Genomic DNA, 287,700 nt, shown 5'->3' on the forward strand with positions numbered 1-287,700 from the left:
TCTATTTTATATTCTTTATATTCGTTATTTCAAGTATACCGTATCCGCACAAAGGTTAAGCGTTAAATAAACACATTAACGTCACATGAGATTTATTGGCGCCTTTGTAACATGCATAAGCGCAAATTGTATAATGATTTTACAAAAACTTATCGGACTCTTGCTGCGTCCGCCGGTAGACTAGGCTATCAGTTTGTGATTATATCGCCAAGAGTGAAAATGTTCGTGGTGCGACGGACTTTTGCAAAGCTACTCTGTGCCGACGAATATTACAAGTCCATACAACCGTTATTCTTCTTCACACACGCACTCGGCATCACATCGTACGCCGTGGTTAGCAATGAGCGGGGCTTCAAAGCACTGAAAATCTCACGATATTCACATATTGTTATTTTTTTGACCTTATCTCTTTTCGCATACTGCTGTGTGTACACAATCTACTGTAACGTTACATATATCGGGCAATTTCTCAATACGGATATCACAAATGGTGGCGAAATGGCTATAGTTTTGGCAAGTGGCATTGCGGCGGTGATCGTTTTAATAACGAATACTCTACGTAGACGACAGTTGTTGTGGGTTTTCGAATATTTTCCGAAAATTGATGAGAGTTTTGAACGAATCGGCATACGTTGGAATTATACAAAAGTGTTGCAAAATGTGATTTGGCAGCTAATTTTTACGGGTTTTATTTTCTCGATTACTTTGGTAATTTTTATAGGTTGTTGGGTTCGTTTGGAAGTGTTGCCATCGTGGCAATTAATATATATTACCTTAAATCAACTGATTGGGATATCTTTCACGATTTTAGTATTCAATTTTTTAATGATGTCGACGAAGTTGAGACTTACGGCGTTGAATAAGGTGAGTGAGGGGTGGATTCCACCCGCTGAGCACAATTCTTTAAATATAACATCACTTATAACAGAACGCTTTTGCTTTTGTTTTACATATTTTCGCACACGTAGAGTATGTACATAAACTACAACAGATACACTAAAAGAGTAACTAAGCAAAATGTTAGAAACAGATGTTTGTTGGTCAGCAAGTAAGAAAAAAGTAGGGAAGAGTGTAAGAGTTCGGGTGTAACCGAACATTTCATACTCTTGATCAAAGACGAGAAAGTATCTTCAGATATTGAAAAAATTGCATTTCAAAAATGTTGAGAAAAAATTCTGGAAATGGTTCTTTAACTGAAAATAATTAATATGCTTACTAATTCAACCACTCGCGTTGTTACAATATATGAACATACATATGTGCATATGCATATGCAGGCGTACAACAATTATCGCAATCACGTCCCTTTGAGCCATAATTCTAACACTCCAGCTATGATTACTCAACAAACATGTCACATGGCTGCCGGTAATGAACTACCTGAGCACAAAAAATTAAGCATTAAATTTATTTATTGGCATATCCTAGCCGACATTCAACAGGCAGTCGATAATATTGGGTAGTCGAAAAAGTCTTTTCGTATTTCTAATTAAACTTCAACTTATTGTTTTTATATTTATAATGAACTCTAATGAACCAAATATGTACCATTTTGGTCGACCACTTTTTGCCGGAGACATTATTCTATCAGTGTGAAAATTTGCTAGTTTCTCGGCGTAAAACTGCAACAACTAATTTTCACAGGCTTCTCTTGAAGCCAACTTTACTCCATTAAGGGAGTTCAGCATTGACCGAAACTTTTTTTTTTAAACTTCCCCAAATTTAATTTTTTTTGGTTAAATTAAACTTAAAATATCACCTTTCCAACACTATATGGTATGGCGGAATGTGATTTGTAGCACTGGAGATATACGACTGCAGCAAGATTTATTGACAAAAATACGAAAAGACTTTTTCAACTAACATATCATGACTTTCGTTTTTCAAACAAGCCTTATAACGAATCTCTTGTTCAGAGTGTGAGTTATATATTTAAGAAATCGTCGTCCTAGATCCTTACATGTTGCAAGAGTAAAAAATGTTCGGTTACACCCGAACTTAACATTTCCTTTCTTGTTTCAGCGTGTGTTTTAGAAAGAAAGATTTTAAGTAATGCTGCATTTAATGTCAGATCTGGTTGTAATAGTCCAATTGACACCTTTAGGATGCTTCGTCAGAAAGGCTGCCTCAAAACTTTTCTTATACCGCAGTGATGGCAATTGAACATGTGTTAATTTGCAAAAAAAAAAAAAAAAATTCCTTGAATTCACGCTAAAGAAAATAGTAGCTGGATCTACCAGATATGTATAGCGAATTCAAGATTTAACTCCAATAACATATAAGAACAACGGTATTTCAACGATTTTATGGCACGCCACAGGCGATAGAAAGCAAAAACGCAAACATACCGAAAGTTGTGTATTTAGAAAAACAAAAATTAATAAAAAAAACATTATTGAACTAAACACAACCATATATAAATAATGTGTAAATGCAGAAAAAACTAACGGTGTCGGCAATGCATTGCATCGGCTTTGGCAGCAGTACACACTCACATTCACTTACAACAGTTACTATGCAAAATGTAGCAACATGACCACAAATGCATTAACAATAGAATGACTTACAACTTTACAACACCATATGTAACTGTATACAATGACGCCGGTTGTAATGTAAAATAACAGTAAAGCATGTTAATTGCTCAAGGTCATGCAAACGGCATGGGGTCACTGCTCTTTTTGATTATCTCCATTTTTAGACTATCTATAAATATCTCTGAGCAAGTGCCAGGTTTTACATACAATGCAACAAATAATACATATATGGAATGTAACCAAACATTTCGAAATATTTGTCATCATAATTATTTGCAAAAAATGCAAATAAGAGGAAATAAGAAAAACCTCATGAGAAATAGTTATTCCGTAATCCAAATGTAAAGTAAAAACTATTTACTGCCCTCGATGATAGCAATGCTGAAGCTATTGCTTTGAAAGGTTAGGTTAGGTTAAACTGGTAGGCCAATAAGTTCAGTTCTTAGAGAAGTAATCATCCTTTAGGATGCCTGCGCTTGAGGCGAATTTTGACAGACCCTTCGGCCTCACTATCGATGGCACCAGAACTTTTTGATGGCCTGGGAAGAGGTCGCTGATGAAGACCTTGAGACCTGTGACTTCGACAAACACCGATAATGTAACTCGTGTGCGAGAAGTTTTGAACTCAGACCGTCGACTAAGTATTCGTTTAATTGCGTATGTGTTAAAATTATCAAAATCTGCGGTTCATGATATTGTGACAAAGCACTTGAACATGCGTTCAAGATGGTCCCAAAAGTGTCCACTGACAACCAGAAAATGCGACGAGTGGAGGTGGGCCAAGAAAATTGGAACATGTGTTAAAGTGACCCCAAATGTTTGAAGAACGTAATTACAGGTGACGAGTCATTGATCCTTAACATTTTTTTGTTTGCTTGCCTGAAAATGTCGATGAAAGGCAAGCATTATGAAATGACAGACGCGATCCTAGCAGCATGCACCTCGGTGGTCCGGAGAATGCCTTCCGTGACGCCTTCAATGCTTTAATGCTTGGAAATCGCGCTGGCAGCGCTGCGAAGCAGAAGGAGCATATTTTGAAAGTTTTTAAAGAATTGTAACAATTGGTTCAATATTTTTTTTTAAATGGACCCAGTCCTATTACTTTCCGCACAAACCCTGTAGTATATTAATAATAATATACCTCATTGTCAGGTGTCAGAATTAAAGGTGTCATAATTAAACATTATTAACCACAATTGTGCATTCTAATGGTAAACAAATGAGTTTTGACATGCCATGATTTTTAGATTACAATAATGATTTATGCAGTTTAACTAGGAAGGTTTAAGGTATTGTGGGCGTTTCTATTCAAAATTCATATGTTAAACACACTCTGCCAAAATGGGCAATGAAAAAGCAGTGGCGTCATACACATATACCATATACATATGTATTTATGCATGTATATGATCAACTTCATTTATTAATTTCCGCCATAAAGCATTTATAGTGAAAACATGTCATGCGGTTAAGTTTGTCAGCATATTCCCGTTAAGACATACTATTCAAATTGGTACAATTATTTACTGATTACGGCTATTTTGCCAAGGTGTTAGAAGCCCATTTCTCCGAGTGATTTATTTATCAATTAATAAATTTAATTAAAAAACCAGTGTCAACTGGGTACTGGTTTACTAAACACTAAATATTTACTAAACTTGAAAGCACTTAAGTTCCTGGCGGGGTTAAATATTTTGCCTACGCATGCATTAATGCTTCAAATTTGATTAAAATTGACTTGACTCCAAGTATGCATGAGTGCAAGTGGTGTATAATGATTTAATAAAAATTAATCGGGCTATTGCTGTGTCCGTCGGTCGAATAAAGTATCAGTTTGTGATTATATCGCCAATAGTGAAAATGCTTGTGGTGCGACGGACTTTTGCAAATCTATTCGGTGCCCACGAATACTATAAATCCATAGAACCGTTATTGTTCTTCACACACGCACTCGGCATCACATCGTACGTCGTTGTTAGCAATGAGCGGGGCTTCAAATCATTAGCACCCTCACGATTTTCACTTATTGTTGTATTTTTTAGTGTGTGTTTTTGGATTTACTGCTGCGCGTACAAAGTCTATTACAAGGTTACATATATCGGGCACTTTCTCAACACGGATATCACAAATGGTGGCGAAATGGCTATAGTTTTGGCAAACGGCATTGCGGCGGTGATCGTTTTTATAACGAATACTCTACGTAGACGACAGTTGCTGTGGATTTTCGAGAATTTTCCGAAAATTGATAAGAGCTTCGAACGAATTGGCATCTGTTGGAATTATAGGAATTTGTTGAAAATTGTAATTTGCCAGCTCATTTTTACGAGTTTTATTTACTCGATTATTTGCATACTTTACATCAGCTGTTGGATTCGTTTACAAGTATTACCATCGTGGCAATTAATATTTATTGTTTTAAGTCAACAGATTGGAATATGTTTCGCGCTTTGTTTATTCCATCATTTAATGATTTCGACGAAGTTGAGAATTAAGGCCTTGAATAAGGTGAGTAACGGGTGTAAATATTTAAAATATTAGAAACAAAAGTTTTACGAGGTTTGATCAGCAAGTAAGAAACAAGTAAGGAAGAGCTAAATTCAGGTGGAACTGAATATTTCATACTCTTGCAAGGATCAAAGACGGAAAATTATTTTCAGGGGTTGACAAAACTTCATATAGTGTTTGTCCGGAAAGTAATAGAACCGATTTTCTTCCGCCTCGACTGTACTTCGGAGCATACCGACTGGATTTGGTAAAGGGCGTTCCTAGCTCTAATTATATTAGAGGGCGAGGCCACGTGCACTTTGTCAAAATTTTTATCCCCCAGGTGCCCCTTGCTACTGCTTATGTTATCATTGAAAAAGTAGACTAATTTCATTTACTCTTCTAAGAACCCTTATCATATATTAGCAACAAAAACGTGACGACAGTAGAAGAGACACAGCACGGACCCCTTTTCGCTTTAAAGTCTGGAAACTGAAATAAAATTTTTTAACTCAACAAAACTTTTTAAGGGTTTTGGAACTCTAACGTTTAACTGAAGCTTTTAGAAATTTCGAAATGGAAATTTGTGAGCTTTGATTTTAGAGACGACATCTTCATTAGTTACAACAAATTGATGTTTTATAATTAGTTAAAAAAAAACTGAGAATTTCTGAAAACCATCCATCTAATATGCTGAATATATAAAGAAACATAAAAATTGATTTCCAGTAACTTAGTTCGGAGAATACCTTTAAATTCTCATTTTGAATAAAGCTTCTACATATTGTACTTTCGTTATTCCGCTTCGAGGTGCTAAACACAGAAGTCAACTGTTTTGTCACCTTGGAAAAGGAAGCACCTATAAAGGGACTATGGCACTGCTTATATTGTCTAAAAATTATCTATTTAATCAAAAACCTATAAAATGCATACTAATTGAGTCACCCACGTAGTGACAATGTATACATACATACTCCTATATGTACATACGAGGCTGGTACAAAAATTATTGCGAGTTTTGAATTTTACCGAGCTACGTGGATTCGATTTCGGATTGTTTTATTGCGTTACGTTGGTACTCGTATCTCTTAATTATGCTGATAAGGTCGGCCATTTTGCATGTTTAATTCATTTCTTACAGGATCAAAGGATCTGTATAATGAAGTAGTGCAGAAGCCTTTAATAATTATAAAAAAAAAACAGAAATTCAGAACCAAAAGATAAAATTTTAAACTGAGGTTGGGAAAAGCAAAGGATGGGGGTCTATTTCCGGCATAACATCAAAAATTATGTGAAAATTTAAGTTAAATATCGCAATATCCTTTGAACAAACCTCGTACATACAACTATAATCGCAATCACAATTCCCTTGGGCCATCATTTTAATGTGTGAGCTATGATTACTTAACAAACATGTCACATGGCTGCCGGTAATGAATTACCTGTGCACAAATAGAGCCGAAGTTTATTTATTGGCATATCCTAGCCGACATTCAACAGGCAGTCGATAGCTCAAACAAACAGTCGTGTGCGAGACGCGTGCTGGATAGCAACATTTGCGCAGAAAAAAAAACTAATATTTAAATAAAAAATGAGAAAAATTGTCAATAAAAGTTACGAAACCACGATCGAACTCGCCAACACGCTCCAGCAGCCAGCGGCGGCAACCCGCCTTCAACGCATACGTCAGTACTTCATTACACAAGAAGTTTTCGCCACACTCCAGCCGCTCTTCCTGATCACCTACATCTACGGTCTGACACCGTTTCGCATTGTAAAGCGTCGTAACGGTACCAGCGAGATACGCGCGTCCTGCTTCGGCTTTTGCAACACGGCCGCCTATGTGACGCTTTACGGCCTTTGCTTTCTCAATTCACTGTTGAATGCCGAATCTGTCGTGGGCTACTTCTTACGCACGAACATCTCCAATGCGGGTGATACACTGCAGATATGTAACGGTATTGTCACCGGTATTGTCATCTATACGACGGCATTGACCCAGCGTTGTAAGATGCGGCGTATAATTGAGGTGTTCAACGAGTTGGATTTGAATTTTGCGAATATTGGTGTGCGTGTAAAGTACTCGCGTATTTACCGTTATGCATTGGTGCTGATCGTTGCGAAAATACTGATAATTGCGATCTATTGTGCGGGTGTTTATTTGCTTTTGCGTTCGGCGCACGTGAAGCCGTCGTTATGTGTGTGCATCGCATTCGTTTTGCAACATTCGGTGTTGTTCTTGGCAATTTGCCTCTTTTGTTTTATAGCCCGTGGCTTTGAGCGCCGTCTGGTCATACTCAATAAGGTAGGATGTGTATGTTGTGTGTGTGGGTATTTTAATTATACGAGTATAGAAAATTATAGGTTTGGAAGAAAGTGGGTGAGACAAAAGCTTTATTATATCAGTGAGAAAACTTTACGCCAACATTAACCGCAAAGCAAGCCATCACCTTTTCGTGACAACTGACATTCTCCGGAAAGTAATAGGACTGAATCGATTAAAAAAATTTATTGAACCAATCGTTACAATTCTGGAAGAACTTCCAAAATAGGCTCCTTCTGCTTCGTTGCAGCGCTGCTAGCGCGATTTCCAAGCATTGAAAGCGTCACGGAATGCATTCTCCGGGATAGCCTTGAGAGCCGAGGTGCATGCTGCTTGGATCCCCTTTCAGGCAAGGAAAAGTCGGGGTGGGCACATCTGGGCTGCAGGGCGGCTGCGGAAGCGATGGAATGCCGGCCTTGGTTACATATGTAGCTGTTCACAAGAAAGGCGGTGTGAGCCGGGGCGATGTCGTAGTGCAACTTCCAATCGGCTGCGATGTCTTGTCGGACCCGATTGACCCTTCGTCAACTGACCAACCGCTTGTTCGTTAGCTAGGAACGCCCTATACCGAATCAAGTCGGCGCGCACACGCTCCGAAGTGCAATCGCGGCGGAAGAAAATCCGTCCTATTACTTTCCGGACAAACCCTGTATAATATAAAGAGTCTAAAATATCAAAATAACTGTAGCTGCTTAAAGTTCTCATATAATGTGGATAGCCTCACTTGGCGCAAACTAGTCAGATAACCATGCATCTTAACTATGTACTTAAATTCAATATAATTGATCGAAATCGAGAACTCAGGTTGGTTTCTCGCCCTCTCACCCAAAGCAATAGTTTGTTTAATGACTCTCTGCAACAAAGAGACTGCAGATGGGCCTCAAGAACCCAAAAGTGTTGATCTGCTGCTACTAAATACAAAACATTCTTATTGCTTTTTAGTTTTTTTTAATAGACTTTGAAATATCTGATTTTGGTTTTACTCTAGAAAGTGTTCAATGTGGCTAGTCTCCTCAATAATTGTTTATTATTATTTTTAATCCGAAATCAGACTTGGATCGGTCCTCGTGGTTTGGACTAAACATTAGTAAATGTCCGGTCATTCCTTGGTTTTCCTGTACTTGCGTTCGATGACGATTTTAGGAACATTATTCCAAAACTTAATATTTCTACATAATTCTGAGATCTTGAGAAATGCTTTCGGAAGTTTTAGAAAAATTTAAAACATTTCTAAAAAAATTTCGAGGCCTTGAGATGGACTTCTAAAGTAACCTCATCTCCCATACTCTCTTAATGACTGTTCAACATTTGCCTTCAACAGTAGCTACTGTTATTGCAGCGAAATATCAACTAAATAAAGACCAGTGAGCGAACTATAACAATAATTAGCAATAGAATTGTTGAAATATGCTTATAGTGCTTAAATTATCGCATTACAAAAGAATTATTTTCATTTCGCTAGATCAAAATTACATTAATGCATTTTTAATTAGGAGAAATGACCACGCCAGTCGATTTTACATGAGCCATGTGATAGTTTGTTGTGTATTTATAGACGAATATCTACGTATGCACATTAGGGTGGACCGAAAATTTTTATTTTTACTTTTTGCCTTAGATATCGTGAATTTTTGTGACATTATGAAATTGCGAAAAAATATAATATTAATGTTAACAAGTGGCGCATTGTGATTTTAGATTTTAAATATAAATAACACAGAAATATTTTCCTAATTTATTAGGACGATAGTCGAAAAAGTCGTTCCGTATTCCTAATCAAACTTTCACTTATTTTTTTGTATTTATAATGAACTTTAATGAACCAAATATGTACCATTTTGATCAACCACTTTTTACCATTTTTCCGCTAGATACATTATTCCATCAGTGGAAAACTTTTCTGGTTTCTCGAGGAAAAACGGCGGCAACTAATTTTTAAAGGTTTCTCTTGAAGCCAACTTTACTCCATTACGGGAGTTCTGCATTGACCGAAACAAATGGTAGTCCGATGGTGCAAGGTCAGTACTGAATGGTGGACGCATCCACGCTCTTCCAGTTTTGCCGAGTCATCAAAGATATGTGTGGTTTAGCGTTGTCCTGATGGAAGACGAAGCCCTTTCTGTTGATCAGTTCTGACCGTTTTTTCGATTGCTTGCTTCAGTCTCATCAGTTGTTGAAAGTAAAATGTAGAATTAATCGTTTGACCAAGTTGGAGCAGCTTTATAGTGCATAATTCCTTTCCACTCCCACCAAACACTCAGTATAACCTTTCGAGGCTGCAATCCTGTATTTGCGACTATTTGTTGAGCTTCACCACGCTTGAATCATGATCTTTTTCGTACATTATTGTCATATTTGAACCACTTTTCATCTCCTGTTACCATTCGCTTCAGAAAAGGTTCGATTTCATTTCATTTCAGCAAAAAATGGCAGATATTAATTCGGTCCAATAAATTTGTCACAGACAATACATGTGGTACCCAAACATCGAGCTTCTTTTTGTGGTTCAAAACCGTTTGATGATGAATGTTAAGTTCCTTAGCAATGCCATGACTGCTTATGTGACGGTCCTGGTCAATTTCCAGAATTTCATCGACTTTTTTAACGATAGGTTGACCTGAACGAGGTGTATCTTTCACATAGAAATTTGCAGAACGGAAGCCTGCGAACCATTGTTGTGTCACATGAACTGATACAGTATCGTCTCCGTAAACTTCACAAATGTCATTGCTGACTTGCGTGGAATTCTTCCCTTTTTTATACAAAAATTTCAAAATGACACAATGTGATTCGTAGCACTGGAGATATACCTGTACAACTCCAGCGGCATCTATTGACAAAAAACGATAAGACTTTTTCGACTACCCAATATTGAAAAAAAAATTAAAAATGTTTTGTTTGGCCCACCCTATATATAAGTAGATACGTAAATAACAATTGCTTACAACAAATGATTAGTATACTAAAAACAAAAGCTTGTTTGAGCAGAATGTTCATTAAATATTTACCAATCAACTAGACGGACAGACAGACAGACAGACAGGCAGGGCAAGACAAACAAACATGTTATTCATCTAACTTATCTTATTTAGTATTGTGCTTATGTACATACATATATAGGTAAATGAGTACCTTCAGCTAGAATGTGAGGTTATGTGCTCTAGTAGCCTAAGTGGACAAAGAGAAAGTGTTTTGTGAAGGGAAAGGAGAATGCTTTCAACTAACAAAGTCCAGTTAGTAATATATGAATGTATGTATGTATGTATTATTTAATGTTTGTTCCCCGCTAGCGGTGGCTTATGGTTACATAAATACATATATATAGTATGGAACTACATACTATATACCTTTAAATACATACATACATATGTACAGCAATGAAAAACTATACCGAAGGAAAGTACCTAATTGAATTGTGTTGAGAAATTAAATTAACTAAAAAACACACATAAAACGCATATGCAAATTACCGGCATGCGCTTCTATGTCTATATGCAGATGTGCTACCGCAATGAGCAATTAAAAGAGCAACAAGTCAATATTTAATTCCTTAGAAGCCTGACGACATTTTATGTACATAACTGGCTGCAGGGATATTCATTTGGGACTTGTGAATTTTTTATTAATTTTTTTTTTTACAAAAACTACCGGGCATCTTAAGCAGTTGTAGATCAAAAATTTCCTTGCGAGATGCTAGGTGAACTTGATGAGCTATAAAATAAAGATCTTCTAACCTAATTTTTTGGCGATTTCCAAACATTGAAGGCGTCATGGAAGGCATTCTCCGTAATAGCCTTGAGAGCCGAGGTGCATGCTGCTTGGGTCGCCTCTGTTGTCTCAAAAGCTTGTCTTTCATCGGCCTTTTCAGGCAAGGAAACAAAGAAGTCAGGGAGGCCACATCTAGCTGTAGTGCGACTGCGGAAGCGTTGGGATACCGGTCTTAGTTAGGTAGCTGTCCACAAGGCCATGTCGCACTGCTCGTCGGTGAGCACTTTTCGGACCATTTTCGCACATACCATGTCATGAACCACAGATTTTGATAAATTTAACTTCTGAGCAATTGAACGAATACTTAGTCGACGGTCTGAATTCAAAATTTTAAGCACACGAGTCACATTGCCGATGTTTATCGAAGTTGCAGGTATCTAACGAACGCTGTATTTTCGGATTGCAGTACTCACAGAAACACGTCGACCAAAAATGTTTGTCCTGACTCTCCAGGTACTCGGTGACAACGGACCAGCCGCTCGTTCTTTAGCTAGGGACGGCCTCTACCGAATCCACTCGGTGCGCACACAAGTCCTATAACTTTCCGGACAAACCCTGTATGAATTTGCTAAACGAAGCATACAGATCACAATATTTAATTAAACGTAAAATTGTTATTTGTGAGAGAGGAAGTTCTCCTGTACAAAGCATGCAGCTAACATCAGCAGCAGTCCTAAACAGGTAACCCATTATATGCCAAGCAAACCTAGTTGACAATCTGTTTAATGCACATGCATAACTAGTGTCCACTTCAGTGGGCGATTAGACGCTAATGGGTGTGCTCGTCATCAAAAAAAAAAGTGACAACAACAGGTGGGTCAGTGACAAGAATCGACATCAATGTCGGCACCTAAATACGAGTGCAGATAAATATGGTAATATCGTGTGAGGTGGCTCAGCGCAAACTCCCGCCACTAATTTGCATATGAAAACGGATACTTTATTAGAAAAAGTAGTGAAAGGATATACAATTCATTAGAAATGGAGAAAACTGCGACCAATACTGATGGTCAAATACAAACACCACATTACATACATACATACGTCAACGCAAGCGTACGCTCGCGTCTAGGCGTGTTGAGTGCCGACTTGGGTTAAAAAGTCACAACAACACGCCAACTTTTGGCCAGTTAACGCGGTGCAGTCAACGCGAATGGACGAAGATACGAACGGCATTGAGGCACAGGAAGTGCGCGCCACACGACCACAGCGCGTTAGCGGTTTACGTCGGTTCTTTCAGGCGCAACAGCTATACGAGAGCGTGCAGCCGCTTTTCGTGATCACTTTTTGGCACGGTCTCACGCCGTTCTTCATCAAAAGTGACGGCGCGGGCAATAAGAAATTGAAGGAATCCATTTTTGGTTATATCAACACGTTTCTGCACATCACCATCTATGTGGCATGTTATATGTTGACGCTGATAAATGATTTCGAAACGGTTGCGGGCTATTTCTTTAATAGCGGCGTCTCACGTTTCGGTGATACATTGCAAATTTTCAGCGGTTTGATCGGTGTGACGATCATATATATTACGGCTATGCTACCGAAGCAGCGTCTAGAGTACAGTTTACGCACAGTACAGGATATTGATCTCATGTTGCATAAAGTTGGTGTGAAAATAATCTATACCAAATTGTTGCATTACTCTTATTTTAGCATATTGTTGGTGGTTGCTGTGGACACAGTGTATTCGTGCGGTAATTTTATGCTCTTGAAATCGGCTAACTTAGAACCGTCAACGCCACTTTATGTCGTCTTTACGTTGCAACACACGGTTATCTCGATAGCTACGATGATGTATCACGGATTTGTGAAAATGCTGGAAATGCGACTAACTATGTTGAATGAGGTGAGAGGGGTCGCTGTGGGCATGAGAATATGCAAAAAACCAAAATACCGAGCCGATATTATTAAAATTGGTCAAAGAAGCGAAGCTGAAATGAATAGCCATAATCCAATTTTTTATTGAACTCGGTTCAGGAATATGCTAAACAGTGCTGTGACAATATAAAAAACCTAAATATTGCCTACACTTAGGCGCAATACTGAATATGGAAGCAAGGCAGGCGTTATAACGCAGGCACAAATTTAATAATATAATTTCTTTAAAAGAAGAATCCTTGACCTTATAGTATATGAAACCTTATAATGTGCGAAGGGCTCTAAATTGAGTTGTATTTATCGTGATAAGTAATATCGAAAGCACAGACAGTGCAAAAATTATTACACTTGTGAAACGTGCGATTCATTCTTGTTTGAGCTCATTGAGAAAATGTTACAATCTAGCTTAGTAAAGCCTGGTTGTCAAAAATAGTTTAATAATACCATATTAATTATGCTGAATATCAAACTTAAGCACGAGAAATCCTCTAATGTGTAAGCGACATTCAGTGAAAGTGCGCCTATAGCTTGTCGTTGCCTGTTACAACCGGGGTTCGTCCTAGTTGTTGTTATTAATTCTCACTAGAATGATGATCTAATCGCTAACAAGTTATTGGTAGAACTATGTTTTCTTTTTTGAAATCATTGCTAAAATATACACCATAAAATGTTAGCAACAGTCATAAAAGTTAGAGACTAATTGTCTAATAAGTAATTTTAGCGATTTTTATGGCATACTAAATATCATATACCATATAGATCTTACACAAAAACGCATCACTTGTTTAACTCTTTACTTAAGGCTCGTTAATACGTAAAGCGTTTGACCAGTCATTTGATAATCAACTTCTCCCTTTGGTAAACTATATTAGGCACTAAGTAAGCAATACATCAGGGAGTGATTGTGAGCAATTAAGTGTATGTATGCATAAGTATACCGTTAATAAAATGGTGTGCTTAATGAAATAATAAAGGGAGCAGCGAAGCCCAATAAAGCATTATATAGTATTTCGTTGAGGTTGTATACCCCCTTACCAAAAAAAGTATTTACGTAGTGAGTAGGGACTTAGAGCGTTAATATAAGGTATACAATTAGGGGCATAAGATATCGTTTGTGATATGATATTAAGTGCTGCTGAACCAAAAACAAGAAAATATGTTCAAAAAATATTTCCTTCGCGAAAAAAAAGAAAATCAAGAAATTGATTTTAATCGAATAATTCGCATGACAGCTATAGCCTATAGTGATTCGATCTGAGTAATGTGTGCTGGACAATAATTCATGCCCAGTTTCGTTAAAATATCTTGTGAAATAAACAAAATTTCCATAGAAAAAGTTGAATTTTGATCGAACAGTTTGTATACCATGTAACTATATAGTAGTTTCGACAAATGAGCGGCTTCTTGGAGAGATGTGCAACATCTCTGAGCAATATCTCAAAAACTGAGGGATTAGTTCGCGCATATACAAACAGCTGAACTGACGGCCATGGCTATAGCGACTTTGCTCGTCACGCTAAGCATATATACAAGTAAAGATATACATTGTTTAGGGTCTCCGAAGTTTCCTTCAGGGTATTACCAATTTCGTGGCAGACTTATTGTTAACTGTTTTTAACGGCATAATTAAAACTGCATAACGAGTTGGAATGTTGCAAAACACGCACTCTCGTTTTAAAATGTCCTTCAATTCGGAGGGTAACAGGTGTATACATACATATGTATTGATTACTATTTCGAAGTCACGCAATTTTTATTTTATTGAATTTTTAATTTTTAGAGTATTATTGTTTTGGCAAAAGCTTAAACAAATTACTGAAATAAAAGAAAACTCTTTAAGTAATTCAAAAGCACTTGTTTGTGAGAGAAAAATTATAAACTCAAGGGACAGTAACACCGTTAAAATGTTTTCTGTAAGAAACCAGATTGATGGTAGAGAAAGAGCAGAATTTACCTGGAAAATAAAAATCAATGAGAAGTGTAGGATATACATATACAAGAATTAAATCAATTTCACTTGTGACAAGTTTAAATCTATAGGGTGATTTTTTAAGAGCTTGATAACTTTTTTAAAAAAAAAAACGCATAAAATTTGCAAAATCTCATCGGTTCTTTATTTGAAACGTTAGATTGGTTCATGACATTTACTTTTTGAAGATAATTTCATTTAAATGTTGACCGCGGCTGCGTCTTAGGTGGTCCATTCGGAAAGTCCAATTTTGGGCAACTTTTTCGAGCATTTCGGCCGGAATAGCCCGAATTTCTTCGGAAATGTTGTCTTCCAAAGCTGGAATAGTTGCTGGCTTATTTCTGTAGACTTTAGACTTGACGTAGCCCCACAAAAAATAGTCTAAAGGCGTTAAATCGCATGATCTTGGTGGCCAACTTACGGGTCCATTTCTTGAGATGAATTGTTGTCCGAAGTTTTCCCTCAAAATGGCCATAGAATCGCGAGCTGTGTGGCATGTAGCGCCATCTTGTTGAAACCACATGTCAACCAAGTTCAGTTCTTCCATTTTTGGCAACAAAAAGTTTGTTAGCATCGAACGATAGCGATCGCCATTCACCGTAACGTTGCGTCCAACAGCATCTTTGAAAAAATACGGTCCAATGATTCCACCAGCGTACAAACCACACCAAACAGTGCATTTTTCGGGATGCATGGGCAGTTCTTGAACGGCTTCTGGTTGCTCTTCACCCCAAATGCGGCAATTTTGCTTATTTACGTAGCCATTCAACCAGAAATGAGCCTCATCGCTGAACAAAATTAAAGCGCGAAACACATTTCGAACCGAACACTGATTTTGGTAATAAAATTCAATGATTTGCAAGCGTTGCTCGTTAGTAAGTCTATTCATGATGAAATGTCAAAGCATACTGAGCATCTTTCTCTTTGACACCATGTCTGAAATCCCACGTGATCTGTCAAATACTAATGCATGAAAATCCTAACCTCAAAAAAATCACCCGTTATAAGAAATAACATTAAATGTCTACTGCTAGAAAAAATCACGCAATATGTTGCCTACAATTAGGCGAATCAATAAATGTAACACACGATCTATCATAGACATACACCATTTTAAAAGCAGATACTAAGATTGAACCATTCCCGTGACAGTCGGGTCTACGTAACCGTACGGACCGGATTTTTTATCCGGTTAAGTACTGTCAAACCGGTAGTATTCTACAGAAAAGTTGTCTGCTACATTGATAATTTATAAATAGCTATCTTTATTTAGTTTATAGCTCTTTCCACTCTTTTCTTGTTGAAGCTGTCAACCCCCATACCGATATTATTCTCGAAAACATGCTGACAGCCTTAAGTGAAGAAACGCCACAAAACCAGTTTTTTCAACTTTCATATTATCCTATTTACTGACCTGGAAGAAATCTATTAATAGTTTTAGAGCGGTTAGTTTCTTAAACTTTTGGGTATTCAAAAACTCAGCAAAAATAGAGAGTTATAGGATAGAATATTAATTATTTACTTGCAAATTTTGCACCCAATGGCATTTGTCTAAACATTTTTTTTCTCTGTGACAAACTCTAAATTCAGTGCTATTTTCATTTGAAAAGCTTCTTACCAAGGAACTTAATAGTTTAAGCTACTTCTTAGCCATAAATGAATATATTTTACGAATGCTTTTCCACTAAGCGGGTAAATGGCAGAAAAGTGGAGAGAGGAAATATTGAAGCAATAAATAACGCATTACAAAAATTGCAAAAAATCAATTAGCTTAATGCAGCAGAATGAGAAGGTATGGCAAAAGCGTTCATAAAATTATAGATAAATATACTATAAATATACTTTTGCATAATGAAAATATTGCAGGAGTAAAACACCATATTTATTGCTACTTCAGCTATGCAATTCTATTAGCAGAAATGCCAATGGACAACTGACAATTAAAAAATTAGAAAAGAGAGGGGCAAACAAGATAGTTATAGTTTCATGAATATTGACGTTTATACAAATCAATAATATTGGAAAAGTTATGCGAAAAAAACTGATAAATATACCGTATAAATATACGGTGAAACATTCATATTAATTTACAAATGCCCTTTAAAAAACAGATATTCATTTTAAAAATTGTGTATTCCCTTGATTCTGTAGTCGATCGCCAGGACCTCCGATCCTGGTGATATCTGAAGGTGGGGTAGATTTCTGCTTAAAATTATCTCATATCACAAAATAAAAATGTTTTCACTAGAGGTGCATACAAATATGTATTGTGTAGTCGAAAAAGTCTTTTCGTATTTTGTCATTAGATTGCAGTCGGATAGTGCTACCAATCACTTTGTGTCAAACCATATAGCATTGGAAAGGTGCGATTTTAAGCTTCATTTAACCAAATATTAAATTCGTTTAAGTTGGAAAAGAGTTAGAGCTGTTCAAAAATGAGTGAAAATAATGAAGAAATTCGATATGTTTTAAAATTTTTGTGTAAAAAAGGAAAGAAGGCTACGCAAGTCACCAATGAAATTTGTGAAATTTATGGAGGCGATGCTTTTTGTAGCATAACAATGGTTCGCTCGCTTCCGTTCTAGAAATTTCGATTTGAAGGATGCACCTCGCTCTGGACGACCTATCGTTGAAAAAGTCGATTAAGTTGTTGTAAAGATTGACCAGGACCGTCACATAAGCAGCCATGAATTGCTAAGGAACTTAACATTCATCATCAAACGGTTTTGAACCATTTAAAAAAGGCTGGCTACAAAAATTATGTGAACCGAATTAACATTTGCGATTCTTTGCTGAAAGGAAATGAAATCGAATCATTTCTGAAGCGGATGACAAAAGGAGATCAAATACGACAATAATGTGCGAAGAAGATGGTCCAAGCGTGATGAAGCTCAACAAATAGTCGCAAAGGCAGAATTGACGCCTCGAAAGGTTATGCTGAGTGTTTGGCGGTATTGGAAATCATCCACTATGAGTTGCTCCAGTCTGGTCAAACGATTGATTCTACATTTTCAACAACGGATAAGATTGAAGCAAGCAATCGAAAACAAACGGACAGAACTGGTGAGAGGTCCTTATCTGAACCGCTTTTTAAGTTTTTCAAAACTCAATTTTTGAAAGTTTATAATCACTTAACATAGTGGATATTCTCCTCAAACTCCACAACAACGTCGACTGCTGCACGTGTTAAAGAGTGCGCTTAATTTCAATGTTTATAAAAAATTCCTAGAAAGGCAATTCTTCATTATTTTTCTTTTCTTTCCACTAATAAATTAATAACCATTAAATAGTTTAAAAGCCGTCAATCTAAACTCTATAAATTTTAAAGCACACAGATGTCATTCATTTGCTCACAAAGTACAGCCACAGTGCTCGTATAAATACCGCAAACGGTGAGTCGTAACGGTTTAGTACCCGCAAAAGAAATCAAATCGCTCACTGCTCGTACGCCATGCACTTCTGGAAGGAACTCTTCAGCCCGAGTGATGCCATTGGCGCTGCACAAACACTAATCTGGTTCAACTTCATGCTCGGCTTAACGCCATTTCGCCTACGGACGGGCGATGGCGGCCAACAGCGCACGTTGCACATCAGCCAGCTGGGCTATCTGAATACGCTGCTGCAAGTGATCTTCTTCATGTACTGCTTCATACATTCGCTGGCCGAGCAGGCGTCCATTGTGGGCTACTTCTTCAAATCGGAAATTTCACAAATCGGCGACACGTTGCAGAAATTCATCGGGCTGCTGGGCATGTTGACGCTGTTCGGCATTAGTTTGAGTGAATGTCGCGTTATAATTTCGTTATGTAATACTATCGTGGCGGTGGACCGACGTTTTCACAATCTCGGTGTGACATTCAACTATCAATACATTATGAAATTGACACACTTGAAAATGTTCTTGATGATCACTTTGAATGTTTCGTACATGTCCAGTTGCTTTTGGATGCTCTTTCACAATGATATTTGGCCGACATTCCAAGCAATGATTACCTTCTTCATGCCGCATGTCTTCTTATTAAGTGTTGTTGTGTTATTTTCCACGTTTCTGTTTCGTTTGCAGCAGCACTTCGGCTTAATAAACAAGGTGAGAGAACGGGCGTCGGCATGCATGGGAACTCTTAACATCAAACAGAAAATTAAGAGGATAGAAAGCCTAATAACAATTATCATTGATCTCCATATTTTAAATTACAAGCAAAGCAATTATTTAAGTCGACAAAGCGATAATTATAGTAGAGTTCCTTTTACTTCAGTCAATGAAAATGGATAATCGAAAAGAAGTTAGAAGTTCAGTTAGAAACATTGTGGTTAATCTTCGAAAAGAAAACAAATCAAATGCAGAAATTGCTAAGGCCGTGAAACTAAGTCGTGCTACTGTACCAACGATCATTAGAAATTATAATAATACCAATAGTACCGAAAATAAGCCCCGAACTGGTAGATCTAAGAAATTTTCAAGACGCGATGTTAGTAGTATTTTTAAAGTAGTCAACCGGGATCCAAAAATAAGGCCCCAAAAAATAGCAGAACACATTGAAAAATGTTCCAATATAACTATTACTCCTCGAACAATAACATGACAATGGATTTCATAGCAGAGTAGCACGAAGAAAACCACTAATTTTAGCCAAGAATCGTAAACTTCTCCTTGAGTTTACTAAAGCCTATATACGAGTAGACAAGGATATACACTTTTGGAAACGTGTTTTATTTACTGACGAAAGTATGTATAATATTTTCGGAAGTGATGGCCGTTCAAAAGTTTGGAGAAAACCAAATACTGCATTAATCCAAAGAATATTATACCTACAGTTAAACATGGTGGCGGTAACGTTATTGTTTGGGGTGCCATTGCATCGTCTGGAGTGGGTCGTTTGGTTTTGTCGAGGGTAATATGGGCCATTATCAACACAAAACATATACATACATATGTACATACATACGTGTATGATGAGCTACTTGTGGTGCTATGCTCGAAATGTGCAATTTAATTAGTTAATTAATTTGTTCACTACATTTGTATTGCTTATAAATGTGAATATCGAAGATAGCAAAATATGACACTAATATCAAAGCAAAGATTAAATTGCATACCAATAACCACAACCATTTGCTAAACTTATTGTATGCCATTCATACCACCAGGGTACCATAAGTTTTTTCAAATAACGGATATTTTCAATAGTCGACCATAATCGTAAAGGTTATGCATATGTAGCGAGTGAGCCGAGTGTAACCTCGACAAATGTCATAACAAACTTAGACCTGAGCATATTAGCGTTTTCCAGTCAGGCAAAACATTGGATAGTCGAAAAAATCTTTTCGTATTTTGTCAATAGATAATGGAAGTTGGAAAAAAGGTTTTTAGATAAGAAAACTAAAAACTAATTCTACGTCATTTTAACAGCTGATACTTTCGTATCTCCAATACCAAAGACTTTGGATAGGAAAACTAAAAAAGGAGTATACTTCGTGTCGACAGCTGATTCCTTTGTTTCTCCAATGCCGAAGATTTTGGATAAAACTACATACTAATTCTCCTTCGTTTCCACAGATTTCTTTTTTCCTTTAATGACGAAGACTTTGGATCTTCGACAGCTGATTATTTCGTTTCTCTGTTTCTCCAATGAAACACACTTTGGATAAGAAAATTAAAAACGAATTATACTTCCAGCTGATTCATTTGTTTCTGTGTTTCTCCAATGCTGAAGACTTTGAATAACAAAACTAAAATCGAATTATACTTCGTTTCGAAAGCTGATTCTTTCGTTTCTCTATTTCTCCAATGCCGAAGACGTTGAATAACAAAACTAAAAACGAATTATACTTCCTTTCGACAGCTGATTCATTTGTTTCTATGTTTCTTCAATGCCGAAGACTCAGAATAACAAAACTAAAATGGAATTATACTTCATTTCGAAAGCTGATTCTTTCGTTTTTCTATTTCTCCAATGCCGAAGACTTAGAATAACAAAACTAAAATCGAATTATACTTCGTTTGAACTGAAGAAAAAGAAATTGTATCGTTTTTCGTTCGCGTCGATGCCATTATTTTCTCACACACACAACTGGAAATCACTCAGCCAACGATCTATTGGTTTCGACCGCCACGAACACTGCCCTCCCTTATTTGTATTTATTTAAGTTATTAGTTTTACTATTCTGTTTTTAAGTGTTCCCCGTACATATCAGCACTAGATGGCTGCATGCATATTTTCAAGAAATTTAATTTCACTTACATTTAGTCACAACTACTAGGCCGACGGGTTCGCATACTTTTACCACACACAACGGAAATGTTTCAGCGTTTTTGGAACGGTTTGCGCAATTTGAGACGTGACTATCGAAATCCTGCAAATATTTACGCGAGTTTACGTGTGGTTTTCCTATTCGCACACTTTTTCGGCCTAACGCCATATCATATCATCATATCGTCCAAGACGCGAAGGCACATTTTGTGTACTTCGACCTACGGTTATTTCGCCATGGCGTCGCGTTTCATCTTTCTGCACGTCAATATAATGTATAGTATTCTGCACAATCACACGGTCATCGAATATTTCTTCACATCGGATATTTCGCACTTCACGGACTCAATGCAGAAATACAATGGCGTCGCCGGTAATGTGATCGCGATGGGCTTTTGCTTCGTGCAACGCAAGAGACTGTGTACGCTCGTTAGACGCATGCATAGAATCGAAGAGCGTTTTTTCAATGTGGGCGTGTCGTTTATGCAGAAATATGTGGCAACGCATACAAATCGCTTTGCTTTGGCTATATTTGCTCTAACTATTTTCTACTTTCAATTGAGTATGTTCGGTATATTGGCGCGCAATAACGTATATATAAGCCTTCCGGCAGCGGTGTCATACTACGCTCCACACTTACTCGTTTGTGGCATAGTACAATTGTATTATGCCATGATTTACAAGCTGACGCAATATTTTCGCGCCTTGAATAAAGTTGAGTATTTTTGCGAAAATCGGTGAAGAATTGCATGAGCTATGCAAGCAATGAATGAAATATCGTAGAAAATTTCTTTTTATCTGTTTTACTATATGCTTTTGCGTGATCGTCAACCAACAAAGATCGCAATACACACCTCCATTTCCAACTTATCAACCTATCAACATTATTGAGTGGAATGAAAAATTAAATAAAATCTAAAAATTCCAAGCCGAAAAACGCACTATTTCGCCGAAGATCAGACCGAAAAGATTAACATTTTGCATGAGAGGGATTTAAAGTATTTTAAACAGATGATAATGAATGCTTCGTACATAGAACGCAACTATAATGGAACCAATCTGAAATGGTCATATGCTACATTTCGAACTCTAGTCCGCGGTTTGGTAAAATATTGGAAGTTCTGATACGAGAAGCGACTGGCATTAAAAAATATATATGTACAGGGTTTGTCCGGAAAGTAATAGAACTGATTTTCTTCCGGCGTGCGCGCACCGACTGAATTCGGTAGAGGGTGTTCCTAGTTAACGAACGAGCGGCTGGTCAGTTGTCTCCGAGCACCTGGAGAGTCAGGACAAACATTTTCGCCCGACGTTTTTCTGTGAGTGGTGCAAGCCGAAGAAGCAGAGGTACGCGATTAAATTCTGTTTGAAACTCGGTAAATCTGCGACAGAGACGCTTGATATGATCAAGCAGGCTTACGTAGATGTTGCTTTAGCAAGAAGTAGTTTGTTTCAGTAGCCCCAGGGCTCTTTTGAGGGCCGGGAAGAGGTCGCTGATGAATAAGCAAATCCGAAGTGAAAACGATGCTCATTATCTTTTTTGATATCAAAGGCATTATCCACCATGAATTTGTTTCTTCTGGACAAACCGTCAACGCCAAGTTTTACGTGGAAATCCTCAAGAGACTCAAACGAAGGGTCAATCGGGTCCGACAAGACATCGCAGCCGATTGGAAGTTGCACCACGACAACGCCTCGGCTCACACCGCCTTTCTTGTGAACAGCTACCTAACCAAGACCGGCATTCCAACGCTTTCGCAGCCGCTCTACTACCCAGATGTGGCCTCACGGACTTTTTTGTTTCCTTTCCTAAAAAGTTCAATGAAAGGCAAGCATTTTGAGACGACAGAGGGGAGCCAAGCAGCATGCACCTCGGCTCTCAAGGCTATTACGGAGAATGCCTACCGTGACGCCTTCAATGCTTGGAAATGTGACGCAGAAGGAGCCTATTTTGAAAGTTTTTAGAGAATTGTAATGATTGGTTCAATAAATTTTTCGGCTCAGTCCTAATACTTTACGGACAAACCCTGTATATGACAACAACAACAATTGTATGTGTATTGAAAACAGTATAAGAAAAAAAGGGGAGCTCTTAGAATCAAATTATGCTATTGAACGATTTCTAATTTGAGTCATCAAGTAGCTTGAAATCTACCAGACATTCGAGATTCATGTTTTACCTAATATTATTTAAGTTATAGTCATCGAATGCTTGTGAATTTGAGCTTATGAAATTGATTTGGCCACAACTCTTAAATTTCTTATTATTTGTAATGAAGCTGTTTACTCATCGCAGAGTGTGTTTCCGAATCGTGTTGTCTAAATATGCAACTGACATAACCTCAACTTTGAAATTGTATATTCTCCAACTGTAACTAACAGAGCCTTCCCTTTCAGGTTTTAAAGAAACTCGCACATCAATGGGACAATAGCATTGTCAAACCAATGCCGAAGCAACGCTCACTACAATGTTTAGACTCATTCTCCATGTACACCATAGTCACAAATAATCCTTGCGAGATTATACAGGAATCTATGGAAATACATCATATGATTTGTGATGCCGCATCAACAGCAAATAAATATTTCACCTATCAACTATTGACCATCATTTCGATTGCATTTTTGCTCATCGTTTTTGATGCCTACTATGTACTCGAGATATTGTTGGGCAAATCGGCGCACGAGGGCAAATTCAAGACTGCGGAATTCGTGACTTTCTTTTCATGTCAAATGATTTTGTATGTCATTGCGATCGTATCCATTGTGGAGGGCAGTAATCGAGCTATTCAAAAGGTGGATAGTAATAATAAAGGAAAATCAGACGCAAAAAGTGCTTATTTTCTTCATTTCATTTCATTTATAGAGCGAAAAAACCAGTGGCATTGTGCACTCACTGCTCAATAAGGCAAAAAATGCGGAATTAAAGGAGAAGCTGCAGCAGTTTTCTTTGCAATTGTTGCATTTGAAAATCCACTTCACCGCCGCTGGACTCTTCAACATCGACCGCACGCTTTATTTCACGGTAGGTCAAAAGATATGCAGGTATAAAAAGTGTATAAAAAAATTATTATTTTATTATCATTATCCTAATATCCTTGCAAAACCGTTAAAATATATAACTTATCTTAATTGCAGATAAGTGGCGCACTCACCACCTACTTAATTATACTTCTACAATTCTCGAATTCTAATGTACCCGAACATCCGTTCCCGCCGATGGAAGAGAACGATACTACGCCAATAAGGAGTCTCGTCTCAAATTTAACAATTGGTGGATAAAGTAGATGATTTAATGATATTTAAAGCATTTTTTAAATACTCATATGTTATATATTGTAAAATTTTTCTAGATATATATGTATGTGTGTATGCTATTTATGTTTTGTGTATTTAATGTCAGAGACTTGTGAGGCACGTTTCTATAAGTATGTATGTATGTAATTATTGAAATATATTCAGAAACTTTAGTGGGTTTACGAACGATTGAAATGCAAACAAAAGTGCAAGCGAAATTATGAGTTATATATTTAGATACTTTGTTATATCTCGATGTGATGGAAATGCAGATTTTAATTGTTTAACATTTTTGTTAAGCATAAAGGAATTGTTTTAGGTATATATGTATGTATGTATAGAGGATTTTTTAGAAACACTAAATAAAGTACAATTGTGAACATACATGTCTAATCATATATATTTGTGTAGGTGTGATTGCAAGTAAACTTTATGTCATGACAATTAATAAAAGAGCTAAAATATTGAATTTTACCAAAACTCGATTTTTTACTATCAAACGTTTCACAAACAAAAAAACAGGTTTCCATACAAAAATTGATTTTCAGCGGTTAGTTTGTATGGCAGTTATATGCTATAGCGGACTTAACAACTTGATCGGAGAGCGTACCGTTATATAGGACAATAATGACAACAACAACAATAATCAATGCCATATTGGGCAAATATACCTTGTCAAATAAAAGAGTTTTCCAGATAAGAGCAGTTTTTTGATCGATCAGTTATTAAGGCAGCTATAATAATATAAATGGCTGATCGGAACAATATATTTGGACATTATAGCTTCGCCTTGGACAATAATCTATGCCAAATTTTGTGAAGAAATCTTGCCAAATGAAAATGTTTTCCATATAAGGGCATGATGTTCAGTTTGTATGGTAGCTATATGCTATAGTGGATATGCATCGTCGGTTCGGACAAATGAGCAGATTCTTGGAGAAAATAATATCTACAAATTTTCAGATCGATAACTCAAAAGCAGATACTAAGTCGCGTATGTAGACAGACGGGCATTACTAAATGCACCCAACTTGTCAAGCAGATCTAACTTTTAAAGGGTTTCCGAAGAAATATTAAACAATAATATTAAAATAATAAAATTAATTTGACTTACCTGAATGTGTGTATATGAGTAAGCGTATTCCACAATATTTTTGTTGGTGCAAATTGTGTCACAATCCAATAGTCATTTGTTCTATTGATAGCAATTGTAGCTTATTGCGGCTGTAACGAGCCATCATTCACTTCGATTACGGGCAATGTCCTTTTGACGCGTTGTAGCATGTAAACTCCCTTGACCGCTACCATACACTAATCATATTTGTCGGAATTGACTGTGACTGTGCGGCACTCCTACATACCCCCGAGCAACCGATACTTCATCAATGACGCGTCAATACAACAATAACGTTATACAATATTTATACAATTAAACTGAAAGGACATGCAAAAGAAACTCGGAAGTATTTCAGTAACAATACGGAATTTCGCGACAGTAATCAACAAGTGCGCGACGCTTACGGACGTTTACTAAGCATTTTATTATCGTCTTCCGGTTGACATTGACCTATAAAAGGTGGTTATTTGAGAGCGCAATACAGACACCAACTATATAAACAAACATATAATCACTGTGCGCGCATACTAAAGGAACGGTTTAATAATACAGTGCACTTTCATAATGGCTTGGCAGTTTTTGAAACGTTTACCGCAATCGGATAGCATTTTACAGTCACTTCGACCGTTAGCGTACATATCTCTGATTGGTTTAGCACCATTTCGTTTGAGTGTTAGCAAGGAAGTGCGCACTTCGGCTTTTTCTCTTGCTGCTGGTATTTTGCACTTCTTCTTCTATGTGCTGTGTTTTTTTCTATCGCTACGCGAAGGAGACTCCATCATTAGCTACTTCTTCCAGACTAGCGTAACGCGTTTGGGCGACGCAACACTCTCTTTAAGTGGCATAATTGCAATGGTGATGATTTTTAGTTCCATTTTCTTTAAGGTAAGAGAAATATGAGAAGAAAAACATTGGTTTAACACATTTTAATGCTATATACATACATACACATATATGTGTACATACATACATATATATAAAATGGTGTATACTTACAGCGCAATTTACTGCTCACAATCATACAAAACTGTTTAGTGGTGGATGGGATATTTTTGCGTTTGGGACTAAAGCTTGATTATCGCAAAATACTGATGTATTCATTTGTTACTTCGCTAGGATTATTGCTGTTCAACTTCGTTTACTTATTGGTCAGTTATATGCTATTGCGCTCGGCAGAGATATGGCCATCATTTGTAGTTTTTACCACATTTGCCTTGCCACATTTAAATATCAGCATTATGGTCTTCAAATTTCTATGCACCACGCATCTGACACGTACACGTTTTAGAATGATGAATGAGGTATGTACATAACTGTTTGATATAACAACACTTTATCTCTACATTGTAGCTTTCACACATTAAACTTATATTATTTTTTATCTTATAGGTGCTACAGGATATACTCGACTCTTGTGTTGAGGAGCGCGATGCAGTTGTGCTCTCACCAATGCACTCAGTAATACATCTACATAGTACCAATAATATGGCATCACGGCATGCTCCATCGGTTGTTCAACCCACAGCTACGCCACGCACACGTTACAGCGTCACTTCCCTTGTACGTCGCAATCCTGAAGGAGCGCTCAAGCAAGTCAGCAATGTGCATAATCTACTTTGCGACATATGCTGCACAATCGAGGATTACTTTAATTATCCAATGCTCGCCATTATAGCTATTTCATTTCTATTTATTCTATTTGATGACTTTTACATATTAGAAGCGGTCATTACGCCAAGTCGTGTTGACAAATTTGAAGCCGATGAATTCTTCGCATTTTTCATTACCCAAATGTTGTGGTATGTGGTGATAATTTTGTTAATTGTTGAGGGTAGTAGCAAAACCATTAAGGAAAGCAATAAAACAGCAGCTATTGTACATAAAATACTAAACATATCTGAGGAATCGGCCGTACATGATCGTCTGTTGCGTTTGTCGTTGCAATTGTCACATAGACGAGTTGTGTTCACAGCCGCCGGACTATTTAATTTGGATCGTACGTTAATATTTACAGTGAGTAGAACGGAAGTTGAATATTCGAATTAATGTAAAACTTATATTCTCTCACCTGCAGATTTGTGGCGCTGCAACTTGCTACCTCATAATTCTCATACAATTTCGCTATAATCCGACACACTGGGATCGTTTAAATACGTCATCCGGAACAGTTTTAGCTTCAGGATAATGTAATGTGCCTAAAGAAGATATGAAACAACGTACAAATCGGTTTATGTGTGAACAATATTGAATTTAAAATATACTTAAGTGTACACATTGATTAAATTTATATTTGTGAATTTGTACACACACTTCCTCGCAATTTATTCTAAAATAATGAATATATATTTGCTTTAAATGTCAACGGATGCATTTTGTTTGTTTCCGAAATGATTAAACCAACGTATTTTATTTGAAGTGGTTTTTCTGCTATATTAATCATCTCTACAAAATGAAATACACACCATTTAACCATATGTAAATAGCAGCGATAAATTTTCAGTCTTATATTATATTTAACGTAACACTTGATAATTAATTTATACCGTAAAATTTAAAATTTCACAACTTCACTAAGTTTTTAACCTACACTGTTGAAATTCCGCACAAATTTATTAATTTGATACTTCATTTGGCAACTACTTATCCCCGTTTCCGTTATGTTTCATATATTCCAAGCCGTTTGGTTGCCAACTTTTGAATTAAAAAAAAAACACCAAAACAGTTTCTTGACAAAAAAACCAATGTTTTAACAATCAAATTGAATTGTGTTTCTGTTTTTTTATAAAAATTTTATTTAGCAAAAGTAAAAAAAAAACATTTAAAGCGTAAGTAAAAAAATTGAATAGCATAATGTTTTGGTCACTGATTGACCTCGCCAAATCGAAGGAAAAAGGTCAAAAGTAAACAAAGGTTGTTGACTTCGTTTGGTAAACAAAGGCGGTGGATTTGGCTAAATATAAACAAAAGGGTCATTGACCCCATAAGATATAAACAAAGAAGTAATTGACCCCTTAACACAGAAATGGGACTGCTATAAAAAGTAATTTGGTACATCTGAAAATACGTGCTTTCATCCTTGCAAGTTGCTGGGGTAAAATATTCCTTTGCACCCGAACTTATCCCTTCCTTATGTGTTGATAAGAATATCAACTTTTTAAACCCCGTTAAGTGTAATGTTTTTCACAAAAAACGGTTTTCTTGAGTGCCGCCAGTTTGCCGATCAAAGTCCTTTGATTATTATCACCATCTAAAGCAAAATCTATATTATTCTTTCTCTGCTTCAAGCGTGCTTTTTTTATTAATTTTACTGTTTGGGGCGCCATCTATGTGTTGAAAAAGGCAATAAATATTAATCAGCTGACTTTGATAGCTCATCTGAAAGAATTATTTACAAAAATGCCGGGTAAAAGGTAAATTACATTTCACTTTTAATAATTTTTTAAATAAATTAATAAAACAAAAGCATTATATTTAAAATTATAATTTATTAAAAATTAACACTTAATTAGGAGACCGTGGCGAAAAGAATTGAAAAAACAACAACGAAAACGCAAAAGACGAAATGCTGCTATTACACGCGATCGACTGTTGGAAGAGGGTATGTAAATGCCTATTAATACATTGATATGGAACTTAATTTAATTAAAACAATTTTAATACATAGAAGAAGCAAGGAAACTCAAAGATTGTGCCTATCAACAGTTTTTACAACAGCAAGCGCTGCTTGAAGCACAGAAATTACGCGAAATTGAAAGACTGCATGACGCAGAAGAAGAAGCTTGGCTTAGGCGTGACCTATTAGCTCATCGCCAATTCCGCCTACAGCAACAGCAACGTGCCGCAGCGGAAGATGCTATACGCGTAAAGCAAGAAAAGGAGTTGATAGCGAAGTTAGCAGAGGAGCAAAGGCGACGTGACGAACGTGAAAAACGTGAGGCGGCCGCTGCTGCTGAATTTGAGCATATGATGAAATGTATGGAAACATTTCTCAATAATGGAGGTGAGCCACCAGCAGAACTACGTCGTATGGTAGAATCACGACCCGGACAGAAGTTATGCGCCTTATATGAACGTACAAATTGCTGTCGTTATGGACCGTCTTGCATTAACAATCATCGTCGGCCATTACTCTCCAATATCATTGTGGTGCGTCACTTTTTTATGCATCCCCTGCTGGAAGAGGAAAACGAACACCAGGAATACGCGAATGCTGATGGCAACCTGGAGCTAAGTGAACAAGATTTATTTGAAGCCTACAATGAATTCTTTGAAGATGTTGTGCCGGAATTCGAAGAGTTCGGCTATATACAGAATTTTCGGGCAATACGAAATATACTGCGGCACTTGCGAGGACATGTGTTTGTGGAGTATATAGAAGAAAGGTGAGTCTTATTGCAATGATATTTGTTAATTTATTGTTTTGTTTATTTTTTTATATAAAGATCTGCTCTAAAGGCTTTTATAAAGCTGCAAGGACGTTATTATGCTGGAAAACAACTAAATGTTGAATTTGCAAACATACAGACGTGGCGCAGTGCAATTTGTGGTACGTGAAGCAAAACAGCTTAAGCCGACATGTTAGGATGGTATCCTTTTGTAAAGAAAAATTACCGAACATCTTATGCAAATACTGCATAGCAATATTGTTCATTTAAACATGTTTATATTACTAATTTTTCCTTAACACTATTTCTATTTTTTAAAAACAAAAGGTTTATCACATTCACGTAAATGCCTCAACGGCAACAAATGTCATTATTTACATTTGCTTAATAATCCAGACAATAAGTACAACACACCAATGGTTATTAATAGAACCCCCACTATTAAAGCCTATATGGCCACACCCTTATTGAGGTATTTTATAAAAATTTAACCCAAAGCATTGTTAAAGTATTTGCCACATTTTGCAGCTGGAATGCGGTGACAGCAAGCGATGTGAAGCAAAGTTCGCGCAATTGGCGTTGGTCCGAGAGCCCTGAAGTGGAGGTATCAGCAGCGAGAGATGCGCCGGAGACAAATAATACCGAAACTAACAACACCAAACGTAGATGTAGTAGTGAAGTTAAAGATATCGATCATATGAACGCTGAACAAACCAGTGGCAAGAGTCATGGTGATAAAAAGCATAAGCGAAAAAAACATAAACATGAACGAGATAAAGCGCATAAGAAGCATAAACGGAAACGCGCGCACAGTTCCGACAGCGTTGACAGTGACGATGAACACCGTGGTAAACGCCAGAGTAAACAGAAAAGCCAAAATTCACGATCTTCGTCGTCGTGTTCAACTTATAACGATGACAGCGGTAAGCATAGACGATCTACTGTAAAGGCTCATAAAGAAATAATGAACAAAGACGAAAGTCAAAGTCGCTCAAAGGCAAGAGATAAAAGGTACAACTTTGTATTTTTTTTTATAAAATATGTTAAAAATTTTCTTTTTATAATATTAAAAAGTAGTTCAAAAACAGAGGAAAGAAAAAAGTCGACAATTTCGTGAGCTTGATAGCTCTGCACCGTAATATTTATTACTTAGTTAATAACTGGTGACACCAGTGTACGTAAATACAAAAGAATATGCAGCAAAAGTTGTTTCCGGTTTAGTAAGGATTTGGACTTATTTATAAGCACTGAATGACAGTAACTTGGTTTCCAACTAGATGCTTTGTCCTGGCTGCATTGTAGTTGTAAGGTATGATAATATAATATAATGTACTGAAATAAGATTCTAGAAATTTTCAAAATGTAGTTGTAAAAAATGTGTTGCATACTTTTAGGAGTTTCATGTTAAACCAAGGATTTTTTAATTCTACAATTATTAAAATAAATAAAAACTCTAAAAACATTAAAAAAAAATACATATATGTTCTATAATATATACTTATATGTATATGTACATATGTATATACAATATTTACCCACTTTTGGCTGCGAAATAGTAATCACATACATACAGACACGTTTTTTATCTATAGAAAGTACCCATGCTTCGTAACATCTTATTCACTTCTATTCAAATTCTTCCAAAATCATTAGTAATACAACATCATTTTTTTTATTAAAATTTTATTGTTTTTTTTTTAATTTTTGATATTTTATTTTCGTCATTCGTTGCAGATTATCAGAAGAACTTGTGAAAATGGATTTAAAATCGTATAAATATTTTAAAACAAATAAGAAATAACGGCTTATGTAATAGACTGGCAGTAGAGTATAAAAAATTTACGTTTTCCAAAATTGAATTGGTCTCATTGAACCGTAGCTGAACAGAATTTTACAATTTTACTGTTTCTAAATTTCAAGGTGATTTTGATATAAAATATACATATGTACATATGTATACATTTTCCACTTTGCCACAAGAATGCACGCAGTAATAAATTCTAAAGTCTATTATTTGCATTTTTTTACCATTCTTTACAAATAAAATTAAAAACAAAAATTCGTAAAAAAGAAAAACAAAATTAAAAAATATAAAATTAATTAAAAACACACACAGACAGACAATGCAGAAACGACGCAGCCACGACTGCATAGCACCGCATTACAGTGTCGTTAAAGACAACTCGTGCTCCAACTCGTCAACACCTTAAAGACGAATGCCTGGATTTGTGGCCGCAACATAACGCAGCAATTCATCGTTATCCTCACAGATGACAGGTTTCTCGTGGTAGCAAGCAACATCGTGCCATGCAATACCATCATTGTAAACGTTGTTCAACACCGACAAACATTGTTCCTTGGTCTGGTTGATGTCGTATTCAGCATTGTCGGGTTGTGGACGCTTCTTGTGACCGGTTTGTGACCATGGATTGTAGCCCCAGCCTTGTGGAATGCGGTTGGTGGCTTGAATCTTCTCACGGGTTGCAGACCAGAACCAACCGTAAACGTTCTTGGGTTCCAAATCGGGACGGTTTTCACAACCAGCAAAATCGCAGATGCGGCCAGCGGTCCAAATGTAAGGCACATCGTTTTGTTGAATGACACGGAAGATCAGATTGTTCTTCTCTTGGGTCTCCAAAGCGACCAAGTCCATGCAATATTCACGACACAAGTTGCGGCCATCCAACCAATCGACCTTCTTGTTGGCAAGCGCTGGCACGTGACTGCTCAAGAACATGTTGCGACCGCGGTAGGAGAATTCTTTGGGACCTGCAAGCAAGCAAGAAAATTATATTTTTCATTATTTTTGCTTTCAAATTATAATTATTTTTTTTTATTATAATTATTTTTTTTTATTATAATTAATTTTTTTATTATAATTAATTTTTATTTCTTAATTTTTCTTAATTAATTTTTTTAATTCATGTTTTTCTTTATTATTTTTTTTAAACAAATTTTTTTAATTACTGTTTTTAAAATACTTCTTATAATAATAATTTTAATAATTTAATTTTTTTCAATTATTTTTTTTTAATTATTTTTTTTAAATTATTTTTTTTTTATTATTTTTTTGTTATTATTTTTTTTTTTTAATTATTTTTTTGGTTAACCTTATGATTTTTTTTTGTTAATTTTCTATATATTTTTTTAATTTGTTTATTTTTCTGTGTAGAGTTCAACAGCTTAAAAAAAGCCAAGAGAAAAACTAGCCATATCGTATTGTAAAAAGACAGAACACATGCCGCAAGCCCTTTTGTGCCAGCGGTCCAGCCATGCCACTGCTGCAACTATACATTGCCGCCGCGCCTTGCAAGCACCTGAGCCATGAGCAGCGCCCGGCTATTGGACCGCTATTGCACAACAAGCTGCCACAGCAAACTCTAATAGAGATAAAGCCTCAGTGTTCCTGCAAAAAACAGTCTACAGGTAATGATTTGCACCTTCTTTGCTATGCTTTGCTGTTGCTGCCACTGCTAAACACTGCCGACTTGCAGGTTGACGAAAGAAAATAAGCAAAATTCCAGCTCACATTGTTTATTTCGGTGCTAATATGCATTGCAGATATCTGTGCGCCGGTTGTAAGTAGGTGTCTAAGTCGTTACTTTGGTGATTTCACCGACCAACAGTTGAGACAACATCAAAGCTGGCGGCTCAAAAGAGTGCATCGAGACGTCACACACACAACAGCAGTGTGAAATGTAAATAATAGTGTCGGCAGTGCATTGCGGTAGTAGCAACATTGTGCAAAAACTTGTTCAAACAAAAGTGTAGTTAGCTGCCTTGGGACTTTTCACTTATTTGCTTTTTTTATTATTTATTTTTGATTTTTTACTTTAAGCCTCATTCACATAAGGTTTTATCATTCTCGACAAATATCTGAAGCCAACGTAAAGTATGAGAGTTGCCATATTCGATCATCAGTGAATTGTTTCCAAAACGGTAAGTATCTGTTAAGCGTAAAATATTATTTATTGGAAGAAAGTTGTAATTTAAACAAACAACAAAATCAGAAGTGTGATATTAATATATTTAAGCCATATTGGTGTGGCTAACATCTATTATTATAGAAATGGATGATGTTGTGAAGATTTTACAGGCGTTTTTGCAACTTATAAAGTACCAAATACTTGCTAAAAACCTATATTTAGCAGAAATACACTGCACATTAAGCTCCCTTACAGCACTTTTTTTTATACCCTGAAGTATATTTACGGAAGTAGTTTCTCAATTTTGTAGATATCGTTCTGAAATTTTGGACACTTCCTTTTATCCTTAATAAACTGCTCATTTGTCGAAATTAACAATATCGGAGCACTATAGCATTTAACTGCAATACAAACTGAGCTAACCAAATCAGGTTCTTCTTTGGAAATTGGATTATTGTTTATGCCAATGCTACATTCTCCGAACTTATTGTTCAGATCGGACCACTATAGCTGACATGCAGACATACAAAGTGAGCAATCAAAAGCCAGATTAGGGTATTTGTATACTATTCTATGCTAAAAGAAATGTACCTGTGAAGGGTGTTATAGATTTAGTGTTGACACAGTAAACGTTTCTCTTTTTTTCCTAAAATTTCTGCAAAATTGCTTCAGTTTGGTGCAACTGACATTCAGTTGATTCAACTTTTATATTAAACCCATCATCAACAGCTGCCGAGTTCACAGCAATCAAACTTTTTAGCTGCAATTTGAATAAATTTTCGTTTCTTCTTTCACTGATGGTGCTATTCAATGAATGAATTGCGGAAACGGTGTAGGGAAACGAAAATTTTTAAATAAAACTGGTGAAAGGAAAACATCAAAGAAAATGTGCAATGTTGACTTTCTATTATGCAGTTGTTGCAAGTTTTTCTTTAATTATTGGCATTAAACCACGCTTGCCGCATTTAATTTCCCCATCATTGTCATTGCAAGTGAAAAAAGAAGAAGCGCTTTTATTAGAAAATTGTCATTTTCACGGCGTCAGTCAGTAAAGAAATAAAGATTTGTGTGAAATTTGAGCGTACAAAAAATTGAGGAAATGTCTCTGAAAGCTTTTATTCCGTAAATCGGAAGTATTTTCCACAAAAAGTAGTTTTCCTTATGGTTTATGCACGCTGCCTTCATATGGTTGTTTTCTCAATGCTTTTAACTGATAGATTTACTCGCAAGCATCTCAATAAAAGCTAACATAGCTTGGTTATCTTTAACAGCAAATAATAGCTTAAGGCTGCGGCCACCCAAATCATTCAATCAATTATGCAGTTATATGTAAATATTCACCTTCAGCGGTAAACATACACCGAATACCGCATATATCGGAGCTGCATGTACTTCTTATTGTTGTCGCTGTTGGCATTAAATTGCCATGTAATTACCACCGCTAAAACGATTTATTCGTAACTGATACATCTGCTTAATCATCATTGGCGCATCATTTTATATCTTTGTAATTTTAAGCTCCTTACGCTGCCACTTTTATTGCCTGTTCTTCTTACAATATTTATCTGCTATTATCTGCACACAATAATCTCCGTTGATGTAGGTCAAGGCGATTGAAACTGATGAATTCGTATAAACCAGTTGCAAATTGCTTCTTAAATACAAATACATATATACCCATATATAAGACATTTCTTACAACAAGCTTTTGCTACTGCGCATGCCAGGCAACTGCATAAACAAAAGACTTAAGCAACGAACTTGCTGGCTGCTAGAATAATTGCTAATTAGTTAAAGGGAAACTGACTGGCGTGCAAAAACTAATAATTGCAAGTCTTTATCTATGCAAATGTGTATGTATGTGTATGCTTAAGTATGTATGCGCTCATTTGCATCTTCATAGAGAATATTTCAATGCTTGCGCAACCAACTTGGCGGTACAATTAAAATTGACTACGTGCGCGCTAACTTGCAAGCCATGTTTTTGCACATTTTATTTTTTAACTGCCGCAAATATTAGCTGCAATCTTAAACTACTTATGAAACACTTCCACTTTTAATAAATTAGCGAGCGATAATTTTCAATTAATTTTCCGATTTTCAATTTTCATTTGCCACAAGTCATAAATCAGTCGGCAATGCCAAAGTAGCGAGCAAAAACTTCGAAATCTACTCAATAGAATTGCAATAATGCGGCAGAACAGATAACTACAGCATGTTGCAAGATGCTGTTCGTGCAACTGCTGCAACAACGGCGCATACAGCGCCAAAGTTGCGCACCTAGCTGCCGTAGCTGCAATAATGCCAAGCATTGCAACACCTCGAAGAGGAAGCATTTCAGACAAACAGCCAACAACTTAATAAATTGATGTTGCAACAGTTGTTACAATGGCGGAGAAACGTGAGCGCTGCACAAAAGTTTGCTGTTATTGTTATTTTCATTTGTGTTTCCCACTGCGCCGAGTTGCTTCCCCAATTGACCCAAAAAGCATTATCTATCTTCTTTGTTTTTTTTTTAAATATGTGTTGTTGTTGTTTTTGTTGTCTGGCAGCAAAGGGCAACCAAAGAAGAAACAGCAAATTGGATATTGAGCAATTTTTTTTGGTTGGAAACTGCAGTTTTGCAATAGCATTTGTTAAGCAACTCAGTGCTGCGCATTCGTAGCTGAGATGGACAATAGTTGAGGGTTAAAAATATTTAGAAGCGCTGGCAGTTAACTAAATTTGTGATCCATTAACAAGTTTTCAAATTGCTTGTATTTTATTTTATATGTTTGTACATATACCTTAGACAATAATCTTTGTCAAATTTCTTGAAAATATTTCGTAAAATGGAAAAGTTTTCCATGCAAGCACTTGATTTTGCTAAAGTTGTATGGGAGCTAAGTATATGCTACAGTGGCACAATATCGATAGCTTAAATGCATAACTTTTTGGGAAGAAAAGGACGTCAGAAAAATCTCAGATCAATATTTAGGATAGAGACGGGCATGGCTAAATAGCTATTGTTTGAAACTTTATCAGTAACCTGGACAAAATGAGGGGTATTAAAAATGAAATTGCTATTCAATTTGCCTTTAATTCAAAAATATACTGGCTTTGTTGAATTACAACAACTATATCAATTATTACCCGAAAGCTTCACTATTCACTCTATTCGTACCTCCTGCATTTACAACAACACAAATAAAGAGTTACATTAAATTTCACACTAGCTGCCGCCTAATGCGCTTACATTGCACAATAGAGCCGCACAATAAATTTGAAATTTTACAACAAAAATCTTGCTGCTACTAAACATTTACGACTCTCAGTTTTTAGTGCCGTTATATCATCATATCTGTATATATGATATACAATATTAAATCCTCACATCCGGTTGCAATTGCTTGCATTTGACTCATAACGTAATCGTTGAATTAATATACGACTAGTCAGCTGAGTATACCGGACAGGTAGGCAACTAAAGTGCCTACAATGGGAAATTAAGCTCTGTTACTTTCTATTTCTATTTGCAATGTTTATTCTTGCTTTCGCCAAGGTACACCCTTCATAAGTTGCAAAATTAAAATTAGAAAATGTAAAGATTTTTTCTTCCAATTTTTATAACAATAGCTCAGTGTTACGAGCCTAACGGTTTAAGCAACTGAATAAATTACTTCAATTATCGAAGTTACTTTCTTATATCAGCATTCTATATATTATTCCAAAATAATTCCATGCAATTTACGCTCAGCATCGCGTGTTCTTACTAATTAGAAATTTAATTATAAAAGCACAGATTCGATATTCGTAAAAAATATATTTAATTAATCTAATATACAAAAATAACAAAAAAAGTCTAAGCAATACTGTGCAAACCAGACATATTAGCTTAATAGCAGACACTTCGATATTCATCGAAAATTCAAAACAACAAAAAAGCACATTTACAGTTGTAGCTGCGGGTCATGTGAATCTCTAGACGTTAAACCGCTTAGCGAACGCTACAAAATCGGCGTGCTTGCGCACAAAGCGGATGTGTCGACGACTTTCTGGTTAGATAATTCTCGATTAGAACTAATTTGTATTGTTTTCTGTTGTTGTTTTTTTGAAAGCCCGTCTTTATTTCCAATTTTATAAATGCAAATCTTCTTAAGTGTAAATCCGTGTATCTGCTATTGTTTGTATAGCGAAACACTAAAAATTGGAAATAAATAAATAAAACTCGCACAGCTTGTTCTAACCTTTGTACATATGTATGTGCACCGCTTATATACATATGTACATACACAAAATACTTATATGCTTGAAAACTGGATTAAAAGCAATTTGAAAGTAAACTAGGATTTAAATGTGTGCGCGTCAATCCCGTTTGCTTTCGCTGTGTGCTGCAAGCAGGCACGCGTATTGCGTAACCACGCATGCTAGTTGTCTGCTTAAGTCTTTATTTTATTTTTAGCCGCAAATATTTCTTATATGGTAACTCCTTTTCTACCAATTCTACCAATGGCGAATTTGTGGATTTTTAAGACAAAAATTTGGAGTTCATATGAAGGGAAGGAATATTTGAATGAATTTAAGATATTAATAGATAGATCCAATGAATAAAAACTATTACAAATTTAAACCAATTGAGCTACAAATTACTAGTGGTTCTTCCTTTTCACCAAATCTAGTCTCTAGAGACGCTTTCCTGTGCTCTGATGTCTAGCGCATGATCGCTAGTAAGAAAACGCAGAGTTTGGCGCTTATTTTGAATAATAAGACGTGTCATTTGACAAAAATGATATCTAAAAGTTGGAAAATCGCTGCAATCGCTCTCGTAGGTAGACATGTGTTTTCTTTAATAGCTTTCAGTTAATCTATTATATTATCCTCAGCCAGTCTAATTTATTATGCATTGCCATAGCAAATGAAGCTGATAGCAAAGGTAGGTGCATTCGGTCCATAATTTTGTCTAAAGCAAACATTGATTTGAAAAACCACATCCTTTGTTGCCAATTTTTGCATACGTCAAAATATTTTGAGCACTTCTTAGACTCTTACAATTTCAGAGCGTAATTAATCTTTATTTCTACACGCCCTTACTTGCTTTTTCTTATTCATTTCTTATTTTTTTCTCTATCGTACTCATTATTTACTTTGAAGCATTTCAGCTTTAGCTGTATCTCCACTTTCTTTGTCCATTTTTAACCATCAATGCAATTATGGCTGCATGCAATGACCTTCAACGGCAAAAGGTGCATCGGCATTTTTCACGTTCAAGTGCCAGCGGTGGTAGAAATCAATTTCCAAACATATTAATGGGCAAGCATTCAAAATATGTCTGCTGTATGTTGTTTTTATAAAAAACCTTAAACGCAACGGCAATGTGAAACTAATTAAAATAAAGCTGCCGCCACTGTCATGCCCCTCAAGTGTAGCCTCAATTGGTGAAAAAGGAGAAACGTGAAGAAAAATTGTAAAATTCGCCAAAAATTGGAGGCAATTACAATTTTCCACTTATTAAAAATGCGCGGCGCGTATCTAAGTATGTATGTATGTGTGTAAATATGTTTGTAAGTATGTATGTTTATGCAACATATGTATATCGTTGACTGTGGCGGCGATTGTTTGGCTCGTAACCAATAAAGGGTGACACGTATTCGCTGATAGCTGATGTGCAAGCATTTTATGCACAAACATATGTATGTATGTTTTTATGTATGAAACTGCGTGAGTTAAAATAGCTGCACGTATCAACATAAATGTTGTTGTTGTTGTTATTTTTATGTTTTTTTTTTCAACAAAAACTTATAAACTGTGGCAGTCAGGTAGTCAACCAAAGTTCACTTATGTATGTTAAGCGGTCGCGCTAACCACAACCACAACAACAACAACATTTAACAACAATATATTTATAAAGCCAAACATAACATAACACAACATCACTGACTCCGCCTGCAGCATCATATTTAACACCTCTGCCGCGCTGTGTAGCCTGTGTGAACGAACGCTCATGTCGCATGTTTGACTCACTTCGGTTGTTTTCTTTGTTGTTTTCCATTTAGTCGCATTGCATTTTAACTTAAAAACGCACTCACGTCGTTTCTCACTTTTACTATGCAATCTTTAATGGCACTCGTTCGCATGCGTCACGTACATAAATACATGTACATACGTATGAATTTGTCGCGCCCGGAGCGTCACGGAAGCCGCGCGCATGCGTGACCCACATTAGCTCCTTTGGCTTTATGTAAGCGCATGCACATTAGTGGTTCGGCGTGTTGCTTGGCGTAGGTCCACATATACGTGCAAAATATTTATTTAGCTTACTAACCGAGTGACTACTCAAGTGGCGCGTTTAGGTGGCTACACCGATAGGCCGTTTTGTTAATACAGGTGTGCGTATATGCATATCTGGGGCACAAGCGATTGTGGGTGATTTTTTGTGAACACAAATATTTGAAGCTGTAATCTAGCTATTTTATCAGTGAATTTCAGAAGTAAATTTTTTACTACTCCAAATGTTAATTTAATTTTGTTGTAATGTAGATAATTTTTTAAAATAGAGTCTTTTCAATATGAATACCCATAAAGTGGATTATAAAGTGAATTAAAGTTTAACAATGTGTTTGCTATTGTCTGTGTTGGGCTTTTGTAATATTAAACTTCAAATTGGCAATAAATTGGAGTTCTTGGCGCATCTTTTTCTGCTTTGGCGAGAAAAATTTTCTTTTGCAGGAAACTCTCTGCTTTGAGTCGCGTTAAAGTTAGAACTCTAAATTGTTTAGATATATTTATTTTTAATTCTAAATAGTAGCTTTAAAGACTAAATGTTAAGTAAACTCGAGTTCGTGCCTTGTCAGCAAGTTAAAGCATCATTTCTTATATCGTAATGTTGAACACCAAATGAGCAATAAACTCGAGTTCGTGGAGTTGTTTTATCAATTTTTCAACGAGTTAAATAAACATGTTTTTATAAAAAAACCGTTTTGAGTATGGTAATAAATGCCAAACACTGAATGGACTACAAATTCGAGTTTACCCCATTTTTTTTTTTGGCAAGTTAAAGAAAAATTGTTGTGTCCTTAGGAATAGTGTTTAATATAATCAGAATTTGGCATGAAAACAGAAACCAAAAAAAAAAATTTTTTGTTAACCGGTGTAATTTATTAAATATTGCTTTAATGGGAATTGCTTTCTGTTTTTAATTAAATATATTTTTTTAAAAATAAACTCAAAACTCGAGTTTTTGGCAAAAGGTGAAGGTACTTCATTTTTTAAGTTAACTTTTTTTACTTATTTTCGAAAAACTTTCTATTTGTTTTACTTTTCAGTGAAATTTATTTTTTTTATTTATTTATTTTTTATTACATTTGTTTTAATTTTTTTTTGTGATATTTTTTTTAATTGTCAGTTTATTTTAATTTTTCTATTACAATTAAGATTAATTTTATTCTATTTATTTTCAAAAAAATTCAGTTTATTTTATGTTTAAGGGATATTTATATTTATATTTTTATGATATTGATATTTATTTTTTGTTGTTATTTATTTTTTGCTGTTATTTATTTTTTTGTTTTTTTATGTTGATATTTTTTACTAAATTTTTTTATTTATTGTTATTATTAAGTTTTATTATATTTTATTTATTGTCAAAAATATTTATATTTATTTTACTTTTAAGTGAAATTTATATTTTTATGTTATTGATATTATTTTTTTTTTGTTATTATTTATTTTTTCTTTGTTATTATTTATTTCTTTTAAGTTGACATTTTTGTTTTTTATTGTTTTTATTTTACTATTACATTTTTTTATTTCATTATTACATTTTTTATTTTATTATTACTATTTTTTTTTAATTATTCTGAAGGTTCTTATTTAAATTTTTCTTTGCACCAACTTTTGTTGGCGAAAATCTTTTTTTATATAATTTTTTTACTTACGTCTGGCACATTTCGCTGGCACTGGCAGCGACAAGAATCTGCCAGGTTTCGTTGATGTGGCTGTGGAGGAGCGGGCTTGACTGATGGCGGGATCAGCGTACGCCACTGCTATGCAGACAGCAGCTATCACCAATGTGATTTTCATCTGAAAGAAAGCAAGAAAAATACATTAAATTTTGTAAAATAAAAATGGGTGTTTTTCACTATTATTTTTCGATTTCAATTCGCTTGCAGCAGATTTGGAATTTAAACAAAAAAGAAGTCATAAAAAGGAAACAAAAAATAAAATCCTATCTCCCACTTAAAAAACACATATAATGCCTATGCGATACATCGACATAATGTGCTTTTGAATTCACTAAGTGCTTAGCCTTAAAGAGCAGAAATTAATAAGAGCGATATTTCAGTATTTATTTGGCGACTATTTGATAGGATTTACTTTCAGTTCCCATATGTTTTTATTTTTTATTCATTAATATTATTTCTTTTATTTTTATTTTTTTTTTTTTGACTACTTTATTAATATATTTTTATTAATATTATTTTTTTAATATATATTTTTTTTTTCTAAAATTTATGCTAACATCTCTTACTGTATTTGGGCAATAACCAGCGCGTGGCATTGACAAATCATCTGGCATTTAAGGCTTGTTGGCGACGTTAATCATTAGTGTCCACGCATTTTCAACAAAAAAAGAGTTCATTAACTATTTTTCTTTCTTTCTTGTTGCCTCTTGGGAATTTAATATCAAAGCGTATTTGCATATAAAATTAGCATACAAATATTTAGCTGACCATCTTTAGCAGTCTCTTCTACCATTTTCGAAATTAAAAAATTCCAGCAGACAATCAGGAAGACTCATCGCAGGCAGCCAGCGGCAGATAAATCAAAGCAGATTAACAGCAAATAAGCGGCATTAGTAAAAAAAGAATATATATATATATAAATGCAAACGAACTCGATAATGACAATAAAAAAGTATAACAACAGCAATGCGGTTTGCGATATTTTTTTGGCCGATGTTGAACTCTGCCACAAGTGTGCGACAATCAATTTAATTTGTCATTCATTCATTCGCATACGCTGATTTGGTTATTGGTGTCATATTTGAGCATGTGAGTTCATCGAATGACAGTAATGACAGTTAGCGAGGTATACGATTACAGTTACAGCTGCTGCCACTGTTGCACTAATGAACTTAATGATTGCCATTCGTTATAATTGACATAAATCGATTGTTTTGCTCGTTTTCGTTTGACGTTGCTGTCAACGGCAAGCGTAATAACGAATAATACAAGCAAATCAAAAACAACAACAATAACGCGAAATATTGATTATTACACTATGTGCGAGGCGATTAGCACTTGTTGAGTAACAGTGATGCGCATGCGTAGATGCCGGCGAGGCGCTGTCATTACTATGTCTATTAAAGTGCGACGCTGCTGTTGCTGCTGCATTGAAGATGTTGCTCTGCCTGCGCACCTGCGTGTGCTTTTTTGTTAATGTGTGTGTGTGTGAGCTGTGTTTTTATGTCAAGGATGTTCATACAACCGGTTGCGGTACCGAGACTTGCATATATAAAAACGGCAATAAATATTAAGCTGTAAAAATTCAAGCCGCACATCAATGAAATACGTATGCACGCACACATACAGATACCTAGACATCTATGTAAGCGCCAAACATATGTGCGTACAGTGTTTACTACTTTTGCGCTCATCAGTTATTATGAGCGTTGTGTGACTTTTGTTCGAAATATTTTATGTTAGCGGCACGTATGCGTTTGTGTGCGTGTCGTGCAAATGTTGCGTGCGTAATTTGAAATATTTTCGTTTTCATTTGCTTAGCAAATAGTGACAATAAATAATTCAGTGCACATTTAAAGCTCATTACGGCTTTACTTTTCGTTTAAAATCATTTGTTGGTTGATGTAATTGGATTGACATTTTTTTGAATTAATTTTTTTTTCAAAGTTTTGCTTGGAATTCGCGCTTAGTTGGGCTTAGGTGGCCATATACAATAATAAATATTTGTTTTTGAATTCAGCTGATTTATATTGTGCAAAAAATATTTCGAAATTTAGTATTCACTCTAAACCGGCAAACAAAAGCGCTGAAAGTTACTCTGCAAAGCATGAATTCGACTTATCAATTTTATTCAAAAGACTTAAGCGACAAACTTGATTGAAAGATAAATTGAATCGGACAAGAACCTAAATTTTCAATTCAGAAGACTTAAACGACAAACTTCGCTGAAATAGATAAATATATTCGAATTTCAATTGACTTAACTGACAAACTTGATTCAATTAGAATTTATATTTAATTCTCAAATCAAAAGACTTAAGCGACAAACTTGAAACCGAAATTATAATTAACTATGAAATTAATTATGAAAATTGAATTAGCTAAGAAACTCAAAAGACTTAAGCGACAAACTTCATTGAAATTGATACAATTTTTCAGATCAAAAGACTTAAGCGACAAACTCAATTTAAAAAAAATTATTAAAATAGTAATTAGTCCAAATTATTAAATCGAAATGAAGCTACAAACTTGACTTTAAAAACATATTGAACTAGACAAGAGCGCAGATCAAGTTTAACAGCTCAAACGACTAAGAAATTTTTACAAAATTTTAATTTAAAATATTTTTTCTTAAAATTTTTGAAATAATTTAGTTTAAAAAAGTATCTATTTAAATTTAAAAATTGCTTTCAACGATTAAAACATATTTTTAACTTTCTGATCGGAAGTAAAAATTGAAAAAAAAAAAATATGTTGTGTTTTGTAAATATATATTTTTTAACAATAAGCTTTTTTTGTAAAAAAAAAATTTACGAAAAATTTAATTGAAAATGTTTTTACCTTAAAATTTGTAAAATAATTTGGTTTAAAAAACTATCTATTTAAATTTAAATATTATTTTCAACGACTAAAACATATTTGTAAATTTCTGATCGGAAGTAAAAATTAAAAAAAAAATATGTTGTGTTTTATAAATATTTTTTTAACTAAGTATGTGCATTAAAAAAAAAAAAAAAACAAGTTTAAAAATAATTTATAACTTTTATTAGCAACATTTCGGCACGAAGTTTTGATTATATGTCTTCATGTCATATTTCACAGCAATAATTTATGTATCCAATCGCCCTTAGTTCATATACGCCTTTGAACCCATTAGAGGTAAGGACGAAAGGTGAAGTTTGAGGTTATGAGCAAGTTTCAGCTACTTTAAACTTGCTAAAATAAAAATTCAGACATGCTCGTGCTTCATAGCTTGGCTATACTGCCTAATATTTATATTTCAATGCTATTAGGCCACTAAAAAATCAGCGGTTCGCAAAAAATTTCAGAAAAAATTGATTTTTTGCACTTTTTTCTCTTCTTATTTTTATCAGCAATAAAAATCGTTTTAAATAGATGAAGAAGAAGAATAACTTACTAAATCCGCCTTTCTTTACAATTCTAGTCATTTACATATGACCGCTTGGCAACAAGTCAACGAAAAAAGTACCGAAATACCGCTTACATTAATTCTTTGTAAATACGAGAACTTCGCTACGAAATGTAAATAGGCTCAAGTGTTTGGCTTAAAAACACACGAAATATACAAATATTTGCTTAACAAATACAACAACTAACAGAGATTGTTTTAGAAAAATTTTTATTCAATTCGAAAGCAGTTCATCACTTATATCACTGTCGAAACTTTTTGTCATTAATTCGCACGCAGCTTTGTTGACTGCTTGTAATGATTGCGAGACAGCCGAAAATTGTGCGTTACGCTGTCAATTACATATAGTATATATGTATACATATGTATATTTAATTATATTATATAAAGCTGTTAATTAATATTTTCGCTTATTTGGCAATAGCAACAACACACACACACATCATTTCATTTGTTGGCACATAACATCAAACGTCCAGCTAAGCAGCATAAAATATGGGTATTAATCAGTAATATTTATAATTAGTAATATATCTGTGTCTGAGTATCTGTGTGCTTGTGCAAGTGCAAGTCTGCTAGCTTTGCAACGTGAGCCTGCAGCGCTTATTTCGCTTGGCTACTTGACGGCTTGTAATGACTGTTATTTGCATTCATTAATATTGACAGCATATTCGTTATGTGCGCTCGTGGTTGTAAATATGCATGAAATATAAGTAATAAAATTTAAGAATTCATTTTGGTCGAAAAAAAAAATTAAAATTTTAATTTGCATAGAAAAAATTCATATTGCAAAAAAAATATTAAAATCGAGTGTGGGAAGTTTTTCAATTGCCACAGTTGTCGTTTGATTTATTGTTGCTCTAATGTAATAAAATTTACTATTTTCAAAATTTCAGAAAGAGATGTTTGGATGCTGCATTTTTTACCTACGAACATTTTTTTAACTTTATAATATAAATAGAAAATGAGTGTGAGGATATTTATTTAATTTTTATGTATAATTTTTTATATATTTATTTATTTTTATATTATTTTTTTGGTATAAACCTATTTTATAAATAATTATTATATTTTTTGAGTTAATTTATTTTTGTGTTTAGGTAACTTGAATATATGATTTTTTTTATATATCTATTATTTTCACAAAAAAATATAACTATTTTTTGAATTAATTAATTTTTATTTTTTTTTATGTTTACTTTTTAATTCAATTTCTTTTTTTTTCAAATTATATTCTTTGCTTTATCAAAATATTTATTGTTATTTTTCAATTTTTATTATTAAGAAAATTTTTTCTGCAATTATTTTAAGTTCATTATTAATAGTGTATATTTTTTCACATATTATATGTTTGTTTAATTTTTGTGTATAAATTTTGTGTGGTTTTTAATATATTTATTTTTTTTTTAATTTTTTTTTCATATAAAAATATAATTTAAGAATAAGTTAATTTTTATTATATTTTTAATTTCTTTTTACTATATTTTCTTTTTTTATGTTATTTTAATTCATTTTCTTTTAGTCAAATTAAATTCTTTGCTATAATAATATTTATTGCCATTTTTTGGTATTTTTACTGATATGAAATTTTTTTGTAGAATTATTTTAACTTTATTATTAATAATTTTTATTTTTTTTATAATGTAAAAATAATTTTTATTTTTTTTATAATGTAAAAATATTTTTTATTTTTTTTTTATAATATAAAAATAATTTTTTGTATTTGCTATCTTGTTAATAGTTGATTATATTTTATTAAATCTTTTTCTTTAAAATCCAGATTTTTTTTTTTTACTTTTTATATGTATTTATATTTTTTTCTACTTTTATCGCTTTAAATTTTTAAATTAGTTTTATTTTAATAATTTTATACTTTATTAATATTTTTAATTTTATATATATATATTTTATTTACATTTTTATTTATTTATCTACATCTGTCAATAATATTTTTTCTACTCAAACAATATCAACTCCCACTGCTCAATTGCTGTACCGCTATATTCGAAATCTGTATTCATATGGCATTTCTCATTTGCGAAACGGGGCTAATTGAAGTGAATTATTTTGCCCAACACTTTCAGCTCTTTGTGTGGTTGAGTTTTGTAACAGCATTTTATTAATTCCATTAGTATTTTGGTGTGCAATACAAATTGCCGATTAACCATATCATTGTTTAATAGCCAACATAAAATCACCTTATTATGAATGAAACCATTGTAACGGCACTTGCCAATTTGCGGTAGCAATGCTGCTCTGCCGTGAAATTAGTGGGAATTCGATAATTTACAATTCATCCATTAAAGGCGGACATACATTAAATAAGTGATTATTATTGGCGTAGAAAAAAGCTACAGAAAAGTCAGTGAACAGATGGACATAATTTTTTATTTATAGCAAAATTAAATTTTGAGCAGTAGGTGAGATAAAGCTAATTAAATATTTGCGTATTATACAAAATTATGGAAAGATTGAAAATTTACAATTTTTTTAATTATAAAATAACTTTTTTTAAGTTATATTTTTACTTTTAGCAATTAAAAGAAACATAAACCTTCAACAATTTAATAAATATTTTTTATATTTTATTTTGCAGGTATCAAGTGGATTCTACCTAAGCAATTGTTTGAAATCCCAAAGGTAAGTCTATGAAAAGCTTTTTATAAATATACATTTTTTCTATTTATTGAAAACAAGTGGAATTTTATCAGAATTATTTTTGGAAGGGCTCGTTTATAATTCTAAAACAAGATCTTCGCAATTCTCCAAAAAAGAAGAAAAGAAAAAAAATATAAATTTCGCATTAGATCTTGGTGTAAGAGTTTAAGCTCGATAAAATTTTGGAAAACACGAAAGTAATTGGATATATGTATGTACATATATTCTGCACGTCGGCAGTGTGAATGTCAAAAAAGACAAAAGGACCAACATTTCCAGTTTAGTCATTTGGCAGTGCTGAAATTTAGGGTTTTTGCAAGCAAAATTTTTGCCTTTAAGGTATAATTTAGTCATTAGTTGTATAAGCCACTTCAATACGAAACTGCTATAATCATTTAGCATACCAATGAATGTACATATATCAGAAATTTGTATCTTCAAAAGACCAACGAACCCTTAAAAGATTTCTTAAAAACTCAGGGATATATGGAGATATTTCTACTTTTTCTGGAGAATATATGAAAAATAGTGAAACAATTCGAAAATCTTAAGGAAAAATTTATGACTGATCTACTAAGAGCTCTGTAGGGTATTTGAGGTGTCCTGATTACAAATTTCAGTTCAAAAATTCTCCATCACATACCGCTGTATTTGTCGTTTTAAGTGATGGTTTGACCACTACAAGCCTTGTTTACCTCGTGTTAGAAAAGTTTTTACTATCATTTTCAGTTTAAGCAAAACCGAAATTAGCAAGAAACAGTCTCTAACATCATAGTGACTGTAATTATACTTCGGCTGGGAGTAGTTTTATACTTGCTCGGTAATTCAAAAATGTTCATTCTTAAAAGAATGTCCGAAAAGTCTCATAATGCAAATTAAATGAAAATATACAAAAGACTTGAGAAACGAACTTGTTATCCTTAAATCTCAAGGGTATATAGAAAATGTTAATAAAAACCATGAATGTACACAAAATCTGCAATTGTCGATAGCTCCATTATTATCAACTCATATACAAAAGACTTAAGAAACGAACTTGTTATCCTTAAACCAAGCCAGGCATACAAAAGACTTATGAAACGAACTTCACACAAGTATCACATATAAAAATTGTGTTTTTCAAATTTTTCGGGAAACACTTAATGAACACAGCTTAAATCATAAAAATTTTATATAAAAACGGAGAATCATCTTCACGAAAATTTTTATTTGCAAACTTTGTTTGATTTATCTTCAGGCTTGTAGGTCCTTAATAGATTGCACACATTTTTGTGTAGTCTTCTTATTGAAATTTTTTAAATATTTTTTTGCACATTTATCATACACAACTATTTTTATTAAGGTCCTTTGAGTTCTTAGTATACAACGGCTTAAAAAACACTTTATTTCGTAGCGAGTTTGTCCAAAATTTATATAAATATTTTACTTAATTTTTCTATTTCATAAAAATGTCACCAAAAAGTCTGCAACGAATGTAGTCCAACGTATTTTATTCCACACTTTTCTCAACACTTTCTGCTTTACAGTTATGTCATATTGCTTTTCCTTAATGATTGTTCGCTTTTTATTTCGATTTTTCGCAGTTCTTAGAATTATCCTTTTTTGTGCGTCTGCGCGTTCACTTTTCGCTTACCTTTATTTCACTTAGCACTCGAGATGCTCTTCAGTAACGAGAATACAATTTTGTGTATTAGTATGCGTGCGTTTTTGTATTTGTGCGCTTGGCTACCACCGGATCTGGCACAACCAGACACTGTAAGTTGCAAACGAAAACAAAAGTCAAATGCGAGCTGCAAAGTGTTTTATAGCCATTTAGAGTGTCACAGTGCGCTGCCGAGTGGACGGCGAAGCCACAAACCAGTCAATCGGCGATCAGTTGACGGTGGCGGCAGCGTACGTCAGTCCACATACACACTCACAGCAAGTGCTTGCTATATTCTGAGTTATGTGCGCGCGTATTTGTGTGTGTGTGTGTTGGCAACACTGCAGGTGTAGTGATGTGACGACCGCGGCTGCGGCTGCCGCTTTGACGCTTCTTCAGCAGTGTGTGAACGAACGAGTGTCGGCGTGTTTGTGTGTAGGAAGGTGGTGTCGGCGGCGTTGCCAGCGGTGACTTGTAAGGTGCTTAGTGTGCATGTGTATGTGTTTTTTTATGTGCAGCTGTATATGTATTGGCTTGCGATCATCATCATCGCTATTATTTCATCTCAATCGATTGCTTGTTTGTTTGTGAGTACGTGTCTGCGGTTGTCACACTTCTTTTGTTGTTGTTACTTGCTGTTTTTTTTTTGTTTGTTTGCAACTAATGTTGCTATTTTCTGTTGACTTGGCGCTTGCATAGCTGCTTTGCATCGTTTTTGGTGGTTTTCGGTTTATCATTCGTTCGACTGACATTGCCGGCGTTGTTGTTGTTGTTAGCTACATGAAATTATAGTATATACATACGTAATTAAACATATACATTTATAAGTGCACATGTGTGTATTTGTAATTATAAGCGCTGCATTCTTAATGTTTGACATCGTTTGGTGTTGCTGCACCGATGACGTTGATGACGTTGAGATCTTTTCTTTTTTACGCTTTTATTTTATAGTTTATTTATTTATTTAATAGTTTATACTAAGTGCATTTGAATTTACGTTGCTTAAATAGCAAGCATTTCTCAACCTTTCGGCTTATTTGCCCAAAACAAAATTTATTAATGTATTTAAATAATTTTTTTTTACGTATTATAATTTTTCAAAAATTCTTATTTTTCAAGCATTGAAGCTGCAATAAGTTAGGCACCTAAATTTAATGGGCAATCATTTATTTATTTATTTTTTTTCAAAATTGTGTATTTCATTAAAAAATGTTTATTTGATTTTTATTGAGCACAAGTTAATTTTTTACACTCGCAACTTGTTAAAGAAGAGTTTAATTGAAATAGTCAAGATGTAAGATAATTTAGTATTCGTTCGTCACCATTCGTCCACTTGACACATAAAATTGTTTCCCATACAACGGTATTGTCAAAAATTATTTAAAATGTGTTAATATTATAAGAACTCCATATCCAAAATTAAAGTGAAATTTTTTTATAAAGGCTATAAATGGGGCAGGTCAAAGCATGGCGCTAGGTCGCTTCACCAACCACACTTAGGTGAAGTTTCATTTATCACTGAAATTTACTATGTTGAATTCTCATACCGCTCCTTGAAACGGTTTAAAAATAGACAAAACTTTCCTTACAACTTGTTTTTTTCATAATTGTTACTAATAAATAGGAGTATATCGAGGACACACTTCGCACAAAGCGCTTCTTTGACTTATACCAAAAGTTTTGGAAGTCGGTATCTGCTTTCCTCTATCCTCCATATATCGAATATGAGGTTCTGTATGCTTTTGGTTAATTTTCTCCACTCCATAACCTAATTGTCGGTTTGCACAGAATTATCTACTCAGTTATCCATTCAGCAATCATTCGATCGAAAAAAACTGGCCGACTAAAAACCAGAACAGTATTTCTTTGTTATACTCAGGTATGGTAGAAGCTGAATATAACTAAAACTTCTCTGGATAATTCCATATATTACATATGAATTCTTGGCATATAAAATCTTGTTCAAAAGTCGAAAAACCAATTGCTTTGTTTTAAGAATGTTATGGAGGAGAACATATATGTACATATATATCATAAATGCTGTCACTTTTTCTATCTGCCGCCCTAGACCTTCGCATCGTGTACCAGGAATTTTTTCTTTTATAAAAAAAAATCTTGATTCGATTTCCTCATATTTTGTGAACGGCGGTTTTTTTCTTTCAAATTAATTTTTTTTCCTTACCGAAGTATATTTGTTTTTGCAGATAGCCAAAGAGGTCGAAACCTATAGAATCTTTTATTATGCATATCATGCTTAATTAATGGCAACTCATGTAAAGAATGCCAATAGACTTTAGCAACTATCTCGAGACCACTTTAACACAAATGTAGGTGTGTAATTATAAATCGTATGATTTTAGTTTTTGAGTTGCATAGGAGCGACAATCAGACGAATAACCATTTAATGTAGTCATACGTTAGGTTGAAGCCCATAGACAGGTAAAGAGCTTTCAAGAGACTTACGAACCACTAAGAATTTAATTTTTGTTTTTTGATATAGATTAACTCTTCAGCTTTTCTCAAATAGTAATCTCAACATACATATCCTTCTCCTATTTTCATTTAAGTAGGGACGGTAATTAGGGGAATAGGTTCAATTCCTATAGATTTCTAGACAGTATAGACAAAATATATTTGAGTTAAAGCGGCACCTAAAAAATGTCGATTTTAGGGCTTAAAAAAATCACATTAAACTAGAAAATATTCTTCATACAATGACCTACGATCAGAAAAGGCATCAAAAATTGTCAAAATGGCGGTGTGTTTTAAGAAAGGTTGAATTTGGGGTAAAATTGTGATCGTTTTCAAACCAAAACTCGATTTTTTACCTGCTCAAATAACCGGTAAGGTATGTATGGAGAACTATATACAGAACATGTCGAAGAAATGTAATAGTAATCGCATCATTTGTCACCAATATTTACTTACATGTTTCACGAAGAAAGCGTTTAAAGATAAACTGATGGAGCTGATTGAACTGGACGGCAAGCTTTTAATGTAAATTAGTATGTTATTTATTATAAGTATGTTATTTTTATTTTGGTATGTTAGTTTTAATGGCATAAGCTATAGATTTTTTCAAAATTTCACATTAGATGTGCCTCTTAAGTCAAGAAACTAATATATCCCTGAATTCTGTCTCTTGCAAACCAAAAATTCTCAAAAGAACAAAAAATGTATAGATGTATACTAGTATATACATATATATATATACGTATACTGAGAAGAACTTAACTCGCAATAAAAAATATAAACAAATGAAATAAGCAAACATAAATTCATAATCTTACAAGCGCTTTCAATTATTTACATAAAAACTATCAACTCAATTCAGCACAATTAATCACATGATTTCATCGTTTTTTGCTCGCTATTCGTTTTTTGCTTTTATTTTAGCAATAGCAATAAATTATTGAGCGCTGGTAAAGCACTTTATACCACGACTTATCTATCACATGGGCTTAAGCCCATCTATATGCATACATAGGTGCTTTGTACTTCCGCAGACTGACAGCGCCGTCTTGTGGGCGTTTGCATACATATGCAACACAAAAACAAAACAAAAAGAGTGAGAAGAAAACAGCAAAACAATATCCATCAAACGGCTGACCAGTTTTTCCACACTATTTATGGTGTGGCGTGGTGTGGTGTAAAGTTTCAACACCAATATGATTACTACTTTTAAGGTTCACAACAACAAAGGCAACAACTTGTTGCACATCTGCAACTTAATTAATTTTCCGCTCGATTACATACGTTAAACATAAATATGTAAAATAGGTGTACAAAGCTGTTAAAAAGGTAAATGCGCATAAATACTCAGATGTGTAAAGCGGCACATCTTGCAAGCATTTACATGTAAATATGTATGTCTGTAGGTATGTGAGAGTTTACATGTATGTATGTCGGTTGGTGTGCGCTAATGCATACTTTACATGCATGAGGCGTAGATGCACATGTATATAGGTGCTTTGCTAATGTCGGCTTGTATGTTCACGCCAAGCATTGCAAAAGTCAACTTGCGAACAAAAGACTTAAGCGCGCAACTTGCTTTACGTTTGAGAATCTATGTGGCTGTAAAAGATTAATTTAAAAAGGGTTAATAAGTACTTTTGCTTTGTTTACTGATTGTAAATAATCATTTAAATTAAATTGATATTTAATGTTATTGCGTAAATTTACTGATTGTAAACATTTAATTTCAATTGATACTAATTTTTATTGAGTTTTTGAAGAATATAAAAAAATATATATATATTTAATATTTTTTCAACATCTTTACCCTTTTCTGTATGTGCCTAATTTCAGTAGATTTCAAAATCGCTCCCATTGAAAGCACAACAGACCAACAAATCTTTTTAAAATTTAATAGTTTAATGGTTAGAGAATCCCCCTGGTGTATACTTATTCACATTCTTTGCTACAGAGGGTGTTTTGAGACGAGGTTTAGATGGCTGTCAACTTACACATTTAAAGAGCACACATCACCGAGAAAATATTGGGTAGTCGAAAAATGTTTTTCGTATTTCGTCAATAGATGTCGTTGCAGACGTATATCTCCAGTGCTACCAATCACATTGTGTCATACCTTATATTGTTGGAAAGGTGAGATATTAAGCTAAATTTAACCAAAAGAAAAACTAAATTCGGGGAAGTTGAAAAAAAGTTACAGCTGTTCAAAAATGAGTGAAAATAATGAAGAAATTCGCTATATTCTGAAATTTTTGTATAAAAAAGGGAAAAATGCCTCGCAAGCCACCAATGTATCAATTCATGTAGCACAACAATAGTTCGTTCGCTTCGGTGCTGGAAATTTCAAAATTTTGATTTACACTGGCGGAATAATGTTTGCTTAGAAAAACGAAAAGACTTTTTCGACTACCCAATATAATGACCAAAAATCGTACCCAATTTATTAAATAACGTTACTTTACAGTTATCATTGAGTTTGACTATATTTGATTGATACGCCCAATTTAAAAACTGTATATTAGATGAAAATACTTCAAAATTTTCGTACTCAGAGCGATTGAACCGAACGTTTGGATACTAAAACAAAAATTTGTGGACTATTTTAGCAAATGAGTAATATTTTTAGAACCCTAAAATGTATCTTTAACCAAAAATCGATTTTTTTTTTTGTAAACCTAAGCTAATCTAGCCACTTATGGTTCATGGGAAAAGGGTTCTTAGCAACAAAATTTGGCAATAAAAGAGTCTGTTAAGGACATCACTTTTGTTTAAAAATCAGAGTGTATGCCAGCAGTGCTCAGGTCATTGATGAGCTTAATACAGACATACTAAAATTTAAGGTGCATTCTTTTTAGATAATTAAACCAATTAGTATTTTTTTTATAATTTTGAGAACAAAATACCTTCTCACTCAGGACTCACATTAAAAAATTAAGAATCTAGGCCACATAGCTAGCAAAGTGGTAAGCGCCGCATTTGCATTAATCTCCACAAAATATCCAATTTCCTTCTATAATTTATTGCTGATTGTCGAAATGTTTCAAAACTCATCACGCGCCCAAAAGCGAAAACCAAAAAACTGAAAACGCAACCGGTTCAAGCTGCAGCACAACTCATAACGCAATTGACCATAACATCAGCCAACATTTGATGCAGCGCGTGATCGACGCAGATTTGCTCAAGTTTATGCACAATCGGACGCGGTCGACGACGCGTTATGCGTTGCGATGCGCTCGCCTGTGATAATGCAAGTGGCCAACCAATTTTGGAATCATCAAACATGAAACTGCATTGCGGCTAGTTATGCATCGTATTTATTTTTTTGCTATTGTTGTTGCCGTTTCTAACTCAACTTGTTGCTAGATGCGCTTATTGTTGTTTCAGATTTTTTGTGGTTATGCTTGTGGCCTTTATTTTATGTTTGTATTTATGGGTTTTCAGTTTTTTTGCATATTTTTTTTTTGTTTGTGTTTGTTGCGGCTTGTTTACTTTTTAGGTTACTGCCGGCCAAATTGTGGTCATCACCACTAGTTTGTAAAGTTCATAAGTCATTGCAGTGTCGGCAACGGACCGCGCCACGCCCCGTCCGTCGATGCGTATACCTGTCGAACGGCTTCTTCTCGCCTTTTTCGCAGTTACACCAGCGCATTCCCACACGTCTTGCGCCTAACGAGCCACCAACCTGATCGGACAATACGATGGTTTTTTTTGTGTTTGCACACCACGGTCCGAGTCGTCCAATGCATTTAAGTTTTAGCGCTTGAAATACTGTTTTTGGGGGTTTCGTTGCTTCCAAGTCAGCTAAACATGTTTATGTATTTTTCAGGGTTGCCAAGTGCAATAGCGACCATACACACAACAACAAAGTCGATAATTTTCACAGCCATAAATTACAGTGCGGTTTTGGTGTGTTTGTGTTTAATTGTGCACACATACACAGGTGTTTTACTATATACATATATGTACATATGCAGAAGCGGTTTGGATTATTAGTGTATTTGAAGATTCGCAGAATTTCAAGTTGCTTCTTCGCCGGTTTTTTTGTACGACTTTTGTGAAAATCTTGGAAATCAAAGTTCTTGCCTTCTATTTCTTAGAATTTTTTCAATCAACAATGAGACTTTTGAATCTTTTATTTACTTGAATGAGATTATTATTCTTGGAAGACAAAACGCAAAGAGTAATCAAAATTTCATCCTAAATTCAATTAAAACCAAACCCTATCCATATATATGGCTGGTCCTACCGGCTCGGCTGACCCATGAAAGAGTTTTTTTCGAAAGTAGAAATCTTAGCACTAAGTATATCCAAAGGTTAAATAGATTCGAAGATCAATTGTTTTAGCCCTTCCTTAAATAACTTGGCACTTCCGTATAAGAAAATTAGTCCATCGGAATCAACGTATTCTGGGACTAAAAGGAGTCTTATTTGAAAACAATTAATACTTGAATAAAACTAACTATGACTCTGCAGACATAATGGGGTTCCAAGGATGCGGTTTAAATATTTAGCTTCGAAATCGCCATAAATACTCGGGTCTATGCATGAGGAGGTGAATCCCAATAGAATGAGCTGATTATTTTATAGATTTGATAGTTGCTTAGTGCAATCCTCTCACTGTTTACTTATTTTTACAAAGCAGTATGGACTTATTGTTGCATTTAAAGCAACATTACAAGATTTTCATTAAATTCTGATCTCCAGTAGCGCACAAGCTTTCCAATGACACCCAGAGCTTCTTCACTCAAACATTTGACATAGAACGTGCTTTGCTACTAAGCAGGTACCTTTCTGAGAAGGTATCTAGGCCTTTAGGTGACCTATTATGTTACCACCCGGACTAAAATCCCCTAACTCTATTGTATCCTCTCAGAACCACATCGTGCTTCTAATGAAGTTCACCAGTAAAAAAAAGTTGAATACCAAATTTTGAAACTTTCGTTTTTATAGCCATTTTTTTTATATTTTTTCATATAATTTGTATTATTAGGGGTTTCTTAAATAAATAAAAAAAAATCTGAAATTTTTATCAGTTATCCCTATGTATTCTTCATTAAAATAATTAAGTGGATCACTATAGTACAGCACAATCAAGGATATTTAAGGTTGCTTAAACCTAAGATCATAAATCTACCCCTTAAAAAACAAAAAATATCAAAATATTACATATTACAGGTTTTATAATACTTCTTTCCTTCTTCCTATCACCACAGTCTGGTTTGTGGCGCCACTATGCGCAGCGCCTAAAGCTGCTTCCAAACTTCAAAAGTGATTTCATAATTCCGCCATTTGACAACCTGTGAAATTTATATGCTTTTAACATTACACCTGCATGTTTAAAATATATACTTTCGATTATATTAATTTCCTTCCTTTTGTTTTTTAATTTTGCGCTTTCGGAAAACTTTACAATGCCATTTTCATATTTTGCATCGTACTTTGCTCCCATACTCATGTACCCCAAAACGTGCTTGTTTTTGAAGATTCTTTTTATTTATTATTATTTTAATTTTTTATTTTTTGCTTTGCATTTTGGGTTTTTTTTTTTTTGGTTTGTGTATTCTCTGCACTCCATGTGACTTGTTTCAACTTCAACTTCTTAACGTTCGAGCGCACATTTTGGCATGTGACTGCGACCTCAAATGTCAACAGATGTAAACCTCATTTGCACATTGCCACATTTGTTGTAGGGTGAATGAATATCTCAATACTAAATGAATAAGTATTCACTTAAGTGCATACAAATAGTTTTATATTTAAGTTGTTTGTAAGTACGTTGCTGGAATTAAATTGAGTAGAAGATGCCCGTTGAGTGGTTTTTCGCATTTTTTGTTTTTAGTAACAAATTGTGTACGGTGAACCGAAAAATAGCAACTGGAATGTTTTATAAATAATACCAAAAAATATGAAAATTATATATAGGATCTAAGTTAGAGTTTTGCTTAGCTGATGCAATAATTTTCAAGGTCTGAATTATTGTTTACATTTTAGTCTGAAACCCCTCAAAGTAACAAGCCTCATTTGTCGAGGAAAAAACTCTTCAGGTTTGGTCCCGTGCGATTTTGTTTGTTTTCCAATTTGAAAAAATACTCGTCAGGCAGAAATTTTGTCGAATGAAGCGGTTTTCGCTATCACGGGGGTCGACTTATTGAACACTTTTGTAGCCTAAGTATTTATCGGACCGCCGTCGTATATCTTCCATTTGAAATTATGCAAAATTCTCCGTTGAAGTTACAGGCGCTCATCATACAACTTTTATTCTTACTTTTGTTGCACCAACTAGCTGTGTGTGTGTATGTGTGGGTAAATAGTATAATATATGACTATAATTTTTTATTTACTTTATATTTATCTCATATTTACTTTGTGTGCAAGCCAAATGCACTTAAGTGTAAAAGAAGCAAATATTTACATTTTAATGCTTCAATTCATTTGTTTGTCGACGCTCGTTCGTCGTCGGCCGTCGACCGTCGTTCGTTGGTCAAGTGTTCAAGTTTAAATGACGTAAATCTTTTAGTCGCGAAATCGTTTAATTTATTGAATAGTTGACATCAAATGTCAAGTTTGTCTGCATAGTGGTTATCAGCGATGAACAGCAGCAATCCATACATACTCGTTTGCATTTTCATTCTCTTTCGCAGACAGAAGGTTCATGAGTTGGCTAAACATTACAGCTGCGCATATTCAAAAAAAAAGGGGCGATACGTTTTGACATTTAGTGGGCGTTAAATGAGTTTTTGGGTATTAACAATTGGCGTTTTTTTCTTTATTATTATTTTTATTTAAATTTGCATATTTATTGGTAATTATGACGTAGGCCATCGATGTAAACACATAACTTAACATGATAACATGGCTAATGTTATTATATCTGTTGATAATTACGGCTTCCTGTCTTCAATTTACTGTTGTCCACCTACTTTCACGATATAATCGAAAACCACTTTTTGATAAATGATTTTTGAACATTAGGGTTGCTATTCATTATGCTGGTCTTAACAATTTTAAAGCTGCACTGGCGCCTGGTTGTGTTATGAAATGGAGACATATCTGGGCATTAAATCTTCAATTAATATGATCAAATAGCCGTAATTGGATCTCTCGTGGTATACCTTAGTTTTCGCCTGAAGCTAAGCCCTTTTTCTCTAAATAGCAGTATAAAAATCACTTTATTCTAATTTTTGAACCCTTATTTTTTAATTCTTATGTTTAATTCCGATTAAATCCGAAATCTTTTAATTAAAAAATTCGTAACCCTATGTACAACAACAAAAAGTTAATAAAATATTTCACACAGATCAGTTTTTGAATTTAAGTCCCTTTTCAGAAAAATTATTTTAATTTTAAACCGTGTAAATCTATGCAAGTACACACGTGTAACCCTCTTTAACGTAACATAACCTTAAATCGACAGATTTACTCTCAAATTTAAACACATACATAAAAGACGTTCATTACGTATTCACTTATAATTTCATAAACAATTTCAATAACGAAATTAGATTGAATTTTTGTCTTTTTGTTAAACAACTTTTAGCAATAACAACTTAAAATATTAATTGATTACCAAACCTCGGCTACAATCTTTTGAAAACTCTTACCCTTCACCTCATTGAACCCAAAAGCCGAGTATTGAAATAAATTAATTTTTTATTTTGCTCATATAGCGGTAAATTTTTTGCTAATTATAGTAAATGGCAGTTAAATGATGCCCATTAAAAATTTGATATCAAGCGAAGCACAATGTGCAAAAAGGCGTAAAAGAGATGGCAACCATGCGAAAAAGCGCCAAACTAATTAATTTGCTATTTCATATGGTTGGGCGCAAGCGGTGACGGAGGAATTGTAAACCCGCTGTAAATTAACAGCAAATGATGAAAACTTGAAAGGCAAATCAATTTAAATTTAGAAGTTATAGACAAAGTACCGCTAGCAGGGGCAAGGTAAAGATCAAGCGCAAATGAGAGTAGACTCCATAGTGCGCTTGATTTGATTCGAACAAAGTTGTTTAGTATGTAGAGAAAATACTATAAAACCAGTCAATTAACATCAAAGCCTTTCGGGCAATAACTGAACTAAGATTGAGTCAATAAAATATGGGAATAACTATGTATAAGCAGGTTATGCTTTTTTAACAATGAGAAATTAAAGTAATTTGCCTAAGGTTATGATTAAATTACAGCATAAAAAAGCGGTGCTGAAAACTTTTAAGGGGCACACCTGGTGTAACAACCAAAAAAGACGATTTTTGTGAATTAAGAAAATAAATTAAATACTGTGTCAATGTGTTAATGTTACCCTTGAACTCCAAACTATGCAAATTCAAAGCTCGAACTAAAATATCCCTTTTACCTAAGTTATCTCTATGTTATGATACCATCATCTCATATCTTGATGAGTAGAGAATGAGAGGGTATCATTAAGGTAAGTAGAAGTAGAACCTCTTATATACTAAAAATATATTCGTGATAGGAACTGGTCTTAAAATACCTACCTATCCAAAATTTGGATCTTAAATGACTATGAGATAGTTACACAGCAGAACAGTACTTTGAAGGTAATCCTGATTGCACTAAAAAGTGATTCCAAAAGTCGATTTTTGATTAGAAAAATGCAGATTATCGATCGATTTTACTTAACCAGCCATTACCAATACCTCATAACTTAGCCAAATTGAAAGTCTTCGATTAACGATTCTTTCAGGAAAGACGATTTCGTTAACATTTTTTATAAAGTTATGTGAATGTAATGGGTCGGAGGACCAAAAAAATGGAAGACCAAGCAATAGAAACTTAATGCCAAAAGGTTATTCAGCAGAACACTAGGTGGATATATTTCACTCTTTTACTTTCATGTCCTTTAGCCGGTTTTTTACAACTTTTGGGTCTACCCAAAACAACAAAACAGTTGGTAACTAGCCTGATGCAAAGCTCATATTAATAAAGGTTCGTCTTTGCATACAACTATTGTCTCTAGGGAACATCAGTTTTGATACATTTACATACGTAATTGCAAAGCTTTGCCCAATCTAACCCACTTCTAAAACATTACAAAGAGACAGTCAATCAGTGAATAGCCTCACTTTGACAGAAATAAATCTCATCGAAAAAAAGGCAAAATAAAATCCACTTTAAGTAGGCAAATCAGAAATTTTATAATCTTAATTTCGATCGAAGCTGCTTTATTGCTGTCGGGCATTTCGGGAACTCTTCAAAAACATAAGCACACACGTGTCAATAAGTAGGTATTCTTCTCTTAGCAACGGCGGGATGTGATAGTAAACAAAACTAAGACTTAGCTAACGGGTGATTTTTTTGAGGTTAGGATTTTCATGCATTAGTATTTGACAGATCACGTGGGATTTCAGACATGGTGTCAAAGAGAAAGATGCTCAGTATGCTTTGACATTTCATCATGAATAGACTTACTAACGAGCAACGCTTGCAAATCATTGAATTTTATTACCAAAATCAGTGTTCGGTTCGAAATGTGTTTCGCGCTTTAATTTTGTTCAGCGATGAGGCTCATTTCTGGTTGAATGGCTACGTAAATAAGCAAAATTGCCGCATTTGGGGTGAAGAGCAACCAGAAGCCGTTCAAGAACTGCCCATGCATCCCGAAAAATGCACTGTTTGGTGTGGTTTGTACGCTGGTGGAATCATTGGACCGTATTTTTTCAAAGATGCTGTTGGACGCAACGTTACGGTGAATGGCGATCGCTATCGTTCGATGCTAACAAACTTTTTGTTGCCAAAAATGGAAGAACTGAACTTGGTTGACATGTGGTTTCAACAAGATGGCGCTACATGCCACACAGCTCGCGATTCTATGGCCATTTTGAGGGAAAACTTCGGACAACAATTCATCTCAAGAAATGGACCCGTAAGTTGGCCACCAAGATCATGCGATTTAACGCCTTTAGACTATTTTTTGTGGCGCTACGTCAAGTCTAAAGTCTATAGAAATAAGCCAGCAACTATTCCAGCTTTGGAAGACAACATTTCCGAAGAAATTCGGGCTATTCCGGCCGAAATGCTCGAAAAAGTTGCCCAAAATTGGACTTTCCGAATGGACCACCTAAGACGCAGCCGCGGTCAACATTTAAATGAAATTATCTTCAAAAAGTAAATGTCATGAACCAATCTAACGTTTCAAATAAAGAACCGATGAGATTTTGCAAATTTTATGCGTTTTTTTTTTTTAAAGTTATCAAGCTCTTAAAAAATCACCCTTTAGTAGCCGAGCCAAGTTTTGACTAAATTAAAGCACATTAGAGAGAAAAATAAATAAGACGAGCCGATAAGCCAATGTTATAAAAGCATTTAAATAATATCAGATCTTTGCTTTTTCATATTTTGCTTAAAGAATGTACCCAGATACTGTTAGGTACGTGTATGTCAAGTATATATGTTTGTATGTATGCTTGTGTTAGCGAACCGCGAACGCGTCAAGTACCACCAATGGTGGCGACTAGCTCGGTAAATAATTTGCTGATGACGCTTTTTGCGCTCGCGCTGTGGCATCCGCCTCAATGACGACGGTTTAAAGTGTAGAATTCTGAATACATGCATACATGCCTATATAAAGCTTTTGATGCTAACTGAAATCCGGCTGGCACCGACAAGCACCACCAAGCACCATCGGCAGCGGGCGGTATTAGCGGAGCCTACAGAACCACAACAGCATCACTTTTTTCCAACGTTTATTAGGCACTGTTAGTTGTTGAGAGCTTCTTCGCTAACGCTGTGCGACGGAAAAATACACTTGAAACAACCTTTTGAGTTGTGTATGCATGTTTGTATATTTCGTAGATGCTTAGTGCCATATATGTATTTATAAATACAAGCTTATTATATTCTTAGAACAACATTTTTATTGCTAGTTGTATGATGCTTGATTCTTCATTGCATTTAGAATTCTTTAGTTTTTTTATTTTCAAACAGCATTGGCTTTCTTCGTATGAAGCGCCATATAGTTTCTCGTTCGCTTTTTCTTGCTATAAAAACAAAATTGCTATGCAAATTTTTTCTATCTCAAAACGTTGGCCAGCATCCTTTTCAAGTTCATTCACATTCGCTGATGTGCTAAATATGTCTGTATGTATGTGCAGCTTATATTTTTGCTCTCTCACACAGAACGTATTAAAATTTCCAGTTTTGTTTAGTGGAAATGAAAGTAGACCTTTTAAATTTATTGCTTTTGTTTACTACATTTAATTTATTTATTTTCTGATTTCATGTTTTACGACGTGTTAATATTTAGAGCAACATAGACTTCTTGTTCTTATTTTTCTTTACGTCAAATTTATTATTTTAGCATAAAAATTTTATTTATTTATTTGTTTGTCAGTTTCTTTCAGTATTGATATCATATGAATCTCCTGTGACAAAAATATAGCAGATAATCCTCTATCATAAATGTCTTTATATACCAAAGAGAGATCAAAATTTTATCACACATACATAATGGAAAAAAAACTTTAATTCTCCACTCTTTGGAAAACCCCAAGAGTCACCTCATCGAGTTTTGTCACTGTTTTGCAGTTCAAACCATTTATACTATATTGACAGACTCATAAACTAATTCAACCATCATTCCAGAACCAACACCATGCTTTACTAAAACCACCGAAAACGTCGGTCTGAATATCATGAGCCTATTTTCATCGTCCGGGTCTTCTTCTTCTTCTTGATTGGTACTTTAATTGCATACAAGATTCTGACCAAGTTCCCAATAGCAAGTGGTGTTTTTTGCTCTTAAGAAACTGGTGACAAATTTCAGTGCAAAGTGACGCAGCGTCTCTTTCCATTATGTCTTTCCAACGCAGAAATGATTTCATGAACTGCACTCAATAGCTTCAGAACTGAAGTGTCTACCACCATTCGAAAGACATGTCCTAGCCAGAGCAGTTGACTTTATGCGTAGTTGGTAAATTGTAAGGACCTATAGTAGATCTTCGCAGAATATTCCTGCAGTCAGAAACTCTCAAAAAGTCCTCTACATATCCAAAAGTCATTCTAAACATTACTACGCTATATAAGTATTACGAAGGGGATATTGAGTAATTGATATGACAACTAAATCTACAAAATTGAAAGATATCTCGTCTTATCCATACAAGAATTTTCAATTCAACAAGTTCAGATCAGAACAGAAACTAATCCAACAACTTCCAAAAAGTAAGTTTTGGTGGTGGAACTGAACAAGGAAGCCTTTAGCAGAGCGACTGTGACTAATCTTGATTTCGAGTTTCTTATCTACTGTTCTTTCCGCCTCTGTTCTACCACGAAATTTTCTTCCCCGATTCTCGCGCAGTTTTATTTAATTCAATTTATTTTAAATTCCGATTACCGTAAATATCTTGTGATCTAATAGAATACATTGTGCACGCACTTCAAATTGTTTCCTATTTGCCTACTTTGTTTAACAACAACTCTTGAGATGTCAGCAAATTGCTCTTAGCTCTTCGGCTACTTAACTGTAGGTGTAAAGCAGTCACGGCTTTGGATTTGACTTATTGAAAGTTCGCTCAATAAATGCATGGTCATATATTCAATCGCTTCAGTTTGAAATGTGCTTCAATTTTTTTATTTATTGCTTTCGTATACTCAATACCACAATTGACTAGATTCAACTGCCATTTTTTTGGCGCATGCGTGAAGAAGCGTTAAAAATTATCACTTCATTTAACCACATATAAAAAAGTAAGATTTGCATGATGTTGGCGATGATGGCGTTGAAGTTGATTTCTTTTTGCCTTTTTTTAACAATAATTTGATTTTAAAAATCTTTAGTAACACTAAAAATAAAAGATGATTCAAGTTGTGGTTAAGCTAAGTTCGAAACGAGAGCAACTTCACGCTTTCAAGATCAAGGTAATGCTCAGATGCACGTGTGTGCCGCATACATAATCGAAAAGAGTACGAAGTATTTATATTTATTGGGTTCGGTGAAGACAAAAAGTCTAATTTAATTGATTGGAAACTTTTTTGATAGATTTGATTCACCCTTGTATGCCGTTGCATGATCTCTATCAAGAAGAAAATATTTTTTATTGCTTATAAATGAGATCCACATTCGGAATAGAGGCTGTGGACTAAAAAATATCGTTTTAGCTATTACAAATTCCATCAAGTTGAATAAAGTCCCCGATTGATCGGCAAAATCAAATCTCCAACTGTATTTCTAACATAAAGAACCTAACAGGTTATCGATAGACGCTCTTTGAACACCCTCAAGCCATCGTGGCAAACTTTTAGCTATGTTTAAAAACTGGCTTGAAAGAATAGCCGAATGCTGGCTGTAAAATATTGGGTAGTCGATAAAGTCCTTTCGTATTTCTAATCAAACTTCAACTTATAAAATTACTAAATTAATTAATATGTACCATTTTGGTCGACTACTTTTTGCCATTTTTCCGCTAGAGACATTATTCCATCAGTCCAAAACTTTCATCAGTATAAATCGAAATTTCCAGAACGGAAGTGGTCATTAGTGGCTTGCGTGGCATTCTTCCCTTTTTGATACAAAAATTTCAAAATATAGCGAATTTCTTTATTATTTTCACTTGAGCAGCTGTAACTTTTTCAACTTCCCCGAATTTAACTTTTTTTTTTGGTTAAATGAAGCTTAAAGAGTCATCTTCCCAATACTATATGGTATGACACAATATGATTGGTAGCACTGGAGATATACGACTGCAACGACATCTATTGACAAAATACGAAAAGACTTTTTCGACTACCCAATATAATTCGGTCGTTTCCTCTTTAGCCGCCTTTCTATTAAGCGCCTGCTATCATATATAATGTGGAATGCATAGAAGAAGTAGCATCAATAATTTAATTTATTTTAACTTTTGATGAATCCTTAACCTAAGCATAAATGGATTTGCGTACATACATATACACATGCGTAGCAAATAATTCTCATTAAACATTTAATTTTATTCACTCATTATTTCTTATTTGTTTATAAAACTTATTAAACTTTAATTTACCGATGCTTCACACGACATCAACACACACTCACGCAACGCACTCAAGTGCAAAATGCCAAAAAAGTAAACAGCAGGGCAAAAATTATATACTCGTACATATCTATAGGATATATTGTTATATATGTATGTGTATGTGTATGTATGTACGTATGTACAATATGTATGTGTAGATGACACTGACTGGACATTAAAATACTTAAAACTGCGTGAAGGACATGCGTAATTGTACTTGGCATTGTTGTTGTTGTAGTTTATAAGGTCATTGTTGTTATTTAACAAGCTTGCAATATTGTTGCGGTAATGGCATCCCTTTGATTTTTGCAACTTATGAATCATTAGAGCGGATATTTATGAATTATTGTTTCAAATATTGTTTTCATTATAATTTTTTGCGGTAAATTTTCTTGCAACATCATGCTAAACTATAAATTCGGAAGTTTTTTTACGTTATTTTATTTATTTATTTTTTACATTAAATTTATTTTTTTCAATTTACTTATTTCTGCTTGCTGCCGCTGCCATTCATCAGCATCGGCAACAGTTGCCAAGAGATGCTCAAGTGCCGAAATCGCTAGCGGCTACAGACAGCAGCAGCTTCAGTTCACAACAAAAAATTCGCATGTGCATACATACATGCATGCATACAAACATTTACATAAAAAATTGAAAAATAAGCAACTATAGAAAAAAGTTGATTATTTAGTCATTAGTGTGCGTTGACGCGAGGGGTGCCCAACGGCTGCCCCTTAAAAACGAAAAAAAATATATAAATTTTTTTTAAATACAAACATTAAGTAAATAAAAAATGGAAACTGTTAGGCTTTATGTTGAAGAAGTTGTTGGAAAAAATGTTAAAACATTTGGCATTAGTGCATTTCGGCAGCCACTTAAGTGTGTAACCTTGTCATTTGCCTTTTAAACGCTAACGAGAAAAAATGTATGTATATGTGCATATAAAAATATACATAGTTTATAGTAAAATATACATTAGTATATGTATGCAAAACTACACATAGATACATAAATTTTTTCACATACATACTTGTATGTAATTGAAGAACAAAAAATCAAATATTTTGTTGACAAATCAGCAAAAGATGAAAATAATTACAGTCATGTACAGAAAAATTAACGAAAGATGTTGTAAACTGAGTATGAGAAAAACAAACTTTTGCGCAAATTAGTCAAACTTAGGTTTATACTCTTGCATCCCAAATGACAAGTTCGTTATTAGTGATAAACGCTAATCAAAATAACAATTACAGCGTAGATATGTTGCTTGGTTAGATTTATAAAAACTTTACACACTTTTAACACGGGTGTATATACTTCATAGACGTATGACTATAACCACTATATCCACCGATCTTCAAAACATCAGAATTGATTATTCGGGATTGATGGATCGGATGATCCAAGTAGAGGTACTTTTTTCAATAGCGTTCAAGCTGTCATGTTATTTTCGTTCGGTATTTTTTGTCATTTTTATCATGAAAAGACTTACGCTTAAACAACGTTTACAAATCGTTTGACTTTGTTACGAAAATTACCGTTCCGTAAAGAATGTCTCTTAAAAAGTTACAAGAAAGTCCTACGTTTTCGAACCAAATTTTGTTGACCGGTGATGCCCTTTTTTGGTTCAATGGGTAAATAAGCGAAATTTCCGTATTTGGGACGAAGAGCAACCTGAAGAGATTCAAGAGCTGTCGTGTCATCCGGAAAAAACAACGTAATGGGTGATGGATTTGGTGTGATTTATAGGCCGGTGGAGTCATCGGTCCATATTTCTTCAAAAATGGTGAGAACGTAACCGTCAATGCTGAGGGTTATCGCGTCATGATAACCGACTATTTGATGCCTGAAATTGAAGCTCGTCATCTTGGCAATATTTAGTTTTAACAAGACGCCGCCACTTCCTAAACATTGCATCAATCAATGGATTTATTGAGAAAACACTTCGGTTAGCAGATAATTTCACGTTTTGAGCCGTTCGATTGACCACAAAGATCGTGTGATATCACACCGTTAGACTTTTTCCTGTGGGGATATGTAAAATCTAAAGTCTATGCGAACAATCTCGATTCAGGTTTTGGAGCAAAACATCACACGTGTCATTCGCCAGTTACCAATCGAAATGCTCAAACGAATAATCGAAAACTGGACTCAACGTATGAACCATCAGAGACATAGCCACGGCCAACATTACAAAGAGACGAATCAAGAGTCACATTTCTATTACTGTAAACGTTTAACAGTTACTTTGTTATGATCAAAAATAATAAAAAGCTCGAGTAGAAACATATTTCAGTGCATATTCTCAAATATCATCATGAGCAAAATATATGTATATATATGTACTATAAGTGTTATATATATATATTTTTTTTTTCGTGATTTTCCTACCCATTTTTCTTGAAATTTCACGATTTTCAAGATTGTCATTCAACATTTGTTGCATGAAATATTTTTTAAATTTTATTTTTAACTACATTTTGAAATATTTTTTAGGTTTTCAATTAAAGTGTGGTGAAAGCTTATAGCTTATGGTTTTTATTGCCATTATCATTCTTCCCAAAATAGTTAAAAACACCACGTACACACATATTTTAACGACTACTCTTTAGTTTGAGATTCAAACCCACGATCACATTGAAGCAAAGAAAGATGAGCGAACGAATTACTTGTAATAAAAATTTGCATATACTTACATACATATATATTTGTATGCATGTACATTTATTTAAATGTGTGTGTGAGCATTTGTGTAAAACACACTATCCCTTCCCTCTTCCTGTACCCAGGAATGCGTATCAATAGCAATTAATCTCTAGCATCGGTTTGCACAGTTCTGCAGTTGAAGTCATTACATTTTATTGCAACGATAAGTGCTGAGCGATAATTAGCTATAATAACAACAGCTGCGCATATGAGCTTTTGCCAGTATTTAGCTACTACTTTTTATTTTTGTTTATGGAATACAAGAATATGGTCGCAATGTTGTTATTTTTATTGTAATTTATTCCTCTTGTTCTTTTTGCTTATCACTGCTTCAGGTATTTCGAAAATGAAATGTTGCAAAAGATGAGCGAATCGAATCAAGCAAAGATAAATGCTTGTCTGCTCTTTGCAACAACTACAACTAAATATTTCATTTATTAGCGGTGATTTCAGCTAGAAGTGTATGTGATGTATGTAAGTATGTATAAATTATTCATTTAATGTATTTAATTACGAGTATTACGAGATTTTACATTTTACAACAAAAGTGTAGTTGCGACTGGGAGAAGACACCCACAAAAACGATCGGTAACGCAAAAAAGCAAAAATAGAAACAATTAGTATTGAGAAATAAAAAATAAATAATGATATAGCAATTTCCAGTTATAATTCCTGCATCCGCCTGCATTTTTTGTATTCTTTATTGCTCCCTTGCATATTCGCAACATTAAATGCACATATTGCATAGATTAACGAAGATAATGCGGCAAGCTTATAAATAGAACATTAATGATCGCACCTACTTTGGGTGTTTCATTAGGCAAACACATTCCCATATTTTGTACATACGAACATATGTACATAATATAGATAGCTTCAGTTACACTGTTTCAGTGTATTGTGTTTCTTGGGTGTTAGGGAAAAAGCGCATATATTTTCTGTGCAATCAGTCTTCAATCACAACAATCATATTTTACAATACACGGATGTGGCACAAATTTATGATGCGTAAAGGGAAATCACGACCTCAACGATTACGTAAAACACACGATGATAGTTTTGAATTAATGCGCCAGCTAACAGACTATTTACTCATCTAATTTGTCAGTCAACGCTCAGCAGCTTGACTGATTTATTAAATTGCACAGAATCGATCTTATGACTAATTCATGAGGCAAACATTTCTAATTATATCGCCCAAGGGAGTACAATAACTAAGAAAAAATAGAGTTGTATATGTATTTAAAAATGTGAAAATGAAAAATAAATTGATTCATCGAAGTTAGTCTGCACAATGACAATTCGTGTAAAAAAGCTCATTCGGTCCTAATTAAAAAAAAGAAAGTGTATATCGTCACCTGAAATGCAAAATAACGTATCATTAAAAAAATCGAAATTGAGTGTCTTATTGATTATGCTTCACTACATCATAATATTACATATGTTCAACATTTTTAGGTTCCCCGGTCAAATATAAATCAGTTTTAACCAATATTAAAATTTTGTTTCACTCATGTTCCATTTTATTTCGTGTTTCATTCATGCCACTGTAAATTTCCGAAAATGTTGTTACGTTATTTTGCATTTCAGGTGACGATATGTGATCGTTTTACAAAAAACAAGTTTTGTGTTAACTTCGTTTGGCATGAAAACGTCGGATCTTCTTGGAACTTTTCAAGAGCTTATAGTGCGAAGCGATGTCGCTTGGGAAGGTCGAGCGGAACAAGCTATATTTTTACGCTATCAATTTAAGATCTCGACAAAAAATACGCCAAGTGGTTCCATACGACAGTCCGAGTTGCTACGAACGGCGCCGAATCGACTATCCACGTTCTTCGTAAACACTCTCAGAGTGCTGGACGTGATCTATTCAGTCAAATGCTATCCAATAATTAAGATGGGTGATGCAGTTACAAATAGTATGCTCAGTAGGCCGATTATGTTGACCATAAGTTGAGCAAGACGTGCGAAAGAACTTGAATTTTTGTAATAAAGTTAAATGATTTGTAAACGTTGTTCAGGTGTAAGTCTTTTCATGATGAAATATCAAAGAACACTGAAAAAAATTAAATGACAGCTTGACACGACTCACGCGTAATCTGCCAAAAACGGCTATTGAAAAAAATACCTCCCCTTGGATAACCCGTTATTACCTTACCGTAATATCGTACCGTCCGTACTTCTTTCGAAATGAAGTTAGTGACACCGTTACTGTCAATGGAGGGCGGTACAGATCGTTGATAACCAAATTTTTATGCCCACGATTGGAGGAATTATTGAGAGAAAAGTTTGGAGATTCGATTATTTCAAGAAATTGTGATATTGAATGGCCTCTTGGATGTTGTGATTTAACACCATTAGACTATCACTGAAGTCAAGCCTAATTTTTTGCGAATCAAAGACAGCTAATGAAACAAAATTTTTCTCACCAAAAATTCTTATACAAAAATATATTCACCTACTTAATTAGGGAAAATCTCGTATATCATATAAACATACAAATAAGTTGATATATTTGTCATAACATATACTTACATTTAGTTGTTATCTTTTAGCATGCAGAATCGTTTTTATTGCTTTATTGCCAATTGGGTTTAAACATGTTTCTTTTCTGAAGAATTTTGCAAATTCATGCCGCAGAAAGATTACACAATAATACTATTTTGAAGTTCCTTTAGATTTTTTTGTGCTAAATGAACAATAACGATGTACGAGTACTTATATAATAATGGCAGTGTGCCAGTAATAACGTGTAGCTTAATATTGTCGATGGTTTTTGGTACAAAAAGATAAGGCACCACTTAAGGCGTGACGAATTTCATGATTTCTATGCTATAACTACAGAGAGGCTTAAAAGTTTTCATATACAAACTTATATGTATATCTAGTTGTACTGTCAATAACAATTATACGCTCATGCAGAAAATGACTTGCATTAAAGTGATTAGTGGAAAAATATTCGAATGTATTAATTTTATATTATTTATAATTAACTTAAAGTAATAACGAACAAATTTGGCTCGCAAAGTTTTGCTATCGCAGAGCCATCTCTTGTAAGCCGAATTTTACTCATAATGTGTAGGCAGAACGGATAAGTTCTTGGAAATTACTTTTACTTATTATTTATTATTATCTTCGGTTTCGCTAGACCAGAAAAGAATGTGCGAATGTTAGAGCGATGAGCAGACAATTCTGAATTTCAAGTCATGGTTTATAACTTTGAGTTATATTTTTTTGTATTGTAGCATATATTAGAAGGGAAATTGTCGGGCAAAATTATAGGAAATCACTCAAGTTGTCAAGACTCAAGATATTATAGACTTTAGTATTCGTAAAATATTTATTATGTATAACATAAATTTGACCACATAAATATACAGAAGTCCGAAATAAAACGGAACTATAATTGCACAAAAGTTAGCTATATAAACTTGCCTTCAGCTTGCGGACAGTGAGCTCAAAGCTAGTCAAAGAGTGCATGATTAGCTATAGCGTCAAGCTACTTTCATATCAAATTTGTCTGGCTGCCTGGCCTCAATGAAATCGTTGAAAATTGTAAAGCTGATGAGCTTGCAAGAAAAGGCACCCATACCCAAGTTCTATCAGGATAGGAATGTGCAGGATCTATGGGTTTCGCGCGAGCTCAGCAATCGTTCATCAGCAACCAACACATTAAATATCTAGTGAAGTGCTAGCTCACATCACATGATAGACGTCCTAACTGGATATTTTCCCATTTTCACTCATTCTGTGGCGTTAAAGATTTTAGAAGACGCAACTTGTCAAATCGACAATGAGAAAATAAATTGGAAATATTTTTCCTCCTGATTAGCCGCCACAATGAATTTGTGGCAGACTCTAGGCGTTTTGTCGATAACCCACGTAGCTAGGGGTTCTGGGCATCAAACGGTCTATAGCAGTCCAAGTGGGATTATTCGTGGCCTCACGAGTAATCGGCCTATTTTGCTAACCTAACATAGGTAGCTTAGCTATACAGCTGCACAAGACCATTCAACTATTTGAAGCAATGGGTGATAAAGAAACACATAAAGTCTGAGCCTTGGAACACCTATGTACATATATATAAAGGGTTTACCACAAAATCACAGTAGCCTAATTCCGTATGGGGAATAAACTTCAGAGCTTCTATTTTACGAGGATTGACAATTAAGTAATGAGACTGATTTTATTGTCGCGCTTGTGGTAAACCTGTGACCTTAAAATTCCCTTTCTCTTTTTCCGGCATTCCTCCCCTCTTCATAGTTCGCCTGTTGCGTCAAGTTGAGTAGACGTGTGTTTGTAGTGCTCGTCACGAAAATGAAAAAACCAAATCAAGAGCAACGCGTCGCGATAAAATTTTGCGCCAGGTTGGGGGAAACAGCTTCGGAAACGTACGCTAAAATTGTAAGAGCGTATGGTGATAGTGCTCTTAGTCGTGCCCAGGCTCACAATGGTTGTCTCCGCACAATGGTTGATAGCCGTGGAATCGTCCACAAAGAATTCGTTTCACCGGGGAAAACTGTGAATCAAGTCTACTATTGCCAAGTACTCGAAAGAAAACGAGTCAACAGGGTGCGCCCAGACATCGCTCGTAACTGGATCCTTCATCACGACTACGCGCCGTGCCACACCGCCCTCAGCGTGTCCCAGTATTTGGCCTCTAAAGGGATCGCCGTGTTGCAACAGCCGCATTATTCGCCCGACATGTCATCCTGTGACTTTTTTTGTTTCCTAAAACAAAATCGGTGGTCAAAGGAACCCATTTTGAGTCTATTACGGACATCCAAGCGGTTATGACGAAGGTACTCGCGGACATCCCAGTCGAAGCGTTCCAGAAATGTTACGAAGCATGGAAAACGCGCTAGAATCGCTGTATAGGTGCCCAAAGGGACTATTTTGAAGGGGATGGCAGAGTTGTAGAATAATTTTCAAATCAGTCTCATTACTTAATTGTCATACCTCGTATATATGTAAATAGAGCTAAGATTGAAGCATGCAGTGAGAATGTCAAGACATTAGAGCATTACTTTAATGAAAGCTTGGCCATCAGTCGATTGTTATAGAATATTTTCGCGGCTCTGGTTTCAAAATTCGTTATCCTAAGAAATCCAAAATGATCTCGCAAAGCTTTCCCTATAATTTATAATTTCTAAATTTGGTCAATAGATGGCGCAATATTAAAAAATGTATTATATAATTTAAAATGCAATAGCTTGTTTAATGATTGTTTTATTAAATATAAAATTTATTATAGATTGCTGAATCAGGCGTATTTTGAACTAGTTTATTATAAATTTATAAAATAAAGTGTTCTCAGTTCCATAATGAGTTTAAAAAGATTTTTATACACCAACCAATTAGCATAACAGCAGGTGCCCCATCATGTGTGAATACCCTACTAAACTTGGTATACTTAACCTTGCTGTTGGTCAGAGAAACTGTTATCATTTAAATTAATATTATTAGCTGTTTCAGTCCACTTATCTTCGTTAAACATTAACTAACATACAAACACACATATGCGGACATACGCACATACATATGCACATATATCAGATGGTATGCATTTATAAATGCGTTAAAGCGAAGTGGCCGAAGATTTGGTGTTATTTCCATGCTTTTAGTTATTTCTCTCTTCTTTATTAGCAATTTTCAGCTTGTTGTTGTTGTTGGCTGCATATTAAAATTTTTAATGAACGGAAGTAACAGCTTCTTCATTTAATTGTTCCGTTTCTTTTCATTCCATTTTTTTTTTTCATTTTTTTGTGGTGTTGTTGCTTTTTAAACGCTTTTGAGTGTATTTGATTGCTGAAATTTGTTGAAACTCCGTAAGGCACCACCAAGCGCCGCACACTTCCGGCTTTGTCATCAACATTCACTTGTTGCTTATCATCTGAAATTAACTAAAAAAGAAATACTGAAGATACCTGAATGTATGCAGATATGCAAAGAATCTCCTCGTATATAATTAGAAAACCCAATATTTATAGCAGAAAAAAATTAAAAACAAATTATTCGACTATGTTTTCGTGGTCATTGGCGACCTTAGCAAAGTTTTCGTAAAAAATTGTTTTTAATTTAGCAGTATGAAGTATGCAAACGGCGACGTCAGCATTTCAGACAGCGGTTTTGTTGTTTTCATTATTTAATTAACATGGAAAATAAATTGTATTTAAATTTGCGTACTCAAAATATTTATAGATTTGTGCTGATATATTTGATTATATATTTTCCATTGGTTATAAGACATGCAGTGCATTAATTAATTTTTTTTTTTATATATCACGTATATAATTTATGTAGATATGTATGCAAATATGTATATAATTAATGCAAAGTAAGTTTAAATATGGTTATGCATATATGTGTCTCTAAGCCTTAATCGTCTTTTGATTTAAGCCTTTATGGAACCTAATACAAACTATTTTGGTTTGCTTTAAATTCAGATAGCTGGCGCCACCAGAAACGAATTAATATTTATAAAATTTTTTTCCCCACTTATCATAAATAATTTAGTTTAAGTACGCAGATGTGTCCAACTTAGATTTTGTAATTAATAGCAATTTGCATCTTACTCACTGAAACTCACTACATGCATATATAGTAAATAATACACTAATGTTTTATTGCTCTAGATATCCGTATAGAGTAGAACACGCAATTGGGATTTTCTAGTTCTAAAACGAGACTGGATTCTTACTATGTATGTAGCCATGAGCAGTACAGGGATTCCTAAAAATTGTAAGTCGTTTTTTTAATTCTACATAAAAGAAAACTATAACTTTTGTTAAATATAGTGTTCTATCGAGTCATAGCAAAACTTAGGTTTAATATCTGAAAGTCTGGCACGCAATGAAAATTTTTTGATTTGCAAAAAAAGCATACATCTTGGCGAGTAAAATAGTTAGCTATAGAAATCTAGATAGAATATTCTCTTAATATGCATAACCTATTAAACTTTCATTCCATCCTTTCCTGGAATCATGAAAAAATTACTGAAAATATATAAATACTCTATATAAGCAAAGCTGGAACAGTGCCTGGTCAGTGCTTATCTGACTCTCGCGACGCAATGTGATGTGATTTGAAAGGCGCGAAGCAAATGCGCGGGAAGTTGGCCGCCAGCTGGCTCTATATAAGCAAAACAGGCACAGTTCCTGGCCAGTGCTTATCTGACTCTCGCGCTGCGATGTGATGCGATTTGAAAGTCGCGAGGTACATTCGCGCGAAGTTGGCCGTCAGCTGGCTCTATATAAGCAAAGCAGGCACAGTTCCTGGCCAGTGCTTATCTGACTCTCGCGCTGCGATGTGATGCGATTTGAAAGTCGCGAGGTACATTCGCGCGAAGTTGGCCGCCAGCTGGCTCTATATAAGCAAAGCAGGCACAGTGCCTGGTCAGTGCTTATCGGACTCTCGCGACGTAATGTGATGGCTCTACATAAGCAAAGCAGGCACAGTGCCTGGTCAGTGCTTATCTGACTCTCGCGCCGCAATGTGATGGCTCTACATAAGCAAAGCAGGCACAATGCCTGGACAGTGGTTATCTGACTCTCGCGCTGCGATGTGATGCGATTTGAAAGTCGCGAGGTACATTCGCGCGAAGCTGGCCGCCAGCTGGCTCTATATAAGCAAAGCAGACACAGTGCCTGGTCAGTGCTTATCGGACTCTCGCGACGTAATGTGATGGCTCTACATAAGCAAAGCAAGCACAGTGCCTGATCAGTGCTTATCTGACTCTCGCGCCGCAAGGTGATGTGATTTGAAAGGCGCGAAGCAAATGCGCGCGAAGTTGGCCGCCAGCTGGCTCTATATAAGCAAAACAGGCACAGTTCCTGGCCAGTGCTTATCTGACTCTCGCGCTGTGATGTGATGCGATTTGAAAGTCGCGAGGTACATTCGCGCGAAGTTGACCGTCAGCTGGCTCTATATAAGCAAAGCAGGCACAGTTCCTGGCCAGTGCTTATCTGACTCTCGCGCTGCGATGTGATGCGATTTGAAAGTCGCGAAGCAAATGCGCGCGAAGTTGGCCGCCGGCTGGCTCTATATAAGCAATGCAGGCACTGTGTGGCCAATGCTTAGGTGACTCTCGCGCTGCGATGTGATGTGAATTGAAAGTCACGAGGTAAATGCGGGCGAAGTTGGCCGCCAGCTGGCTCTATATAAGCAAAGCAGGCACAGTGCCTGGTCAGTGCTTATCTGACTCTCGCGACGCAATGTGATGTGATTTGAAAGTCGCGAGGTAAATTCGCGCGAAGTTGGCCGCCAGCTGGCTCTATATAAGCAAAGCAGGCACAGTGCCTGGTCAGTGCTTATCTGACTCTCCCGCCGCAATGTGATGTGATTTGAAAGTCGCGAAACAAATGCGGGCGAAGTTGGCCGCCAGCTGGCTCTATATAAGTAAAGCAGGCACAGTGTCTGGTCAGTGCTTAGGTGAGTGTCGCGCCGCGATATAATGTCATTTGAAAGTCACAAGGTGACATTAAACTTTAATAGATACCCGCATTGAAGGCTATTCCTGTTACGAGAATTTTTACTTTACTTTCTTTGAGAAAGCGATGTATGTATATTTTGAAGAATAAGTAGAAAGAGTTTTAAAGTTATAAGCAATGTCTTACCATTCTTTTATGGTAGTATATATTTTATAGGGTCTGCTATAAACTCCATGGCAAACTTAATACGCCCTGTTCAGGGTATAGTTAAGAGAATTCGCAAACAAGCGCAGCTACAATTTTACAATGGATATGCTGCCAATGTTTTTAAATATCTTCAACGAAATTATATCAAAGCTTAATAAATTAATATTGTCAAAACAAATAATTTTTCATTTTCAAACGAAATGCTTTAAAGTTAATTTATACCTCCAATTATATAATAAGCTTATTTTCCTAAAACTATTTCCACTATAATTCAGTTCTGCTCTTGTTTGGTTATGTTAAGTAGTCACCAACCTAACTGACAGCTATAAATATAGGTCACGCGTCTCTAAGTTTTTCTTTACATTTTTTATTTACCCCCTTTGATTTTAGTTATTTTCGTGTTTGCCTTACATGGTTTTAGTTCAATAGTGTTTTGTTTCTTCTCAGTTCACAAGTAAGAGTCTCTAAGAGTCATATGCTAATTACACTAATATCTGCTTAAGAGGCTTATCGCCATTTTAGTATAGCACTTGTATTGCAGAAAAATGTGTTAGCCAAGCTCAGCTGGTGGATATAAAAAAATATATACATACATACATAAATAATGAAAACATCACCGGCATTACCACAGAGCGATGTGTGTGAATTATGTTTTTGTTTAAATTATACATAAATACCTACACAAACGTAAACATTGGTCGAGCCCATTGTTTGACGACTTTTGATGTGTTAATATCTGCTTTTGATTGATATTCAAATTTTGCTATTCGTAACTCTTTTTCGGCACATTTGCATTTGTATACAAACTACATATTGGGTATAAATACATACATATGTAATAAAGTCGTGTGGATGTATATGTGTATTAACAAATCCCGCTGCTGTTGGTTTTATTGAACTCATAGGCATTTCGAAATGTTGATTATTACAAAAGAAGTGACAAAACTGCCGGAACAACAAAATGATTACTTTAATAACTAGACAATGTGTCCACCCAAATTCCATTCAAAGTATTATAAACATATTTGAATATACATATGTACATACATATATAGTGAATAATAATATAAACTATTATTTATTATATGTTTTATGTTTTTATATCAAATTAGACTATAGATTAAGTGTGGCTGGGATTTTAGGATCACTATACATACATATGTAATATTTATGGATTATTTGTTTTATTGTCACCTCTACTTTGAAAATGCTTAATTACACGAAAATTATTCAGGATGTATTAGCTAAAATATTTCATAAATGTCTCCTGAAATTTTAATATAAAAATGTTGAAAATTCAGCCATCGAGACCTCATTCTCTGTGTTATTGGTTCATCTAAAATAAAAAAAAACTGAACATATTCCGTTAGTATATATATAAATCTCGTTTTTGAACGAATAAAATTGAAAAAAAAATTAATATTCTCACTTTTTCTCAGATTTTGAACAAAAAATCTCGATTTTTTGTTAATATTTTCGCCATTTATTGGTTAAAAAAAAATTCTAATGAAACATTCTTCATTCAATAACTAGATAATGTTATTTTAAAGATGTGTACACAATCGGACTAAATCGGTTCCTAACTTTTCGAGATATCGTGTCCACCGATTTCAAAAACACAGTTTCGAGAAAAACGCTTTTAGAGCGGCGTACTTAGCCTAGCTAGCCTCGACCGTACAAGTTATCAAGGCTGTATCTCCGAAACTATTACTCGGATCAAAATGAAAATTGAGGACAATATTCTCAAAGTGTTTTAGAATTTAATGAGACAAACAAAAAAATAGTTTTTTTAATTTTCAAACCCACCTAACCTTAACTTGAATACCGTCAAAGTTTCATGACATTTCATCCAATAGTTATCAAGTTACCAGGCCAAAAAATAAAAAAAACACTGTTACCTGATTAGAAAATGCCGTTAATGCAAATCAATGGCTTCATAAGTGTTATGGAAACTTTTTATATTTAAAATTAAAAAACATTTCGGGTGAAAACCCGCTTGCCTATCATAATGTTCAAGTAAATTGCAATGTGCTCGTGAGAAAAGACATTTTCAAAGCCTTCGAATACTCTTCTTTTCTTAAGACCATTATTTTTATTGATTCACAAACTTAATCGGGACCATTTTAGACCCTTATGAACCCTCACTCCTCAGGCTGATCATTAGTATATGATTTGAATTGTTTGCGTAAAGCAATGCCTTGGTAAAAAAAATGTCTTTATCGCCGATCTCAACAAGCAGCCAGCTTTGCTGTGCTACTCCAGCCTATCTATATCTCAGGAATCTGATTATGACGAAATTATGAAATTTAAAACCTTAAGGACATGCAAGACTTAAGCACTAAAAAAGGTAATTTAAGAGGACACCCATCAAGCACAACAAATTTCCAGCCTTCGGTAGCGTTTCGTGCAAATTATAGTAATTTATTTATGTGCAGCAATCAGAGCGGCCGCAAATCACAACAAATTGTGCGAGCAGTGTGTGGATCCGATTTGGCAGATTCAATGAAATAAAATTAATTTAAAATAAAAAATATTTTTTTTTTTAATTAATAAAATGAAATGAAAAACTTAAATCGCTCAATCACGCGCTCAATTAATATGCGAACGCACATTATTTACTGACAGCTAGGTTGGCTGCGAAATTTATTTATGGCATTTAAATGCTCTTAACGTTTGTTGTTGTAATTTTTGCAGTTACTTTTTAATTTCTCGAATATTTATGCATATGTTTCTCTTAATCGTTAATTTCATAAAATATGCGCAAGGTCAGCTAAGAGTGCGTGAGGCATCTCTAAGGCATTCAAAATATTGTATTTTAGAGGGTAAAAATAATCGATGAAACGCGATCAGCAAATCTTTATAAATAATTATGTATGTGGGTTTGTATATATGTATATATGTATGTATATATGTATATATGTATATATATCACATTTAGAAATACTCAAGTTGAAACAGACAAAAAAGTGCACAAGGAAGTGTTAACCAATAATGGATAAACACCAAGTTCACGGCAATTTTAATTAGTTAGATACATATATGTATGTATGTATATTATAAGTACACAAAAGCATACGCACGTTTAAACGTATCTACATCAATAATATTGATTTTTTATTGCTACTGCTGAGTCACAATCGTGGTGAACACATGACTATATTTATTACATTGATTTTAAAATTAAAAACTCACAAATTTTCCCAAAAACGTTTTATTTGAAATTTATGAACGTCATAGCGCTGCTTTAAACTCGTATAACTAACATCAAGGAAATACACTGCACGTCAATTAAAAAGTTACACACAATTATTCATCAGTTCTTATATAGGACTATCATGATGATACCACCCAGATTTATATGATATTTCATATCCCACAAACTTGACCAGTTTTAAGCAAATACAAGAAAAAACTGTAACTTCGAAGCTATAATACCCTTCACACGTGCATTTCCTATAGCATAAAATGGTATAAAAAGATCTTTTCTTTTATCATAGTTCACAGTTCATAGTATATGATTCCCAGTAAAACACATAGCAAAACCTTTCCCACCGTCAGTCCAGGCTTGGCCCCCATAAGGGCCAGTTTTACGAATCGTGTTCCTATTCCTAGTAGATAATGGCTAAATTCGAATATTTCTGAGATCAGAGGTCTCTCAAAAACCATAAGTCGCTTATAGTCTACTACTAGCTACCTCTGATTGCTGATTAACATTAATGGACACACAGTAAATAGAAGGAAAGCCTCGACCAAGCTTCTAAAATTCGGCCAGAGAAGGTCGTTCGCCATTATTTCCGTTCACCTCAATTTGTCGCAAAGCGTTAAGAGACAAACCACAAAAAAATGTGCAGTGAACTCGATGAAGGGTTTCGATGTCAATAACCCGCCGGTTGTAAGTTCTATAAGTATGTCACACGCACAATCGTGAAAAATATCCAGTTATCAACGGTCGAAGTGCGGATTTCCTACCGCATTAATGAGTTAATAATTTTCGTGTTTCACTTTCGATTGTAAGCGACAAAGGAATTGCAATATAAATAATGGTGGTGATGGTAACGGTGTGCATTTCTGTATATTAAAAGTGCATTTTCCAAAAATTCAGCACAGACAAACATAAAGATGTTTTTTTGTTTTATTTTAACTTCAAGTGTGTAGGTGTTTATATGCAAATGGCCTGTCCAGTATTATATAAATGAATGGCAAGTGTTTAAGGTTAAGCTGACGGCGAGTTTAAATTGGGTTCTTGACCGCATCAATTTTGTCCCTCAAAGTGTTCGCCGTCAAGGTTGAGATGTAAAAAGGTATAAAAAGGAAATATTTTGTCAATGCAATTTTAATGTCTGCTTGTGTGCATTATAAATACGTAAAAAATTAAAAACGGCAAAAACAATAGTCGGCAGAAAGAAGTGCTAAAGATGTGTGAAAAAATTGGTAAAAAGCAATCAAAAATGCAAGTCTGATTGGCGGAAGTTGATACGAGTATGCGCTTCCAAGTATATCGATATGCAAATGCATTAAGAACTCACTTGTATGCTAATGTGCAAAAGATTTATCTTTATCAGTTTTTCGCATTTCAATTGGCGCAGAAATCACATTCATAAACATAAGTTAAACCCAGTACGTAGTGCTAAAACGCGGCTAACTTTAATATACATAGATGTCTAATACAAAAGCATTTAGTAAATTGTCGCTTCTTCGAAATATGCTTTCGGTTAGACCAGATACCGTATATGGCAGTCTACAGAAATTGGCGAAAAAGTGCGTGAGACTAAAGCCACTTATACTAATCTCTGGTACTCTAACTCATTTCGGCATCAATGTAATGGGTGAGAAGCCACTACATAAACTCGTTACATAAGACCTTATTTACAGTACCGCTGAGAGAATAGTCGGTATAGTAGATGTACTCATGGCAATTTCCTTCACAGACGTCATCCACAGACCATTGCTGTTTACAAGAGCATACTTCTTACATCTAAGTAGGAATCATGAAGTAAAAATATGTTTTAAGTTTACTTCGAAATCTTAAAGAGATACTACCTTCATATAGAGCTGAGGCGTTGAATAAACATTTAGGGTCTAACTATCTAGATCGTAGTTCTTGTGGAAAGCAAAAGAATACTTGTATAAATATTAAAAATTTGTCACTAAATTAATGCTACAGAAACTGATCGTACCCAAGACTTCTTTATCTTCTTTATCTCATACACGTGCCTCTAATTGCAAAATGAACTATCGATGGAGATCGCGTTAACGAATTGCGTCGCTCGGTCGTAGCTCGGTTGAAAATGTCAAATCTTCGGATGAATTGCTTATGTGGAAAGCCTACACTTTAAATCCATCAGTCCTTATATTGTTTAGAATCTGTAAAGTCCTTTATTTCTATGCAAACACTAGGAAGTACACCACAAATCGTAAGGGAAGCTCTGTTTTCTGCTGCCACATCTAATTTTTCTGTCAAACTTATATGATTACGCATTATAACACCCCAGAAACTCAGTCAGAATTGTGAATAAGCACTCCGAATCGATTGATAGCCGAGTTTTCGAATGTTCTAAAAGGCAGCTCGCATTATTAGAAGGCATTGTAACTGTTGACCCAAACAGACGTATCGTTTTTCCACATTCTTTAAATTTTATTAAAAAAGTAAGTTTATTGTCATTCATCCCAAGGAATGCTAAATTGGGCTGAGTATGAAACTGAAGTGTGAAATCTTCCCTTCTGAGGCACTATGAACAAGACTGGGTCCGTTCCGAAAACCACTTTTCGTGAAAGAAACGACTGGCGTACAATTTTGACTCGGCAAAAGTCGTTTAAGTAAATAAAAGAAGAACATGTAAACCTCTTAGTCTACGATCTGTAGTCTCCTACGTTTGTCATGGAAAGTTTATAAAACAAAACATACAAAAATTTGCCAAACTCGACGATAATGGAAAAATTATTAAAATTATTCAGCAGAACTGAATTAAACAAAGGTATATTTTGAAAAATCACGAAAAGAAGTCTGTCAACGCTATGCTCATAGATACTGACAAGAAATCGGAAAAAGGAGAGAGAAAAATATATAATATGAGTATAATATCATGCAGGATATAGAATTCTAAATTGGATGAAACATCTCGACAGTCTTACTTTCGGGGACCTGGATTGATATTAGCCATCTCAACAAATTTAGGCTGAAAGGACTTATTCGTTTTGTAAGAGTCTTCTGATCTGTTATATAGGAGTTTTAGGTAACACAACTGACCGACGTTCTAAGCAGTTGAAGTGAGATCCCTTTTTGGAACGACCTCTTATCCTAACCTAACCTAGCCTGAAATTCTAAAAGTGCTTCAAAAAAAAGTTTCTGAATAAGACAGATTTAAAGGGTGGTAGAGTGAACGCGAATATTTCGTACTTCCAGTGACTGTCAATAGAAGCAGCACAGACCCCAAGCCAGTGGCTGTGAGTACGAATCCGCCATTTATCTACATTGGGAAGCTTTGACAAATCTGACATGATCACCCGAAAAGAATTTTCTATATTTGTGTTCATTGAAAAAAATACTCGTATGTATGTAGTTTTACTTTTATGCTATGTTTGTATTCCATTATGTTTTTTGGAGCTTTCCGTCGCCTCGTCACTTGCCTTCTCGCGAGTATTTGACAGACGGTGTTCGCATCAAAGTGAAAGGATCACGACATAACAATCAGAAAAAAATTTAATTTGAATTCGAGCACATAAAATGTATAAGAATACATACACGCAGACATACAGAAAAACAAGAAATAGCACAGAGATCAACGCACGGCAGAGAACGTTGCAGAAGCGTGAATCCATAAATAACCGATTTCATAATAACACTTTTAATGTTATTTGATCTGCGTCGTGTCGCAGCATCTTCCTTCATAATCTTTAATTAACTAGCGCGGCTGTATTCGAGCGTCATACTTTGAACTAATGTAGAATTGCAGAGCTCGAACAACAAGTGAATGCTAGGCTACACATTCACCGTACAATACAGGCGAACCCACCGACTCGTCTATACAATTTGGCAGAAGATGGAACTCGTTTGCCTCAACCTTGAAATCATGTGACAAAACACGAACAAGCGATGCGATCGTGTTCTCTTTTTTTTTGAAACTTATTATTACTTTGTGTGAGTGTTTGTGTTTGTTGCCTTTCCAAACGGAACTTCACGAAAGCCCCAAAACACAAATGAATTAATTAAATTCGATTTACAGACGTCCGGTTTTTTTATTTAGTAAATCGTAAACGGAATTAAATGTAAGACTAAATCGAATAAATTAATAAAAAAAAAATAATTTATTGTCAGAATCATTTAAAGTTCAATATGTGTAGTCTAAAAAATTTTGATGAATCTCAGATATTACTTTCATACAGATGTAAATACATACATACATACATATATACATATATTATTTATACATAAATCACGTGTTTGTACGTTTTGATGTTTGTTTTTGCGATAACAATCAAAAGTGAATGTAAAACATTTATGTATGTGGCATATAAATATTATAAAAAATAAATTAAAATTATGCATGTAGGCTGACTTTGATGAATGATGCGATTAAAAGAATTTTGTTAATATTCTGCGCTTGAAAGAAAAAAGAAAAAATATCCCTAATATTTATTTATGAGTATGTTATTGGCAAGAATTAGAAAAAAATGGTCGGTTTCCCTTCTAAAATCTTAAGCGATTTAAACGCATCTTTCTCGAAACTACCTTTTTTGCAGTAACTCAAGTTCCAATCAGCCGATTTACTTAAAATATGGCAAATATATGTACATCTCTCTACCAAATGAAGTAATAAAAAATTTAAATCTTTAATATTATTAAAAAATTCGACAAAGCTAACAAATTAGTGAAAAAATCGACCTTTCAGATTTGCAGCTTCTTAACATAGCGACATTGGTACTAATCAGAAATATACATAGCATTCATTTGATAACGCAGGAACTACCAAGGGAAATTTAATAACTCAGGAACTACTCCACTAATATTAACCAAATTTGGTGTATAATATTGGCCAAACAGTTGCAATCACTCCTAATCATCTGAATATTTCACTTTACAGTATACGGGGTCCGGAAAGTAATAGGACTGAGTCGATTTAAAAAAAATTAATTGAACCCATCGTTACAATTCTTTAAAAACTTTCAAACTAAGCTCCTTCTCCGTCGATGCAGAGCGGCCTTTTCAGGCAAGGAAACAAAAAAAGTCCGGGGGTTCACATCTGGGCTGTAGGGCGGCTGCGGAAGCATTGGGATGCCGACCTTGGTTAGGTAGCTGTTTACAAGAAAGGCGGTGTGAGCCGATGCGTTGTCGTGGTGCAACTTTAAATCGGCCGCGATGTCTTCTCAGACCCGATTGACCCTTCGTTTGAGTATCTTCACAACTTCTACGTAAAACTTGGCGTTGACTTCCAGAAACACGTCGCGAAAAATGTTTGTCCTGACTCTGCAGGTGTTCGGAGACAAAAGCCCAGCCGCTCGTTCGTTAGTACAGTCGCGACGGAAGCAAATCAGTCTTAGTACTTTCCGGACAATCCTTATATAAAGCAAGAACATAAAGACATTCAAGCAAAACTTTACACTAATAACATCATCCATAAGGCATGCCATCTCTTACCCAAAAATTTCCCGAGATACCTAATATGAGGCTTTTAATGCCTAGGTCTGACGTTATACCGAAAGTATAGGTCAATCTTTGAAATATATTAATAAAATTCCGAGAACATTTTTCAGAGTTATAATGTGCTCTTTTGTCAAAATGGATGAAATCGGGTCAATAATTCCCCTAGCCCGGTTATCTTTATACCCCACATATTCGTCTAAGTATATCTGAATTCTCATAAAGGAACTAATAAAGCATCCTTTTCTGTAACTCGTGATATAATTGATAAAAATAAAGTCTCAGATATGTATGAACATATGTATGTACATACATATGTATAAATATCAAGTCAAATATTTTTAATGTTTGTGGATATTTCAAATTTTTCATATATGTAAACATTATTTTTAACAAATTGAAACAGACAAAAGCTTGCTTAAAGCACTTTTGAATTGACAGCTGATAATACGCTTCGAAAGCTCAGACATGACGCACGCATACAACCACCAAATTAATGTAAACAAAACGTCATCGATATACGCGAATTCGCCTCAAAAAAAGTAAACAAACACCAACACCAACAAATATTGTTTGTAAACAAATGCAACAGTTTGCAACAGCTGTTCAAAAGTAAACAAACGGTTTATTTACATCCAGCAGCTGATTGTCACTTTTGACAGTTTTGAAAAATAAACAAAAATACCAACTGTCAAAAGTGACAGTTGAGCGAAGTAGCCAGCGGCCATTTTTATTTTCACTTGTACACAGTGGAAAAATCGACCGATTGGCAAAGTGCATAAATATGAAGTTTTAGTAACAAAATAAACTGAATTTTTTGTGAATCTTATTAAAACTGAATATAGTTTACAGAATGTCTGGTTCACAACGCTCTTTTGCGCAGAAATTAACGAAGTAAGTGCTTTTTTACACAGCCGGAAATTAACCGGCTCAGCTCAGTACATGAGCACGACTAAGTGTGGGTTCCCATTTACTTTCACCAAAACTAAAAATGTTCACTTTTATTAACTGTATACACAGGCACAATTCGTCCGAGGTGCGGAAAAATGTCGTTGTTAATCATTTGCAGACAAAGGCAGTGGACTCCGGCTCAATGTGTTCATCAACGGTGAGTTTCCATAGAATAGTAAGTTTTAGTGGTGGGAGGGAGGGTGATGTAAGCTGCTTGAAAATTGGGTGGGGCTCATGTGTGGTTACACAAATGCAGGTCGCTCACCCCATGTAATAAAAACATATTTGTAGGATTAATAGTTTTATGTGTAAAACTGATGATTTATTTTCATAAAACATAATTTATAATATTATCATAATATATGAAATTTGCAAAGCAATTTGAAATGCCTAGATGGGAACCACGGAGACCCTTTAAAATATATACTATACTATATATAAATATATACTATATAAAATATAGCCATATTTATATGTGTATACGAGAACTAGATATGTACATATATTAAGATTATGCTAGAGTAGAATAATACTATCAAGTATTTTTAATCTGTTTAGATCTCTCTTGATAAGTTTTCAAACCACAAATATTCATAAAATATCATTTCTAACTCAGCTTTCGCTTACGGAACCCGTTGAACCGTTGGATTATGAAGAATTTCTCACACAACACATGAACATATTGAATAGGGATCCACTGAAGCATATACTCGATTTTCCACCTACTGATGTGGCTGTTAAAATCATTCCGCGTAAAATACGCACCATTGAACATGTTGTGCCAAAGGAAAATATGTAAGTCATATATACATAAGATTACATGAACAGTTAAATAAAGTGTAAATATTTTTCTCAGCGCCGAACTACCACTCTATGTGCAGGAATGCGTCAACTGTTATACACGTCCATGGAAAGTAGTCGAATACGCACAGCGTCACTACTCCAGTTCCTGTTGTTCACGCGAGCGCATCGACCGTGGCACCATCAGTCCGTCTGCCTATCAGCAAGAGTTTGAGATCGACAAAGAATTCACCTCTTTCGATGAGAACCTAACAGACAAAAGCGATAGTTGCACACCCAGTTCACGACAATCTATCGCCAGTTTGTCTTCAGTTAGTTCATGCACGGATACATTGACGCCGCGCGGCTCTTGGGCTAGTTTTGATTTGCGACGTTCGGTAAATGATCCACTAATACCGAATTTATTAGATGATGTGCCACCGGAACAAATTGATCAAACGAATGAGTCACGTCGACAAGAAGATCGACAGGAAGCGCTCTTTTCACTCTATCCTGAAGCTGATCCAGAGGATGTTATCGAACGACGTTTACCAGCTGAAATACCCATGGAACATTTAGGTCATCGCATACTAGTGAAATGTTTGCAGCTGCGACTGGAATTAGAAGTGGAACCAATTTTCGCCACAATGGCAATCTACGATGCGAAAGAACGTAAAAAGATATCTGAAAATTTCTACTTTGATATGAATTCAGATAATTTGAAACGTATGCTTAGCACACATGTGCGTTGCGCAGACGCAAGCACACAAAGTCGTGCAGGCATTTTTGAGATAACATATCCGAGTAGCGACATATTTCTAGTCATACGTTTGGAAAAAGTATTACAGGGTGATATCAAAGATTCGGTGGAACCGTATTTGAAAGACGACAAAGATAAATATCGCGAGAAAGCCAAATCGAATGCTGCTGATTTCTGTGAGCGTTTGGGTAAATATCGTATGCCATTCGCATGGACTGGTATTTACTTGAATAGCATATTTAATGGCGAGAATGTAGAAAATAAAGATGCCGTTGCTGCTAATGCTGAGAAAGACACCACAATTGGTGGTAATCTAACGTCTGCCGTAAGCTCTAACAGTTTAGGTGAGTCATTTAAAATGAAAAAATAATAATAATAATGGTATTTTATAATTATTTACCACAAAATTTAGATCGTAAAGCATCCACTAGTAGTTTTGATCAACTACGTCGTAAAGCAAACGATATGAGCGGCACATTAACGCGCCGCGGTTCGCTGGAACGCAAAGAGAAGCGGCGATCCTGGTCACTGGATGACTTCGCAAATGTTATTGAAACTTTCCGACCCATAACAATCACAGTATCTAGTTTCTTCAAGCAAGTAGGTGTTAAAATCAAATTTCTTGTATACGAGTATGTAAATTATTACTGCTTTATTTTATCCAACAGGAATCTGATAAAATGAAGGATGAAGACCTCTACAAATTTTTAGCCGAGTTGAAGCGTCCCAGTAATGCAATGAAAAAATATAAATGCATACCCGGTTCAATAAAACTGGAAATTTTACCTTGTCCCGAAGAGGTGAAAAACGCTTTAACACCCGAATTAGCCAAAGTCGATCCTTATCCAGAAGATAAAACGCGTCCAATCAAAGAAATATTGGAATTTCCTTCCACTGCTATCTATAATCCACATTACACATACCGAAATTTGCTCTTCGTCTCACCAAAAGAGTTGAATTTCTCCTCACGCGCCGGTTCGGCACGCAACATCGCTGTACGCGTACAACTGATGGCCGGTGAAACACAAATGGATGCAGTAAATGCGATTTATGGCAAATCTTCATGTCCAGAATATGCCAGCGAAGCCTTCACCGCGGTCAACTATCATAACAAGTGTCCAACATTCTATGATGAAATCAAGTTTGCACTGCCAGCGAATATTAAACAAAATCATCATCTCTTTTTTACGCTCTACCATGTTTCGTGTCAAAAGAAACCGCAAGAGGTGCAACCCTCCGTTGAAACGCCCGTTGGTTACACGTGGCTGCCACTGCTGCAGGATGGCAAATTGAAAGTGGGCGAATTTCAATTGCCTGTCATGGTGGAAACACCACCAGAGAATTATTCATTCATACCGCCGAATGTACACTTACCCGGCACAAAATGGCTCGATAACCATCGCCCCGTCTTTACGATAACAGTGGATGCCGTTACGGCAGTGCACACCTTGGATCCACACTTGGATGGGTAATAAGCATGAAGCATAAAGTTATGTTGAATTTAATTTACCCTTTTCATTATAGTTTCTTTCTCACTTGCGATTATTTGGATTCACGCAAAATACCGCCACGCATTGGTGAGGGCAATATGGAGAATGAAATGAAAAAGGCACTGCTGGAGATTGCTAGTGCTGAGCGTGAACCATTGGTGAAGAATCTGCATTTGGTGTTGGATAAATTAATAGAACTTTTAGTGACGGCCTATAAAATAGGCGGTCAACCAATTTCACTAGGCTCAACTGTCTTCGAAATGCTTTGTATGGTGTCGGCAAATCTATCGGTAGGTATTTCCACATGCCGTGAATACTTTAATTAATTTCTGAATGTACCGTTATGTCACAATTTCTAATCTAAATAAACCTTTAGATTCTAAACGATGACTTGGTGGTCGACCAGTATGGCCGTCAGGCGTTACTCTCCACCTACGTACAGTTCCAATGCCGCATACCACATCCATTTGGTGGTAAGCGTCGCATCACTTACAGTCGCAGTAATGCCGAAGAGATATCGGCTAATGCCGCCGAAACCTACAGTCTGTACGAAAATGTATCCATTGGACGCAGTTTGGATCGCAAAGGTATATAATATATATGTATATATATACATTTTTCTTCTAAAATATAATAACACCAAATTTCTATATTTAGAGCACACGCTAGAATTGTCACCCACATTTAGTAGTCGCGATGGTCAAATACGCTTGCTACATGAAGAATTGGCATTACATTGGGTTGTGGCCAGCGGCAAAGCAACCGAACTGGCCATGTCCAATTCATGGTTTCTATTCGAATTGATTGTCAAATCCATGATTGAGCATTTAGATTACAGCAGCGCATTGACTGCACCACGCAAACAACGTTTCCCGCACCAATTTACCGATGACATTTCGACACTTGTACATTTGGTAACCACTAAAGTGGTGGGCTATCACAGTGAGGAACCGAAGTTGGCACAATCGCTAAATGCCAGTTTGGGTTTCTTCATATTCGATCTGTTTAGCATAATGGATCGTGGTTTTGTGTTTGGCCTCATCAAAACTTATTATAAAGTCTTGATATCGAAGAATGCCTCCATACCGGACTTAATGAATTACAAAATCGACTTTTTACGCATAGTATGCAGTCATGAGCACTTTGTGGCATTGAATTTGCCTTTCGGCACGCCCTACACCACTGTATCGGCGCCCTGCAGCCCCACGCCGAGCACCACGTCGAGCAATAGTCAAACTTCCTATGTGAGTTTAACTCATTTAGTTGTTAGAAAATTGTAATTTTTCATCGTTTTTTATCTTTCCAGAGTTCCATGGAGCGCGCTTTGCATGCGGATTTGAGCGCCGATTTTCGTCAACAACATTTTCTCGTCGGTTTGGTTTTGAGCGATTTGGCGACAGTGCTTGAAGTGCCGTATGTAGCGACTTATATTATTAACTGAACTAATTTCATTAATCTTTCTTAATTATAGCAATCCCCAGCTGCACGGTAAAGCCATACGTTGCATACGCAATCTGATGACCTCGCACGATCTAGACCCTCGCTACAGTGAAGTGGAGGCGCGTGCACGTGTAGCCTCGCTCTATTTGCCCCTACTGGGCGTCGTCATGGATGTTATACCACAACTACACGTATATCTCACAGATACAAATGATCGTCTGCAAAGCATGGGTTTATTGGAGGACTATCAAGGTCCGCACCAGAGTCTTTCCGCATCCACAATTAACACCGATTTCAATTACGCTAACTCTGGCAATCGCACCTATAACTATCTCAATGAGCAGATAAAAAATAAATCTCAGTTGGGTAGCGAAAACACGCGACATTTGCTCGCTTGTTGCATATGGGTTCTGAAGAATCTGGAACGTAGCGTCTTATATCGCTGGTTGCTCGGTCTCAATCCGCATCGGGTGCATCAAATGCTGCAGCTTTTAAACACCTGTATACCTTGTTTCGAGTATAAAGGTCAAAAGCGTTTGCCATCACTCAAACGTAATACGCAAAGTTTCCGCAAACCGACCGACCTAAAAGAAAAATTGGAGGAATGCATACGTGGCACGAATTCGGCGCGTTATGATCTCATCAACAGGCGCAAAGATCGCAATTCGACGGAGAAATTTCGTTGGCGCAAAGATCAGATGCCATATCGCTCGCAATTCTACGACAATGCCACTAAAGCGGATCCCGAACTCGAACTGAATCATTTTATCGAAGGCTCACTGGCCACCGAGATTGCATTGATTATTTTGGATGCCTTGGAAATCATTGTACAGGTTGCCACCAACTCGGAAATGCACCATAATCTGTTAGGTACAGTGTTGAAAGTGATGCTGCACGCGCTGTCGCGTAATCAAAGCACATTATCGCTACAAAATCTGTTCGCCTCTCAACGTTCGTTGATTTTCAAATTCCCGAATTTGTTATTCGACGAAGAGACTGATATCTGTGCAGATCTATGTTTCTTACTGTTGAAGCATTGCGGGTCATTGCTGCCGGCTATACGCTCACAGGCTTCGGCATCATTGTACTTGCTCATGCGCCAAAACTTCGAGATCGGAAATGTAAGTATAATTAATATAAATTAAATAATTATTGTGTTCAACAATATATAAAACATCCTAACTCACTTCTAACCAGAACTTTGCGCGCGTCAAAATGCAAGTGACTATGTCGCTCAGCTCGCTGGTCGGTACTAGTCCTGCATTCAGCGAACAATCTTTACGCCGCGCACTGAAAACTGTACTCGTTTACGCCGAATCCGATCAGGATCTACAGGAAACATCGTTTCCCGAGCAAGTGCAAGATCTTCTCTTCAATTTGCACATGATACTTTCCGATACCGTTAAAATGAAAGAATACCAAGAGGATCCTGAAATGCTGCTCGATCTCATGCATCGCATTGCCAAAGGTTATCAAAACAATCCGGACTTACGACTCACCTGGTTGGAGAATATGGCAAAGAAACATCGTGAACGCGCCAACCACACTGAAGCAGCCATGTGCTATGTACATTCAGCGGCGCTTGTTGCCGAATATCTCAGCATGTTGGAGTCGCAAACGCACTTACCCGTTGGCGCTGTCAGCTTTCAACGTGTCACACCAAACGCACTCATGGAGTCAGCCGTTTCAGATGATGTACTAAGTCCTGGCGAAGATGGCATTTGTTTGGGCAATCATTTTACTGAAAGCGGGCTGAAAGTGTTACTGGAAGAAGCATCGAATTCATTCCAAATTGCTGGCATGTACGAGGCCATGAATGAGGTGTATAAAATTTTAACACCCATTTGTGAAGCGAATCGAGATTTTCAGAAATTGGGCAAAATTCATGGTAAACTACAAGAGGCCTTCAATCGCATCGCACAACTGCAGGGCAAACGTGTATTTGGCACTTACTTCCGTGTGGGATTCTATGGCACGAAATTCGGTGATTTGGATCAGCAAGAATTCATTTACAAAGAACCAACACTAACTAAATTACCAGAAATATTTAGTCGTTTGCAGGTGAGTTTCGGCGCTAACAACAAACACGAAATTCATTATAAAAATTTTATGCGCTTTTCAGAACTTTTATGCCGATCGTTTTGGCCCCGACTCAGTCCACATAATCAAAGACTCCAATTCTGTGGATATAAATTCATTGGATCCCGAAAAGGCTTACATACAGATAACCTACGTGGAACCGTACTTCGAAACTTATGAGCTGCGTCATCGGGAGACCTACTTCGAGCGTAATTTCAATATAAGTGAGTGCAAAAAAGTTTGCATTTTTCTAACCTCAAAAGGCATATATTTAATATGAATTCTTTGCTTAAACTATAGAACGTTTTATATTTGCCACGCCATTTACCAAATCGGGCAAAGCGCATGGCGACCTACACGAGCAGTGCAAACGTAAAACCATACTTACCACAGCTAATCACTTTCCCTACGTAAAGACACGGATACAAGTGATCGCGCGGCAACAAATCATACTGGAACCAATTGAAGTGGCCATCGAGGACATACACAAGAAGACAGCTGAACTTGCAGCAGCTACCAATCAAGAACCAGCCGATCCGAAAATATTACAAATGGTTTTGCAAGGTTGCATCGGCACTACAGTCAATCAGGGACCTATGGAAATGGCTACAGTCTTTCTCGCGAATCTTTCTGATGGCGTAACGGTGCCAACCAAACATCAAAATAAGCTGAGACTTTGTTTCCGTGAATTCTCCAAACGTTGCGCCGACGCATTGAAGAAGAATCGTAATTTAATATCGAGCGATCAAAAGGACTATCAGCGTGAATTGGAACGAAATCATGAACGTTTCGTGGAGCGCTTAACGCCATTGATAACGTTAACGTCCGCGCAAGCACAGGGAGTTGTGAAGTAAGAACTGTTTTTTTAATTTATTATTTATGTTGATGTTTTTCCCCACCCCGCACAACTCCTTGACACCATTTAAAAGTATACTTTAGTCCACACGTCCATTTGTTTATAGCTATACATGTGTGTCTGTGTGTAATATCTAATTTGTATGTATTCTTTTGTTTTTATTTGTAGAGCCAATGCTAACATCTATAAAAGTACACCCTTAAAATGGTAATGTCACCAATTAGTTGGATATGGTGAAGTATATTATGAGCACATACATATACATATGTGTAATTAGTACATATGTACATATATTACTACACTTTATACCGAATTCTAATTTTTAGGTGATAATAATGTATTGTATACCTTTCCTACCGACCCTCTTACATGTCTGTACCTATGGATTTTCTGTGGACCCTATTGTTATTGTAATACTCGAATATGTTTTTTAGTGTTGCGGATTATTTTAAGTAATACCGTTTTTACTAAATATATAAACCGCATCTTTATGAATTAAGTATTAGTACAATAGTATTAAGTTTTGATTTTGAACTGAGTTTTTTCGAATTTAACACATAAATATGTGGAACAGCTGTACTTGAGACTTGAAATTAATTTGAAGGCTATTCTTATGACGTTCACTTTCTTCTTTGGTTTCAAATTGAAAAGAGTTCATACTTTCATAAACTCTTTGTTTTTATTACATTTGTTAACATTTTATTTTTATTTAATATTTTTTATCCTGTTTTAATTGTTTATGCTTTTTAGTTTTTTTCATACTTATTTTTTTTAAATATTTTTATATATTTTGTTATAAATATTTTTTTTTCTATTTTATTTTTTTCCATATTTTTTTTTTTTTGTTTAAATTTACTTTTAATATTTTTTTACTTTTATGCTTAATTTTTTTAAATAGCCGCCAAATATTCTTTGCACTATAACCAAAAATTGATTCCAAAAACTTTCATAATTCATTAATTTAGATTTTTTGTCTGCATATTTTCATTATCTATTTATTCGTAAGAGTATTTCTAGTAATTTCAATGCAATTTATACACATCACTTGAAAGTACTAAATTTATAAAAATAATAACAATATTTAGCACATAGTAGCTTTTTATATAGTGTTACTCAATGAATGGTTTGTACTTTTATATCGAAAGCTAAAGAATGTGAGACACTATATAATACATAACAGAATGTGTAGGCTTAATTGAGCAAATTTTGTTCACATAATTTATGTGTTTTACTTATTTGATTCGAAAATAAATGTTTGTAAAATTAATTAATATCGATTTTTTGGTTAAACATATTTTATGATCCACCAAAATCATAAAATATTCAAAGTAAAATAATTGCAAAAATTTAGGCACACGAGGAGCATGCGTTCCAGAAAATTAAATTAGGAAAAAAAATTAAATTGGGGCGCAATCAAAGTTGTCTTCTGAAAATACCCGGCGAACATAAATACACAGCAAGTAACAACTTGCTAACAAATTACTCTCCCCCAAACAGGGTTGTCACAACAACCACAACAGCTATGGTGAAATTAGAGCAAAATAGTCCGACAGGTGGCAAGGTAGCGAATTTGTTGTTCCGCGTTTAATAAGAGCAAAACAAATGAAATAAACATGAGGCAAAAGGACGAAAAGAATTGTGCATAAAAACATTTGTTGTTGCTATGCATTTCTGCGCGCCTAGTACATCAGGAAAATAATTTAGCAACGACGTAAATTAGAAAATTCGTTACTACTCAAATGGGTACTTTAAAACGAGAAGACCTCAAAGAAGAAATATTGAACCATCTGACTGACTTTCTTTATCTTTAGAGTATTTGTACATTTATTGTTTTTTTTTTTCATAACACACATTAAAAAACAATTCAACAATAGTCACAAAGGATCCTATATGCAAATTATGCAACAAAAAACATAATAATTGTAGGTTTAACAGCACGCACTAAGAAAATTTAGTGTTCCACCTTATTTCATTTTTAAAGGAATCATAATAGTCTTACAACACTACCACAAGTATAATCACTCAAAATTGAAGGCATAACCCTTGAGGCCTTCGAAGAATTTTGCTTCATCACCCGCATAGTGCATAATATTCATTTTTTCTACAGCTAATGTGATATTCACAGATGTGTCGGGATTTCGTGACCTGCTATCATTGGTTAGCGAATGCCATTCATTTAGATCGTTAAGGACATTGACGGGATTGCCCTCCTCATTCAACTGTTTTGGCATAATGTGGAAAGCACGCAACTTTTTAAGGAAATTATCTGTAAAAATAGAAAAACGTGTTTTGAAAATATATAATTATAATTGAAATAATCGTTTAAATTTGAGCATACTTTGTGCACTGTTAAATTTTAAGCGTTCGGCATTTTCCGACCACCATTCAGAAATCAGCCATAGGTAATGCTTTGTGGTCTCTTCGGCATAACGAAAGAGATGTGTCGAATAGTTATCACAAAAAATTGTGTGCAATAATTGTACAGATAACTGGGAAATCTCTGCCACACGCGGAGTTTCTGTAAGAGACCAAAACAAATCAATTAACAGAATAAGCTTCCACCAATATTAAATTCTTTCACTAGCAATTACCAATTTTGCGACCTGTGCACCGCCATTGTCGCAGTAGTTGAAATAGCAGCGTTACAACGCTTAAACACAGTTTTGTGTAGCACTCACAGCGAGTTGCAGTATTACTATTGGTTGATTTCTTGGACCTACTCGCCATATTAGATGTCGAATTAGCCGTTGCACCCATTTCACTGTTATTTACAGAAATTTCACTGGAAATGCTTTTACAACTATGAACTTTCTTTTCTGCTACCTGTTGCTCCGCCTCATCGTCTTCCTCGTCGTCGTCATCGTCATAGGAGGGCAGTAATTTGTGTATGAAATCGGGCGGCTTCATAAAACAATAGTGCGCGAAACGCACATGATTTTCACAAATGACGGTCAGTAGCTGCATATGTGACACACTCAATATGTCATTTAGTGGAAATGCAATCTCCAACAGACCCGCATATACCTGCAGTATACAGGAATCGTTCGAGAATCGATATAGCGAACGCATGCGATCGCTGTAAAAAGTGCTCTCATCGCTGTTTACGCAAATTCGTTCTAAAGCCGCTGGTATACGCGTCAACTCCAGCACACAATGCGATAACTCACAAAATATCCATGCACTTGGCCTCACAAATATCAGCTGTTTTAGTAAACCTCCAACCAGCAATTCTACGTGTTCGCTATCGCCTGTGCGCACTTGTCGCAATAGCACACGTAAGAGAACGGCAAAGGCCTCGAGTACGCCGAAGTGCGCACAAATCTCACGTGAGTAGCCCAACTTTGAGATGGCATGACACGCTACCTGCAGCAAAGCATAATCACCGTGATGTTGCGCCAGTAGTTGTTGTGCAAAATTTGGCGCTCGCCCACACATTACGCTTAAAGCTGAAATATAACGACGCAGGCTAATTGCCCGCTCATCCTCGCATAATTGTTGTTCTGCGTGTAAATTGCGCTTAGGGCTTGTGTAGTCATCGTTACGCAAATCGTATTCATGATAGGGATGCACATTGCAGTACTTAGGAAACTCTAAGCCATGCACATATGTCCAAAACTCGGGTAACGCATTGCAAGCGGACGCGATAGCACGTTCATTGAAATCAGCTGCTTCCGTCGAAGTCCACGACCCTTTATGTCGTTGCAGTTGTAATTGTGCCAGTAGCGTTTGCGCATTGTCCAACTCCAATTGAAATGGTGTATATTGACGTTTCCCTGTGACACGCTCTTGTGTTCGTTCGAAGGCATTTGCACTGAATTCCGTTAAATGCGAATTGTTTGTATCACCTAATCCTGTGGATAATGAAAAATCACGTAGACGGTACAGAATGCGCGCATTTTGTTTATTTGACATTTGCTCCACGTCTTCTTCCATAGGCACATCGCCTGCAACGGCATTTCGTATACTCATTTCTAAACGTTGCGTCTCATCGGCGTGACGCATCTTCAGCACTGAGTATTCCACTTTGCGCAACTTTAATTCCGACTCCTTCGCCTCCACACGTTTTGTCAACTCAGCAATTTTGGTTTTGCACTCAGTTTTTGCAGCTTCGGTACTCATAAGTTTTTCCATTTTCAATGTTTGCAATTGTTGCTTCATGTGACGCAGCTCATCGCGTAGCAGTGAAGACTATAATAAAAATAAAATTGTAATTTCCTTTAAAAAACAAAAATAGTTTTATAGCTTACCTCTCCATCCTTGCTTTCGATTTTGGCCTTCGATTCACTGAGATCTTTTGTGAGTTTAGCATTTTCTGCTTTTAAGGCATCCATACGTTCCATCAACATTTTTACTTGCCGCTCCGTCGCAACCTGACGTCTTGCCGCTGCTTGCTGACCATCTGATGTTTGAGCTGTATTTACTTGTGAAGCTTGTGGAGTTGTAATAGTCATGCCATTTCTACCATTTACTATCGCTATTGGTTTTTTAAAGACATTGTCTGTCTCAAAATGTTGCCCTCGAGTTATTTCTTGTTCTTTTTTGCCATTTCCAGCTACGTCTAAAAGTTCCGCAAAATCATCATCATCAGCGAACAATTCGGAAAAATTGTTGTTTTCTATCGTTGGAGGCGCACTAACCGTGGCTTTGAGGCCAGCATTTACTGTTGTAAGTCGTTGTGTGCTCGTAGTAGCGTGGATATGTGGTGCGAATTCACTGAAAGTAATATCACTGTCAGTAATATTTGTATCCGATGTTTTAATAGCCACTTGAGATTCGGCTACTTGAGTGGCCAATAGTATAACATCATCGTCGTCATCGTCCCATAAATTATTGTTGTTCACATTATTACGAGCAGGACTCTTCACATGTACCTCACCAGCATTTGAACGTATATGATTTGGCCAAGACTGACTGGGTCCTAAAGGTCGTCCTTTGTTTATGCTTACATCCAATTTTGGCTTCTTTGTGCTACGCCCAAACTCCTTGAATGGCTGGAAACGCTTTGCCATAGTGATGATCAAAATGCAAAAAAGGAAACACTTTATTAAACACGTAAACGCTTTTCACATAACTTGTATAGTTATGCATATAAAATATCTTTTAAATGCGCCAGATTGAAAATAAGTTTGACTTTTTATCTGTCCCGGCAAAAATAACAATAGTGAAGAGGATCTCAGGGTGATGCCATATATTTGTATTTGTTTGCTGGAGAATACTTTTTGTTTATTTTTTTAAATTAAGACTTTGTGGAATCAAATTTTATAATTTTTCAGCATATAACAGATAATATGTATATATATGTATGTATATACGTTTTGATTCAGTTTTATTAACAAAAAATCTATTTTGATGAAATACATTTGTGACGGAACACTTGATTCAGAAAGGTCGATATTTTTCCCCTTTCTTTTGTTGACATTTAGCGTCTTCAAAACGAAGATAAGAGCAAAACAAAAAGTTTTTCCCACGTGCCTGCACAACAATCTTCATAAAAAGGGAATATTTAAAGAAATTTAAATCATTTTATATTAAGCAGAAAATTCGTGTGCAAAGATGTCTACTAATATTCAACGTCCACGATTGTATATGGATGAGCACAAGTTAAAACAGGATCCGCATGATTACGGACTCGCTGACGAACCCTTCAATTTAGAAACGTTTAAGAAAAAATTTCAAATCGTTGTTGTAAAGTAAATATACCAAATTGTTTTCTACTGTATTCCCGGCACTAATCATTAAATATTATTATAGATATGATGGGAATGAAATGGAATTTGATATGATCGGTGTACATCCAGGTATAGCAAATGCTTTCCGTCGTCTAATGCTTAGTGAAGTGCCCAGTATGGCTATTGAAAAGGTGTATATATACAATAATACATCTATAATGCAGGATGAAGTGTTAGCGCATCGTCTTGGTCTTATACCACTTCGTGCAGATCCCCGTCGTTTTCTATATAAGACAGAGGAAAGTGGTGATCAAGGAAATGAACATGATACTTTAGAATTCGAATTAAAAGTAAAGTGCACAAGACGTAAAGATGTTAAAGATTCTTCAAATTTCGACACAATCTATAAAAACCACAAGGTCTATTCCGGTCAAATAAAATGGCTACCAAAAGGGAAACAATCGCAAATTTTCAGTGAAACAGATGTGGGTTGTATACACGACGATATACTCATAAATCAACTTCGTCCTGGTCATGAACTAGACCTGCGCTTAATAGCTGTCAAAGGCATTGGAAAAGATCATGCAAAGTTTTCACCTGTAGCCACGGCGTTCTACAGATTGTTACCTGAAATCAAGTTAAACCGTAGAATAGAAGGCAAAGAGGCATTTCTTCTACAGAAGTGCTTTTCCCCCGGTGTAATTGGTATTGATGAAAATGACTGTGCATATGTTAAAGATGCCCGTTATGACACTTGTAGCCGCAACGTGTATAGATACCCACAGTTGGAAAACGCAGTAACTATGGCTCGAGTGCGCGATCACTACATTTTTAACGTTGAATCAGTTGGAGCTCTTAAACCTGACGTGATTTTCATTGAAGCAGTAAAAGTGTTGAAAGGTAAATGCCGGAAGTTTTTGGAAGAAATTGAAGCGGCGTAGAGGACAAATTACTATATTTCTTATTTACCTAATCAAGAAATAATAAACATATTATTTGTTTTTGAAATATATCGTGAAATAAAATTAAATTTCCAAATAAAATTAATATTTAAGCTGTATATGTTTACCTCGCTGTCAAATCTATTGAAATAGTAAACAGTGTAGCCCTGCATACATATGTCATAATTATTTGTTTTGACATTAGAGTCAGCGTATATAAACAAATGTCATACATTTTATATGTATATTCTTCATCCAAGAAAAAAATGAACGCGAAAATTATTGTCTGCTAAATTTTTACATAAAAAGTTTCATAAAAATAAAATCTCGACGGAACCCATCCGGGCAAAATAAAAATGTCTAACGGTAGAATTTATTGTTTCGAAAGTCTTAAATTCAGCTAATATGAAATACGTATATATTTACCTGTCAATTGCAGATAAGAAAATAATATCCACAGCAGAGTCACCATCTGCACCAGCCTCCATTAATGACGCAGCATTTAGTAATTTCAATAATGTAACTTATTTACTTATAAAAATATGATGTTTGTGTATAGCCAAAACATGTGTGTGTATTTACAGCGGCCGCCACCACCCTCATATGAAGAGAGCCAGCGAATGTACGCATTTGCTTCAAATCATGGAGCACCAAATCAATTTCCCACTCCATTTATGCAAACTTCTAATTATAACGCTACATCCAATTATATGCAAAGTTATACCTCATCAGCACCACCGCCGCAATACTATCAACACCATTATGTTACTGCTACTGCACCACCTACATTCAACAATGTGAAGGAACCGCATGTGCTGTCTTTAGCGCCAGGTGCTAAAATACGCACAACTGCAACTGGGGCTGTGAGCATACCCCCTCCGCCACCCGGCTGCGCTCCAACTGCAGCACAGTATGCAGCGATGCAGGGCCAACCTGTTTTGCTAAAAAAAACAAAGCGTTCGTTTTTCTAAGGAATAACTGATTATAAAAACAAGCGTTAAATAGACATTGTAGAAAGAGGATTAATCAGTGGGCATATCTATATTTTGCGCGAGTGTATATATGTGACAAGCGGATTTAGCATTTAAATAAACACCATTGCTTTATTATTACGCTTATTGATTATAAATGTTAAAAATAAATACAGTAGTATGTATTGGCATTATCGCGAGTAAAAAGACATTTTCTGCTTTTCTTCTTGTTCTTACATATCTTTTCAGGTTTGTTTTATTAGCAAACATTATATTTGCGTACCAGTTTCGATTTCACATAAATACAGTTACAAAAATGTTATCGGAGGTGACTAAAATGTAAACTATTTCAATAAGCACATATATACATGGATGTATCTACTCAAAGATATTTTCAAAATATGTACTATCAAATGTTTGCACACGCACAAAACCATCCTCACCACCTGAAGCATAACTTTTGCCATCCGGATGGAAGGCCAAACTGTTAATGGGACCGAAATGACCCTTTAGACGAGCGAACTCCTCCTCATAAATTAAGTGGAAGAAACGTGAATCAAATTTACCAGCCTTAGTAGATGTTGTTGTCACCTCCATAGCATCTTGGCCACCACCCAATACTACGTGATCCATAATCGGACTAATCGAAGCTGAATTCACAGGTCTCTCAGTTTTATAGGTCTTGAGACACATTAGAGATTCGGAATCGAATAGTTTTGCTGATGTGTCCTTGGAAGCAGTGACAAACATTGTGCCGTCTTTGTTCATTTGCATATCGTTTATACCAGCGGTGTGATCATTTACAGAATTAATCTCACGACCTCCTTTGCGAATGTCCCAAATAGAAATTTGTCCATTATCGTGACCTAGAAAAAACAAAAATATTACATGCAAAGCTAAAAATCGGTTTTTATTTTAAAAAAATTTACCAGTAATGATGGTTTCATCTAAAGGCCCCCAGAGCATAGAAGTAATTTTCGAAGGTAACATTGGTATACGCAAAATTGGGTTCTGTTCTGCAATGCTGGAATCTGCCGTACGCACATCGATTATAAATAGTTCACAATTTTGACCCATAGCCTTATCTGTAGAGTATGCCGCTTGATTGCCGGAATAACTAAAATTACATGTGCGCACAGAAGATTTAGCAGGGATCGAAGCAATCACAGTACCGTGTTCAACATCCCAAATCTTTGTGGTCATATCACCGGCACCCGATATAAGTTTTGATGTTGTCCAATCAACGTCCAAACACCAAACCGCGCCCTGGTGGCCATCGTATGTACCTAGACGTTCACCGTTTAACGAATACCACACGTTAGGCTTTTGATCCTTTGAGCATGAAAACAGCAAGTCACCCTCACGATTAAACTTGATTTGCGTTATAGAACGCTCATGTCCTTGCAGCATTAAAGGGCGCTGAAATAAATATACATTATAAATTGATTCGTTATAAAGAGGGAATCGATGAGCAACCAAATGTTTTAGGTTAGGTGTAACGAGAAAGCAACTTCACAAAACCTTAATAATTTTGTGTTATTTATTATAATTTAAAAAACTGTTTATTGCACGAAACGACTTTTCCACAAAATTGATCAAATATTTACCATTTTGCACTGTTTTTTTATATGTTTTCACAAAAAGTAATTTATTTTAATGCTGTGGACAGCGCTTTGAAATGTCAAAAAGAAGCTTCGTGTGCAGCAGCAGTGCTGACAACATAAAATTTCATTCAAATGTCATTTGCAACAGAAGATGCCACATTTTTGCTTTATAAAAAATTTATAGCAAATTGCGAATTACAGCGACAGGTATAGAAACCGGTGAACTTTTTATGCTTTTATTTAAACATACATATATGAATTAACATGTAATTCTAACATTTAAGTAAAAATATATTTATTTATGTACATATATTCACTTTTAAATATTTATTGCGCTATTTTTGCGCATTTAAAAATAAAAATGCAAACTAATTCAAATATTTTCAATTAATAATACAAGCCAGAAGAAAAATCTTGCTATAATTGTTCATGATCTTAACCGAACCAAGATTTTTTGTTCAAATTATTCCATTTGGCGATGTTTACTAATATCGAGCTTATACATTGATCCTTATCGCGATTTTGCCCATAATAGTCCACAAACTCGCCATCAGGATTGACTAGGTACATGATGATAGTGTGATCCACCTGTGGAAAAAATTATTACAAGAATAATTGATATATATATATTTATACCATATTAAAAATCATACAATATAATCGTTGTCGACGTCGCGTGGACCAGCGCTAAAGTAAACACGGAATGCTTTGCAAACCTTGCGAATTTGATCAACAGTACCGGTAAGACCTAGTAACTTTGGTGAAAATTCTTTCACATATTTGCCAACAATTTCTTTGGTATCACGTTCCGGATCAACAGTAATAAAAATCGGTTGAATTTCTGGAGTTTGTGGTGACTTTTCTACAGTTATAAATTTACTAATTAAAATCAATACAAAAAGCCATCATCACAATAATTCTTACCTATTGCATCAACCACCGCTGCCATTTTTTCCAATTCATCTGGGCATATATCCGGACAATGAGTAAATCCAAAATAAATCAACAGCCACTTTCCTAGAAAGTCTTCCGACTTGCGTACCTTACCCTCCGAATCAGTAAGTTCCCAGGAGCCACCAATCGCCGCTTTTCCTAATTGCCTTTTTCGTTCGCGCATTATAGCCTCCTCTTTTTCCTTCTTTACATACAACATAAAACCTAGACCGATTGCACCGGCCCCACCAATAAAAGCTAAGCTCTTCCACGAAATCGGACCCTTGCCTTTGGTAGGATCTGTGGCAGCAAAACGTCGCTGTATATGATTGGCCGGTGAGTCTGTCAACTTCGATGGACAAGCATGTGCTCGATGAAGCAGTTTTTTACTGCAGTTGTTCACCAAACGATATATATTTCGTGACATTATTCGTTTTAATGTGAATTTTTATTGACAAATATTAGCAAATTACTAAAATTGGGAGAATGTATTTCAACCAGCTGTGCGGCTTTTTACGTAAAACAAATGTGTAAAACCAGAAGAAGCACGAATGAGTAAAAACAGCTGATTGTAATTAAAGCAGTGCCAACCCAAAGAAAATATATAACGGACATTTATTTAAAACTTTGTAAATGTATAGGTTTGAATTAATTTATGCTTATTTGACCTGAATGATAGAGAAAATAAAAAAATGTTGTGGTGAAGGCTTGGTTTCATCGACAAAAGATTTTTTCTTCTGCAATACTTTTTTATTTCCAAAACAAATAAACCTACAATTTTAAAAGAATTATATTCAAATACGAAATTTTCTGCTCTACAAAAGAAAGGTTTTTCCATAAAACGTTCCTTCAAGTTTGTATTTATATATTTATTTTAGGCAGTTAATATTTTGCATCAAATGTAATGTAATAGTACACCATGTCGTATAAGCAACACAAAATGTATAAATTACTTGCATGTATGTATAAGTAAGAGCGCGTATAACTTTTTTTCGATTTTGTTTTTAATGAAAAAATTATTAAGACCTTTTTGTAGAATAAAAATGTTCTATTAAAGATCAATATATCAAAAAATTCCACGTTATACAAGTATGTACCTATGAAAATTTTAAATTGAATACTTTTGTAAGGACAAAAACTGAATTGATTGCAAAGAAAATCAACTTGGATTTACTAATGGATACCCCAATTCATAAACTACAGAGCCGATAAGCATGAGCACACCATTTCAAACTTATAATGACGTGACCCGACCCAAGAAAGTGATGTAATATTTGGAGCAAGGTGAGGTGATAGTGAAATTCTTACACAACAATTAATGGACTGAATAAAACACATTTTTGTTTTTGTTTTTTAATCTTAAATCAATTATACTTAATATAATTTTCAATTTGTTTTTTTGTTCTTTACAATTTAAAAATTCTCATAATTTATAATATTGTATATATCATATAATTATATATATGCATATTTATATATGTGTGTATGTATATGTAAGTAAGTGTGTGTCATTATTTGTATGTAGTATATATAATTATGAAAGTATGTTTTATAGTATACATACACATACATATCATATGTATGTACGTATGTATATTTAATCATAAAATGAGTATAACATTTACATATATGAAGTTATGCATGAATCCAGAGCGTCGTCGAGTACATTTAAATAAAACACAAATTGATTTGTAAACTATAATAGACAGTGTTATACGTTCAAATTATAAAGCAAGTAAGAAGTTTGTTTTACTTTGCGTTTCCCTTCTTTTCCTAACACGTTTTGTTTTTAATAATTTGGTTTTCATAATTTATTGAAGAACTTTCGCTTTTAGTTGTCCATAACTAACGCCATATAATCAGTACGCTAATTAGTTGAATTATCTCATTCAATATTCCGTGATATCTTCTATCTTCTTTAGATTATGCATTTAATTCCTTTTTTTTTAATTTCAATCTTAATTGAACTACTACTTTTTATATAATTATGTATGTATATGTTTTTGTTTTTTATCCATGCATGTGTTAATGTATGTTTATATTACTATTTATAATAATGAGAGCGTTATTTCATCATATATTATTTTTTATTGTAAATTGTTTATATCTACTTAATATATGTGTGTGCATGAGTGTGTCTTTCTTATAGCTTTACACCATTGCATTTGTAACTCCATATATTTATATATTTTTATTTATTGATTTTTTCCATTTTATTTTGTTCTTATTTAAAACTTTAATTTTAGAGTTAATATTGCAAACCATTCATATTTCATTTTACTTTCTTCTGCACTTCTTCCTCAATTATTATTATTGTTTACATATTTAATGCATATTATATATGAGTTTCATTATATATGTATATCAATAGTTTTCACTTATAAAACATTTGAAAACTAAACAACATATATGTATCTTTTAATTTTTTTATTATTTTTTTTATTTTTAATTATAATTTTTTTAATGTAAGTATGTAAATACTTGTGTTTGTCGTAACATCTCGTCTCATCGAGTAAACGGCAAATAAAAGTGTCCAGTTTAGGTTGTCTGTATGTTTATTTGTAAATTGCTCATAACTATAAGGCAGAGACGGTCGAAAATGGTTGTGCCTAATTTATGGAAATCGTGTAAGGGATAAACAAATATATATTATCAGTTTATTAAAACTAATCATATATATATTTTTTCGCTTCAAAAACTGCATATAGTACAAATATCATAAAAATGATAAAAACCAATGTCGCTTTTGCATTTCAAATGAGAGCAAATGAAATAAACTGTATGTCAAATTTCTTTTAGTATGCTATTATTTCGACCGCTACTGTAATCTGGTGCACTTATGTAATTGCCTCTATTTTGCAGCATACATATGTATACCATCCACTACATTGGAAAAGCTGTCTGCTTTAAAAAAAAAAGCTAAATTAAAATATAAAGAAATTATAATATAAAAAAATTAAAATATTAAAAAAATCCCAAAAAATTAAAAAGAATTTAAAAATACTTCAAAAAAAAAATTCAAAAATTTTAAAAAGATTCCAAAAAAAACTATAAATATTTTAACAAGATTCAAAAGAATTAAAATATATTCAAATACTTTCAAATGTGTGTACATCGAGGGATAGTAAGAGTTGAGGATACGCGATCCTACTTCAAAGCGATTTTTCTTTTCACCTAACCACAAGCAAGTTATGAATATTAAGCTTTTTCGTCATGAATCTATTAGGTAAAACCCGCTTAATTAAAATCTCAAAGTATACTTTTAAAAATTATGTATGTACTGAATTTTATACGGAGAATGGCTGGTATTTCGCGGACTTAACCCTGTTCGGTACGGTAAGTAAAAAGTCAATTTTAACATTTGTTATATATTCATGGCATGTAGCATTATTTCCAGAATATATGGGCGAGTATTGTTGTATGACGCTTGCTAATATATTAAGAATGCATTGAATCAATATTTTGAACTATACATATATACTACATAAAGTTCATATTAATATCCTTTTGAAACGCCAGCGTTTCTATTGGAATTTTTCATAAAATGTTTATAATTAACTGAAAATAAAATTATATAAAAGAAGCTTTTTGGGGGGTGAGGTTTTGAAAATAAACTGTAACAATGCTTTTTTTTAAATTAAATAAAAGAAAATTTCATATTTGTATGCGCTTTCGCTAATGTTTTGGTTTACTATAATGTTTTATATAACTACAAATATTTGCTTTGTTCGCGCTCTCTTAATATTATTGAGTTGTTTGGCATACACATCTGTAATTTTTTTTAATTTTTTGAAAACTTATTTATTTCATTTCATTATGCATACGTGTTCAGATATTTTTTGTTTTTGTTTTGTTCGAAGCTTAGTTTTAATTCTTTTAAATTTGTGCAAAAGTTATTATTTTTATCTTATTCGCCTTCATACAAATATATTTACTGTTTCTATTTTTTATTACGTTTAGTTATGTGATATACAATGGAGAGATAATAAGAGCGAAAATAATGAATATGGAAGTTTTATAATTTTTAGCTTTTTCATTTCGAGAGAAGGAAAGGAAATCGAATTGGCTCAAAGGTTGGCATAGTTATTGAAATATTGTAATAACAGCAATCATATTAAAGCTGAAAGGAATTATTTTATTAAAGCATGCCATGTGAAACTGAAAGGTAGCGTTTTTTTTTTGAAACCAAGGCATTTTTTAAATTCAATTGAGATGTAAACTTTCACAAAATATACTTCAGTTATTTAATTATTATTGACATAATTTGGTTTGCTTTGCTTAACCACAGAATTATTTAGCGCAAAAGTACTCTTTCTGGAAGCCAACTTAGCATTTTTTTCATGATAAATATTATGTTTAAAAATTATGTATGAATATTTACAACTGCGAGTATACGTTAGACGAGTCTGGGCTTAATAGATAGAGCAGACATGTCGTTGCAAACAACAACTATTTCAATAAATAAATGTATAAACTGCATTGAAAATGTTTAATGTTTGTTTAATATGGTTAATGAGCTGCGTTAAGCTAGTTCGGTTTGTAATGAATTATGTTTATAAAATACATTTAGTTTTGTCTACGTGTAATTTTTGCTACATTTGTATGCAGTGTCTAGTTGTCTACACAGTTATTTATACCAAAAAACTAAAACATGTTCCGCAAAAAAAAAGTATGCGAGATAAAGTATCGAAAAGTTGGTTAATAAAAAAACATTATTTATAATATGCTCATAAAATGTACATGATTTTATAAATGCCACTATTTTTCATACTTAATTATAACTCGAATACTCTTAATACGCGGCCTGTTTGTAGTACATTTTACACATATTGGTTATTTTAATTTTTTCTTGTTGCGTAATTGGATTGCTGCTAATAGTTGAATGTAATACTTTTTTACATCTCGGGCTACGAGTGACAGGAATAGGACGGGATTTTGCGGAAATCAGTTAAGCGAATGAAAATTAGCAGTTATTTTATAAACCAGTTTTATGCTTGCTGCATTCGTGTGTAGTTGCTCGTTTTTATTCTAAACCACATGAAGTCATATTTATACGATTTTACTGTTGCTAATTGCTAAGTAGAGGAAACATCGAATGATATACTCAACCAAATGATGGGTATATAGTATATTAATATATATTTTTTCTATATATTTCATAAGCAGATGTTAGCAATAAATGCGCTTTTAGTGATGAAAAACGCCAGTACTAACTTTTTTAACACTATTTGTGTGAAAAACAAAATACGAATTTGAAACAATTTCCTGTTTCTAACGCAAATATTTATTTATTTTAAACTGAGCAAAATAAATGAGGCCATTTATAAGGAAAAATATACGGTAAATTGAGAATATTGGTTATTTATGTATAAAAAAAAGAATATGAATATAAGGTCAAGATTATTACGGCTTACATTTTTAAATGCAGCGCATACGCAGTGACGTTTCTTTTGGTTATAATTTATTTGGTTTTATTTTTATTCGAAAACGCATTTGTTTTCATCTACGCTAAAAGCTGCCCGAAAACCTGAAAAAAAGAACGGTCGCAAGAGAGCGTATGAGTGAAACAAATCAAACAATTTTAATTGTAAACTATATATATATTTAATATTTATTTATATACTTAATACATTCATGTGTTGAGTATATCATTCGATTTTAGCTTGCGTTTGCAAATCCTCTCTAGCTCTAATTACTAAGACATGGGAAACACTCATGTCATTATGAATGCTCTTTAATTTAATTTTAATTTCTTGCATTTTGTAGTTGCTGTTTGTTTTTAGAAAAGTTTTATTATTTATTTATTTATTTATTATGCATATATATATATATATATATGTATATATATTGCAATTTTCCTTTTTGTTGTTGTATGTATGTAGTAGAAATGCTTCTTAATCCATATTTTTATAATAATAAATGTATCATATATATATATATAATTAGTTTTTTTGTTTTTGTTACTTCTGTTTTGTTAATTTAAACCAACTACAGCTCTACTTGCACTACAATTCTTCAATCGTTCAACTGCTTGCTTGCTATTTGACATCCTCCTGCTCCATTAACTCTCTTAACAGCGTGTCGTGTTTTACTAAATTACTCTGCTACTCTTCCTTCGTCGCTTTTATCAACGTCGCATGGTCCTTTTAAAATCAAATTTCTCAACTCATTGTTTCTACCATTTTTTTTTTAATGACGCACACACACATATATGTTTGTTATCTAGCGGGTTGTTGTTGTTTGGTGGTGGTGGTGGTGGTTGTTTTGCTGATGATTTCGAATAGGCCAAAATATGCATATTTAAACAAACACCTTGGCCAAGCCATCCGCTCCAGCGCTAGCGATGTATGGCTTAGTAGCATGGAACGCCACATCAAATATACTCTCATCGAATTTCTTGCGATGCGCTGTGATCTCCTGCACGCATGTCTTATTGTCTAAATTCCAAAGTCGTATCGAGCAATCGTGTGAGCCCGATAGCAAATACAGGCCATGCGCGTCCACAGCAAGCGACGTGACCGGCTCCAAATGTGCCACCATCGAGTGTATCAACGTACCCGAAACGTTGTCCCAGAAGCGTATATGTCGATCCTCATGCGCAGTGATTGTTATAGGCAGCGTCGGATGCGATACCACTTTATTAATGAATTTCCCCGTATTACCAGACATCTCCTGTGTAGCCTCCAATTTGACCACCTGCTTGCCGGTTTCCGTATCATACACAATACAATGAGCGCTATTATACGCCACCACAATGTGATCGACTTCATTGCGCACGAAATCCACAGATGATGGTGTACCTTCAGCCTCGGAAGCAGTGTAGGTGCGCAATAGCGGCTCCTTGGTGTACGGCGACCAGAGTTTCACGGTGCCATCGGCTGAGCATGACACAATATTGCTATGCATCGTGGTCAGTCCCCATACAGCGTCTGTGTGACCCTCTAATGTGCCTGAATGTACGCCCGGATCGTAACAATCATAGGGATCGATGTTTGGCGATGGTAGCTGCCAGCATTCAATGTTACCATCCAAACCGCCCGAATAGCAAACGTCACCGGTGGTGGACATGCCGAGACACAGTACGGGTCCGGTATGTGCACGGAACGTGTATAGTGGCTCCACATCGAGACTAGCTGACTTTTTGGCTTGTACCGTTTTCTGTAGATTCCACAATTTGAGTGTGTGATCTTCAGATGCAGTGATCAGCACCGGTTCTTCCGGGTGGAAAATCAATGAACGTACACCATCGAAATGGGAACGCAGCGTATATTTGGCGTTCCAAGTTTTACGGTAGCTTCCAGTACCGCCACCAGTGCCATCCTTAGCGTTCGCATCGTACGAACTCTCCGCCTCGTTGTTCACCGTCAATTGTGCCAGCTCGCCAAGGCCGAGCGAGGCGTCAACCTCTTCATCGCCACCGGCTGTAACAGCGGTAATGAGATTGCGCCGGGCAGCGGCTGAGGCAGCTGCATTGTTAGCAGTGTTGTTCAATTGTTCCGTCGTATTCGATGATGAGTATCCTTGGAGGGGGCGGGCAGTTGTATGTCAGGAATAACAGGATCATTTAGAATAATTTGTCAACGAACAAAATTCGGTGGTATATATCAAATTGGAATTGACCGGTTTGAAAATAATCGTAGATTGGGAAAATTTTGAATATATTTCATAGAAAGGGAAAATAAAAATAGAAATTAATTAGTTGAATGTACAAATATATTTTCTATAAAAACAATAATAATTACATACAATATGTTGAACCACTTTTAGGTTTATGTATATGCTTTTATTATCATAAAACGGAAAGCCATGGTGAAAGCAAACAGCGATGGTAATATATTGGAATACTTTAGAAAATAGTTTTTAAACGTTTGCAAAGCATAACAATTTGTTTTTGTAACTTATAACAATCTTTTATTTCAGTATTTATCTTTCAGTATCGTGAGAGTACGCGTCCTATGCTGTTTGCTTTCCCATCGAAATGCATTCACATCAAGAGTCATGAATTAAAAAGCAAAAATCTTAATAATAATTTTATTAAAGAAGGAACAACTATTTATGAGAATAATAAGCACCTTCGGTTATTAGATTTATATCATTCAGAAGCTGCTCCCCAACCTCGGCATCAAGATCTTTTAAATATATAAAAAATAAAAAAATAAAACAAAAAAAAATACAAAATAATTGTTGAAATAGAAAGAAGCGAAGAAAATTTCTTGTACTTTTGTTGTAGCTGATTTTTATTTATGGTTTTCTTTGATTCGCTTAGTGCGACTGCGCAAAAGCTGCGTGATATTATTGCAATGAAAATGAATTGAAATCGATTATACTTATATGTATGTATGTATGCATATACTACGTACATAAGTAGTGAAGGGAATGGGATTATATTTTAAATAATACTAAAGTAACGTTATAATGTAAAAGAGCATTGGGAAAAGTAAAAAAATAACGAAAGTCGAAGGTTTTTGATGCTTAGGAAATTTGCAGTATAAATATATGCTGGAGTATGCGGTTTTCTAATGGAAATTTTACTGTTACAAAGTATGTGTTTAAACTTACATTTTTATGCAAAGTAATTGTAGTTAAAACTTAGTCGAGGTAAGGTCTCGGAAAATATTTGGCCTAATTTTTTATTTATTACTACTTTGCAAATGAAAGTAATATTTTTAATCAAACAAAACAAAAATGATACAACATTGGTATTCGTGTTTATATACATAAATATGTACATACACCATTCTAGCATTCTAGTATGCAAGTTGGTGAGGAGATAAGGAGAAGCAAAGCGTGATTTATTCTTGAAATTGAGACTTTTTCAACTGATTTGTAAAGTTCTATTGTATATTCCTATTTGCAATGTATGCTACAATACTAAAACAGTGATATTGCTTTTCTGTCCGCCAAAAATGTGTTTACAATTCTAATTTATATTTATAAGGATTTTAGTCTAATATTTTTTATACATTCCGTTGACAGTCGAGCCTACGAAACCGGAAAGGAGGCGGATTTTTTTCAGAACTGTTCACTCGGCAACATTTCTCCAATTTATTGCAGAGATAGTTTTGCCGCTCCAACATGTTTTCATCGGATTGAAAAAATTGGACCAATTTCTATTTTTTTTTTTAATTTTCAATGTAAAAAATGCGAGATTGCACTATTTCTACACATTTTGGTGGTACATTTTTCTCTCCTGCTATTTTGAAGCGTTTACTATCTTTGCCAAATGAAATAGAAAGCAACTAAAAAAATATCTCGGCTCTTATAAGAGATTACGGCAGTTTTTACTTTTTACTAAGATCCTTACTTATATCAACGAGTGATAATTATGCACTCAAATCGGCAGTCGTTATAATTGAATTATTGATTTAAATTCTAATTAAGATTAAAGAAAAAAGTGAAGTACGGAAAAATCACTCAAAGAAAAACCAATGGGTTATAATATTTTAAGAAATAAAATATTAATAAATTTGAAATACTAAGCTCATTGTTGAAATTTTTTCTGTTTTTTTCCTTATTTTATCAAATAAAATATGTTATCACTTCAGAAGTATATTATCACTTCTTTATAATATTAATTTTAAAAATAGTTGCCCTACTATTGAGTGTGCATAAAGGATGTGTATTTTGGTCAAAATACTATTTCTATATTCGGATATAAATAAATTAAAAGCTTGCTCTTGATAAATGTTCTTTCAATACCAGCCATTACAGAGTGCAAAGCAATAGAAATAATAATTTTCATATTACCAAATTGTAAGATACGAAGATGAGCAATAGAATTAAATTAATAGTGAAAAAGCAAATGGCAAGAGTACGCATTTTAGTAAATAAGTAGAGAGTAAGTTAAATGTAATAGACAATAATGGATATGTTAGTACGTACTTTCAAATATTTACATATGCACGTACATTTTTGTATGAATGTACACATGTAAATATGCTGATATAACAATAATTCAATTGTTGCTGTGGTTATTTAATGCGCAACTTTATGTCCTACCTTCACTTATCAAATCCTTGCTACTTTTATTACGTTTTGTTGTTTTCATATCGGTATCATCGTTTTCGCCGGAGACCATTTCGAGATCGTCAGAAATCTCATCGTCATCAGACATTTCAGTAGTACCAAGAAATTCGAAATTAGCCATTACCGCGGCCTCAGTATCCAAAATTATGGCATCATTTTGTTGTGCTTTTTTAGCTGGTGTGCGACGACCTTTTGAACAAAAATTAAAAAAATAAAATTGAAATTAAACAATATTATTGTGAAAATAAAATTAACTAACCCTCTGATTCCGCAGTACGTTTATTATTCTCATTGCCATTTATATTGGGACTGACATTCTCCTCCTGTTCGGAGTTGTTATTGAGACCAAGTATTGAGCGCACTCGATTCGAACGTACATCGATTATATTATCTGTGTAACCGATTTCGGCCAAATACTGTCGTAGCATTTGTCTACCTTGCCGCCAAGTTGTATTCGATACTGAACTGTATGGTACTTCCGAATCAGGTGCTACTTCACTACCAAGACCAGCATCATCAGTTGGTGGCTTCAACTCGTTCAATTGAGGCGGATCAGTACCATATTTGAGTCGATAGAATTTGGCACGCTCTTGTCGCAAAGCGTACTCTAACATTTTAATGCGTCGTGTCAGATCTGATTTGAGGCTTTCAAGACATTTTCTTTCGCCCAATAGCATTGCTATGCGCGCCTGAAAAGAAATTAATTGAAAATACAATATATACTAACATAAATATATATATATATATATATATATATATTTTATTTACTTATATAATTGTGTAAAAGATAATTATGTTGATTATATTTTATTAAAAAAATCTTGCTCTAAAAACTCATTAATTAAAAATGATAACAATAATTAAATAAAACATGTAAAATATTTGGTAGGCTTTAAAAAATAAAATAATAACTTTGAGCTGTTGTTGAGCTCTATGGTGCCCTCTCTTAACTCACAACAGCTCACTCCAGCATATTGATGAATTCGAACATACTGCTAGGTGCTATGGGAGGCGATGTGATCCCTATATGGAAACATGGGTCCAAGGGCCTCTATCCTGCGCCTACAAATTGCTCTGCAGTCAATTAGCAGGTGTTCTGGAGTTTCAGGCTCCATGTCGCAAAACTGGCAATTCATACAAGAAGCTAGAACCATGTTATATAAATGCTTCTTGAGACTACAATGACCAGTGTAGAAGGCGACAATTACCCTGAGTTTGTCCCTTGGGAGGTTGATTACATATTTAAACCTTTTAAGGTTGAAACCACCCATTAGCAACATCAGTTATTACATTAATGTTAATCGTTACAAAAAAAAAACTGGTTTTATGGCTCTTATTTGTAAGTGTCTTTGATCATTACATATACTTGAATAGAATTAGCTTTCTTTTATAAGAATTTGCGCATTAATAAATCCATTTGCATTGAAATCGGAAATGCGATTAATAAACTTCAGTTGCCGGAACTATAATACCCTTCACAAATATAAAAGTGCCTTAGAACAACTTGATTTAGATCGGTCAGTTTGTATACCGGCTATAAGCCACACACAGTGCTCCGATCTGAGCAATTTTTTCAGAGATTCAGATCAAAACTGACGGACTAGTTATATACGACAGACGGATCAGCTCGTCACGCTGATCATTTATGTACATACATTCATATATATTTTATATCCACTTAATGCAAATTCTTCAGGGTATAAAAAATTCTAATGGAATGTCCCCTTGCCTGATATGAGTAATTTCTATTGAATGTTGGCACATTTATTTATTTAAGTACATATGAATGAATGTATGTACATCTGTACATATGTAAACAGCGAAAACAACCAATATAACATAACAACAATCGTAACAGCAACAGGAGCGTTTTAAAATATTTCGCATTTACAATTGATTATACAAATGTAATTATTAATTGCGAAGCACGAGGCTATCTTGTTGAAAGCGCGACAAATAACGATGTGAAGGCATACTGTCGCGGCGCAACTTGTATATTCCGGCCAATAGTACGTGCTCCAAACGCCATCAACACAAACAATACTATAGCAACAGCGCATGGATATGAGAAATATTAATTAAAATTCAATGGGTGTATGATAAAAAGGAAGCAAATGGTAGAAATTATATGCACATTACACAATCGATGCAGAGCGACAAATGAAGAAGCGATAAATATCGTACAAAAGATTGTCATTTAAAAGTGTGCTATATGCAGAGTGATAAAGCGATAAATGGATAAGGAGGCAGATAATATACGATATAACAAAAAATTATATAGTAGTTTTCCAAAGAAATAATGAGAACATGCACATTCAAATGTTGGAAAGTCAAATTATTTAGCGTCAAAAGATTATGTGCTTTCAAAAAGCGAAACAAAAATTATAAACATATGTAAATATATTTTCAGTAGATTAATTATTAGTTCGGAATTTTTTGATTGATACCGAGATAGCAGCGATTAACAAATTGTTGTACTGACAGCTTACGAGAGCAGTCGTTATTAGAGTCGCAAAAATCTACTCTGACAGATAAGGAATAATCAGAGAATGGAATGGCCGTTTTATTCATTTTAGATCGGAACTGGAGAGATCTCGCTATTCTAAACGTAAATGTAGCAGAGTTATGTTCGAAAGAAAATTGGTCTTTCTGTTGAATGCCAATTTCAGATCTCATACCTCAGAGCCTTAATTCGAACTCATACTGTATATGAACTGGTTTGGCTATCCATAAAGAAAGAAATAAACTCATTTCATTCACCGATTGGTGTCTTTACTAAAATACAATCTCTTTTTATCCCTATTTCATTATTTGAGGCTGTGAACTGGTCGAATACTACTTTAGTCGAATAAACTTACTGCTGAGTTACAAATAAAAACACAAACTGTTTAAATTTCAGTCCGTAATATTACCTTTGGAATTTTGGGATAACATACGTTTCATACATTTCTTTCTTTTCTTCTTTGTTGTACTTTTCAAAGCTCAAAATGAAAACTGTCAAGTGAAGAGCGTCAGACAGGACGCAAAAAAGAACCAAGGTGTGAAGTAGTTTTGTGTTGATATCATTTCGCCGCCCATGAATGGTGTTGACTAAATGTAAATATTAGTTTTCTCGTATAACTGTAAGTAGGTGTGGCTTCACGAAGAAGGGAGAGATGTATGTACATAAACACATATACACATACATACATATACATATTGTGACAAAAAGGATCTGGAAATTGTAAATAAAATGTAAAATATTCATATATGTCTATTTTATCGCCTTCAAAGCAGTCCCAACCAGTTTTAATATTCTTACTATCGATTTTTCCAGTCCTTGAAACACTTTTTATACGCACTTTTTGGGATGGGCTTCGGATTTGTTTTATCTCTTCGATTAACTAAGAATGGATTACACGGAGCGGCATTTTCAGTTTGGGGAACAATAAAAAATCACATGGTCACAATCGTGGCTCGGTGCGATGGTGCATTATCATCGCGTAAAATCTATAAATTGTTCTTCAATAATTCCGGCCATTTTCGACGGGTGTTCTTACGCAAACGCCTCAATAAAGCCAAATAGAACTCCTAATTGACCGTCTATCTCTCGGGAACGAATTCACCAAACCACGAATATCGAAAAAACAATGACCATCACCTTGATTTTTGAGCGGTGGGGTGTTTTTTTTAATTTCGTTCGTTATAATGCTCTCCATGAATGTGGGATCGAAAATCGCACGATTAAGCATGCCCAAAGAGATCTGTTTACGGTACTCTTTTTGAATAAAAAAATCAGCTTTATCAGGACTAGTCGAGCAAGTACGCGTTTTATACCCAAAATCATGCGAATGGACTCGGGAGAGATGTCCAGCTCTCTTGCCATCTCTCTAACACTTTGTACCACTCGTATGCTTGTGTTTTTGATAAAACTGAATCATCGAAATTTGATTGGAAATACAAAATTTGAGAAAATTCTTTGCTCGATATTTGTATCCATTGTACATTATAGTGCGTTGCCTACTGAGGTGTACCGACATAAGCAGCTGCTTGACTGATCGCGCTCATTATTGGCGTAGTAATTAAGAACAGTCCTACCAACTAAATAAAATACATTTTTTTGAAATATCAATTATCCGGGGAAATTAATTACAAATTCCGGAAGCTTTTTTATCACAATGTATACATCTCTACGGAGTAACTAATGGCAATGGAACCGATTTTGTTTTTGTTGTTATCGATATCTAAATGAATACATTATATACATATGTAGCCTGGTGTGATGATTAAAATATTTTAGAAATTCAGTTGGTAACCTATCTTTAGGAGGACCTTCGAAAAAATGCGTCTGGCGGTGAGGAATATTTGTCCTGCTTATATGTAATTGACTCAAAAATTAATAATAATATATTTGTTATTACAACAGATACATGTACTGTCTAATAGACAAGTTAAAATTCTGATTTTTGATAAAAAAAACGGTTTCCTAAAAAAAAACAAATTTTTTTGAGAAAAAAAGTGCATTTCAAAAATCGTATTCCATCGATGATCACCTAATAAACATACATATGTATGTAAGCGTGAAAGATCATGTGGAAATTTCAAATCAAGTCGGAAAAACTTTCGTTATCTACTCTGAAAGCAACGTTTTAAAAAAAAAAAAAAAATGCGTTTAAAGGTTTGGGAAACGAATTATATTTGTACAAAGACGCTCATATCTCCGAAACTATTTGCCGGAAAAACTTCAAATTTTCAGAGAATATTTTCAAATATACTTATGTATATGCATACACAAAAATCGATTTAAATTCGCAAGTGAACATAACCCCTTAAATTAGCTGGCTTATGTATACGTTTCTGTCCATGCATATGTAAGTATGTACCCGAATGTAGATTAGTGCCACCCTCGGAAGAAAACATTATAATTGTCCGTCGACATCAGCATTTTGTCGCTGGCGGTTAGTGCTAATTCAATTGTTAATTGATGGAATTATTTTGTTGCCATAACAGCAGTCCAACCGCCCAATTACTCGGTCACTCAGTAAGTTAGTCTGCTAGTGTTCTGCGGTCGCCGTGACTGTCGGCTGTTAACGCACATACACTAGTATTATATAATACGTATGTTAAATTTTTTGAGGTGGGTGGGTGGATGACGTGCGCAGCAGGCGTCACTACAACGCAAGGGATGCGTCATGGTTGTTGAAAGTCTTCATGTGGTAGGTTAGTTTACCAGTCACGTAAGCTATTTTTCCTTGCAATATCCATAATATTTATGAAACGAAATTAATTGCATTCAGTATAGAATAAATTAATCACCAGCGGAGAGTTTTCAATAAGAGGTTTGCATAAAAGGATGTAAATACTGTCAGTTGCTACCATTATATTTTACGAAATTGAATTACATTGAAAATTTTCGGATTAACATGTAATTATCCTGTGAAATGGATATTGTTCGGCTACTCTTTGAATACGAATTTACATACATAAGCACTTATGTATATGTATGTATGTACTAATAAGTTGTCAACTGAGCAAAAAAACTCTTAATAATTAAATATATTTTAAGGGGGCAACTTAAAATCCTTGTAACAATTGAAAATTATGAGACGCCAAAATGAGGGATATTTTCTTAACCAAACAAAAACTTTGTGTTTGAAAAGAATATTTTAAAACATTTTATGGATAGACGTAACATTCCAAAAGATAAGTGGTTTTCGACGGCGAAAAAAAAATATAGGAGTCCGGAGAAGAAGCCTAAAAACAAATCTCTACTAGAAAATATTGACCAATGACCTAAAGTCGAAAAAAAATCAAAAATTGACAAAATTACGGATACGGTACGGATGTTATTTTAAGAAAAAACGCTTTTGGAGATAAACTGGTGGAGCTGAGGAGAACTAACTAAGAAACTATTTGACATATAAATTTAAAATTTTAGTAAGTTATTTTTAAGGCAAATCCTATCAAAGAATAGAAAATATAAACTAGTACATAAAAATTACAAATGTAAGTGTAGATTTGAATTGTATTTATACTTAGGGTAAAACAAGCAAGTTTATGAACACAAACTAGTTAAGATTATAATCGGTGTTATTTTTACTAAAAATAAATACTAAATTAATGCACCTACATATGTACATCATTGAAAAACAACTAGGAGGATAAAATTATAAAACGAAATAAACTTCTCGCAAAAGATTAAAGTTTACAATGGCAAAGCAAAGGTGTGGCAATTCGCGTGCCAACGCTCCAATAACATATTTAATTCACAGTTACCCACTAATTTATTGAGCGCCGCACTGTCTCGATACTTCTGCCATACACGCCTATATATGAATATGAATGCTCATAAGGATAATATATGAAATGAAAATGAGAAGAGGGGGAAACCCGGCAAAGTACTTTTGCTGAAATAATGTTGGCGTTTGACGTTTACGCTCGACACATTCATTTAACAGCTGTTATGTACTGATAACTCTTTAGATCCGAGACTACACGCATACCTACATTTATGAGACAGACCCACAAGCATTTGTGAAAGGACAGACTACCCACGCCACAACCACCAGTCTTGTGGGTGGTCCATAAACATTCATATTGTATAAACGTACAAATGCTTAAGCGAGTGCACATTAAGTTCTTGACTGATGGGTTACACCGATGGAAGTTGTTAAACTATTACGTGCCTCTTAAATGGAATTGAAGCTGAATGAGCTCATTTTTGCGGTGTACTGTGTACGTAAGAGCGTGTACTATGGTACTGTGTATGGCTTTGAACTTGGGTGCATGCGTGCTGAACAATGCGCAGCAATACAAAACAATAACAAAGAAACAAGTGAGAGAAAAAATGAAGAAATTAAACGAGAACTCGCTAAAAGGGGACATAGAAAGGGAGTGGCGCAAATTAAATTAAAATTTCATTAGCATAATTATGTTTACTATGCTGCTGGAAACGCAGAATCTCATATAACATACATACATATGTATATACGTACATATCTGCAGAGTGTTTTTATGTGTATTGGAGTATAAAATGTGTCTATAAGCTCGTTAAGTAGACATTAATTAATGATAAACCACAGAAAGAGAAATGCAGGCAAATGCATTATGGTTTTGCGTTAGTAAACGAGCATTGAAAGCGCAGCAATGCAAGAGCGCATTACATGCAATTTTATTTAATTCATAAAAAAGTGTAAAATGCTTTTACTTTCACAGAGCTATTACATTGAGATTTTAGGGTTTTGCTAATTTAACATAATGCGATTTTATTTCAAAATTTATTAATTTCTACAAAAAATAACTACTGCATACGAATATAATTGGTTAGCTCTGCCCCATTGCGTAAACATTTATGTAGGGTACGGTCTATCAGGTCGATAATTCAAAAAGTGAGGTGCTTATATACTGATAAACAGCTGGCTAATGAATTACACATTCACCTTTAAATAGAATGATCGCATTACAACATTCACACTAGCAATTTAGAAAAAAGTTTGCGGCTTGAAACTTTTAATTGTATGTGTTTTATAATTTTGTATATCATTGTAAGCATTTTCAAGTAATTTTAGCTTTAATTACAACTGAAAGTTGCTAGTGTTTAATCGCGATAGTGTGCTTTATGTACAAATTGCATGTTCTTGCAATATTATTAGTGCTATTTTAATTTGCCACAAACGATGTGCGGCATTGCAGGAGCCCATCTTAAACGTGTAGCTTTCATTTTTTTGTGCAGCAGTTCTCACCTCGTCTACATCTACACGATTCTTTTAATTTTAAATTTTCTGGCGCTAATAGTGTTGCATGCCACATGCCACCTGCCATACTAATACTCGTACAATGCATGCATGCAACTTTCCAGTCCACTCACAAATTTGTTAAATTGTTTAGCATTGAATAAATTTATACGCCCACCCATCACCCATTGCCAGCATTTCGTATATAAACTATTACCCCCACTCTGCACACAAATGTTTGCATGTGCAACTGTGCGGCGTTATCAACAGTAACGCCATCTCAGCTGCAACACATTGTTTGCACATTCCAGCTGCATGAGCATGTATATATGTATGTATGTATGTTTCTATAAATGAATATTTGCTTATGGCTCTCTGCGGCTTTTGCTTTTTTTAATTTGTGAATTTCTCATAACTTTTTTGTGTCTTTAATGCTTTGGCCTCTGTAATGAAAGTTTAAGTGGGCATTGTTTTGCCACCATTTAATTGTGTAAGTATCAAATTGCTGAATTGGGAATACTTAAATATATTTTAATTTGTTTCATATTGTTTTTGTTAATTACACATAGTCTTAAGATAAGATAAATAGACGAGGATTGCACAATGACCTTAGATTTATTGTGTTGTTAAAGTCCAATATTACAAGTACTGTGATCCCTGTTTGGAAACATGGATCCCAGGGCCTTTATGCTATGCAGTCGATTAGCAGGTGTTCTGGAGAAGAAGCTAGGCTCATGTTATATACATATGTTCTTCGTCAGCTTGCAGTGGTCAGTATAGAATGCGACAAGTAGCCTGAGTTTGTTCCTAGGAAGATTGATTACATTTTTAAACCTGCAGAGGTTATAATCCCGCATTAGTTACTTGACATGGCGCATGCCTTGGAGTTGTTGCCAATACCTCTCTGCCGTTAAACTCTTGGAATAACATTTTTTTCATCTTTTGAAGTTTTGGCGTAAATTTTACCTGTTTGTTTATTAAAAACTAAAAACTTCTACAACAAACTTATGTAAAATGGCTAGATTGGTGACTGTTACCGTGAACTTATGAACTGCTAAGCGGTAGGTTTTTGTGGAAATTCTTGTCACACCAGTTAGAAAACAGTGATGTTTGCAATCTAATCTATTTATGCCCACCCCATTCATAATATTCGATATTAACAAGTGGTTTAAAGTCTGAAAATAATATTTGGACCAAAGCAGTCAGGGACAGTTATCATAAAAAAATGAAATATTTGACGTCATTTAATATGGAGTTTAGTATACATAGGTACTAAACGACTGAGTGAAATATTCCCCTGGAAGAGCAAAAATCAATTGGATGACGTTGTGCCCGCTGGCTGGTTAATATTAAAGTATAAGACTCTTAAAATCTAAAAATAATCACTAAAGCTCTCGGGCTTTTTAACATTTCTATCAATATTTCAAAATAATTCCAGCTTTTCCTCAAATCGCCATAAACTCCAGCTGTGGAATGAGAATGGGTTACAAAAACTCTAGTAAGATATGGGATTACTCTGCCATTATATACATTAGAATCAAATAAACCTTTAAATAGAAGAGAGGAAAGGAAAATGCAATAATGAAATGGTTCGATGTGCCCTCGTCAGCACAATCAAATAACGCCTATGGCCTGCGAACGCATCAGTACAAACACAGCAACAAAGGTATGAACAGACAGTTGGGCGAATAAACAAGGCCGCAGTGACAAATGACTGCTGACACTTGATGGTTTCAAAGTATGTGGTAAATGCTAAAAAGCACCGGTTTCCAACGATTAAAAATATACACATGTACAACCAGAATGAAACTGGCACAAACGAGTTTATGTGGTGAAATTGGTGCAGCTTCAAATAAGGTGTAGTTGCAAAGTAGTTCTTCCGTGAAAAAAATAAATAAATCTTTCATCAAAAAATGTAAGAAACCAGAACACGTTGTCAAAAGTTATTATGGGGAGCTGAAGCTTTCAACTATAATAATACTGAAGGCATTCAACATCGAACTAAAGGAAAAGTATATTGAACAAGATTTTTAAATGATTTATACTTTCCTCTAATAGAAAATAAACTACATTGCGAAAGTAATAAAATACCTATATAAAATAACAAACCCAATGAAACCAGTTAGTGACTAGTTCAATTTTCTGATGTCTAAAACTCTTTACATGCACACTATATAATAACAGTATGCAAGGTGAAGACCAAGAACAAGTACTCGTATGCAGTAAGTGTGATTACACCGATTGCGCACAAGCAGCCACGCGCTCTTACTCGCTGCCATTCGTTCAGCAGATTGCTACACTTGTACATTTCGTAGTTGTCCGCTTTATTCGCAAAATGTTGTTAGGAAAATGACAACAAGTAAAGGCCGTTTACATTTACATTTGGTCCGGTTTGACGGTGATCAAGTTGTGTTGCTTTAATGCTCATATTTATGTACACTTGTGTGCAAAGTGGGCGCCAACAATAGCCGGCCGGTAAGTCTATGAAAAGCCAACGCCAAGTTTTCTTATATTTAGCAAAAAAAAAAAAAAAATAACAACAAATTTACATATTTATTTAAGACAACCCGTTATGCGCACATATGGTCACTTGCACAAATGCATTCAAATACATACATACATACATATGTACATACATAAATCGATATGTCGCTTTCTCATATTTGATTTTGTATAAGTTGGTAGGTGAAAAGATTTGACAAAAGCTTATGTAAATTGCAAACCAAAACAAAAAATAATTTAAATAGAAGAAAGTTCGGTAGCTAACTGCATATTTGGCACATTCTTTGGACATAAATTATCGACTTTTAGATATAATTCTATTTTTTTTTAACATCTACTACATACTTCTTAAACGTGGACGTTAAATGATATCGCAAAGAATGGTCACACTACAAATGAAAATTAAAAAAGAAATTTAAATGGAAAGATTTACAAGGAACACATCCAGGCGAGAAATAATAGGTCCATAAAAACTATCAATAATTTCAATTACTATATAGCAAAAGCACCTATTTTATACAACTTCTCTCTAATGCTCATAACTTTTAAATACTTGTGATTATTCTATAAGCAAGTTAGTAAGTACAAATGTACAACATGTATGTCGAAATAAAATCCCAAGGAATGAAAAAAAAAACAACAAAATGTTAGAGAACAAAATGTTTTCGTAGGTGCAACGTAGGACATGTACATATGTATGTAGATAAGGATGTCAATTAATTCCAGATTTTTATTTTATTTTTTGCAAACGTCTCCTGAAAGTTCAAAATCATGCCGGACACTATTTAGACAATATTTCTTTCAAATTACCTTCGGTTAACGGACAAGATTTCGTAAAATGTATAAAGAAAGCTACAATTAGCTACAATATATAGTTCCCGTTTTTTTATTTTAATTAATTTGTGCAATTGAATTTTGTTTTAACAATAAATTTGGAAAAGTAAAATCATTTAGCCAAGGTTTAAATTGAAAACAAAAACCTTTTTTACGTTGGATCCCTTTTTTAGTAAACAATTTGAAATTCGAGGGCGTTTGCCTAAAAAAGGAAACAATTTAGTAAATAACGGATGCCCTAATGTATATGCAGTGACGCTGATTGCGTGACGTTGTTTCTTTTATAGCAAATTTTTGCGGAAATGAAGAAGTAGTGAGAGGCGCACATTGTGCTTAAAGAAAATGTTATACAATGAGATAGTGGAATTTCTAACAAAAATTCAGATATATGTGGAAACATATGTATATGTACATATATACTTAGGAATACACATCCATACTATATAAAAACGTATTGAAAACAAATGACCAATTAAACCTCCATTCACAATGTATTAATTTTTTTAAAAGTGTGTATTTTTGCACACTGTGGAATTTTTTTGTAATGAACTATTAAATAAGTTTAAATGAACACCCCTTGACAAAAATTGACAACAATATCGATTTACTTGCTCCGATTCATTTAGGAAACAAAAAATGTCAACAAAATCGATTTCCTTCTTAGGAAACTAAAAAGGTATACTTATTAGAAGCACATACAACAATGTAATTGACTGCTACTGCTTTTCCTTGAAATCAATATATTAATACTTCATTATCAAATAGGAAATTTAAATATCAAATGAAATATTTTGTCGATAAGCGGGTATGTGTAATCATATTCTTATGTCTGCATGCACAACATAAAAATATTTTATAATTTGAACGATTAGGTTTATCTAAATACTAATTAATTTTATGTGCAGAAAATGTGTTGAAATACAAAAGAGAAAAAGGAAAATGTGAATAATGGTCGAAATTTGTAATTATAGGTTTGTAATATTAATTTATAGAAGCACAAACTGAAAGCTGTAATACTGTAATATGTAAGTTTGTAAGACAAACAGAGCATGACTAATATAAATGACTAAATGAAATGCATATATACATACATAGATTCGGCAGTAAACTCTTTAAAGAAATGAAAGGAAATCTTAGTTGTTTTAAAATAATATCTACAAATATGTATATGTATAACCCAATAATATACTAATTTATAACATGAGTCCATTTTCTTTCGTTGGAGTTTACTGAAGCGATCATAAGCGAATAACACAGATTAATGAAATGGAAAAATGCAATTTAACATATTTAAAATACACATGAACATGAATATATACATACATAACTGATAGGAAGGAAAATAATATTTAGCCACTAAAGAAATATAGTTTATATAGATGTAGATGACAGTCTATGTATATAAATCAAACTAAAATGCATGTTCACTGGGGCTACTCAAGCTTAAATAATTTCGGACTACACGTTTACTGAATCACGAAAAAACAAATTTTTATTATTAATTTTTATAGGGTTCTCACCTGTAATTCAGCTCTATCCACATCCCATTGAGACCGTTCTAACTCAAAACGGGACCATTCATGCTGTATAAAGTGTAGAATGCCTGGTATGGTATATTGTGGCGTAGTTTGTTGATTGTTCTGGCCGGTAGACCCGCCACCTCCGCCATTGCCACTATCTTCGCTACCATTGCTTCCTGTACCAAGACCTACAGTTCCGGGCGTAATATTATTACTAATGCCAATCCCTCCAGATCCGACGACACCACTCAAACTGTTGTTTCCGACACCACCAACACCGCCAACGCCACCTACACCACTGGCGCCGCCACCGCCAACAACGCTACTACCGCTTGCACCACCCGCACCGACGGGTTTATTATTTATGCCAGTTGTTGCTCCTGAATTAGTGCCCATCGAGATTTATTTTTATGCTAACGCGTTTCCGAATATATTGCGATTTTAACTTATAATTAATTGTAAGCCGTTGGAATTTTTGTTGTATTTTTGCAACAACTTTTTGTTGCAGGCTTTGCAATAAACGAAGTTTTTATATTTGCACTTAAAGGTTTGGTTATGCAGGTTTTTGGACAAACTTAGTTTCGTTTTTACAATTTTAATTTGATGTTATTTATACGAAGTTATCCGATGGCTTTGTAGAATTACAATTTATTTATATTGCTTTTTTGTTTCATTGGTTCTTTATAAAATATTTCTTAAAAATATTTTTATCGCACTGTTTTTTGGACTAGGCAGACTTTTCGCCCGATTCAATTTATGATGCTGTGAGTGTTTCTAAAACAAAAAAAAAACAAAAAGAACTTACGTAAAAACAATAATAGGTTCATAATAAAAACAAAGATTTAATGGTTATTTAAAACTATTTTGCACTAGCTTTAATTTTATTACTTTAGTTTGAGAATGGATTCCCGGACGTAAGATAAAAAGAAAAATTAATCACTTGAAGATCTATGAAAAATCAAGCACTACGCACGAACCGGCCAACTCAGCACTAGGTCTGGCTTTAATATACATACATCTGTATATTTAATTTGTTATGCTACTAAATATCAACAAGCTGATGATGTAAACAGTAGAAAATTAATTTGTCAGTTGGTTGATATTTAAGTTTTTTTGCGAATTTTTGGTTTTGTATATATAAAATGAACACTGAAATAGTGGAATGGTCACAATATTACTTTCCACCCCTGCACACCTTGAGGGTTGGACGAGTCTGTAAAGAAATGAATGACTTCGACCTGCTTTCACTGTTTTACCTTTCACATTTTTATCTGAAGCAATTTAGATATAAATAAAAATAAACGTTTTTTCCTATAAATTTATGTTAAATTAAAGCAATTTCGCAATCCTTTCCATTTTTGTAAACGTTGAAAATTCTTTACGCAGAAATCCACTCTCCTCACAGAAGAGTGTGAAAGTAGACGGAAAAAACTAAATGAATAGGAGTGAAAAACAGCCGCAAGAAAAATTTACGAAGAAAAACGAGAAGCCCTGCAAAAGTACAATAAAAAAAAAACGCCAGAAAGAGAAAATATGATGCCGAATTGAATGATTTTGTAAAATATTACAACTATTAAATACAAAAAAAATAAGAAAGACAAAATGTAAATCACAACAATAAATACCTCAAAACTCAATAATTTAACTTATATTGATAAAAAAAAACAATACATCAATTAAAGCATATAGAAACTTCACATTTTTAAGTATACTGAAAGACTCTGGCAACTTTACAGTATGTCAAAAAATCTCCATTATCTGGAAGAGAATACGTTTTCTCTTTTCAACGCCTTTTTATTGGTAGATAAATTGAGTGAACACTATATTTGCTTCTTTCTTACACATTATCTCCATTTCTATGAATGACGGAATTATTGAAAGGGTGTTGCCAACCATAGAAAAAAATTATAGACAAAGAAACAGAGGTACGCACCGACCAAAAATACGAGGATCCCCGAACTCGACGCAATGCCCAATCGCGTGTGCACTACACCTATTTCCCCGAGACGATATACAATGTTTTGTTGATTGTTTCAACGGCTAAAGAAATCAATTTTATATCGTTTGCGAAATTTGTTCCCCTCGGTCATTCATTGATACTTCTGCCCGTCTTAGCAGGTCAACAATGGGAGGCAATGAACTTTTCCATACCAAATAATTCATTAGAGAATAATCCTCTTGTAACAAATACAATTCACTTTAAACGGATGAGACTAGCAACACTAATGTTACCCTCACTCACAAGAGTTCATATTTTAAAAACCAAATCTTTCAAAATAAGTACACAATGAAAATTACACAATGATCTGTAATAGTCTCGTACACTTCAACGATTTATCACTTTTAACTATTTGTTTCAATATCAAGAATTCAAAATACGCTGCTTAATAAATTAATTAATATACACGTAAATTCAACAATCACTCATAATTCAGGACTACACTAAAATATTGGTTTATAAAAACTTTGTCACTGGCAGCAGATTTTCGTGGACCGAACAGGAATGTTTCCGATTCCGTTCTTTCTTATTCCTTTTGTCTTTTTCTCTTTTACCGAAAAAAATACTCGTTCTTTATGTCTCCTGTCCACGTACTTTTCTTCAGCTTTGTAAGCTGGTAAAGAATAATCTTAATCAACTTGCGCATATATTGAAATAAATCACTTTTTGTTTTTAATTTGTTATATTCAAAATTTTCTATATTTTGTACGTTTATTTAATAAATAAGATTTTATGTGAAAATTACCGAGAGCAGAAAACTATACACTTTCTATTCTCGCCCGTGTGTTGAAACTTGAAACTGGAGTTGCCAGAGAAAAAAATGCGTAAATAAATTAATCTGATAAAACCTGTAGCTGATGAGAAATCAAACTCAGATTATAAAATGAAGTTTTTCAAAGTCATATAAAATATTTACACAAAGAGAATTATAAAAGAATTTTTTTTATATACAATTGATATGTTTAAATTACAATAGTTGATGAAATTGAGGCAACTCTGATAACTCCAACGACAAAACATTTTAATGTCTTTCGCAAATGCAAGAATGAGACACACATATTTCATACAATGGCAAGAAATTGGTAAAGGAAAATGGCGGATAATACCTACACTTTCACAACTTCTAGTTATTTATTATGCCATTTATTGTGACCAATTCATTTAGGTTTGTTCTAAACCTATAACAAAATTCAAAAGATGTAATAATTGTAACTTTATTTTCTTTATTTATATATTATACCGGTTGAACAAACATTTATTCGATGCAAAAAACAATTGCACTAATTAGTAATAAAATGCAATATTTGAGAAAATCTTTAGTTTTACAAACCTTTCTATACATCTTACGTTACATTTTTTCTTTGTTATAGATTACATTTAGATGTTGCTTATAAAAATTATATTCATACAAAAATTGTTTAAATACTAATCTTTCTAGGTGTGGATTCACGCTAACGCAAACATAATTATAAATAATTAAAATAGCGTGACAAAGCCATCATAGAATATTCACAGGAACTCTTCACACCAATCGTTCAGACAGTTGTAGCAATCTGATGCCTGCTTAGAGCTCGCATTACATACTTCCTTCATCCAGTCTTTGAACAATTCTTCATCCTTTTTCAATATCAAATACTGACCTAATACGGTATAAGCCTGAAAGTTTCGTATGTTAAAGAGCATATTATTTTAATTCTTAAAGATTGTTAGCAAACACTAGGCACGAACCTTATCAAATCCCGCCTCAATAAGACGTCCTCCCAGCGTTTCTCCAATTCCAGCCAATTCTGTCACTGACTTTTCACCCATGGGCTCAGCAACAAAATTTCTATATTTTTGTGATGTGCCTGCCATTTTTATATATTTATGTTATATTATTATCGCTTTGGTAATTTATTTTTATCAGTGACGAAATTATGATTTTCGCCCAAAAGAGAGATAAACAATAAAATGCAACCACATTTGCCAAACGAATTGGGAATGACGCCACAACAAAAATATTTTAAACCAGTGTTGCTGTTGTGAAGTAAAAATGTGTAGGGTTGGTAATATGTTAAGCAACATTGGAATGGTTCGGAAAGCGCTTTATGGGTTGCCACTTACAGTGTATCCCAAAAGATATAATTTGAAAAAATATTTATTAATACATTTTTGAAAATTAATTTTTTTCTTCTGTTACCTCCCGCTTTCTCTATATGCTTAATTTTTAATTTCATAATGATAAACGTTTTTTAAAGAGCATTTGAAAAGTGGGACTAATTCCTTGCAAAATTTGCCTCTAATACAACCAACTCTTTTTTATACGGATTTGAAGTTACACGGTTGAAAAAATAATTGCTTGCAAGAAATGTTTAATCTAGTACGGTTTCAAAATCACTGTTTTGTAATTATGTTTGTTTTTACCACAATTGGCACCATTGCTGAAATTAACATGCATAATAGTAACGGGGAAATCACTATTTCGATTTATGTTGTAATACTCAACAAAATCCCATTTTTACACGGGTTTTCGAAGTAAATATAGTTCTTTATTTCATCTTGCACGGGTTTCAGATGACATGGAACGTATCCCCCATTTTACTATAGGAAACGGCTCTTTTTTAATACGGTTTTATTAGCTTCACTTGTATGTATGTTTGTTTGTTTTACACGGTTTCTTTTTACAAGGATTTCTGTGGAACGTATCTACCGTGTAAAAAAAGATTTGGGTGTATATGTTAAATACTAACGGGGTTCACAGAAAGAACTTCCCGTGGGCGGATGCAATTCGAGTTAGTTTCGGCAATAAAGAACCGGTGTTGTAGAGTTCAATGCAAATTGCAGCTGTAAAGTAATTGTCACTTCCTATAGGTCTGAAAAGTTGGATTACAGATCGAACTACCAAACTTAAAGAGGAAGTAGGGTTAATTCGAGTAAAACAAGGCCCATTTTTATGAATTTTTTTTGAAACATTTAACATCTATTTTTAAAAACCAATAGAACATTATAGTATGACATTTGACGAATATTCTGTTACATTTTTATGAAGAAAAATTAAAAATACAGCAATAGTAGCAATTACATACAGCCCCATGGCACACCACATAAATAGCACACTTGGTCATCAAATAAGAAAACATTTATTTATTCCTTAGGTTTATCACTTACGGATTTAAAGAGGAATGCGTTTTATTTTAAAAATTATTCACTTTAATATAACTATAACACTGAAACAATAAATATTTTATTATCGCCAAAAAAAGACGAAAACATCAATATCCTATATGACAGCTTGGACACATAAATAGCACAATCTGAAAAGGGGTTAAAAAAAAGGTACAAAAATTTTTAAAAATTATTAAAAAATTGCAAAAGATTGTTCATTTCGTTAGTATTTTGTACTATATCCATCATTTTTAAGCATCCGCTCACATCTTTTCGGCATGCTGTCCACCAGTTCCTGATATCGTTCCTTTGGGATTGAATACCAAGGCTCCTCAATTCCAGCCCATAAATTATCAAAATTTTTGAATTTTTTGCTTGCTATTTTGAACTTTATATCAATTCATAAATTTTCTATTGGTTTCAGGTTTGGGTTTTGCGCAGGCCACTCATAAATTTTAAATTTTTTATTGCCGAGACCATACTTTACTACCTTTGCGGTGTGTTTCGGATCATTGTCTTGCATAAATGTCCAGTTTATGGGCATGGATTGAAATACATTTTATTTTTCAGTATATCCTAATACTAAAACTGGTCCATTTTACCATTTATTCGAACAATTGGCACGATGCCATGCCATGAAAACACGCTCCAGACCATGATACTTCCACCGCCGTGCTTAATGGTTTTTTTGGTATACCTAGGTTTAAGGGATTGACCTTGTGGACGACGTAAAAATGATTTTTCAACTGGAACCTTCCTATTTATCTTGGTTTTGTCGTTCAAAAACACGTTCTTCCAAAATTGTGCTGGTTTGTCTCCGTGGGCCTTTCCAAATGCCAGTCGAATTTTGATGTGGCGTTTTGACAGGAGTGGTTTCTTGCTGGTAATTTGTCCAAAAAGTTGAGATAAGTTGAGTCGTCTTCCTACAAGCTTTCTGGACACGTCCACACCATATTCGTCATTAATTTCGATCATAATTTCTATGGTTGACTTAAAAGGATCCGCTTTGCTCTTCCGTGCTATGTATTTGTCAACACTAATATCGGATTTACGTGGTCCTGGTTTTCTTTGTATCTTTTTATTGACACAAGGTGGGTCTGTTTTGTTGCATAAAGAGCATTTTATAACATTTTTGGAGAGCAATATATTTTTTTAGCAATTTTGACAGGATCTTTTCCTTTTATGCTCCCTTTTCCGGCGTGGAATGTTTTTTCCTTCTCATTTTAACGAAATATCGATGAAATAATTATATATTCGCAGAATTAAATTAAAAATATGCGAGAACCTCACACAAAATTAAAAAAAAACACGAACTTAAAAATGTGCTATTTATGTGTCCACCTCAAATCAACACTATACGCGATAAAATTGTCGCGTACAAAATTTAATAGAAAATAAACAGTATTTTTATGCAGGGAAATGAGCCTCATAACAGTGACAAGTAGATACATACCAAATTTTTATTGTTCAGCTACTTTAGGATTAAAAAAAATTAGAATTAATATGGGATCAGATTATATGTATATATGTGTCCATGTACGTCTGGAAGAACGTCGAAATTTAATAATCTCTCCTAACTCCGTGTTGGATCATCCAAATCAAAATTATATCGTTAGATAAACGCCTTGGACCCCATAACGCTATGGTGTTTTTCGATTTTTCGTTTGAAAAGCTTAATTTTAACAACGTGTATCATGGGAAAATTTTTTAAAATGCTAAGCACTGATGTAAAACTTTCATAAGATAGGTATAGATAGACCAAAAAAATCGAAAAGGATTAAAAAAAACCATACTCCCTCTTAAAAAGCAGATTCGGCTGAGTGTTGACTTTCTTCCAATTCTATTTAATTATCTATTTACAACAAGAGTTCCCATTACCTCGAAAGCTAACATCTGCAGAGACACTTTTTTTACTTTCCTTGTATGATTCTATGAAAATAAAAACCCTTGGGTTCTTCATTCAAAGTAAAAAGGCTTTGATTTTGTTCAGTAACCACAGGAAAAGCGGTGATGTGTAAATTGTTTCATGCATAGATCCCTAAATTGACAAATAATTATTGCTACGAAATCTAGCTTGAATAAGTTTGAGTTTATCTCGCCGCTTGATCTACTCTCAGATTATCGCAGGTGGGAATATGGACGTAAAATCCGATTCATCTACTATACATACATATGTATGTGAAAAACTTAAATAGAATTTCAAAAAATTAAAACGCTTTTTTTATATGTAAGAGGCATATGCACTCTATATACATATATATAGAGTATTATCTTCAGCACGCATTTGGCCACCCACAGTGTTATTCGATAAATGCATTTCCCTAATGCACCTTTTGCTTTAACCAACTTAGTACTTCGCATTACTTCTAACTTAGGTTGACATTTGATTGATAGTTGGTATCAAAAATAGTTTAAAAAAGTTAATTTAAAAAATGCAACCGAAATTACCTGTTTAAAAATATATAAAGGGGCCTATGCGCCAAGCGCAAGTCAGTTAAAGGCCACTTTAGGTGGTTCTATATGTTTTTCATTAGTTTTAAAAATATGACTCGTTTTCTAATAAGCTTCATATACTTAACAATTTTTGGTAAGCACCATAAAAGTATAAAAGTTTTTAGTAGTAAAAAAAATGTTAAATAAATGATTTAGTTAGAGCTTTCGCTGAAGTGGAGCTTAAGGATGAGGACTACAATAAAACCTGGATGTATATGCCCAATGGCGAGGGAGAAATGGAAGTGGCATATCTAGTTGAACCACCAGTCGAAAAAGATCGCAGCGAAGTTTCTGATTTCATACAGCTTGAGTATTATGGCAGGTATTAGTACTAACAAACATATTTTGAAAAACATTAAGCATTATGACCAACAGTACAAACCCCAATAAACCCGTGACGACTGTATTTTCGCTGAGTGAAAGTCCAATTAGTACACGCCAAAGTCAAGAACGACGCAAACGAGAGACATGGGAGGAGCTAGCTGACAGATTCAAAGCCGATATGAATACGAAGATTTTGGTGCATGGCTGGAAATCTAGTTCACGCAGTAACTCCATACAAGCAATACGCAATGCGTACGCCGATCGCGGCAATGTGAATGTATTCGCCATAAATTGGAGCGATCAGGCGGACAACATTTATTACCTTGAGCCTGCACGTTATACTGTGCAAGTGGGCAAAGCAGTTGCGAAATTAATTGATTTGCTGGTGGAGGATAAAGGTGCCGAATCCAAGGATATCCATTTGATAGGGCATAGCTTGGGTGCGCATATTATGGGCTATGCGGGGTCGTACACTAGGCACAGAGTCGGTCGCATTACAGGCAAGTTATGCCGGATTTCAAACTATGCTTGTATTTATGTAGTAAATACATATTGTATTTATTTATTAGGTTTGGATCCTGCGCGCCCCGCTTTTGAGGGGAATACTGGACCAGAGAATCATCTGGATGCCACCGATGCTGACTTTGTGGATGTCATACACACCTGTGCGGGTATTTTGGGTTTCAAGCAGCCAATCGGTGCGGTTGATTTTTATCCAAATGGCGGTGGCGCTTTTCAACCGGGCTGCAAGGAGCCGATGCAGATATTAAGTAAGTTTATTTGCAGGAAATTTGTAAAAGAGGATTGTTAATTTTAAGCAAATATGTATATGTATATTAAAAATATTTTTTTTTTGTTGTGTCAGCTGGCTGCAGTCACGGTCGCTCTTGTGAATATTTCGCAGAGTCCATTAATAGTAAAAAGGGTTTCCTAGCTACCGCCTGCAATTCCATAGTGGATGCTAATGCTATGAACTGTACTGGTCAACGAATTCTAATGGGTGACCCTGTATTAGGAAATGCGCGTGGTATATATTCAGTAAAAACGGCCGATAAGCCTAATTTTGCGCTTGGCATGGAAGGTTGAAGGTAAACAAAAAAATAAAAATTAAAAAAATATATATTCATATAGTTTTTTAAGGTCATGCATGCAGTATATAAAACTGAAAAAATTAAAACAAAAAAAAAGATATATATATGTATATAGATATATAAATAAATAATGGAAACTAATTAGCTTCAAAAACAGTAATTTTTGTATTAAAAAAGTTAACATTGAATATTATTTACCACTTCACTCTCCTTTATTAAAAGCACAGTAAAAATTTAGTTAAAAATAATTTATTGGTAACCCTAATGTAAAAAATTGCCGCTTTCTTCTTATCGCCATCTACATACTTAGGTATATAATTATGTGCCTAAGCATTACGTATACACATACAAGTATATATACGAGTATACTCGTATATTAATATTTTCTTGTTGAGATTTTTTTTCTTCTAAAATGTTATTCCTTTTCACGCTACGACATCCGTTCTGCGTCGTATAATATTATGTGATCGATTTGTACCGTTGTTGATAATATCCTCGGGCCTCGGCTCAATTTCGTAGTGCGTGTAACCGTCAACATCGTCTAGTTCCTTACAATTGAATTTTGCCAGCAATGTGCCACGTCCTGCATATGGCGGGACATATTTGAAGGTGGAAGCAGCTGTACCACCCACGGGGATCTCTGCAATCTAAAATTGAAAAAAGGAAAATGATTCCAAATTTATATACATAAACACTTTTTACGAGGGCGGTCCGATAAGCACTTAGCCTACAACAGAGACAGTATTTTGGAAAAAGGGCGATTTGGTGCCTAGATAAACACTACCTAGCGATGTTTCAACTTCTTTAACGCGCTTGTAAATAACGTTTTTGGGAGACTGCAACGTACGCCTCCGTGGCGGCGATAGTTTTAGTTGATACCGAAGGATACACAACAATTAGAAGCTTTATCTTATCGACCATAGCAAAATATATACTTTTTTCTTACCTTGAACCGCAGCGCTTTCTCGATACCGGGTCCCTCAATATAGAACATACCCTTCTTAAGAGGTATAGGCAGAGGATTTGTTAAACGTACGATCACATCGACGGGTAGCTGTGACACGATTTTGCCCTGGAATGTGAACTTAATATCCGGCTTACGTACGCGGAAATCATCCTGTGCGTAGTATTCGTAATCTGTGCCCTTTACCTTAGCAGCACAGGATATATTAAAAGCAGCCTGAAAGTAAACAAATGTGCGTATTTACAAATATAACTGGCATTCGAGTTCAAAAACTAGTATTAATCACATACATACCAGTATTGAAATTTGTTTTGAATATTTTTTTATTTAATACTGTACACTTAAGACACGTGCTACTCACTTGTGATGTCAATTTTTTAAAGTATTCATCGAATTGCACTTCCATGCGCACAAATTCCGACATTTCTGGCTTCAATTCGACCTCGAATGGCATGGATTTCACTTCTTCCGCATTGGTGCCCGTATACAGTACTGCATCACAGTTTAGCTGACCGCTGGCCACGTGCGTGCTATCTTTGGACTTATTAGTAATTTTAACAATAACTGTAAAACTCTCGCCGATTTTTATGTCATCCTTTAGCGACATATCGAATTCGACGTCGTTGAAATTATCATTTAAGTAATAGCGGCTGAATGCGTGACCCGATTGCTTCAATGCCTTCAGCATTATGTTGCGTTCCTCGTCAGTCTTCTCTTCATATTTGTATGTGGCTGTGATATCTTCGCGTTCCCATTTGAGTACTGCTTTTGTGCTGATCAAGTGACCAATCGCCAGTGTGTCCTTGCGCAATAACTTAATTGGTTGGTAAGGTCCGTTATAACGCCAATACACCTTGTCGGCATTCACTTCCGAATAAACGAAGCCACAGTCGAACGGTCGCAAGATTTCACCATTTTTAACTGCCACCACCGATGCTGGTCCAACACGATACATACTATCGGAGGGTTCTTGCGGTGTGGCATCCACTGCCTGCCAACCGCCATACGCGCCATAGGTACCAATACCTAAGTCTGGGCGTTGCATCCAAACCTCATTCCAAACGTGATAATTCCATATGGAGTCGGTTGTTTCCGCATCCAATTTCTTATTGTTCTGATCGATGAATATGTCCACCGTTAGCGAACCTTGCGTATCGTGTGCCGCCGAATAGCATGTGACTATGCGTGATGGTATACCAAGCGTACGCGCAATGGTTGTTAGTACACCGGAGAAATTCCAGCACTGTCCAAATTTCACCGGTTTTTGTGTTTTATAGAATTGTTGTAAAATTTCGGTGGAACCAACCCATTTAGTTGGCGCAGTACCACCAGAGAAATCCTCGCTCCAATTTCCAAGTATGACACCATCGTCATCTACCGAATTGACAGCGGCTGATAACGCGCGTGCCACACGCACTGGATCACCACGATAAGCGGCTGGTATGCGTCCAACTGTACCAATCAATTTTATTGAGCATTCCAATACATGTCGCTCGAATTGTCCCAACTTCCACACTGAAGGTCGCATGCGATTGTATGAGCCACGCCAAATAAGCGTCGTATCGTGCATAATATATTCCTTGCGTTGATCATGATCCGGCAAATAGACTTGATCATCGGGACACCAAGGATTGAAGAGTATGTAAATTGGCACAGGTATGGAAAAGGTCTTTGAGCCATCGCTAAGTAATTTCGTATCAACATCTAATTTCCATTCGGTGACCGGGCATGTGACGGCCGGTTTAATAAGCACCGTTAGTGCCTTGTCCTCATGCGACTCAATCCCAGCCGCCCACTCCAGTGGATCGCCCAGGTAGTCAATGCCATCACGTGGCACTAGACCCACCAATGTACCATGTCCGGGACTTGGTTTATTTTCATCAGCTACGGTAAAAATGAAACTGATTGCATCTCGCGTAGGATTGTATGAGCGATTGAAATGTATGCGTAATCGAAATGGATCACCGCGTCGCACAATTAACGCCTCTTTGGCGGCGAAAAAGTGATCTGTTTTGTGTTCGTCATTGTTTTCCGCCAGACAGAGATCGACACTTTGAACGGTGAGTATGGCATCAGCTTCAGCGGCGTCTGCAAAAATATAGTTCGCATGAGATACGATTGTGGAAGTAAGTTCAAAGTAGATTTGCAAAAGCTATATATTATACTTTTTTAATCTGATCCAGCAAATTTTGATAATATGTTAATTTTATAGAAAATAAAACCGTTAGAGCAAATAAAGAGACTAAATTATTGAGTTAAATTTATTTAAGTGCTCACAACTAAAAATATTTAAATCTCCAAAAACAAACAATTGGGTGAGGAACTAAGTTTTAAGCCAGTCAGAAATCAAATAATATCGCCTTTATAAGAGGAGCTATGGAAATGCCAGTACCGATTAGAAAGTCCCCGACCTGATAAATAAGAAAATCAACCATCAAGTATTTTTAGGATGACCATGAAGTTGTTGAGATAGTAGGCACTCTAAAGATATCAACTGTGTGTGAGAAAGCTCTGTGCAAAATGGGTGCCACGCGACCAAAACAACTACGAGTTGATTGATTCGGAGCAGTTTTGGGGATGTCCACGCGTAATAAACCAGAGTTTTTGCATAGATAATGGATAATTGGTGAAACATAGCTCCATAATTTTACTCCAGTGTCCAATTGACAGTCATCCGAGATGCATGAAAATGGTTCCGCATCCGCCGTATTCTCTAGATCTGGCCCCCAGTGACTATGTCCTGTCCAGATTCTTAAAAGAATGTCGCTGGGAAGAGTTTTCCGTCGAATCAAAAGGTGACCGCCGAAACTGCGGTCTTCTTTTGAAGCAAAGGACAAATCGCAACTACAAAAATGTATCGAAAAGTTGAAAGGTCGTTATAATGAGTGTATCACCGTTGAATAAAAAAATGCATTTTGCCAAAAAAAATTTCAACTGACCTGTTAAGCGAGAAGAAAGAATGGAGCGATTTCCAAAATTTTTAGAACAGCTTTTTTATAATTCTGTTATATCAATTGTAAATTAAAGAAAACTGATGGAAGTAAAAGGTATAATATGAAAAGTCGGCGTGGTGTCTTTTGCCCATTTTCAAATTCTGCTGAGTTATAAAATATTTGCTAATATGAAGGAAAAAATCATAAAATTCATTGCTATTTTTTTGCTGTGTAAGCTTTATTAGTTAATGAGTTAAGTATATAAAACTTATAAGAGATCGGAGCTATGTTTACTTTAACAAAATTGTAATAAAATTACGCCGGACGCTCGCCCTAGTAGAGTCTTGTCCTGGTATAGTAACATGCCGCGTGAGTTGAAAACAGCTTAGAAACAATTTTCATGACTTTTTTCGAAAAAATATTCAATTTGGCCTTTTTAACAGTTAACTTGAATAATAATGTATAATATGTAAATTAATCCGCACTCATCTGATTATTCAGCAAAGAACGTATTGCTTGTAATTCAAGTTTTTATTATTTCAATGATTTGCATATTTTTTGTTAAGAGTCTCATTATTTAAAACAAGTTAAAATTTCTATAATTGACAGATAATTGTTAAATGTAATTAAGGCTTAATGTTGAAACCTCTACATTTTTGGATAAAACGCATTCTCTCATTTTTGGCGTATTCTTCTGTACTTTATATCCTAAATTAGTGTTAAATATTCTCTGTATGTATCATATGTACCATAATAATCTGTATTTGCTAAAACAACAATAAAATAAATATTATTGTATATTCGTAATTATACATATTTATGCGCATAGAAAAGTATACAAAACAGCTGCGAATATTCTAAATTTTTATGCATACACATAAATATATTAAATAAGTATATTTGTCTATGTGTGATGTATGTAAGTAAAAACTCATTTAGTTTATTTTGTGCTAAAATGATGATCTCATAAATCAATTACTTAAAGTGTGGCAAACGTAGGCGCCCCTGCCCAGAAACGCATGCAAATTTGTTATATACAAACTCACACGTTGTATATATACACTAAATGCATGTGCACAATTTTGATTAAGTAATAAAGCTTTGGAAACTAGTTTCTAAAACACGGATTCAAATACAACTGTATTCTAGATGTTAATTACAGAGGTTTGTTAAATAAAATAAGTAAAATAAATTTGTTCATCACCACCGACTACTCTGTCTCCTGATAACTAAATTCCAACTGATTGCTTGTTAAAAAAAATATGTTTATTTGTCATATGTATGTAGTTTCATAAACGTATGTACAGGGTTTTCCAATAAGGATGATTTGATTTCTAAGTGTCGTTTTGGAAGTTTATAAGATCGTCACAGGTGACGAATCATGGATCTATGCGTATGAGCCCGAAACAAAACAGCAATCGACCGTGTGGGTCTTACAAGACGAGCCAAATCCAACGAAAGTTGTTCGTGGAAGAAGCACTTCGAAGCAAATGGTCGCCTGTTTATTCGACAAAACTAGTCATGTGGCGACTGTTCCACTTGAGCAACGTAGGACGGTCAATTCTGAGTGGTACACCACCATTTGTTTGCCTGAAGTCTGCGGAGAAATTCGAAAAACGAACAAGAGAAGACGAATCATTGTGCACCATGACAATGCGAGCTCTCACACTTCGGCTCAAACCAACGCCTTTTTGACCGGCAAAAACGTCGAATTGATGGGTCATCCGCCGTACAGCCCTGACTTGGCACCCAATGACTTCTTTTTATTGCCACACATCAAGAAAATAATGCGTGGTCAACGATTTTCGTCGCCAGAAGATGCTGTTGAAGCATTCAAAAACCATGTTTTGGAGGTGTCTCAATCAAAAGTGTATAAATCTTGATGGAGAATATTTTGAAAACCAATAAAACCATTTTCGTTGATAAATATTCCTATTTTCAGGCCAGAAATATATTTAGCAGCCCTCGTACCATATATTCTTTAAATAATGTTCAAGTTCCAATAAGAAAACCGCAATTTTTAGATTCTAAGACGTTCTTAAGAATTGGTATTGTTTTGAACCACATTCTGGTGAATTTTAAGAAATGATTTGGGCTTGCATTCATATAAAATTCTTCTCACTCAAGAACTGAAGCCACTGAACCAACGGAAAACGCCGTGAATGTATTGATTTCGCCTTGGAACATTTGAAAACGATAACGATATTTCGGGATGCAAACAGATCTCTACAAATATTTTGTTGGGTTAATGTTGACACAAATGTCCAAGATCGATATAAAATGATTTAATCGACCAGTGCTTGACCCTAGAGACATCTATTGGAAAACGGCGGAAGCAAAGTTGTAGACCTAATAGGAAAATCATCTTGAGACACATCTGAGTGGTGCGGTAAATAAACAAAACTGTCGATTCTGGTGCAGAGACAAATTATTCATGATTACATTCATTTAAATTGACAGGTTTGGTGTGGTTTTTGGTCTGGTGGAATCATCGGCCGTTTGAATGCGGTTATATTCACAACTTAGTTGTATCCATGATACTTCACACAAAATGAAAAAAAAACATTTGAAATTCGTTAACAATTAGTGTGACTTTTTTTATTTGGGGATTCATATCAATCTTATTGGAAAACCCTGTACGTATGTAAATATTTAAGAGTCCAAACAACTATGCCAATGAAAGATGGTGAAAATGTTGTCACTTTCAATTAAAATTCATTGCTGCATCGCATCAATAAATGTGGTATCTATGTCGTAAAATACCTTGACATGTCGAGCAATGAAAACGATAGTTATTTGCTGAAAACATAAATTACTGTATTTTTTCTCTTTAATTGTAGAGAAATGAAAGTCGCTCATACGCACTGTGGGGCAATCATCAAATTAGTTAGAGATGGAGTTTAAAATTTTCTGTTTGAGGCCTTCAAAGTATTTTTTTTATGCCAAATTACATTGAATTTTCCAAGGACCAAATAAGTGGCCAAATGGACGACAACTTTTATAATTGCAAGTTTATGCAAAAGAAATGTACAGAATATTTATTCGGCAAAAGTTGGACTTTTTTGGAAGTCCCTCATTTTGTGAAAAATTTATATCAAGTTAAAAGTTCACGTATTTTACTAGTAAACATTATAAAGAAAACATTTTCGTTTTTCATTCTGTTTCAACTAGCGAGAGTTTCTAGAATCACCGTCACTCATAGTGACCCTCTTCAAAAAGGCGATTTCGTAGAATAGCTTAGTGGCCGCCATTTTGCATGTAAATGTCAATATAATTTTTGTTAAGCCACAAATACATATTTGATACGGTCTGAAAGTGTAAAGCTCGATTTCTACTTCTTCACTCGCAGAATAAATTGTCAAAGTTAGGCCTAATCCGAGGGCTCGAAGTTGACCATTATTTTCATAAGCCTGTCTAACTAATTATTTTAATATATTCAGAATCTCTCAAACATAATTGCTTGAAAGAATTCTATCCACTAAATATTGTTAAACGAGTTTTATCAAGCATTTCTAAATAATATTATAATATTAAGAAGTGAGGATGGGCTAAGTTTGGGTAATTTTATTCAAATTATTTTCACATTCCCCGATATATACTGTATAAAGTCAACTGGAGATCCGAAAATCTTTCAATTAGAAATATGGAAGATATATAAATTATTGATTCCATTCAACCCATTTTTGAGATACAGGCATATAATTTTTAGAAAGCGATTTTCTCCAAATTCCAATAATTTACCTCACGGATTGACCAATATTTTCAATAAAAATTTCGCAATTGGAGCTTTAGTCCACATATTCGGCATATGGGAGGGCCTTGAATAGTTTTTGAACATTTTCGGTCATGAAGTGGCATACTGTAGCACACTATTCGGGCAAACTGGAAAATGAAATACGAGTAATAAGATGGGAAATAAAGTTATATGAGAAGTGAGCGCGGTTGTGGTCCGATTCAACTCATTTTTGGTACCGGAACATAGAAGCCAAGATAATAATATACGATCGCATATATATCGTATATCAAATTAGGTTGATATGGCTCAAGTAGGTCCTGAGATATGGATTTTTACCGAAATGTGGGCAGTGCCACGTCCATCGTTCAACCTTCAAGGATCATAGAAAGACCTCTTGTATCATCCTTGGTATAAAATTTAACGTCTTTGACGTATTTAGTAGTTTTTAAGGAAACAATTATATGTGAAGAGAGCGGGGTTATCAGCAGATCTCAACCGGACGAATGGACAGACAGATACTCACTCGGATTTTAACTCGTCTCATCACTCTGATAATTTATATATACATAACCCTATATCTAATTCGTTTATTTTTAGGTGCCACAAACAACCGTTAGGTGAACAAAACTAGTATACTCAGTAGCAACATGTTGCAAGAGTATAAGAATATTACGCTGTGTGAGATGAGGCAACGTGCAATCGATTACTTGATTGCGCATTGTGCAAGGCACCTAACAATTATAAAATACATATTTGATTAAAAGGGCGTTTCATTAGTCTTTCGGAGCTAATTAAAGGAAAAACTTTTTAGCCAAGTTTTTTTTTAATAGACAGTTCAAATAATTATGTATATGGACTCATACCCAAAAAATGCTTTGCACTATTTTACAATGCACGTAAGTTTCATTAATTTAGGTAAAATATTAATTTCGGCCAAAGAAAATCCACTTCTCACTATCTTAAAAGCGTACTTAGTGCGATAGGCTCACCACAAATCAAATATAAAGGACACGCGAAGGATTTTTCACACACACAAAGTGCGAGCCAATCAGCAGAGTCGGTTATTAGAGAGTTGCTCTCGCAGTACCGGAAGAACTGCCCCAAAATAAAATAACTAGTGCTTATAACGGAGGCAAAAACAACAACAAAATCAAAAATAAAAAGGCAAAGGCAGCCAACCGCGATAGAGGAAAACAAAATGGAGTTTGACAACATAAACGGCGCACGACGCGTCATTAAAGTTTTACAATACATGGGCCTCTGGCGTTTCGATGCCTCGTGGCAAACGTACTACGCCGCATATTCCTATATTTTACACTTCTCATTCACCTTTCCGTACACGGTGATGATGTGGGTGGACGTAGTGCAGGCCTCCGACTTGGAAAAGTTCTCCTACATTATGTACATGTCACTAACGGAGCTGGCATTGTTGGCCAAGGTCACTAATGTTTGGATAAATTCGAAAATATTTGTGCACTTCTTCCATGTATTGGCCAATGATGAGGTGTACAGACTGCGTTCAGAGGAGGAATGTACACTTTGGTCCAAGGTACATAAATATTATCGTTTCATTGCTTTTATGTATTTCGCAATGAGCATAACGCTGGTGACAATCGCATTTGTTGGTGTGCTCTTTTCGGCGGAATACGAACTGCCCTTTCCTTATGCGCCGCCATTCGAGTGGCGTAATGAGCACGGCTATTGGTATGCATACTTTTATGAGTTGGTGGCCATGCCGGTGACATGTTTCTCCAATTGTGGATTCGATATGATCCAGTGCTATATGCTTTTGCATTTGTCGTTGTGTTATCAAATGATTGCAGGACGCTTGCAGGAAATGGGAAAGTGGAAGGGACAGTCAGGTCGCTTAAGCGGTTTCAGTGAGGTGCGATTATTGCATGAATTTGTCAGCTTGGTCAAATTACATAGAAGTACAAAGAAGTAAGAATGATAATATATAAATTATAGTGAAATCGACAGTCAAATACAGTTTTTAAGTAATTTCTTTTGCTTTCAAGACTCTCGGCGGACTGCGAGACATTTGTTTCATTCCCATTTCTTATACAGATAATGTGCTCCTCATTTGTGCTCTGTTTTAGTGCATACCGGTTGCAGCAGGTAAATTATCACATCAAATTTATTCTAAAACAAGAAAAACGCAAACGGTTGCTCTGAAGCTATATCTGAAAATGTAGCCGGTCAAAGGCAGGTTATCCGGGATAAAGAAACAGTGCAAAGTTTCAGTTTGATATCTGAAAAGCTAGGGAACGATTAACCATATTTGTACTAATCTAAAAGCAATTTGAAAATTTTTCTCTAAAATAACAGCCTCAGTTTTTTTAACTTCAATTAAATCGCGGTTACGAAATCATCGAAAATGCTGGAGAGGTATCTGGGGGAGTAAAATTAATCACGAACATTGGTATTTGAGAGGCACAAAGCTTTGTTAATGACGATAACATCGAAATTTTTACAGAAATAGTGCTCGAATGATATGCTTGCCCACTTGCATTACTGAGGACACTCATCTAACGCATTTATACTGATGATGAGACGTGGGTTTATGACTATGATGTCGAAACTGTCCCAAAATCTAGCGAATAACGCTCCAAAAATAAGCTGAAACCGAAAAACAAAATCAGGTTTAAGCATTGGCTTGCTTCTATTGACTCAAGGGGAGCCCGCCTGCCTCAGATGGTAAAAAAATATTTCTATTAAAATACGTGAAAAGGTTTTTCTGTCAGTTCGGGTCAAATTTTATCATATGTTACATCCGTATATTTTAAGATACGATATTATATATAAAGTTCTTATGAAAAATTCTCTATAACAGGTCAGCATTTCCGAGAACCCCTCACAATTTTGTACATTAATTTTGGCTGTGATTGTTATGATCTTACAAATTTTCGTACCCTGCTATTGTGGTAACGAAATTATATTGCGTTCTGGTGCGCTGAATAATGCCATTTATAATGCCGATTGGATACAGTGTTCACCAAAAATGCGCAAATATTTGATAATTTATATGGAAATGCTGAAGGTGCCGGTGAAAGTGCGGGCAGGGAACTTTTTCGAAATTGGACTGCCGGTTTTTGTGAAGGTAATATAACAGGTGATCATTTTCAAAATTAAAAAAAATTCTATTTTGTAGACAATGAATAATACGTACAGCTTAATGGCACTGCTGCTTAATATGAATAAATAAAATGTGAGGGAAACGATTTGATTGCAATCGCTTGAAGAAAGGATTTGAATAGTGATTTTTGGGTCTGAGATTATTTTCAACTTAAACAAATACAAATTTCAGAGATAAACCTTAAACAACATAAATTTCAAAAATAAAATTTTTTGATCCGCACGAGTTGCCAAAATTGTTGTCAAACAAATACACAAATAAAATTATTGCCACACGAAAGCCTTATTTATGGCGTTTCAAACCAAAACACTTCCACACATTTAATTAGCTTATAAGAGGTAAAGAGAGTTTTTTTTTAAACACACGCACACCACTTGAGAGCATTGAGTAGATAGTGCGGAAGCATTAGCTGTTTACTAAAAAATAGAGAACATATACCCAAAATAGTAAAAAAAAAACCATAGAAAAGACACACGAGGTATGACAAAAAAAAAATGACAACAAAAAATGATCATTGAAAAAAAAAACAAGTAAATCTGGTAAATCAATGAAAGCAACCAAGTGATGGTATGAAGTCATCAGCTATTTAGTACTATGTAGCATTGAAAAATTATTGGTGGACAATCAAAGAAAGTGCACGAAATAAAATAAAGTACACAGACGTAAATGTATTTATATGAATTTTCTTAAAAATAAAAAAAAGATTTTAATTACTTTCATTTGCCGGACGTATGGCGCGATAGGGATTGACTGGACGCGGTGGACTTATCCAGCGATTTACCCAGCCCGGCACAATATTCGCATACCAACTGCTCATTTTTGACTATTTAGCGTATAAATGTATCACAATTTGTTTATATTTTTCAATTTTAAATTCGACACTTTTTCACAATCACAGTTAAATAATTTTAGGTATTTGTGTTATTTATTGCCTGCAATAAAATGTTACCGGAACGCGAAATTCCGCTTGTATATATCACTTAAATACAAATATTTGACGATCGTCTCGAGCTTCAAAGTCGACTTGTTAGCCCGTTGGCAAGCATTGATAAACTAAACAACAATTTTGTGCGAAACGTACTCGTTCAGCGGCATGGCGCTAACGCTACTAAGTACTCATTGATCATCAAAGCAGCAACAGCGTCATCAACGTTTTTGCGTTCAGCGATCAGCGCAGATTGAAGCAGACGCTCCCACATGAATAAAGAATTGTGCTATACCCACACATACATACCTATAGTGTTATGAAATGTCTTTAAAAATTTATATGTTCACTTGGTTTTTAAAAGGCAGAACTTTGTTGGTACTAAATATTTGTTTGGACGCAGAACAAACGTGTTTCACGGCAACACACCCACACACATACATATATTCAGAAGATAGTAAAGAGTTAGCAATACAGTTGTCTGTATATACATATGTATATGAAATGATATGCTTAGAGATTACTCTTAAGAACCCGTAATGCCCGTTATGACATCATCAACTGCTCTTAGTAATGGGAATTATGCTTGAAAAGTGTCTCAACGGTTTTGTGATCTTTGCTTCTTGGATTTGGGTTAAATACATCGAATGAGAGTAAAAGTGATTTCCGTAACAGAATTCATTCATTCGTTCGTACTCGTACGCGTAATTATTTTGCGGTTTTGTCTGTGCACTTTGTACAACATTGTCATGTTATGTGAGAAGGCAAGTGGGTGGCGTTGGTGTAAAAAACTAAGAACGATGAATGATAAATTTCATTTATTTGTGTTTTTTTTTGATTTAGCCGTAGAACCACAAGTAATATTAATGAGATGTCTGTTGCTTGAAATAAATACATAAGTTAATGGAAAAACCAAATTTAAGTATTTTTTCATTATTTTCTTAATAGAAAAAGCATATTTTTGAGGAATAAAAATATGCTCATTTTCATAAGATTTTCGCTGTATAACTAACATCTTGGCAAATTAAAATTATTATCTTTATTGGCCTTATATTTGTTCTTAAAACGAAGCCATTTGAATAGTAAAAGTCTTCATTATCAGCATAGGTCATTATCATCATGTACCCTTCAAAAAAAAATCAAAGAGATAGCTAATAAACGAATTCATGTTGCGACAGAGTATAATACAGGGTTTGTCCGGAAAGTAATAGGACTGAGTTGATTAAAAAAAAATATTGAACCAATCGTTACAACTCTTTAAAAACTTTCAAAATAGGCTACTTCTGCGTCGCATTTCCAAGCATTGAAGACGTCACGGAAGGCATTCCCCGGAATAGTCTTGAGAACCGAGGTGCATGCTACTTGAATTCGCTCTGTCGTCTCAAAATGCTTGCCTTTCATTGTCCTTTTCAGGCAAGGAAACGAAAAAGTCCGGGCGAGCCACATCTGGGCTGTAGGGCGGTTACGGAAGCAATGGGATGGTTAGGTAGCTGTTCACAAGTAAGTCGGTGTGAGCAGGAGTGTTATCGTGGTGCTACTTCCAATCGACTACGATGTCTTGTCGGAGGCGATTGACTCTTCGTTTGAGTCTCTTGAGGACTTCCACGTAAAACTTCGCATTGACGATTTGTCCAGGAGGAACAAATTAATGGTGAACGATGCCTTTGATGTAAAAAAACACATTGAGCCGAAGTCGCAGGTCTCCCACCACGGTCTTCATCAGCGACCTCTTCCCGGGCCTCTAAAAAGACCTGCTGACACCGAAACACACCACTTCTAGCTAAAGCAACATCTGTGTAAGCCTGCTTGATCATATCAAACGTCTCTGTCGCAGATTTACCGAGTTTCACACAGAATTTAATCGCGTACCTCTGCTCTAAAGAACGCTGCTTTTCCGGCTTCAGTCCTATTACTTTCCGGATAAATCCTGTATTTGTCTGGTAATGTCCTAGTAACTGTACCTTGTTCTCTGATTATTACTGGTATTCTTCTATAGTATTAGTAGACTTTTTGGGTGAGATAATTTTAAGCAGTAAAGCACATTTTATCGGAAGTCCTCCTAGAGATTGGCTACGGTATCAAGAGAATCCAAGATTTTTCAAAATGTATGTAAAAAAAATTAAAAAAAAATGTTTTTTTTTTAACTTTCCAGCGGATATAATCCCTTCAGTTAGTTATATCATAATAGTTCTTAAAATTTTGCAGAATTTTTTGTAAATTAATGTCAATTTAAAAACTTGAATTTCTTTTATTAAAATTGTGATAAATACTCTTTGGATTTCGTGATTAAAGAAAATTTTGAGAATTATGAAAATTAATTTATTTCTATATGTATGACAATTAGAATATACATACATATGTATATTTCTACACCGAAACAAATCGTTGCATTTTGTAATGCACCATGTAAATATACATACATACATATGTATATGCATACATTATACAAAAATAGTTGTATGACTTTTAGTAAACGTGGGAATTGTTTATTTTAAATCAAATGCAACAAAAAGAATTTCCCTTGCAGTAACCAAACGGCGCGCGTGATAAATTCTTGAAAGTAAACAAAATATTAAAATTATTTAACATGCATTTTCGTGCTCATACATTTTTAATATATTGTAATTTATTTTTAATAATAATATGGCAAGTGGCTTATTTGGAAATTTATGTATAAAATAATTTATTGCTTTTTCTTTTATTTGCAATTTTTGGGTCACCCGCTAATGTTTATAAATTACTTCATAATTTATTACAAGCGTAATGGTTAAGATTTTCGTGTGTATCGTTTTAAATTATATGGTTAAGATATTCATGTGTATGATTTTAAATTAAAAGTTGCCTGTGCTGCACTTCGGCATTCTAAAAATGTATGTAGATTTCAATTTTCTGACACCTCCTTTATTAAGGCCGCCGCCATTCCAGCCACAGCTGTTGGAATTTTTTTTTAATTAAATATTTTTTTTTTTGATTTGCCTTCTTCAACGAATTGCTGATGAGTAAACAATTAGTAACATATGAAATACATTTCGTAGGTGCACACGATTCGCCGCGGGATATTCCACAACGCACAAGTATCAAATGCACATAACTACTCATGTATGTACATATGTACTCATATGAGTAAATCCTCTTGTATCCGCATAAATTTTACTGACAGCAATGACAAATTTGACGTGCCAAAACTTTTAAGCTGAGTCAATAGTTAAATTGTGAAAATAAAAACATAAAAGTACATGTGTACATACAAGCAGCCATTGATACATATTAGCGGTGAGCGGCGAGTGTTGAATTTAAATTTATAGCCTCAAACAACGAAATAGTAATAGGCATTTATAATAATAATAATAATAGAGTGCAAATAACCGTGAAAGGTTTCAATCAAACGTGTCAAGCAATTGTCACCTTTCATGCTGCATTTCAAATACGGTCCCCCGGAGGTGGTAAAAACAAAACCTGGAACCATAAATTTTGATCTGAAGGCAGAAATTCGTTTAAACTCATTTACGACCGCCAGCGTCAGTAATTCATAATTATATCATGCAAAATTGTAATTCTCATATGAAATCATGTTTTTTTGTGGGGGAGTATAAGTTGATCTGATTTATATGGCGATAGTTTATGGGGTGCTTGTAACGTTCAGCTTGCTTTTTGACATATTTACATGCATATGTATGTATGTAATTTTATAATTGTGAGCTAGCAACAACTGATCTTTAAGGAAAGAGACATAGAGCTGCTAAAGCGTCTGATCATACAAACAACACAAAATGAAATCTGGGCAAGGCAAACCATATTTCTATTACTTGAGAGCAAAGAAAACAAAAAAAATATCTTTATAGTTTCAAGTTTTACGTCGTTAGCCCAAACGGCGACACCATAAAGGTTATGTGAAAAAAGTGCTAACACAGAAGTTGTGGTTATTTTTTTCACCTACAACTTTGTCATTTAAATTTTTTCCATATTACTTATAATTTTTCCCAAAATTGAGATAAACTACTTTTACCCAAACAAAACTCAACCAGCTCCCCTCCCTTTCACTTCCGAACCCAAGGTCGCCCGTAAATTATTACTCTTTTTATTTTTTATATTCTCTTCCTCCTATATTGAGATATTGTTCTTTTTTCAAAAAATATCAACCTTCGCCGAATCAGACTAATTTTAAAAGTAAACTAAATATTTTAAAAATAAGCAAAATTACTATAAAGTTAAATTCCACTTACCGATTTTGTCGTATGTCAATTTTGAGATGACACCTGCATTGACATTCACGTTCATCATACGCACTGACGCCGCCGGTTCTTTGATGCGTTGCGCGGGACTCCAGCTGCCATGTTGAAAATGCTCACAAAAGGCACAATTCGATAATTTATTGCCCATATTAATATTCTTATATTGTCAAGCACTAACTTTTTACACTTTTATGAAAGCACTTTTTATAAAATTTGCATTTTTAGAAAAAATACTTTTTATTTCTTTATCGCAACAAACTGTTAAATAAACAAATCAAATATTATTGCCCATCAGCTGTTGTTTTGGCGTAAGTTATTTGACGGCAGCTAGGCACATGTACAAAAATATGCGGACAAACCAGTTTTCACTTTTAATGACCACTTGCGGTATAATCAGGTACACAAATACGAGTATTGATATTTAACAAAACAAATGAATAAATTTTGGTTGTTAACAAGTCAATTTAACAAATTGTTCTACATACTTAATTTAACTGCCAGTAAGTATTTGAGCGCTGTTCTTGTTTGAGTTTGAAAATAAAAAATGACGCAATTTCAATGATTTAAATATTTACTATGCGCGCGAGGTGGACATTAATTGACACTAAACATTGCCATCAATTAGTCTACCGGGAAAGAATGCAGTGTCACTGATTGTATACACTGAATTTATGTGTCACAGCTCACTTATCATTTTATTACTTTCGATACGAACAAAAAGAAAAAAATATAAACTCAGCGAAATGAAAACTTTGGCTTTCGGCTAATTTAATTGACACTTCTTAGCTGTTATGGATTTCTAAACACTTTAACTACGCCAAAATTTGCAAACAAAAAAATTAAGAAAGGTATTTGCATGTATTTTGTTTTGCTACTACTTCATACATAATCAGTTTTTTTTTTTATTTTAAAAACTTTGAATTTTCTAAAAAAAAAACTATTTTTGAGCACTTTTCGGTGATCACTAGACAAATAGGTGATTTTGCTTTACCCGTACGTCCTAACACTAAATAACAAATAAGATAATTTACGTCGCACTCGATTGAAATTTAACGTCTGCTCAAGCTGAACGAATGTGTTCATTTGTGCGACTTTTGAAAGACGATAGCGCGAAAATGCCGATGCTCACTAGCCTGTTTCTTTAGTTTAAGTCTAACGCTGAGTTTTTACCTCGGTTTCAATTAAAATTGTTTATTTTTGAACACTCCCAAATTGAATAAGCGCAAATAATGTTCATATATAGTACACTTGTTTAAATATGTTTACAGTTCAGTTAAAACTGAGTAATATGTTAAATATTTGTTGTTCTAAATACATATAACTAAAATATGATGGTATTACTTCATTGGACAAATAGCTGATTCTCTAGTTAATAATATTTTATTTTAGTACAATTAAAATTTGAATAAGTTAGTTGTGTCAAAAGCGTGTTAAACATTATATAAATAGAACCTCAGTAAATTGTACAGGAAAAAGAAACGATTAAAATCTTTTAGATTATGAATTTTCATTACACTAACTCAATATGAAAATATTCAACGCACTTGTTTTTAAATAAATTACCTCAGCCAAATTTATTTCTTTTCAATTTACATTTTTCATATTAATATCACTTCTAATAAACAGCTGTTGAACCGCGGAGAACGGCATGCAACAGGTGGGAAAAGCAACGCGTTAAAATTTCCCAAACAAACAATAATAAACAGAGAGTAAACATGCTCTCTCAGCAGTGTTTATACTTGTATGCGTATGCTCATAATAAGTTGTGTGTGTACCACCCCCAGACACCCACTGATTTGCGGATCCAGTGTATACACAAGCATTCAGCGTTCTTGGCATATACACAACTAATGGAATTTTCAACATTTTCATTGTGAACTTTTCGACCTAATCTTCATTATTTGGCTGCTGAGTGGAAAATTTGTTGCAAAAAATATTGATAAGCAGCTATTGTTAAGTAAAGCTGTTCTTTTATACATTTTAACTGAGTTTTAACGAAATCTAGTAAAAATAGAATATTGCGACAGCGATAATTTGAAATGTTTTGAACAAGAACTTTGAAAAATCAATTTTTCACTATTACAGCCATCGAGTTTCAACATGCTTAGAGAATATTTATTTTTATCTACGCCCATAGTGGGGCTAATGCTACTGTTGGCTTGTTGTCACACAACCGCTGGCATGGAACAGGCAGCTGTGGGCGAATTATTCTCCTATAAAATTGAACCTTTGCTCTTCAATTGGACGCATCAAGTTATCAGCGAACAATTTCGATATCGAGTCTCATTGGAGGGCTACGCAGATTTACCATCATGGCTGCGCTACAAATATAGTCATGAATATCATGCTGGTTTTCTTTATGGCACACCAACTGAGCGTTTGGCCGATAAAACCGTGCACTTGGATATCGTAGCATTGAATAAGCAAAATTATGAGACGCGCGCCGTTAAGTTGTCTATATTTGTTGCACAAAAATTGCCTTCGCTAAATATAATACAAATGAAAATAGACAATTTGAATTGGGTGCATCTGATGGATCCGGGTCGTGTAGAGAATTTACGAAATATATTCCGTACAGATTTGTGGCCAGAAAGTGAAAATGATTTGTGTATAGTTTTCATGGAATCGGCAGTGAATATGGGCGGCCGTTTACCACTGCGACCACAGCAACGAGAGGGGTGATTAATATATTGAGATAATAATATTATTATGATTTCAAATGAATTTAAATTCCGTTTTCCAGTGTTGTTGTTCATCTTGGCAGCTCTGCCCAATTTTCTCCACGCATCAAAGAATTGCAAGAGGAGGTAAGGCCACTTTATAAGCTGACCACTTGCACCTATAAACGCACATCTGTGCAAAAGGTCTTCGAAAATGCCGGATTCAAATTGGATTGGTGTGCCTTTAAGACAGTAGGCGCTGATATATCGCCGGAAATACTCTTTCACAATTACGGGCACAAAATTCATCATGAGAATTTCAAGCGTAATGACCGTTGGTTGGGCATTGCACGGGAGGATGTGCCAGATCGCAATTACATAGATGAGTTTGCTTTTGCTTTTGCCATTCCTGGTATGATTTTCGCCGTACTTTTGGGTATCTTGTCAGCGGCACTTTGCTTCCAACATGAAAAATTGTGAGTATTATATATGTTTAAGTAATATAATTCGTTAAATTATCAAACAAATTTAAGTGGCTATTTGTTATACTAGTAAATTTTTGTGTTTTAGTGTTTGTACATATGTAAATATGTAACTATGTATATATTTATTATTTTTTATTTTGCTTACATTTTTTATAGAAATGATCGAAACTCTGAGTTTTTCTTTGAGAATATTTTTCATATTTGTGAAGAGTCATGCGCAAAGGAAAACGTTTATGACTCCGACGAAGAGAGAAGGTGAATTTTATTTTGTAAATAATTATTTAAATTTTATTTTTTACTTGAAAGTTGATGTACTTTCATGGATACAAATGTAAATAAACATCCTTAAGTACACATATAACGTATGTGTGTAAAATATATACATATGTATACGTTCGCTTCATACATCCAGTATATAGAACCACCATTGAATGACTGAATGAAAATTGAGTCAGAATGGAACTATATGTCAATTGCATACAGCAAAATTATTTCCATATCCCTAATAAATAAAATTTATTGATGACAAATTATGTACCATTTAGTAATATGTCATCAGCATATCAGCCAGCAACCTCAACTGTGCAAATGGTGCAATGTTCAAATAGCAATACAGATCAGCCAGTCACGACCTTAAAGAGCTTGAAGGATCCCAATTGCTTGTTGGATAATATTAGCATGCGCTCACATAGGTTAGTTGTAAAAATATACACATACGCACATAAATAATATGAAACCTTAATACAACATTTACTAATTATTCGTTTTTACTTCGTCTAGCCCCAATAATAGCTATTATCAAACAGACAGTGCATCCAACACATACCTACGCCCAAAGCCTCCACCATATAAGGGTGGCACTTTAAATCGTAATGGCGTCGATATATGACAATCAACCCCAAGGATATTATATTGCTAATTGGTGCAAGAAATGTTTGAGACCTTCCACGTAATGGAGGCAAATTAAATTATTCGTAATCATTAGAACCGTATCAATCTATGTACTTACAATATTCTACTTAATATCTCTTCTAATATGAAGACCAATGAAACATATGATACTCTTACCAGTAGTTTGAGGAAATTACTAAAAAGATATTTCACTGTAGACGTAGTTGTACAACGAATGTTAAACACAAAAATTAGCACAATAAATGTTATTTTAGAATAATCATAAATTTATAATTAAACCACAATTTAACTGAAATATTGCACTGCACTTCATTTGACATTTGAACAACTGGGAGGAAAGTTATTCATTTCCGTTCGTTTAAGTCACAAGTCACATGTCTATTGTGAGCGGGCGTGCAATCATAGCCAGTTCAGAAGAAGTAAAGAAGGAAATTGATGATTTTTTCTCTATTAAATTCTTAATAACTGATAAATTTATTATTAAGTTTCATTTAAACTAATAAATTACTTTTTTAATATAGTCTGTTGAAACTTTGTCAATAAGTACAACAAATACTGCTCTTCTAAAACTTTTATATCTATTGTGAATAGTTCTGCTTTTTTGTAATTTTTGATGTGAATAAACTTATGTATATTTACAAAGTAAAATTTGATATTTTAATAAATATTTATTATTTTTGTATAGCATACAGAAAATTTTTAAAGAAAGTACTGCATAAAGTCTGTACATTTCGTTAACGCAGTCGAATTTCCAACACTTTTCAAATGAATGGGTAAAATTTTTAACATAGCAACATTGGTCCAAATATCAGTTGACGCCAAAATTCTCTTTCGATTCGTTGTATTTCTGTCACTTCGATTTAGTTTTTTGAATTTTGTTTAAATAGTTTAAAAAATATATTTTATAAATATTATCAAAGTGTTCTTTATATGAAAATTAGTTCTATAAGAAGCGCTTCTGAATGAAATTAAATAAGTAAATTGGCAAATTTATTACAATAAAATTTTGCGAAAGTAACGAACTCACAAATCAGCTGAAAGGCTTCCTTTTCCTCTCGCTAATATCAACGAAAAAGGAAGCAATATTCGTTAAGCGGTTACCATCGTGCTGCAACCATTTTGAAAATATGAACGAACAGCAGCAAATGCGAGTAGTGAAAAGACAGCGTGAGTAAATAATTAAAATAAGGAGGCAAGACAGTTTTGAAGGTTAAATGAAATAGATTTAAAATACGAAGTTGAGGTTTTGGTAAAAATATTTTTTAGTTGCATTTAAGAGTTTGTTTTAGCTCATTATTAAATTTGTATCCGCCGGAAATATTTCACATCAAAAGTACATATATATGTAAATAGATCAATTTGGTAGACACTTGCCTTTGATCGTCAAAGCCGTTAGCACTTTGCATTTGTGAATTATTGAACAAAATTCTTAAGACGTAGTTGGCAAGATTTTTCACGTTAGTTAATTTTCACAGAAATATAGGAGAAATTTGAAATAAATATCAGAAAAAATATTAAAGCACCGATTAGAAAAAAACATATAAATTTAAAAATTTTAACACTTTCAAAAAGGTGCAAATTATTAGAATTTAAATAATTGTGGGTATTAACGTTACGTAGCACGTAAGATTTTGGGCATCAATTCGCTCGAATCTAATGGACTTGCGGATGATTTGTCTGGAACAAATATCGTATTGGCAGGAGCAAATTGCACAGGTATTTTACCAGTAACACTACAACCTACAGAACATATCTTCGATTCGCTGTCGCAGCACCCACATCATACGCGTGTCGGCGGAACAACAGTGTGTGCAGGAGCGTCTGTAACTACAGCATCTGTATCAACACCAGTAACATTAACGCTACAACATCAGCACCAAATGGAGAGATTACGTTTAGCTAATATGATGAATCAAGGTAAGAACGAAATTGAGGTTAAAATGTTGATTTAAATCTATTTTTCACTGTTAAAGAGATGCATGCATTATGGCCATACGGAACAGCTACGTTCCTATCACCTATGTTACCTGCTCCAAATATGGCATTACCATATGCACTAGCTGGCACTTTACCATACGCAGCTGTGCCGATATACCCTGCTGCAGCAGCTGCGGCTGCGGCAGGAATGCAACAAAATATGCAAAATGCACCACAGCAATGTAACAATATATCACCAATATCGACATCCAATACGCTTCCCGGTTCTGGCGCGTCCTCTGCATCCACTAGTAGTGCTACGTCTTCCAGCGGTGTTCCTACACTGCGCTCTCAAACGAATGACTCAAACAAAATTAATATACAAATTGGTTTGCAATGTGTTAGTCAGAATTCGCCACTAAATTTCAATTCCATGAATGAGATCAATGCATCTTTAGCTAAGGTGAATTTGCTGAATTTTTGTGGTGGTGTACCAGAGAAAGAAAACAAAGGTTAGTATAAAAAATATGTAAATTTTAAAGATTTTATATTTTATTTAATTTTTGCAGAGAGCTCTTCATTGCGTAGTTCACCGATATTATTAAGTTCAGAGTAAGTTTTAATCAATTTATATTTAAAGTTTAAATTATAATTTTTTCTTTTCAATAGCGACCTCAACAACAGCACCGTTATATGCAATAGTAACGCACTTGGCAGTGGTGCTGGAGGCGATGCCACCAATGCCACTAATTCACCTGGTAGTGGTGGCAGCTGCACAGTAACACTTTCGCAAGCAAAATTTAATGAGCTAACACGTTTAGCACTGCGTGGCAGTGAAATTGCCGAAAAACTTGCATATACGCATCGCAATCGGCCATGTTTCAAAAAGATCGATAGTCTCTGTGCGCGCATGAAACAGGATCTTATACGTCCGGATGGCGTTTTACCCAATATAAATTCACAGGGTATAGCTTGGGCCGTAAAGGACTTTATTTTTGTTTTCACACGTGTCATCAATGCTTGGATTATTATCAAGGGTTATGTTTATAATACACCGGAAGGACTCAACAAAGTGAAGTCTGCCTTAAGCCCCGATTTTGCAGCGAGTTTTGCAGCCTGGCAGGATACCACAATGGATTTTGTAGAGAATCTTATAAAATCATTTGTAAATCTAGACAATTTGGTGCAATCACAGAAGAATGTATATCAGAATTCTGAAAATAATGGCACACGTGCAGCATCCAGCACTACGCCTATTAAATTATTACAGCCAGTTAATTCACTGATTGATGACTCGTTCGATTTTCTAAATACATCTACCGAAAAATCAACACAGAATGCGCTAAATAAAAATTATCTTTACACAATGGTTGAAGACTCTGAGGGTAGTCAACGGCAGGCCACTGTTAATGGAACTTACTTTAAAACAGGCACATACAATCCGATCAAAAAGGATGCCTTGCTTGTCGACCAAATAAATAACGTGACTACAAGTGTGACTAGCACATCCGCTACAAACACGGCAGCGCAACACTTACTCGCGAACAATAATCCGCTCGAACAGTATTTCGATGAACAAATTTCCGAATTTTGGCCTCCAGCCGCCGATATGGATACGGCAGCAGCTGCGGAGTATTTGAAAATTAAAGAAAAAATACCTCCAAATTGGTTAAGTTATGATATACGTGTGTTGGAGCAAAATTTAACGGAGTTTTCTAACGATTACGATCCAAATGCACCACCACGTCCGTTGGGTAAGGATCTCATCGATAAACTTAATGTGATGATTGAGCGTCTGATGGCAATGAAACATGCAGAATTGTTTTTCAAATTACAATTTACCAAAAATTATGTAAGTTCTACAATAGTAATTTTTAAAAAATCTAATTTAAATTTTGGTTTCGTATGCAAATTATAAACAGTTCCCTGAATTCATGGCAAAGCATAAGCATGATTTTATGGATGTGCGCTCCATTATACTCAAGTGTCAAGTGGGTGGTTACCAGCACATTTTCGAAGTAGTACACGATGTTAAAAAAATAGTGCACACTGGCAAGGAATATTTAAAGGTGATTTCAAATATTCATTGAAATTTTTAAAATTTTCTTGATGTTTTTAACAATTATGTTTATATTTAACCTTTTTCATTACAGTTTAATGTAGACAACAAATTGCAGAAATCAATTAATGCGTTTGAAAGCGAATTCAATAAATTACTTAGTGAACCACCTTTTGAGAATTATCAATTCGAACATATTACCGGTGAGCCTAAAGAGATGCTCTACAACTGTCGCAATAAGTAGAGGAATATTAGTTCCATGCACGTATATCACATTTTGGCTGCATTTAATTGTGGATTATGGTATGCAAAATGGAAGGATTTCAGATCTAAATATTTCAAATATAGTATTAGTGCATTTGTATGTTATGTATATGTAGTTGTAACAAACATTTATAGGATTTGCATATAACACAAATATGCCTATAAGAATCTACTAAACACAAGTATATTCTGATATATTTTCCAACTTGATTAGTTTTACAAAATTCTTAAGTAGTTTTAGAATAGCGGTTCTTGCTTCAGTGGCTGGTCAACAAAACACACGTATGAAGCTACAATTTAATTGCATTTTTCGCTATTTTTGTTTTGTCGCATTTGAATTTGTACGATTTTGCATGTGTTTACCATGTATGTGCATGCGCATGTGTATTTATATTGCCCTTTTAACATAATTTAAACTTTAAATTAAGATTACTTTTGTGTGTCAAATTATAAAGTATAGTAATGCCAATTTTATTATATGTATGCCAACATACATGTACGTATATTTTAAGTATTTAAATTACAAAAATTGAATTGAAAAGTTTGCAAAAGCAAAGCAAAAGTTTCCGTAACAGATGTTTCCAAGAATGCTGTTTATTTTTAATCTTAAGTTGATTTTAAAATTTAAAAAAGAAAGTATACTAAATTTGATATATCAGTTCATTGTTCAAAATCTTAATTGTTATGTTAAAATATGTATGATACTTTCACTGTTACCTTGAAATATGTATGTCTGGACTATTTTATGAAGGCATAAACCCGGATTTATTGCGAATAGAGTGTATGAGAAATTTCTTGAAGTATTTTATAGATTTAAAAAACAAAATTTTAAATTATAAAAACGATGTGAAAATGAATTGTGCAGAATTTTGAACTAATAATATTATTTAGATTTAGGTACCTAGATAACTTAGAATTTAAATGTATAATTAAATGATTCTTATGTTTCTGACAACGTGTTAAATGCCATAAAATCAATCCTACATTTTATATATTGCCAGTAAAACTATTTGTATTACCACATTTCTTAATGAGATTTGTTGTAACATTTGTGATAAAACTAATTTGTGAAGTATTTTAAATACATAATAAAATACAATTTATTATAACTTTATGGTGTATACAATATTTGTGAACAATACCAGCCAGAATTCTATTCAAGAGTGAAAGAAAAATAAAACAAGAAGAAACTTGACTTTGATTGCGCCGTAGCAAGAATACCTTCATTACCTGAGGGAATGACTCTCGTATATACAGACAGACAGACAGACAAAGCAAAATCGACCCAAAATAACAACGTTTGATTTATATATGTATGTATTTTTTAATACTATTTGACGAAACGAATTCCGTTCAATTTATTATTTATATTATTATAATAAATAATGGTAATATAGTAGTATTATAATTATTACAGTATTAGGTATATATATATTTTATATATTACTTCTGCGGAATCTGTATATACATGTAAATTTCTCTACATAAATATGAACGTTTCCATAAAACATAACTGCCGTATATGCAATTTAGTTAAATTCATAAAAAAATATTTTTTATAGCGGTTAAAGTATCTATATATAATAATATATATATTGGTGAATTAAAAATCATATATTATAATTAATAATCATAATGTAGACCTTACCTTACTACGAATGACTATTAGTATTGACGTGCTAATTCGCACAAAACTCCTCAACATTGATGCGTTGCGCTTGCAGCATACTATGGAAGAGTGATGTTGTGTTTTGAGCCAAATCACGTGGTGTGCCCTCTTCTACGATCTCACCATGCTCGATAACTAAAATTCGATCCATCAGCTGTAGACCGCCTAATCTATGCGCTATGAAGAGTACTGTTGAACTTTTAAAGGAATTCCGCAGCGCTTGTTGCATAGCGATAGCTGATTCGTCGTCTAAATTGGAGGTGCCCTCATCAATGCAAACCACTTTTGCATTTTTGAGCAAACCGCGTGATAGGCACATAAGTTGTCGCTGACCGGCTGATAGATTAATGCCGCCCTTCTCGATGCGTCCATCCAAGCCACCAAGTGATTGTACTAATTGTGTGGCCGCATGACAGGTAGCTAGTGCATGCCATATTTCCGAATCGTAATAAGTGTGGCGTGGATCAAGGTTTTCGCGTACTGTGCCTGAATTGTGATACATTTTAAATATACATAGTTCAATAATTAATTTTAATAAACAAAATGTATTACCTTCGAACAGGAAAGGATCTTGCGGTATAATACCCAAACGGTCGCGCAGTACTTTCACGGCTAATGTTTTTAAATTTACACAATCCAACGAGATTTCGCCGCGGCTTAGTGGCGCCACACGCATCAAAGCCGCCACCAGCGTTGACTTACCTGCGCCAGTGCGACCAACAACGCCAACGCGCTCAAACGCCTCTGTACGCAAATTGATGTCGTGTAGGGCGGGTGCTAAATTGTCGCGATAACGCAGTTCCACGTTTGTGAATTTCAATGCACCCTGACTTGGCCAACCGAACGGTGGATCACAAGTGCCTTCAGCATTATCTTCACCCTCCAACTGCATATACTCATTTACACGTTCGACTGCGACAAATTCCTGCTCCGTTTCCGCCACAGCATTAAGTAATCCACTTAATAGACCAGTAATTGAAAGTGCATACGAAATGGCCAAACCAACTAGTCCTGGATTGGTGACATGTGCCGATGTAATAGCAGTTAGAAAGCCAGCGCCAGCTACAAGCAATACGCCCAACAATTGCAGGCGTAGACTTAGCCATTGTTGCGCTGCTGCCGATGTTAACTGCGCCTTTATGCTCTCCTCCAGCTTGGCGTGGAAGTCACGTTGGAAGCGCGCACTCGCACGCATTGTACGTATGGTCACAAGACCTTGCAATGTTTCAGTGAAATGTGTATAGAGTGGTGAGAGTGCATTGCTTGAAAGTCGTTTAATGTCACGCGAGGCGTGGCGATAGCGATATTGTAAATTGAGATAAATCGGTACCATGGGTATGATAATCAGACCCAACCAAGGCATGGCATATAGACTGATGCAAAGTGCACCTAAAATTTATTGTATTACGTATTACCAGACATAGATGTAATATTAAAAAAGTCCATATTACCTGCCAGACCCAATAGCTGTGCCAAGAGTATATTTAGTATGAATGGTAAGGAATCGTCGACTGTGTAAGTATCCGAAGAAAATCGATTCAAAATGCGGCCAACGGAGGTAATGTCAAAGAAATTGAATTTTGTCTGTAAATAAATGTATTTAAATATCCAAGTTGTATATTAATTATTATCAATTCCTGCTACTATCACATCAATGTTTACTTACATATAAAACTTTATGCAGCAATAGTTCATGTACATATATGGCGGCTTTGATGCCGGCAAAAGCGAAGAGGAATGCGCGTGCGATTGTTGCTAGCGAATTCAGCACTGCTAGTGAGGCGAAAATTCCAAGATAATAACCCGTGTTGTGTGGTGGCACAGTGTGATTGCTAAACTGCTGTGGCACGTGGACAATATGCTCCAGAGTTGTGTCATTATTTTGTGGATCCAATGTAGTATCGGTTACCCAATGTGCCAACCATGCATCAGATAAATTTCGCGTCAATTGCATAAGTATTACGAAAGTTAATGTGGTCACTGCCAGCGGTGTGCCAATGGCGCGCCAGTAACAAGAAAGGACACTCAAAGAGATTTTGCCATATTTTCGTGATTCCTGCAGGGAAAGTTATTATTATATAAGTATATATTTTTTTGAAGTATCAAAGTAATGTGATTAGAGAAATTATTACCTCCAGCATAATGCTATCAACGCTCTTTTTATCAGACGTATTTTGATCATCGACGGCAAGTGAAGATCTGCGCGTGCAATCGTATATATCGTCGCTGTCGCCCGCTTCCAATTCTAAATTGATATCAATACTTGAAAACATGTATTGGCTAGGTGTTACTTTGCCATCCTCCACATGGATTATCTATATTAGTGGAGAGATATATGTATATAAAGCATTACTGGTCAAATGAATATACATACATATGTATGTATGCATGCAGAAAAAGATTTAAAAAAAAATTCACTGTATGTATGAATGTATGTGCATATGAGTGTATGTGAGCTTATAATTCAAATTCCTACCTGATGAGCATGATAGAATAGCGATACGTTACGCGTAACCACAATAACAGTCTTCTCCTTTAGCAGTCCCAATATACAATGTTTAATAATGTGTCGTGAAACGTGCGCATCCAATGAGGCGAGTATGTCATCCAATAAATAGACTGTGCAAAAAGAGAATAATGGGCACAATAAGTGTTTCAATTTTCCATAAAAAATCATTTTTTTTGGTCTAATTATTATTAGCAATTTATATGACACTTACTTTTCTTATCTTGATAAACTGCTCGCGCTAAAGCCACACGCGCTCTCTGCCCGCCTGACAACGTACGCCCATTTTCGCCAATCCCAGTTAAATCACCGCCTATTAATTCTAAGTCATCATTTAGCGCACAGGCATATACCACAGCTTTGTACCATTGCTCATCAAACACACTGCCCCAAATGATATTATCACGTATAGTGCCACGCTGCAGCCAAGGTGATTGAGGCACATAACCGAAACCTATGTGCGATAGTTTTGTATTCAAAATATATATATATAACAAAAATATTATATAAAACAATATTTATATATATGTAGGTAAGTATATTATATAACCAAATACCCGAAGTCAGTTCGTGCACACATACACTTCCGGATGTGCAGTTGATACCAGCAACTATAGCATCGATCAAAGCAGTTTTGCCGCCACCGACGGGTCCTTCGAGACATATTAAATCGCCCTGCATGATATAAAATATATAGTATTATATTTGTTCATAACAACAAAACACAAGACATCACCTTTCTCACTGTTAAATTGACATTATCTAAGTGGAATTTTTCTTGTTGATGCCCGTTATTGCTTTGCTTTGTGTCATTTTCATGTTCAAAAGTTGCCGATTTCATTTCCAGAACTACAGGTCTATCGTCCAACTTTGTCGAGTTCTCATAGCCAGTAGATTTTATAATTGGATTATAATAAGATGAGAAATCTAAATTGGGTAACTAAAAAAATGCAGAAAATTTGGTTATTGAGTAATTCGAAAGTTTGTTGAACACTATTCCTTAGTCTCACATCAATAAGTTCCTGCACACGCTTCACTGATACCCAGGCTTCAATAAGTCCATTGAGCACCCAAGGAAATGCATTCAACGGACCAATTAACATATTTAATAGCGCTACACTTGTGTAGGTGGACGCGGCTATCAGTGGATTGCCCATCAGCACAGACACGCCGAATGTTAAAAACGACATCAGCACTGGCGTTGTGGCCCAAAAGTAAACACATAGTGCATCCAAGTATTTACGTTTTTTTAAGAAATTTACTTCCATCTTGCGACAGGTGCGAATTTTCTCAATAAATATATCTTCCCAAGCATGCATTTTTATCTGCTTTGCACCGCTCATTGTTTCACTGGTCGCAGCCAAACGTTGGTCTTTAGCGCTCATAAGACCGCGCGAATATTGACCAATACGTTGAGCCAGTAAGCGATTTATTGGTATCAGTACAATACCGAATATTAAACCAGCTAAAAATGCGGCGCCCAATTGCGTATAGAGCAAATAGAGCGTAGTAAAAAGCTGTAAATATTTATAAACATGAAATCATATAATTGAGTTCTCAACGGCATTTGTTTTACGCACTTGAAATGGTATGCTCCAAAAAGAGTGAAAGCTTATGCACGAATTCACTATCCTTTCTGTATCGGTAGACATTAGATTCAATATATCCGGACGAGAACTCTTAAGACCGCGTGCCTCTAACGATTTGCGATATATAGCAGTAACAAGTCCGATTCTCATTTTCATACCGATCATTGACATACGCCAGTTAAAATGAGTTCCACATATAGCCGCTTAAAATGCATTAAGAGAATATTCTCATCTAGATTGAATAAATAGGAATACAAATTATTTTGTTCTTACATAACCATGTTGTGGCGCATAGTCCCAAGGCGTACAGGTAAGGACTCCAATCTGGCTCTGCATTATCATTTTCGCTTCTATTTTGCAAAAGACCACCTAGCAATAACGGTCCAGCGAATCCAGCAATATCGGCAATAAATCTTAAAATACCTATTAAATAAAATTCCCGTCCGAATCCCTTATGCAATGACCAAAACAATGTTTTCGATTGCGAAATACAAATTTGTAGACGTTCACTTATTCTTGAAATATTCAAAGAATCGGGTAGATCAAAGAGATCTTCAATTTTTTTAAGACCGCCGGCGACACCTTTTGTTATTAACGGATTCACCCAATTGAAAATGAAGCGTGACGTATAACTGGCGTCATCTTGTGCATGTCCTAGATGTGTTTCATTTAAATCAAAATGGAAATAAGTGTAACGGTTGCTAAGTAGCGATTCATCTTCCTAGAAAATATTTCACGAATTTAATAACATTGTTAAAGTATTTTATGACGGCGAATTATATTTACTCTGTTCGAAGTATGACGGAAAGAAGTGCTGAAAACAGCATTGCCCGTAGGAATTAATGTTAGAGCGTAGAAAATATCGAAAATCACCGTTACCAAGCTCCATGGCCACCAATCATAACTAACGCTGGTATGTAACCAAACAACATCCAAAACTAAAACAGCTAACCAGGTAACATTCATACAAAGCGAACCGCGGTGGCTGAGGTTGCCAAACCGGCGTGTGGATAATAAATAACCTGTAATAGAATTTTACGAACTTTCCGTTAATTTATCAACAAATCTGCTTTGGATCTTATATGCACCAACTATACCCACCCACATGTACAGCCCACATCACACATTCGGTCGCCACCACCAACACGTCGACCGCATATAATTTAACCCCTGTATGATGAAAAACGAATATTTTCCAAACAGGAAGTTGTGCCAACACAATTGCCACACCTATACGCAAATAAAGAAGGCGTAATTGCAGTTCATCACGTAACACACTACGCGTATAATATCCAAAATTGTAGGCAGATATTGTCGCAAATATTGTATAAATTGGAATTTGTAGTACAATCTCCTGAAAGCAGGGTAATAAGTCGTTGGAGTTGTGAGCAAATGGTTTTATTCCAGTAGAGCAGAACTCGGTCCAATTCCACGATACTACTACGTCTGTGTCACCCATTGTTTTGTTGTATTCCAAGGAATAAAACTGATCAAACTAAACTCTGTACTATCCAACTTTGGAATAAGGTAGATACCACTACAGAAAACAAAGAACGCTTTGATGTTAATTTCATAATTTTCTATTGTAATTTACAACATTGCATCTTGCAAATTTAAAAACCAACCTTTTGCAACATCTGCCCTTTGTAAATTGAGTTGTACACTTCCTTTCAAGCCGGTATACTTTTTAACGCGTTTCGAGCCACAAATCTTTGCACGAAGCGAATTAGTTTTTACAATCGGACCTTAATTTGCATTAATTGTTACCGATCTCCACAATCAATCGCCAAAGGAAAATGACTAATGCAATGTCTGATAACACGAAAATCCAAACAATTGTATACAAAGGCCACGCAGTTTTATTACGATACAAAACCCCCATAAAACGAAATGAATTTATTTGTTTACAGCAGCTGAAAAGCTGTCAAATGTTTATTGTGAATTCTTAAGCAAATTATTATTATTTTTACATACATATGCTAATAAATATTAATGAAAGAATTCTGAAAATAAATAATGTATTCATTAACTGTAGTCCAAAAATTACTATGAGTAAATAACATTTAATTTGGTAATGTTTGTACTGATATCTGTGAGAAATTTAAAAAAAGTTTATATCCCCGCGCTTCTATAACAATCTTTGATTTCTCATCAATGCGATAGCTAACACATTCACCACCTTCTTCACTCTTCACTACGTTCAGGAAGCACCATTCCTCTGTTAAAAGATCTACATTTTGCTTGGCCAAACGATACTTTAAAGCATCTGGTGACATAACGTCCTCGGAAGGTATATTCAACGAGCAGATAAATGTTTTTGGTTGCAACGTTATGCTATTAGTTGCCTTCAGATCCATTTTCAATGTAGTATTTAGTTTATTTATAATATTCATAACCCAATCTCTTGTACCTGTGTTTTGGCAATTAAGCAACAGCCATCCGTCTTCAAGGACGCACGATAAAAATCCCAAATTTGCTCCAATGTTTTCTGTTTTATCTATTTCGGCCAACAAATTTTCTTTTATTTTTCGTATTTCCCTGGTACTAAGTTTTATCCTTGGGTAGTCTTTGTGGGCTATGATAACAGAGCAACAATCGTCTGTTGATTCTCGTGTGTTCACATCATTGATTGAATTGTTATTGTGTAAATTGTTATCCGTGTTTAAAAATGTTGGTTCAGTTTTGGGTTTTTTCAGTATTTGTTCTTCTGACGAGCTGTCTGAATTGTTGTGTCGCTTGACAGTGTTCCGCACGACATTTCCCTTGTTTTTAACTACTGCGGGTTTTTTTGAAGTTACTTTTTCTGATTTCCTTGCAACTGGGGTTTGATCAATGCGATTTGTTGAAGATTCCTGTCGTCTTCGACTTGTGTTTTGAGTTTCCTCCGTGTCTGTGTCATCACTACTGCTGCTTTGTTCGTCGTTTTGTTGAGCTAGTAATAATGCGCAGAGGAGCAGCATTTCAAACATTAATTAAATAATATACACAAATTTGAATTATATTCGTCTGAATATTTTATATGTAAACCATAGAATAATTTAAAAATAATGTTTGTTGCTTGGCTTGCACTCGTTTCTACCAACAAAGTCACAAGTAACAATAGCTAAATAGAGAATGTAACTATTACAAATTCACAAGGTGATTCAAAACAAAGGGCAAAAAAAATATTTATTGTGAATGTTTAACACCGGATTCTTGTGATAAGAAAGTGACATTAGACCCATCACTTCCTCAATAATAGATCAAAGTGAAAGTGTAACAGATACGAATAAAATAAAAATCATCAATTAAAATTATTTTATATCAGCATCATAATGTTGACAGATATTTACAACACAACATATAAATTCATTGAATTGTGTAATTTCAATATATTAAACTTTATATTTATTGGCTTTACCGTAGTGATTGTAATTTTCGGTAGCCTCATTAATATTGTCGAGACACTACTTCCAGATTGTCTGCGACAATCATTCCGCTATGGCAAGCATTGTCACAAAGGACCTGCTAATGCGTTAATTAGTATGACAGAAATACCAAAAAGTTGGTTTAAACATTTCTACATATTTTCTTTTACGTGGTCTCTTTTGGCGCTTTCTCTGTTACTAAAGGGATTTATCATGAACGCTACAGCCCCAGAGTTAGTGCTTGAATTTTTAGATTTTGTTGCTGGTGGCCAAGCAAATAGAAATGTTCAAGTAAATTCCACTTCCGCTTTAGTTGCTAGCGTTCTATTGACAATTCAATGTGCAAGACGTTTTTATGAAACAAATTTTGTGCAAATATTCTCCAAAAATAGTAAAATCAATTGGAGTCATTATTTAGTGGGCCACCTTCATTATTTTGGTGCAATATTAGCATTATTAAGTAATACTGAAGGATTTGTGAGAGGTAATGATAACTGATTGGAAATAAATCATTGAATGATAATAAAATTATTTATGCTTACAGGAACACTACCGTCAGCTTTCTCTTTAAAGCACATAACACTCATACAATGTCTCTGCATATTCATTTTCCACTTTAGCTGGACACAACAGTATAAGTCTAACATGATACTTGTTAATTTACGCAAGGATGCTAAGAGTGGAGAAGTTAAAACGGAAAATCATTTACTACCCACCGGTGGGTTCTTCAACATAATATCATCTCCCCATATGTTCTTCGAAGTTGTGATGTATTTGGCAATTTTGGGTCTATTGCATACAAGTACTACTTGGTTACTCGTAGTTATTTGGGTATTTGTTAACCAGGTAGTGCCTATTGTTAATCTTTGCTAAATAAATCGATAATAAAACTATTTGTATTTACAGTTGGCGAATGCTCTCCTTACACACAAATGGTACAAGGAAAATTTTAAAAATTATCCAAAAAATAGAAAAGCACTTATTCCTTTTATTTTATAAACTTTTATAAGCTCATTTTTCTAAATATACCAAAATTTTAGTGAGTACTTTATATAATTTTTTTATATTAAATAAAACATATATAAAAATTGAGGTTTTAATACAATTTTATTCAACTCGCTTAACACTCACTTAAATAAATTGTACGCTCAGAAAATCAGCTAAGAATGTTATTGACTTTATCGGAAAAAACTCGAAAGGGGTTAAGTTTCTCGTTTATTTGAAAAGAAAACTGAAAAAATAAATGTGCATCAGTAAAGTTGTTTAGTAGTTAGAAAAACTTGTATTTACCTGTAAGGATATCCTTGTGCCTTTGATCGGAATACCGATAACAAAAAGGAAAAGAATACTACTACCAGTAATAGCCCCGCTATTGCCATAATTCGCCCTCTTTTCTGATCGCTTTGAGTACCAGATTCTGTTAACAGAACCATTCCCAATACAATCATAGCATCTGCAAAACGAAAATATTATTAACAAATGTAAAAACAAAACCTAGTGATATCTCTTACTCAAGAACATAATGATGTATGTTTCCACCACTAGTTGTCCTTGAGAGGAACCGTGTATATATGCAACACCTCCATTTTTGCTCTTATGCACTAATGGTGGACCACGTATATGATTCCACATTTGTCCTGAAATCATGGCAAAGCAAAAGAATAACGCCACAGCGCCCCAAATCTGTTTATTATATAGGAACTCTAAATTGTTGCGACGTATGTAGAGAAAACCGCCTACTAATGCAACAAGCGTAATCATTGCTACGGTGCCAGAATAGTTTGGTGGGCGGAATATGCGTATCTGTACGTCAGTTCGCTCATGAACAAATTTCGCAATTGCTTCGGCAGCAAAACCAACACGATGTATATCCATGGTATCTGGACCTTTTGGTTTACCTTTCGCTGGGAAATGCATGAATACTGGTGCTGTATTAATACGCAATGTTTGGAATACATCGGAACCCTCGTCAAAATCGACCATTGCAAAGAATAATTTATTCGAGTAAGTCGGTGAGTAGCGATAAGAATTTGCTACAATTGTAAATTCGTCATGAGCGTGGCGACATATTTGACATTGTCGAGATGGAGCCAAAGCTGTCAGCATCACAACAACAGAGTAATTTCTGGGTGCATTCTTTACGTACTCTCGGAACTTTTGTCCATTGAAGCGCAGCAACGCTTTCTTCATATTCATATCGTGTAAATTACGCACTTTCTCTGATAGGGATAGTCCGGTCTATATTTATGTAATTAATAAAAATATAATTATATATTGCCGGCATCTAACATGATTGCAGAACATGACGTGGCCGTCGAGGAACAACAAGCCTATCATGAATAAAATTTACCTTTTGTTTACCCTGTGCCGCAGTGAACACCAGAAAACCAGCAAGCACTAGCAGCCCGAGCAACACCGTTCTTCGTAGAACATTCATTCTATATACCTAAGTGTATTAAGTTGTAGAATTTTCTATAAATCACAGTATATTTAATAAATTTAGAATATTTATAGATTACACTTCCACTTGACAGCTAAAATATGGAACATGAAATCCCCTTTCACAAATGTCAACCACACGTCATTGATATTGTGAATTAATAATTTAATTTCATAAATTTGCATTCACAAAAGAGGAGTCTTCATTTCTCAATGGGATTTTTTTGTTTTCTATCATTAAAATTACTTTATTTATGACAATGTGTTATTCTAAAATTATGTGGTGTTCTAAAACTTGATTTTAAGATATCTTTTTTATTATTAGGTTATTTTTAAAATGTTCGACACAATCCCTATTTTTTTTAAGCAAATAACTTTGTGAATGACTAATTTTATAAAGCTTTTTATTGTGAATGTAATCCAAATTCTATTCTGTAGCCGGTGTTTTAGGAATAAAATTTAGTTAAAAGTTGAATTTAATCTAAAATATAATTATTTAATAAATTTTCCTAGTTTCATAATGAGTGATATTTTAAAAATATCACAAGAGCGCTCACGCAAACGAAAGCAATTGTTGGCTCAAACAGTATGTAGATCATAAACATTTAAGAGCCGGTCGCTAAATAGATGTATTATTTTCTTTTATATTTGAAGCTTGGCCTGTCTAGCGTAGATGAACTAAAAATTGTGCTTGGAACAGCAGATGAATGGAATAATGGATCTGGAAGTAGTTATTCCGGATTTAGTGGACAACGAAGTGTAGGTGGTAGTGGAAGCAGTCGTGAGGACGAAGGGGGCAGTGGTGGTAAAAAGACACCTGGGGAAATTATTTATCGTGACTCGTCCACATTTCTAAAGGTTGTTTGAAATTGTGTTTTTTCTCTATTAAATTGTAAATTAACGTGAATTTTTATATATTATATTAGGGCACACAATCATCTAATCCTCATAATGACTACTGCCAACACTTTGTCGATACTGGACAACGACCACAAAATTTTATTAGAGACGTAGGTTTGGCTGATCGATTTGAGGAATATCCAAAACTAAGGGAGCTAATACGTTTGAAGGATAAGCTGATACAAGATACAGCTTCAGCACCAATGTATTTAAAAGCTGACCTAAAAACGTTGGACCTAAAAACGCTAGGCACTAAATTTGATGTCATATTAATAGAGCCACCTTTGGAAGAATATGCCAGAGCAGCACCATCAGTGGCAACTGTGGGTGGTGCGCCCAGAGTATTTTGGAACTGGGAGGAAATCCTAAGTATAAACTCGTTAAATTAATTGATTACCGCTACTATATTTTTTATTTTAATAGATTTAGATGTAGGTGAAGTGGCAGCGCATCGCTCATTTGTATTTCTTTGGTGCGGTTCATCAGAAGGCTTGGATATGGGTCGAAATTGTTTGAAAAAATGGGGCTTCCGACGCTGTGAAGACATTTGTTGGATACGTACCAATATTAATAAACCTGGTCATTCGAAACAATTAGAACCGAAAGCAGTATTTCAACGTACGAAAGAGCACTGCTTAATGGGTATAAAAGGTACTGTACGCCGATCTACAGATGGTGATTTCATACACGCTAACGTTGACATCGATTTAATTATCTCGGAAGAAGACGAGTTTGGAAGCTTTGAGAAACCGATCGAAATATTTCATATAATTGAACATTTCTGTTTGGGCCGACGACGTATGCACCTATTTGGTCGCGATTCCAGTATACGCCCAGGTTGGCTAACAGTTGGTCCTGAACTGACGAATTCCAATTTCAATGCCGATTTGTATCAAACTTATTTTGCTGAAGCACCTGCTACCGGTTGTACTAGTCGCATTGAATCTTTACGTCCAAAAAGCCCTCCGGCTAATAGTAAAGCATTAAGGGGACGTGGACGCGGTTTTCCACGTGGCCGTGGTCGACCAAGATAAATCGTAGAGTTTTACTAAAACTAATAGTGCATATTTATTCCGTAATACGTACACCTATATTTGTTTAAGTAGGTTTTTCATATTTTAATTACACAAACAAATATTGGGCGATTTCATTGATATACATATACTTAAGTAAAAAGTTATTTCTTAAACAAAAAAAAATAAACTCGAAAATTATATGCCTAATATCATTAATGCAAATTGCGTATGAAAAGTGGGGATTACAACAGAAAACGACCATTGAAGTGAGTTCACAGGTTTTTTTTTAATAATTTATATTTGTAATTTATTTGTATAACAGATCGTAAACCTATTTCTGTAAACTATGGTGTTTATTTAAATGATCCATAAACACATCAAGGTCATCGTCAGATTCTTCGTCGTCCAGATTCTCCTTTGCTTCTATTCTAATATCACTGCCTTCTTCATCCGAATAGTCGCTTTCTTCGAAATAAGCATCTTCTTTGTCTTGATTTATTTGGCTGAGATCATCTAATTGCGTATTATCATCCACCTGTGTGTAATCAAAGTCCTTATCACCACCACTGAGGAATTGTTCATGCATAATACCAATAAATTCTTGACGCAGAAGATCCCGTTCGCCCGCTGTTATAAAATTATCTTTATTTTGTTCTCTGTTGATTTTTGCTATTTCATTTTGGCTGTGTTTTTCTCTTTTATTTTTCTGTGCTTGATGGTTATTTGTACTGGTTGAACAAGCCACTTGTTCATTATCGAAATTACCCCATTGTTGACGGAAACTAACGGGTACTTCATCATCCATGGTGTTACATTCTTTTTCTAAGATTTTCTCGTCTGTACTACTATTTGTACTTTGTGTTGTGTCATCTCCACTAATATCGTGCAATTCAATTGCACGCTCCAACTGTCTGCTTTTGACATTTTGCTTGTCCGCTAATTTGAGCACGTCTTGCATTTGCTGTTGTTCCATAGTATGCATCAATATGCCCGAGAACGTTGTGTTTTTGACGTCATACTCGTCTCTTTGCTTTTTTTCTGCATCACTTAAATATTGTCCAATCAGCTCTTGATACAGTTCTGGAGCGCGTTTCATCATTTCTTGCTCACTGAAATATTCACCATCCGCAATTAGTTGCTGCATAGCCGCGTAACGGCGGTTCTTTACGTCCCGCTTGCGAGTATGCAACTTATTGCGATAATCCGTAAGAAGCACTGAAATTTCATCATTGGTTTCTTTGCTGGCTACAACAATATGTGCAAATGTAGCAAGATGTTGTTCGTCCAAATAACTGCCGAAACGCATCAGAAAGGTTTGTGCACTTTTTCTGTATATTTCGCGAGCAATTTTCACTTTTTCATCGCGTAAGAGTTCCGGATCATCAATTTGTTGCGATTTAAATATAATTTGTTCATTGAAACTGAGAAAATCACATATTTCATCAATTTGACTTTGTTGATCGGGCGAATGTATATTTACATCATTTCTGTTGGATGCATCAAGAGTAGCTAAGCTGTCGATATCAGAATCTTGAGATTCGATTACTTCTGCAGTCATCTTTCAGTATCCAGTATCTCTTTGGTAATTAATTAGTTTATTTTATGAATTGCTAAGTCTGACTTGCTTTATTCGATTATAATTTGTTGCTTAAAGCGTATTAATATACTTTTAATGAAATTCACGGCACTAATGTAAATAAATAAAACCATTCACGATGGTTTAATTTGTTTGAAGTGCAAAAAGTATATCGCTTTCATAACTTACAGAAAGATTGAAAAATATGAAAAAAAATATATATTTAATGTATTAAAATGTATAATTTCGTGTACAATTAATAATTTGTGTGCGCATTTGAGAAAATATGATTTTTATAATATTTACTCCGAAACCGGTTACCACATGGAGATTTCTATTGAACATTTACATTCTTCTTCTTCACGTGTTGCAGCTGTTTATTGTGAATGTTATATATTTGTTTCTCTCCCCGGCTGTAAATAACAGCTGATAATTTATTGCTTTTCTAAATAATTGCATTGCATTGCGCACAAATCGAATCACAGAATTACAGAAAATCGAGAGCTACCATGACGGATGAGGCACAAATTCCAGAACAAATATTAAATAATAAAAATAAACACAGTGTACGATGTAATTATTGCTATTCATTGATACTGAAACCACAATTCGGAGAGTATGTAGAGCATGAGGTAAGTTCTTAAAAAAATACGGTGACGCCTTTATATCGAGAAAAATACTCATTTATTTTACCTTAGTTCGAAATGCCGCTAATGCAGCAAAAACATCGGAAAGACACTGAAATTATTGAAACGGAAGTACTCAAAAACTTCTGGTGTATTGATGATATATTCACCTTCGAGAATATTGGCTTCTCCAATACTGTGGATAACCGTAAATTCTTGATATGTGCCGACTGTGAGATGGGACCGGTGGGTTATCACGAAATAGCAAATAAAAAATGTTATATAGCACTGAAACGTGTTAGACATGGCAGTGAACCAGACGCCGTAATGGAGCCAGTAACTGATGAGGAAGAGAATGATGTATAGAAAAACGAATATGCATATGTACGTACGACCGTACATGTGTTTATAGATGTAACATAAATATTTGCCATTTGGAGAGCAACACGAAGACAGTGTATGTATAAAAAAAGCATACCTGTGCTGCTACCATTGACTTTATTCCATACTTTTATGTAGCATTTTGTTTAAATAGCAAAAAGTAAAAAGAATTCTGTATAAAATGAATAATTTCGTATGTACATTAAAAAGAATAAGTATTTATATAATTTTGTATGTACTAAAAATTTTAACAATTAAATTTTACGTATGAATCTACAAAAATAAAAAACTATAAATTAAATGAAAAAGTGTTTATACTAAGTATTCGTAGGTGGAAAAGGACATAAAACTTGCTCGGGTAGTGGTAAAGTTTTCAGCTACCTACTACAGTTAAATTCACTTTGTACATATATAAATTGTTTGACGAATATTCAGAAGCTTTTAAAACTTGTTACCCAAACGTCGGAAATTTATAATTTGAAAATCCTTTTTTCAGTTTACGCACAGATAGTTTTTTTAACTACACACAGGAGAGTGCACGAAGCCTGGAGCGCACCTTTGCAAAATTTAATTTAATAACCAAGTTTGTTCCATTAAGTTATTGCATCCCAGTCCTTAAATTGTTTATTAGTAATATACAATTACAATAGTTAAATTTTACTTGTACTTGGGTACAAAGAAAATGCTATTTGTCAAATTTTAATTTACTCTTCATTTATTTCTTCGTTTAAATTTTTATAATTGTAACTATTTTCATTTATAATCGCTTAAAGTTAAGAAAGATCACACGAGAAAATCAAATGCGAAACATTTTCAATTTGAAATGAAATGTTTGCATTTAAACGATTTTCTTGCGTAGCAAAACTATAACTAATTTTTGGTTTCAGCTGTTTGCTTTTGCTTCATTTTAAAAGCAAAAACGAGAACAAAATTATGACTTTACAATACATGTGAATTTAGTACATTATTTTACCTTTATTTTAACAATTAGTTACTTACAACGACTTTACAACGAAAATCGTCCATTGGCACCAAATGTACGCACTGTCTGCCCGCTGTTACCATTTTAATTTTATATATTTGTATGTATATATTTTTTTCATATAAACGATGCAGTTTCAAATGTTTTTCTGTTCTTCTTCTAAAGATTCGCTACAATAATACAATACGGCTTGGTGGATTTACAGTTGGTTAAACATTGCTTTTGTGTGTTGTTTTTGTAAGTGGGTTTGTTTAAATGTTTTTGCTGTTTTATCTATGTATGTGTTTGCTTGTATGTAATAAAATAAGTAATTTATAGTATTGCAATACATAAAGCTTAAAACAAATTTCCAAATTAATTATTTTTAACGGATTCAATTATTTTTGAAAGTGTTTACTTTAAAAAAGCAGCAGAATTCGGTATTTTTTTCGAAGTTATAAAATTTTTGTTTTTCCATAATTAAAAATCTATTACATTAAAGCTTTCTTATATAACGTTTCGCACATTTGTTGCTATTTACTTTGTTTGTTCTAATTGTGCAAAATCTGAACTGCTACTGGATTTTATTATATCAAACGTTTATTTTCATATACATATTATTATTGTTGTTTTATTTGCTAGGAGAGCGCTTAAATTTTATATATGTATGTATGTACTTCGATGAAACTGGGCGCGTTAACTGTAAAGAGGTAAACATTTTATTAACGGTATTAATAGTTGCTAACAACTTTTATACTGATATGTACATACAAACTGATTGATCAAATTTGACCCGGACTGACAAAGCAAACACTTGTTGTTGTCGTTGTTGTTTCGGCAGAATTCTGCCGAGTTGACCGTCCTTCATCGCATAAAAATCTGTGTCCGTTCCGGTAAAGTAGGCCCGACTGTCGTTGGAATGGTACTTATGTATGAATTCTGCACTTGTTATAAGCCTTAGCTGAGGTGGCCTTCAATACCTTCGGCGAATTTTGGTTCTTACTTTCTCGGCTCATTTTTGAAGCGCCATTCGCTAGATTGTTGGACATTTTCCTGAACTTGCGTCTTATCGCCAGTTATGATGCGTCAGATGAATTTAGGGTCCGCAGCTCCGTTATCAAGCATCTCTTTTACGTCCTCTACCGGACGTCGTTTTTCCACACGATTCAGGTATTTGGATACGACTTTAACGTTGACACACTTCACACTAAAACATTAACCAAAATGTGTTGAGACGATCTCTAAGACACTTAGGCTAAGCCGTTTCACAATAGTCGAAGTCTAAGTAGCCGGAGGGACCCGAATTTTTATCCAACCAAGACTTGTAACTCAGCACCATTCCTCGAAACTGCTTCAGGAATATTTTTTGCCGCTACAACAACAACAACTCTTAAGCTAATGGATGTTGAGATCTTTCGAAGTTCCCCTGATGCTCCTACTCGAAGATTTTCAAGCGCAGATTCTTTCTTTAGTCAAATTTTCGATGACTTCACGATTTTCACTTAATGGAGATCAAACTTCTCACAAACAAAAACACGTTTTACCAATCCAGAAAACATCTTTTTCGATGCGGTTTGCGGGCACAATTTTAAATGGATCAGTCCGGGTCAATTTTGATCACTTGGTATATATGTACATTTGTATGGAAATTTGTAAGCATAGATACTGACCTTTAAAACCAATTTCATCAGGTGAGGCGTTTGCTTTTGTTTTTTTTTACTAATTTCTGCTAAGTGACGACAACTCCTCCGCTTTATCTTTGTCCTTACTAACTGTATGTGCGTTTGTGTGTTATTAAAAATTAAATATAGTACTTCAGCGGACGTAAATAATATACATATACATATGTATGTATGTATGTATGTATGTATATGTGTGTGTATGTATGCGGTTAGCATATATTCAAATTATATTTTGTGACGAAATTGTGTAAATAATAAATATGCAGCGCAAGCATTTCAAATAAAGTTTGATGTTAATAAGCTAAATAACAACAACAACAACAACAATACATCACATCATTTTAACCGCAAGAAAAAAAGAAATTAATACAAAAAACACATTTCTGTCTGTCTGTCGGTATGTGTAACAAGCCAAGCTAGTGTTGAGTGAAATATTTGAAAAAATTGTTTTTGTTTTTTGCAAGACTCAAACTAAAATGGCGCTTTAAACCAATGAACGTTTCAGCAGTGATAGCACAGCCCAGCCGCTGGCGGCAGCAGCGGCGAACATCACACCCAAGGACAGGTTGAGCGCACCAGCACCGTTACAATTGTCCTTGTCACAGGAGCAGACCACTTGGCGACCACCAAAGCCGGCGCGCTGGTAACAGTAATTGGTCGATGTTTGATTCAGAAAACCGCAAGAGCGTATGACGCGACTGTCTGGTGGTACTGCAAGTAGCAAAAATTGTACAAAGTGTCAAATTCCATACAATATTTTCAAGTTTTCAACAAATTTTGTTTACCGTTATTTATTATGTTGTCAAGTACTTACAGTTATTTACTGAGAATTCAATGATTTGCGAGATTTTGCGACAGTAGGTCGGTATACCTTTGCCGCGTGTCGAATAATCCTCTTCGCAGTCCTTGAGTAAGTGTTCTGGCGGTATGTCCAGTGCGCAATTGGCATCCTTGTGACTGTTGCATACGTAACATTTGATGGCGGCACCTAGAAATGCAGACAAGTTTTAGGTTATTAGTCTTTGTATATAATGTTGTGTTTGATTACAACTTTGTAGGTCTAGAATTTATTTCCTAACTTAAAAAATAAAAAAAAATATTTTCTGATACCGAAAGAATCAGAGCAAATCAACTCATGGGTAGCTCTAAACCCTCTTAAAATAATTCATGTCCCGCAGGCTTATGTTAGGTTAGGTTATAGTATTAAACTTGCATCGAGGCATCCCACTTGTACGTCTGTGAATGCTGGTATTATGTGATTCCCAAAACTCCTAGATATGGTTCACCCGGCTTTAAAGGCTTACATCGACGAAGCGTAGCACAAATTTGCGAAGATGGATAAAAACAATCCGAACCTTTTTGGCAGGTTCGCAGAAAATGTTTCTATCGAGATGTTTCAACCTCAGTCTAAACGTTGGGAAGAGAGTGTTTGATTGATTTCATCTTCAGAAAGCTTCGGTAATTTGCATTGGACAAAACCCAACCGCATGTGAGCGTAGGTATTAGAACACTTACCGCTTTAAGGGACTACTTGCGGTTCATTTTGGGCCAGAAAGATCTCGCAGCCGCAGAAGCGTTATTTGTTGGTGACGTTTGCCAAGCTAATCGGTGGTTCATAGCTGCAACCCTAGAGTACAAAGGGATAGCGGCCTACTGATTGGTTACCAATCGGTAGAAATCACCTTGACAGGCCTAGTTTAAAGCTCTAATCTATCAAGAAAGAACTTATTTTCGAACTCCCGACTTAAATTTTTGTGGCTTATCGATTTCAAGCGACTCCGAGCGGTTCTCTTCAACTTTAAAGAAGCTAAATCAGTGCTAAAACATTATTTCGTAGGCAATATTTTGTATTATATTAAAGAGAATTCTTTCTTACAACTATTTAATGACACTTACTAGCTCTATCAAGTATCTATAAATTAATACCGGTCATCTAAAAGTGTTAAATTGCAGGCAGCCAAGTGTAAGGAAGAAAGAAAATCAAAGCAACGCTGTGTGCCTAATTTGTTGCCTTAAATAAAGGGTTGTCCTTTCGGTTTACACTACACTCATTTGTATGTATGAAAGTATAAATATGTAAATTTAGATATATTTAAGGATTTAATTCAGACCAGACATCTGTTGAACTTTTGAGATTCTTAGAGATAATCGGAGAGGTTATTAGCGGAAATTTAGGCACAAATAACTGGAAAGGTCGTAAAAGAGGACACTACGCCATAAATTTGAATCTGTTCTAGCGGGACACTGCCTAGGACCAACGCCAAAAATACATCCAGAGATTTGACTTGTCTGCTTCGGATATTCTATGATCCATTTTGTCAAAATAACCGGACTGATACTTGTCAATGATCATCAATCATAAAGTCCAATGACCAAGTAGCTCCTACTTTGGAATAAAAACCTCACTCTCCATTTAAAAAGATCTCGATTGATTTATGGCAAACAGCTGCGCATACTTTATGGCACATCCTCAATATTTGCACCAGCTGCACCTGCACTTTCCACCGAAGGAGTGGCATATTTGCACGCTCACTTCTTGCAGGACGTGCTTGGCAACAGCAAATACCTGCTGGCTACCGCTATGCACTCGCTATAATATGGATTATCTAATTTTAACTTTGTGCACAAAGGCGCTGAAGCGTACACTGGACGCTTTGTGCAACGATACAACAACAAATTGCGCAGAGCTTTAAAAATAGCGGAACTAACGAATAGTGAGCTTATCGGGTGGGTGAAATGTTGCAGTAGAAGTGAGGTTATGTAATTGCATTACAGCGCTAAGAGTGCTACATTGCAGGCTAACGGTACAATACCGGTACATCTTATACAGTTAATTGCACACTCAGACGCCAGCTTGTGCAAATATTGGTAAGCACATTTATTATAAGCAGAAAAGTGGAGACATATCATTAAGGTATGGAATATTTATGTGTATGCGGATAAGGAGGAGGAGGAGAAGAAGAAGAAGAAAGGCTTGTGCGATTGACAAAAGTCGTCCTTATTTCTGTGCGGCGTGCTTATAAGCGCCGAAGTGCACTCAATATGCATTTAAGTGTTTGTTTGTTTTTGTTAAAGATTGGTTAATATGTAGTATGAGCTGCATACATACATATGTACAAATTTACGTTGAAATGATAAATATGTTATCTGCAAAAATGAAACTAAGTATTCCAAATGGACTGTGCTTGGAAGCTGATTTTATTCATACATTTTACTCAGTTGTTGAGTTACTTTTAAGAAATGAGAAGCGTCTTTCTCAATTAGTTTTAATTTCGTCGATTTGGGTGAGTATACATATGTTTATTATTACAAAAAAGTGTACAAGGTATATAGAAATTGTTTGTAATACTCAGAAGAAAACGTTGGAGGCTTTATAAAACAGACATATACACGATCAGCATGATGATTTCAGTCAATTTAGCCATGCCCGTCTGCCCATTTGTCTGCATATACACGAACCTTCAGATCTTGAGATATGGATCAGACACATGTTTTTTTCTCCCCAAGAAGCTACTCATTTGACGGAACCGCCATAGCATATAGCTGTCATTCAATCACATCACATCGCGGCGCGAGAGTCACCTAACCACTGACCAGGCACTGTGCCTGCTTTACTTATATAGACTCAGCTGGCAGCCAGTTTCGCGCCGAATCACATCACATCGCCACGCGAGAGTCACCTAAGCACTGGCCAGGCACTGTGCCTGCTTTACTTATGTAGACCCAGCTGGTCGTCAGCTTTCCACGAGGTCACCTCATGACTTTTAAACAAAATGCTATTGCGAAGTGAGAATCCCCTGAGCTCTTGCCATTCCCGGTACTTGCTTTTCTTATATAGATCGGCTGCCAAGCAGTTATATTATTCACTTTGGACTACTATAGCATAGAGCTGCCATACAAACTAACCCATCCAAATCAAATTCGTGTAATAGCATGATATATTTAATATACGTTTATGAACAAATAAGATATCATTTTGCTGTGCTGTTTTAGAAGCTGTGTCAAAGAAAGATGAGCATTCCTGTATAATTCGAAATATCCCCCTAGAACAGACGATAGCATTTCAAAAGTAGAGACGGCTTTCAAGTTTCAAGAAACAATTTTTTCCAGTTCTTTTGAATTTTTTCTCGACAGTAATTGAACCTCTGCCTTATAGAGTCGTAGTCATGCGCTCAAAACACTTGATTATTACAACTGTCTCATATTTACATGCATATGTATGTATGTGCAACAAATACATATGTATGTCTGTTTGTTCAACTGACAACAATAAACGACACTCGATGCAAATAACTTGCCGCATTCATTGTCAAGGCAAGCCGCGAAGTAATCAGATATCGATATGGAATAAACAAAGTATTGACCAATTGTCAAGAATAAATTCAAATGCAAATAAATGTAAGTAATATGAGTATTTGTTGTTATTACTTATAAGCAAACATTGGTACACACAAAGTAGACTATTAATTTCTTATTGATATGGTTATGTGATTTGCTCTTGCTTTAGACTGATTCAGTTGATTCAGTTATTTAGTGTACTCACAAGCAAGGTACCGTAAATACATTCAATATGAACCGTTATGTGGATTTGAAACCGCAGGGTTGTAGTCTGACAAACGTCAAACTTCATTGTCAAACTCAATGTACTCGTAACCTCAAATGTTAAAAGTTATTATTAACGGTATCAAGAGTTGTATGGTGAAAACAGAATTTAAAAATCATGCTTATCAAAATTTTTTGGAAAAATTGTTCTCAAATTGTAAAATCTCAACAAGGAAGTGATATAAGGTATTACGGACTAAAAATTCATCCAAGTTCCTAGACATTAGCAACCAGAACATTAGGCTGTAATCTAAATCTCAATACTGGACCTAAATAGGTTTACAAATTTAATTAAGAATGTTTATGAATTAGTTAAGTCACGTTCCTTTGATTTATGTTTTTTATGAATATTAAGGAATGTGGAATAAGGAATATTTTTTCTATGAATATGTAGGAAATATAAAAAAAAAAGTTCGTAAGAATGTTGATATATATTAGTTTTTATCGTTGAATACATTTGTTTTTAGATATAGCATTATTAAACTAGCTTTTAAGGAATCAGAAGCAAATGTCTTGTTAAGATCTGTACGAAAATCTTACTCGTCAAGATTCTTTAATGAATTCTTCTTTGACCTCAAAGTGATCATGTCTCGTAGACATTTAGCATTAATAAGTTGTCACTTATGACCTCCATAAGTACATATGTGCATAAATATACATGAATATACAAATATACAAATATATATGTAAAACTCTGTGGAGATTCACTGCAAATCCAAAGTATTTGAAAGAAACAACGAGTCTCGGGCCTTAAGCCACCGCCTGCCAGCTTCATAAAGTGAAAATTAACTAACTAATTGAACTCAATCTCCAAAGCTAGTGATAAAAGTAACAACAACAAAAACAATGTGAAACCCCAAAAAGGTGGAGAAAAATTACGCAATTTAGTGCAATTGCCGCGCGCCGACTGCAAATTTAGTTAATTTTTTGTTGTAAAAATCTGTACAAATTTAATGGGCGCAAGTACATACCTAAATTTCTATGTATGTATATTGAAATGTGCATTCAAGTATAGACTCTCACGTAAACCGCTGCTAGTTCTAACAAATGTTTTAGAAAAGTCACATTGCGCTGGCGTTGTTAGCGTGTTGCAAATTTGTGAATTGCAGAAATTGTATGGAAAACAACAAATTTTGCTGATAATAACATTGTTTTTCCAATGAATATTTCAATTATATTTGTTTATTGCCATTGAAGTGGACAATGTGCTTTTTAGAGCATATAACTAGATGTACGGTGTGTTCCAGGGATGCTGAGAGAGAGAAAAAGAGAGGTAGTCTCAAGGATAGAGAATATTTGACATTCTTTGTCCATTTTTTATAAAATAAATAAATTGTAAAAGATAATATCAGCAGATGATCGAGAAGCAGGTAAAAATAGGATCCTTGGAACTTGAAGCTGCCTCCGCATGCTGAGTGTTTTCCAATAGCGATGATATAATTTCTAAGTGTTGTTTTCGCCATTTTTAATATATGGTCTGCAATTTTTTTATGGTTTTCACTGAAGAACTAAAGCCTTTGGACCACCGTAAGCATCGTGAATTTACGGATGTTACCTTGGAATAACTTGAAAACGACAGCGATTTTTTAAGAAAATCATCTTCTCCGCTAAGGCTCACTTTCAATTGAGTGGTGTGGTAAACAAACAAAACTGTCAATTCTGGTGCGAAGAAAATCCACTAATTATTCTTGAACAGTCATTACATTCACCTAAATTGATGGTTTGGTGTGGTTTTTGGTCTGTCATCATCATGGAATCATCGGTCCGTGCTTCTTTCGAAATGAAGCTGGTGACACGGTTTCGGTCAAAAGAGAGATGCATAGATCGATGATAACCGACTTTTTATGGCCGCAATTGGAAGAAGTTTATCTTGACAACATCTGGTTCCAATAAGACGAGGCTACGTGCCTCACAGCACATGCAACAGCCGAGTTATTGCGAGAAATGTTTGCAGATCCGATTATTTCAAGAAATTGTGACACTGAATGACCTCCAAGAGTTGTGATTTAACACTTTAGAATACTTCTTATGGGGTTATTTGAAGACATTGGTCTTTAGCGATAAACCCGACTCTTTTCAAGCTTTATAAATCAATATTGTACGTGAAGGACTAAAGACGTCAGCGGTGGCTTTGATCTAGCGAAGTAAAGTTTAGCACCAAAAGCGGGTCTTCTTTTTTGCTGATGATTGTAGCAAAATAATTGAGGTCTTGAGGGCTGGGCGAACCTGGAAGGTTGGACAATTTCAGCGGCGTACGCAGAAACAATTTTCAGGGGGGTTTTCGGTTAAAATTTGGTTAAAAAAAGGGATAAGAAGGATAAACATAGTAGTGCTACCAACGTATTCTTCGAGTGACGTTTTGCGGACGAACGGTAAGAAAAGCAAAAAAGGTAAGATGGCGTTCATGACTGTCATCAACTCGCTAACAGAATGACAATTCTCCAAGTAGGAGCAACGATCTCATTGTAGTACAATTAAAGTACGGTTCGAATCAAAAAGAGAGCGTTAATTTGCCTATCAGCGCTAGCGCGTAAATTTATTCATTTGACACGAGACGCAAATGAAATGAAAGTCTCGCTTTTTAAACCCCTTCTTCCTAAAACCGTTCTTTGCGTACCTCCCTAGTGGATTTCATAAAATGTTATCGCTTACTTAAGTGACTAAACGTTTTGTAAATACCGGATTTTACTAAAGTTTCAAAAAAACTCACTAAATTGTACTCGAAATAAAGAAACAGGAATCGATCGCTATTTCAGAGATGTATGATTAGAAAAATAGAAACATAACTAAAAGACCTACTTTGAAATTTAAAACCTAGATTTTTAAATTTCTGCTGACTTTAAAATATTATATCTAAATATAAATAAATATGAAATTTGTTGCCCTTATCGTCGATCATACTCAGTGCTCTGCTGTGAACTGCAATTTAATTGCTGCCTTCAATTACAGTAATTGTTTATAGGAGCCTGAATTGATTACACAGAACACATACATTTACGCAAACATATACATATGTATTTAATACGTTATGATGGCTTGTCATTCCCTGATTGGCGTCACTCTCACTTGTGTTACATTCTTAGAAACTATCATCACGTGACAATGTTTTTGAGACCGTCTGAGCCATATAAATCAACTTCGTGACTGACATTCAGTTATAAACAAAAATTACATACATATACTATAAGTTTTTTAATGATAGTAAGCTATGAACTGGAGTATTTCTCTTAACATACTGTATCACTTAATATTAATGTAGATTTTTAATAAAAAAAAAATCGGAAAAATCGTTAATAAAATGCCCATTAAAAAATAAATATTCAGTTCAATCCAAAATGATTAATTTTTATTCCATAAAGCTCCTCAAAACTGCTTTGATTTGCCTCCATCGTTTTCGCCTTAATGTTTCCTGCAGGCAATTTTACTTGTACGTGCATATCTATGAAAGTGTGAGTGAAACTATATTATCCTTTTAGCAGAACTTTCAACGAACAAAGCAGCAAGTTAAGTAAGTTGTGCTTGTTTCTTCTAATGTAGAACAATAGCTGAGAAGCGAGTAAGTTGCGGGAATGCATTAAAGAATTTTAGACCACAAAAAGCTTATGGAATGCTAATGGACGGAGAGGTAGAAGTATGTCAATAAAATTTTTATGTTTTTTCTCCACTGTCACAAATTTTAGTTTAACTTAAGTTTAACTTAGTTTTACTATATTTATGTTAAGACATTATTAGAAAATAAATTCCTCCTGCCTTTCCATCTTTCATATTTAAACTTATGCCATATAAACATGTATTTATAGTATATCCGTGAACCCTTAAGAATACTCGTATAACAAAAATAGTACGATTGTTATTAATATTAGAGCACAATACAGTTACACCATAAGTCGCAGCGCAAAACCTCAATCTTCACTATCTAGGAGTATTTATCTATGTAATATACACTTTCTTATTGATCCGAAGGTTTTTATCAAATTTTTCTTTTCTTAGATAAGGAAGTGATTTTTAGGTATTTTTTCGGTAATAATAATAAATAATAATCATATTATTATTATTCTGTCAATTAAGCTTTTTCTGTGGACCAGGCCTCTTTCTCAAAATTCAGTTTTATAGAAGTAAGTAAGTAGGATTCGTAACTAAGCAACGTTTCTTTATATGTATGTGTGTTCAGTTTGTGAAACTCTCCAAGATACTTTTTGTTTTGGTATGGTCTGTATGCCGAAAGCTTTATAGGTCCATGATTGAGGATGGGGCCCAACAGTTTTGCGACTTTTTGGTTAACAAATTTAATAAACAAATATCGTAATGAATGATTCCGAGATTAGTGTTAAGATGATGTTTTACACCTGGTCGTTTTATTTGCATGCTTTAGGCTACCTTTTGCGGAGATTCGTCAAATCAATGGTCTATAGATACTCCACGCATTATTGGCAAAACAGCTTTTATGCACATCTAGGGATCTATGGAGAGTGAAGTGAATATATAACTTCTCCTTTCAAATTCCTCATCTACTATTCCTAAAGGTTGGGTGTTCTCTCTCTGTTATCGCTAATGAGAACCTGTGGACGAAGTGCATAGGCGGTATATCTTTCTATCCGTACACAAAAAATTTGGTTGTCTCCCTATCGACCAGGTGGATGCTGGCAGTCGCAACACCAGAATCGGGTGCGTTGGCCTAATATGCCAACCATCTTAAACCACATGTTTATAGAGAGCATTAGCAGAAACTTGTGGACTATTAGAGCCATAATATTGCTGATGAAAAAATATTGAACTTTAATAGGTAATATTTTTGATCTATAACGTAAATAAATCCAAAATCGGCCAAATAAATGACCAACAAAAAATTGTCTAAAGTATTAAATATTTATTATAATTTATATTATATATAGAGTTCAGCCACAGGATGTCTGTTGTATGATACCGTCGGTTCTGTAATGAACCTAGGCCATGTAGTGATATTATAAACAGTATGAGAACATACATATGTACATAAATCATATGAGTATATAAATAAGTAGTTAATGTATATATGAAACATGAGAACAATAACAGGGGGGGTGGGGGTGTTTGTGACAACAAAATATGTGCATGACACGCAACGAAATGTCACAAGCGCCAATTGTAGGGCAAATAATACAAATGAGTAAACTGCAATATGAAATTTGAGCTTACTTTTGAGGGGGAGAGGTGGAGGAGGACATGGTTTCATTAGAAAACAGGGCGTTTGTGAAGAGGACGCATTTTTTCCTTTTTGAGCGCGAGCCGAAGAGAATAAGGAAATAAAGGGAAATAAGTTAAGATAAGTTGAGTGCAGTTGAGGCGAGACCAAGAGGAGCAAGCAAAGTGTTGGCGCAGCAAGGAAGAGAGTAAATTATTTAATCTGCTTTGAGAATGTGTACACACAGCTTTTACGTTGCTTGACGCAGCACAAGTATATATTGAATGTATGTATGTATATACTATATATAGCAAGTTTGCTTATTATGTGCTTGACTGAAGTAAACGGGGTTTCAAGAAAATTATTTCGCAAAAATATAATTTTTTATTTACGAAAATTTATATTTTCTACATTTTGAGGCGTGCAAAGTTTATTTTAAATTAAGCATATCCTTCCACTCTCGTTTGTGGCACTGCTTTGGGGCACGAAAACGTTGTACAACTCAGCATTATGTAACTTTCGCGCTCGTACATACACACACACACACACATGCATACACAACGACTATGGGTTGTATAATATCCAGTATCGCGGCCATTGACTTACCCTGCTGTACGGCCAATAGAATCACCAAAACGCTAGCGAGGATTGTTGACTGCATTTCAAATTTGATTTTATATAATTTCCTCTAAGTGCAACAACAACAATACGTAATTAATTAATATTCGAAAGAAATTCTACTTTGTGAACAGTAAAAATTTCTATATGTCTACACTGCTTTGCGCGCTCACCACTGTGCCATCAACGGTTAATCAATAAATTTGGCAGTAATTTTTGCACCGTTATATTCTTATCAAAATTTTCGAAGAAAAAAAAATTATTATATTTTTTTTCTCAATTTTCAATTTAATATTCTTGGTATACCACCAAATCTAACTCAGACCGACACTATCAACCAAAAGTTGCGAATGAGTGGCGCGTTCGGCGTTCGTAGCACGCGTTCGAGGTAAAGCGCGATGCGAAATGAATGTGTACTATGCGTCGAAGAACAGTGGAGCCGTCGAGCCGAGTCGCGTCGCGTTGAGTCGATTCGAGTTGAGTTTTATTTAGTTTAGTTGAGTTCGCTGTGTAACGAGCCCGGAGTGCGGTTTAAATGGCGACGGCAGTCTTGTAGTAGCGCACACCCCCAGAAATTGGGGTAAGAATACGAAATAATTGGATGGAAGAAGCAGCGCCAACATACAATCGCCCGCTGAGTTACGCGGTTGCACAAAGAAAACGTAGCACTGTTGTTGTGATTTAGAAAATCAACGACTGCCACATACTCTCAGTCTCTTCGTCTGCGTTGTTAAAGTTTATATCAGTTCGGCCCAGCAGACGGGTTGCTTGGCGTTACACTAACAAGCACAAGTGATAAAATAATGCAAGCATCTATAATAAGCAGCGCAACAACACAGCAATGTGCCGCGCTCAGTCGTCTTCGTCGTCATCGTTTGCGCTCAACAACTTTATCTCGGGGGTTGTAAAGCGCCAAGTGGAGCTTTGGGGAGCGCAAAGCTCGCGCCTTATGTTCTTGCCTCGTTTTTACTCTCTCTCTCTCTCTCTCTAGTGTGTATATCCAAGTGGAGCATTTGACTTCGCCGTTTGCCGCCACACTTTCTGCTATGGCAATACAAAATCTGAGTCATTGGTTCAAGAGGTTATTGGAGTATCCTGGCGTGGCAAGTGCTGGCTTGTGCGCGGATTTGTAGGCGCCTGCTCGAGTATGGGTTGTGCTAGTTAGTCGGCTAGTTGTTTGACTGACTGGTTGTTGTCGCAGCTGATTATTAGTTATATGAAACCCATTTCGTTGACAGGCTATGCTGTGTGTTTTGTGCAGTGATTTCCTTCAATGTTAAGCCTTGTAGGTGGTCAATGGCAATAGAAAAGGAAACAAAATCGTTTTCGAAATGAGTGGAGGGCAACTATAATTGTTACTTGATAGTTTTGACACAATGCAGGCTTGCTTTGTTTGTCTTCGAGAACTGTTATTCTAATATTTAGGAAAATTGGATTTAATCCCGTAAGCGTTGGCTACGCCAATAAAAAAGAAGGAAAATTGGTCCACAGGGAGATTGACTTTACTGTTTTAGATCGCTTTAAAGTTGTCAATAACAGAAATCTCAATTCGGCTTTTGGCATTTCTTTTCGAGGAATTCTTAAGACGGGGTTTCGACAAAATTTAAAGATACTATTTGCCTAACGAAACTTTCAAACCATAAGAGAGCGGAAGAAAGTAAGCAAGGGCGGCTGTCATTGGGTCAGAACCCGATGAAAATTAACATGAAAAACAATATGAGATTAAAAGCCAATCGTAAGGCGCTGTGTATTAGAATACGATCTGTAGTACTAACCTCCAGTGCTTGTTCGAAAAGTCTTCGGCTCTGTCGAGACATCGTGGATATTTCTGCCACGGAAAGTCACTTAAGTACTCCATTGTCCTTTCGCAGGCGGGATAAGGCTTGTAGAGCCTTCCATTTGAGAGATAACATTAAGGTGCACGAAACATGTGGACGGACAGGCTAGTTCTCAGTTTGATCCATAAACGAGATTTCGGCATTCTACTTGCTAAATGAACTTCGTCGTTGGGATCACCGCCGGAACCTAACCTATGTTGTTCGAGTATACTATAGACTGTACTTCAAGTGGGTGTTGAGTAAATATGGAATCACAAAGTTTCAATAAATCGAGTGATTCAAAATCGGAAACTTTGAAGAAGTGTAACTTTCGGTTAATTAAAATACATAAATATACATATATCACTTGTGTTATATATGTATACGTGTTAGTAGAACCCATAAATATATTTTTCGAATCAAAATGTCTGATGGACTTTTTGAGAAGAGGTTCGTAGATAGGAAATGGTGTATTTTGTAATTCAAAAGCAATTTCAGTTAATGTGCCCAGAAAATACATTTTTTAAAGCCAGTTTCATATTCCAAACTTTCTCTGAACATGCATGAGAACACGATGCGCTTATTGTTTCATATCCGCCGTGGTCTTCTCCAAATATTTACCGTTATCTAATTGTTTATCTTATATATAAAAACATTTACATTAAATCATTACTTTTCTCTCTTCTTTAATATGTCTACCAGTTAGTCATAATTAGTAATTTCATATGAAAACTAGTTTCGTTAAACTCTTAATGGTTGCATAGTCAACTCAATTCTTTGTTGCTATTCATTAATAATTCTTTTTATTACACATTCCTCCACTTACAAATGTACTCAAACACATATGTACATATGTATGTAGTATTTTTTCCAAGTCAGTTAATTCAATTTGCGATAACTGCTTCTTTTGTCAACGCGATCATCAGATATAATCTGACATCAGCTACACGCGACGTGTGCGAAACGGACGCCATTGGATCCAAGTAACCGCCACTTTCAGGCGGATCAGTTTACTGCGGTCTTGACCAGCGTAAACTAGAGCGAGAAGGTAGTCTGGTCGAAAAACCAGCGACACTGCGACTAATTAAACTTAATAGTGCGCTTCCTGATCGGTGACAAAGAACCGAACCAAATAAAAGAATTAACCGACTTTGAATACGGAGAATTAAAAGAATGTTTTAAGTGCGAATAGTGACATGATAATGAGGAGGTCGGTTAATGCATGTATATTGTAATCAGCATAGTACTCGAAATTGAATTGATTTTTAGGTAAACAATAAAATAGATATTGTTTTTTTGTTTCAAATAAGGTTAGAATAGGTACGGTGTGGTAGGAGTCACCAGTTAGAGCCTTTGGGATAGAACTTACGATAGGGATCGTGTTTGAAGATAGGTACATGCACAGGGATAGTTCATGGACTTAAATATTCATAAATGTCATTGTCTAACCTGGTTCAAGATCTCAGCTTGTCACCTAGTGGCAAGAATTTCATTCATGAATTTATCTCTTATGATTTGAAATTTTAAGAAAAAGAAGTAATTTCTTTTCTCCTCACAAAAACTAATGAGATTAAATTCTCTGGATCAATTTATACTACTTGGATAGTATCAGTCCCGGTAGAGGTTCGTTCGCTAAACCAAGCTCCTTATGGTTAGGACTGGCGAAATTATCAGTAATGTAGTAGGGCGACCTTTCCTATTATCTAAAATCCAAAAACAGTTGGCTGATGTATAAATATCTGGGCAGTTCGGTAACTGGAACAGATTAACATCCCCTTTATAGAATTTTCAGATCTGCGACCACAGTAGTATTTAACGAACTTTTTTTTACTTCTAACCTCTGCTAACATTGAAGAAAGCAGTACAAGTTCTGCTGTTTGTAAGCGATGATTGTTTGTTAAGTCCTGGTTTCAAGTTTTAGGGAGTCTTTAGTTGGGAAATCTAGCAAATAGCAAGCTATGGAGTACCTGTTCATGTTTCCATGGTTTTACATTTTGCCTTGGTCCTAGCGTGGACCAGTGTGCATTACTCACGATCTTAAGGCACTCGAAATTCGCTTCTAAATTCACCTGTATCCACCGGTTACATTCTTTTACGAACTCTGATTTATTCGCTCAGTGTTTACTAGTTCCATTAAATTTTGTTTTACTTTTATTTTTATTTCATTTGTCAAATGTGTCGCATTATAATTTTTTGAGGCTATTGTACTGACATCCCATACAAATATATAGTCAAAGGTATGTGTGTTTCTTTGTCGCCGTACAAAAGGCCGATCTACGCGTACAACTGTCCGCCCATTATCTGTCTGTCCAGCTGTGAATTCGCGATCGTTTCAAACTGCACTGTGAATCTTGTGTGTTTTGTTGTTGTTGATGGACTCACTAATCAGTGTAGTTCGTCGCCACTTATTGCTGTCGCTTTTGTTGCAGCAATTCATGATTTGCTGCGTTGACTATCCAACAGGCCGTATGTGGACCGTGCGGGTGGACAGGGCTCTATTTGTACCCTCAATTGATGTCATTACCACTTTCATTTATTTAATTTGCTTACATACATACATGCATATACATACTTTTTCGTTGGTTTGTTCAGTGATTTTTTTTTATAAATGTATTTACATATGCTTCTAGCTATGCATCTGAGGTTTATGCGATTATGTTGCGATGATTTGTATGAGCGTTAGTGTTTTTTCAACTCTAATGCTTTTTAAGTAATATTTGTTTTTGGTTCTATGGTTATTTAAATCGAATATAATTTTATGATGGAAATTTTCGTTTATTTTTAGCCCGTAATTTTGCATGAGAACATGTATGTACGTACATTGAATGTCAGATTTGGGATAAGCAAATTTATTTACATTCTTCTTCTTTACTGGCGTAGACATCGTTAAAACCGAGTTAACAATAGCGCGCCAGTCGTTTCTTCTTTTCGTTATTTGGCCCCATTTCGAGATACAAAGTACAGCCAGTTCTTTCTCTACCTGTTCTCTCCAACAAAGTGGAGGTCTTCCTATTCCTCTGCGGCCACCGGCGGGTACTGCGTCGAATACTCTCAGAGCTGGAGCGTTTTCATCCATGCGGAGAGTATGACCTAGCCTGGGCAAGCTCTTTCTCCTAATTCGCTAAACTATGCCAATGTCGCCTTATATGTATCTCGGACAGCTCGTCATTCCTTCGACCTAAAATCTTCCGCAAAAACTTTTCCCGAACACTCCTAAAGGTGATTCATTGTCCATGCCTCCGCACCATACTGCAGGACGGGAATAATGACTTTACTTTTCAATTGTCTACTCAGTCCAAAGTAGCACCTGTTGGCCAAGCTAGGCGAAATTATTTACGACTTCAAAGTTATGACTTTCAACAGTGATGTGTGAGTCAAGTCGCGAGTGCGATGCCTGTTTGTTTGATGACAGGATATATTTCGTTTTGCCCTCGTTCACAACCAGACCCATACGCTTCACTTCCTATAGTCTGGAGAAAGCTGCATCATCCATCTCGCATTGATTTCTTCAACAATAGATTGAAGAAGTCACACGATAGGTAGTGTCCTTGTCTGAAACATCGCTTGGTATCGCACAGATCGAAGTGTTTCTTCTCAATCCGGACGGAGCTTTTTGGTGTTGCTCAGCGTCAGCTTACTCAACCACATTAGCTTTGCCGGGCTACTAAGTTCAGACATAGTGGCATAAAAGCTGTTTCTTTTCGTGCTGTCGAAGGCGGCTTTTCCAAGATATTGGCGCTTGGTGCAAATCTGGTCGATAGTAGATTTTCCAGGTTTAAAGCCATACTGATAAGGTTCAATCAGTTTGTTGACGGTGGGCTTCAGTCTTTCACACATCTTGCAAGAAGCTGATGCATGCACCTCGTCAGTTCTTTGCCACCGTATTTGAATAGTTCGGCCGGTAGGCAATCGGCTTCTGCCACTTTGTTGTTCTTCAGACGGGTAATTGCTATTCGAAACCCATCATACTTTGCAATTTTCTACTAAATTGTACTGAACAAAACTTCTCTTACATTGATATTTGGTGCTTGTCTTTGATTCTTTAAACCTTTGATAGTAACCAATCGATGAAAAACTTGTATAAAAATATAAATTAGGACAATCAAAATGGCGGTTTTACGACTTTAATGTGATATCCAAATACTCTCTTGAGATTGGATACAATATTTTTGGCAAGAGAATAGGTTCCAAACATATGGAGTAAAGAAATTGTGAATAAAGAAAATTGCGAATTACGAATATCATAAGTAAATATAGACTTATGATAAATATACTTATATACTATATCTTAGACGAAAAAATGGCCGAAAAAATATTAGAGAGAATAATATCTGAAATAAGCATATGTTTCGAATATCAACAAAATATTTATTTAACTTCCTCCAATTCTCATTTCGGTCAATGAATAAGAAAATGACATGCATATATCACCCTGTGTTGCCGGAAAATTTGATTTGAAACTTTCACAAGCTTCTAATGGTAAGGTTCAAATATTAGAAGACAAGTAGAAGCTTTTTTGCCGTTTAGAACTCAGTGTAGTAAAGCTTTACTAATGTTTGGTAATTTTATATACATGCATACGGGCATACATATTTTTGTGCAGTAGGTTGGATAACAATTAGTGTTACTGAAAAAAAAAATGCGAAAATGGTCAACTGGATGGTAATCTCTAGGTTTTTCTTAAAAGATATAAACCTCGTATTTTTTTTTTTTTGTAAGACAAGGCCTGCGTTGTAATGATATTGATGTATTTTCTGTAGATCGAACCTTTATGGAATTATGAAAGACATCTTTGGATACAGGGGTAAGTTTTCATTTGATATTTGGATGTACATATGTATGTGAAAAATGAAGACAGGTCAGGAAAGCATTATACGTTTGCAAATTTTTTCGACTGAGGCGATATTGTGGAAATACTGCGGTTTTCTGGCACATACGAGTATTTGTATTTTAAATGTACGTATAATGGAACTTATGATGAGCACTTAAAATATAAGTATACTATATGTACATATGTATGTATGTATAAGGATTGCTTTATATTTTTATAATTACGAAAAAATGTGAAAAATATGAAAAAACTCACCGGGATATTTCTTTTTCTAGTTTTAACCGCAATGAACTCTCCACATCTTATTGTTTCTACTATAAAGAGACAAATATTATATTTTATGATCCATAAAAGTCTTTATTTATAGGTATACTTACTTGCTTTTGAGTTGATTTGGTTTTTAAACAGCTAACAAGTCTTGTATTTTTTAAATTTTCTGAACTTTCGCGGTAAATGAATCAGTTTAAAACTCCAGACGACCATCTCCAAATAAATTAAAAAAATATTGAGGTCTTTTGTCTTAAAAATTTGATTTTAACGATGAAATATTAGGTGAATTTAAGATTTTCTCTTTATATTATTTATTATAGCAATAAAAATTCTAACCAAAACCACGGTTGTAAAAACATAAAAACTATTCGACTCTTATTGATCGATTTTTTCAGCAACTGTAGGAAAAAATAGTGAAAATAGACAAAATATTGAATGCATTGAGAATTACTCGAAACTAGCTATCAAACTCGTATAAAAAATAGTTCGATGATGAGAAAAAATACATAGTAAAGTCGGGTTCGACAGCTGTTAAGATTAATTAAGTTTTTGTAAAAATCATCACAGACGGTTAAGTATCGGGTAGCGGCAATGACATGGAAAATATATTATACGAGTATAGGCTAGAAGCCAGAAATTTAAAGCAAGTACGAATTCTAGCGACTCTCAGAAACGTAATCAAATCAGTAATTGCTGTAAATGGTCTCTTGTCGAAACTTTTTATCTAGAATCGGTCAAAGAAACACCACAGTTCAGTTAATATGTGAAATTGTTATACCAGACAATTTTATCTATACCAGTTGTTTGTTCGATTAACCAATGTCTAAAATCTGATGAAAAGAGGCGGCTAATATTTACTGTCAATTAGGACAAATGGAAGTGTATTTACTTGTTAAAAAGTGAACAGTTTTTCCAATAATAAACTATAATAATTATAGTCTGCTGTCTAACTAATGGACAGTTATGATGCTTTTAAATCAAACTATTAGTCTAATAATTCAAAAAATCAATTTGCGCACGAATTTAATGAGTATAATTTAAACATCATACATATTTATTGACACCTCTGATAGCTGGGCAATTTACAATAAATTGCCGGGCCGTAATTTTACCGCATACACGGTAATTATACCTTAAACTTCTACACTCGCAAACAATAAAAACAATTGTGGTAGTTTTTGCTGCTGACTTTTTTATAATGAAATGTGCTAAAGCATATTAGCATTACGTTAGCTGCCCTTTAACGGGATTAAGCTGGCTTAAACTGGATATGAGCTTGAATGAATATACTTGTAAGTGGGTGAGTGGAATGTATGTAGAATTTTAATAAGTAGTTACTACAAGTATAACATATAGTCTCCTAAGAAAATTGCTTAGACAAATCTGTTTTTGAATGAAATGAAATTATAAATCAATATGAAGAAAAGCTAAGCCTATGAGCTTCGTTAAAAGGGCGCTTTGTATTTGTAATTTACAAACACACCTATACTGTACCATATATCAACCAATTATACATGGAGGCGTGAGAAATGCTTACGTTGAAGGGTATTACTAATTATTTAATAAGTTAAAATTGCCTTACTATTAGCAATATTTTCCACGTAATAAAACCTCTGAACAGAACCTCAGACTGCCAAAGACCTAATATATAAAGTTATACGTAAATGGTGACGAGAGCAGTGCAAACGCGGGTGACCAAACATACTGAATACAAAATAATATTAAATTCTTTATGATTTATTCACTTCGAATTGCATAAATAAAACACAAATAGAGTAATAGATTGAATACAACAGTCGCCTGACAAAGTTATGCCGGCTGTAGGAAGTATCATCAACAGCGTTTGAAGGACGAAATCGCTGTAAAATACGGCAGCATTTGAAGAAAAAGAAAGTGCTGTTTCACCAAGCCAATGTTGTAATTGTCAAAAGTCAGTGAAAACGATCACAAAATCCCAAGAATTGGCGCTCGAAATGCTTCCACACCCACCGTTTTCTCCAGAACTGGCCCTCAGCGACTATTTCCTGTTTTCAGATCTCAAAAGAATGCTCGATATTTTGAAGCAGAGGACAAATTGCCAAAAAAATATTTTAGCTCGGGGACTTTCAATTGACCTATTACAGATAAGTCCGAAACTCTTTATCATCCTAGAAATAATTTTCAAACTCAAGTGGGATATTTTGAACTGACTTTGGAGGAAAAAGGTGACGTTTGCAGCTTTGAGAGCCGACGAAAGTGTGAATGTTTTGTTAAATATTTTAGGAGGAAGGTACTTAAAAGACAATATAACATACATGCAGTACAATTAAAGTAGGATTTTTTTATTTAAGCATGTAATTGTATCCTCAAATATGAAAAATGGTTTTTAATAATTATAAAGCCGTTATTTCCTAATTTGTTTATTTATTTCTGATTGCTCATCAATTCGAAAGATTAATTACTCTTCAAAGCCTGCTACACTTTCTGTAAAGGGAGGATGTGTACTATAGTTCTCTTTGTATATTTAGTGAGCAAATAATCTCAAATAACGATTTTCGAAATGCAACAGTAAATTTGAGTGAGATTCTGTTTCTAAAAGACTATCTTCTTCAGCGGAGAAAGCGGATCTAAGCTAAGTAATACGGGATACAACCGGTGTGAACTGTTTCGATAGTAGTTGTTGTCTCATAGTGTTTTTATAAAAGTGACATTTCTTAGGCTGTGCCAGTTTTGTTGTTTTATTAACCAAAAAAATCCAATAAAAACTGATTTAAGCAAACATATCAATATGATTAGTTTAAGTTAAGTACAAATCCAAGTATGTGTGTGTTTACGTATATTAAAGCGGAAGATGTATTTAGAAAAAAACGCGCAATCTATTTCCATGCAAATAAAAAATAAAATATTTGCTGGATTTAATTGCATATAGATAACACGCACACAAATACAAAGGTATATAGAGATTGTATTTTTATAGATAGTTAAAGCAATAACATTGGTATTTCATATCAGCTGGTCGTTATTGCGGTTGCTGCTATTTTATATATGTTGGTAAGTACATGGCTATATATGTATGTATGTACCTATGTATTTACATACACATACGTATATGGCTATTTGCCTGAATATATACAGCAATCCAGAAAGCAAAAGCTCCAAGGGAAAAAATCATTGCAAAACGGAAATAAAATTCTGAATTGATTTGGCAAAGGCTAGTAAATTCAAGTAGTTATGTACATGTGTACTTACCCTCCAAAGAGTTAGTAAAATCCTGTTTAAGTGAGTTTTCAGCGCATTTCACCTAACATATACGTATAGTATATCGTTGTGAAATCTACTTTAGGCGCAATGATGATATTAGTAAATATATGAAATTTTGGTTTTTGCAAAATTCTTTTTGTATGTATGATTAGTCTAAATTTGCACTTCTTATTGGATGGATCCTTCAAGGAAACTATGAATTGAACAGTTAGGCAGCGGTTTTTATAAAAAAATTTTTAGTTTTTAAAATAAAAAAGTAATATAAAAGCATTAAACAGATTAATAAATAGTAGTACATTTTGTTTGGATAAAAATAAAAATAAAATAAACTAAAAAATATTAGAAAATGTTCAAATGTCCGAATAGAGTAAAGTTATGGCGTCTGTACTTTGGGTTGTGCATTTATATTGACTGACTTAGAGATCTAAAATAATCCGAAAACCAATTTCGAATTTTCAAGAAAAGGCAAGAAAAACTATAAATTCAATTTGCGTTAAATAAGATTTCATTATTGATTGCTGGAAGTCTAATTTTAACAATTTTAGTCATGTTCTCAAGAGGAACCAAACTTTTATAGACAACGAAACGTTTTGAGGAAATCTGCTATTACGGCTATCTGCGAATCCATTTAGTTGTTCTGGGTGGCGAAAGAAGTGAGGGACAAGCTGCTTAATCTTGAAAAGAAAAAACGGAGAAAAAGGAAGTGTTTGGATGATTCTATCTTCCAGTTAACATCCAGACAACGAAGTCTGATCTTACAATATATAGTTATGCCGCATGGGTACCAATGGGAATATTACCATTCAGTGTTCTGAAGTCGGTTATACGTTAGGTTAGGTTAATCTGGTAGGCCAATAAGCCACGCATAAACCAGTTTGGTGCTTTGCGATACCAGATGGAGTTCACTTGCTAAGTCCAAGGGAAGTAGTCGTCGTTGACGCGAATTTTAACAGACTCTGCGACCTCGCTGAAGAGATACGTGCTCTGAGCGCTTTTTAAAAGCCTTAGGGTTCAGTTCGTACCTTTGCGAATAACTAAAGACTGCAACTTGACCCAAACTTGCTGAGCTCATTAAGTTGTTCAAAACTGAACGGCGATGGAACTGAGAGAACTCCTAAAATATTGTTTTATAAAAACATGTAAAATTCCAATTTTCCAATAGATATCGTTTGGAGCGAGAACGAGTCGTAATTTATTGCGGAGTGCTTTTAATAAGAACGGATTTCTAGCTGATCATATATGTATGTATGTACATATCTGTCTGTCTGTCTGTATATATACGAACTAGTCTCTCAGTTTTAAGATATTGGTCTGACCTATTTTCCTCGTCCTTTTCTCAACAAGAAGTTGCTCATGTGTCGGAACGGGCGATATCGAACCACTCTAGCATATAGCTGCCATACAAACTGAACGATCGGAATAAAGTGATTGTATGGAAAGCTTTTTCATTTAAAGAGATAACTTCAAAGGAATTCGGCATAGATTATTGCTTAAGGTAATGATGAAATCTCCGAAGAAATGGTTCAGATCGAGTCGGTATAACATACTGACCGATTAAAGTTCTTTAAGGGTTTGCCTCATTGTGAAATTTTCTAGAAATCGGACCGATTAGTTAATTTCAACATAAAAAAATAGCGAAAATCGGTGATTTTTCGGAGGGTCACACTGATACGATCCATAAGGAATATTTTGCATTTGTGAAGTTCCGGTGCAGTTGAAGTTTCTTTTTTCTTATTTTTATTGATAACAATTGCTCCACAACCACCCCTCAACTAAAAAATCTTAATTGAATCTTATGGGTGTCAAAGTATAATAAATTACTTAATTTATTTGATTATCGTTTATCTTATTTGCGCTTGTTTACATTTCAAACCTGTTTGTTAGAATTATTCAAAGATTGTTTACATGCGATTAATATTCAATAATATAAACTTGACTTGCAGTTGCAAGCTGCTGAAAACAAGCATGATTTATTACTACTGTGGACTTACATATGCATGTATGTATGTGGTTCTCACTGACTCAGTCAGTCTATAATCTAGCTCTCTGTCAAACAATCAATTTTACATAAATTATATTTATATGAAACTATTTAAATGCATACCTTCGCTTTTATCAATTGTAAATACTGAGATTTGCATACACGCGCTAACTTATGTATAGGGTGCTTTTTTAGGAGGCATAGAATTTCCTAAACGGATTGCGGTAAAGCCACTTTTGCAGAGCTCATATTAACAGACTTTTCATGTTCATATCAACAAATAAAACTACCATATGGGAACTCACATGTAATTTCACTATATTGATCAAGTTTTGATTACGTACATATGTCCGAATATTAAGAACTTGGACCGACAGTATGGTACAATGCTCTGGCCATGTGTGCGAAACTGTTCAACACTAAATGCCATCGAATTCGCGAACCATTAAACGAAAATATTGTCAAATTCTTCAATTGTTCGAAAGTGTGGCTTACCTTTAAAAAATCACCTTTTATATATAATGATTATTCTCGGATGCAATTTGCTCGTTAGGAATTTTCCTTTTGTTTGTTAGAAATGTTGTGGCAAACTTAATGTACCTTATCCGGGGTAACCCTCAAACCGTGTTATTATATCATTACTTCATATTATACTTGCACATATAGTATATATTTATATGCCTCAGAGAGCACGACAACTGCCGATGTTGGGTTCAACTTATCTAATATTAATACAAGAAAAAATGTTGGGTGCACCGAAGCACACACACACAGGTGCATTTTTATTGCGTAAAGGCGTATAACAAAGATCTTTATCGTAATTTTGATCGGTTAGTTTCGATCTGAACAATTTCTTCGGAGATTACATAATTGACTTGTACCACAACCTATGAAAAATTTCTTGAAGACATCTTGTCAAATGAAGAAACTTTCCTTATAATCAGTAGATTTCGATCGTTCAGCTTGTATAACAGCTATGTATGTATATGCTCCAGTGGTTCATTATCTTAGTAAGAAAAGGACGAGTACAAAATTTCTGGTCGATATCTCAAGAACTGAGCATATTTAAAGACGGAAAAACAGACAGATAAAGCTCAATAGCCTCAGCTCGGCACGCTGATCAATTATATATATATTCTTGTAGGGTCTCCGGCTCAGCTCGGTACGCTCTTCAAATATATACATATATACTTTGTACGGTCTATGATGTTTTCTTTTCGGATGTTATAAACCTGGTAGTAAACTTAACATGCACTGTTGAGGGTATAAAAATATCACCACCGCGAGGTTCACATCCCAACTGTTACAGGACTACTATTACATATATGTACATACATCTATATCTCTCTAAATTCTAACTTTTCCTACAGGGTAGGCACCTGCTTGTAATTAATATATGAATATGTGCGTTTGATCTGTGAATATTCACACTTTATCTCCTCCGCTTTTTATAATCACCGACGCCGGCAAAGGGTGTGCGCTTTTAGTCTCATCTCAAATACTCGCACAAGTGTTCTGACCACTTGTTGTAACCCCAACTACTCGAGCACTTTGCGGCAACGTTCTTTCTTTCGTGGCGCTCTTTCGCTCTTCGCAACAACTCATTAAGCGATTATAACTCTCTGGGAAAGTCAGTCGGCCGTACCATTGACATTCTCGACCACAATTCTCCCACAATTTTACGCATTTCACTGTCGTCGTCGCTTCGTCAGTGATCGTTTGCTTATTAGCATACTGATCGTTTGTCTGTTTGTCCACTTAGTGCGATACTAATTATATTATATACATGCATAGATACATAGCACGAGTAGAGTCGTCTTAGCTTTCTGTGAGTTCATTACTGAGTACTAAATCCGACGTCGGTCACAAATCGCTTCGGTGTTTGTGTTAATCTCGTGTTTGTATTGTGTTTTGTTTACGCGTTTGTGTATATGTGTATGTATGTTCAATACCGTCCGTTTGATTTACAAAACAAAAAGGAAAATAGAAAATAATTTAAAATTAAAATTTGATTTTTAAAAACATTTACAAGTTCAGATTCAGATTCGTTTGAGACGTGCGCGTGTACGGACGTTAATTTCGTGTTTAACCACAAGTCGATCGTAACAAAATTAATGAAATTAAATAACGAAGTGAATAAAGCGTTGTATGGGAAATATTTAATATAGCAAAGCGTTGGCGTGTATTAAGTGTATGCTGTAAATATTTAAGTGCAACAGGTTGGTTAAAAGTACTTGTGTGTGTTTGCAAATAATTTTAATTGCTGTTGGGAGTGTTTATTTGAATTATAATTAGAGGAAGTGACTGAATTTGAATAGTTCATTAAATAAACGAGCTAATTACATGTGATTGCAGATAGTGCGAGTGGTTTAAATTAGTTTCAGTTGGTTTTAGTTAGAGAAAATGCAGTAATTTATATATTTCCTTCATTAACTAATAACTATTAAATACAATTAATTATTTTAATTAATTATTTACTTTTAAATATACCGAAAATGTGGAAAATTGTCTCAGAAAACTATAAAAAAAATCATTACAAATAGAGCAAGTGAATAATTTTTTTAATAATTATATTTTTCTTAATTAATAATAATAATAAAATAATTGCAGAAACATAAAGTAGTTGAATACTTTTATTTTAATTATGTTAATGTAAATAAAATAAATGAACTTAATTATTTCGAAATTTAATTATAGCACCATAAATTTATTATAATTAATTAATTAAAATTAGTAAGTAATTAATTATTGCGGCTGGTTCGAATTTAAAAATAATTAAAATCGTTCAAAAATTGCAAAATAGTTTTAGTTATTGAAATCAATAAATTTATTTTTGTAATTAAATAATTTTAGTAATTACTTAAAGTAATTTAATGCTTTTATTTTGACCGTTTTGTTTACTTTTGATTACCGGTAGATAAAATTAAAAAATTTCATAAATTAGTAATTTAATTACAGTAAATTAATTGTAATTAATTAACTAACTATTGAGGCTACTTCGAACTTAAAAGTAATTAAAATAGCTCAAATCATTCAAAAAATACGAATTAATTTTAATTTTGTAATTAAATAATTTTACTAATTACTTAAAGTAATTAATGTTTTTGTTCAACTTGTTTTTGTTTTGTTTGTTTGTAATCATAGTAAATTAAATGTAATTAAGTAATTTATTAGTTAATTATTGAAGTTACTTCGAATTTAAAAATAAATAAAATCGTTCAAAAATTTTAAATTTATTAAAAATAATTAATACTGTTAATTAATCGTTTTAATTAAGGCATTAATTAAAGCAGCAAAAATTAAAAAAAAAATAAATTATATCTACTAAAACATTAAATTAAAAGTGCTGTTGTTTTTTAATTTGAATTTTAACTAAACTCAAAAAATTAAAGTATTGAAATCATCTTTTGAGGTTAGTTCGAATTTAATTAAAAAAAGAGTTTGCATCATTAAAATTTGGTAATAAATAAATTTATTTTGTAATTAAAACAGTAAAAATTGTAAAAAGTGCAACTCTAACAGGTGTAAAGAATAAAAAAAAAAATATTCTATTTTTTATTATAAAATTATTATTATAAAATTTTTATATATTATTTAAAATCTATTTTTGAATTATTTAATTGAATTTCTGTTTTGGTTAATTTTTTTATGAAGCCATCTTTTATGCTCTCTTGGCGTTCATTTAGCACTCTGCTGTGGTTAAATTAAATTTTCTAATAATTATTGTAAATTCTTATGCATATATTTCTGCTTTCATGTTTTTGTAAATAAGTATATAAATTAAATTAATATTAATGAATATATTTAAATATATAATAAGTAAAATAATATATGAAAATACTCGTAAATAAGTATATGTGGTCACACGGTATATAGCACAAGTCCAGATAAGCGAGGCGTTAAGTGCTGCATTGATAACGATGTGTGCGTTAAAGTGTTTATACATATAAAGTTAATTATAAAACGTTATTTTTTTTTTTTTTTGAAATTTCACGTCGATTTTTAACTAGAATAAACGACGGTTAAAAATTTGAACCAAGCTCTCTAAGTTTTAAAACGGTCATATTCGACATAAGCTGTTTTTAGATATCAATGCAGATGTGTATATACTATACATATGTATAATATATGTACACATATATTTTCAGGAATTTTTTATGATATACTATACATACATATGTATACATGCAGGCTTAGCAGCGCTCTATTGCTTGCAGTTTCTTTGCTTGTCTGGATGCTTTGATCCATTGAGAGGTTATCATTCTTCGCGCTCATGTGCAGCAGTTACTTGCATGCGCTATTTTTAGCTATCGAATTTAAGTAAAATGAATCAGCGAGTTAATTTCCGTTGCTAATTGGAACTGCAGTTATTAAATATAAATATTTATCTGCCTGTCATCGCTTAAGAGCAATCAATAAAAGTATCAGTGCGATGCATTATTTATTAAAAAGTTATCAAATAAAAGCTGGAGGGTGCTAACGGTATTTGTTATAATTTGAGTGGAAGATACACTTTTTATGCTTAAGCATCATTTGAGAGAGACTTCAAAATACACAAAGAAATAGTGGTACCATGATTACTATACATATTTATTTCAACTGCGTAGAAAAACAAGTTCCGATTCAAAATGAAGCCTTCCATAGGCTTCTTACTTAAGACCATATCAATATTGATTGCTTTGTTCTATTTTCAATTAGTTAAGTAGTGGCTTAACTTGGAACCGAGTGCTCTTACAATGATTTCTTACAAAGATATCTCTTACGACTTTATGGTCTATGGAGCAAAGGAATTATATCCGTTCAAGAATTATTCTATTCCAAATAATTTTTTGCATTTCGAAAGTCTTATAAAGATATTAATTAAAAATTGTATACAATTGCATACAATATTAAATAAAAATAATAATTATTATGTGTTTATAAAATTAATTTGCATGTACCAATATAATTTTATTTTTATGAAATCAAATCAAATCCCCAAAACACACGCATACATATATACATACATACATGCATATGAAAATACAATTCACATATTTTTTTTATTTATTTGATGCTACCATTTTTTGCCAAACAAAAAATACAATAATTTTCCAATTGTCTCGCGACTCATTGGACCGGTTTTTGAAAAATGTAAACAACTTTTACGATTACGACTAGTAAAAAGTTTGAAGAATGTAGTTTGCATAGCTAATGAGACGTTACAAATTTTTTTCTAAATTATTCTGAGGCTCTTTCCTTTATTTCTTTTGTTTTGTTCGTCTTCCAATGTATTATTGTTGTGTAGTAAATTTGTCGGGCGGCAATCGAAAACAAAACCGAAAGCGAGCAGAAAATATTTACACAAAAGAGAATAACAAAATAATAAGAGACAGAAAACAATAAAATGAAAAATGATGAACTTTATAAAGTTTACTTCAGAATGTCTACATGATAGTCATAAATATATTTCTTAGACAATTCTAATTAGTTATAAATGTATAAACAACTACGATATGGTGAACGTAATAGTGTACAACTTTTTATGTTTAAAACGAGTGTAATCAAATACTCTTTCTAAGTAAAAAAGTTTATATTATTTATTAAGTAAATTTTATAAATTTAAATTCATTTTATGCTTTTTGTATTCAATTGCTCTATATATATATTTTTTATGATACAAATATCACTATAAAATATTTAAAATTCTTTCATAAATTTTAATATTTACTTTTTAATTCTTCTCTTTGCAGTGTTTATAAATATTTACAGTTGGAAAATTTCTAAAAAAAAAATCTAATTTTTATTTAATGAAATAAAAATATCTCACTTGTAGTATTATAAATTAAAAGTTATACTAAATTCCTAAAGAAAATGGCATCCACAACCACAGCTAAAGCCTTATTCATCTCTACTGCTGTTATAATGCTAACATTTTGCTGTTTTACGCCAACGGGTGAGTTTTCAAATATAGTTAATTATGATATTTTAAATAGCACGTAATATTTTTTTAATTTTTAAAATATTCTTTTAGAAACTTAGATAATTGCTAATAATTTCTAGAAGACGCTAATATGTTTGAAAGAACTCTTTCCCTAAATGAAAACGTTCATATTGAGACTCCCACTGGCTTGCGGCCGGCTGACGGCTTTACATATGAGATATTGTTTTCAGAAACTTCCTCATAAACCTTTATCTTCTGCTGAGGGTTGACTGTTCTTAAATAGAATGTTGATGTTAGTCGAAAACAGGGTTAAATTCGGTGTAATGTTTCTAATTTATAGAATTAAAGGAAGCATGTAATCATAAAAGAGGAATGAGAATGTAGCAGACGCGAACTTAACTAGGATAAGTAAAGCCATAACATGAGGAATGTAAAAAATTACTTATACGAAAGCTATATACAAAAATGTTCGTCTATTATTTGATGTTATTCTACACATCCAATGTGGTTCTAACACCTAACCTAATGTGAATTTAATGTAAAGTATCAAAGAACGCTACCTGGGTGCAAAACTGCAAGAGGCATGTACAAAACGGTAGTTCTTAATTCCGATTCGCGTTGGCAAGACTACGCATATGGGGTCCCCATGGTCTGGAGGAGGTATCGATAATGAGGCCACAGAGTCTATTAATTTTCGTGTCAAGTGCAGAAGATGTCTACTCCTCATGGACCTAATAACCAAACTCCATCTGGTATTGCAAAGGAGCAATACTGGTCTATACTGGTCAGATTAACCTAACCTAATCAAGGAGCGCTTGTTACACCTAATAAGAGTTGATAGTAAAACTTTCTTAGCTACAAGTTAACGTTATGTTCTATAACACCTTTCTGACCTAGAATGGTATGGAGTCAGAATTTTTAAACTCTGAGCCGGGTATATTAAGCTTACCACTATGTTATCCAAAAGGACCCTATTGACCCTATAAAATATATTTATAAATGATCTGGCCGACAAGCAGAGTCAATTTAGCCATGTCCGTCTGTCTTTCTGTGTGTTTATATGCGAACTAGTCTCGCAGTTTTTGAGATCTCCATCTGAAATTTCGCACTCATCATTTCCTCTGAATCTGCTCATTCGTCAGAACCCACCATAAAGGACTACTATAGATATATGTAGCTGTATGGAAAACTTTTTCATTTGAAGAGATCACATAATTTGACACGGGTTATTGTTTTTGGCAATGGTATAATATGCAAAGAAATATCTCTCCTATAGAATATAGCTATCACACAAACTGAACATTCGGAACCAAGTGTTTGTATGGAAAACCTATTTATTTGACGAGATATCTCTACCCAATGTGGCATCGAACTGGCCAAACAAAATCAATTTTTTGTAAGCAATATAACTGGCCAGGATAATGAAAAACCCTAAGAAAATATATTGGAAAATATATACATATGATTTTTAGGACTTATTTCCTATATAAAGTTATTTATATCATTTAACTGGACAAAAAACCTGTTTCTACGACAGTTGGGTCTTTGTCATCGGAAGGGAGATAGTCGTATAGTATACGGTCAAGGACTGTTAATTCGGCAGCATTCCTCATATTATATTATATATGTATATGTAGATTATGAGGAATACTTTAGATTTTCAGTGGCTATAGAGTTCAGGAGTTACTTCCCTTAATTATTAGGTCCACTTCTCATTGACCTAATAATATTATGGACTACTTTGGGCTTATAAAAAGCAGAGTAGTATGTGATGAAAATTCGTTTGTAGTTTTTCACTATTCGCAGAATGGGGCATTCTCTGGATTAAAATATAAAAACTATATCCATGGCATTTTATCATTCCATTGTGGCAAAATAATGACGCAAACAACGGTTTATTACAGCTAGTTCTCATATCTTAAATAAAATATAAAACAAACGATTACTTGATAATGAATATTTATAAACAAATAGTTAGTTGTACATACAAACACGTGGACGATAAAAATAGTTCATTAATTTGTGTTAAAGTTTTCTAGTTCCAAGCACTTTTCATAAATCTCATTTAACTAGGTTTTTAGCTTTCGCTATTTATACATGGTGTTGTTATTCGCTAACCGCATTCGTTTTATTGCCAACTTTATTGACGCTATAAAAATGTTACTGTATTACACAGAAACATGCCGCAGTGCAGTGAAGGTATTCACAACGAGCTCAATTATTTGAAAACTGTAATGACTAAAAAAGGTTTAGTTAACCGCTCGAGTCAGATCAACCATAGAACGACAGTTAAAAGCGCTAACAATCTCTTTGAGTATAAAAAATGTTCTCCATGTTGTACCTGACCGTCAAAGTCGTAGATTAAACGACCATCGTTCGGCCTTCGTTTATGTTCCCGAATAAATAAGCACCCTTTCGGGAGCTGCGAAAAAGTTATAAGATTCTTTTTTTGAGGTTAAATGAATACCCATATCAAGCAACTAATTTTACAATGGCGCTTGCGGTTAAGCAGTCAATGAAATGCAATGAATGTCGAACAACCTTACGAACACACTTCGGTTTTATCTGGTTTTATTGTTGACTTATCGCTTATTAACTAGTTTCGGTTAGGTTCATTTGATTTAAGTGCAGTTTATTGCTGAGCAGGGTAATAACTTAATTACCGGCTGTTAAATGCAAAACTACTTACAGAACCTACCCGATTACTTAAATTATTATTTAAGTTGTAATAAATAAATTGAGCGAAATGAACATGACGTCGATAGGTTAGATAATATAGCGGTAGACGCGGCTATACTGGAAGGTAGTGTGAAATTCCATTCACAGTTGAAATACCCGAGTATAGTTAAGTTCATGTGAGAAGCTAAGGGAACTTATGAATTATGAAAGTCGTATTAGAAGTGAGCAGGTCTGCCAGTTGCGACTTAAGTTTTCTATGTTTAATCTAGAAGAAGGTGATCCCACAAAATATGCCCACTTTTGTAGATTAAGCCTTCTGAATATCACAGAAAAGGTTTCGTTGAAGTCAGTCTTCAATTATCCGATTATTTTTAAAATTTCTCTCTCTACTTAAACGCATCATTAGTTATTCTCAAAAATTTGTAAACAGAAAATTTGAAAGTGCTAAAACATCTCAACTTTTTTGAAAACACATTCTTGCCATCTATAGTAACTTTGAACTGAGGAAGCGCATTATAAGTAAAGATATCTCTCGAAATATATAGATATTTTTAGGTTTATCTTCATCTACATTGTAATATATGGAGTAGAACCCTGAGATTTTTTTTATAAAGATATCATTGTCAAACATTTTTGATAGCCGATGAATATGTGGAATCAAGATCTGAAGGTCGTGCCAGTAGAGTGAAGTTCCTAAGCAAGTTCAAAATCTTTCAGTTCTGATCTTCTCGAACCTAAGAAGGGTCTCACTTGGACAGCTTAGAACGCCGGTCTATTGTGGTATCTATAAACTCCTTCCTATATACTGGATTATAATACTTACAGATCGACAAAGCGCTTTCGAGTCTGTCACAAATTTGTTGAGATGACTATTATCAGTTTCAGCTAGTGGCTGCAGAGAAAATAATATGGATACATTGAGCACTTGCTGTATTGAGATTCACTTGTGGAACATGGAAGCCATTCTCGGCGAACTCGGCTGAAATAGGTGGTAGTGTACATAGCAACAATCAAATAGAAGAAGGGGGTATTCGTTTATTTCAGTTTAATAAACAATTTAATAAAAAATTTCTGTATAATCAAGCATTGGACAAAATATAAAACGATAAAAGTAATTTGTTTGTAACTTAGTGAATAGGCTATTCCAATTTAAAATCACAAAAATAAAGTTCTTATTTGTTTAATCCTTAATTGTAATCTTGATTAACGCATGTCTGTTTACATATCCACTATACATATACGTCTGTTATATGCGATAAACACTATATGGTTGTAGGCTTATCTTTTTCAACGTAATCAAACTTTTTCGGCTTATTTAAATTTTCATCATATGAGTGTACACAAGTATATATAAGTATATTGTCGCCATTGTGCTATTTTCGAATTGTTTAAATTGCTTTGATTTAAAACAAATGCATTTTATTTGCGCGAAGAGTGTGCCAGAAATAAAAGCGCCTCCTAGGAACAATGGCGAGGCGCCGAAGCGCAACGATACATCGACACTTTGACCTTTGTGGATGATTGAATCTATACAATTGCCAAAAAATAAATACACATGCAAATTCAAATAGTATAAATCATTGAAAAGGGAAATTTTTTAGAAGCAATAGGGCTAGTATTTGTTATTAAAAAATACAAATAATAAAATAGTGGTGTATATGTGTTGTTGTGAGGTAAAGATACACAGTCTGAAAAAATTTGACACAAATTACAGATTTCAATGTTTCGTGGGATACAAAGATAATTTGTCAAAAAAAAAAAAGGTTTCCATACATGAACTTGGTTCTGATCAGTCGATTTGTGCCGCAGTTCTATCCTGTAGCGGTTGGATATCGTCGGCTATCACAAATAAGCAGTATCTTGATGAGAGAAGGACATGTGCAAAATTTCAGATCGCTATCTTCAAAACTGAGGGACTAGTTCGCGTATATATAGACGGATAGAGAGAGAGAGAGACGGGCGTGGCTAAGTTTTCTTCAAATTTCATGGCACACTGATTATTCTCTGTTCGGGTATACAGATTTATTATGCGTGAAATTTAGCAGTAAATTTTTCGTTGATAGTGGAAGGATAATTTTCAAGCATATTTGCAATGATTAAAAATGAGCACACTAATTTAATAAGTTCTTTTTCATGTATTAAGCTTGAAATGTTCTTTTTATATATATATTTATATGTATGCATATACAATTTAAAAATAGCACATAAGTAATTAATTGCCACCCTAGTGCTAATTGTTTTCGCAGCAGTTAGAAAGTCTGCTGATTACTGCGTAGATGTTATTAACTTCAAGCGCAGACTAGTATTCAAGTCTATTCATTAAAGGTAGTTTCAATTGTTATGGCACGCCAAATAAACCCAATGATACAATGTAAGCTAATGTGTACCATCGTATGAACTGTTTAAAGTTTTTAAATACTGAAAATTGGATTTTTTTTACAAAAAAAAATGAAAATTTCTATGAAAATTTCGCGACTTTTTTTTCAAATAGTAGTGATCGAAAAAAAGTCTTTCGTCCAAGTTTTTAAGAATTGCATCTCAAAGACCTTTGCAAAATTTCATGAAGATCGGTAAGTAGTTCTCGAGAAATCTTGCCAACCGACTTCAAAAACACCGTTTCGAGAAAAACGCGTTTAAACACGCCGCATTTAACCTAGCTAGACTCGAGCGCATGAGTTGTCCATGCTGTATCTCTGAAACTATTACTCGGATGAACTTGAAAACTTAGAACAATATTCTAGAGGTGTTGTAGAATTTAATAAGACAGTACAAAAATTCGAAAATTTCTATGAAAAATTAGGCGATTTTCGTGCATTTTTTTTTAAAGAAAGTACTCTATCGAATGTTTCGAATTTCTTTGTACGTAATAGGATAGATTTTCAGCTATTTTAAAATTTTTGTTTTACAAAAATATTGAAAAATTACGGAGTTATGTGTTGCCCTCGGAGGTGGGTGTTGTGCATAAAAAGACGTTAAAAATGAACGTATTTTTTTTTTTGTAAATTCGCCTAGTATACATACATATAAATAGGTAAATATGTACACACAACTGTACTTATGTGAAAATAGTTCCCATGCTTCACTAATTTCTCTAACTGCTCCGTAAAAAACACCGCATTCATATGCAAAGTTTTGTCTAATTAGCATCGGTTCAACTATTAAAGTAAATATAAATAAACAATAATTTCACATATGCTTGGTAATTAAATTTGCTCTCCAGAAATATTTCACATGCAAAAGATTCCTAAATTCTACAATTTAGCACTAATTATAATTTTGTAGCCAAATTAACACTTTTTTGGTTGTTTTTTTGCGAAAAAATTGTACACCAACCACGTGCTCGCATATATTTAGTGTATGTATGTATGTATGCTCGTTAAAGAGGTTTCGATAAGGGCGGTAAAGAGGTAAATTTAAGCTGTCTTCGTTTCGTCAAGCGTTACTCTCTAGGGAATCGAACAAACTATACCAAATGCTTAAACAAGCGTGTTATAATTCTTTTTCGGTATAGAAATTATTTTTTCGAGATAAAAATGTTATTTTAATCCTTGAAAGCAAAGAGACAGTAACTGTGGCGACTGCATATACGAGTATACTGGGTTACAGCCCTCAAAGGAATTCCGGGAAACTATAGTAAATAATAGCTCCGATATAAAACTGAATTTCCAAGAGGGCTCTCAGAGCGATCAGGGCAAGTTGGAAGGATTTAAGCTTATGCAGGATCGCCAAAATCATATGCAAGAGTTCCGTAGAAAAACTCGCATGCTTTCTACTCACACGGTCTCGGGCGGCTGTTTGCATCCTGACATATCACAACCTACTCGCATTACATGTGAGCCGAATGGACATAAGTAACGACGAAAATTGCAGAAAGTGCACAGAAGTAGGTATAAAAGAGATGCCAATCCTCTGGCCAGCGTTAACTAAAATTTATCTTAGATATCTAGGAGCTTCGCAGTTCAAGAGACTAGGCGAAGTATCAAACTTATATCGCTCATTTGCTGCAAGACCGGCATAATTCAAAAAACGTGAGTTTTGAGTTAATGCTACAGAATTGTTCGTTATATCATACTTCATGTTGAGTGAAAAATTCATATGAATACCTCTTATATGCTCCGCTTGAGAAGAGGTGTAAGGTTGGAGTCACCGTGTAAGGTTGTAGTAAGTTGAAAACTTTAAACGCGTTTTCTGGCGAATCGATTTTTTTGACTTATGCCGGTCTTGCAGCAAATGAGCGATATGTATATCAAGTCCCTCATAAAGTTCTCAAAAAGCTTTGACGTCCTATTTGACGAATACTTCATTTGGTATTACTAAAATCCAGTAGCTCTATGTTTGGCGTAAGAGCCGGTCAGTATAACCTAATCTTACATTCACAATAATAAAACTGATCTGATGTATGCCAACCAAAACTTGGTATCATTGAATATATACATATATAGATATACATATATGTATGTATATCACTTTGATCAGGTATCCGCATACTATATATATTCTATCAATTTAAGTCGATAGCTTTGTTGATGCTTTTACATGTAAAATATAGTCAAGAGAGTAGCCCACAATCATAGCGAGCAGAGAAATGACGCATCAAAGACGGCGACTGCTAAAGATTTCCAATACATTATATTTATATACTTATGAAAACACACAATTAAATAGTAAATAAAATTGATGACATTAAATGTATATTATTGTTTAATATATGCCTTCACTATCTATCACTTCCCATTTTCTCTTAGTTCTATTTGTTTTTCCTTGTATTTTCAATTTGGCAACGGCGGGGTGAACACATTATGTGTATATACTTTATGGCATATATTATGTATGTATGTAAACTAAACATATGATCGCTAAATTTCCTTGATTTTATTTTGTTTTCCTTTTTGTTTTGATTAGAAAATTCGTTTAATGCCGCGTATATAAAAAAACAATAACAATAATTTAATACTGTAGCAACGGCAGCAACTGAGTTGCATCTGCTGTGCTTTGATTCTGTGTTACTGTGGCGAGAAAAGTTGAAATAAATAGTGAAAAATTCGATTTATTTGCTTGCAAGGCTCATATACATTTCTGCAGATATACTTATGTACATTCGAAAGTAATAAAACACATTTGTATATACAAACATACATATATGTGGGCAGAGTATATATTGTACTATACACTAGAGGGAGCCAAATTCTCCTGACCGTATATATAAAACTAGACATACATATATTACTTTTCTTAAGTGAATACTCGTAATATACTCTTCCTACAGATAAGCTCAAATATGGGTGCTTATGAATATGAACATCGTATGTATGTACTATATATGTGTATATCATATTACACTACCTCGAATTTGTTTTCCTTCGCACGTGCTTGATTTCAATAACAATAACAAACAATGCAATTTTGTCTAAAATTAAATGCAGTGAAAAATATATGTTCAAAATATATACATATGTATGTACATAATATATATATATTAAATTTTCGATGACTAGGTCGAGCATTTTGACTGGTAACTGGCGAATGATACCCGTGATGTTGTGCTCCGAATCAAAGCGTGAATGTTTCAATACACTTTAGATTTTATATATCCCCACAGAAAAAAGTCTAACGATATGATATCACTCGATCTTGGTGGCCAACCGACCGGTCCAAAACGCGAAACTATCTGCTCACCGAAGTGTTCCCTCAATAAGTTCATTGATCAAATAGTAGTTATCATGGCGCGATGTCAAACACGACTCACATGACATCTGTCAAAAAAAAGTTTATGGAAAAAAGTACCTCTACTTGTATCTCCCGTTATATACACTTTATCTGACATTTCCTTTTGACTATTATAATGCCTAGTTCAGGGTATAAAAACTTAAATTATATTGGTTAATTTTGAAAAAAAGCTCTATTGCTCTCATATCTAGTTTTTTCTACAATATTTTGACATTTAAGGGAAATTTTTTTCTTACCGAATTTACATTTCCGTTTCTCAGAACAATTTGGTGGACACCACTTATTTCAAGTTCCGTTGTTTATTTTTTCAAGTACCTGAGAGCATTATGTATTGAAAAAAATGTCAATTTATACGACATTGAACTATGTGTCATGAATACCCTCTTTTTGAACCTAGAAAAGTGAACACGGCTTAAAATAGTCGGTAAAGCTCAATATTTCTTTATGGGAAAGCTGCGTACTTTCCAAATATATACCCACGTATATACCATATATGTATATATACATATTTATTATCGCGTAACACAAGAACCGTACGCGAGTTAATGTCAAGCATCTGACATTTGCCAAATTGACAGTAGTAACAATAAAGGCAATTGCAACTTATAATAGTGCCACTTTACCAATTTCCACTTGTCAGCTGACATACATATATGTAAACTGCATCTGTATAAATGTATATTTTTCAGTCGGTAGATAGTTTAGACAGTTGCATGCCACTTTGCCACACTTGCCTACATTTATCTGCTGCATTTTGTTGCATGTGCGAAGGCTCCGTCTGACACTTGCATGACAGCTTCGTTTCAAAGTCCGTGCCAGTACTCACTTTTCAAGGGAGAAAATGAAAACGAAAGGACAATTATCCTGTCCATTTGATCAGCTAATTTGAATTTGTAGTGAAATTTAATTTGAACTTAATGAAATATGCTGTCTAAGTAATTGCCGGGTTAACAAGTTGAATTGTTGGGGGTTTGAGATAAGCATTATTACACATAAAATGTCAATTATGTGAGGGAAAAGGGCGATATAAAGGCGGACTCTGGATACAAAATTAAGGTATCATGAAGAAAAGGTTTCTATATTGAGTTTAAAGGGGTTAAGGTTGTAGTATTATTACAACTTGTCCGGAGGGCTTATCACGAGTTTATAGGCTTGGTTTCCTCAAGCCAGTTATACTATAGGGTGATTTTTTAAGAGCTTGATAACTTTTTTTAAAAAAAAAACGCATAAAATTTGCAAAATCTCATCGGTTCTTTATTTGAAACGTTAGATTGGTTCATGACATTTACTTTTTGAAGATAATTTCATTTAAATGTTGACCGCGGCTGCGTCTTAGGTGGTCCATTCGGAAAGTCCAATTTTGGGCAACTTTTTCGAGCATTTCGGCCGGAATAGCCCGAATTTCTTCGGAAATGTTGTCTTCCAAAGCTGGAATAGTTGCTGGCTTATTTCTGTAGACTTTAGACTTGACGTAGCCCCACAAAAAATAGTCTAAAGGCGTTAAATCGCATGATCTTGGTGGCCAACTTACGGGTCCATTTCTTGAGATGAATTGTTGTCCGAAGTTTTCCCTCAAAATGGCCATAGAATCGCGAGCTGTGTGGCATGTAGCGCCATCTTGTTGAAACCACATGTCAACCAAGTTCAGTTCTTCCATTTTTGGCAACAAAAAGTTTGTTAGCATCGAACGATAGCGATCGCCATTCACCGTAACGTTGCGTCCAACAGCATCTTTGAAAAAATACGGTCCAATGATTCCACCAGCGTACAAACCACACCAAACAGTGCATTTTTCGGGATGCATGGGCAGTTCTAGAACGGCTTCTGGTTGCTCTTCACCCCAAATGCGGCAATTTTGCTTATTTACGTAGCCATTCAACCAGAAATGAGCCTCATCGCTGAACAAAATTTGTCGATAAAACACATTTCGAACCGAACACTGATTTTGGTAATAAAATTCAATGATTTGCAAGCGTTGCTCGTTAGTAAGTCTATTCATGATGAAATGTCAAAGCATACTGAGCATCTTTCTCTTTGACACCATGTCTGAAATCCCACGTGATCTGTCAAATACTAATGCATGAAAATCCTAACCTCAAAAAAATCACCCGATATATACAGATTTAATGATCAAGTCCTGACTATTATTCGGAGAATTTCGTTTGATACTTCATTTCAAGCATGGTCCCTCTCTTCTCTATTCTTCTTAATGAATCCTTAATTAATCTTGGCACTGGCCCTGTCACTGTTCCTGTCACTTTGCCCGCATCTCTCTCTTACTCTCTTCTCTCTCTCTCTCTCTCTCTTTTTCTCCAAGTTGACAAAAATAGCTGTCATTACTTTTACAACTACCCAACTTTTTGTTGTTTTGCCAAATTTGGCATGTGTCCTTCATACTTCATTTGTCACTCAGTAAAAGCCACTTGTGCGTTGTTTGTTGGTGACACTTTACCATAATTAATTTCAAGCAAAGAAATGGAGGAAAGTTTTATTTATTCTCCTCGAAGACAAATGTATATGACAAAGCATTATTGCATTTTAATGGACAACACTTGTCTGCAATGACCGTAATGATTTTTTGTGATGATTCGTAAAATCCATTATATTTGCGCCATTACCGTTATTACACAATAGAATGGGTTTTTTCGAGTCCATTTGTCTGGTAGAGTTGAGGCGGATATTGTAAAAATTGTGGCGCCAAATATTTGTGCAACTTTTGACGTCGTCCATATAAATAAGGAAAATATAAAAAATAAAATATATTTACCAACTGGAATTGAATAATGAAAGTGATTACCAAATTTGTGGTTATAATTATTATTAAATGTTGTAGTGTTGAAAAAGTGTGGTTAGAATGTGAAATATGAAACGAGGGTTAGGAGAGACTAACTTTTACCGTAAAATTGTCTTCACTAGAGGTGGGACATATTTCAGTCCATAGCTTTGTGGTTTTTGACCAAACCTCACTTCTTGAAAGGTTCATGCTGTAAAGATCTCTCGTTGATATAGCAAAACTTGATATATCCACAACAATTTCTTACTTATCCTCATAACCTCGCTCTTATCTCATGGTTTTGTCTGGTGTTGAGAATGCCTAAAAATTAGTTTGAAAGCCTCTTTCTGTGCTTTTCTACGCCTTACTTTAAATAACTTGCTGTCCACTTTCAAAAATATTTTCTGGTAAGTCCAGTTAGGGAAAAGGAATAAAAACATATGAATAAGTCTAATATTGCTCAAGGAGATTGCAACATACTCGTATAACCACAGAACCAAACACATGCCTTATAACTTAGAATTTTTTGCAATTATTTCAAATAAAGTAAATTAGTAAATTAATTTCCTTTCTCTTCTTCTCATTTTCCCACAGTGAACGCCATCCGTTGTCACCAGTGCAACTCCCATCTGCAGGAGGATTGCACGGAATTGCGTCTGATAACACCGCGTGCGCCACGTGACGAGCAATTTCTAACCGAATGCGAGTCGCCCGATATGTTTTGCCGCAAGACGATTACGAAAATCGAAGTGAGCGGCGAGAATCGCATCATACGCAGCTGTGGATACTTGGACAATGACAAGAGCGCGAAGACGAATTACTGCTTCGATGCTGACAATGAGGGGTATAAGCAGAGGATCTGCACCTGCTATGAGGATGGCTGCAATGCGGCACCGCCACGTCTCGGCAATGCCAATCACGTGACCATGCTGAGTGCGACCGGTTTGTGCGTGTTGGTGGCGCGATTCCTGCGGATTAATGCTTAGATAATAGAAATTTCTGTACAAATCCATTCTGATGTGTGTATGTATTTGCATCGTTGCGTGAAGTATACTAGATTACTGTAAATTGTTGGAACTTTGCGTTGGAGAGTGGAGTGCTTGAAGCATGAAATGCATATTAATGAAGTTGGCGCTGGAGTTGAAGAGTGCCACACTTTCTTTGTCATTTTGATAGTGTTGATATATTTTATTTGATTGCTTTCATTTCATTTTTGTTTAAAAATACTTTCACACGACTTTTGGACTCGATTTATGAAATTTCGATTTAAAAAAAATATATGTATGCATACATTACTAGGTTAAGTTTTAATGTACACATATTTTGAGGAAATATTTTTTAAAGAACTATTAAGAATAAAATTTATTTAATAAAAAAAAAATTAAAAAAAAAAAATCAAACACGAAAAATCATGGTAAGTGTTAATTTTTATTAATTTCGGCTAATATTTCAGATAGAGTTTTGGTTAGAAAGTCTAAAAAATAATTATCAAACAAAAAGTTGAATATTATCAACAAAAACTAAAATGTTTGAATTTAATAGTTTTGGACTCGAAAGAAATATAGAGGTACTCGAAAATCTTCCCACACCCCATTTCAACACCCTGGCTTAGGAGAAAAAATCCGATTTCCTCCTCAAAAACCGGTGATTTGAGACACAATTTTAATTTTTTAAATTTCTAGGTAAATCCAAATATATTTTTTCTTTAATAAAAATATGCCCCATACGGATTTGAAAATTTCTGCATTTTTATATTTTCTCTGCAACCAGTAGTTTAGAAGTTATAAGCATTTTTGTATTCGGTGGCTGTTTGCTACATGCTCCTGGTGGCCTGTTAGAAATCTGAGGTTTTGGCATCAAATTGAATGCATTTTTCCTGCAGCGGCGGCGGTTGCACTACAAATTTGCGTGGCATCCCCAAAGGGGCCAAATTGGGAACACGGATGCGGGATTTATACACGGGCGGAAAGAGGAACAGGTCCTCGACCGGTTGTAGAATTGCGGTACTAAACTTTCGGTTTGAAAACCTAACAGGAAGTCACAAAACGGAAATGGATGCAAATTTTAAATCCAATTTACAACATCCGGGTCGTAAATGAGAATCGTATTTCCGGTTCGGATATTTTATATAAACCGGAAACGGATGTCAATTTATTTCCGGTTTAAAAGGAACAGGTTCTCGACAGGAATTGGAATTACGATACTATACTTCCGGTCCGAAAATTTAAACGGAAGTAAAAAACAGGAAATGGATACAAATTTCACTTCCGCTTTACAACACCCGAAACAGAAATGATATTACGGTATATATTTCCGGTTCAGACACATAAACCGGAAACGGATGTTAATTTCTTTTACGTTTTTTTCAACAATTTCGTTTTTACAACATCCGGACCGGAACTGAGATTACAGTGCATTACTTCCGGTTTAAAAGTCTAATCGGTTGTTAGAAAACGGAAATGGAATAAGAGGAAATAATAAACGATTTATGTAGTGTTTCAATAGCAAATAGTTTTAGATGAAAATTATATATAATTTTTTTAATCTACTTACAAATCAACATACGGTTTTCAAATAATACATATATACGTATGTGTTTAAAAATATTATCTAACACTTTGGTGAAAATTATACAGTATACTTTTTATTATGTAACCAAACATGCTCTGCGAAATTTTAAAAGCAGTTTTACACATTTCTCGCCCTTGCTTCAATTATATAGTATGAGTATAACTTTCACCCATCACTTGCTTCTAATGGCTTTTTAATGTTTTTAGAGGAAAGTGCAAACTGTGCTTTTTATTGCCGACCAATGTTTGGCTGCGCGTGTGTGATAATTTTCAGAGACACTAGTTTATTGTCTGCAAGAATAAATTAATAAAAACTAGCTTTATGTGGAAAATGCTTAACATGAAGCGACGAATGAATGAGTCAAATAAAGGAGGTTTTCGAAATGAGTGAAATACTTTAATAGTTCGTTAGGTAATAGCGAAACTTCCTTTGTAGGCCTGCAGAGAAAAGGTTTTAAACAATTTATGAGGCTTTCGGATGTGAATTAATATTTTTAATAATTGATTTGACAAATCAGCATCTGGAAGAATAAAAGCTAAAACTATATATTAGGGTCATGATTTAATAGCCATAAACTCGTTCATTTTAAACTCACATTGATGATGTAGGTTTAAATTTTGTGCCGTGAATTGTAAATTATTATTTCCAGCGATCATACGATTGACATCCTTAATAGTTTTTTAAAAAATGCTTTTGGTGCGAAACGAACTGGGCTTTAATGTTTTATATTTTGAACTAATATATGTTGATTAAGGTGTTTAAGAAATTGGGTGTAATTTTTTAAAACACTATAAAGAAGTAATCAACAGTAAGATCGATCTCCTGAAGCCAAATTTTGTAGCAAGAGAGAGTTATATTTTCATAAACTCTAAAACATATGAGCGTTTAAAGCGCGTTAGGAAAATATTTAGACCAAACAGCAAAATGGAAATTACCAATATTTTCTAATTGGAATAAATTATCTACTTAGCAGTTTCCATCACTTGTTCGCTACAACTTCTTGTCTTTGAAGGAGATTACTATTATCCATTTTCACTTCTACTCTCCACTCTTTCTTTACTCTTCACCCTTGTGATTACAAGTGGCAGTGTAAGTGGCGTGTTTACTAATTTTGCATTGTTTTCCTTATTTACTTCGTTGTGGCATAATAAACTTGTATAATTTCTGTTGTGTAAAAATTTAATTAGAAGCAAAAGTTTTAATTTGCTAAAATAAAAAAAAACAAACAAAACAAAAAGAGAGGACTTCATTTTGCGCAAAGTATTGTAAAAGCTGCAGCTGTGCCTCGTAAGCTCGAAGCTCACTAGAGTAAAAGCGCGGTAGACAAGCAAGTAAGCACAGCAGTGAGGCGGCGCTTGAAACGAACGGCAGTAGAAGTTGAGTAAGAAAGTTTTAAACAAAAATGTTTGACTTCTCGACATTCACTAATCCCGAAGCACAACTTAACTTTCGGTTAACTGGTAGTGTTCTTGCTGCGGCTGCTGAATGAAGGCGGCATGCGAAGACGTTTACATACAAACATCTCCGCGTCACTGCGTTGCGTTCGCTGTGGCAAGTGAATCGGCAAAGAACTTATAATTAGTCCACAGCGACTTTTAATAGATCCAACAGGGAGCGCACTTGGTGCTCTGGTATATCGCAATCGGCTGAACTCGAAATTATGAGCTCAAAAGTTCAGTGAATGCTCAGAGTGAGATGTTTAATTGTTGGAAGCATTAATCAGCTTGGCAAACTATTTGACCTTTGAAGTGAATTCGTTCGTGACGAAGTATTCATGTGCTCGCTATTGTATATATGTATATGCACTAGCTTTCAGCATATTTATGTATGAACTTACGATATATTTATTTTTGACAATGGATTTCGATTTTTTTTAATTGAAAAAATATGGTTTGGCTGACAATTTTCGCTGACTCGACTGTACTAAGGTCTGTTAATATGAGCTGGAAGTCGTGTTTACTTTGTAAAAATATTAATAATAAAAAAAATAAAATAGATTCCCTAGATTATTCCTATATTACCATGGGTGGCTAAATGCTTTGACTTGTCGCAGTCAAAGTTAGTCTTTACAGCTTAGTTCGCCGTCAATTAGACTTTCTATTGTGTCTTTCCTTGCAGCATGTCGTTTCAAACGATAACGTTGATTCGATTTACAATAGTTCTAGTAAAAAAATCATTATTTTTCTATGGGTGGTTTTAATGTATAAATAACTCGCGCTTTCTTCGATAAAAGTGAAAACGTAAGCCAGTGGGTAACCAATGGTTCGGTTACTACAACAGAAAATCACGCGTAATTTGGGTTTCTTCGACTCCGTTCCGGTAATGTTGATGTCAAACCACCAGCATCACGCTTGGGAAGACTAATTGTCGAAAATGTCGATAAAATTATGGGAAACCTTGATTGCGACAAAGACCTTTTAGAATTAAATATGGGTGGCTACGACAAAAAGTTTGGTGTCTAGGAACTATAGGTGTTAACCTAAAAATCTAATGGACAAAATTTCCATTTGCGAATCGTTGTTGAGCCACAACTAAATCGGTGCATTTCTAAAGCGGATGGTTCCGTGTGATGAAAAGGTTGCCAAGCCAGGTTGACTGAAAGTTTTCGGTTTGGCCAATCCTTTGTATTGGCAAAAATTGGAAGCAATCGATCAGTAGGAGTTAACTTTGGCCTAAAAGGAATTATGTTCTATTCTAGAGCTTGGTTGGAAGGTTTTTGGGTATCTGTCTTATAGTCCGCACCTGTCTATGCCGAATGCTTTTACTAGTAAAAACTTCGTGTCAAGAGAAGCTTATGAAAATCGGTCGTCGCAGTTATTTACCAATAGGAAAGTGGTTAGGATTTATGTTCTTATGATAAAGAGGAACCAATGTGTATCCGTGACAAACATTAGTTTTAAGTTTAAGAATACAGAAATTGGAGAATTCTTTTTCATAAAATTAAACCTTCATAAAAGTAGGATTAATGTTGCTTCGAACAGCAACGATACTCATTTAGCGAATTTCATGGCCACAAGACATTCAACTATGAAATTCATGTATATATGTATAATATTTATTGTATATGTATTATTTATAAGTGGCTACATTTTTACGCCCCAAGTCGACGCAACTTCACAATTCGCCGCCATTTCGGTGGCCAGAACTGTTCAAGGCGTAAACTTGTAACAGTCTGCCAAAAAATTTATGAGCGTAAATTATTTTATTACCCAAACACACAACCCAAACACACCACCAATAACAACAATAGATATAGATAAATCTAAGGCGACATCACGAGTTCTCATTACAGAATTGTGTGCGTAAGCTTCCGCCCATGCAGCATCACAACGGAATCCGCCAGGCAAGGCAACATCGCCGACGCCAAGTCAATAGATCTTTTTATTCCTCTTTTATAGTTTTTTTCACCGCAGCATATTGCAATTATTGGCTTTGATTGCGGCCCGAGCCGACAATGAACAATAACATAAATTTTTGAAAAAAAAGTAAGAAGTACTCGATATTTATGCGTAGTTATATGCCAGCGTTGCCACACTAATATAAAAAAAAATTAAAATAATAACAATTAGTGACAGAAATATTATCTCCACATAAAGCCAAGGCCCAAAGCAGCTTTCTAACGACTTCTAGATCAACTAATTGCCATGTGTATTACATAACCTCAAAAAAAAATTTTCATTTGACTAAGTTAAACTCAGTTAAAACCCTTCAATAGACTACCTTGAATACAATTTTAATATTATGACGTATTATGACGTGTTATGACCTAGCCATTTCCCATAAAGTTCTACCAATTCGTTGAATTCCAAACTCAGCGTCTAAATACACAACTTGTCAGCACTTGACTGTTGCCAAAGTGTCTGCGGTAAATTGCCCAGCTCAACCACATCAACAACAAGGACTCGCTTACAAATATCCATAGCTGTACAAAGCTGTCACGTACATCTCATAAGAGTAGTGTGCGTAAGCGATGCTCTACGTTTGTCATTCAGTATCCCAGTGGAAAAAAATGCTTTTAATTTTAGTATGTAGACAAATATGAATTTATTGTTGATGGTAAATCGAAAAACAACTGGTATAAAGTGAATTAACTGGTATAATTAAATGGACTGTACTATAATTCGTCTTTATTTGCATTCATGCGTTGAACAAACGCTTAATTATTTTGAAAAATTAATTAGAGTAATGGATCCATGCAGGATGGAATTGTATCACAAAGTCCTGTCTGAAATTTCATGAAGATCGGTTGAGTAGTTCTCGAGAAATCTGGCCAACCGATTTCAAAAACACAGTTTCGAGAAAAACGCGATTAAAGACGGCGAATTTAGCCTCGAGCGCACAAGTTCTCAAGGCTGTATAGCCGAAATTATTACTCGAATCAACTTGAAAATATAGGGCTATATTCTAGAAATGTTGTAGGGTTTAATAAGACAGTAAAAAAAGATTTTTTGAAACCCGTAAGCTCATGTAGACCCTTAAATAAACGGAAGGAATTTTAACATACGGATTGGCTTCAGTTAGATGATATCTTTGGACGAATTGGTGATGATTATCTTTGCTTTGATTAGCTGGTGTGATCCACCATAAATGCGTTCCGCGGGGGAATCCATTAGTAAGGACTACTCATGGATTTTTCCCTAAGTTAATGCGCCGTTATATGCTGCCATGAATGTGAAAGAATTTTTGACCAAATATGGAACGAAAGTCATCCCTTAGCCACACTATAGATTTAGCTTCCTGTAACCATTAAAAGTCATTCGCTGGGGACACTAAAGGTCATCCCAGCCGAGACTTGTAAAATAAGTATCTGTGGAAAATTGGATATTTGTATTGGCTGCAAAGGAGCTTATTTTGAACTCAATAATAAAGATTTACCGTTCCTATGACAGTCGGGTCTAAGTAACCGGAACGGAACCGGGTTTTATCCGGCACCAGGCTTCGAAATTACTTCGGGAAAGTTTTCTGCCGCTACAACAACAACATCAGATGGCATATCTAATCCAAAGTACGAGAGTACAACAACAACTCTCTGTGGTTTTGAAAAAAGTTTTTCTAAAAAATCTCAGCTTCATCAAAGCCTGTTAGCGACCTTTGAGTCTCTCTCTCCTTCTGAATCTTTGAAAGTTATAGTTACATACTTTGTAAGATTTTTGAATAGTTATACTTTCTCAAAGGAGAGATATAAAGAACTGATGAAGGGACTGACAATTTTGTAAACAAAATTACGGATATGGATCAATTAAGTGGTAGTGGTGCTGGGGCTCATACCATGCTGCTAATGTCAGCTGAGGGTTTTGGCAAAGGGAAGATAATGACGTCTCAATAGATGGAGACCCTAGGGGAAATCACACCACTGGCCCTTCTTCCAATGGACGACGTTACGAAGAGGATTAACTTCAAGAAAGAATTTTAGAACTACTCTCGGCAGCAAGACCACACCAATGGCAAGCATTTTTCAAGTAGAAGTTTTTAGTGCGTAGAATTCAATCTCCACCGCAACTATCGTAACCAGCGTATCGCCATTCTTAGCGACAGTCTAGCGGCGCTAAAAGCGATCTCAGCATAAGAGATTAAATTGCTTTTAGTAGAGGAGTGCATAGGAAGGCTGAACCACCTATCAGTGTGCAACCGGGTACACCTAATCTGGGTGCCGGGGCATAAAGGGGTAAATGAGATAGCCGATGACCAGCGTCCAAGACGACGGGACCAGAACAATGCATCGCAGTGGGGTCCTAAACTCAACAGGCAGCAGGAATGCGCCATACCAAGTTGCTTCTAGGAGGGTACAACCTCTCAAGGTTTAAGGAAATAATCAACCTCCCTCGTTACAAATCCGCTTCCTCATCGCGCTATACACAGGGCACTGCAGGAAATACTTGTCCAATTTAGGCATAGTCTCTTGCGCAAACTGCCGAATCTGCGATATGTAACAGGAAACCCCAGTACGCCTGATTCTGGATTGTCCAGCAATTTGTTTAAGCACGCTTAAGGCCTTAGGTTCCATCTACATGGGCAGGGATCACATTATCTCAGTAGCGCCCAGCAGGCTCCTGGAATTATTCCGGATGGGGACGATATGTTATATATGAGAGGGCACAATACACCCTAGGTCACACAGTGCAATATCTTATTATTAACTATCTATCAATAAAGTGGCAATTTGAGTACAAATACTTGTATCTTAGAAAAAGTTGCTTGAAACTCCTCGCTGGGTGAAGTTATTATCAAATTGAATATTAGCAGACGCCCAATTGTCCCTTAAGGACCTTACTGTTAAACTGAAGCAGCCAAATATATCCATTTATGAGTTTATAAATAGAAGATACATACAAACCACACACACGTTTATGTATATACAAGCAAAAAATATTCATATGCTGTTGATGAAAAAAACAACTACTGCAAAATGCTGTTGTTCTTTGCATATTCCTTGGAATTTTTACGACATTTGTATGCGTGCGTGAGTATTTGTGCGTAAATAGCAGTGTGTGTGCCGAGATTTTGTTGTTTGTTATCTTTAGCTGGAATACACACGCGCACACGTACATATGATTAAAAAAAACTCTGGAAAATTTTGTAAAAATAACTTTACAAGGCTTCTTTAAATGTATGGGTGTACGCAGAGGCGATCCGACACGCCCGACAAAAAGGACATTCACAGCTTCATCGGCGTCACGTGACCTCGTTGCGAGAGTTCAAACGATTTGTCGTGCAAAAAGTTTGCCCAACAAAGGCGGCAAGGACAGTGCTGTGTGCGTGCTGACACACATACACAAATGTAGAATTTCATTACTTTTCTCTGTGTGTGTGTGTTGTATTTGTGAAAGTTGTGCAACTAAATATAATACTTTCGTTTGTATTTACAAATGTGAGTCAATGCGTCCGCCGTGCTGTTTGTATGTGCACTCTACGGTGTGTGTGTGTGTGTTTACGTTTGGAAAAGTGGAGTTTAGTAAGGCAATGGATTTTTATTCCTTACTTCTATGCAATTGTGTGTGTGTGTGCGGTCTTCCATTGCGTCAAGTCGCCAGCTTGACGCCATTTTTATAGCACTGTCATTGGCAGCAGACAGACAGAGAGACGAGTTTACAATTGTAACAGTAGCTGTGCACACACTCACACGCAACTAACCAAGAGATTTACAATGTGTAATTGCAAGTGTGTATGTGTAGGTATGTGTGAGTATATTTATTGCACTAACGACCGCGATTATTGTCTTTGCTTTCAATTATTTGACACCACGATTTGACGAGGGTCTGAAGAAGGTCTCTGAGATTTGGAAAGGCTGAAATAAATTTTAAAAGAAATTTAGTTCAAATAGAGCTGATTCTTGTTAGATTAGATATATTGAAGGATTAATCCCTGAAAATTGCAAATTAAAGTTCAGTTATCAAATTAAAAAGGTTCAGTCGACACGAAATTGAGGTTAAAGTTCTTGAAATGTTATTGTCTGTACCGTTTTCAAGTTAAAAATAGTAAATTGGAATTATTTGCTCAAACGGGTGGCAAGGTCAATATTTTGTTATTGATATTTAATTATAAAACGAGTAAATAAAAAAATCGAGGCTTTGTACTGCGACCTATGGTCTATTGTTCCCTTTCTTATATCACATATGTTCGCAAAGGTCCAGCATTCTGAACAAGAGCCTGCTGGGAGCGACTGAGGTGACGTGATCCTTATTCAGGTAGATGGTGCCTAGGGCCTTAAGCCTGCTTCTGCTTCATGTCACAGTATCGGCAGTTTGCGCAAGAGACTACTTATGCCTGTGTTGGATAAGTGCTTCCTGAGCAGTGCCCTCTTTAGAGCACGACAAGTAGGCGGAATTTGTCTCGGGGGGAGGTTGATCACATTCTTAAACCTTGCAATGTTGTAAACTCCTAGAAGTAGCTTGGCACGGCACATTCCTGCTGTCAATGCTGTTCTTTCTCCACTCTTTTCTCCCTCTGGAGCACCAGCTTTATAGTGCAGGACCCCACTGCAATGAATGGTTCTGGCCCGATCATCCTGGAGTGGCTATTTCGTTGGCAAGCGCATTGCTAGCTACCCCATTACGAATGATATGCCAGGATTCTAGGAACTGTCATGAAACAGAAGGCCTAATCAAGTGGAGAGAATATTCCCCAACAGCCGTTGTACGTTACAGGCTATCTGTTTTATCAGACCATGTCGAGGATCTAACTTTGTTTGGATCGGTAAGTCATACCTGATAAAATGATGTAAGCAAACAGACGAAGCTGGGTTGGTTCAACCATACAACTGTGCACTTTGTAAGATACATACTGTTTCTTCAATCAGACAATACATGGATGGGACTACTAGGTACTTTGCTTAGGAATTACCTGGTATTTTTTTCCCACTTTTTGGATCTGAAAAAATAATTCCCGTTTTTAAATAAAAAAAAAACTCTGAAAAAATTTTATTGGTGTCTAGGTCCAACCTTCACTTTTTGGATGAAAGAAATCCGATTTTGTCAGCTCAAGGATTTCTTTTTTTCGAAACATACCCAGTAAAATATATATTTCTTTACCAATACATACATATAAAATACTAAAATTTCCAATTCGACTTCACTTTGACTCCAATTCATCTGCCCTGACATGTTATTTTCTACATTTGCTTACACTTTCTTAATTTTGTGTTCTTTTTTTCCTCTCCTTCACGCAATTCAGCAAACCTAATCGCTAACTCCGCACCGCGAAAGCATTATCATGGAACCAGCGCTGCAATAAAATATATTTCATGTACTCGCCTTTGGCTCTGCTAACAATTGCAAACGCACACATACATAGTTGCTACACTTACCACGCTTGCCACACTTGCCGCTGACAGTGCGACAGACAAATGAGTGCGTGGTTGGCAGCAATGGAAACGACTACCAAATGGTCGGACTAAGCGACTTATTGGCGCCGTTACAATTTAAGGGGCGACAAATGAAAACAAAAACCGTTAATTTGTCTGCGTGTGTGTGCATGTACTCAGTATGTGGGTATTGGTGTGTAGTGAGACTTGTGGAACTGCTCTTTGCATAACAATATTCTGGAGTGCAGTGGATATTCTAGGATACTTGATATATTATATGTTGACAATATTTGCCATATTTTATCATTCTATAGAAAATTGTGATAGTGCTTTTCAAATACTCGTGTAGAATGACTTCAATAGCCAGCAGGATATACGGGATATGCGTAGAAGTTTCAAAAGTAGGCTGAATATCATAAATGCACACAGTAAAGATTAAGCAGTTCTTAGTTAGGTTAGGTTGAAAGTTAGAGCATGACTTCTATTTTATCATATTATTACTATACTGAGCCCATTTGGGCTTACTATTGACTTTCTTGCTTAAGCGCATCCTCTTTTGAGCTTTTTAACGAATTTTATGTTAATATTCTCCAGCTCGGAATTTTTCAATTGCAATTTACAATTTTTAATAATATGTATTTAGCTTAGCTTGAAAACGCTAAGTGAAATTTTTTTACTCAAAATGTAGTTTTTAATGGAGGAGCCCCTTAAAGTATGCTACATAAATATCAAATTGTGTTTTAAGTAGCGCTATTGAATTCTCTCTATTTAAAAAATTATAAATTAGTGTTGTTTAAAGAATACACTTATATATAAATACTGCTATATGCGTTTTCTGCTCCTCCTTCTTCTTTTTCTTCTTCTCTTTTATATTACTTTGTTAGGTTAGGTTTTGTTATCCTTCCGGTGTCTGTGCTTACTTTAGCTGCTAAGCTTTGTGTTTTTATTTTTTCAATTCTATTTCCTCCTATTTATTTACTTTTCTAGCTCTATTTCCTCATTTCTTACTCATACCTCCTCACACTTCTCCTTTCTTCTTTTGTACATACATTTTTGTTTATGTAACCAAAACCATTTAGTAATTTGCAAGGATTATTTTCTTAGTCGACTTTTTAGTGCTCACACATACATGTATAAGTGTATTGAGCTGTGTGTGCTCGTGTTGGGATCCCCTTTGCTGTTTACACCTTATCAGTAGCTTTCTAGAGCTCAACATTCTAGCTTGTTCTAAAAATAGAAAATATTTCTATTCAACTTTTTCTTTATTTTTACTGCGCAGTTTACAGTTTCCTTTCTCGGATTTTATTGCCGAGGTGTGAACACCAGTGAAATGAAAGTCGAGTTTGCTTTTTACAAATGAGATTTTTAAGTTTATGACTGGGAAGTATGTAGTATTATGTATATATAGTATTTGGAAAATTTTTAATAATAATTTTCTCTAATAAATACATAAAACTTAGAACCTTAGATATTATGCTATGTTGTATAAGTGCTATAAAGGGATAAACAATAATGCGTCACTGCGTATGAGTGACATTTTCTATTTTATTTCTTAATTCTTTCTGAATTCTGTGAGAAATATATTTTGAGCAAAAAACTATTTATTATATTCCTTTTCGTATGAAAATAGTCAATTGAGATGTTTAACAAGTGTATTAACAAAATAGTATAAGGACGTCCATAAGCGTAATAACCTTTTCGTCGCTGCAGAAATTTCTTTTTTCGACGTAACTGTTATTATTAGTAGAAGTCTTTTCGACGCAAAGTATAAGATGCATAAAGTTTAAAGTTTTTATTGAAATTTTGAAAATCATTGCGCTATGTTTATGGGGGTTGTGGAGAACAATGAGCCGATATACCCATTTATAGCACCAGAAGACATTATTACCAAGAAAAAAAAGGAGAAAAAAAAATAACGTTTCCTAAGTTGCACTACTTATTTTAGCGATTGATCGCTATTTGCAGCAAAAAGTCAGCCAAATATCCTCAGATTCACAGTTTCGGTGTCTGGTGACTTGATAACTTATGATCCGATTTCGACAATTTTGAGACTTTATGATGTAATATCTCAAGCTCACTATTAGTATAAAGTTCATTTCCGATAACTTTACTATAACCGTTACATAGAAAGTACAAGTGGTTGTATGCCTATTTGCGTACCTTTTTGGCACTATAAGATAATGTCAATGTTGGAAACTCAGCTATAACCGCATAGGCGGTGTCTATGGCAATAAAGAAGAAGATAATGTCAATATAATGTTGTTCAACCAATCGGGTTGTAATTGATAGAAAACTCCCTGAGATATGGGATTTAACCTTAAATTGGCGATATCACGCTCATTTTCCAATTTTTATTTCGACGTTTATGAAGCCCTTTGTTGATATCTTATTTGAAAAATTTAATATGTACCTCGAAAGGAACAGATTTAGTTTCATCAAAATATCTATGTATTTACTCAAGTTATCACTTGCATGGACGAACAGATGGTCGGATTTGCGGACAGTCACCCGTTGTGTCATCTTGATGATTTACATATATATAAATAACTCCATATCTATATTGAATAGTTTTACAAGTAGATGATACAAACAATCGTTATGCGAAAAAACTATAATACTCTGTCTTTTGTAATGAAAAATAAACAACAAATCTAAGAAATATGCTTATAACATGTGGAAGTTAACCAATATGACATGGCGTATGAGTAACCAATCTTCTGTTTTTTCACTTTTAAGAATATTTTAAATTTCCGATATTTGACCATATATGTTTCAATATTACTGCACAATATTTTTACACAAATTCTCCATGGAATATCCAAGTAAATAGCCCACTTTTGCGTATTTGTATAAGTATAGTGTATATGCTTAAATGACCAAAACAACCTATTAAATTAATAAAATGCTTGCGTGAACGCGTGCGAACGCATAAAACTGCCACACACGCCACAATAACTAACAGCAAAAGTAAAATAAATCAATGTCGTGACCAGCAGAAAAGAAAACACACCAAAATGTTAGATAAACCCAGACTGAAGTGGGGAAAATTTGTATAAAAAAAATAAAATATATAAAAGAGATATGGACACAAATTATAAAAAAGTATAAAAGCAGGGAAGTAATATAAAAGCCATAAATAAACACACACTCGTATCGGTGTCTTATTATAAAGAGAAATAAAAGACGAAACATTGAGGCGCAGACAATGTGACGTTCCCAAAAGATTAGCATTTATTCAAATGAGGTTACACTCTTGCCATAAGCGCACGCAAATGAGCATGCTCATACTTGCACTTGCACTTACTATGCATATGTGTAAGAAATGTCCATGTATATATGTATACAATGCCAAATCCCTCCGCATTACAATCAACTGGGTATTGTAAGTAGTCAACAGACTCAGTGGGCACAAAAAGAGGCCATTAAATTTGTATAACACAAGTTTTAACCTTAGCAAATGACCATGAAAAGGCGCACAACAACAATAAACACTTTCATTTTCTTGGTTATGGTATGGTTAGATTTGGCGCCTAATAGTATGCTAATCTGATGTGTAACGTAAAGTTGGCATTTGTTGATGTCTGTAGTCGCTATTACGTTATTTAACAGAATATGACTTCGCGCGAACTGTGTAATTTACAAGCAAACACTTGCGTAATTTATGATAAATTAAGAAGATTTGCTTTGGTTTTCGAAATGAAAAGTTTTGTTTTTATGTTTTGTGATTTTTTTATGCCTTAGTATATATTTTTTGTGTGTTAAAGTGTTCTAAGCCAGCGCTACTATTTTTATGACAGCTGCTTCTTATGTTAATAGAGTCATAAATGGGAACTGTATAAGTAGGCGCCACTAATTTGTGTTGAGATTTCACGACACGTTTGAGTTTTACAGCCCGAGCGCTAGTATTACCTGGTTATTGGTAATTAAAGCGGTAATAAAAACGCAGAATACTAACTACGCCATAAATTTAACAGTAAATTAGTGACTTCAAAGCACAGTGCTGCTTAAGTAATAAACATTTTTTTTGGTGGTTCCTTAGTTGCTAATGAAAAGGGTATACTTATATTACATAGATTGACCACCACCCTCAATACAGTCCACAATTGGTCATAGTAAGAGGGTCTTGGGTTAGACCCGAAGAAAACGGATCTGCTTGTGTTTACGAAAAAGCACAAAATTCCTCTATGAAGCTTCCCCTCAGTAAATGGGACACAACTCTTACTCAAGGACCGCTCCAAGTACCTTAGAGTAGTCTTGTACAGCAAACTGCTGTAGAAGCACAACGTGGAAGAAAGAGTGAAGAAAGCTAGCAAAGCAGACGTGTCGGCAGATGCACTGGGTCTACGCCGCAGCTATTTTAAGACCATTCTGCAATATTACGGTGTACAAGCATAGCGAAATGCACCTATCGGAATCCAATGGAAGCTGTAGGCTCAAAGGCTCGTTGAACTTTTCATAATGGGAGCTTTAAGAACAACTCCAAGGGCGGCTATGGAACTGGTACTAAATAAGCCAGCTATAAACCTCTTCGCTGAAAACTGCATAGCAAAATCAGCGGGGCGATTATTGGCTACAGGGGGAGTTGCATATAGAATCTTCGGGCAAAGCTCGGTGGTTAATTGCGGTTTGGCAAATACCGACTACATGATTCCACTTTTCAACTGGGAAAGAAACTTCACAGCTTATCTTAGCTACCCTTTAGGCGTAAGTCAGCCTTTTAAGTTCTCAGATTACTGCAGTATATTTCTAGATGAGGTTTCAAGGCAGTAACCTCGGTTCCAATATCGCCAAGAAGTGTCTTGGGAAGCCGGGCAACAGTGAAAAGTGTTACCAGAAGCAAGCAACTTCACTTCTACTGGGAGCCAGGCCACAAAGGAATCAATGGGAATGAAATAGTGGGCGAGATGGGCAATAATGGTTATGGCTAACATCCGAAAACGTGCGTTGTGAAAACCATGCATTGGCTTTTCGACGATCTGGAGCTTGATAAAGAAAATCCACAACCGATGGAACGAGCTACCTGTGTAATTAATATTCTCTCTCTCTCACCCACAAAGTCTATTTTGATTATTCCGCTTTTCTTATCTATAACAGAATCTTTTCTCCTTTCCGAGCTAGTCAAAGTCTAAGTTCGAAATGAGACCTTTTCCACGCTTAAATTTATTACTCGACTATTCTTTAAGAAAGGTTATGAAATTTTTAAAATTTGGCAGAGGAGAAAACTCCTTTAAAATATAGAGTATTTGCTTATTGTGTATGTTATGTGATCTTAAAATGATTTCTGTAATATTTTATTTGAGGTTTTATAACTAATCATAATTTTTATAAAATAGTTTTTAATAAAATATCAATATAAATTAATTCATAACAGTACACATCCTTTCATCATTCAATTGAAAGTTCTCCTTGAAAACATATACAACCAATTTATTTCATTGTACTTACCCTTACCCTGTTGTTTTTTTGCGAATTGGCAACTCTGCCATTAATTATGTCAACTAAATGCTGCGTACCGAGTGGCGAGCATTGATGTCGTCACACCGACTGACCTTCAAATAAATGGAAAAAAGGTAAAATATAACAAATAAAAAACATGTATTATTGTTGTACGAAAAAAAGGGATGAAGGCAGAGCAAATAAAAATACATATATATGAAGGCACGTAGAAATTAATTATAGTATATTAGTGAAGGAAACGACAAACGGAAGCGCAAGTGCGCTGGAAGTTGTATATTTTCATGAGTGGTAGCCTTGAAGTAAATTAAATTATGTTACATCCGGGCAGACAGGAGAGGAGAGGGAGTTATGCGAAGTGTGGGCAACATACGCTGGTTGAATCAAAATAACTTAAATAGTTTAAGTACGGCTACATACAAAGTAATGATTTAATCAGTTTATGTAGCAGAGTGTAATGTGTGAGCGACACGCGAAAGTAGTACAAATACAGGGGAGTAGGAGAAGAAGATGGCGTACATTCGTACATTATAAATTATTGCCTTTAACGCGGAAATATAATGACTTATTTATTCATTTTTGTAAACATTAAACAAAAATTTATATTTTTTTTTGTCAGACTCGTGTTTTAGCGAGAGCATCATAATAGCACATTTGTTTGCGAATCAATGGATTGGAAGTGAACAGCAAATATGTGCATTTGCAAGTTTTATATTTTTATGAATTTTTTGTGTTTTTAAGTAGAAAAAATTAATTTCAATAATACATAATGGTTTGGAAAAGTATGGGACGTAATAAAGAAATTAGAGGAAGTTTACAAATTTAATGAAAAAGATGTTAAGTTACGTTATGTCATGTTATGTTATGTTAAGTTAAGTTATATTAAGCTATGTTTGAGTTGAGTTAAGTTAAGTTAAGTTAAGTTAACTAAGTGAAGTTAAGTTACGTTAAGTTAAGTTAAGTTATGTTAAGTTCAGTGCAGTTAATTTAACTTAAGTTAAGTTAAGTTAAGTTAGGTTAAGTTAAGTTAAGTTAAGTTAAGTTAAGTTAAGTTAAGTTAAGTTAACTAAGTGAAGTTAAGTTACGTTAAGTTAAGTTAAGTTATGTTAAGTTCAGTTAAGTTACGTTAAGTTAAGTTAAGTTAAGTTAAGTTAAGTTAAGTTAGGTTAAGTTAAGTTAAGTTAAGTTAAGTTAGGTTAAGTTTAGTTAAGTTAAGTTAAGTTAAGTTAACTTAAGTCAAGTTGAGTTCAGTTCAGTAAAGTTAAGTCAATTCAAGTTAAGTTAAGTTAAGGTGAGTTAAGTTCAGTTCAGTGCAGTTAATTTAAATTAAGTTTAACTAAGTTAAGTTAATTTAAGTAAAACCAAATTAATTTACGTAAATTTCAGTTAAGGTCACTAAAGTTATGCTAAGTTATATAAATTTAAGTTAACGGATTTTAAAGGTAATATTGAAGGTTAACAATATAATTGTTTAATAAACGATATATATAATAGGGTTAGCTTTGGTTGAAGTTACGTTAAGTTCAGTAAAGTTGAAGTGACAGATTTCAAAGTTTAAATTAACGTTTTTTAATAAACAGTTTAAAGAGATATTTGTATATAACATTGTTAACTTTACATTTTAACTTAATTAGAAATAAGTTACCCCAAGTCATTCAAATTAGTTCCTGAAATTTACTCTTCTAAGCTACGCTCAGTATTAATTTAATTTCATTTTCCATCCAATTTCCTTGGCTACTTCAGCTCAGCTTGGTTTGAATGCCCGAAAGTTATTAAAGCATCACTTCCATGGCAACCAGCAACTTCTAAACAAACTACTTCCTTGCTGCTGTTGCTTCTTCTTTTCATATTTTGAAGGCTTCCCATACAAAACATGCATATATATGTTAAGTATGGTTGTGTATGTGTATAATACCTATATTTCCGCGTTGTGCCGTGCACCGAAATCGTATTTTCTTCTTCAACAATTTCGAATAATTTGAGGAGTTTCTACATCAACGCAAAATGCAAAATGCCAAACGCACCAACACTCACACAAATGCGCACAGTTCGCAAGGAAATAGAAATTTGAAGCTACCACAAAAATACAAATGTGAAAATTGAGTGTGTAAAATGGATAATGGCAAAGAAACGTGCACAAAAGGGAGGCAAAAGTAGTCTGCTTTATGAGAAAAAGCGGCTGAGCGCGTGCAAGGATGAGCAAAGGCAACCAAATTTCCTACTATCGCAGCAGTTTTGTTGTTGCGCGGCTTGTCTGTGGCAATCTGTTTGTTGTATTTGTGTGTTGTGAGCACTTTTTGTGCTCCAATTGCACCAAAAAGCATTTCGCTCCTGAATGATTTTTCAATTTCCCTCTTAACCGCCACTTTCGTCGCAACAAATTCGCAAAAAATGCCACAAAATATGCGGGACCGTTGATGTCTGTGTGTATGTATGTGTTTAATGGTAATAGGAGCCCTGCAGAGCAGCTTCATTGTCAAGTTGAGCAGTGAATTGGAGTCTGAAATAAGTGGCGCTTTTAATATTAATAATGGATCGCGGAAATTTTCAAAAATTATTTTGAAGAGCATGGAAAGTTATGTTACGTTCAAGGTAAGTTCAAATTAAGCTTAAGTCAAGTTTAAGTTAAGTTAAGTTAAGTTTAAGTTAAGTTTAGGTTAAGTTTAAGTTAACTTTAAGCTTAAGTCAAGTTTAAGTTAAGTTAAGTTAAGTTGTGTAAGTTAAGTTAAGTTAAGTAAAGTTAAGTAAAGTTAAGTAAAGTTAAGTAAAGTTAAGTTAAGTAAAGTTAAGTTAAGTAAAGTAAAGTAAAGTAACGTAAAGTAAAGTTAAGTTAAGTCAATTTTAAGTTAAGTTAAGTTAAGTTAAGTCAAGTTTAAGTTAAGTTAAGTTTTACGTAAAGTTAAGTTAAGTTAAGTTAAGCTAAGTCAAGTTTAAGTTAAGTTAAGTTACGTTTAAGTTAAATTTAAGTTAAGTTTAAGTTAACTTTGCAGATTAGTGACTTAATCTCTCTTAACCAAAGTACTTCCCCCCACAGCATATTCTTCTTCCAAAGATTTTCCTTATGCCTTATAACTTCACATTCCTTAGGACTTAAGAAGAGCCTTCCACTCTATAAGTGGAGTCATTGAAAGATGGCTTCCGAGAAAGAGGTAATATCAAAATAAGTGAAAGAGAGTTTTCCTACCAGTAGTCATCCTTAATATTAGAAAAATTATTACATATTGGAAGTGTACTTTTATAGTATAGTTCAGCCGATAGTATATACGACTACGACAGCTCTCTACCAAAGCATGAAATCGCAGCTGCTGTGCTGAGTGAATCCCTGTGGCCACAAGCCACAAATTTGTTTAAGCCATAGATTTATACGCTTGGAGCCATACATATTTTGTATGTCGATTGAGCATTCTAGAATTTATATTTCCATGCGGATTTCTTTTCACAAAATGAAAATTCATGTACCCGCACATATGTATGTATGTGCAAATATGCCAAAAAACTTAAAAAACATGGCAATATCAGAAAAAGAACGCTATTAGCCACACACAAATGATAGCAAAATGAAATTCATGCAAATCACAGGTCAATGCGCTTCACTTGATGGCAATATGATTTTTTACGCACACATGCACATTCAGATTTACATACATAAGCACTGATAGCAAACACTCAATTGCTTGTTTATGTGTGTGTGTTTGTGACCACTTGTGCAGTCCAATTCTCATTTTCATTTCAGTTTCACCTCATAAATATTAACTGTTGTTCAGTTGTTTCACAACTCGTCTGCATACACACACTTGCAAACGCATATGCATATGCTATACATATGTATGTATGTACATAATTGCAGTCAGTGCCACAAAACCAAAGTTACACTGCATATTTTTTCGATTCTGCACCTGTGTTGGAGTGCAAATTATTAACTTTGCTTGCCGCACATGTAAAGGCGGTTTATTACCTGGCGTCGCATGCACATTAGGATGGATCAAAAGTGATCAAAATATAATAAGAGCGGGTATGATATTTACTGATACATTTTTTGTAAAGGGTTACTTGGGTTTCCTCGGGGAAAAAGCAGCCTTTTTTCAATAATTTTTTCCTCATATAAAAATTAAATATTTTATTTGCATATTTTATTGTTACAAACATACACTATTGACAAAGAAATTCTAAAATTTTTGGAAAGAATATGTTAGACTCGGCCATTGCGACGCCATTTCCGATTGAGTAGTTCTCATGGAATTTTGATTTCATTTTTGAAACCCGTAAACCCATGTAACCCCTTAAGTGAATTCTCGAAAATAACATTATTTTATGGTTATGTTCTACTTTCTGCAGGAAAATCTCTGAATTGGAGTATCTTGGATGTAAGAGGTGTTTTCAGGGAATTTTAAATTTTGGAGAGTCCAATTGAGATAGACAACATGGGAACCTGGATTTTCACCTAACCCAAAAACTCAGTGGCCATGGCATACTTTAGATGCTACCATGAAGCTTGCACAGGAAGTTTTTCGAACCAAAAATATTTAAAAATACCCAAAGTCAGAATCTTGCTATAAAAAAGTACATCATACAACTTAACCCCGATTAGTTGTGAATAGGAATCTTAAACAGGGAAAATACCCTAATAAATTCATCAGAAATGCCTAAAGCTTACAAAGCGCCCTGTGGGATTATAAAAATAACCGATAGAAAAAAATTTGGTGAATCTTTAGTAAAATACTTTTAATAAATTTCAAAATAAAGAATCGACCTAGCCTAAGGTATATATACATACATAAGTTGTAAAGAAATATGCATTTACAAACGCACACACGAAATCACATGCATTTGTGTGTAAAGAACTGATTCAATGGTCTGCAGCCGAATTGCAGCTGCAGCTGAAGTGAAACTCACTGCACGTAAATAGTTTTTTGCTCACTTGTTGTTCTCTTTTTTACAAAAACACTTTAAATTGGAATTTCATATTTGTCGCTGGTTTATTGTTGCTGTTTTTTGCGAAATTTTTCTTCCTTTTTTGCTCTGCGGCATACGTGTGTCTCATTTGCTGTTCTTTTTCTCATTTTTATTCCGATTGTCACGAGTTTGTTACGTGCCACAAATTCGGGGGTTTCTTCATGCTGCTGCTCAGGGACATTGAATTTTAATTCACTTATGACATACTTTTGTGGGATAACAAAAGTGCAGCAGAAAGTCAGATTCATTCACAACAGATGCCATTGCAAGTGTGTGTGTAAAAAAGCGAATTAAAGTTAAATTTTCTTTCAAAAATATTTTTAATCTAACTTAATATATATTTTTTTTGGTATTTTGTGAGATTATCAATTCAAAATAAATTAGATGGAATATATTTTGGAATGATTCAACATCCGCCGACAAGCTCAGCGTACTTCGGAACCTATACTGAATATACTCAAAAACGCAAAGTCCGGCTCAAATTTCAGCATCTGTAAAAGAAATCTGGAAAAACACCTCCGGTGAAAAGAACAGGGCAGCATTGGATGTGGGACCTCCCCTTTGTTGAGTACGGCTATATTAAGGAGGGCAAATTCGGTGTGGGATTCGAGTCGCCGTCGCCGAGTCCTGGCATTCCCCCCGGTGGATGAACGTCTAGCCACAATTCGCATCAAAGCGACGTTCTTCAACATATAGTTGGTTTGTGCCCACGCCCCGATGGAAGAGAAGGACGATATGACTGAAGATGTTTTCTTTCAGTGCTTGGAGCGCACCTAAGAGAGAGCTTTCAGTGCTTGGAGCGCACCTAAGAGAGCTGCCCCCGCCACGATGTCAAAAGAAGGTATCTGTGGCTCAACGGTCAGTAAATTCAGCCTTCATGATGAAACATCCCCAAATGAGTTGAGGCTGATCGACTTTGCCGGGACCCAAAATATGGTTTTCTGTAGTACTAGATTCCTGCATAAGAAAATGCATCAAACCACCTGGCTGTCTCTGGAGCGAAAGGTCACCAACCAGATATGTTGTGACGGAAGATACGTCTTCAGTGTTTTAAACGTACGTATGCGCCGTGGTCCAAACATCGACACGGAACCTTTATCTTGTTGAAGCCAAGATACGCCTCTGTGCAGCAAAAAACAAACGTCGAAAAACAGAAGGAATGTTCGACGTCCAGAAGATGCAAAAAAAGAGAAAGGCCGAAAGGCGTGCGAAGAGCTTGACAAGCTGGTCCACAGACGTAATGCTCGAAAATTCTACGAAAAGATGCGGCGACAAACAAAAGGTTTCAAGACCACAGCATACTCTTGTAGAACCCCCAGAAGTGATCTAGTGCCTGATTCCTAGAGCATACTAAAATTATATAATTAAATTATACGTGCCTCTCCACTAGTTCAGAGGTTCACGTTTTCAAATTATTGATGCGTGAAATATCAAAACAGATGAGCTAGCTCGGTGATCCTGAATCACATTGGAATGGTGTTGAGTTGTATTCTTATTGGGATCTTACGTTTCAGCACTTGTCGGCCAATGGATCTCATGTGCACTTAGACGCTATATCGTATCGCCAACCGTGTCAACAAATTTGCAAAAACGGCGCTTTTTCGATTTGTAAGGATATGATCTGTTATATGTTAGTATGAGGTACAGTAAGGGACCGACCAAGAAGCTGTCCCAGTAAGACTTCCTGTTTAGGATCTTCCTCTCCATCTAACCTAACCTGACTAAATTTATTTATAGATGTATTAAATATACCTGGACTCGGTCCACAAGCTTCTTTTTCATTCTAAATTTCAATTCTTTAATTTGTTTTTTTTTTTTTTTGTTTTTGGCAGTTTTTAATATTAGTCACTGTAAAATAGTATCAAACAAAAACAAAAATTGTACCTATATATGCCAAATTTGCAAAAAATATGTGGTAATTTTTGTAATTTATGTACATACCTGATAATACAAAGAAATAATATACATAAATATAGTATAGTATAGCTCCTTCAGGCTTCAAGCGGACAATGTGACTCCGAAAGAAATATTCAAGGCCACAGGCAGCTGAGTCACATTATTAAATGTTGTGGACTTTTAAAATATGGAAATGTTAATTCTATGCATATGAAGTACACCCACACACACATATTTCTGGTGCCTAACATATAAATCACAGCAAAGTTACATCACGCAAACAACACGTTTTTTTGTGAAATAAAAAATATTTTAAAATATCAAAAGAAAAGCTAACAAGCTTTTGTATGGAGAAATAAAATATACATGGATGCATAGCTGTAGATAATATTATATATTCTACATATATACATATGTTTGTATATGTATGTACATTTTGGTGTAGTGTAATTCCAACATATTGTGAGTGAATACGCGTATATTTTACAAAAAATACATTAATTCACAAATGATAGCAGTCATCTTAGATATGTTACATATACACACATAATAAACATGTACGTATGTATGTGTATAAAATATGTGTTTGTATAAGTTTGTTGCTTTGCAGTGAAACGCGCTGCTTTTGCAAGTTTATTTGCTCAGATTACACGCATTACGCAAGCAAATATCCTTAGCAAGCGCTTTGGCCGCTGAACAAACAATAGATACTTACAGCACAAAAATATTTACAACCGCCGAAACACACAACCACACATACATACATACACACACATATAAACGTTTGGCATATTTACGAACTGAGAAGACAGCAATATACATAGAAATTTATGTATCCGCATAGAAGTATGGCCGACATACAAATATACGAGCTCGCACAGTTGTAGGACTAACGCTTTGTGTACTGCTTTGCTGAGCTCCTTGGCGATGACGACATCAATTTTTATATTATTTTCAATTTGGTGTTACTTTCTGTTGTATCAGCGTTTTTAATAAAATATTATTAAAGAGAGACGTTTTTTAGTTGACCTTCGAAACTATGAAAGAAATCGTAAATATTAATAGAAATTGTCGAGAGTCTAAGAGCCTTTAGCACTTCTTCTTCTTTATTGGCGTAGACAACTTACAACATTGGCGTAGACAACTTACTCGGTTATAACCAAGTTTACAACAGCGCCCCAGTCGTTCTTCCTTTCCACTGTTTGGTGCCATTTGGAGATTCCAAGTGTACTCAGATCCTTCCCCACTTGATCTCTTCAACGGAATGGAGGTCTTCCTCTTCCTCTGCTTCCGCGGGTACTGCAACATGACCTAGCCACCGTAGCTGCTGTCTCTTAATTCGCTGAACTATGTCAATGTCGTCGCATATCTCGTACTGCGGCATTCGCCATTGCCAATGTGCAAAAGACCATACACCTTCGACAGAACCCTTCTCTCGAAAACTCGTATCGCCAACTCATCAAATGTTGTCTTTGTCCATGCTTCTGCAACATTTAGCAGGACGGGAATAATGAGTGATTTGTAGAGCTTGGTCTTTGTTCGTCCTGTGAGGACTTTACTTCTCAATTGCCTAATCAGTCCAAAAAAGTACCTGCTGGCAAAAGTTATTCTGCGTTGGAGTTCGGGACTGACGTTGTTGTTGGTGTTAATTCTACTTCCAAAGGTTCCAAAAGGTTTATGCTGTTTCGTCTTGCGCCCGTTCACTATCAGATCCATACGCTTCGCTTACTTATCTAGATTGGAGAAAGCCGAACTAACGGTTCTTGAGGCTAATGACGTCAATATCAACGTCGTATGCCAGCATACGCCAGCACCAGTAAACTCTTATAGAGGATTGTACCTAGATTAAGTTCTGCAACTCGACTTATTTTCCCCTGCAGTAGATTGAAGAAATCGAACGGAAAGTAGTCGTCTTGTCTGAAACCTCGTTTGGTATCGAACGGCGCTGAGAGGTGTTTTCCGATCCTGACGCAGCTTTTGGTGTTTCTCATCGTCAGCTTACACGGCATAGAAGCAGTTCTTTTTCGTGCTGTCAAAGGCGGATCAAAAATCGACGAAGAGGTGGTGTGGGTCGATCTGCCTTTCACGGGTCTTTTCCAAGATTTGGCGTATGAGGAAAATCTAGTCGATAGTAGATTTTCCAGGTCTAAAGCCACACGGATAAGGTCCAATCAGTTTGTTGTCGGAGTGCTGCAGTCTTTCATATACTCGTACTACGCTCGATACTAAGGAGGCTTATCCCACGGTAATGTGTGGTTGAATAGTTCGTCAGGCAATCCATCGGCCCCGGCGCTTTATTGTTCATCAGATGTAACTTCTTCATAATCGAGCAATAAAACGTTTGCTCTATCGTCATCGATTGAGAAATCGGATTCATCCTCACTATTAGCTCTACGTTTTCAAAATATAGATCTCAGGACTTATCTCACAATGACATCAAGTAAAATAGATCCTGGTATCTATATTTTGGAATTATATGATCACTTGGAAAATGGCAGGGACAGCACCAAACCTTGCTTTCCTATTTTTGATGGGACTTTCAAACAAAATCCCAGTTTAGTGCCAGATAAATACATATAAACCGCGACCTCGTGAATTATTAAATACTTTTTTTATTTTGTTAATATTTTTGCTTAAGGCCCGCTATATGTAGTCGAACAGTACGTATGAAAAGCACTTTAAAATATTACATTGTTAATATAAAATTGTTGCATACTTTTTGGCGTGCAATAAAAACGCCTACGGCAAATAGCCAACAGCCATAATTCTAGTTGAAATTTTGGCACTTTAGTGAAATTGCAATAAATTTGATAATGCAATCAGTGTGCACATGTGTATGTGCGAATATGTTTGTGTGAGTGTGTGTATGCGTGTGAGTGGGTGTCGTGTAATGGGAATTAAATCAGCGCAAAGTACATACATTAATTGTTGTGACTGTTGTTGTTGCTGGGAACAACAAGGAGTCATGCGACAGCGATAATATGTGTAATATACATACATTTATACATTTTTATAACAGCTCATGTCGTTTTTTGTGTGTGTGCGCGTACATAAAAGTGTTAGTAACGAGCAATAAATTGCCAATGGCATTCGCGCTGTCACAGCAAGTGCTGGTTATACATACATACATATGTGTGCGTTCAAAAATAATGGTTCCCTTTCATATACTACATTCCCTAAATAACTAATATTCTCAAAATCCCGAAACATAGCACTGGGTTTTGGTATCCTTTTCAGATCCGAAATGTTAAGTATCGACCTTCAGTATGTTTTATAGGCACTAAATATATTTTTACGGTAAAATTTTTGTGGCTCGAAATTGAAATTTTAGTTATAAATTTGCGGCAAGTTTAAGACAATATAATTTTTGTATTTATTGAGCGTTAAAACACTGCAAGATTTTAACTGGATTAACAGATATTAACTTTTAGCAGATATTTTAGTTACAAGTCATGTAATTTTCTTTTTTACAGAAATTCGGAAGTGAAATTGCGAAAATATATTTTCAGTAATTATAAGTTTTTTTTTAAGTTTCATATGGTTCGAATTATTCGGGATCCCGAAATTTGAATTTGAAATTTCGGGATTTTTACCAATTTGAAGTAGTTATACAGAACTTTTAAGTAGATTTCAAAGTACATGGTATCTCTTAGTAGATATTTTGGTAAATTTGATATATTTTTTTTTACAGAGTTTCGAATGTGAAAAATTCGGAATCCCGAAACTGGATAGTTTTTAAGCAATTGTAAGTGATTATTCAGAGCTTTTAATTAGATTTTAAAGTAGAAAGTATCTTTTAGGAGATATCTTAGTAAAAATTTATGTAAGTTTCTTTTTTACAGAGCCTCGAAAGAGAAAATTTTCGGGATTCCGTCATTACCATATTCAAATTTCGGTATTTACACCAATTATAAGTTGTTTTAACGCCTTATATGATTTGATTGACTGAGGATAATTATTGAGAAGAATGGCTAAACTTCTCCTTTAATTCGTAGTAAAAGTCTTGATGAGCAGGACGTTTTTGTTGCCTCTTTCGAAGAAGCTCTCTTCTATAGTCGAGAACTGATGCTAAGTTGGTCAATGTCATCGACTTTAGAAGGTTTTTTAGAAAATATGTAAACACAAAATAAAAATAAAAAAGCAATATCCAAAAAAGTACATAAAAATCGAGATCCCGGAATTTTGATTTTCACATTTCGGGATTCTCAAAGCAACCCACTATATAATGTATTCTAAAAACTAATATGCAAAGAATAAAAATTAAAAACTTATATCCAAAAAAGTATAAAAAAAATCGGGATCCCGAAATTTTTATTTTCACATTTCGGGATTCTGAAAGCAACCGATTATATAATGCATTCTAAAAACTAACATGCAAGTATTTAAATAATAGCGCTAGCACCCACTCGCTGCCACACAATCATCGAGAATGCTTTTGTGTGTATATGTATGCATGTATGTATGTGTGTGTAATAAAATTTGCATGTGGTATGTTTTTGTGAATTGCGCTGATGGCAGCCAAAACTGCAAGGAATGCGCCGCGTTTGCTTTGAAGAATATACAAAGAAACACACCACACACACACACACACACACACACACACCATACGTGCGAATAGTTATTACGCTCGTTACTTGTTTATTGCGCTCATTGTATGCCTTGCGCCGCTGCGTCGTGGCGAGATAAAATCACAAACGGAAGCGTAAATGCCACAAGCAAAAGCGAACAACAAGTGTGCGATAGAACACACACGCACATACACATACACACATATGTGGTTATGCATGCACAAGTGCAACGTTGCCGCAAAAACGCTTCCAGAAGTGCAACCGCAACGCCGCTGCGCGACTTTGTGGTGGCGGCGTGGCAAAAAGCGCAAGGCAACAACAACAACAACAGCACATATATGCAGAGGTAAATAAGCGCGCGCTAAGCTGAGCAAACTGGCAAGGCCTTGTTGAGCCAGGGTAACCGAAGCGCCTTCAAGTTTCATCTACACACATTAAACCACTTTAAAGCCTCGGCCGTTTTGTGCGCCGCAGTTGAGCGTGGGACGGATATAACGGTAGCGCTGGCAGCTGTAGCCCAACAAGCGTTTAACAAGGCGGCCACTTGACTTCCGTCCGCATGTCATGTACCTCCGGCACGGCTATGCAACCGCTGCGGCAAGCGGCATGCCACAAGTGATTTTTGCTGCTGCTTGCACTCGTCTTTCTCGGTTCTTCGCTCCATATTAATTCGCCGCTTATCGGCTGCTTGTACAAAGTGATTTGCATTGTCCTTTGCAGCGCCCTTTCGAGACTTTTGAGTCGTTTGAGCCCAAGCGCCGTGCCGTCAATTCCTCCATAATCCGTCACGTACTTCACTCGCTGGCGCTCCGGCTTCTTCGGTGCGCGCTGACAGCTGCTGCGGAAGTCAAGTGCGGGTCAACAGCGTCGTCCTGTTGGCGCCGCTGGCGAATAATGGCACCAATGCGACCGTTATATGTGGCGTTGTCAGCGCTGTTGCCTGCAGTGTGGCCGCGTTGCCGGAAGTGGAGTCGCTGGCAGATTTATTATAATTTCTGCTGATCCAGCGATAATCAAATGAATTGAGTTTCGTTCGCTGGTGGTGGATGGTGAATGGTGGTGTGGACGTAAAAGCACCACAAATTAAAAAGGTATGCAAATTTGTGTAATTGAAACTGGCGTTAAGCTGAGAATAATGGATTTAAAATGGAAGTTGTGCTTGGCAATCGAATACAAATGAAACTTAAGAGTGAAACCTCTCTTCCCCCGGCGAGTACTGCATCGAATACTTTCAGAGCTATGGTATTTTCACTCATACGGCGCGCCTCGAAATCCAATGCAGAATAACTCTTGCTGAGTAGGCAATTGAGAAGTAAAGTTCTCTCTCGACGAACAAAAGCCAAACTCTATAAATTGCTCATTATTCGTGATGAGTCGGCGTTACGAATTTTCGAGAAAAGGTTCTGCGGAAGATTTATGGTCCTCGCGCATAAGCTTTACGAGACATACGACAAGATTGACATAGTTCAGCGAATTAAGAGACAGAGGCTACGCTGACTAGGTCATGTTGTCGAAATGGATGAAAACTCTCCAACTCTGAAAGTATTTTACGCAGTACCCGTCGGCGGAAACAGAAGAAGAGGAAGACCTCTACCCCGTTGGAAAGATCAGGTAGAACGACTGTCGCACTGTTAAAAACTCTATTTAAGCCACGTAAGCGGTGTCTGTTTCAATAAAGAAGAAGAAGAAAATAATTTAAGTGATTCTATGAGTTGTAATGATCTCAAGTTCTGAGAACAGTATGTATGAACTATATGTCGAAGATATTTGAACAACGGTCTTTATCTCAAGAACTCTTCAAGAAATTGTTGAAAAAGTCAGAAATTTTGCCGCATTGATTTAATTGTGTGATTAAAAGTTGATACTTCAAAGACACACCTGAACTCATTTCACAGATTGGTTGATTCTAATATATGTCGATATCTCCAAGACCTACCAAGACTTATTTTCAACGTTGGTCTTGAAATGATGACAAAGGGCAGGAAGAAGTTATATTATAGTTGAGTCTGTTTTCAATATATCCAGATATTTAAGGAATATTTTGCCGTTGAAAAAGAATATTTCTGCCTAGTACTTCATATGTTAAGGCACAGTCAAGACATGCAAGAACTTAATCTATAGATTATTTTCTAAAGAATTTCGGGAGATTTTTCGGAACCATTTTTGATGATATCAAAAGAACTACTGTTTGGGATTTTGGAACAAAAATACCTTGTGTTTGTGTGTTTTGATATAAAGAAGCTGTCTTAAGAGACCAAAAGCAAAATGTTTTGATCAAAAGTCTCTTTTCCTTTGACAAAGAGTACTCATGGCGCGACAATGGATGGATGAATAAATTCGGACGAAGTGAATTTATTTTTATACTCCCTTGCGTAATTTTTGCCACCAGCCCCATTACGACTTGTTAAGAGTGAAAAATGAAATTGCACGATTTTGTATGTAGAAAAAGAAATGAACTAATGAAATTACCTTTTCTAAATTGAGCTTGCTTGGTAAAAACAAGAATTTAAAGTAAGAAGAATGACAGTAAACACTGCTGGTAGAAGAAAGAGAAATAAAAGTGCATATAAAAATACATTTGATATATATATATATGTATATGAACAAGAGTTGCCAGTGAAATGATGACCACCGGTTGCGACATGGCGACGTTGGCTTTTTACTGCCACAAGAAGAACAAGACGAAAGAAGCATAACAAGCTGTGTTATACAGTTTCTTGATAACTGAGTGAGAGTAGAAGATAATATAATAAGAAATGAGGAAATATATTTTACAGTACAAATATATAGACACGTTTATACTCGCTGCCACCAGCGAGTTGTGTAAATTTCATGCAACTAAATATGTCTCATTGTAGATTTTTCTCATCTAAGTGTCAATTCTTTTACTACGTGTTTGCCTTCGTTTTTTTTGCACTTTTTTCATCACACTTTCTTTTCAATTTTAATTTAAAGTTGGTCCACTTTGGTATTCCAAGTTGCGTAAGAGGACATTTTCCGCATTGCTGGAATTCCGCTGACTCAGTGCTATGCTACCTAGGTAGCTCGTTGTAGAAACACATCTTATGTATGTATTTGTGCCGTAGTTTTGGCAATGTCAAAGCACGAAAATAATGGCAATTAAAATTGAAATAAAAGTGAAATTGCTTGGAGTGGATTTTTGAAGTGCCAAAAGTGCGAAATAACTTTTTCACAACCAATTACATTTTATGAAGAAACTTCAGGCACGTACAGTACATAGACATACTCTCCATATTGTATGTATGTATGTGATTATTCACTGAAAGGACCTTAAATTATAACTTTATGGCGGCAACAAAGTTATATTCCAAATATTTTGGCTAGAATTTTAAAAATTTCTTATATATGGGGGGAGATTGCAACTCACTTCGAAAATAGAGTTATGCTCTCCTAAAAAATTATACAATATAATTCTTTAAAAACGTACTTAAATTAAAAATTTTGAAAAATTGAGACATATGTATATATGTATGTACATTAGGGTGATTCAAAATTTTTTTTTTTTTTTTCAAAATAGGTTCCTAGACACCTCTAAGAAAGCCTCTCCAAATATGAGTTTCTAATTGTAACGGAAAGGTCCTCCGCCTAACGGTTTTCTATTTTTTCTTATTATCAGATAGAAAAATTTATATCTCGCTTCCAACTACTTGAAAAAATATGTTGTTAATTAGGTTTTGTAGGAAATTGAATGGTATTAATAGTTAAAATTTGATGATTTTTGGGAAAATTTTTTATTTCTTAATAATTTTATAACTCAATGAAAAAAAATTATTACGAATAGGTTTTTGGAGAGACTAACTTAGAGGTGCTTAGGAACCTATTTTTCTGAGTACCAAACGAAAAAAAAAAAATTATTTTTTTGATCCACCCTAATATGCACTGATTTTTGACGATGAATATCTCGTAAACGCTTAACTTTATCGAAAAATTACAGCAGACCATTTTTATAGAGCAGTAAATTTCCTACAAAATTATGAGTTTCATCATCCATAATAATTTTTTTTCATTGAGTTATAAAATTAATAAGAAATAAAGAATTTTTCCAAAAATAGTCAAATTTCAACCGTTAATATCTTTTAAACGGTTGGGTTTACGAAAAAATCATAAGAGACCATATTTTAGAGCATTCAATTTCCTACAAAACCTAATTAACAAGAAATTTTTTAAGTAGTTGGAAGCGAGATATAAATTTTTCTATCTGATAATAAGAAAAAATAGAAAACCGTTAGGCGGAGGACCTTCCCGTTACAATTAAAATCTCATATTTGGAGAGGCTTTCTTAGAGGTGTCTAGGAACCTATTTTTGCGAGTACCAATTGAAAAAAAAAAAAAAATTTTGAATCACCCTAATGTACATACTTATGTACTTTTAGGAGAAAGAGAATAACCCATATAATGATCCTTTCGGAAGAAAATATTTAATAAATTATTTAGCTGGATATATGATAAATTTCTATATTAAAATGGTGGCAACGCTGCACTAAAATTATTATGAAAATTTCAAAATTAATTTAAATATTAAAACGGTAGCAATTATGGACAAAAAAATTTTGACATATATAAAATAAATTTTGATATTTAATTGGTAACAACTTTCTACAATAAATATTTTGATTTTTTTTAAATAAATTTCATTATTAAAGTGGTGGCAACTCTTATCTTTTAAAATTAAACAAAAAAAAATTAAATATTAAAGTGCTGGTTACAATGAACAAAAAATATTTTAAAATTTGTAAAAAAAATTTCGATATTTAAATGGTGGCAACTATGCACAAAAATACTTTGATATTTTAAAGCAATTTAAAATAACTTTTAATATTCAATTGGTGGCAAATCTGCACTAAAATTTTTTTGAAAATTTTAAAATAAATTTCAATATTAAAATGGTGGCAACGCTGCACAAAAATATTTTAGCATTTATAAAATTAATTTTGATATTAAATTGATGGAAATACTGCACAGAAAATATTTCGAAATTTTTAAAATAAATTTCAATATTAAAATAGTGGCAATATGGACAAAAATATTTCGAATAAATTTCATCGTTGAAATGGTGGCAACTCTAAATAAAAATAATTTAACATTTATAAAATAAATTTTGATATTCAAAAGCTGGCAACTCTGCACATATAATACTCGTATTTTGAAAATCTTAAAATAAATTTAAATATTACAGTTTTGGCAAATATATAAATATATTAAAATGATGGCAACTCAGTACAAAACATATATTGATACATACATATATCTAAATTATATCACGTTGGGAATATATCAAGTCATTTTTAATATATTATTTATTTTACATTTTGATCAGATCAAGGGCTTTTTAAAATAATCCAATCAATTTGGTTTATGTTTTTTAAGGGTTCTTCTTCCCTCCTTATTGACGAAGACACCGGCATTTTTAAAGGTTACCACTTTCAATAAGTAAGTATGAATATTTTAAGGGCCGTTTTTTCAATCTGCCATCTGTCAGTTAAGCTCTGATTAACTTAACTAATACTTCTTCTTTCGGCAATATTAACCAGAACTTTACTAAAAGATGGTTGCGAACTAGATATTGAGAAAATGACCGTAAATCTACGTCCATATAAAGAGATTTATATAATTTAAGCATTCGGGTAAAGATGTTTTCGTATTTACACTTTGAAGCAACGAAAAAACCCTCGACTTTAACAAGTAAGGAAAAGCTAAGTTCGGTTAGATTTGAAACGGAGGCAACTAACTTCGGACATGCACTGACCGCATTCACAGTGGAACCATAAAAACCTTCACCGACTCCCTCTCAGTGAATGGCATACTTGGAGTCAAACCACCACCCTTTGCAAACGAAGAGCTCGAGTTGCCGCGAGAATCGAGAGTGACTATTTAGCAGCTTCGTTCTGAATAATGTAGCACGTTAAACTCCTACTTATCCAGAATTGACCATGACATATCAAACATATGTCCACCATGCAACGGTTAGAATCCACCACCTCTTTGCATACCGAGCTAAACCTACATATCTTACCCCCTCTCCCTGGAGCTCCAACCCCGTCGAAACAGCATGTTTTCTGGGCCTACCGTTGGATGACCTCGATGATAACCTACCACCCCAAAAGGGACTAGATAACCGTTACAACAACAACCGCTACGTTACAACAAGAACCGCCAAATGTTATATCCGAACATTCTGTACTCACGCAACTTTTAAGGATCAAAGCCGGGATTTTTTTTTTTGTATTTCAACATTATATGGTATCTGACAAGTTGACAGATATTTTCTATAAGAAGTTCGCAATAGGAACTTGGGACCACATGTTCCATATCTAAGGCTTCAATAGTTTTGATCCGCTTTGAACAATTTTTGGTCATAAATCGGTACACCTCAAAGACACTATTCGTGCAAAGTTCTATCCCGTCATATTAATTGTTTCTTGATTTGTATACTGGAAAGTGAAAGAAACAGACGAAATTTAAAATGGAAAGTAGGTGTGGTTGTAGTCCGATTTCGCCTATCTTGACACTGTTTAATAGGAATATCAGTATAATATTACCTACCAAATTTGATAAAAATCGGTGGAGTAGGTCTTGAGATATGGTTTTTCGCCTTTATAACTTATTATTTAATTTCTCAACTCTTTTTTAAACAAATAATATAATAATAATTTGCTTTGTATTGCTTCCTGGCAACCCCAAATATCAATTTCCAAACTTCTATCCCTTTTTAAAAATAAATAGAGTAAAAGTAAATTACATATCATATTTCAACACTTTAGCCCCACGTGTCTGGAGAATTCCCATCGAAACTTATTGAGAACACAAACAGCATCATCACTGTCTTTGCTTTCATTCAATTTTGCTAAGTAAACAGCAATACAATAAAAGAACCGTAAAGTGCAGTTAATCTTCGGATTGCAGCGTGACTCAGAACGCGTCATCGCTGACAATATTATAAACATATCTACATATATACGAGTATATAGCCACATACATATGTGTAGATATTCACTTGAAGAAATATAAGTCACGCTGAGAAAAATGCTGCGCTGATGCTCTTGGCGAGTGCAGACACGCAATAAAATTTCCGAAAATTATAAATTTTCCATGTCACTTACAGCGAAGGTGCTTTTTTGCTAAGAACTCTTGTGATGCACTGCAGATGGGAGTGTTTTTTACCGTACACATGGCGACGAGTCACAATAGAGGTGAGCTAATACTCACAAATATAACGCGCACTCATGAGTAGATATGACAGTAGAATCTACAAGGCAGATGAATGTGAGGAATAGTTGAACTTTAGTTGCGTTGAGTGTTGAGTAATCTATAACAAGCGCAACGGGTTGAACGCTGAAAATAAGGAACCGCTTGTACTGACAGCAACACGTGAGCGTGCAAGAGAAATAAGAAGAAAGTAGGAAAAATAACGTGGCAGTGATGAAGAGTAATTTGTCAATATCACTTGTCATTTGCACACAACACCAAATGTTTGTTTCTGAAGGCAGCTACGAAAGAAACGGAAGTGAGGATGTAAGAGCACATAAAACGGAAACGGATGCATTTCAAACTTGCTAATGTTAACCAATGAGCGGCGGGCTAAAGCACAAAAATATTAAAGGAGCGTATATAACAAGGAGATTATCAGAGAAAGAAAAAATTAGGTTTCATAACTTTTAATAAAAATAGTCGAGTCACTAAGCCATCGCCGCATACATTTACTGAAATACGAATGTGCTCCCAGAAACAACAAGAGCGCATTCCTGCAGTAGGACGCCGACGAGTCATAATATTTGAGCAAGTAGACTTTGGACTCGATTATATTATAAAGTATAGCGTTCTGAACATCAGAGTTACTCTTACGCAATTGCGTTCTGGGTATTGAATTTGGGTTAAATTCTTAATTATTCAGACCAGATTCGACATACCCAACATATGCACCCACTTGATACAACCTTATCTTTTCATGTCCTCTAAGGCCCACTCACTAAACATTACTAAGCTCCGACCTCGCTAAAAAAGTTCCTTTCTGACCCTTCTAAAAAAATATGGTAAAATGTTCATTTAATATCTGGGACTAAGACCTTTTAAGGTTATATTGAGACGCCCTAGGTTATATGCAGAAGTAATGGGTTCTATCTCCGCGACTGAAATGATTCCAGGAACCTAGAAAACTAGATGTTTTACTCTTAGTCCTTTTAATCACATTCTCAATTTGTGTCACTTAGATTGAAAGCTCTAAAGTTTTTTAAATGGGAATAAGCTGCTGCCTCATTAAAGTACTACAACCGTTAATTATTATTACTATTTGCTTATACCAGTATCATTAATTTATCCCAGTTTTTTGTTCGATTCAATACTCTCCAACGCTTAGCGACAGCTAACGCGTCGTTTAACAACAATATTACTTTGAGTTTAATCATTCAGCTGTGCATACTAAACCAAAATGCCAATAACTTTCCAATACGCCACCATAAAATTTCATGACAACCTTCTAAAAAAACAAACTAAAATCGCTCAAATCAATTTTTATGCACCTTTCCATCGCATATAGGTAAATGCTAGTGTGTAAGTGTGCACCACTTAGGGACTTACCACAGACACGTACAATTTTAAGCCCTTTCATAAGCACATCTGAGCTGCGTAAACTCTGCGGTTATTACATTGATCTGACAGTCGGCGTTACTTGTATTCGTGCGCAAAGCCCCTACATGTGCAGTATGAGTGAGGAAGAGTGAGTAACGGCGGTAGAAAAACTAGAAAAATACCAAAATAAAAATAAAAAGTGGCGAAAAAGCATTTCACCATTTGCTATTGCAAGATTGAAGTGGTCAGGTAGCCACTTGACTTTTATGGCTGCATTTGGAGTGCGCTGCATTTAACGGCATATTTTCCATATACCATTTTTATGTGCATCTATATGCATTTGATTTGATTGCTGTTGAGTTTATTTTTTACATTTTTTTCGGTCTGTTTTGTTTGCTTTGCTTTTTCCACTTGTCAACTCTTGACTTCGAATTCAAATTTTTCCACCTTTGGTTTTACATATATGCGATCGAATTTCAGTTTGTCGAGCTGACCGATTTAGTTTTCAATTGAACTATTTTCGACTTTTTCTCTGCTCTTGCGGTTCCTTTTTAGTTTGTGTTTTTTTTTTTGTTAAAAATCATCTGAATATCGTAAGCGACGACAGTTTTTCATTGCAATGGCACATAAAAATTCCATTGCCAAGCATTTAACTGACCTCAATTGCGTCGACTGATACCTGTCAGCCGCATGCGAGTTGTGGCAAAGTCAAGCAAATCCTTGTAGGACCCGAACGAGTATTGGAATACAATATTTATGCGCTAGATTTTCAATGGCATATAGTAGCTTTGAGCTTTCAAACGTTTGAGATGGATATGAGGATACATTTACAAACATACAAACGCGTTCTAAAATATATACAGATACTATATATTTATGTATTGTATATGCAGCTACTAAGCCCTCATCAACCTTCGAGTCGGCACCCCGAGTATTTCAGTTTTTATTTTCACTAATTCTACAGTATTTTTATACCCATGCTCACATACATATACACATACATCCTTTTATGTTTTCGCCACTGACAGCCGTTGCATTTAAATAACCCAACTGCTCAGCCATGAGTTTGAGGGGCTGTAGGCGCTAGTTGTTGGTGTTGGGGCAATATCTGCTTGTAGCATTTCCGAAACGTTTAACATTTGAATAGGTCAATCAAATGCGTTTGCCCTGCAACAGTCGGTAATAGCGGCAAATATAACTGTAAATACTTGGAAATCCTATATTGTGTTTGTGTGTGTTGCTTGCTGACAACTCAAGGCAAAGCCAGCGGGCGTTTAGCTAATGAAAACTCATGTCAACTGACAATCCATTTGTGTGGCAATATTCGAGTGAGCGATTGAGTTACGTATGTATTATGTGTTCAAGGTTGGCTAACTTGACAAATAAGCGCACGGTATCACGCTGTGAGGCGTGGTGTGGGTGCGCGACTTTAAATTAAGCGCGGTTTTTGCATTTTACTTGAGGCAACTGTGATAAGAATATTACTTTGTGATGCATGAATGATACGGAATACACGTATTCCGCGGGTGTTCCAAAATCTTTATCTCTCGATTTCGGGCTTATTGCTTAACTATATGTGATCTAATATTTGTCTTCGCTTTCTTTGTAACTTTTTCTAAGCCAATTATAATTAATATCAGAGCACTTTTTTGTCCCAAAGTTGGCTTTCTTCGATGACTTGCTTATGCTGATTTATTTCTCTGTATTTTGGTTTTGCCAACGATTTAGTTACAGCGCTTCATACCGACTTGAGGCTGCACCCTTTGGCATTAGCCTATACATTTATCTCTCAATGAGTGGGGTCTAGCCCTGACTTTCTTTATATCATTGTTTTATAATATACGTATGTCCATCTATTTTCTCTGGATTGGAAGCAAATTTCTTTCTTATCCCTAGCTCAGCTTCTGTTGATGAGTTAGTTTCTGCCGATTTTGGTTTCCTTTTCTTCCCTTCTAATGCTCAGTTTCTATGGCTAATTGAGTGGGAGACGGTATCTATCGCTCGGAGCTGGATCTCCCTTTTTCCCAAGGGCTGCAGTATTTTCTTGGCCGAAGTCTTTGAGGTCAGGAAAACGGCTGAGATAGCTAAAAATTTAGGAAACAACACAAGGAAGATTTATATATACATAAAGCGGCAATTAAGGCAATAATATATGCATATATACCGGGTTCCAAGCCAGGAAACGAAATAGTTGATGAGATCGCCAACAACGCCATACGTCTGCCTATCCAACCAGTACAGGAAATACGGAAGTCACAAAAACGATATACAATGAAATGTCCGAAAGGACAGACGGATCAGATCACACAGGTTTTTGACTCAGGCGGTCTCGAAAGAACTGCAGGACAGTTGTTGGCCTAATAATGCGTCGCAACCTGCTGGCATCACAGGCAAGCCGGATCAATATAAGTAATGACGATACATGTAGAAAGTAGGTATAAAAAAGACTCTGGAATACCTTCTACGCTCCTGTCCAGCATTTACAAGAACTCGTCGTACAAATCTAGGTGCTTCGCGGTGGAAGAAACTAAATAAAGTATCGCTCTTAAAGTTCGCAAAAACGTCGTTCTTTATGACGAGATTTCACACAAGTCGGCACCTTATGATGCAGATTCTTTAATATACTGCTAGAGAAAATAATTCGAGCTGCATATCTGAATAGGGAAGGTATCATCTGCCATAAGATTGTACAGGTGGTGGCGTACGCTGATGATATTGATAGCATAGGCCTCAACAACCGCGCTTTTATTTCTGCTTTCTTCAGACTGACTAAGGAAGCGGAACAAATGAGTTTGGTAGTGACCGAGGGAAAGACGAAATATCTCCCGTCATCAAACAAATAGTCGCCGCAGTCGCGACTAGGGTCCTACGTCACAGTTGATAGTCATAACTTCGAAGTCGTAGATAATTTCGTCTATTTAGGAACACTAAAAACAACGTCAGCCTTGAAATCCAACGCAGGATAACTTTCGCTAATAGATCTACTTCGGACTAAGTCGGTAATTGAGAAGTAAAGTCCTCTCTCGACGAACAAAGACTAAATTCTACAAGTCACTCATCACACATTTGGAACGGTGAATAACGGAGTCGAACGCAGAGCTGTACGAGATATACGACTACGGTGGCTAAGGCATATGGATGAAAAAATTCTAACTCTGAAATCGCAGGAAATATAGCAATAGTTCGAAATTCGCCATTTTCTATTCGAAAGCTAAACGTTTCAGCACACATTAATTGAATTCAGAAAACTTACTTCTTCGATTCTTACACATCTACAGGCTATTCTATAGTATTTTAAGTTATGAGCACAATCTCTTCTATTTAAAGCACCCAAACTTATTTTTGAACAACGATTTCATAGTTCCAAACCTTTTATGAAATAATCAAATCTTTATTATTTGTTTGAAATACTCTTCACAACCATTTCGCATTGTTGCGCACTCTGCGTGTCAGCGAACGTCATGAATGTGTCACCGCCTGCATCATCCCTGCACCGTCGGTCGAGTACCCGCAACCACAGTGAACGCAAAAATGCGGCGTTAACTTTCATACACTTAACTTGGCTAACTTTTCTAATTCGAAACAATTTTGCGACTTCCTTTGCCGCGGCGCCCGCACACATACAACCATAGCAACAAAGAATTATCAAGGCGTGACGCGCCGCCGTTGTATATTCAAAGTGCGCCGCGTTGCTTAACTTTGTCTTGCTTTGGGCTACAACTGTTTTCCCTTCATCCAGACGAAGCTCCTTCGAGCCATATATCGTCGCTTGTCAATTGCAACGTCACCATAAACGACATAAATTCATCGCTGTCGCTTTTATTTTCATTCAACATCCGCTGACGCTGGCGCTGTCGTCGACGTCGCTGTCGTCATAGCCGCCGCTGGCAGTGAATCCTTTACAAATGTAGCGAATTTAACTCAACAACTCCCACAGCAACTTTTAGCTACTTGCAAGTCGTGTCGCCGTCGCCAGCTCAGCGTACGTCCTTCCGTCCTCCAAAAGAAGGGGGAATTTTTTACTTAAACTACCGCAAAAAATTCCTTATTGGCGTTGTTGCAAAAACAAAGCGACTTCTAAAGTTGCTGCATGCTTCGCTTTGTAACTTACTTGCTGTCTTTGCAAAATTTCCTCGCAACTTCGTGGCGCAGGCGACAGGACTCGCACGCACGCTCGCCTACACAACACTTCGGCTTGCGGCACACGAGCGCCGCGATGGCCGGTCGTTGGAGCTTGCCTTCAGCTGCTGTTTCACTTTGTCGAGTTCAGTTTGCAAAACGCTGTGACACGAAAAGGATTATTAACGCGGACGAAACGTTCAAGCGTTGCGTAGTGAAGCGACTTAGCGCTGAGCAGCTTAGTGGGTCGCATTCATTATAGAAGCATACTTTTGTGTGCCACTTAGTATTTTTGAAAATTAAAAAATAATTGTATTTTTTTTACAAAAGTTTTATCAAAGACTGTTTACTTTTTATAAAAAGTTCAGTGTTTTTTGGAATTATTTTTTAGTGCAAGTGTTTTTTAAAAAGCGTATGCGATGTGCAGCTATTACAACGCGCCTACAAGTGTGCTACATTTGCTCATCTTGCCGGTCATCTTGCTGCTGCTGCAGTGCATACCGAATGGTTAGTTAGTTAATGTGTGTTCGAAAGCGCAAGTGATTAAAACAAAGCAACGGATGTTTAAAAAAAACTTCAATTCATAAAAAAATTATGTTGTCCAATAAAAAATATATATAAATTTGATAAACACAAATTTAAAGAAATAATAAATCTTATATAAAAAATATATATTGAAAACTATTTAAATAAAATATTTTAAATGTTATAAAAATGCGCCCTAATTAAGCGAAAGTATAAAAACTTAATACTGTAAAAATAAATTCAACAAAAAATTCTAAAATACAATTCCACTAAATAATATTAAGTTTAATCATGTACCATTTTATATAAAAAATAAACGGCTAAATAAAAAAAAATTACATGTAAAAAGTAAAATTAATTGAAATGTAAATATTCGAAAAGTAAATAAATACCAGTCATAAAAATAATATATGATTGCTTAAATTAAATTTCACACAAATCAATATTAATTAAAAAGCAAAAAAAATTTAAGATCACATGGTTTTTGTGAGAATCATATCTAATTTATCAAGCTTGAAACCAAGCCGAAAAATATTTCTTGAAACTAGAACTGCTTCAAAAGACAACTGCGTTTGAATTGTTAAAAGGATAATACGTGATATATGTAAACCATATAATAAGTCCAGTTAAAATAAAGCGATAATTTTGTACTAAATTAAAAGATATTTTATATAGCATAGTTAGACCCCATATATTATTAAAAACTGCCGACGGCTTCAACTACACCCGTCGCTGTAAAATATTTTCCATTGAGCAGCGCGCTTCTTAGGCAGATGTAATTAAATAGAAATTAAATGTGTGCTCTAGCCAAAATTAATTCAATCACTATTCCTTAGTATCTCAATCACTATTCTTTAATAGTACAACTTCCATCAAATATCATGACGTTTTTCTTTCCTGCGTTAGTAAAATCATGTGCTAAGCATGTTTTGTAGATTTCTGTTGCTAGCAGTTAGAATAGAAATGTTAACTATAACTGGGTAACTACTCCCATATCTTTCAGTTGCGGCTGATTTTTCACAACAGAAAATAAATTGACGAATTGATAGATGGAAATAAAAATGGAATGAAGAAAAGGACAGGTAAAGTTGGAAATAATAGATTATGTCATATAGCACCGATAGACAACGTCTGATTAAACTCATTACTCAGTTCACATTTACAGAAAAAATTACTCGGACATATACTGATGTGTTTGAGTCCACTAATAACTGCAGTTACGTAGCTTAGCAACTATAACTTCGAGTATTACAAGAGTAAAATATCAATCTCTTCTTTCTCCACATAATAGTTTCTATGTATAGCTTCTGATTGTTACAAGTTTCTATCTAACGCTACATAAACTAAATAATTTACATACTAGGGAGAAATTAGAATATAATATACAATATATTAGAAATAAGAATTTAGCATACTTCTTTGGTTAGTCGTCTCAGAATACTATTCGGAAACCTCATTAGATAACGACCTGTTTTAGTCTATTTCTATTCAAGTGTTTGGGTGAGTGGTAAGGCAAATAGGCTTTCACAATATTTTAAATAAATGGGAAACATACTTATCGTAAACTTAATATTGAAATCTCGTAAAAATAAATGCATACTTTTGCATTAAATTGAAGGATATATGATATTTCATATAGCTGCCTTGTTAAAATTTTTCAAAATAATAAACAAATTTGCAACAAATAAATTTATGTTAGATGATCGGAAATTTTAAAGCACTTTAGATACTACTCAAATAATATAATATAACACATAAAAAATATAAAATGTTTTACCACTTCTATTATATAAAACTCTTACACCAATATATCAATTAATTGCGTCAAAGAAATGCTTACATGTACTATTGTGGGCAAAAAATAGTAAGATTTTTTAATTTAAATTTCGAGCGAAAATCCATACGTCGAAACATTTTTTTTTCTAGGTTGATATGACCGCCAGTGACAACTGTGCCAACTGTCACATCAAACTAATCATTAGTCTTTCTGAAATAGATAAAGTGCATTCGGCGATTTTAACGTTGAGTGAATTTATGCCACAAAGAAGTTTCATTAAATTTTGTATGCTGAATCAAATTACTGGTTTCGAAACGTTCAGAATGTTGGAAGAGGCCTTTGGTGATAATAGTTTGTCGCGAGCAAGTATTTTTGTTTGATACAAATTACTCAAAGAGGGTCGAGTAAGTGTTGGCAACGAATCACGAACAAGACGACCATCAACATCAATTGATGATCAATACGTCAAAACAATAAAGGAATTGTTGCTTGGGAATTGACGATTAACGGTCAGAGATCTTATTGGTATTGTTGGAGTATCGGAGGTATCACTGAAAACCATTCTGAAAGATCATTTGGGCCTAAGAAACGTGAAAGCATGTTTGGTTCCGCGATAAGTCTTGAATCTATGCTTACGAACCAGAAGCAATCGATCAATCGGCCAAATATCGTGGCAAAGATGAGCTGAGTCAAATCTGCATACTTTTTGAGTATTATGCGTCATTTACGCGGAGCTATTCGTAAAAAGTGGCCAGAGTTATGGACCGACAACTCTTGGTTTATGCACCAAGATAATACACCGTCGCATACTGCATTGATTCTACTTGAGTTTTTCGCCAAGTTTTCAAGCAATGTGACGCCGCAGCCACCGTATTCATCTGACTTAGCGCCGTGTGCCTTCTGACTCTTCAGCAAACTCAAACGAACGCTCCGATGAAACCATTAGAGTCAATTAAAGACATTAAACGTGACTCACCACGCGTATTGAACACTATCTCGGAAATTGACTTTAACAAATGTTTCGAGGATTGCCAGAAACGTTGGCACAAGTGTATTGGGGTCAAGGGGAATTACTTTGATGCGGACGACATACATTTTGAAGAATAAATTAAGAATTTTCAAATTATGAACAAAGTCTTGCTATTTTTTGTTCATAGTAGTAAACAGTTTTTCGAGTAAACAAAAAATTATAATTATAAAACATTAATTCGACGGCTTTCACCTTCATTCACTAATATCTCTTTCTCTTGGTTTTCGAAAATTTGGCATATATTTCACCGATCAACAGGTGCGGCAATTAAATGTTTTGTCTGTGACTCCAGCGATAATCCAAGTTGTGAGAATTTGAAATCAAATCAAAGCATGGTGGCAGAGGTAAGTGTCATAATTATAATCCAAGAATAAAATGTTTTAATTTGCTAATATGGCTGTCTATGATTTAAGGATGAGATGATGAGAAAAAAAATATTATAAAAATTTAGAGTTTCAGAAGTGCAGCTTGTGAGATATATTATCACGTTGCAAATTTTGATAGAAACATTTTGCTGAACCATCAGCCATCAGTAGGGCGGTAACACAACAAGAAGCCCTTTAAAACTTTAAAACTTAATTTAAGGTATCTGCAATATTTCCAAAACTCAAATCAAGGACTTAAATAGTGTCTCCGATCCATAGTATATAGCGATAGTGTGTTTATATTAGTGAGGGTTATGTGGTTGGTTGGTTAGGGTTATATGTCCGTAATTTTATGTTGAAGAAAATATTGGAAAAAGTGATAAACGGTTAGAAAAACGAAGTACAAATAGCTAAAAATTTACTAATTTGCGGAGGTTTTACTATTAATCTTATAAGTTGAGAAATTGTTAAACAAAATTTAAAGACTTCACTTCCAAACTAATAAAACTGAATGATAGATTGAAAACAAGACACATTTAAAGTAATTAATTTTAAATAACAAATCAGAACAAGGGGTCACAACATATAGGTCTATTAAAGACAACTTCTTGCCCTTCTGGAGGTAAAACTTTTGATAAAAATTGAGCTTTTCATAAGCATCTGCCATGGCGAATTTATCAGCAAAACAAATAAATCGCCTTAGACAAGAACAGCTAGTAATCACTCTGTGTTAGTAGTGGACTGTAAGGTAGGATATCCTATTGTGCATTCTTTGCGCTTGGAACGATTTTGTTGCAATTCAACCGCAATTCATAAAAGTAAGTTAGGTAAAAGAGTCCTTACATGACGGTTGAACTTGACGATTTCCATTATTGTATCAACATTTTCGATAATTGTACTTCGAAAGCATGGAACATCTTGGACCATGAAATCAAAATTACATTTTCAGCCATTTGGTGTCTATTTTTGACGCGCTCTTAAACAATACTGAGTTAAGCAAATACAAAAACTAATATCTAAAAATATATTATAGTACGAACAACTATATAACGCCTTATAGATGAACCTGTCCATACTTCCATCTGTTGGAAAACTAATGAATCTCTTTTTACTATACCTAATATTAAGCCAAAGTCAAATAAAACCGTTCGCATCAGCAGAAGAATACTGTTATTTACATTGCGTCAACTTATATACTAAATCTACTACATATTTATAATTTTAATGCGCAAACACAATCCAGAATATGCGCAACTTAACTGCACTTGAGATCGTAAATCACTATCAGAACAAATAAAAAACCAAAATCAACAGTTAATATTGATAATAGCGTAGAAAAATTGGATTCAATGACAATTTTCCAAATAGTAATACATACATACATAAATACACAGATAAACAGTTGGCCGTGATTGTAATAAATACCTTGGCAAAATTTCGCAAATAAATTTTTTCGTTTAAGCCAAAATAATGTTGGCTCTAAGCAGACCTTGTTCGCTTGTTTACTTATCTTCCATGTACGCATGTATATGGCTGTGTGTATACGTGTATTTGGAGTTACTTTTGCGAACGACAACCGGAAGGCTACAAAGTCCATAATATCTATGACGTCTCTGATGTTTACATTCATCCGTTGTTGATCTTCGTATTTCTACAGCATTTCCTCTCCAAATTTTCTTTGCTTTACTTTTTTTTCTTTACTTGCATTTGGCACGAAATGACACACATGTGACTGCGCCTAGAAGCCGGCTACACATCTTCATGCGCGCTTGTCGCTGCATTTATCAATTTGTTTACTCTCGCTGGCAGCCACAATTGTTCAATTCTCAATTAGTAATCCAAACAAATTGTATTGTGCTTGGCTGCGGGATATGTTGGCCAAGCGCTGGAAGGCTGGTATAGGAGAGGTCGGTGTGGCGGCGCACATAACTAACGACCTCTTCCACAATTGACGGACACTAGCGCTTAGACGCTGGCGCGTTGCCAATGGTGTTTATATGTAGCTGGAGCTTAAAACTATATAATCTTCGAAAAACTAACGCAGTTTCACTGGCGAAAGTGGTATGGAGTAAATAAAGAAGTGGAAGAACTATGTTTAGTTGAGTGTTGGAGTCGTGGAGAATTTGTGTGTTTTTGAAATGTGTCACAAATGTTTTGTGTAGGAAGATTATAATTTCATTTTTGTAGAAATGTTACATAAAATGTGCAGTGGTCTGCACTAATCTGTTGGAAAATCTGTTAAAACTTCGTAATAGGTCAACAAACTTTAAATAACAAATATTTTTCGCTGAAGAGTTCCAATAAATCGGTATTTTCGGGAACGGAACTTCAGTCTGGCTATACTCGGAATTTCCGTTTCCTATTTGAAAATGTTCACTTACACAATATTATAATGTTCCAACTAGATGGCGTTAGAATGACAAAATCTCGTACTAAAATAATTCTCAGACTTTTTTATAATTGATTCTTCCAGTATTGTTTGAGCGCCCGTCAAAGCTAGATACCAGCAAAGTGAAAGTACCTATATTTCACAGCTTTTCTTCGATAAAAATAAAAACGAAAGGAGTCAGAAAATGTCAACAGTGCTTATGGTCTTGTTACTGTAACAGACAATCAGGCGTAATTGTGGTTTTGTGAATACCATTTCAGTAATTTTTATGTCAAAGATGTACTATGCTTTGCTCCCAAAATGTTGGTAAAGTAATGAATCGAATCCGGTTTCGATTCAGGACAAATATTAAACATTGTATAAATATCCTTTAGAACCATTCAAAAAAGGATGGATACAAAGAGATGTTTAATGTTTGGGTGCCTCACGAGTTTATGAAAAAATTCATGAACCGAATTTTCATTTGCAAATCGCTGCTGAATCAAAACAAAATCCATTTCTGAAGCGCCTGGTTACTAGTGATGAAAAAATGGATCGCTCACGACAACGTCAAGCCAAAACAGTCGTGGTCGAATCGTGAAAAGCCGTGTCAGAATTGACTGCCAGGAAGGTTTTGCTTATGTTTGGTGGGATTATTAAAAATCATCTTTTATGAGCCACTGCCATACGATCAAACTCTTAATTTGGACATGTACTGTCAACAATTAAGCCGTCTAAAGGAAGCATTTGCCTAGAAGCGATCAGCTTTGGCCAACAGGAAGAGAATTCTGTTCCATCGATAGTGATTCCTTAGAATCTGCGGGAGCTTGGTTGATAGGTTTCCAACGTACCAACTTATAGTGGAGACCTGGCATCAAGAGATTACTACCTGTTCCCGTCTGTAGCGTATGATTCCGTTGTTAAAAGTTAGCTTCTTGCTTGTGAAAATTGACTCTACTAGTGGAAAATGAGGAAAAATATTGGGAATTTTATAGTATAACACATCTACCATATTTGGGCTTTTTGTTCTACTATGATTAGAAGTAGAAGTATCAAAGGTAGCATAATTCAACATTATTAAATCTACTGTCCTACTCAATGCTTCTTCAGCTTCTATTTGGGATTTTCGTGCTCAACGACAGAGTTTTCTAATTTTTCTTTTGTTGGACTTCTCACTTTTCAATGATATTCGTCAACTCGTTTGGTAGTTCCAAAACTAGGCATCCGATCTGGAGCGTATGTCCATGTATCTACTTATATGTAAATTGAATCAGAAGATTAATAGATGAGGATTCCACCGTGACCTTAGTTCTATTGAACCATGTTCGGGACATAACTTGAGAAATTAAAAGAAAAATGGCCGGAAAAAATTCTGATCGCTAACGAATACGTAGACTTTTCATAGCAACTTAGTCATCTAATTAACAAAATTGTTTAACTAAATAGTGTAATTTGGATTTCTGTGAATAAATCAAGCTGTGGAACACAAAGAAATTGAGTGTCAGCAGCACTTTATAGCAACCACACCTTTTACCCCTCCCCTTTCACTTCTAAAATTCTCAACAGTCCATCAAAATTTACAACGCATTTCTTTTGTCTTATATAACTCTTACTGCACCCAAATATTTTATAAATAATATTATATTTTATTTAACAGGAATGTACTCTAGTCAAAATGAAATCAACCAATACTTGGCTTTTCGACTTAAATCGTTTTGCGTACTTCGATACCGGCGCTAGTAATGGGCCGCTAATGAACTGCCAAAAAGTGGTGGCCAGAGATCGTAAGTGCAATGTTGCCTACTTTTATTTCAAACTATTTGCTTACACATTTTTAAAACAAACCCTAATCCACACACTTGTGAATATATTGCAGCAAACACCGGCAAAATGGTGACAGCACGCTTCTGTCAGTTGGATACCGCCGATTCGGATGCCTGTCAAATATTGGGCAACAAATTGGGTTGGCCACCAGAGTTGGCGCGTAACGCTAACCTCGACGCGGATGACAAGAATAAAAGAAACAAGAAGCGTAAGGGCAAAGGCGGCAATAATAATAGCGGTGTAGACAATCTGGAAGATTCGGAGCTGCACTGTTCCATTTGCGGTACAGACGGCTGTAATGGCAGTCCAAGCATTTCGGCATGGAGTTGGTGGTGCGCCGGTACGCTACCAATGCTCATAGCAATCGTCAACATATCGCGTCATAGTGTGTGGTGAATGCGGAGCATGAAAACACTAGTGGAGTGCGGCTGAGAGAGCTGAGATTGATCGAATAAAAAATTAAAATTATTACAAAAAATGGTGCAATATAATTTTAAGGTTAAGTTCAATGGTCAATGTGTTGTTCAACGGCATTTTGCCGTGTGCGTTCAAATTGTTTGGAAAAAGTGGTGCAGAGCGTTGTGGAGCATAGCCAGATAAATGCCTTGAGTTTAATATAGTTTAATGTGTAGTTGAGTCACCAGATGTGCACACTGTAAATATTCATTCAATACTGTTATCTGTGTAAATAGGCATAAACGTATAAAACATATATATGAAAATAGAACTGTTACAAAAAAACATAAAGTTATCACTAAGCGTTCATTTAATGCGGCTTCTGCTTCAGTGAAGTGTTTGTAAAACGTAAATATTTCATTACAGTAGTGTGTTCTTTATTTATTAAAGTGAAATTCTTACAATTTACAAGGTTATTTTACTTTTGTTTGAATTATAAGCGCCGTAATATATTATATTATATAGCATGTGCCGAGAGAAAAACTTCCGAAAATTTTATCTAAATTTAAAACATACTCAAGACAGCACAATTTTCCTCATTTCAAAATTTACGGTCACCTATTGATTATTATTGAAAGATCAAATTCTTAATATAGAAAGATTAAAGAAGGCTAATGGTACGCCATTTCGATGTTGAGTCGAGTCATTGTTACTTCAAAATATGAACTATTTAACAAGATTACCTTCACTGTTTAAATTTAACTATTTCGGAGAAATGTGGCAACATAGCAATAGCGAAAGTATTACGGGTTAATGTTGTTGTGACCTCAAAATATAAACTCCTTTGAAAAGAGCACTTTTTCAAAAGGTCAAATTGCTAACATAGAAATATTAAAGAAGACTAATTGTACCAAATTTCGGTATTGGGCCGAGACATTGGGACTTCAAAATATAAACTCATTCGATAAAAGAACTTTCACTGGTTAAATTTAAGTATTTTAGAGAAATGTGGCAACATGCAATGGGGAAAGTATTGCGGGTTTGTGTCATTGTGATCTCAAAGAACTTTCACTGTTTAGACTTTGAAATTTCAGGGAAATGTGGCAACATAGGGAGGCAAGGGGGAAAGTATTGCGGGTTTGTCCATATACTTAGGAAGACATACAAAACAGTAAGGATTTTTCAAGAACCAAAGGGTGCAAGCGTAATGGTTTATACGTATAGAGCTTATTTAGAGAACTTTCTGTACCACATAGCTTCCAATATACTAATAATAATGATTGAAAAGTACTACTTGTTTTACGATATCGATCACTTTCACGCAGTTGCATATCTGTCTTTTATTTGCGTTGAAAAATTGAAACTTCTCTCTAATCTTCAAATGGAATATATAATAATTGAGTTTTTCTTTTATTCTGAAGACTTATTAGATATGACAAGAAAATGTGTTTCAGATCGTAGTCGTTCTTTTTTACTTACTGATTAGTGATTAAGAGTTAATGATCGAGTGTATTTTTAGTCGAGGTGGAGGTATTTCCTTTTGCGAATTAAAATACCAATTTTGAGGTGTAAATGAACTAAAATTCGCGGGAAATACGGTATTCTTCCACAATTCAAAACATAAATAAACAGTTTGACTGCTCAGTTCCCACTGTATACTAAAATACAGAAAACCTGAGAGTTCATGCTAGCTATTAAAGTTGAAGCCACTGAGTCCGAATGTCGGTAGTAAATTTTAATAATTTCAACTCGTTGTTAAATCGTATATCTTTCCATGATGAAATGGCAAACCTTATTAAAGAAAAAAGTCAAAAGTGCGGAGAAAAATATGGCGTCGTTTGCTGTCCCTATTGATCTACTTTTGTAACGTCCCTAATGAAAACGCCGTTACAATACTTATATTTTATCGGACTATAGAATTCTGACAAGCTTATAGTGTAACGCCTTTCAAATTTTCTAGGTACTAGCATATTATCTCTTTCTCTTTTCAACATAACTTTTATCTTCTCTTTAGACTTTGGAGATGAGTGTGCTCTAAAGAAACGCTATAACGACGTTCAAACAGATCAATTACTGCGTATAAACAATTGAATTTAAAATGGAAATTTTCAAATATTTTTATAAAAGAAACTTTTTAAGCAAACTTTGCAGTGTTCTCAACTGAATATTGCCGTAGACATTTCGAATATTGATTAATTAAAAAATATAAACAAATAAAAATTAATTTTATTAAATATTTTTTGTTTTAATTAATAAGAAAAAATTATTTTACAAACAAATTAGTAAATATTAAAAAAATTAAAAAATATTATATAAACCATGTGGTAATTTTGATTTTTATAAATTATAAGGATTAATATTCACCAAATGCCTTTAAGTTTTTTAAGAATTAAATGGAAAAATATGTAGAAAAATGCGGCGAATGAAAATAGAGTAAGAAAATGATTAAATTGTTGTTAATGTTGTAAGTTTCACGAGCATAATACGAAGGCAGATGAGTTACGCAAGAAACCAATTACGAAAATTTAAATAATAATAAAGAAAGTGCGAAGATTTAGAAACGAATCCAAAATTAAAAAAAAAGTAGCGAAAAAATTGAAAAATTTAGTAAAATATTAAGCTGGCAAATGAGGAAGTGCGAAGGGCATGGCAATAATGGTTAATGTTACGTGTTTAGCAGGAAGTTGTATATATATATATCACATGTAAGTATTTCCAAGCAAAAAATATATGCATATAACAATAACAAAAACAATTGATGTGGTTTCGCAAATGCTTCGGTCTTCAATAAGAAACAAATATTTATACTCCTGTCTGTTCTATAATTATAAAGTGACTGAGACTTCGAAGCAAGCTTACAAACAAATATACTTAATACAACTCGTCACAAAAGAAACAATTACACATTTGATAACGATAAGTGAATGCAATCAACAAACATACACATAAACGTATGCTTGTGTGTGTGTGAGTGTCTGAGGCGGTTGCAATGCAAAGCACAAGAGTCCAATAAGATATTCATCGCCAAAGCATTTGTATCTAAATAAAAAAGCACAACAAAACAATGAGAGAAATCTGATAAACACACACAAACACACGTGTTTAATAATAAAAATATTAAAGTTTATCACGGCAAAGCGGAAATTAATTAAAGTTGGAAATATTTTTAATTGCAAGCAGCGTATAAAATGCAAAATATGAATAATAATATAAACAGGGTAACAAAAAATGTTTGAAGAGCAACATGAAAACAGAAAATTTGGCGATGGCAAACAAGTACTACACAATATAATGTATGTGCATGTATGTGTAGAGGGCGCATAAAATATGAATGCAATAAAAATTCCATTTAAACAAATAAAGAAATACCTAGCCTAGCAATTAAAGTTCAGTGTTAACAATTCATAAATGTAAGCCAACAAAGCATATGCATACATAGCCAAATACATACACACACCATAAATATTGACCAAGTAATCGTCTGCATGTTTAACCAAAAAAGAAGAATAAAAACAAAAAATCAGGAAAAAACGAAAACTATGTAATAATAATTAAAAGTCAAAGAAAACAGTAGCTACGAGAATGCAAACAAGCTACTAAAATACATATTTACATATAAATTTATCTGAGCACATGGCAAGGTTTGGCAGTGCTTTTGTTAGGCGAATGACGATTTTGGTAATTTTGGTGGTTAATTAATTTGGAAATATTTACAGCTGCTACAGAATTCCAATAATATTATTCATGTGTTAAATTGCGTTGCTCTGAAATATTTATTTTTTTTATTAAAGAACTAATTACGACATTTTTTACTAATTGGCAACCTTATTTAAAAAAAATATTATTTTTTTCCTTTTTCTATTAATAAAAATTCGTGAAATTTTTTATTATCTGGCGACCCTATATTAGAAAAATTGTTTTTGAAAAAAAATTTTTAAGCAACTTTCAAAAAAAAAAAAATTTCAAAGTTAGCAAGTCCATTAAACGAAATTTTATTTCTATTTTTTTTTTTAACTACTTTTATTTTGATTAAGAAACTTTATGTGCGTTAACATTTTATAACAACTTTAGTTTTTTGTTCTTATTTAACAATTCTGTTTAATTCTAGTTTATACTCCTTTATTTAAAACTGTGGGTAATATTTTTACTAATAAAGACTTTTCATTCTTCTCCCGTTGTTCTTAAATATAACCTACCTTAATAACTTAATACAAAAATCAATTTTTTTTTCTTGGCACTTAATTTTCTTAATTTTGTAAATTTAACTTCCAAATCTAAGTTGAATATTTTGAAAGTTTCTAAATTTTTATACAGTGTTTTATTTATAGATGAAAATTTTTTAGTTGGCAACTTTACATCATTCAATTTTTTATTAAATTAATATTAGGCGGAATCCCTATTTCAAACAATTATTTTTAAAATTATACTTTTAAAGCTAAATAGATTTATGTTAGGTGGCAACCCTATATGAAAAAAAGAAAATGAAATATATATAAATAAAATATTCGGCGGAAACTTTACTTAAAATAATTATTTTTAAAATTATACTTTTAAGGCTAAATAAATTTATGTTAGATGGTAACCCTATTTGAAAAAGAGTTGAAAATGAAATATGTATAAATAAAATATTAGGCGAAACCCTATTTAAAACTATTATTTTTAAAATTAAACTTTCAAAGGTGATTAAGTTTACATTAGGTGGCAACCATACTTGAAAAAAATTAAAATAATTAATTTAGCAACTTTTATGTGCTATAACTGCTTTATTTTATTTACAAATTGGTCATCCTATACGAAAATTTTATTTTTTACTCCTTAGAATTTTATTAAAAATATAAATAACACTTTTTATTTGTAAAGACTTTTTATATCTTCTCATGTTGTAAATATCGCTCATTTGCTGTAAGACCGGCATAAGTCAAAAAAAGCGATTTGCCAGAAAACGCGTTCAAAGTTTTCAACTGACTCCAACCTTACACGGAAAACAGGAAATATATTCTCTTCTCAAGCGGAGCATATAAGAGGTATTCATATGAATTTTTCACTCAACATGAAGTATGATATAACGAACAATTCTGCAGCATTAACTCAAAAATCACGTTTTTTGATTTATGCCGGTCTTGCAGCAAATGAGCGATATGAACTCATTTTTAATTTTTACAAATTTTATTTTTCTCAAGGCAAATAATTTTCAATTTTTAAATTGAATATTTTGAACAAAAACAGCTTTTGAGTATTTTAACAGATGACCTGAAGTTGGCAACTCTAGTCAATAAAATTTTGTAAGCAAATAAACATGATAATGTTTTTCATTTGTTCCAATACATAAGAATATACATATTTGCCACAAATTCAATATTTTATTTGAAATAGCTGGCAACACTGTTGAAATAATAATAAAATGCGCAGTAATAATTTATTATTATGTATATTATTTATTTTTCATTTCTATTACATTTTTCAATATAATTTCTTTTTACAAAATTTTACGAGGTGGCAACCACAATACAAAAAATATAAATATTTCTCTTTAAAAACGCAACTTGTTCAAAACCATTATATTTTTATGCATCTGAAAGCATTATTTCGTCGATTATTTGCTTTGTGCAACACCGTGTTTTACAAGTATACCATGGCGTATGAGTCACAGCTGTTTTGCTGAAATATTATTATTATAGTCTTTATTTTCAAACTGCACATACAATTTATAGACAAGTGTTATCGCGCATTCAAATAGATTCTAAGTGCGTTTTATAGGCTTTCATACAATACGATACTAAGAAAACCTCATTTGCCTTGCTAGAACTTACAATTATTTGCTGGCAAACAAAAACAAAATCGAAGTAATTTAGATATAAAATGACATGCTAACAACACAATAGGCTCAAGCAACTATGTGTAGTTGCATAAATATATGTATACACACACACTCATACACATAAATATTAGTATGACTTAATAGGAAAAGTAAGGATTGCTGTTGAAGAAAAAAAATTCTGAAATTTTTACGGTTTTTAATAAAAAGTAAACTAATTTAATTACATACATATATTGCAGCAACTGCACCATTAAGGCTTATTACAAATATATTTACTAGCAGAAATCATAAAAACGAATTAATACCTAGTTAAGTACATATTTTGTTAAAGCAAAAATACTAATTTTACTCGAAAAGAGTAAAGAAAGTTAAGAGAGTATTTGAAACTAGAAAAATTTACAATATAAATTAACGCATATTTCAAAAGGAAAAAGTAATCACTACGTAAATATAAATATTAGAACTCATTACCGACATTGAAACAATAAAGTAACCCGTATTACTAAAAAAAAAACAATAAAACAAAACAAAAGCAGCGTTTTATTTCGAATAAGTTTTGAAATTGAAATTAATTGCAGTGAGTGCCTGAGGTAAAAGCAATATTTAACATATAATTCATTGAATACAAATAAGCATATTCACATATTCCGATGAAAACACTAAATTTTCCAACTATTTACCTCAGTTGGAGCTGATAATGGCATTTTTAATTTTTGTCTGCGACAAGCAACAACCAACAACCAGCGACAGCCTCAGTGTAAAGGCAATTCCAAAGCTGATGTTATCAATATTTCACATATTTGCACAGTCATGCTGAAAACTCAGCCCACAATCAATTTGTTGCGGTGAACATACATATATACTTACACACAAACATGTCAAATATGTTTCTGATGAGAGCTTCATTTTCGTCTTGCATCAGTAAGATACCAATGTATGCAATATGTATTGACTGCTTTTTGTTGTATATCTTGTTGTTGTTTATTTTCAATATTTTTTTAATTTTCTACTCTCGTTGTCACAGATGTGATTGCCGAAATATTTCGCAAGCGAAATTCAAATTTTTCACTCAGTTTTGCTAGTAATTTGCAAAAGTTCAGTTCATTTATAAATTCACTTCGCTTCTTTCACAAATTTGTCTGAAGTTTTATGTGGCATTTTACTCATTTGGACTTCTTAGTTCCTAGGGCAAGTTTTGGAAGCGAAAAGTTTGAAGAAGTGTGTGAGTTTTATTGCTGAAAATAGTAAAAGTTTTCGGAATGTTTATAAAAGTGTTTAAGGATAGTAAAAATGCATTGGCGTTGTTGCTGTTATTTGGATTTTTTGGAATTACTGTCATTGAAGGTTTGTAATATATGACTAAGGGACCTTTTTTATACTTTATGGCAACACTTTTGCCTTAATGAATATTTGAAAATCTCCTAAAATGGTCATAATGCTCATAACAGGGCTGTGATAGCTTTAGGATGCTTGACGGTTCTACCATTGAAAAAAATAACAGAAATAATGGTCAGCGTTTTGGTGTTTTTTTGTGATATTATAGAGAAAATTTTATTTTAATATTTTGGGGGTGCTAGTTTTAGTTAGTTTATGTTATTATTTAGATACATGGCTAGATGGCACTGAAACTTTAATGTGCGCTAAGTACTTTTTAAGAATAAAATGGAGGTATTATATTTGTCAATTCCTTTCTACCAATCTGTATTAGGAAGTATGAAAAACTTGACTTTCAGAGCAATAAATTAACCGAACCAATTGGTAAAAATATGAAATAAACGTAGTTGTTAAACTCTTGCAATATGTTGCTACAGAGTATAATAGTTTTATTTCTCTAGATTTGAAGAGATATATCAATAATCCGGATGACGAGCGGAATTGAATTCCGAGTGACTATCCGTCCGTCCGCACAGGCGACGACTTGGGCAAAATTGATATATCTTGAAGAAACTTGGTCGACACGTTTTTTGGCACCCAAGGAGGGATGGACTCCAGTTCCTATTACGAAGTTTTTATCGAAAATATCGATCAATCTGTGATATATATTATGGAAATTCGATAAAAATCCTTTTATAATAATAGTATAGCTGGATTCGGATCACTGATTCTATTAGCCTGCATATATATACCTAATAAATGGTCTTTTCAAAACGAGATAACGATAAAAGTAGACCGATTGGGACAGCAAACAATGCCATATTTTTCCCGCTCGTTTGACACTTCTCTTTGGTATGTTTCGCTATTTTATCATAGAAAAATACACGATCCAATAATGAGTCGAAATTATTAAAATTTACTACCGAAATTCGCAGTCCGTGGCCTCAACTTTAAGAGCGCTAAGTTCAATTTGTGGTCATCATAATCGTTCCGCCAGATCAACAATTGAACATCTAGTGGAAAAATTTGAATCCACAGGCACAGTACAACATTTTTCCGTGCCAGTAAGACAAATAAGTGCCCGTAGTATCGAGAATATTGCTGCCACTAGCGCATCAATTGAGGAAGACGCGAATCAGCCTCTCACACGTCGTTCTCAAACGTTGGGCATCTCTGTGACGTCGCCGTGGCGAATTTTGGGAAAAGATTTTGGCCTACATCCTTAACAAGATTGACGCAAGAACTGAAGCCGCTTGACAACCAGAATCGTCGTATTTTGGGGGTATGGTGCTGAGCAATAACTTGAAAATGATCCGGATTTTCAACAAAAAATCATATTCAGCGATGAGGCTCAATTCTGGCTGAATGGATTCGTCAATAATCCACACGTACTACAAGAGTCAACATTGCATCCCGAAAAAATTACGATTTGGTGCGGTTTATGGGCCGGCGGCATTATTGGGCCGTACTCCTTCCGTGATTGATGAACTTCGTTCGAATATCGAAGGGGACTTGCAGAAGTATCGGCCGATTTATGCTTGAAAACCGTCGAAAATTGGGTGAGCGTCTGGATTTCTGCAAGCGTGCCCGTGGTGGCAGTGCAAAAGAAATTGAGTTCCATACATAATGGCATTGAATGTGCTTTCACCTGAATACCGTTTTTGTTTTATTAAAAAAAAAAAACTTTTATAAACTGTTATAAAGATTTTCGAACTTCGAGTTGCCCGAGATTCCATGTAGCTAACATGAAGCTTTTCAAACATCTAGTTGACTTTATATATCTATACCTATTTATACATATTTGTCATGATATGTAAGGTACTTTAAAGAAATTTAGAAGGCATCTTTTACTGTTAACAATACTACATACTTGTATTATATGCCGAAAATACTATCCTTCTACTGACTATCTCTAGGTATGTACATACATGTACGCCCAATATACGATTTTCAAACTTCTGACAAAATTAACTGAACGAATAATATGGTATACTATATGGTTATGGTGTACTATAGTTTAAAAATATCTGAAATTCTAACCATTTTATAAATTTTAATTTTATCAGTTTATTTCACTTCAGAATACATGTTAGCATTACACGCATTACTTTGATACGCTGAAGTAATTAATTAATGTAATTATTGAACATTTTGTTTACCAAAACGAAATCCTAAAAATACATTAAAATTCCAAAATAAAGCACTCGATTTAAATTTTTAAGACTTCTAAGAGCTTAAAGCCCAGTTGTTGACAATTTGTTTGAATACTTAATATTTACATTAATAATTTTCATTAGGCCACTGTAAAATGGCTTTCGTAGTATAACATTTACAAACAAATACGCAACATGTATTCTAGAGTCAACAACTATGGAATGCTATTCTAAATCCGAGGAATTTTATATGAATTATGAGTAAATATAAGTTATGTAAATCAAATTTGAACGATTATAAATTTTACACTAAAAGCGCTAAGGTGGAGTTCAACGATATTGCTAAAATTTAGTCATGATTTTGATAAACAGTTGCCAAGCCCCGCCCACTAATGCCCTACACGTGTGTGCTTTTTTGCAAAAAAAAAGCTAGACACTTTCTTTTGCTTATATGTAGTTGTGTACTTATATGGTTATACATGCGTACATTTGTCAAAACCAGCACTATGCATTAGTCACTACAAGGGTAAAGTGTGGTGAATATGACACCTTTAATTTCTGTGCTCTTATCATTTGCGAACATTAAAGATTACAATGCAACTATACATATGTATTTAATTGCTGGTGATAGAATTTGCAAAACAAGTTCATTTATACAAATACAAACAAACATTTATTTATTATATAAGCGATGACAAGTGAGCGAAGAAGATAATATCCAATATGAAACATATGAGTAAAGGAAAATTTTGCCATTTTATTACAGTTTGAAGAGTAAGGTCATTCCAGTGCGTTTGTATAGTTGGTTACTTTTGTATGTGTCAAGGTGTGTTAATGATTTCATATAATTTCATAGATAACACCGCTCATATTAGTATATTATGTACAAAATATTATGTGTTGGTAGTATAGATCTATATTTCCAGAAGGGTTTTTCCTACAAGGTTGCAAAGTTCATTATTTTTTCTAATTATCACTGTTATCTATTTAAAGAACAATATTGACCACCAAGAACAAAGTTTGTGATAAGACAGCGGCGTTAAGTCTGCTGGCAAAGCAATATTTTTCGCTCTAACAACAACAACAACAACATGAAAAATTAATATAAAACACGAAAAAATGTTAACTTCACCTGCACCGGAGCATAAATTCCCGCTCTCAGCATTTCTTGTAGCATAGAAAGGTAAAAAAGATCTGTAACTGAATTTTGATATATTGCAGTCTGCCGATATTAGCGATTCCTACAAATAAGCAGATTCTTTGGAAAAAAATACATGGGAGTTTTATCAGACTTTGCTTAGTTCGCCAATATAATCATTTGATTCCATCGACCCACAAACCACACCAAGCCGTTGTTTATTGTATATACTTAAAATGGCAGCTCTTGAATCTCTTCAGGTTGCTCTTCGTCCTAAATGCGCCAATTTTGCTTGTTGACAAAAACATTGATCCAGAAATGGACCTCATAGCTGAGCAAAATATGGCTCGAAAACATCGAATCTTCTTGGAACTTTGCGATATTGCTTGGGAAGGTCGAGCGGCTTTAGTTCTTGCACGAGATATATTTTGTTGACTTTCAATTTAAGATCTCGACGTAAAATGCGCTAAGTCGTTCCATACGTCAGTCCGAGTTGCTATGAATGGCCCCGAATCGGCTCTCAACAGTCTTCAGGTAGACTCTCAGCAACGGCTGCTATATTTTCTTCACGGCGCACTGGACGTGGTCAATTCGGTCGGTCCAATAATGAATGCTGGGTCTCAAGATGGCTGACGGTGTTGCGAATAGTGCGCTCAGTAGGCCGATTTTGTTGACCATAGATTGGGCGAGCGCGTAAACACATTCTTTATTCGTAATAAAGTTGAACGATTTTTAAACATTGTTCAGGTGTAAGTCTTTTCATAATAAAATGCCAAACAATGCTGAAAAAAGTACCCATACTTGGAACACTCGTTAATAGAGCATTAAAGGAATATATATAGTCCGAATCATCTACAATTTTAATTATAGATTCTAGAGTAATTACAGTTTTACTTCATCATATTTTTCTTGATGAAGTATTTGAAATCTCACGAGAGTCGACGGATTGTATAAAAGCTTAATTTTTTTCGAACAAAATTCGTCCAGTTTGACGGCCGGTCGGTTGAAAGCCGATAATTTTTGAGTCATATTAATCATAAAACAATTTTTACTTTTTTGGTAAGCATTTAGCTAATATTTATTATTATTGTGTTCTATTCATCTCAAAAGACTTAAAGGTTGAAGTCAAGGTTTTCTGGTTAATAGGTTCTCAACTCATGTTCTCATGCCTGAAGCATTTACTATTGGTGTAAGTTGTCTGAGAAGAAGGTCTAAACCGATTAGATTAGAGTTTTAAGTCTAAACTAATCTACTTTTCTTTAAGTACTCAGCTGTAGGCTTATAAACCAAACTACAGCATACATACTAGACCTAGTTATATCCGGGAAACCTCCAGGATTTTTTGACTGAACAATTTCTATAAATAAAACAAATTATATTAAAATATTATATACATAAATACTTCTCCACAGCACTGCAATGTTATGATTGCTACGACTGCGAAGATGAGGAGGATCTCAACGAACTTCAAATCTGCGGTGAATTTCCTGTAAGTATTAAACCCACTAAACGCACGAGAACAGCTCCATCCGCTTTCATAAAAATTTCACTACAACAACCAACTCTTTTAATAAGACAACACCAGCACCCGGGAATGGCGTTAACTCAGAGAATATGACTGTAGTATCAGGAAATAACACTTTAAGTTCGGGTAATACAACAACAAGTAACTCAACCAAAGGTCCAATGCTCAATGAAGACGACAGCGAAGAGAATAGCGAGGATGAGGACGATGAAAGCGACGATGATGACGATGATAATGAACGGCGTTTGCGCCCCAGCCGGCAGATGTTCAGCAATACGGGCGATGCCGTGTGTTATGTAGTAAAATTGAAAGGTAAATCGGTAGAAATGTCTTAAGAATTAGTATTTAAAATATATTTTTTTATTGTTTTTAATATTTTTTTTTTATTTGACAGAAATTTTTTTTTTATAAAATTATTTTTTTATAATTTTTTTTTTACTTAGTCAACGGCACCACCATTACTAAACGTGGTTGTGCCACATTTTTCTATGACGATGACACTTGTGAATCCGTTTCTGCTGGCTTGGATATACAAACTTGTCACTTATGTGAAGTGGATGGTTGCAACAAATACGCTGGTGATGATGACTATTGGGGTTCTCTGTGGAATGCTGGCGCAAAAGTTAACGCACAACTTTTGCTTATGTTACCGTTATTTGTTTTATTGACTTTTTTCAAATATTAAATGAAATTATTTATTTCAAAAACAATAATGATATTATTTTTTTAAATTATTTTAGATTTTGTACATACTTATCAGTCATAAGTAGAGCTAAGTCTAGCAACAAAAGTACTTGCGTTGTGCTTTTTTAATTTCATACTCGACGTTTTTGATTCTTTCGTTCTATTTGTTATCACTCTTAATCGTTGCTGATTGGTTTCTTAAAGAAAAACTTTCTTTTAAATACTTTATTTCGGCGCCGCTGGCAAAACTTCAATAGTGTTTACTTTGTCTCACTCTGGCTGCTTATCAACCTGAACTCCTTTACAGCCGTGGAACTCACCGTTAAGTGTCAAGAGAGAGAGGGAGAGGGAGAGGGAGAGAGAGAGAAATAAATATAAAATTATTCAGAATACGTTCTGACTTGTGGGGTTATCTGTAGATATTTTCGTCCAGAAAAGTGACTGCTCGGTAGAGGGATTAAAATTGTGTACATTTACCCTCGACATTTTCGTTCCACTTCTTCGTTTTCTATGTATAATGGATTTACCAGTCAATTTTTTACGGTAACATAGTTATTAGTAGTCCCATCGTCTGCAACTATCTATTAGATCGAAACACCAATATTGAATAACACAAAGAAGTTCGAAACCATGCTAAACCTAGCAACACTTCTACTATAAGTCTTCGGCAAGCCAATTAGGTAGTCTCCCTCTTTAGTATACCCAATAGTATTTAAACTCAATTAAACAACATCTACATATGGTGATTTTTCATCAGTCCTTCGGGTATCGGGTATTATACGACAATTAGGAAAGATATTTACGTTTGAACTCCTGAAATGCTAGCACACAAGCAAGCAAAAAGTTTACAAAAGCACTTGAGTAGCTCTTATGATCAAAGAAAAAATTCTATAGGAATAAAAATCAAAGCAAAAAATTAATAAAAAACCAAACTAAAACAACAATATTGTTTATCATTTCACTGTCAAATAATTACCCATTTGAAACAAAGAAACAATCTTCTGTCGAAGTAATTAAATTTTATGATCAGCAAGTAATGGGTTTAAGAAGAATTACTGCTTTCTACAAAATAAATCACTTCGAGCGGTGACTTCATTGTCACAATCGTTTACCGAAAATCACTTAATACAGCTGTCAACATTCCAAAAACATATAATCAATTACACGTTGGAACATTAGATGTTTTCAAACCTTTTCAGACATATTGATAACTTTCGAACTACATCGATTGACTTGTTCTACACACTTGAAATGTACTTTTCTAATCACGGCATTTAAAAATGCCGCACTCGTATGTCAAAATGACAGCAGTTAAAACTTAAATTCATATTTATGGTGAAGGTGTATGTGTGTAATACTTAATTTACGGTACCGAAGTCGATAAACTCAGTAAGGTATAAGGGTCGCGTAATCAGTGGGTAAATGGGTACGTATAAGAGTGAGCCGATTCCTTTTGAATTATGATAGGCAATAATTTGTATTTAATTACTCGTATATTTATTTTTGGGAACTTACTATAAACGGAAAGAATGTTAAATTTATTTATTTATGTTTGTAAATTTATAGAAGTAATGTATAAATATATAGAGTTGGCAAGTATTTATCAAAAAAAAATTTAAATAAAAAAACTATAATAATTTTATGGTCGTAGAAAACTGCAAAAGTGGCATCATATAATGAGTTATACTTCATACGTGTTAAATTTGGAGTTGCCAGCCATCGAAATAATATTGAAAACTTAAAAAAATTCCTAACAAAATATATATTTTCTAATATTTTGTAAGCCTGCAGAAAGTTTTTTCATCATCGATCCATAAAAAGCTGTGGAGTTTTCAATATACATACTTTTGAATAGAGTTTTCAATATACTTTTGAATAGAGTTGCCATCCATCAAGTAAAACTAAAGTAAACAGATTGCGATTAAGAAACACTCTTGAAATTGATTGAAAAAACATCCAGTTTAGAGTTAAGAGTTACCACAAAACAAAAAAAAATAAAGAAGATTATATCTAACGTAAATTAAGAAAATGTCTCCAAATTATAATTTCATTATACCCAGAACAGGGCACTCTCAATGAAAGTACTTATATAAGTTATGTTTTTTGTGAACAACCATTCAAGGTTTGGTGCGTGATAGGTTCCAAGTATTTTGGTAGATCTGGACATTCACAGAGAAAGTATTCGTATTCCCTTGTAGAAAGCAGCTGTGGCAAATATTATTATAAGGTGGAGCCATTTTTAGCGAATGCTTTCCAAAATGCCAATGCCCTTGTAGGAGCTGTACGTCTATATATACTATTTCGGAACCTAGTAGGTTCTTTGATCTATTCCTATCATATTTACGCCATATGTGCTTTGTTATCTTGCAACTTGTTATTGAGTTCCATCTGCTATGAGCTATTTGTGCAGAATGCTCGCTTTTGATCATTCTCAGCAGGTTTCAATATTGAGTCTGCCTCGGATTCGTCTAAAGAGGTTCCTAGCTTTGCCAGTTCGTCAGCCTCTTCGTTTGAATCGAAACCCAAATTGTGGAAAAGTGAAGGTTACGTGTCAGTGAGATTGAGGCCTTCACGAATTTCTGTATACAACTAATGACATCTAATGTTAAATAATTGAATATTTAAAAATCATCTAAGAAAATCACTACTTATCACGTCATATCGAAAGTATCAGTTTCTCTGCTATGTGTCTTCTTATAAGCGGGTGCGTAAAAGCCACTTAATGTACACGCAAGAATTACCATACACTTGCTAACAGATGTATACCCAGCTGATATTTGATTGATAATAGGTATATGCACATACATATATTAGCATATTTCTATGAGTAGTCACACAAAAAGGCATGTTCGTAAACCATGTGATCATATCAATATATTTACGCACATATTAGCGAAATCGATTAAATATTGATAAACTGATAGTAAAATTTGGGTTCGACAGGACACATTATTAATGACTTGCGCAAATTATACATACATTGTCATAAAAATCATGACTTCACTTTTATAATTGTTAATTGTTCGCGAATATTTATAGTAAAATTGATTAGAAGCTTATGTGACTTACGCTTTTACGATCGCGTGCAAAGCAAAATCAAATTTATCACCCGCACAAAACTGTAATCAAATCATTTGTGGCATTAAGCAGTGTTTGGGGATTGATTGAGGATAGTAAGTGATATTTTATGTGAGTTATGGCCATTGAAGCTAACTGAATTTCACTTTCATCATCAGTTTTAAATTAGATTATTATTTCAGTAAGCGAAAAAAACTAAGGCGGTAGCACTGTAGGTTAAAATAAAAGAATAGTTGATGATAATAATAAATATAATATTAGTAGAAATAGTAATAATTGTAGTGATAATAATAATGACAATAATTCTTCTTCTTTAATGGCGTAGACGCCGTTTACGAGGCTATAGGCGAAATCGACAATTGTTATACATTTATATTTTTTGTTATTCAAAATCACTACTTCTAGTTTAATTCATAATTTCATTAAGTTTTTAAAGATTTTTTCAAACAAATTGTTTATTTGAATTTCATTTTAAGATTTTCTAAAATTTACTATTGTTTATTTTGTTATTTTTCCGTAGTTTGCCTTTCATACAATATTTCAGGATTTGACAACCCTGGTGTTGCATTCTGGCAACTCACAAATTTATCGTAAAGTTGAACGTTTTAACATACGATAATTTTTTGTGTTGTTTACAGTAACTTGAAATATTCATCTCTTCCAGAAAATGGAATTAGATCACAACGCAATAACTAAATACAATTTTTACCGATGAAGCTCCATCAAGTACCAATGTTTATGGATGTTATGCTGAGTTTGATCCAGATTATAGATCAATGAAGTTGAAAGATCGTCATTAATGTTACATGAACATTTGACTATAAAAAAATGTTTTCACTTTGGATACCACGCAATTTGTTGAAAACTCAAAAAAAAAATGTTAAAAAAATACAATAGCGGTGCTCTGAAACACGTCTATGGGAAAGTGGCAGGTGATCGATCGTAGATTTATACGTAAGAGCCTGAAAGCAACAACTAGTTGACTATATGGGTGTTTCGAAGTAAGCTGAATCTGACAAAAGTTGTTCGGGCACGGAGCACTTCCAAGCAAATGGTTGGCTATTTTTTGGGAAAACTAGACATGTTGCAATCATACAACACAAGAACAGCACAGAACAGTAAGGTCTGAGTGGTATACAACTATTTGTTTGTAAGGTGCCTTTCAAGAAATCAGGAAAACCAACCACCGCAGACGAGTATCCGTCAACCACGACGATGCGACCTCTCACACATCGACTGAAACAACTCAAAATATCGATTTTCATACATCGTCTGAAATAATTGTATTTTTGAACACTCAAAATATCGATTTGATGAGTCATCCACTGCAAAGCTTTGCCTTGGCACTGTATGACTTCGTGTTATTTCTGTTCTCAAAATATAAAACTCAGAGGTCAATGTTTTTCGATACCTGAAGGTGCGGTTGATGCGTTCAGAACGCATGTTTTGGAGATACCTCAATCTGAGTGCAAGCGTATAAATTATATTAGAAAATATTTTGAAAAGCAATAAATCGATTTTGGATTATTAATATGTCTCTAATTATCAAATATAAAAGGTATCCCTCGTACTTATCGTTTTTGTTTTATTTTTTGTTATAATTTTAAATTTATTTATTTTTTTTTAGTTATTTTCTTTTTTTTTAATTTTTATATTATTATTAATTTGTAAACTATTATTTTTCACAAATTCGTCGATTTAAATTCCGTATTTATTTGTTTAATTATTATTTGTTTTTATTTCATTGTATTTTTTTAATATCTGTTCGCTTAATACTTTAAGATAATATAAATTTAATTCTTATAATTTAATCCTATTAGTTAACAATCGTACTTTCTCTATACAAATAATATTATGTGTGATCACCGTAATGAGTGCGGACGTTGCCAACCGAAGTAAAAATCATACGATGTATGTTCGTATGCATTTGCGAAAAAGGAAGGTAAATACTTATCGTAGATAATAAAATTTAATAATAAAAATGTGGAGAGCTCGCACTTCAGACATTTGCAAACATTAGAGTGAGCCAGTAAAAAGAAAATAAAAAAAATAAAAATTTAATATATCTACATATATCGTCACTTAAAATGGAAACCAACGTATTATCAAAAAATACGAAATTGAGTGTTTTATTACTTACGATTCACTATATCACATTACATATATGTATATAACATAAACTTTTAAGCTTCTGCTATCCAATATAACCAATATATAACAATTTTATAACCAAAACTCTCTATTAATGCATTTTTATAAATCAAAATTTGTTATTTCAAAAACGAAAGATTTTAATGATTTGATAGTTAATAATATAAAGCAGCAAAAAATCTGATTTTTATTAGCTGGTACCAAATAAGCACACCCTAATGTTAACTTTTAATTAATCTGCATTTGCCACTTCAATATATTTATATACGTTTTTAATTCATTTATTTGGCGAGTGCTCTTAGTCAAGATTAATTTCAATGGTTGTCAATAAAGTGTTTAATTTTACTCATTACTCGCAATCAATCAATTATATTCAAATTAATATAATTTTGTATTCACATATAATTATGTACAACTAATTGCTTTCAGCCGCACACACATTCAGCTGGCGATACACTTTTGAGATAAAATAATGACTATCTATAAGTATACTCTCGTTAATATTGGAACACTTTGAAATGCCTTCATATCTTTTTGATGAATCAGATAGTCACACAAATTTATTTAGCATTGAAATTTATTTGAATTTTAGTTATTCATAGAGGCAATTAGCATGTTTTGCTACATACTAATAGCACATAAAGGAATTTATTAATTACATACCTTCAGTTGACTGTACGGAATGTTCGGGATAGTATTGAATATGTGCTCAAAGATATGAAAGGTTATCGCCTTAAAATGGAATGGAACTACAGACAAGTAAAATGTAATTAAGTGTTCAAGAAAGACGACGAATACTACGGAACGAAATCGTAGCATAGTCATGATGAAGGCTTACTAATTGGCACCAAGCCAAAACACACGACCGTCTATAATTTCTTATTAAGGAAGGGATATGATCAATAGGCTCTAATCGTATGTTCCGAGCGATTCTTAGTCACGAGATTTAGGCTAATGAGTATATTATCTCACTAATCTACTGTTATAGATTTAGCACGAAACCGAAATCTTGCTCTGCGACTCTGATTTAGTGAAACCTCTTTGCCAGTAGGGAAATTTATCACAGCTGATTCAGACACTACAAACTGTCAAAGTTGAAAAATTTAAAAACTAAAAAATAAAATTAAAGGTAAAAATTAAAATTTCAAGTAAATAAGTGAAAATGGCAGTAAATAGTATCAAGAAAGGCTGTCGAAGATGATCTAATGGAGTTTCAGGCGAGCAAAAATGCCACAGCCGCGATCGGCTTGTCAAAAACAGCTGCTTTATAAATCTTCAACGCAGTGTGAACTGTCTAGATTAGTGTTAAATGTAATCTAACAACTTAAAAGTTTTGATGAGAGCAGGATATAAGAATCATATAGTAGTATTTCAAGTTTCTTTTTGTTTCAAAACAAACGTTTGCCTCTTTGGAAACATTTTTACTAACAATGTTTTCGGAAATAATAACTCTTTAAAAGCATTTTTGTTAACAATGTTCGCAAAAAACGGTTGTAATATTGACATGTGGCGTAAGCTTCTAGAAAGAATTAAACTTAAAAAGAACTACATAGAAAATAAGCCTCTAATTTATTTACTTTTAAGTTAAGCTATCCATGTGAGTGATTTCGTAAGACGTCCAAGACTGAAGGAGGGTATAATGTCTCACCATGAAGACAAAATTGCAATGTTTGATACCTCGCATGGTTAAGAACGCTTTGAATACTGAACTCGGTAGGAAAGTTTTAGTTTATATGGAGGCTAAGTAAATTGGAAGTGCT

At 34.6% G+C, this 287,700-nt stretch overlaps 28 protein-coding genes and 3 long non-coding RNA genes across 62 annotated transcripts in view; 18 read left to right on the forward strand and 13 right to left on the reverse strand.

Annotated features, from left to right (window-relative positions):
- The first annotated feature begins 202 nt into the window (after positions 1-202).
- On the forward strand, positions 203-24,984 carry LOC105223121 (putative gustatory receptor 28b). Of its 5 annotated transcripts, none has more exons than XM_049451336.1 (4): positions 203-864; positions 23,611-24,009; positions 24,080-24,238; positions 24,352-24,984. In XM_049451336.1, the coding sequence occupies exons 1-4, from the start codon at positions 220-222 to the stop codon at positions 24,493-24,495; spliced, it is 1,347 nt and encodes a 448-aa protein (XP_049307293.1). In that variant the 5' UTR covers positions 203-219; the 3' UTR covers positions 24,496-24,984. The 5 variants fall into 5 exon arrangements, with proteins under 5 accessions (XP_049307293.1, XP_049307301.1, XP_019844778.2 ...); XM_049451344.1 differs by lacking the exon at positions 203-864 and adding an exon at positions 4,369-5,042; XM_019989219.3 differs by lacking the exon at positions 203-864 and adding an exon at positions 11,993-12,961.
- LOC125777135 (putative gustatory receptor 28b) lies at positions 6,283-7,587 on the forward strand. The gene has a single exon (XM_049451363.1). It carries the CDS (start codon positions 6,613-6,615, stop codon positions 7,450-7,452), a length of 840 nt encoding a protein of 279 aa, XP_049307320.1. The 5' UTR covers positions 6,283-6,612; the 3' UTR covers positions 7,453-7,587.
- Positions 24,985-25,407: 423 nt separating the features above from the next.
- On the forward strand, positions 25,408-27,848 carry LOC105223070 (putative gustatory receptor 28a). The gene is made up of 4 exons (XM_011200676.4): positions 25,408-26,512; positions 26,626-26,928; positions 27,017-27,640; positions 27,702-27,848. Exons 1-4 carry the CDS (start codon positions 26,192-26,194, stop codon positions 27,810-27,812), a joined length of 1,359 nt encoding a protein of 452 aa, XP_011198978.2. The 5' UTR covers positions 25,408-26,191; the 3' UTR covers positions 27,813-27,848.
- LOC109579340 (uncharacterized) lies at positions 27,471-28,212 on the reverse strand. The gene is made up of 3 exons (XR_002183824.3): positions 28,090-28,212; positions 27,696-27,822; positions 27,471-27,607 (listed from the first exon to the last, which is right to left on the reverse strand). It is a non-coding gene; the product is annotated as an uncharacterized LOC109579340 (long non-coding RNA).
- A 778-nt stretch (positions 28,213-28,990) lies between these two features.
- Positions 28,991-31,333, forward strand: LOC105223122 (U2 small nuclear ribonucleoprotein auxiliary factor 35 kDa subunit-related protein 2). 3 transcript variants are annotated; one of them, XM_011200750.4, is made up of 7 exons: positions 28,991-29,037; positions 29,137-29,225; positions 29,292-30,009; positions 30,070-30,173; positions 30,340-30,484; positions 30,541-31,023; positions 31,087-31,333. In XM_011200750.4, the coding sequence occupies exons 1-7, from the start codon at positions 29,024-29,026 to the stop codon at positions 31,127-31,129; spliced, it is 1,596 nt and encodes a 531-aa protein (XP_011199052.2). In that variant the 5' UTR covers positions 28,991-29,023; the 3' UTR covers positions 31,130-31,333. The 3 variants fall into 3 exon arrangements, with proteins under 3 accessions (XP_011199052.2, XP_029404883.2, XP_049302944.1); XM_029549023.2 differs by having other exon boundaries at positions 31,090-31,333; XM_049446987.1 differs by lacking the exons at positions 30,541-31,023; positions 31,087-31,333 and having other exon boundaries at positions 30,070-30,213; positions 30,340-30,478.
- Positions 31,334-32,006: 673 nt separating this feature from the next.
- LOC105223071 (uncharacterized) lies at positions 32,007-49,760 on the reverse strand. Its single transcript, XM_049447000.1, has 3 exons — positions 49,600-49,760; positions 41,852-41,996; positions 32,007-32,781 (listed from the first exon to the last, which is right to left on the reverse strand). Exons 2-3 carry the CDS (start codon positions 41,994-41,996, stop codon positions 32,219-32,221), a joined length of 708 nt encoding a protein of 235 aa, XP_049302957.1. The 5' UTR covers positions 49,600-49,760; the 3' UTR covers positions 32,007-32,218.
- On the forward strand, positions 47,911-95,694 carry LOC105223072 (dedicator of cytokinesis protein 7). 5 transcript variants are annotated; one of them, XM_049446961.1, is made up of 16 exons: positions 47,911-47,948; positions 87,092-87,179; positions 87,639-87,817; positions 87,879-88,906; positions 88,975-89,162; positions 89,231-90,030; positions 90,087-90,342; positions 90,429-90,639; positions 90,710-91,296; positions 91,359-91,465; positions 91,524-92,613; positions 92,690-93,553; positions 93,615-93,795; positions 93,872-94,421; positions 94,596-94,634; positions 94,862-95,694. In XM_049446961.1, exons 2-16 carry the CDS (start codon positions 87,165-87,167, stop codon positions 94,881-94,883), a joined length of 6,117 nt encoding a protein of 2,038 aa, XP_049302918.1. In that variant the 5' UTR covers positions 47,911-47,948; positions 87,092-87,164; the 3' UTR covers positions 94,884-95,694. The 5 variants fall into 5 exon arrangements, with proteins under 5 accessions (XP_049302918.1, XP_011198982.2, XP_049302894.1 ...); XM_011200680.4 differs by lacking the exon at positions 47,911-47,948 and adding an exon at positions 86,769-86,965 and having other exon boundaries at positions 94,754-95,694; XM_049446937.1 differs by lacking the exon at positions 47,911-47,948 and adding an exon at positions 86,769-86,965.
- Positions 95,695-96,223: 529 nt separating this feature from the next.
- On the reverse strand, positions 96,224-99,632 carry LOC105223073 (ATR-interacting protein mus304). The gene is made up of 4 exons (XM_011200681.4): positions 98,675-99,632; positions 97,019-98,615; positions 96,766-96,945; positions 96,224-96,693 (listed from the first exon to the last, which is right to left on the reverse strand). The coding sequence occupies exons 1-4, from the start codon at positions 99,434-99,436 to the stop codon at positions 96,446-96,448; spliced, it is 2,787 nt and encodes a 928-aa protein (XP_011198983.2). The 5' UTR covers positions 99,437-99,632; the 3' UTR covers positions 96,224-96,445.
- A 156-nt stretch (positions 99,633-99,788) lies between these two features.
- On the forward strand, positions 99,789-101,143 carry LOC105223075 (DNA-directed RNA polymerases I and III subunit RPAC1). The gene is made up of 2 exons (XM_011200682.4): positions 99,789-100,117; positions 100,179-101,143. Exons 1-2 carry the CDS (start codon positions 99,981-99,983, stop codon positions 101,035-101,037), a joined length of 996 nt encoding a protein of 331 aa, XP_011198984.1. The 5' UTR covers positions 99,789-99,980; the 3' UTR covers positions 101,038-101,143.
- A 110-nt stretch (positions 101,144-101,253) lies between these two features.
- Positions 101,254-102,217, forward strand: LOC105223076 (uncharacterized). Its single transcript, XM_011200683.4, has 3 exons — positions 101,254-101,403; positions 101,477-101,556; positions 101,622-102,217. The coding sequence occupies exons 1-3, from the start codon at positions 101,394-101,396 to the stop codon at positions 102,006-102,008; spliced, it is 477 nt and encodes a 158-aa protein (XP_011198985.2). The 5' UTR covers positions 101,254-101,393; the 3' UTR covers positions 102,009-102,217.
- Positions 102,218-102,219: 2 nt separating this feature from the next.
- On the reverse strand, positions 102,220-103,768 carry LOC105223077 (eukaryotic translation initiation factor 3 subunit I). The gene is made up of 3 exons (XM_011200684.4): positions 103,616-103,768; positions 102,938-103,427; positions 102,220-102,874 (listed from the first exon to the last, which is right to left on the reverse strand). Exons 1-3 carry the CDS (start codon positions 103,616-103,618, stop codon positions 102,387-102,389), a joined length of 981 nt encoding a protein of 326 aa, XP_011198986.1. The 5' UTR covers positions 103,619-103,768; the 3' UTR covers positions 102,220-102,386.
- A 138-nt stretch (positions 103,769-103,906) lies between these two features.
- On the reverse strand, positions 103,907-105,081 carry LOC105223078 (protein SCO1 homolog, mitochondrial). The gene is made up of 3 exons (XM_011200686.4): positions 104,537-105,081; positions 104,266-104,474; positions 103,907-104,200 (listed from the first exon to the last, which is right to left on the reverse strand). Exons 1-3 carry the CDS (start codon positions 104,970-104,972, stop codon positions 104,048-104,050), a joined length of 798 nt encoding a protein of 265 aa, XP_011198988.1. The 5' UTR covers positions 104,973-105,081; the 3' UTR covers positions 103,907-104,047.
- Positions 105,082-108,902: 3,821 nt separating this feature from the next.
- LOC105223079 (striatin-3) lies at positions 108,903-129,990 on the reverse strand. 15 transcript variants are annotated; one of them, XM_049447031.1, is made up of 6 exons: positions 129,884-129,990; positions 127,140-127,913; positions 114,831-115,260; positions 114,545-114,760; positions 112,618-112,674; positions 108,903-112,065 (listed from the first exon to the last, which is right to left on the reverse strand). In XM_049447031.1, exons 2-6 carry the CDS (start codon positions 127,533-127,535, stop codon positions 110,846-110,848), a joined length of 2,319 nt encoding a protein of 772 aa, XP_049302988.1. In that variant the 5' UTR covers positions 127,536-127,913; positions 129,884-129,990; the 3' UTR covers positions 108,903-110,845. The 15 variants fall into 15 exon arrangements, with proteins under 15 accessions (XP_049302988.1, XP_049302994.1, XP_049303007.1 ...); XM_049447037.1 differs by lacking the exon at positions 129,884-129,990 and adding an exon at positions 129,693-129,877; XM_049447050.1 differs by lacking the exon at positions 129,884-129,990 and adding an exon at positions 129,733-129,863.
- Positions 129,991-130,344: 354 nt separating this feature from the next.
- LOC105223081 (barrier-to-autointegration factor) lies at positions 130,345-131,140 on the reverse strand. Its single transcript, XM_011200697.3, has 2 exons — positions 130,867-131,140; positions 130,345-130,794 (listed from the first exon to the last, which is right to left on the reverse strand). The coding sequence occupies exons 1-2, from the start codon at positions 130,990-130,992 to the stop codon at positions 130,648-130,650; spliced, it is 273 nt and encodes a 90-aa protein (XP_011198999.1). The 5' UTR covers positions 130,993-131,140; the 3' UTR covers positions 130,345-130,647.
- A 3,539-nt stretch (positions 131,141-134,679) lies between these two features.
- LOC105223082 (pancreatic triacylglycerol lipase) lies at positions 134,680-136,334 on the forward strand. Of its 2 annotated transcripts, XM_011200698.4 has the most exons (5): positions 134,680-134,869; positions 134,932-135,097; positions 135,151-135,599; positions 135,669-135,869; positions 135,965-136,334. In XM_011200698.4, exons 1-5 carry the CDS (start codon positions 134,803-134,805, stop codon positions 136,183-136,185), a joined length of 1,104 nt encoding a protein of 367 aa, XP_011199000.2. In that variant the 5' UTR covers positions 134,680-134,802; the 3' UTR covers positions 136,186-136,334. The 2 variants fall into 2 exon arrangements, with proteins under 2 accessions (XP_011199000.2, XP_049303075.1); XM_049447118.1 differs by having other exon boundaries at positions 135,151-135,869.
- An 89-nt stretch (positions 136,335-136,423) lies between these two features.
- Positions 136,424-153,222, reverse strand: LOC105223083 (annulin). 2 transcript variants are annotated; one of them, XM_029549042.2, is made up of 5 exons: positions 153,108-153,222; positions 152,108-152,374; positions 137,516-139,242; positions 137,137-137,370; positions 136,424-136,837 (listed from the first exon to the last, which is right to left on the reverse strand). In XM_029549042.2, the coding sequence occupies exons 2-5, from the start codon at positions 152,262-152,264 to the stop codon at positions 136,616-136,618; spliced, it is 2,340 nt and encodes a 779-aa protein (XP_029404902.2). In that variant the 5' UTR covers positions 152,265-152,374; positions 153,108-153,222; the 3' UTR covers positions 136,424-136,615. The 2 variants fall into 2 exon arrangements, with proteins under 2 accessions (XP_029404902.2, XP_011199003.2); XM_011200701.4 differs by lacking the exons at positions 152,108-152,374; positions 153,108-153,222 and adding an exon at positions 147,674-148,083.
- Positions 144,124-147,663, forward strand: LOC125776200 (odorant receptor 94a-like). The gene is made up of 4 exons (XM_049447171.1): positions 144,124-145,764; positions 145,842-145,941; positions 146,657-146,923; positions 146,975-147,663. The coding sequence occupies exons 1-4, from the start codon at positions 145,022-145,024 to the stop codon at positions 147,026-147,028; spliced, it is 1,164 nt and encodes a 387-aa protein (XP_049303128.1). The 5' UTR covers positions 144,124-145,021; the 3' UTR covers positions 147,029-147,663.
- A 732-nt stretch (positions 153,223-153,954) lies between the features above and the next one.
- LOC105223084 (epsilon-sarcoglycan) lies at positions 153,955-156,457 on the forward strand. 2 transcript variants are annotated; one of them, XM_011200702.4, is made up of 5 exons: positions 153,955-154,794; positions 154,860-155,252; positions 155,418-155,516; positions 155,807-155,953; positions 156,042-156,457. In XM_011200702.4, the coding sequence occupies exons 1-5, from the start codon at positions 154,217-154,219 to the stop codon at positions 156,148-156,150; spliced, it is 1,326 nt and encodes a 441-aa protein (XP_011199004.2). In that variant the 5' UTR covers positions 153,955-154,216; the 3' UTR covers positions 156,151-156,457. The 2 variants fall into 2 exon arrangements, with proteins under 2 accessions (XP_011199004.2, XP_011199006.2); XM_011200704.4 differs by lacking the exon at positions 155,418-155,516 and having other exon boundaries at positions 153,958-154,794.
- A 551-nt stretch (positions 156,458-157,008) lies between these two features.
- Positions 157,009-160,393, forward strand: LOC105223085 (protein mitoshell). Its single transcript, XM_011200705.4, has 7 exons — positions 157,009-157,340; positions 157,794-158,090; positions 158,147-158,602; positions 158,660-158,702; positions 158,760-159,942; positions 160,013-160,159; positions 160,244-160,393. Exons 1-7 carry the CDS (start codon positions 157,301-157,303, stop codon positions 160,391-160,393), a joined length of 2,316 nt encoding a protein of 771 aa, XP_011199007.1. The 5' UTR covers positions 157,009-157,300.
- Positions 160,350-168,030, reverse strand: LOC105223086 (ATP-binding cassette sub-family C member 10). Of its 3 annotated transcripts, XM_019989208.3 has the most exons (16): positions 167,803-168,030; positions 167,279-167,714; positions 166,964-167,199; positions 166,451-166,898; positions 166,169-166,380; positions 165,599-166,105; positions 165,325-165,528; positions 165,146-165,263; positions 164,803-165,042; positions 164,559-164,701; positions 164,215-164,397; positions 163,749-164,138; positions 163,534-163,666; positions 162,635-163,471; positions 162,062-162,568; positions 160,350-160,478 (listed from the first exon to the last, which is right to left on the reverse strand). In XM_019989208.3, the coding sequence occupies exons 2-15, from the start codon at positions 167,634-167,636 to the stop codon at positions 162,093-162,095; spliced, it is 4,485 nt and encodes a 1,494-aa protein (XP_019844767.2). In that variant the 5' UTR covers positions 167,637-167,714; positions 167,803-168,030; the 3' UTR covers positions 160,350-160,478; positions 162,062-162,092. The 3 variants fall into 3 exon arrangements, with proteins under 3 accessions (XP_019844767.2, XP_049302967.1, XP_049302970.1); XM_049447010.1 differs by lacking the exon at positions 160,350-160,478 and having other exon boundaries at positions 161,084-162,568; positions 167,279-167,733; XM_049447013.1 differs by lacking the exons at positions 160,350-160,478; positions 167,803-168,030 and having other exon boundaries at positions 161,084-162,568; positions 166,964-167,219; positions 167,279-167,418.
- A 1,333-nt stretch (positions 168,031-169,363) lies between these two features.
- LOC105223089 (polyprenol reductase) lies at positions 169,364-170,676 on the forward strand. Its single transcript, XM_011200710.4, has 3 exons — positions 169,364-170,068; positions 170,129-170,430; positions 170,491-170,676. Exons 1-3 carry the CDS (start codon positions 169,492-169,494, stop codon positions 170,581-170,583), a joined length of 972 nt encoding a protein of 323 aa, XP_011199012.1. The 5' UTR covers positions 169,364-169,491; the 3' UTR covers positions 170,584-170,676.
- Positions 170,673-172,159, reverse strand: LOC105223088 (tumor suppressor candidate 3). Its single transcript, XM_011200709.4, has 4 exons — positions 171,935-172,159; positions 171,096-171,822; positions 170,875-171,037; positions 170,673-170,815 (listed from the first exon to the last, which is right to left on the reverse strand). Exons 1-4 carry the CDS (start codon positions 172,019-172,021, stop codon positions 170,800-170,802), a joined length of 993 nt encoding a protein of 330 aa, XP_011199011.1. The 5' UTR covers positions 172,022-172,159; the 3' UTR covers positions 170,673-170,799.
- Positions 172,160-172,434: 275 nt separating this feature from the next.
- Positions 172,435-174,121, forward strand: LOC105223090 (N6-adenosine-methyltransferase non-catalytic subunit). Its single transcript, XM_011200711.4, has 4 exons — positions 172,435-172,609; positions 172,678-172,881; positions 172,950-173,292; positions 173,347-174,121. The coding sequence occupies exons 1-4, from the start codon at positions 172,544-172,546 to the stop codon at positions 173,955-173,957; spliced, it is 1,224 nt and encodes a 407-aa protein (XP_011199013.2). The 5' UTR covers positions 172,435-172,543; the 3' UTR covers positions 173,958-174,121.
- Positions 174,122-174,200: 79 nt separating this feature from the next.
- Positions 174,201-175,657, reverse strand: LOC105223091 (coiled-coil domain-containing protein 97). Of its 2 annotated transcripts, XM_011200714.4 has the most exons (2): positions 175,420-175,576; positions 174,201-175,360 (listed from the first exon to the last, which is right to left on the reverse strand). In XM_011200714.4, exons 1-2 carry the CDS (start codon positions 175,437-175,439, stop codon positions 174,271-174,273), a joined length of 1,110 nt encoding a protein of 369 aa, XP_011199016.2. In that variant the 5' UTR covers positions 175,440-175,576; the 3' UTR covers positions 174,201-174,270. The 2 variants fall into 2 exon arrangements, with proteins under 2 accessions (XP_011199016.2, XP_011199015.2); XM_011200713.4 differs by having other exon boundaries at positions 174,201-175,657.
- A 263-nt stretch (positions 175,658-175,920) lies between these two features.
- Positions 175,921-176,811, forward strand: LOC105223092 (guanine nucleotide exchange factor MSS4 homolog). Its single transcript, XM_011200715.4, has 2 exons — positions 175,921-176,147; positions 176,214-176,811. Exons 1-2 carry the CDS (start codon positions 176,025-176,027, stop codon positions 176,505-176,507), a joined length of 417 nt encoding a protein of 138 aa, XP_011199017.1. The 5' UTR covers positions 175,921-176,024; the 3' UTR covers positions 176,508-176,811.
- A 399-nt stretch (positions 176,812-177,210) lies between these two features.
- Positions 177,211-190,118, reverse strand: LOC105223093 (uncharacterized). The gene is made up of 4 exons (XM_011200716.4): positions 189,535-190,118; positions 179,980-180,153; positions 179,154-179,876; positions 177,211-178,183 (listed from the first exon to the last, which is right to left on the reverse strand). Exons 1-3 carry the CDS (start codon positions 189,587-189,589, stop codon positions 179,650-179,652), a joined length of 456 nt encoding a protein of 151 aa, XP_011199018.2. The 5' UTR covers positions 189,590-190,118; the 3' UTR covers positions 177,211-178,183; positions 179,154-179,649.
- Positions 190,119-203,551: 13,433 nt separating this feature from the next.
- Positions 203,552-220,180, forward strand: LOC105223094 (uncharacterized). Its single transcript, XM_011200717.4, has 3 exons — positions 203,552-203,904; positions 207,418-207,620; positions 219,382-220,180. Exons 2-3 carry the CDS (start codon positions 207,539-207,541, stop codon positions 219,771-219,773), a joined length of 474 nt encoding a protein of 157 aa, XP_011199019.1. The 5' UTR covers positions 203,552-203,904; positions 207,418-207,538; the 3' UTR covers positions 219,774-220,180.
- On the forward strand, positions 207,646-218,140 carry LOC125776204 (uncharacterized). Its single transcript, XR_007421493.1, has 2 exons — positions 207,646-210,971; positions 211,005-218,140. It is a non-coding gene; the product is annotated as an uncharacterized LOC125776204 (long non-coding RNA).
- A 15,431-nt stretch (positions 220,181-235,611) lies between the features above and the next one.
- The window catches only part of LOC125776202 (uncharacterized), an 85,282-nt gene continuing 33,193 nt past the window's right edge, over positions 235,612-287,700 (reverse strand). For both annotated transcript variants that reach the window (XR_007421492.1, XR_007421491.1), the window contains exon 3: positions 235,612-235,707. This is a non-coding gene — a long non-coding RNA (uncharacterized LOC125776202). The remainder of the gene's footprint in view (positions 235,708-287,700) is intronic.
- LOC105223095 (uncharacterized) lies at positions 259,819-271,532 on the forward strand. Its single transcript, XM_011200718.4, has 4 exons — positions 259,819-260,241; positions 263,325-263,410; positions 267,457-267,583; positions 267,676-271,532. The coding sequence occupies exons 1-4, from the start codon at positions 260,154-260,156 to the stop codon at positions 268,017-268,019; spliced, it is 645 nt and encodes a 214-aa protein (XP_011199020.2). The 5' UTR covers positions 259,819-260,153; the 3' UTR covers positions 268,020-271,532.
- LOC125776191 (uncharacterized) lies at positions 272,939-280,738 on the forward strand. The gene is made up of 4 exons (XM_049447152.1): positions 272,939-275,181; positions 279,915-279,991; positions 280,078-280,339; positions 280,471-280,738. Exons 1-4 carry the CDS (start codon positions 275,097-275,099, stop codon positions 280,710-280,712), a joined length of 666 nt encoding a protein of 221 aa, XP_049303109.1. The 5' UTR covers positions 272,939-275,096; the 3' UTR covers positions 280,713-280,738.

The sequence above is a fragment of the Bactrocera dorsalis genome, chromosome 1 (genome assembly GCF_023373825.1).
Source record: "Bactrocera dorsalis isolate Fly_Bdor chromosome 1, ASM2337382v1, whole genome shotgun sequence".
Lineage (NCBI taxonomy): Eukaryota > Metazoa > Arthropoda > Insecta > Diptera > Tephritidae > Bactrocera > Bactrocera dorsalis.

Bases quoted from the DNA above. Each gene is read 5' to 3' on its own strand.
- LOC125777135 (XM_049451363.1), top strand. From the start codon at position 6,613: ATGAGAAAAATTGTCAATAAAAGTTACGAAACCACGATCGAACTCGCC.
- LOC105223121 (XM_019989219.3), top strand. From the start codon at position 12,266: ATGGACGAAGATACGAACGGCATTGAGGCACAGGAAGTGCGCGCCACA. The intron at 24,010-24,079 runs GTGGATAGTAAT...TTTCATTTATAG, and splicing joins GTAATCGAGCTATTCAAAAG to AGCGAAAAAACCAGTGGCAT. The intron at 24,239-24,351 runs GTAGGTCAAAAG...TCTTAATTGCAG, and splicing joins ACCGCACGCTTTATTTCACG to ATAAGTGGCGCACTCACCAC.
- LOC105223070 (XM_011200676.4), top strand. From the start codon at position 26,192: ATGGCTTGGCAGTTTTTGAAACGTTTACCGCAATCGGATAGCATTTTA. The intron at 26,513-26,625 runs GTAAGAGAAATA...GTATACTTACAG, and splicing joins TTAGTTCCATTTTCTTTAAG to CGCAATTTACTGCTCACAAT. The intron at 26,929-27,016 runs GTATGTACATAA...TTTATCTTATAG, and splicing joins GTTTTAGAATGATGAATGAG to GTGCTACAGGATATACTCGA.
- LOC105223122 (XM_011200750.4), top strand. The intron at 29,226-29,291 runs GTATGTAAATGC...TTTAATACATAG, and splicing joins CGATCGACTGTTGGAAGAGG to AAGAAGCAAGGAAACTCAAA. The intron at 30,485-30,540 runs GTATTTTATAAA...CACATTTTGCAG, and splicing joins ATGGCCACACCCTTATTGAG to CTGGAATGCGGTGACAGCAA.
- LOC105223071 (XM_049447000.1), bottom strand. From the start codon at position 41,996: ATGAAAATCACATTGGTGATAGCTGCTGTCTGCATAGCAGTGGCGTAC. The intron at 32,782-41,851 runs GTAAGTAAAAAA...GCTTGCTTGCAG, and splicing joins GCCAGCGAAATGTGCCAGAC to GTCCCAAAGAATTCTCCTAC.
- LOC105223072 (XM_049446937.1), top strand. From the start codon at position 86,925: ATGTCTGGTTCACAACGCTCTTTTGCGCAGAAATTAACGAA. The intron at 87,180-87,638 runs GTGAGTTTCCAT...TTTCTAACTCAG, and splicing joins GCTCAATGTGTTCATCAACG to CTTTCGCTTACGGAACCCGT. The intron at 92,614-92,689 runs GTAAGTATAATT...ACTTCTAACCAG, and splicing joins AAAACTTCGAGATCGGAAAT to AACTTTGCGCGCGTCAAAAT.
- LOC105223073 (XM_011200681.4), bottom strand. From the start codon at position 99,436: ATGGCAAAGCGTTTCCAGCCATTCAAGGAGTTTGGGCGTAGCACAAAG. The intron at 98,616-98,674 runs GTAAGCTATAAA...TTTTTATTATAG, and splicing joins TCGAAAGCAAGGATGGAGAG to TCTTCACTGCTACGCGATGA. The intron at 96,694-96,765 runs GTATGCTCAAAT...CTATTTTTACAG, and splicing joins AAAATTTAACAGTGCACAAA to ATAATTTCCTTAAAAAGTTG.
- LOC105223075 (XM_011200682.4), top strand. From the start codon at position 99,981: ATGTCTACTAATATTCAACGTCCACGATTGTATATGGATGAGCACAAG. The intron at 100,118-100,178 runs GTAAATATACCA...ATATTATTATAG, and splicing joins TTTCAAATCGTTGTTGTAAA to ATATGATGGGAATGAAATGG.
- LOC105223076 (XM_011200683.4), top strand. The intron at 101,557-101,621 runs GTAACTTATTTA...GTGTATTTACAG, and splicing joins CATTTAGTAATTTCAATAAT to CGGCCGCCACCACCCTCATA.
- LOC105223077 (XM_011200684.4), bottom strand. The intron at 102,875-102,937 runs GTAAATTTTTTT...TGTTTTTTCTAG, and splicing joins AGATGAAACCATCATTACTG to GTCACGATAATGGACAAATT.
- LOC105223078 (XM_011200686.4), bottom strand. From the start codon at position 104,972: ATGTCACGAAATATATATCGTTTGGTGAACAACTGCAGTAAAAAACTG. The intron at 104,475-104,536 runs GTAAGAATTATT...TTATAACTGTAG, and splicing joins AGCGGTGGTTGATGCAATAG to AAAAGTCACCACAAACTCCA. The intron at 104,201-104,265 runs GTATGATTTTTA...TTTTTTCCACAG, and splicing joins ACGTCGACAACGATTATATT to GTGGATCACACTATCATCAT.
- LOC105223079 (XM_049447031.1), bottom strand. From the start codon at position 127,535: ATGGGCACTAATTCAGGAGCAACAACTGGCATAAATAATAAACCCGTC. The intron at 115,261-127,139 runs GTGAGAACCCTA...ATTTCTTTTCAG, and splicing joins TGGATAGAGCTGAATTACAG to GCGCGCATAGCAATGCTATT. The intron at 114,761-114,830 runs GTTAGTTAATTT...TTTGTTCAAAAG, and splicing joins ACGTACTGCGGAATCAGAGG to GTCGTCGCACACCAGCTAAA.
- LOC105223081 (XM_011200697.3), bottom strand. From the start codon at position 130,992: ATGGCAGGCACATCACAAAAATATAGAAATTTTGTTGCTGAGCCCATG. The intron at 130,795-130,866 runs GTTCGTGCCTAG...CGAAACTTTCAG, and splicing joins TTGAGGCGGGATTTGATAAG to GCTTATACCGTATTAGGTCA.
- LOC105223082 (XM_049447118.1), top strand. From the start codon at position 134,803: ATGTTTTTCATTAGTTTTAAAAATATGACTCGTTTTCTAATAAGCTTC. The intron at 134,870-134,931 runs GTAAGCACCATA...TAAATGATTTAG, and splicing joins CATATACTTAACAATTTTTG to TTAGAGCTTTCGCTGAAGTG. The intron at 135,870-135,964 runs GTAAGTTTATTT...TTGTTGTGTCAG, and splicing joins GGAGCCGATGCAGATATTAA to CTGGCTGCAGTCACGGTCGC.
- LOC125776200 (XM_049447171.1), top strand. From the start codon at position 145,022: ATGGAGTTTGACAACATAAACGGCGCACGACGCGTCATTAAAGTTTTA. The intron at 145,942-146,656 runs GTAAATTATCAC...TCTCTATAACAG, and splicing joins GTGCATACCGGTTGCAGCAG to GTCAGCATTTCCGAGAACCC. The intron at 146,924-146,974 runs GTAATATAACAG...TCTATTTTGTAG, and splicing joins GACTGCCGGTTTTTGTGAAG to ACAATGAATAATACGTACAG.
- LOC105223083 (XM_029549042.2), bottom strand. From the start codon at position 152,264: ATGGGCAATAAATTATCGAATTGTGCCTTTTGTGAGCATTTTCAACAT. The intron at 139,243-152,107 runs GTAAGTGGAATT...ATATTTTTGCAG, and splicing joins ATTGACATACGACAAAATCG to ACGCCGCTGAAGCTGATGCC. The intron at 136,838-137,136 runs GTAAGAAAAAAG...TTTCAATTTTAG, and splicing joins AGAAAGCGCTGCGGTTCAAG to ATTGCAGAGATCCCCGTGGG.
- LOC105223084 (XM_011200702.4), top strand. From the start codon at position 154,217: ATGCTTAGAGAATATTTATTTTTATCTACGCCCATAGTGGGGCTAATG. The intron at 154,795-154,859 runs GTGATTAATATA...TCCGTTTTCCAG, and splicing joins CGACCACAGCAACGAGAGGG to TGTTGTTGTTCATCTTGGCA. The intron at 155,517-155,806 runs GTGAATTTTATT...TGTACCATTTAG, and splicing joins GACTCCGACGAAGAGAGAAG to TAATATGTCATCAGCATATC.
- LOC105223085 (XM_011200705.4), top strand. From the start codon at position 157,301: ATGAACGAACAGCAGCAAATGCGAGTAGTGAAAAGACAGC. The intron at 158,703-158,759 runs GTAAGTTTTAAT...TCTTTTCAATAG, and splicing joins CCGATATTATTAAGTTCAGA to CGACCTCAACAACAGCACCG. The intron at 160,160-160,243 runs GTGATTTCAAAT...TTTTCATTACAG, and splicing joins CTGGCAAGGAATATTTAAAG to TTTAATGTAGACAACAAATT.
- LOC105223086 (XM_019989208.3), bottom strand. From the start codon at position 167,636: ATGGGTGACACAGACGTAGTAGTATCGTGGAATTGGACCGAGTTCTGC. The intron at 166,106-166,168 runs GTGCGTAAAACA...AAATATTTACAG, and splicing joins TTTGGAGCATACCATTTCAA to CTTTTTACTACGCTCTATTT. The intron at 164,702-164,802 runs GTAAGTGTCATA...CTTTTTGCACAG, and splicing joins AGTTTATCAAGATAAGAAAA to TCTATTTATTGGATGACATA.
- LOC105223089 (XM_011200710.4), top strand. From the start codon at position 169,492: ATGTTGACAGATATTTACAACACAACATATAAATTCATTGAATTGTGT. The intron at 170,069-170,128 runs GTAATGATAACT...TTATGCTTACAG, and splicing joins TACTGAAGGATTTGTGAGAG to GAACACTACCGTCAGCTTTC. The intron at 170,431-170,490 runs GTAGTGCCTATT...TTGTATTTACAG, and splicing joins TTTGGGTATTTGTTAACCAG to TTGGCGAATGCTCTCCTTAC.
- LOC105223088 (XM_011200709.4), bottom strand. From the start codon at position 172,021: ATGAATGTTCTACGAAGAACGGTGTTGCTCGGGCTGCTAGTGCTTGCT. The intron at 171,823-171,934 runs GTAAATTTTATT...ACATAAATATAG, and splicing joins CGGCACAGGGTAAACAAAAG to ACCGGACTATCCCTATCAGA. The intron at 171,038-171,095 runs GTAAGAGATATC...TTCGTTTTGCAG, and splicing joins ATACATCATTATGTTCTTGA to ATGCTATGATTGTATTGGGA.
- LOC105223090 (XM_011200711.4), top strand. From the start codon at position 172,544: ATGAGTGATATTTTAAAAATATCACAAGAGCGCTCACGCAAACGAAAG. The intron at 172,610-172,677 runs GTATGTAGATCA...TTATATTTGAAG, and splicing joins AGCAATTGTTGGCTCAAACA to CTTGGCCTGTCTAGCGTAGA. The intron at 172,882-172,949 runs GTTGTTTGAAAT...ATATTATATTAG, and splicing joins ACTCGTCCACATTTCTAAAG to GGCACACAATCATCTAATCC.
- LOC105223091 (XM_011200713.4), bottom strand. From the start codon at position 175,497: ATGACTGCAGAAGTAATCGAATCTCAAGATTCTGATATCGACAGCTTA.
- LOC105223092 (XM_011200715.4), top strand. From the start codon at position 176,025: ATGACGGATGAGGCACAAATTCCAGAACAAATATTAAATAATAAAAAT. The intron at 176,148-176,213 runs GTAAGTTCTTAA...ATTTTACCTTAG, and splicing joins GAGAGTATGTAGAGCATGAG to TTCGAAATGCCGCTAATGCA.
- LOC105223093 (XM_011200716.4), bottom strand. From the start codon at position 189,589: ATGCAGTCAACAATCCTCGCTAGCGTTTTGGTGATTCTATTGGCCGTA. The intron at 180,154-189,534 runs GTAAGTCAATGG...CTGCATTTCTAG, and splicing joins TCTATTGGCCGTACAGCAGG to GTGCCGCCATCAAATGTTAC. The intron at 179,877-179,979 runs GTAAGTACTTGA...TGCTACTTGCAG, and splicing joins TGAATTCTCAGTAAATAACT to TACCACCAGACAGTCGCGTC.
- LOC105223094 (XM_011200717.4), top strand. From the start codon at position 207,539: ATGGCATCCACAACCACAGCTAAAGCCTTATTCATCTCTACTGCTGTT. The intron at 207,621-219,381 runs GTGAGTTTTCAA...ATTTTCCCACAG, and splicing joins TTGCTGTTTTACGCCAACGG to TGAACGCCATCCGTTGTCAC.
- LOC105223095 (XM_011200718.4), top strand. From the start codon at position 260,154: ATGTGCAGCTATTACAACGCGCCTACAAGTGTGCTACATTTGCTCATC. The intron at 260,242-263,324 runs GTTAGTTAGTTA...ACCGATCAACAG, and splicing joins GCTGCAGTGCATACCGAATG to GTGCGGCAATTAAATGTTTT. The intron at 267,584-267,675 runs GTAAGTGCAATG...AATATATTGCAG, and splicing joins AAAAGTGGTGGCCAGAGATC to CAAACACCGGCAAAATGGTG.
- LOC125776191 (XM_049447152.1), top strand. From the start codon at position 275,097: ATGTTTATAAAAGTGTTTAAGGATAGTAAAAATGCATTGGCGTTGTTG. The intron at 279,992-280,077 runs GTAAGTATTAAA...TCTTTTAATAAG, and splicing joins AAATCTGCGGTGAATTTCCT to ACAACACCAGCACCCGGGAA. The intron at 280,340-280,470 runs GTAAATCGGTAG...TTTTTTACTTAG, and splicing joins TTATGTAGTAAAATTGAAAG to TCAACGGCACCACCATTACT.